A 288,358-nucleotide genomic window follows, 5' to 3' on the forward strand; every position below is an offset into this window, starting at 1 on the left:
AACATCCAGTGCTCATCCTAACAAGTGTCTTTCTTAATGCCCCTTGCCCATTTAGCCCATCCCCCCTCTCACAACCCTTCCAGCAACCCTCAGTTTGTTCTTTGTATTTAAGAATCTCTTATGCTTTGTCCCCCTTCTTTGGTTTTATATTATTTTTTTCTTTCCTTCCCTTATGTTCATCTGTCTTGTATCTTAAAGTCCTCATATGAATGAAGTCATATGATATTTGTCTTTCTCTGACTGACTAATTTAGCTTAGCATAATACCCTCTAGTTCCATCCACGTAGTTGCAAACGGCAAGATTTCATTCTTTTTGGTTGCTGAGTAATACTCCATTGTGTGTGTGTGTGTGTGTGTGTGTGTGTGTATCACATCTTCTTTTTCCATTGTGTGTGTGTATATATATGTGTATATATATATATATATACTCCATTGTGTGTGTGTGTATATATATACAATGTATATACTCCATTGTGTGTATATATGTATATATATATATATATATATATATATATATATATATCACATCTTCTTTATCCATTCATCTGTCGATGGACATTTGGGCTCTTTCCATACTTTGGCTATTGTCAATAGCACTACTATAAACATTGGGATGCACATTTGTGGGCAACTTTTTTAAACTGATTTTTTTTTTACTATAAAATAATACCCCATAAAAAAAATAGAGGGTTGATGGGGGGTGGGAGGGAGGGGAGGGTGGGTGATGGGCATTGAGGAGGACACCTGTTGGGATGAGCACTGGGTATTATATGGAAACCAATTTGACAATAAATTTCATATTAAAAAAATAAAAATAAATAGTAGCATCCATAAAATTTTTTTAAAAATTACAGAAATACTTAACATGTAAAGTAAAAAGCTCTCTACTTAAAAGTTCTATCACCCTTGGATAACCACTGTTGAAACCTTGATATATATTTCTCCATTATTTTTTTTAATGAATACTATGATATAAAAAAAACTTTTTCTCAGATGGTCTTATGTTATCTGTTGTTATTATTACTGTTCAAATTATTTTTTCCACTACTTTATCCTGCATATATTTCTATGTCAGTACATGAAAGTATCTTTCTTTTAAGCAGTGAATAGTGTACTGATGTACCACAATCTCATCAACCAAGGCCACTTGCTTAACCTCATCAAGTCTTAACTTCTCATAATTTCAATGAGGATAATAATAGTGCCTACGTCATAGATGTTGTGAGGATTAAATGAGTTTTTATTTGGAAAGGATTGAGTACAGTGCCCATGTTTTTTTTTTAAAAAAAAAAAACTCAAATAACAATGATAGTGAATTATTTATATCTCATATCTACATCCCAAGGGCCTGCAAGTTGCACATAATACCAACCCATGGACAGACATGGAACACAGACCTAGAAGGAGTAGGTGACCAGAAATGCTCGTATCACTGCAAAGTGAACTAACATCTCAAGTTTCCAGATGTTAACACTATTTATTGAATCTAGCCAACAGAAAAGATTAATTGGAAAGATTAAAAAGCACTTTGGACCTGAATTATCTACCATGGCACAAATCCAACAATTGTTTGCCTGCATTTCTTACTTAGGCATTTGGGTCCTAGCCAAGGATCTGAAAGGGCTGGATTCTTGTTTCGTACAGGGCCCAACTCATTGCCACCACAAACTGGGGTTCATAAATAGGAATTCTGATGTGGTAACACAACGTAATGTAAAGTGCACTTGGCTTGTGTCGAGCAGGTGACATCTGTTACTTATCATCAGGAGTAGAAGTCTGCGCACTTCTCCCCACCGTGTCTTGGCATCGGAGTTGCCAAGGAAAACAAAAGAATCAAGCACTGGGTGGAACAATGCTCACAGCAAGATCAGCTTCAGTAGTGGGAGCTGGCCTCCCGAGGCCAGCAGTGCCCCCCAGGCAGCCCACACAGGGTAACTGGTTTGCATTCACCCTTCTGGTGGTGCAGCAAAAGAACCCTGTTCCCTCCTTGCAGAAGACAGATGTAGCGGTGCGGCTGGTCAGTTGTCACATGACACATGCTTCAGGAGAACACAAATATACTCTGCATCAAGTCCTGAAACAGAGAAAGATATTGCCACACAAGGTGACAAGTCCAGCACAGGCTATGAGGACTCTATCCATTGGTAAGAAAGTATCCCAGGCCTGGGGCCCATTCTTATGTGGCCGTTAAAGAGTTGAAGGCAGTGTGCGTAAGACTGCCTTTTCCAATAGCTTAAACACAAAAGACACACTTGAACCAGGGCTCTGACCCTGACAGATCTGTGACAAACTGTATCCTTGATTCATCGGGAAAGGCGGACAAGAACCTACTGTACCACCTAGACCATCGGCAAGAGTTAGGTGAAGTAATAAAAGCGCCTAGCAAAAGGCTTTACCGAGATTCGTAAATGTTGAATACATGGATTGGTCACAGTGAATAACTGATCATGCATACTCTTTAACAGGAAGTGAACACAGCTGTATAAAAGAACATTTGGGGCTAGAGAGGTGTCTGCTGTGAGAGTTAATGTGATTTTAGGCCACATTCATAGAACTGAGACAGGATGTAGCTGCTCTACTTGGCTCTGAACAGATCATACCTCTGGGCTTGTCTGGATGGATGAAACTGAGGCTCTTTGGGTATGAGATAGAGAAGAGATGGGACACCTGACCACCCTCACACACTCAGAATACCTGAAGGCCTTCTGCACTGCTCAAGACTAGGGATCAGACTCCTTTGGGGCAGAATTTGGGAGATTTGGGTCCAAAAACCGGAAGAGCCTTTTCACAGACAGAATTGGTCATAGAAGGAAGAGACCCCAACATGTCCCCTGACATGTGGGTGTGTGAGCAAAGCCTGGTGGCCATGGCTCCTGGATGTTATGGGGAAGATTTGCCACAGATAGGTGGTTAGGACAGATGGTCTCTGAGGCACCCCTATGATCCTGATATTCACCAATATCATGGTTAGTCCCACAAAGAAGAAGCAACTGTGTGCTTACTAGAAATGACACAAACGCATAGAAGGAAAAGAACTTTGGGATTCATTATTCATCCAACTACTTAGAATATTTTGGTCATTCCTATATTAATACAAAATAAGTGGAGAATTGACATAAGTTTTGGGTTGAATTGGGTCCTACCACAAACGATATGTTGGAGTCCTAACTTCTAGTACCTCAGAATGTGATCTTATTTGGAAATAGGGTCTTTACAGAGGTAAACAAGTTAAAATGAGGTCAGGAGAGTGAGCCCTAATTCACTACAACTGGTATTCTTATGAAAAGGGGAAATTTGGACACAGAGACCAACATGCACAGAGGGAAGATGATGTAAAGATACAGGGAGGACTTGGGGCACCTGGGTGGCTCAGTTGGTTGAGTGTCCAACTTTGGCTCAGGTCATGGTCTGAAGAACGTGAGTTCGAGCCCTGGGTCGGACTCTGCTGACAGCTCAGAGCCTGGAGCCTGCTTCAGATTCTGTGTCTCCCTCTCTTTCTGTTCCTCCCCTACTCGCACTATGTCTCTCTCTCTCTCTCTCTCTCAAAAGTAAACGAAGATTAAAAAAGTTTAAAAAAAAGATGCAGGGAGGACTTCATTTGCAGATGGAAGATTGGAGCAATGTGTCTACAAGCAAAGGAACACCTATGCTAGAAGCTAAGATAGACGTCTGGGACAGGTCCTTCCCCAGCACTGTCAGAGGGAGCATGGCCCCGCTGACATCTTGATTTTGGACTGCCAGCCTCCAGAACTGAAAGACAATAAAGTTCTTTTGGTGTAAACCATCTAGTTTGTGGTACATTTTTATGGCAGCCCTAGGAACCTGATATGACATAGTCATCAGTAAGCATTATTGTGCTGGGTGATATGGCAAAGAAGAAAACCCGTATTTATGATGTACACGTAGAAAAAAGGAATAAACCAACTCTTGGCAATGTGGAATGGGTAGAACATTCTGAGGAAAATAAGAGACTTTGCAATAAGGGCACACTTGACCATAATAAAGTGGCAAAATACACAGATAAATAGGCTTATGCATGATGGAGAAATAAAAGCAAACCACGACAACAAACACAGTGAGCATTTTCTCCCAGAGGACATCTGAAGGTTCTTTAGTTTTAAATGAGCTAATTGCTACAATTCTGCATTTCTCTTTGAAGGGCAGGTCTGGCTTTAAGATAAGAAAAAGGAGGTCATAGCTGTTGGTGTCAAAACGTTCCCACAGGTGATGTAATTGGTTAGAGAAGGAGGCCTGTCCTGTTTTTGCCTGGGTTTGCGGGCAGAGGCAGGATGTGGGTTGGGCTTCAGCCTCACCTACTCTGTTCTCAAGTTCATGTGCCCTTTGGGCAGCACCAAAATAGCTCTGCAGAAGTTCAAGCTCCTTTCACACCTCTTGCACTCAGGAAGGGTGTTGCAGTGCTAGGCTGGTACACAGCACAGGGATAGGGCAAAGAGTGTTTTGGAAGAAGAGACAACTATCCTCTCCTCTCAGTTGATCCCCAGGCTTAATATCTCTTATGCAATTATAACTTCTGAATCCTAGAGCAGGAAGAAGCCATGGCCATCCAGGAGAGCTCTCTTGCTTTGCAAAGAGAAATTGAGACCTGTTAGAAGTAAGAATGGGGTTTTGCTGGCATTGTGGGCAGGGATTCAGGATTCGGTGAATTTTCCAATCATCTTTCCTCCTGATAGTATGGATGCACAAACTCTCAAGAAATAGTAGCCATGTGGGATACAGAGAGTACTAAGATAGTGCAACTCACCGTAGACTCTTCCCACAAATTTGGACTGGAGAATGTGGTTTTCCTCAAGTGAACCTCCAATTTCCTCTTAAAGTCTGAATGCAAACCTTAGGATACTCTCACCCTCTGGCCAGCTCTTAAAAGAAAAGGAACCTCAGAGGAAGGAAAGAAAAGAGGAGTGGGCAAAGAGCTAGAACTTGGTTTTCCCAAAGGTGCCAAATCTGGCGGCAACATTCTCCCGGGAGCATAAAACACAGACGAGCAAAAGGGCAGTGGGCGATTCATTTAAAAATACAGTGATTCTGCACAAGAGGAAATGTGTTCCAATCAGCATTTTAGGCTTTCTTCACTAATCATTATAGCTTTCTCTCCTTTTGGGGAGGAGCACAGAATAGGAGTGAGCTGAAAGGAGGGCAGATGGACGATGAATGGATAAAGATGACACACACACACACACACACACACACACACACACACACACACAGTGGAATATTATTCAGCCACAAACAGAGCGAGATCTTGCCATTGGCAACAGCATGAATGGATCTTGAGGACATTACACTAAGTGAAATAAGTCAAGTAGAAAAAGACAAATATCACATGATCTCTTTTATATGTGGAATCTAAAAACAAAAACAAAATCAAAACAAACAAAAAAGTCAAGCTCATAGATACAGAAAACAGATTGGTGGTTGCCAAAGATGGAGGTAGGAGAGTGGGGAGTGTGCTAGGGGGTGGAGAAGAAATAGGCAAAGGGGGTCAAAAGGTACAAACTTCCAGTTTTAAAATAATTAAGTCATGGAGATGTAATATACAGCATGGTGACTATAGTTAATAATACTGTATGGATAAAGAAATTGTGGTTTATATACACAATGGAGTACTACATGGCAAGGAGAAAGAATGAAATATGGCCCTTTGTAGCAACATGGATGGAACTGGAGAGTGTGATGCTAAGTGAAATAAGCCATACAGAGAAAGACAGATACCATATGGTTTCACTCTTATGTGGATCCTGAGAAACTTAACAGAAACCCATGGGGGAGGGGAAGGAAAAAAAAAAAAAAAGAGGTTAGAGTGGGAGAGAGCCAAAGCATAAGAGACTCTTAAAAACTGAGAACAAACTGAGGGTTGATGGGGGTGGGAGGGAGGGGAGGGTGGGTGATGGGTATTGAGGAGGGCACCTTTTGGGATGAGCACTGGGTGTTGTATGGAAACCAATTTGACAATAAACTTCATATATTGAAAAAAAATAATACTGTATTACATATTTGCAAGTTGCCAAGAGAATAAATTTTAAAAGTTCTAATCATAAGAAAATTCTTTTGTAACTATGGTGATGGATATTCCCTAGACTTACTGTGATGATCATTTAGCAATATACAAATATCGAATCACTATGTTGTACATCTGAAAATAATATAATGTCTATGTCAATGACAGCTCAATTTAAAAAAATGTTTAAAAAAAAAAGAACAAATCACTGCTTTTAAAGGGTATCTGGACAACTTAAAACCTATCTGACAAACTAGAAGGTATAATAGCAATGATGTCCACAAACTTTAATAAAAAGAAAATGTATTAGTCTTAGGGCACGTGGCTGGCTCAGTCGGTGGAGCATGTGACTCTTGATCTCAGGGTTGTGAGTTCGAGCCCCATGTTGGGTGCAGAGATTACTTAAATAAATGAATATTAAAAAAATGTATTAGTCTCTAATGTTGTGGGAAAAATTACTTCAGACTTAGTGAATTAAAATAATCATAATCATTTGTTATCTTGAAAAAAAAGAAAAGAAAGGAGGGAAGAGAGATGGGTATGGGGACAGAGGACCAAGAGTTGTTGCTACGAGGACAAAAGAAGGGACGTGGTGTAATAAATGTCTTAGGTCCTGTCCCAGTTCCTGGCACAGAGCTCCTAAAACCCTAAGTGGTGGGAATATATTTTGTTATTCATAACAAGCCCTTTCAATCTCACCTGAGTTCATGCTAATGAGGTGACTTAGGATGGGTCCCTGTATAGCCTTAGAACGGGGCTAGTCACTAGAGAAAACATGTGATCAGAGGACTGAAACTTTCTGCCTTACCCACTGACCTTTGGCAAAGAAAGAGGCAGGGGTTGCAGATTAAAGCTCTAGAAATACTCCTGGACAACAAGATTTAAGGAACTTCCAGGTAGGTAAACATGCCAGGAGGGTGGTGTACCGCAGTTCCACAGGGGCTGAAGTGCCCATGCTTGAGACTCTCCCAGACCTGGCCCTAGGTACCTCTTCATCTGGCTGATTATATGTGTCCTTGATAATACCCTTCATAATAAACTAGTAAAATTAATGATTCTCTGAGTCACCGTGAGCCTCTACAGGAAACTAACTGAACCCGAGGAGGAGGACATGGGAACCTCTGATGTATAGCCAGTTGGGCAGAAGCACAGGTGACAACCTGGACTTGTGCTTGGCATCTGAAGTGAGGGCAGTCTTGTGGGACGGAGCCCTCAACCTGTGGGGTCAGATGCTGTCTGCAAGTAGATAGTGTCAGAACTGAGTCAAATTTGTGGGACACCCAGTCAATAGCCACTGAGAATTGGAGAATTCAGAGAAATTGGAGAAAGTGATCTGCCCATGTCTACACCTGGTTAGTTGCCCATCTGGGCCCAGTGCCTAATTGTTATGACTTCAACAGTCATCAATTCAATCCGGTACCACTCAATTCAACAATTATTGAGCACTTACTCTGGGTAAGGCATTGTTCTAAAATCAGAAAATGAGTGGACAGTCTCTTCTCTGGGGAATAAGCTTAGGAATTCCCTGAGCCTGCACTGATGGGTTAACAAGGCAAAAAGAATTACAGAACCATAGGATGCTCACACCCAAGTTTGGGTAAACAAGATTAGGTAAATAAGTATAGAGAGGGCGGGGCAAAGGCCCCAATACAAAGGTATATGAGGTAAATAAGATTAGGTATTCAGGGCAGATACACCCCCCCAACTTAGTACTATAGCAGAAAGCTGCTTTCACAGGAAAGAAGGACCAAGTTAGGTAAACAGGTAAATAGGGCTATAAACCGCTTCAGGGCAAAATTGCCCAGAGCGGAGCTAATTAACAAAAGAAAGGTGACTTGTTGACCCTGAGGTTGCATGCTCTCTCTGTCTTATCCCTTAGGCTGGCTAAGATAAAACAGACAAGGCGCCTCTTGTCTGCCATTAATGTCCATCTGCTGGGCACCAGGATTTTGGTTTATCTTGACCTAAACCTCTAACACCATATATCTTCAAAACCCCCTTTCCCTCATGCCCATGAGTTAACGTTCACAGATTCATTGTCTCTTTGTGCACGCCCACCACGTTTACAAGTCTTCTGATCTTAATAAACCCTTATTCGGGGCTCTTGTCTTTTCCTGGACATTAGCCATCTCTTGCATTTTAATCCTGTGTATGCTCTCTTGCTGGACAAGAGAGAACTTTAGACCCAGAGTCTACGACACTTTGCCACCAAGTAACTTATAATTTGGTATCAAACACTATAGGAGAAACAAAGCTGTGGCAGGGCAACAATGGCCTCAATCCTGGCTGCATATCAAAGTCACCTAGGAAGCTTTAGTATACTATTGACTCCAGCAGCAGAAGTGCAGGTTTAATTGGTCTGGGGTGAGGTCTAAGCATTCGTGCTTTTATAACCTCCCCGTGAAACGCCCAGAGTCTAAGAGACCCCCAAAAACGAACCACCAGAGTCCAGAGTCAAAGCTAAGCAGCAAGGGTCATTTATTGCAGGTTCGAACCTGGACCTCTGCGCCCTCGTTGCCGGTGACGCCGAGAGGTCCTGAGAGAGGTTTTTACACCCCTTTTATAGACAGGTACAAACAAGTCATGGGGAAATCAGGAATTTTCCACAGTTACAGAGCTGCGATTGGTTGGTGTTTAAAGTTGGACACTTAACAGTATTCGATTGGTTCCTGCCTTTAGGTCAGACCACAACCGGGGGTACGGGTATCACAATGATTGATCAGGAATACACGGATGTGCCAGGCAACAATGATTGATCAGGAGTACACGGATGTGCCAAGTAACAATGGTTGATCAGGAATATACGGATGTGCCAGGCAACAATGATTGATCAGGAATACATGGGCGCGCCAAGCAATTGTACAGAAGCGGAACAAGCTGGTTAAGCTTGGTTAGGTTTCAGTTTCCCATAACTTAAGCTTTTAAGTTTTAATTTTCTCAGGCCTCTCACCCGTGTGATTCTAATCGTCAGTCAGGGTTGTGAATCACTGTGTATGGGGAGCAGAGACAAGCAGAGAGTTAAGGGCCATGGTATGAGTAAGAAAAGTTCAAGGCTTTGTTCAATGAGCTTGGAAGGATGCTTTGGTTTCCCATAGCTGGCATGTGGGATGAGTAAGTCTTCCATAGCTGTGAGCTAAACATAAAGGTGGAAAAAAAATGTGAGACGTGATCAAGGAATAGCTGGCCTGATTTATACAGTTCTCAGAGCACCTAGGGAGCAATGGGAGATAGACAGGAAAGATGGAGTGAAGACTGCTTTGTCCAAGGACACACAGAAAATACTGGCAAAGCCAGAACCAGAATGTAAATCTCCTGGCTCCTAGATCACGTCAGGGAGCAGCGTCAAGAAATGAGGTCCCTGTGATCAGAACAGCAGTTCTGGGACAGGATGAGGAAACCAAACAAGACTCTTCTCTGTCTGGTCAAGTCCCAGTGGCCCAGGGCAGGAATAGGCTGAGAACCAGAGAAAACTTTCTCTTGTATTAGTTTGGAGAAAACGAAGCTCCCTGATTCCTCTGGAAACACAGTGAATCAGGAATGGCTTGTCTTCTCTGAACCACCATCTCATAAATAACGAAATGGAGGCCAGAGGTTAATTAACTTTTTAGTTAATTTAGAGGTCACATAGATGGGAAATTTTACCTGGTTTCAAAGTCACTGCCTTATTTATTTATTTATTTATTTATTTTTTAAGAGACAGCGTGTGAGCGGGGGAGGGGCAGAGAGAGAGAGAGAGAGAGAGAGAGGAAGAACGAGATACAGAATCCGAAGCAGGCTCCAGGCTCTGAGCTGTCAGCACAGAGCCTGATGCGGGGCTAGAACCCACCAGCCATGAGATCATGACTTGAGCTAAAGTCAGGCGTGTAACCAACTGAGCCACCCAAGTGCCCCTTTTCCCATTTATTTGAACTCCCCCTTGCCTTGTACACTCATTCTGGGTTGTATAATGATAGTTCTCCACAGAGCTTGCACATAGCTCTGTATTTTACATCTTGTTTTATACTTGCATACTTGCATATACTTTATACTTGCATATACTTTTATACTGGCATCCTTGAGAGTAGGGTCACATCTTAGTCAAGTGAAATAAAAATTATATGGGGCTCTGAGATACATATACATATTAGAACTATTCATTTATTTTATAGTCACTTAACAAATGGCTACCACGTGCCAGGTACTTGAAACACAGTGGTAAAATATTTAGTCCCTGTCCTCAGGAAGCTCATGGTCTATTACAAAACCTCTCATGGAAGAGTGGTCACTGAGCCTGTGTCTTTTCTCATCTTCCTCTGTTGACCTAACTGATTAATCTTTACCTAGTTAGCCCACTTATAATCCAGGTATCTAATCTATTCTTTGGCCTCAGGGATAAATTAAATTCTACTGTGTTGATAGGATTCATCTGCATTAGCCCCCTAGAAATGTGATTTGTAAAGTAGAACAGAAAAAATAAACCATGGCATGGAAAGGCAATTTTTGAGGCAGGCAGATGGATTTTAAACAGCAGGCATAGGGCCAGGAAGCTAGGCTGTAGGTAAGCAAGAATGTCAGTCCTGACATTGGCAATGGTCACTAAGTACATAGTTCCTACAGCTTGGGGTCCAGGTCAGTAGGCCACACAATATAAAAATTATTCAGTGCTTAAGGTACATGACTATTCAGCTTAGTGAGGAAAGAACACCAATACAACAAATTTTAGGTTAAACCTACTGGTGCAATCTTAAATTCAGTCCCCAAATCATGGTCAACTTCTGAAGCTGGAGAAGCCTGTGCTGTGTGCCTCTGTCCTTGGTGCTGAAACAAAATCCAAAAATTGGGGGCCATGCCCTTGAAGGACTGGTTGTCCATAAGATATGTTGCTGGATGGAGGGAGGTGGGGCGGGAGCGGTGAGGAGATGGTGACACATGGCTCTCCACACCATTTTCATTGGGAATAGGATGGTCAATACTAAAATGCTACAGATATGTGCCTGTTTGACGTAGGTGTTGAGAGTAGCTTGGGAAGGCAGCCTTAACTCCTCTAGGCCCCTTTATGCCTCTGAAAAAGTATATGCATATCTCAAGACTGGCATTTATTACATATTCTGGAACTATAAAAATCAGGCCTGACTTTAAAGCCATGCTCTATTTTCTCTTCCTTGCACCTTGCAGCTGCCATTATGTTTTGACTGTAATTTACATTTGGAAAAGTTCGGTTGACATGTTTATGGATCTTTCCTATCACATAATGAATTCTATTAGGGTTAATTCATCTTATCCCAATACTTAGTAAATTATTGGCACTAGTGGACGCTCAATAAATTCCTTTGGAAATAAAAATGAACAGTTACCACTTGATTATCTGTGGAAACGATCTAGAGATCCCTATTGACTGGGGAGGATTCCATTTTCCTTTACACCGTCTCTTCAGTAAGAAATAATGTACAATGTTAAATCACAATAAAACTTTACCAAATACTCAACGTCATCACTGCTTTATTGCCTAGTTGAGGGCTGTGGGTGGAGTGAGAAGCCAAAACTCAAGAAATTTAGCCAATGGGTCAAGATAATGATGTTAATATTTCACATTTGTGTTTTTCTTTAAAAATTTTTTTTTAACATTTATTCATTCTTGAGACAGAGAGAGACAGAGCATGAACGGGGGAGGGTCAGAGAGAGAGGGAGACACAGAATGCGAAACGGGCTTCAGGCTCTGAGCTGTAAGCACAGAGTCCGATGTGGGGCTTGAACTCAGGAGCCATGAGATCATGAGCTGAGCCGAAGTCGGACGCTCAACCGACTGAGCCACCCAGGTGCCCCATGTTTTTCTTTACATTCTTATGAAGTGCCATCATATCTAACTCCAGTTGATCATCACAACATGAGTACGAAGTAGACAACCTAGGCATTATAATTACTATAAACATGCAAGACTGAGGATTAGGGGCATTAAATGTTTTAGCCAGCAAAACAATGTAAGTTTCACCTTATCTTGAAAAGAAGTATGAAGTCTCTTGACCTCCAACCAGATTTCTTTCCATTGCTTGATAGACGGACAAGGAAAAGTTATGACAAAAGCCTGAGAATCTTAGCTGCTTCACTTGGCAGACCTTATAGGGTCAGTGGAGGTTTGGGAATCTTTGGGAATCCGGTAAGAATCATTCCATTTCAGTTACAGAGATACCCTTCCTCTCATGGGCACTCACAGAAATAGCATCTTTTGTGCCTTTAGTCTATTTGGAAGGCTTAGTTTATTCTAGATAAGTCTTACCTCCGACCTTAAATCCAGGCCATTTTATATATATTTTTAAGTATTAGTTATCTGCCTGGGTCATTCTTAAAATTCAAGCCAATTGCTGTAGACTCTTCCAATACTGGCCAAAAAATAAACAGATCTGATCTATCTTGACTACCTAACACTCTTTTATTTGTTCAACATTTAATGGTATTTTTCCCTGTTAGGTGCACTTGGTTTATTGTAGAGAAGCTGTAAGGGGACCCCAAAATGATTAAGTCCTAAAGGGACTTACAGAATTGTTGGGAGACATGCTATAAACCTGTGAAATGTTGAGTATTAATAAGAATAATTTAAGACAGGAGTAGAGGAGCTATCACAAGGCAGCACCTGATTGATTGCCAAGTAAGTGGTGCAGACAAGAACGCTATGGTTTTGAGATATTATACATTGATTTCGGGAGATTGAATTGGACTGGGTATAGCTCCAGGGGTAAATTGTTATAGAGAAGGCACTAACAAAAATTTTCCACCAAAATGCAATAAGGGAGATTCCCTTGAAAGGCAGGCTTTGGAGAAAAGAGGGAAGAGAAAAGAAAAGATGCTAGTATATCCTGAATCCCATGAAGTAAGAGGAAGCTTTTATTGTTATGAGACAGAAGTAAACTATACTTGTAGTCTCTCCATCATTAAGTAGGAAAAATCAAGAGATACAAACACTTATTTATTTAAAAATATTTATTGAGTCTATTTTGTTCTCTTTTCTAGGGCCAGGGATACAATGGTGACCCCAATAGCCATGGCCCTTACTCTCTTGGAGCTTACAGGATAGAAGTGGGGATCCAGAAAGTGCTATGGGAGCACAAAGGAGAAACAGCCAAGCTGCCTTGAGGCTGGCTTCCTAGAGGAATAATATTTTAGTTGAGACCTAAAGTTCAGGCAGAAAACAGCTAATTAAGGCAGCTTAGGAGCATAAGAAAGATTGTTCCAAGCAGAAAAAACAGCATGCATGATGACCCAAAGTGAAAGAGCATATGTTCTATTTTGCAAAGGAGAAGTGTAGTTTACTGGAGCCCAGGGTTTGAGGCAAGAAGTCCTAAGAGTTGAGTCTGGAGAAATAAGCAGGGGCCAGACTGTGAAGGATCTTGGGCTTTGGAGATAAAATCAAGGCCTGGGGAAAAGAGGAGAAAGGGTTCTATCTGGAGAATAGCATGAGATTTGCCCTTATGAGAGGTCTCTCTGGATGCATAGAAGAGTAGATTGTAAGGAGCCTAATTAGGAGGCTCTGACAGTCATTCAGGCAAGAGATGATGGTGCTGAACCAGAGCAATAGCTGTGGGAATGAAGAGCAGTGGGTAGGTCTGACAGATATTTAGGAGTCAGACTCTGCAAGACTGATGCTGGGTTGAATGTGGAGGGTGAGACAGGGAAGCGTCAAGGATGCTCCTAGATTTCTGGTTCTTGTGGTATTGCAATTGCATTCTCCTTGTTATTGATTCATTGAATGAATGAATCTGGGCATGGACTCCCTAAATGGTTTATTTGGCTAGGGGATCTAAGGTGAGTGCACACCTTTTCACCTCAATCCCCACCACTGCTCTCATCTCTGTGTGCTATATCTCATTTCTCTCCTGAGATCCTACTTAAGTCCCAGGAAAACTCAAATTGGGTGTGTAAGGTGGTAGAGGGGGAAGACCAACTAAAGGATTAAAGATGATCATTTTATTCAACTTGCTTTGTTTGTTTGTTTGTTCCCAGAGGACACATTTCTTTTTCCCTGCCTTTAGTCTGATCCTCAGTATGAATGATCTTTTTTTTTTTAGATGTGTTTGCTGCTCACACTGACAAACCAGTGCTACTTGGAGAAATAAACCGGCAATTCTCTGCTTGATGGATGGGAGGGAGGACCCGACCTCCATTCAACAGCTAACAAAACACTGTTTCTTCCCTTTCTAAGTGCATCCAGGATCATTTTCCTAACAGATTGGAGGAGGGAACCACGGAAAGCTAGAGCTGGCTCTGGGTGGGGGAATCCCCTCCTGTTACTTAGCTGAAAAACCTGTCAGGGGCAAAACAAATATCATAGCAGAACTGTCAGTCCCCAAGCTAATAGTGTTGTGTACATGAGAGGGAAGCCGGGGCTGGGGTGGGGGGGGGGGTTGCGGAGAGAGGTATCTGACAGATGGCTCTGCTTCCAGGGGACAGAGAGGGCACCTGGACACCAGCACAGGAGCCAGGGAAATTATGTAGGTAATTAGGCAGAGCTCAGCTCAGGCTCAGGTAGGTAAGAGTGGGAGGGAGCTTTGGCAGACATCTTTTTAGACAGCACCTCCAACCTGCTTCAATTATTTTTAAAAAAAAGCCTGGATGGTTCTTCCAACTCTTTCCTTTCTGCATTAGAAACCAGGAGATAGAGCTTTAAGTGTGCAGTGCAAATGGCAGGACTGCTTGCTGGAGACATCAAGTGTGTGTGTCTCTGAGACCGACTAACATTCATTCCAAGAGAGCTTTCCCCACATGCTGAAGTGAGGTGTGACAAAAGCGTGACAGAGACCCTTGTTTCCATCAGCTTTTCAAAACATTCCCAAGAAGTTGGATCCTGTTTGGCAGCAGTTTCTTGCCGGCTGTGGTGGTGAAAATAGCGAGGGCTCCCCCTGTGTGAGCTGCTTTTCATCTTGGTGGCACTGTTTGAAGCACCGCATCATTAACCAGGCTGGAAATGATTTGCAAGGATTCCTTTGCTCAAGCAGATGATACACAGACGCTTCTGTAGGTGCTCAGAGGACAGCCCTTGGGGGTTTTGTGTCTTATGGGAAGGCTCAGACCACCCTCCTGTGGTTGCCAGTGTTCCCAGAGGCAAGGGGCGGGGTAGAGGCCCTCGGTATCTCCTGGGTCCCTTCGTATGTCACAAAAGTGATGGGGCAAAGGCACATCATGGCCTAGACTCCGGGGTTCCACCAGGCAGTAGAGCTTCAGGTAGAATAACAAAGATCATTCTCTCTTCCACTTTTGAGTCCCATTTTGGGCTAACTTGATAAGGTTTAAGACTTTACCTTTTTGGATACAAAATTAACATACAGAAATCAGTTGCATTTTTATACACCAATAATGAAGTAACAGTAAGACAAATAAAGAAACTGATCCCATTCACAATTGCACCAAGAATCATAAAATACGTAGGAATAAACCTGACCAAAGATGTAAAAGATCTGTATGCTGAAAACGATAGAAAACTTATGAAGGAAATTGAATAAGATACAAAGAAATGGAAAAACATTCGTGCTCATGCATTGGAAGAATAAATATTGTTAAACTGTCAATACTACCCAGAGCAATCTACACATTCAATGCAATCCAAATCACAATTGCACCGGCATTCTTCTTAAGGCTGAAAAAACAATTCTAAAATTTGTATGGAGCCACAAAAGGCCCCGAATAGCCAAAGTAATGTTGAAAAAGAAAACCAAAGCAGCAGGTATCACAATCCCAGACTTTAGCCTCTACTACAAAGCTGTAATCATCAAGAGAGTATGGTACTGGCACAAAAACAGACACATAGACCAACAGAATAGAATAGAGACTCCAGAATTGGACCCACAATTGTATGGCCAACTAATCTTTGACAAAGCAGGAAAGAATATCCAATGGAAAAAAGACAGTCTCTTTAACAAATGGTGCTGGGAGAACTGGACAGCAACATGCAGAAGAATGAAACTAGACCCCTTTCTTACACCATTCACAAAAATAAACTCAAAATGGATAAAGGACCTGAATGTGAGATAGGAAACCATCAAAACCCTAGAGAGGAAAGCAGGAAAAATCCTCTCTGACCTCAGCTGCAGCAATTTCTTACTTGACACATCTGCAAAGGCAAGGGAATTAAAAGCAAAAATGAACGATTGGGACCTCATGAAGATAAAAACCTTCTGCACTGCAAAGGAAACAATCAACAGAACTAAAAGGCAACCGATGCAATGGGAAAAGATATTTGCAAATGACATATCGGATAAAGGGATAGTATCAAAATCTATAAAGACCTCACCAGACTCCACACCGAAAAAAAATAATCCAGTGCAGAAATGGGCAGAAGGCATGAATAGACACTTTTCTAAAGAAGACATCCAGATGGCCAACAGACACGTGAAAAGATGCTCAACGTCACTTCTCATCAGGGAAATACAAATCAAAACCATACTGAGATACCACCTCATGCTGGTCAGAGTGGCTAAAATGAACAATTCAGGAGACTATAGATGCTGGTGAGGATGTGGACAAACGGGAACCCTCTTACACTGTTGGTGGGAATCCAAACTGGTGCAGCCGCTCTTGAAAACAGTGTGGAGGTTCCTCATAAAATTAAAAATAGATCTACCCTATGACCCAGCAATAGCACTGCTAGGAATTTACCCAAGGGATACAGGAGGGCTGATGCATAGGGCCACTTGTACCCCAATGTTTATAGCAGCACTTTCAGCAATAGCCAAATTATGGAAAGAGCCTAAATGTCCATCAACTGATGATGGATAAAGAAGATGTGGTTTATATACACAAAGGAATACTACCTGGCCACGAGAAAGAATGAAATCTGGCCATTTGCAGCAATGTGGATGGAACTGGAGGGTATTATGCTAAGTGAAATAAAGTCAGCCAGAGAAGGACAGATACCATATGCTTTCACTCATATGTGGATCCTGAGAAACTTAACAGAAGACCATGGGGGGGGGAAGGGAGAAAAATGTTACAGAGAGGGAGGGAAGGAAACCATAAGAGACTCTTAAATACTGAGAACAAACTGAGGGTTGATGGGGGTGGGGGAGAGGGGAAAGTGGGTGATGGACATTGAGGAGGGCACTTTTGGGATGAGCACTTGGTGGTGTATGGAAACCAATTTGACAATAAATTATATAAAAAAAACCCAGGACAACTTTACTTTTTTCTCACATCAGAAACTGAGCCCAGGTCTGTGTGAAGGGAACCTCATTAAGTATAGACAGAGTCTAGATGTTCTTATTATACAGATTTCCAAACCCCAACACCAATATTCTCAAACTTTGGTTTATATCCCAGTCATTTGGAACATTTGCTTTTATTTATTTTTAAAATATTTTTTTAATGTTTATTTATTTGAGAGAGAGAGAGAGAGAGAAGGGGCAGAGGGAGGAGACACAGAATCCGAAGCAGGCTTCAGGCTCTGAGCTGTCAGCACAGAGCCCAACGTGAGGCTTGAACCCATGAACCATGAGATCATGACCTGGGCCGAAGTCGTATGCTTAACCGACTGAGTCACCCAGGCGCCCCTGGAACATTTGCTTTTAATAGGTTTTCAGGGGTGCCTGGGTGGCTCAGTAGGTTAAGCTTCAGACTTTGGCTCAGGCCATGACCTCACAGTTCGTGAGTTCACAGTTCGTGAGTTCACAATTCATGAGTTTGAGCCCTACGTGGGGTTCTGTGCTGACAGCTCAGAGCCTGGAGCTTGCTTTGGATTCTGTGTCTACCCCTCTCTCTGCCCCTTCTCCACGCGTGCTCTCTCTCTCTCTCTCTCTCTCAAAAATAAATAAACATTTAAAAAAAAATTTTTTTTTTTTTTTTAAAAAAAGGTACATTTTCAGGGTTGGCTTCAGTCTCTGAATCTGAATCTCTAGGTCTGGAACAGACTACCTGCACCTTTAACAAGCCCTTTGGGAGCATGAAATACACATGGATGTCTGAGAATCAATGTATTTAAACAGCCGTTCCTGAGAATTCTGCATTCCTCAAGCATACCAGAGGCCTCAAAGCGTGGGTGTGTGCCAGCACAGAGGTGTTTGAGGACTCCAGTGGAGGCGGGTGGGAGCCTCGGGTCCAAAACAAAGGGCACCGCCAGGCTCTGCCAGGTCTGTGCTGGAGATGCAGAGAACTGTCAGGTCATCTCAGCCAGCCAGGAGTGCAAGCTCTGATTCTGAAATGTCAGAGCTGCTCAGGAAGCCTCTCTGGAGAGCTGCTTGCTCCCAAAGAATGAGATAATAATTGCACTGAAAATTCCAGAGAAGCAGAGGCTTGTAGAACACATTGGAAATGTTAATCACTTTCTCAGAATGCCTTTGATTAACATTCTCTCCAGCCCTTCCTAGGTGCGTCCTAAGCTTCCCTCATTCCAGCTGACAGGTAATTAGTGCTCTGGCTACGGATGGAGGCATAGGCTGCTCAGATCGATGAACAGAATGCATGTCAAGACACTACAAAGACTGCAAACAGAAGGGACCGCTCCTATTTCCCACGCGGTTCACACTCCTGACACCTAGGACCACCCAGAGGCCTGAGGACACCACATTGCTCACAACAATGCTCCTGCTGTCCTCCCCTGCCCAGAATGCCCTTCTATGTCCTCTCTGCCCATGAACTCCCACTCTTTTCTCAAGGCTGAACGCAAATGAAACTGCTCTGGTCTCTATGGTCCCCTTGGCAGAATTAAGCAGCCTGTGCCCACCTCTAACAAGGCCACCTGAAAAAAAAAAAAGGCTGCATCATCTCTGGCAGGTGCTAGCTGCTTTATAACTATTCTCTCTTCATCTCATTTTTTAAATGTGTGTGTCGATCTCCCCTTCAGGATAAGGAATGAACTTGTTCTTCTTTGTATTTTCAATAACTATGCAGAGCCCAGACTAGTAGGTGTTCAGTAAATGTTTGTTAAATGAAAACAGTAAGTATCAGTCAGAGACTGGAAGATAATCAGGGGGAAAGACACGACTTGTCATGCCATCCGGAGTATTTCTAGAATGCTGGATTTATCTAAGATTTGATCCAAGAACCATATGGAAGGAGCTGTTCTAATTTCAATGCACGAGCCACTAAGAAAATCCTGGCTAACATACCTAGTTCTAATGCCGTACAATCTTAGTCGTCAAAGGTGGTGCTTTACGCTGTATTAGTGTATGGTTCAGACAATTTGCCTCTTCATGCCTCAGTTTTTCCATCTGCAATGTGGGACAGAGCAGATCGTGACTATAATGAGTAACCTGCCTCCCCTCCTTCTCTAATACAGCTTTAGAAGAAGACAGCTGTCACTGGGGGCGGGTGTGTATAGCTCTTAGGAAAACAGACCCATTTGTTACGTGTAGCAAGAAGCATGAAGGGCAGGCTTTGAGATGCAGGAAAAGAGAGCAAAAGAGAATCAGAATTGCTTTTTTCCCCCCTCGTCTTTCTCTGACACCACACTCTGCATTAACTTACCCTGCCTTGTGAATAGGAGAACAGTATCCATTGCCCTGCTAGCATATTACAGACAACCTCCTACTTAAAGTGGGATCCTCAGACCAACACATCCACACCCTCCGGGAATCTCTTAAAAATGCAGACTCTCAGGCCCCCCCCAGATCTACTGACTCAGAATTGGAATTTTAATAAGATCCATAGGTGACTCATGCATTTCAATTTGAGAAGCTCAGGCATAGAACAGTCCTTAAAAACATTTGTGAACGTATAATGAGAAGCAGGGAAGAATATTTGCACAGGACACTTAAAAAGTTATTTTGCCTGTCAAGATATAGTGAAATGGAATAAATTTTCTCATGAAAATAACTAGAAAACCACTGTGATGAGGTTATGGGAGAAAGGGAGGAAGGCTTTTATCCAACTGCAGCATTACTCAGGGAGTTGACAGAGAAGAGGAAAACGGTGTGCAAGCTCAGACCAACGCAGTGCACCTGATCTAGACAGCAAGAGAGGAACCTTGACAGACCTTGCAGGGCGTTGACAGTTTTGTTAGCCCTGCCCTGTCAGATCTCCCACGGGGTCTGTCTCCAGACCTGCCCAATCACTCACCCACCACAGCAAGACTCCGCTGAGCAAGACTCCGCTGGTGGGGAGCTAGTTCTGTTTTGCGATGAATTCTGTTTTCATTTCGTTGGAGTATTCAACTGAATCCTCTCCCCCACCACCAAGGGTTGAGATTGGGTTGGGGAATCTCTCTGGGATACCAAGTGTGTGTGTGTGTGTGTGTGTGTGTGTGTGTGTGTGTGTGTGTGCGCGCGCGCACATGAGCTGTGTGTTAATGCACATGCGCACGTCTTCAGTTGAGGTATTTACATATAATACAATGCACAGATCTTAAGTGTTCAGTTTGATGAGTTCTGATAATTGTTTGCACGCACTTATGTATTTACCAAACAAGATACAGGTGCCCCTTTGCAGTCAATCTTCTATCTCCCCACCCACCCAGAGGCTCACAGATGAGTTATGTTTGCTCTTGGACTTCATAAATGAAATCATACAGTATGATCGTGAAGCATGTACTCTTTTGTACCTCACTTCTTTCACTCAACATGTTCTTGAGATCTGTCCATGCTATTGCACATGCCAGTAGTGCATCCCTTTTTATAGTTAAATAGTAGTCCACTGTATGAAGATAATTCAGTTTGCTTATCCATTCCCCTGTCAACGCACATTATGGCTGCTTGTAATTTTTGGCTCTTATAAGACTGCTCTGAACATTCTCATGGAAAGCATTTGTGGGCATTTTTTGTGTTTTTTTATTTCTTGGGGATAAAAACCTATGAGTATAATACTTGGGTTATAGGTAGAGTCATGTTTAAAGCCAGTTATCCAAAGTGGTTGTAACACTTAAAGCTTCTCTCATGAGCAATGCACAATTCTAGCTGTGTCACATCTTCACTTCCTGAATTGGTGTTATCAATCTTTTTGATTCTTCGCCATTCTAGTGGATGTGAAATGGTACCTCTTTGTGGTTTTAATTTATATTTATCTGATGATTCATGATGTTGAGCACTTTTTCATGTGCTTCTTGGACATTTAAATGTCTTCTCTGTGAAGTGTCTGTTCAAATCTGTTGCTTGTTTAAAAAAATTTGTTACCTTTTCTTGTTGATTTGTAGTAATTCTTTACATATTTTGGATATAAGTCCTTGGTCAGATATATGCATTGCAAATATTTTTTCTCAAGTCTGTGGATTGCCTATTCATTTTCTTAGTAGTGATTTTGGATGAGCAGAAATTTTAATGTTTATCAAGTACATTGAGTTTTAAAATATTTATGAAATATGTTTTTCTTATATATCTAGTGCTTTTTGGGTCCACAGTAATCTTTGCCTTCCTCAAGGTATAGAAGAATACAAAGGTATTCTCCTATGCTTTCTCCTTGAAGTTTATGGTTCTAGCTTTTATATTTAGGTCTATAACCCATCCCAACTTATGTTTGTGTGAAATATGAAACAGAAGTTCAGGTTTGTTTTATTCCACATAGATATCATTGTTCCATTACCACTTGCTGACAAAAAAATTTTTTCCCCCATAGAATCAACTTTGGGCTTTGGTCAAAAGTCAATTGCCTCTGTTTGGGTGGCACTGTTTTCGGACTCTGTATTCTGTTCTGTTGGATCTGTCTATCCTTATTCCAACACCACAAAACTTGCTTACTACATTTTGATTGTAGTTCTTGAAATCAAGTAGCATAAATCCTCCAGCTTTCCTCCATTTTTTAAAGATCGTTTTAACTATTCTTGACCCTTCATGTTTCTACAAAACTCTTAGAATCAGCTCAACAGGTTTCTTTTTAAAAGTCTGCGACATTGTGATTGGTATTTCATTGCATCTATAGATTAATTTGGGAAGAAAGTTTATCTTAGTATTGAGTCCTGAAGTCATGGATATGACATGTATCTCCATTTATTTGTCTTTTTCATATTGGAAATGTTTATAGTTTTCAGTGTATGCAACTTGCACATTTTTCATCAGACTTATTCCTAAATAGTTTATCTTTTTAATACTATTTTCAGTGGTATCTATATTGGTTGATATATGAATGGCAACTGTATCAATTGATTTTTACATATTGAACTTAATTTATATTTGAATATTGAACCAACTTTGTGTTTCTAGGATAAACTCACTTAGGTAGCATGATCTTTTCTTTTTTTTTTTAATTTATTTTTTAATTTTTTAATTTTTATTTATTTATTTTAGCGTGATCTTTTCATAGATTTCTGGATGTTATTTGCTAACATGTTGTTAATATTTGCATCTATGTTGATGAAGGACTAAAGGTCTGAAGTCTGGTTATTTAATAACATCTTTGTCTTTGATCAAGATTGTGCTGGCCTCATAAGATGAGGTAGAAAGTATTCTTAATTAGCTTCTATATTTTCTGAGCTTTTGTAAATATTAGTATCATTTCTTCCTTATTTGATTGAATTTATTGTTGAACTGTCTGGGACTGGAGTTTCTTTTGTGGGAAGACTTTTGCATAGGAATTTAATTTCTTTTCATTATCATATAGATATAGGGTTTTAGATTTTCTGTATTGTATCAGTTTTGGCAATTTGTGTCATTCAAGAAATGTATTCACTTCATCTAAACTGCCAAATATATTGGCATGAAGTTTTTCATAATGTTGCCATGATTTTTTCTTTTTAATGTGTAATATCTTTAGTGTTGCCCTCTCCTTCCCTTCTGATATTGGAATTTATATTTGCTCTTTTTGGTTCTTGATCAGTATGTGGGGTATACTACTGCTGCATAATAACTTGCCCCTAACATCAGCAGCTTAAAAGCATCACTTTAATTTACTAATGATTTTGTGGGTCAGAAATTCGAGAAGACTTCAACTGAAAGTTCTTGCTTGGAGTCTTCAGTGTCGTTGAATTCATCTGTCAGCTAGGGCTTCGTCATCTAAGACTCCACTAGGTTGGATGTCCAAGATGGCTTCCTCCGGGGCTGGCAGTGGTGCTGGCTACTGGGGGCCGGGCTGGGATTGCTGATGAAGTGCCTCCATGTGGTCCCTCCAGCATGATTCCTTCTGAGCAATCACCCCAAGAGAATCAGGTGGAAGCTGCTTGGCCTTTTTCTGAAGAAGCTCGGAACTAAAGTAGTGCTACTTCTATCAACCTCTACTGGTTACAAAGTTACCAAGGCTACCTCAGATTGAGGGAAGGGAACATGGATTACAGCTCTTGATGGGAAGGGTATAAATTTTCAAGCACATTTTATAATCTTCACAATCAGTGTAGGGAGATTTTTTTATCAATTTTATTAATCCTTTCAAATAATCAACATTTGATTCTGTTGATTTTATTTGCTGTTTGTCCATTTAAAAAAATTAATTGATTTCTGTTCTTATTTTTATTATTTATTTTCTTCTACTTATTTTTGATTTAATTTGTTCTTGTTTTTCCAGGTTATTAAAATGGCAGTAAGCTTAGATCACTGATTTTTAGGACTTTCTTTGTTGCTAACAAAGAAATTCAAAACAATAAATTTCCCTCTATGCACAGCTTTGCCTACATCCCGCAGTTTTTAATATGTTGTGAAATTATCGTCATTTGGTTAGAAGTATTTTCTTATTTCCCTTGTGATTACTTCATTGGCCCTTGATTATTATTTCTTAATTTCTAAATATTTGGACCTTTTCTAGATTGTCTTATGATTAAATTAAATTTAGCCATGGATAAGAACATATTCTGTATCAGTTTGATCTTTTGAAATTTATTTTAAAAATATGGTCTATAAATATTCCACATGCACTTCAAAATGATGAGTATTATGTGGTTTTGGGGTATAGTATAACATTCTATAAAAGTCAATTAGATCCAGTTGGCTGATAGCGATCAAGTCTTTTATATCCTCACTTATTTTGTCTACTTGATTCTATCAATAACTGTGTGATGAGTGTTAACATATCCAACTAGGATTGTGGATTTGTTTATTTCTCCCTTGAATTCTCTCAACTTTTGCTTCATTTATTTTGAGGTTTTGATACTGGGAGCTGCTTACGTGTTTTTCAAGGAATTGGAAGATGTCAGCAGGACGATGGAGGACTGCTTGGAATGTGATGTGTTTGCCTGTGACCCTAAACAGCCTCCACCAGACAAAGCAAAGAAAGAACGTTATGTGCAAAAGCTGACTGCACTTCAGTGAAGGGACTAGTTGGTTTTTTTCTTTGTTTGCTTTAATGAGACATTTGTCTCCCAAAGACATAAACTCTAAAGCCTCAACAAGGAACTAAGACAACACCCAGACCCTGTCCCATGAACGTGCTTCTAAGACACTGATGAACAGCAACTAATTCTCTCACACCTTATTAGACATTATAGTCTTGGGGTTTCATTTATATATAATCAAATCAGAAAGATACATGGTTTTGCTGCAAGTCAGAGGGGCATTAATTGAAACTTCTGGGGCCACAGGTATTCCTTCCAAAGAGCCAGGTGTGGTATGGTTGATGAACCATAGGATCTCCTGTGAGTGCAGAGCCCTGTGCTTGCCCCTGAGAGAGACCTAAAAAGAAACAGGAATTCAGACCCTGCCCTTAAACAGTTTATATTCAGGCTGAGTAATGAAGGATAATGAACAACAGTTTCCTACTTGTGCATGACACATTAAAGTTTATATATATGAACTGTACACACACACACATACACACACACACACACACACACACACACACACACACTGGAATATTACACAGCCATAAAAAAGAATGAAATTTTGCCATGTGCAATAACATGGATGTATCTAGAGGGTATAATGCTAAGTAAAATAAGTCAGAGAAAAAAAAGTACCATATGACTTCACTTATACTTGGAATTTAAGAAACAAAACAAACACAAACAAACAAAAAAACCCAAAGTTTCTTAAATATAGAGGACAAACTGGTGGTTGCCAAAAAGGATGGGTAAAATAGATAAAGCACTTATCCTGTTGAGCACTGAGAAATATATAGGATTACTGAATCTTTATACTGTACACTTGAAACTAATATAACATGGCATGTTAATTATACCTGAAATAATAAATACACAAATAAACAAATAAAGTTTACTATAGTATAATACTATACTATACACTATATATATAGTATAATACTATAGTATTATAATACTATAATAATACTATACACCATAGTATATATACTATATACTATAGTATAGTATATAGTATAGTATACTATAGTATATAGTATAGTATACTATAGTATATAGTATATAGTATAGTATACTATACTATAGTATAGTATAGTATATAGTATAGTATAATATAGCATAGTGTATATATATACATATATATATACACACTATATATATACTATACATACTATATACTATAGTATACTATATACTATAGTATAATAAAGTTTACTATAGTATAATACTATACTATATACTATATATATAGTATAATACTATAGTATTATAATACTATAACAACACTATATACTATAGTATACTATATATATACTATATATATATAGTATACTATATATATATACTATATACATATACTATAGTGTATATACTATATATATATACTATAGTATAATAAGGTTTACTATAGACTTCTGTATGTATCAGTGTCTTTACTGCTCTTAACTACTCTGAATAGTAGGTGGTACAGTGCTTTTATTCCAGGTATGCAAAAAGGCTTAATATGAGGCCATGCCCCAACCCCGGCTCCATCAGAAGCATTACAAATCTGTACTCTGTTGTCTGTTATACAGTCTCTACCCTAAGGCCATAGAAAGAGCCAGTTCTAGGTCCCAGGAAGCATAGGAATAAGGCCTGATCACACCTTTCCCTTTGCTGGAGCATAGTGGCTAAGAGAACAGACTTGAAGCCAGACTGTCGGGGTTTGAATCCTAACTCTGCACCAAGCAGCTGTGGGATCTTGGAAAATAACTTCACTTTTTCGTGCTTCCATTACCTCTCAAATCATAGATTAACCGATTACTGACAGAATGAAATCAAATCTATGGAAGCATCTGTGATGATGATCTCTGTCTCCAAAGCTGCTCCAAGGGGTGAGTTCAGATTTATAAAGTACTTAGAATAGAATTTTAAAAATACATTTCCTGGGGCGCCTGGGTGGCTCAGTCGGTTAAGCGTCTGACTTTGGCTCAGGTCATGATCTCGTGGTTTACGCGTTTGAGCCCCGCGTCAGGCACTGTGCTGACAGCTCGGAACCTGTAGCCTGCTTCAGATTCTGTGTGTGTGTCTCTCTCTCTGCCCCTCCCCTGCTCACACTTTGTCTCTCTCTCTCTCAAAAATAAATAAAAAATTAAAAAATTTTTAAAAAAATACATTTCCCAATATCCTCGTTATATTAAAATTGGAATGCAAATGGGAAGCTCATTCAAATTATTATTATTATTTATTATGTGAGTCAGGTAGCTATATCAGGCATTCGTTTTACCAATGTCTTAAGCTAAATGTCTGTCAGTCTAAAGCTTTACCACCCCTTGATTTCGAAGTTTTAGTAGGACCTAGTATGTTCTACAAAATTTATACTCACCCCCTTAGTTCTTGCAATTGTGTATTAGGTGCAATTATGTATTAAGTGCTTAATGGACTTGAATTTAGACCAAGTCCATTACATACAGAATATTATTCAACCTCCACAACACATCTTCAAAGACTCCAATTTTTATGGAATGTAAGAGTGAATTTGCCATCACTGTTTCTGCTTTTGGATCCCCTTAAAACAAGGACTGACCCTCCACTCTCAATCCAGCTTCTTGGCCAGACTAACTGGGTCAGCCAGGCAACTGGTGTCTCTGGAAATGTCGGATACTCTGATCTTTCAGCTGTCTGGATCTGACTGAAAAGGCAGTTTCAAGCCATGGGCAGATAATAGTGCATAGGAGGTAGAAACAGAGGATTTGCAATCAAACAGACCTGAGTTGGAGTCCTGACTCTACCCTTTACTATCTATGTGGCCTTGAGAAAATTCTCTACCCTTTAGTCATCCTTCCTCTCATTCATTCAACAAGTATTTATGAACATCTGTATAATTCCAGGCTCTGTTTTAGGCTCTAAGTACATATCAGGGAATAAAAAATAAAATCTGCCCACGTGAGCCTCACACCCTGGAGGCTTTGTGACTCAAAAAACTTTTTTTTTCATTTAAAATGAGGAAAGACAGTAGAGCCTTGTTTATAGCATTGCTATGAGACTGACTGAGATAATGCAGGGAAAGTGCTTAGCATAGCATATTTAAAAAATAACACGTTTAAGGGGCACCTGGGTGGCTCAGTCTGTTGGGCGTCTGACTTCAGCTCAGGTCATGATCTCACAGTCTGTGAGTTCAGGCCCCGCGTCGGGCTCTGTGCTGACAGCTCAGAGCCTGGAGCCTGCTTCAGATTCTGTCTCTCTCTTTCTCTGTCCCTACCCTGCTCACGCTCTGTCTCTCTCTCTCTCCCAAAAATAAATAAGCATTAAAATAATTTAAAAAATAACATATTAAAAAAATTTAAACATATTTAAATCATATATTTAAAAATATAGTTAAAAAATAACAACATCAGGGAAAATGTGAACACCTTCCTGAATCTGATATTTTTCAGACATATCTTGAGAGGTGCCTTCCAGAATAGCGGTGATTTCTAGAATATCTGGTCTGAAGGTTGCTCTTCCTTGGTCCCTTTTGTAAAGACAGCATCCTGACAAAAAGATGGATATACATCCAAGACCATTTTTTTCCCAGCCAGGACCATTTTTATAGCAATTTAAAAATACTTATGATAGGGGCACCTGGGTGGCTCAGTCAGTTGAGCATCTGACTTTGGCTCAGGTCATGATCTCGCAGTCTGTGAGTTTGAGCCCCGCGTCGGGCTCTGTGCTGACAGCTCGGAGCCTGGAGCCTGCTTCGGATTCTGTGTCTCCCTCTCTCTCTGCCCCTCCCCCACTCATGCCCTGTCTCTCTGTCAAAAATAAATAAACATTTAAAAATTTAAAAAATACTTATGATAGTGTATAGAATAAACTGAGAAGAAATTTCACTTACAGTTTTAATCAAGGAAGGCAGAATTGTAGGCTGTTTAGTTGTTTGCCTTTCATTGTTCATCTCAATACTTCAGATAGATATTCTTGACAAGACTGAAGGCCAGCATTTCTCCTTTAAGCTTATTCTAAACCTAAATATTATTGCCCTGAATCTGATCATACACATAACAGTAATAGAGGGATTAAGTGGATAAAGAAGATTAAGATGGAATGAACCTCTCGACAATTCAGAATAAAAACTACATTTGTAAATGTGCGCTCTGCCTTCTCTCCTATGACAGTGCATAGACGCTGCCTCTGTCCTGTAAAAAAGCCTCAGAAGAATCTTAGATCTGGTTCCATCTCTTCTTTCTGCACTAGAACCATCTCCTTAGTCACCTGTCTCTCCCTACTAGATTATAAGCTTCTTAGAGGCAGGGACCTTGTTTTACATTTTTCTATCTTTTGCTCATGTCACGAAGCTGGGCACACAGTTGGTTTTCACCGTGTGTTTGTTGAATTGAATTTAAAAGGCATTGATTTCCTCTCAAATCATAGATACCAGATTACTGACAGGCTAAAATCAAATTTGTCTAATTCTGTCATCTTGTGGTTTATAAAGAGTTCTAAAAACCTCAGAATAATGATGACAGAGTCATTTAAACACACTTTGAATGGAATTCAGCTAAAGCCATTTAAGGCTTAGGTTTAAATCTTTTTACAAACAGCATGTCATTTCAAAACAAATTTATCATCACTTCCAGTGAAGAAACATTATTATTAAAATCAGAAGTAGGATCTTCCTCATACAATGCCAATACTGAATGGTTTAACATACACTCTTAATACCTACCACCTCTTTTGAGCTTATTTACTTAAACAACTTGGCATAAATGTCGGATAATCTGGTTGCACATCCTCCGATTTGTTACAACAAACCAGACAAATGTTCTCTTCTATTTGAGGACACGATTTTATCATTTTCAATGGAGTGTGAATGTATAAAGAGACTGTAGAAGCTGCTGCAGTTTTTGGTTAGCGATTTCAGGGATATGAATGAACAGAGAGTTAATAAAAAAGGGAGGGTAGAGATAGGGCGGAGGTGGCGGCATAGGAGGATTCTGGGCTCACCTTGTCCTGCTGATCACTTAGATTCCACCCACACCTGCCTAAATAACCCAGAAAACTGCCAGAAGACTAGCAGAATGGACTCTCTGGAGTCAAGAGGAGACAAGAGGCCCACAGAAGAGGGTAGGAAGGGCGGAGAGGTAGTGCGCACTAAGCGGACTAGCGGGAGGGAGCTGGGCGGTGGAGGGGCAGCCAGCCCACGGGGCAAGGCAGAGCCCCCGAGTCTGGCTTGCAAATGCGGAGGACCCGGACGGAGTGTGTTCTGACAGCCAGCGGGACTTATCATCTGGAATGTTATAAGTCAACAGCTCTGCTCCGAGAGTGGGAGGGCGAGAGGACACCGGGAGGGAGAGGTGTTGAGCCCTGGAAGACAGAGCTCAGCTCGGCAGGGAACAAAGGCGCTGGCCAGTGCCATCTCCCTCTCCCATCCCCCAGCCAAAATCCCAAAGGGAACCAGTTCACCGAACTTGCTTGCACCCTGCAAACACCCAACACTGTGCATCTATGGATCCGACTGGTCGGCCTCCCTCCCAGTGCTGCAGGGCCCCTCCCGCAGGGGAGCTGAGCCTGCCCCTCCCACCCCTGTGCACCCCGTGGATCCACCCTGGCTAATACAGCAGATTCCATCAAAGCAGCACCACAAGACTGGCAGTGCGCAAGTAGCCCAGACAGGGGCCACACCACTCCACAGTGAGTGCTGCCCTGGGAGAGGGGAAGATAAGGCACACACCAGTCTGACTGTGGCTCAAGCAGTGGGCTTGGGGCAGACATCGGGTCTGACTGCGGCCCCGCCCACCAACACAAGTTACTCCAGACAGCACAGGAGAAGTGCCCTGCAATTCCGTGCCACCTCAGGGACTATCCAAAATGATGAAACGGAAGAATTCTCCTCAAAAGAAACTCCAGGAAGTAGTGACAGCTAACGAATTGATCAAAAATGATTTAGGCAATATAACAGAACAAGAATTTAGAATAATGTCATAAAATTAATCGCTGGGTTGAAAAAAGTATAGAGGACAGCAGAGAATCTATTGCTACAGAGATCAAAAGATTAAAAAATAGTCCTGATGAAATAAAATGCTATAAATGAGGTGCCAAATAAAATGGAGGCGACCACAGCTCGGATCGAAGAGGCAGAGGAGAGAATACGTGAATTAGAAGATAAAATTATGGAAAAAGAAGAAGCTGAGAAAAACAGAGATAAAAAAATCCAGGAGTATGAGGGGAAAATTAGAGAACTAAATGATGCAATGAAACACAATAATATACGTATAACAGGGATTCCAGAGGAGGAAGAGAGAGAGAAAGGTGCTGAAGGTGTACTTGAAGAAATCATAGCTGAGAACTTCCCTGATCTGGGGAAGGAAAAAGGCATTGAAATCCAAGAGGCACAGAGAACTCCCTTCAGACATAACTTGAATCGATCTTCTGCACAACATATCATAGTGAAACTGGCAAAATACAAGGATAAAGAGAAAATTCTGAAAGCAGCTAGGGATAAACGTGCTCTAACATATAAAGGGAGACCGGTAAGACTAGTAACAGACCTATCTACTGAAACCTGGCAGGCCAGAAAGGAATGGCAGGAAATCTTCAATGTGATGAAAAGAAAAAATATGCAGCCAAGAATCCTTTATCCAGCAAGTCTGTCATTCAGAATAGAAGAAAGATAAAGGTCTTCCCAAACAAAAACTGAAGGAATTCATCACCACCAAACCAGCCCTACAAGAGATCCTAAGGGGGACTCTGAGTGAAATGTTGCAAGGACCACAAAGTACCAGAGACATCACTACAAGCATGAAACCTACAGACATCACAATGACTCTAAACCCATATCTTTCTATAATAACACTGAGTGTAAATGGACTAAATGCTCCAACCAAAAGACATAGGGTATCAGAATGGATAAAAAAAAAAAAAAAGACCCACCTACTGGCTGTCTACAAGAGACTCATTTTAGACCTGAGGACACCTACAGATTGAAAGTGAGGGGATGGAGAACTATCTATCATGCTACTGGAAGTCAAAAGAAAGCTGGAGTAGCCATACTTATATCAGACAAACTAGACATTAAATTAAAGGCTGTAACAAGAGATGAAGAAGGTCATTATATAATAATTACAGGGTCTATCCATCAGGAAGAGCTAACAATTATAAATGTCTATGTGCTGAATACAGGAGCCCCCAAATATATAAAACAATTGATCACAAACATAAGCAACCTTATTGATAGAATGTGGTAATTGCAGGGGACTTTAATACTCCACTTACAGTAATGGATAGATCATCTAGACACAGGATCAATAAAGAAACAAGGGCCCTGAATGATACATTGGAACAGATAGTCTTGACAGATATATTTAGAACTCTGCATCCCAAAGCAACAGAATCTACTTTCTTCTCGAGTGCACAGGGAACATTCTCCAAGATAGATCACATACTGGGTCACAAAACAGCCCTTCATAAGTATAAAAGAATTGAGATCATACCATGCACACTTTCAGACCACAATGCTATGAAGCTTGAAATCAACCACAAGAAAAAGTCTGGAAAACCTCCAAAAGCATGGAGGTTAAAGAACACCCTACTAAAGAACGAATGGGTCAACCAGGCAATTAGAGAAGAAATTTTTAAAAAATATGGAAACAAATGGAAATGAAAATACAACAATCCAAACGCTTTGGGATGCAGCAAATGCAGTCCTGAGAGGAAAATACATTGCAATCCAGGCCTATCTCAAGAAACAAGAAAAATCCCAAATACAAAATCTAACAGCACACCTAAAGGAAATAGAAGCAGAACAGCAAAGACAGCCTAAACCCAGCAGAAGAAGAGAAATAATAAAGATCAGAGCAGAAATAAACAATATAGAATCTAAAAAAACTGTAGAGCAGATCAATGAAACCAAGAGTTGTTTTTTTTGAAAAAATAAACAAAATTGATAAACCTCTAGCCAGGCTTCTCAAAAAGAAAACGGAGATGACCCAAGTAGATAAAATCATGAATGAAAATGGAATTATTACAACCAATCCCTCAGAAATATAAGCAATTATCAAGGAATACTATGAAAAATTATATGCCAACAAACTGGACAGCCTGGAAGAAATGGACAAATTCCTAAGTACCCACACCCTTCCAAAACTCAAACAGGAAGAAATAGAAAACTTGAACAGACCCATAACCAGTGAAGAAATTGAATCTGTTATCAAAAATCTCCCAACAAATAAGAGTCCAGGACCAGATGGCTTCCCAGGGGAATTCTACCAGACATTTAAAGCAGAGATAATACCTATCCTTCTCAAGCTGTTTCAAAAAATAGAAAGGGAAGGAAAACTTCCAGACTCATTCCACGAAGCCAGCATTACTTTGATTCCTAAACTAGACAGAGACCCAGCAAAAAAAGAGAACTACAGGCCAATATCCCTGATGAATATGGATGCAAAAATTCTCAATAAGATACTAGCAACTCGAATTCAACAGAATATAAAAAGAATTATTCACCATGATCAAGTGGGATTCATTCCTGGGTTGCAGGTCTGGTTCAACATTTGCAAATCAATCAATGTGATGCATCACATTAATAAAAGAAAAGGTAAAAACCATATGATCATGTCGATTGATGCAGAAAAAGCATTTGACAAAATACAGCATCCTTTCTTAATAAAAACCCTCGAGAAAGTCGGGATAGAAGAAACATACTTAAAGATCATAAAAGCCATTTATGAAAAACCCACAGCTAATATCATCCTCAATGGGGAAAAAGTTAGAGCTTTCCCCCTGAGATCAGGAACACGACAGGGATGTCCACTCTCACTGCTGTTGTTTAACATCGTGTTGGAAGTGCTAGCATCAGCAATCAGACAACAAAAGGAAATCGAAAGCATCAAAATTGGCAAAGATGAAGTCAAGCTTTCACTTTTTGCAGATGACATGATATTATACATGGAAAACCCGATAGACTCCACCAAAAGTCTGCTAGAACTGATACATGAATTCAGCAAAGTCGCAGGATAAAAAAATCAATGTACAGCAATCAGTTGCATTCTTTTTTTTTATTAAAAAAATTTTTTTTAATGTTTTATTTATGTTTGAGACAGAGAGAGATAAATCATGAACAGGGGAGGGGCAGAGACAGAGAGGGAGACACAGAATCCGAAACAGGCTCCAGGCTCTGAGCTGTCAGCACAGAGCCTGATGCGGGGCTTGAACTCACAGACCACGAGATCATGACCTGAGCCAAAGTCGGACGCTCAACCGACTAAGCCACCCAGGCGCCCCTCAGTTGCATTCTTATACACTAATAATGAAACAACAGAAAGACAAATAAAGAAACTGATCCCATTCACAATTGCACCAAGAAGCATAAAACACCTAGGAATAAACCTAACCAAAGATGTACAAGATCTGTATGCTGAAAACTATAGAAAGCATATGAAGGAAATTGAAGAAGATATAAAGAAATGGAAAAGCATTCCATGCTCGTGGATTGGAAGAATAAATATTGTTAAAATGTCAATACTACCTACACATTCAATGTAATCCCAATCAAGATTGCACCAGCATTCTTCTCGAAGCTAGAACAAGCAATCCTAAAATTTGTATGGAACCACAAAAGACCCTGAATAGCCAAAGTAATTTTGAAGAAGAAGACCAAAGCGGGAGGCATCACAATACCAGACTTTAGCCTCTACTACAAAGCTGTAATCATCAAGACAGCATGGTATTGGCACAAAAACAGACACACAGATCAATGGAATAGAATAGAAACCCCAGAATTAGACCCACAAAAATATGGCCAACTAATCTTTGACAAAGCAGGAAAGAATACCCAATGGAAAAAAAGACAGTCTCTTTAACAAATGGTGCTGAGAGAACTGGACAGCAACTTGCAGAAGGATGAAACTAGACCATTTTCTTACACCATTTAGAAAAATAAACTCAAAATGGATAAAGGACCTGAATGTGAGACAGGAAACCATAGAGGAGAAAGCAGGAAAAAACCTCTCTGACCTCAGCCACAGTGATTTCTTACTTTACAATCCCCAAAGGCAAGGGAATTAAAAGCAAAAATGAATGATTGGGACCTCATGAAGATAAAAACCTTCTGCACTGCAAAGGAAACAACCAACAAAACTAAAAGGCAACCAACGGAATGGGAAAAGATATTTGCAAATGACATATCGGACAAAGGGCTAGTATCCAAAATCTATAAAGAGCTCACCAAACTCCACACCCAAAAAACAAATAATCTAGTGAAGAAATGGGCAGAAAACATGAATAGACACTTCTCTAAAGAAGACATCCGGATGGCCAACAGGCACATGAAAAGATGCTCAATGTCGCTCCTCATCAGGGAAATACAAATCAAAACCACACTCAGATATCACCTCACGCCAGTCAGAGTGGCTAAAATGAACAAATCAGGAGACTATAGATGCTGGAGAGGATGTGGAGAAATGGGAATCCTCTTGCACTGTTGGTGGGAATGCGAACTGGTGCAGCCGGTCTGGAAAACAGTGTGGAGGTTCCTCAAAAAATTAAAAATAGACCTACCCTATGACCCAGCAATAGCACTGCTAGGAATTACCCAAGAGATACAGGAGTGCTGACGCATAGGGGCACTTGTACCTCAATGTTTATAGCAGCACTCTCAACAATAGCCAAATTATGGAAAGAGCCTAAATGTCCATCAACTGACAAATGGATAAAGAAATTGTGGTTTATATACACAAAGGAATACTATGTGGCAATGAGAAAGAATGAAATATGGCCTTTTGTAGCAACGTGGATGGAACTGGAGAGTGTGATGCTAAGTGAAATAAGTCATGGAGAGAAAGACAGATACCATATGTTTTCACCCTTATGTGGATCCTGAGAGTCTTAACAGAAGACCATGGGGGAGGGGAAGGAAGAAAAAAAAGGTTAGAGAGGGAGGGAGCCAAACCATAAGAGACTCTTAAAAACTGAGAACAAACTGAGTGTTGATGGTGGGGGGTGGGTTATGGGCATTGAGGAGGGCACCTGCTGGGTTGAGCACTGGGTGTTGTATGGAAACCAATTTGACAATAAATTTCATATTTAAAAAAATAATTAAAAAATGGAGGAAATATCCTCCATGTAGAGCTGTATTATTTAATAAATTATATAATATTCATAAAAAAGGGAGGGTAAAAGTTTATTCTGGAAAACTTGGGAGGAGGGTATAGGGTAAAGAACTGGGGGATAAGAGTCACTCAATGGTATTTATTGAGCACCTACTAGTGCTAGCTACCATCTAGGTCCTGTGGACACAGAGGTAAACCTTGTTCTTGTGAAGTTAACATTGAAGTCAGGGGAACATTCATTTAAAGAAGTTCTAATCATGTTGAACCTCAAAAAGAAGGGTCTTTACCCCTTAGCTCCCTGGATGTTCACAGTCCCTTTCTACCTAAAAGCTCCCCAGATTTGGAGAGATTAGGAGGGACAAACAGTCGATCACCAAATGGGTGCTGTTATATAACCTTCCCTGGGGCATGCAGTGCCTGCTTGTCATTACATTTACTGGAGAAACTACTCTAGTGACCCTTCCCTAGACAGAAAGATGTCCCAATGTGACTGTGTCTACTTATACTGAGAACTGGCTGGCAGTTTCCCAGCTAAAATTGCCACATAAATCATCACAATAATTATAACAGATAAATTAAATAATGCTTTGTGTCACCAGGCATCTCCATAACACATCTATCTCAAAAGGATTACAGTGAAAATTTAAGAACATAATGTCTAATGCGTTGCTTGGCATGAGGTCACTATTACACACACACACACACACACACACACGGACACATGCACAGTTCCTTCCTTAGCCACTATGAGAAGTTCATGGCCCCTGCCTCTGAGAGAGAATACAAATCAGGCTCCCTAATCATTCAGCATAGGCCGTCGGCCCCACCTCCTGCACATCTGGTATATACAGCATGTGAATCCCTCTTTAATCAACAACTCAGAATAATGGCATTTCCGACCCTCATCAGATAATTCAACCAGGAATTGATTGCAATGCAGCTCTTGCCAAATGCTTGCGGGGGACAGCAGATATTTGAGAGAAACTGCCTAATGGATACGTTAGCTACTTGCATTCTTCTAAGCTTTTTCTTTGAATTAAGAAATCATCAGAACACTTATCTGGACTACATTATTGCAGTTCTTCATAAAACCCTTTGAATTAAAATGTGAAGCTCCTTTATCTGCTTTTTAGAGAATGTATATTAAAAATATCTGCCTAGCAGGGGACCCAGCTCACAGTAAGTAGGTCCTTCACAAGCATTTGAATATTGAAAGGGTGAATCTGTTTGAACAAGAACTGGGGTCCCCCCCCCTTCACTACAGCCAAAAGAGAAAATAACATCCGTTAGGATTTCCTTTTTATTCCTTCTCTCTCTAGGGAACTGCTCTCCATCCTTCACATGTTTGCCTGGATATCACCTTCCTTCTGGTGCCGCCCCCCTTTGCAGGCAGGGCTCTAAGTTCTTCCTGCCCTGCTCTGCCTCTATTATAGCCCCTGTCTCATGCTTTTGCAATTATTTGCACTACTGTCTTCTTCTCCCTGGACCGTGAGCCACTTCAGGACACAACTGTGCCTTTTTCATCTTTGTAACCACAGTGTATGGCACAGGCCCGGTCCACAGCAGGTTAATAAATGTTTGAATGCCAAAGAATAAATAAAGCAATGCAGTGTCCCTCATATAAATACCAACCAAACACTTCTTCCTTGAATTCAGTAACAGGAAAACTTAATATTCTCAATACATTTTTATTGAGTTCCTGCTTTATGCAGAACTCTTTCCTGATGTGACAGAGATCTCTGTTGTCCCTACCACAAAGGAGTCCTACATAAAGTGAGGGAGAAAACATATCTACAGGCCTATTCAAGGTAATCTGGATTCAATGTTCTAATAGCAGTACAGGGAAATGCTCAGGGGAGCCTGGGGATGGAAGAGATTAATTCCAACACGAAGATAGAGGAGGCTTGTTGCTTGAGGTTGACTTTGAATGGACAGAATTTTAACAGACAGATGTGGGGATGGGAAGCAGTCTTTACTTATCTGCGACTCTGAGATTTCTGAGTGCATGAACTGTGTTTTCATCTTTGTATCTACAAATGCCTCCAATGGACCTGGAATATAGTAACTTTTCAGTAGATACATGTTGAAAATCGAGTTTATGAGTCTAGAGGTAAATGAAAGACTGGAAAGGATGGTTGAAACCAAACTGGTAAGGACATCGTTCTGTTTGTTATGAGTAGACATAGAATGGTCTTGAGTTGGGGAGGTATGTGATCAGATCAGGTTATCTGTAAAGGATGAATTAGAGGGGAAAGACATTGGAGACCAGGAAAGCAGCTAGAGGATATTTAAAAGTCAATGAAAAAGTAGATTAAGCAGTGGATGTGGAAGGCACAAGGAAGGGGTGGGGGTCTCTAAGTTGTTTTTTTGTGAAACTTCTCTATTTTAATTTTTTTTTTTTACAAGAGAATAAATAGTTCTCTTGATGACTGCAGACATGCAAAGCTGCCTGGTAGTGTTCACAAACATCCCAGTAATGGCGGTTCTCCTGATTGGTGTGCAGTCTTCAATAATCATAAAGAGTTACTTGCATGAAACTGCTGTTGAACCAGCAAGACTGCATTTATGCATCCATCATTTTCAGGACTGTTGGCAACCCAGGCGTATTTTCCCCAAAGAACCTTGCTTCCTTGTGTCACAATGTCCAAATCACTCACATTCACCTCAGTGACTGGACCTTTGGTAATAACACCCAAAATTGTAAGTGGGAAAGAGGGATTTCTTCTTTACAACAAGAATTGGCAGGCAAAAGGTGGCTTCCAGTTCACGTTGTATCATGGGTCTTTTTGAAACGTAAGCCCCTGGGCCTAATGAATCTTTCATATTTAGGGGGTTTCCAAGGAAAGCCATCTCCAATAAAGCGGTCTTTAGTAGCCATCCTCTTCCGTGCTTTTTTTCTTTCTCTTTCCTGTTCAAATAACTTTTAACACCTCTGTTTCTCCCTGGTCATGAACTCTGGGTAGAGGGACTTCCCATTTTTCTACTTTCTCTTTCCATTTTTTGTTTAATCTTTTAAAAAAATTTTTTTAATGTTTATTTGTTTATTTATTTATTTGGAGAAAGAGACATAGTGCAAGTGGGAAAGGAGCAGAGAAAGAGGGAGACACAGAGTCCAAAGCAGGCTCCAGGCTCTGAGCTGTCAGCACAGAGCCCAATGCGGGGCTCGAACTCACAAACTGTGAGATCATGTCCTGAGCCAAAGTTGGACACTTAACTGACTGAGCCACCCAGATGCCCCATTTTCTCGTTTAATCTTATTGGAAAGCACTTCATCTTGGACTGTGCCTCCCTCTCCAGAAGATACGCAGGTACTGCTTCTTTTGAAGTCTTTTCATCATTCTTTTGTTTAGGGTTTCCCTCTTCATGTATCCTGAGTCTTTTTCATTTGTGATTCCTCGGCATGGTGCTGTTTATGGCAAAGCTTGGTTTTTCGACGAGTCATCTTTTTTGCCTTGTTTAAACATTCATGAGCTTTTTCGACCTTCTTTCTGTATCTTTTTCTCATGATAATCCAAAGAATATCCATAGATTTATGGTGTAACGCAATATATTTGTTGTATGGCATGGTGACAGGTGTAAGACTCCCAAGTACAGCTGCCAGGCCAGGAAGAAGCTCTCAATTTTCAGGTGTCAGAGACCCAGGAGCTGACTCCACACAGCCAACGGCAGGAAAGGGCAGGATCTTTTGGTTTTAAGTTGACACTTCTGCTTACTTAAAAAAAAATCACTGAAGCTCTAAGAAGGACTAGAATAAAATATGCATTCCATCACTGGTGAAACTTGGAAAACATACATAATCCCAAACCTCAATATATAAAGACAAAAACTACATGGGATGTTGGGAACTGATGTAACAGAGCAGAGAAAGCTTAAAATGAATACAGTTAAGTGTCTTTGGATGGGCGTATTAGTGAGAAGCAATTCTATTCACTTTGAAAACCCAAAAAAGATGAAAATCCCAGGAGTACCAGGTGCATGAAAGTGTGCCATAGTTGAATGGGGGAATAGGCTGGAAGTCTGTAAAAGGATCAGTTAGACCTCCAGACCCCAACTCTGCCCATCCAGGTGACTATCCCTCCCTCACGTTGGTGGGAAAGAAGAGATTTATTCTTTTTTAAAAAAATTTTTAATGTTTATTTACTTTTGAAAGAGAGACAGACAGAGCACGAGTAGGGGAGGGCAGAGAGAGAGGGAGACACTGAATCTGAAGCAGGCTCCAGGCTCTGAGTGGTCAGCACAGAGCCTGATGTAGGACTCGAACTCACAAACTCTGAGATCATGACCTGATCCAAAGTCAGATGCTTAACCGACCGAGCCACCCAAGCACCCCGGAAGAGATTTATTCTTGAGAACAACTGAACCAGAGCGCCTCTGAATTCAGAGATACCAGGCATAGCAGAAGGCTTGGCTGAGGTGGTCAACTGAAAAGACAGGAAATACATGAGAGGCTGCATCCTGAATAGTGAGACACACAGTCCCCTACCCTACCCCTAGATACCAGCTGCCACACTTACACCCTCATGAGAGTGGATTGTCCTTCTCTGGAGAATCTCAAATTGCCCCAGCAGAAGGAGGAGGAAAAGAGACAGACACACACACATGCATACACACACACGTATATTTCCCCAAGGAAAAAACATCCAGTCCATAGGTTGAACTCCAGCAGTCATTAAGCCTTGCTTAATCACAGAAGACTTCCCATCAGTCTTCCAATCATTTTAGTCTTAAAAATGAACAGAAGTTAAGTGGTCTAGATTTTCAGAAATGTCCACAGCATAAAAATCAGAGAGAAAAGAAAAAAACAAGGAGCAGAAGAAAACGAACTTTAAAGAAAGCAATAATTAGCATCCTCAGAGAAACAAGGATGCTATAAAAAAGAAACAGTAAGAAAATAAGAAAAAGCTCTTGCAAATTAGCAATATAACTAAAATTAAAAATTCAAAAGGATTGGAAGATTAAGTTGGAAAAATCCCACTGAAAGTAGGACACAGAGATAAAGATATGAATAATAATAATATAAAAAAGACAGGGAAATTGGAGGATTCTACCTCTGATAGCAAACCAGCAGAGTTGTAGAAAGACAGAACAGAGGAAATGGATAAAACAAAGACATAATTTGATGATATTTTGGAAAACCAAAGTACAAAAGTATCTAGATTAAAAGTCCAAAAAGTGTTCCTCCCAAAACAAACCTTTTAAAAGGCTGCACCAAGACACATCATCATGAAATTTCAATATACCAGGGGTAAAGAATTAATAGAAAAATATTCCAGACAAAAAAACGGGTTATATACAGAAGTTTAGAATTAGAAGCTCCCCTGAAAGCTAGAGGACAGGGGAGAACTACATTCAGTATTATGAAGAAAAATTATTTCCACTCTAGGAATATACAGTTAGTCAAACTATCATGATGTGTGATGTTAGAATAAAGATATTTCAGAATTACAAAAATCTCAACAAACCTAACTCCATTGTATCATATCTACACAGAAACTACTAGGCAATATGCTCTACCAAACGAGGAAAGAGGAAGCATGAGGTCCAAGAAGGAAAGAAGTGAAAGGAATGCCCAGGTTAGTGAATAGAAGTCTCAGGACAAGAGCTGTGTAGCTGACCTAAACAGTAAACAGTTTATAGAACAGGGAGATTTAAAGTTCAGAAGACAACTCTCTGGTGGAGGGGGGGAGGGGCAGGAGAGAGAGAGAGAGTGTGTGTGTAAATGATACCAAACTGCATTTGAGAAGTTGCTGGAAGAAATGCGGAGATTGAGCCAGTCATTAGTAGACTGAATACTAAGAAAATGGGGAAAAAATGAAGGCAACTATGAACCATGTGAAAACTAAAGCTGAACAAGGAAATGGGAAAAAAAGAAGGCAACTATTAACCATATGAAAAACCAAAGCTGAACAAGGAAGCAGCCATAATAGTATACTATGTGACACAGCAGTAAATAGCTTTTACATGGTTCTAATTAGGGAGCTATGGAATACTGATTGAAATGAAATTGTGAGATAACTACACAGATAAAAAGATGAAAGAGGAGAAATCATATAGCGTGGTTGGGGGAGTCTGAGAGAGCTAAGTAATCATTCATTGTCAGAGGACCTCAATACATAATAACTGGTATTCGAGAATCAAGAAAAAGCAGTACAATCTTATTATTTAGAGTCATAAAGGTAAATGCTAGAAGAAATGACTAAAAGACGACTGGTTACAACTTGAATAGACTACTATGTATGGTAGTTGTGCATTTCACAACTCACAGTGTTTAAATGGTACCCCCAAAGTTGAGTTTTGCACAACCAGCACAGCCTTATGCTGCAGTTCTGCCTCTTAGGAGAGGACCAAGCACTGGGGCAGGTTGATGTGAGAAGGGGACTGCTCTATCGAGTTAGAAACATCTTAGCCATATTTGCCTTTTAAAATTATGTGTTTGCGGGGCTCCTGGGTGGCTCAGTCAGCTAAGCGTCTGACTTCGGCTCAGGTCATGATCTCACTGTCTGTGAGTTTGAACCCCGCGTTGAGCTCTGTGCTTACAGCTCAGAGCCTGGAGCCTGCTTTGGATTCTTTGTCTCCTCCCTCTCTCTCTGCTCCTCCCCTACTCGCACTCTGTCTCTCTCTCTCTCCAAGATAAATAAATGTTAAAAAAAAATTGTTTTTAAATAAATAAAATTATGTGTTTGATTTTTTAAAAGCTAAAATAAAAAAGAGAGGAGAGTACAGATTTGAGACATACTTCTGAAATAGCTCATTGGGATTTGGCAGCCTCTGAGGGATACACAAACGAAGGGGAGACAGTAAAGATTGTGGAGAATAATCAGTTAAATAGGGAGGAGAGAAAAGAAAGGAACTTAGTGTCATAGACATCAGAGGAAAGAGTTACCAGAGGAGGGAATGGCCAACAGCGCCACATGCTGGTGAGGGGAAATTACCGGCTCTGGCATCAGAAGTCCTGGGCAGGAGTCTCATCAATCAGCTCCACCCCAGTCCAAGTGGCTATTTCCCCCACTTATGAGGTATGAGGTGCTTTGAGGATACCAACCTCACATCACCCTTTTTGCTGCTGCTTTGATGAAATACAGAGTGACAAGAAGGCTGGAGTAAGAAATCCTTTCAAGCCCCCAGTTTTGCATCTTGGCAATACCCTCCTTGAACTAATCAAAGTATTACCTGGGGAAAAGGGCAGCGCTGTTGAAAATTAATTTTACTTTCAAAGTTATATTAATTATTTCCAAGGCCCTGGGGAAGAAGTTTTCCTTTTAAATTTGACCCCTCCTTGATGTTGGGATTTCTGAGGCTCCTGGAGAATCCCCTGGAAACTCTCTGGCCCTGAGGAGTAGCTACAAGGGACCAGGCAGCCAAAATCTCCTTCCCGCTAAAGGACTCCAGCGGCAAGATGAGCATCCCCTTCCCCACCCCTCCCCCAGGACCAGACACAGAACAGGGGCATGAGAGTGGTACTGTCTCAACCCAGTCCCGGCCTGGTTTTCAGAGAAGAGACTGGATCTGGAGCCTGGAGGCACTAAGCCTGGAGCCCGAACCCACGAAGGAGCGAGAAATATCTGGGAGGAGGAAGAATCTGGAGTGGAGTGCTGTTCCAAGGTCACCAGAATCCCTATCCTCTTCGCAGGCCCCCTTACAGTGACCAGACCCTATAAAGCCACACGGGGCTGTTAAGGAAGTCGCGACCTGACTGGATTCTGGGATCCGTCAGCCCCAAGGGAACGCCCCCTACTTCATTTCCTGTTTGGCTTCATAGAATTCAAGACCAACATAAAAAAAAGAAAGAAAGAAAACCGTTTCAGAGAGCATACTCTATGCCAGGGATTATTTTCGGCACTTTATTCACATGAACTTTTGTACGGATGAGGAAAATAAGGTGCAAAGAGGTTAAACAACTTGTCTAATGGTACAGACAGGCCAAATATTAGAGGCAGGCCCCCCGGAACACTAGACTCTTTAGCATGTCCCCAGGATCCTCAGCCACCAGTTCAGTAGAGGCTCCTCCCCTCCTCAAAAACCTGCAGTGACTCCCACTGACTTTTGAGTATCCAAGGTTCTTCACCATACTTTCCTACCTTTCTAATGTCATCTACACTATATCTAGCTATACCCCAGATGTACCTGCTACACGGAGCTTGTCACTCTTCTGAACGGCCCTGGAATCTCACACCTTTGGGTTTTGGCTAATGCCATTCTTTCATCCTACAGTGAAAAGTAGGAGAGTGATGGCAAATAGATGGAATGTGGAATTAAATTGATCTATATCTGTCTAGTCTCTTTCCAGCTGTAACAGAGTGCTAGCTGTCTTCTGGATATCCACTCTCCTTATATTTAGAAATAACAGAACTTGACTTTTGGATGGACACATTATTATCTAAAAGACTGTGTGATCATGTGACTATCTTTTAGCCAATGATAGCTAGGTGAAAATGTGCAGAGTTAGAAATAGTTAGAAATAGTTGTCCCTTCTTCCTCCTTCCTGCTCTTTGGAGTGTAGGTGTGATATCTGGAACTCCAGCAGCCATCTTGCACCACATACCAGAGATGATGGAGCAGAGAGCCTAAAAAGTCCTAGGCCTATGGTGACCATGTAATGGTCATGTCAGCCCTGAGTTACCTGCGTTTGGACTTCTATCTCATTTAAGCTTGCATATTTCAGGTGTTTGTTATTGGTAGTTCATCCTAACCTTATGATATACTAGCTTGCAACACTGGGGATATTCCTTACCTTTCTTGGTCTAAACCTCAGCAGTGAAACGGAGAGAATTATACCACTTGGTAATGGTCGAAAATAAATGACATAACATGAAAAAATGCTATATGTGCTGGCAAGCTGGGGAGAGATAATTTTTGGGAAGGGGAGCATTTCAGGGTTGAGAAAGTCATGCCACACCTGTTCCTACCTACTTCCCTGAGTCAAGCCCTCTGAGTTATACTTCACCCAGTCCCTGGGTGGCTTCATACTTGAGTAAGGAGGCAGTGGACCAGGTGGCCTTTGGGGCCCATCCAAAATTTAAATGAAGAAGTCTCTCTACATTGACTGTTGTCCATGTTCATGGACAGTCCTGGTGGATTAGGGCTCCCTTTCTTTAGATACCACATGAAGACCATGCCATTTCTCTTTACAAACATTCCAGCCACCATACATCTGTATACATTGTCTCTCTTTCTCCTCCTCTGCTTCTCTCTCTCCCTTTCTCTTTGTCTTCTCTTTGCCCCTATCTCTGCTGCTCTCTCCCTGTGGGACTGAGAGGGATGTAAGAGACAGTCAAGAAATGAAGCAGAGCAAGGCTCTGTGGGATGGTGTGCTGAAGAACTTCTAAATAGGCTAAACCTGAACCCCAAACACACCTCTTTTGGGGTTTAACCACAGCAGATCACTTGCTCGTTTTAAAGGTTCCAAGCACTTTCAATCAATGTCTCATGACAGCTTCTTCCTTTGACTGAAGTGCCCCCTTTTCTTGGTTTGCTTGACAAACTTCTGCTCTTTCCTTAAAGATTCAGCTTAAATGTCACCTTCTCTAAGAAGCATTTTTCTGGCCCAGTTAGACAATAAACCATATGGAGGCAAGATTGGCATCTTGTCATGAAAGCGAATAGCCTTCCTAGATGTGTGTCTGAAGAGAAGTCTGCTCTAAGTTAGCTAGAAGATGAGCCAAGGGAACATCTGTAGGGATGGCCACAACGCCCCCATGTTAACAAGAAGCCATCTGGGGTCCCAGTGAGTTGCCAACTGAATGATCATGGACTCGGTGCCATTGAGCATGGCCATGATAAATTTAGCAGAGAGGAAGAAAAATAAAGCAGGTGAAACTCTGGCCCTAGCCTTAACAATTCTCAACAGGACATTCAGAGAACCTTTAACGTCACTCAGTGTGCCCTTCTTGATGCGTCCTTCAAGAAAAACTGATTACAGTGGTCCTCCCTTACCCGCGGGCATATGTCCCAAGACCCCTAGTGGGTGCCTGAACCTGCAGGTGGTACCAAACCCTACATACACTGTGTTTTTTCTTATATTTACATACCTGTGATAAAGTTTAATGTATAAATTAGGCACAATAAGAAATCACCCACAAGAAAATGGAATAATTATAACAATATACTGTAATGAAAGTTGTGTGAATGTGGTCCCTCTCTCTCTCTTTCTAAAAGTATCTTATTGTCCTGTACTCACCCTTCTTCTCGTGATGATGTGAGATGGAAAATGCCTGCATGATGAGATGAAGTGAGGTAGATGACGTAGGTGTTGTGATGTGATGTTAAGCTACTACTGGCCCTCTGATGTGTAGTCAGAGGAGGAGGATGTGCTTCCTGACTGCAGTTCACTGCAGGTAGCTGAAACTGTGGAAAGCAAAACCGCAGGCAAGGGGGGGAACTCCTGTAAAACATATGTGCCTCGGGAGCTGAAGAATTAATTTGTTAAGCAGTCGCAGCTAAATGCCCGAGGATGGCTGCACAAACCAGTGACTTTGGTTGTAGCACAGGTGACCTTCTTTTAGCCTTTAATTAGATGCCCGAGATCATCATCTATAAAAGGTATGCCTAACTCATGATATTAATGCCATTTAAAATGTCTTCACTGTGGTAAAAACCTGCATAATATAAAATGTACCACCTTCACCATTTCCAAGTGTTGGTTTCTGTAGTGTTAAGTACATTCACGCTGTTGTGCAAACATCACTACTCTCCATCTCCAGAACTCTTTTTATCTTGCAAACCTGAAATCTATACCCATTAAATAATAACTTCCCATTCCCTGCTCCCCCCAGCCCCTGGCAACTGCCGTTCTACTTTTTGTCTCTATGAATCTGATCACCTGGTGCCCCATACAAGTGGTAGCACACAGTGTTTGTCTTTTTGAGACTGCCTTATTTCACTTGGCATAATGTCCTCAAGATTCATACATATTGTAGCATGTGTCAGAATTTTTAAGCCTGAGTAATATTCCCTCATCTATGTATACCACATTTTGTTTCTCCACTCATCCTTTGATGGACACTTGGGTTGCTTCTGTGTTTCAGCTTATTGTGATTAATGTTGTTATGAACATGGCGTACCAGTAACTTTCAGGCTCTGCTTTCGATCTTTCTAGAATATACGCCCAGAAGTGGAATTTCTAGATCATATGGTAATTCTAATTACCCCACCAACATAGCACAGGGCTTGAATTTCTTCAAATCCTCGCCAACATTTGTTCGCCCTTCCTCCCTCCCTTTATCTGTTCCTCCCTTCTTCCCTTCCTTCCTCCCTCCCTCCCTCTGTTCCTTCCGTCCTTCCTTCCTTCTTTTCTTCCTTCCTTCTTTCCTTCCTTCCTTCTTTTCTCCCTCCCTTCTTTCCTTCCTTCCTTCCTTCCTTCCTTCCTTTTTCCCTCCCTCCCTCCCTCCCTCCCTTCCTTTCATTTTGATAGCAGTCATCCTAATAGGTATGAGGTAGTATGATTTTGATTTGCATTTTCCTAGAAACTAGTGATGTTGGGCATCTTTTTGACATTGTAACATATATAAGAAAGCATTATCTTTCTATTTTCTTTGTTGTAAATAGGGATGTGTGGGTATCATGCCAGTGTTATCAAATCGTTGGTATGCAATATTTTAAAAGCCCAAAATGCATTTCAGTTTATCTGACTCCATTTGGATGATGCTATTAGATCTATCAAAATCACATTCTAACTCCTCCAACTCTTAGAGAAGTGAAAGGCTTGTTTTGCAAAAGCATCAATAACCAGGGTCAATGTCAAGATCATGTAACTTTTCTCATAACCAATTCCTGTCCAAGGAAGATATAAGAGGCACACTTAGATGCTCTTCTGTGGCTTTGAGTTTTTTCTTTTTGTTTTTGTTTTTTGTGGGTTTTTTTTTTTTTTGGCAAAGAGAAGTCTAAGATAAATTCATTTGAAAAATTCCTGGATGGCCTTTTGAGATTTCTGCTTTACATATTTTTTTCCCTGTCAAGCAAGGCACCAGGAGGGTAAGTACTATATTTGCTAGAACACAGTGTGAATAAAATAGTTTTAAGGTAATGGCAACCTATTCAGAGCAGATCAGAGAAGAAACCTCTCCTCTGAGGCATCCAAGTTTTAAAAGATTCTTTGACAGTAATAGCTCAAATGGAGCTAGAAAAAACACCTGGTGCATTTATTGCCAGTCCCCTGACCTCCCCAGCACAATCATAAGTACAGAGGGGCAACAAGGGAAGCTATGTAAAGATAAGTGAGGGGTAACATGTATACTTTTTACTCAGACAAGAGCAAACAAACAAACAAAAAAGGCTTAATCACAATATACACTATTGATAGAAATATAAGTTCCCCTGAGATTTATTCCACGATCTACCATTTAGTACTGCTGTCTTTAAAGGAAAGTAAGTTTGGCAAGGATTTTTGTTTGTTAGTTTTAGATTAATAAGTCTATCTCTGAAAGAACTGTCCATGGGAATCCATTCATTCTCTAAAAACTTGAAATATGGACTTTCTGGAATCACTGCCGATCCTGGTGTTTAGGTCTCTTGAGATGCTATTTGAGCTGGGGAATAAATTACGTGTTATCATCAGTAGAAGTCTGTTTGAGTAGATGGGGCAGTATCAACAGGAAGACAGAGGATCTGTATCTTCCCAGGGACATGAATCAAGGCCAGATGAAAGGAATTCTGTTCACCATGCTGCGGAGCACAGCTTGACTGAGATAAGGGTGGCTCATCCATGATCACTCCTATCAAAATCTTCCTGCCCTCCCTTTTTTCTTGACAGTCACAAAAATTAAATGGCCCACACCCATGAAAAAAAGAGTGTTCTAAGATGAAAGGTTCGTACAGGCATGTTATTTTGTGGGCAAGAAGGGGTTGACCTTCGAAAGCATGCTTTAGACTACACTCTGGATCCACTGGGGGAGTCCATACACTAAAAATACAGCATCTGCCCTTTTCAGTATCCCTTGAGTAGTTCCAATTGCTCTACTTGACTCAAGCATTTAAAATCCTTCAGCAAAGGACTTTAAAGCCCTCAGAAAACCTAATATACCAGAGGGCTTCCCAGAGGACCTCAATTGGCCACGTTGCAAATGAGGACTTTTAGTTCATAAGGAGCAACACACACATACATTACCACCACTGCTGCCACCACCCTAGCCTTCCTATAAAGTAGTACAGCACAGGGATGGGGGTGTCCACAGGGCAAATACTTAGCAGTCAGAGGCAGAGGTTGACATTCTGGCCACACTGCCTCTTAGCTGTGTCTCTGGGCATGTTCCTAAAACTCTGTAAACCTCAATTCCCTCATCTGTAAAATGGCAATAGAAAGGATATATGTTAACTAGTTTTCTTATGAAGAAATGTGATTATTCACATAAAGCATCTAGAACTAGGACTGGTACACGCTAACTTTCTAATAATTGTTACCTGTTATTATCATTATCAATTTGTTATTATATGATTTACCTCTTTCTCCCACTAAACAATCATAGCCCACATCTGCCTGGCCCTATTCCTTTGGTCTAAGGTAGAGTCTTTCCAACCAGTTCCTGGAAATGGGGTATCCTCAGGGTGCCAACATGGTCCCCTGAGTCAAGGTAAGACTTCCTGCGGACCCAGCCAAGGAGAAATTCTTCGGGAACTTCCTAGAGTGAGAAGGTAATTCAATACCTGGGAAGCGTCTCTCCCTAAAACTATGAGGGCAGCCCCTCAGTCAGGTTGAGCAGTAATGGTCTCAGACCAGAGGAGGATTTACAATGAAGTTATAAAATTTAGCTATGGGGCCTCTCACTTACATAGGACCCTTCCAAGGTCCTGGGAAATGTCTGCTAATTTTACGCTAATAATTTTTTATTATTTTTCTGAAAGGGGTCCCCCAAATTATAAAATCTTTAGGCTTTACCAAACCTGAATCCACCCCTACATAGGACTTATTAAGGGAAGACAACACATTTTTGAGGGGACCTATCAATGGATCCAACATAACCCGGATAAAAGCCATTTATAAGAGAAGTTGGGGTGCTGGTATTTTGGCCTAGGCCTATGGTTCTCCACTTTGGAGGGGCAATGTAAATGTGTCAGAATGATCAGATTTGCTTTCTCAAATTACATACACTTGGTGGGGAGGGGGCTTCTCAAGTTTTCTCTCCAGATAATTTTCATACACTGACAAGTTGGCTGGCCATCAGTGGACTGGATTGGCGGGGGCTACCTCCCTAGGATATGGGAACCTGGATGGATGCTGTAGTACACACTCAGATCCCCCACCACACCCCACCCCACCCCAGGATCTTCACCTGTTGACAGTACAAACCAAGTCCCCCCACTCCCAGCATTTCCCTCATGAGAAGAAACTTCCTGCCCAAGATTTCACCTCCAGGTACACACGGAGTTCCAGTGAATGAAGGCTCAGTCCCCACACTCAACTGCATTCTAGTTCAACTTCTCTTTCTCTCTTCTGTCCTGCTCTGACTGCCCTCCCCCATAACCCCCCTGAATGCAAATCTTTGCCTCAGAGTCTGTTTCCCAGGGAACCTGACCCATGACAGACCTCAACCTCATTTGCCTCCCCTGCACCCTTCCCAACACCCCTTACACAGCATCTGAGAAGAAAAGCATGGACAGCTATCAGAAATATGATCAAGTTGTGATGAGCACAGCATAGATATATGAGGTCAGCCATATGAACCCCTAGGTAAAACAGATTAAATTATAGGAGTAAAAAGGATTAGGTGGAGATGCCTTTAAACTAAAATAAAGCAAAAAACTTACAGATGAAAGAAACACACGTTAGACTGGATGAGATAGACAAGGTTCAAAATAAAAGATAAAAGACTAAAAGCTGAGATTCTTGCAAAGTAAAAACAAATAAGAGACGAAGATTTCAATGAGAAGCTAAAAACTCAGCATATGAAAAGCTCAAAACACACACAGGGAAGACTGAACGATTAGGAATAAAATTCAAGAGCTAAAAGATACAAGAAAAAGAGAGTTTAGGATGGTTTAAAAATAAAAGCAGGCTCCTCAAAAGGTTAAACATAGAAAATAGCATGTGATCCGGAAATCCCACTACCAGGCATACACCCAAAAGAATTGAAAGCAGGGTCACGGACGGATACTTGTGCACCCATGTTCACTACAGCACTATTCACAACAGCCCCCAAATGGAAACAACACAACCGTGGATAAACAAAACGTGGGATGTGCATACAATGGAATACTATTCAGCCTTCAAACGAAAGGAAATTCTGACACATGCTCCCACATAGATGAACCCTGACAACATTAGGTTGAGTGAAAAAAGCTTGCTATGAAATGACCTACTATGTGACTCCAGTTATATGAGGTACCTAGGGTAGTTAAATTCGCAGAGACAGGAAGTAGAATGGTGGTTACCAGGGGCTGGAGGGCAGGGCATGGGGAGTTGTTCAGTGATGCGGAGTTTCAGTTTGGAATGACAAAGAAGTTTCAGAGGCGGGCAATGGTGACGGCTGCACAAAAATGTGAGTGTTGTACTGAATACCGCTGAATTATACACTTGAAAATTATTAAAATGGGAAGTTAGTTTTATGTATATTTTGCCACAACAAAACAATTTCTCGGGGCACCTGGGTGGCTCAGTCGGTTGAGCGTCTGACTCTTGATTTTGGCTCGGGTCATGATCTCATGGTTTGTGATTTCAAGCTCCGTGTCAGGCTCTGTTCTGACAGCACAGAGTCTGCTTGGAATTCTCTCTCTCCCCCTCTCTCTGCCACTCCCCCACTGATGCTCATTCATGCTCTCTCTCCTCTCTCTCTCTCTCAAAATAAATAAGTAAACTTAAAAAAATGCTCCCCCCAAATAAAAGCAAAAAGTTTATAAATCAGAGAAACATATAGTTAGCTAAAAAGGAAGAGAAAGCGAGATCCTGGCTAAGCGGGCAAGCACGGGCTTGGAGCGGGGCTCTGTGAGAGCGGCAGGCGCAGTGCCCTTCCCGGAAGAGCTGGGGTGCCACGCGATGCCCCCGCTCTTACCCCACACCACACCCGTGTTCTGGACATGAGATGGGCCTTCCAGCAACAGGGAACATGCAATCTCCCGAAAACTTCTCAGGCACTTGCCATACTGCATGTGGAGAAGAGGAAGAGTGCCTCAGAGTAGGGAGAAACTCCTCAGAACAGAAACAGGGAGGGGAGACTCAAAGCCAAGATGGATACTTGGGATACTTGGAATTCACCCACATATTCTGACCGGCACTTTTGGGGCAGTGGTTATTTTAAGCTGTGTCTGAAGGAAGTCTTTCCCGTGAGTTGGAAGGGAAGTCTTGGCAGCTATCCCTGGGGTTTCCCGACAATTGTCCCCTCTTTCCTGACATTCTTCCAAGCCAGTAGTTCCAGCACTGAGACTCCATCTCACCAGGAGGCTTGGGCTATGAAAATACCCCCAAGGAGGAAACTGCTTTTCCGGGTATGGAGGAAGTGGAAAGGCAAGAGTGACCTGGGTTGTACCTGGTTCTGTTCCCATGTGAACAGCTGCCAAGGCTTCCCTCCCAGCTGCAGCCAATGCCAATGTTACTCTTCACCCCCCAAAACTCTAGATTTTCCAGGTCATCCTAAAGTAATTCCATTTATAATGTTCCCTTAAGATTCAGCGATTTATTTGTCCACTTGGTTGGTCTTTCATTCTACAAATATCTCTGCCAGAAATATTTATGGAGTGCCTAATATGTAACACTATGCTAGTGTCGTGGTAGGAATCTTAGCGGGATTGATTCAAGCACAAACACTGTCATTTTAGAGGTGAGGATATAAGCCTAGAATTGCTTTCTCCAATACGATAGCCACTAGCCACATGTGGCTATTTCAATTTAAATTAATTAAGACTGAAAAGTCAGTTTCCGAGTCATATGAGTCACGTTTCAGTTCCTCAATAGACTCATGACTGTTGACTACCGTATTGGACAATGCAGGTCTAGGACATTTCCAAAGGTTCGTCTGGATTCTAATGGTCTAGAGAGTTGGGTGAATTGCCATGGCTCATGTGGCTATTCAATAGTTCAAATCAAACTCTGTGAACAGACATCATTTTCCACTTACATTTTTCCCAAAATAAAAATGAGACAGAATTGTTCTGGTTGTAAAAACAAAAATACTTGGAAGAAAACAGAACAAATCTATATCTATATCTATATCTATATCTATATCTATATCTATATCTATATCTATCTATAGATATATCTATGGATATATCCATATCTATATCTAAGGGTATCTAGGTAGTTGATTTCAGTTAGAGTGAAATAACCAGCTGTTTGAATGCTTTTATTTATAAAACAAGTCATTAAAAGCATTGAAAATGCGGCTTCAATGATTACCAGGGAGTCATGTCCCTGTTCTGATTATGGAAGCCCTGCTCTGACCACGGTAGATGCAGACCACACGGATCCATTTCTGCTGGAGCCTGGTGGATCCACAGGCTGCTGGACCATTGAGAACTTCCGTGGAGGGCAGTGACTGGGGACAGAGGTTTGAGTCCTGCCTCCAGCATTTGAACAAGTTTCATAATTTCTCTGAGAATCCGAATCCTTACCTCTGAAATGAGTGTAATACTACCAACCTGGGAAGGCCATTTTGAAGATCGAATGGGATGATTTATATGGAAGCGCCTCAAACACTTTAAAACACTAATCAGATATTCTTGTTAAAGTGCCATTCCTGTCACCTTGGGGCTGGACACACTCACCCCTCTTCTTGCTGCTTCATAATTGAACCCTGCCACACCATTTCTCAGACTTTGTGGGTGATGTTTCCATCTGTGCAGAGAGTTTGATGCATGGCTCTGACAACAGAAGTAGAAAAGGCCCCATTTTGTATTATTGTTAGTGTTGTTATTTTTGAGTATCAAAAGCAACATTATTGGCAAACAAAATAACCCATCAGCTGAGATTACTTCAAGGGGCCAGATGACTAGCTTACTGCTGTCTCTGACTAACCATCTGCATCTACTAGGGAAAGACTGGATTATCTTTTTCCTTATGACAGCTATTGATTTGTTCCTATAGTGGGGGGGGGGGGCATGCTGAGAGGCAGTCATGGTATTTGGCCAGATTTTCTGAAGGAAGATTCTCTGAGTAGAGATGGGGCCATCAGACATAAACAAATATGTGAACTAGTAACAAGTGCCCCTAACTCCGTACAATGGATTACAATGATTGGCCTGAAAGGATGTGTCATAAAACAGAATGGTAGTGTGGCCCCCACGCTGTTCATACAGAGGACAGCCTTTATTATTTGTTCCTTTTGGAGTCTGTGTCATAACAAGAATAGTCACAAGAATAACAATCGCCACTGCCATGTATTGAGCACTTAACGATGTGCCCTTCGAGTACATTATCTCATTTAATTTCATAGAATAACATTTAATTTTACAGAATACAGAGGTAGGAGCTATCATTATTGTCATATTTACAGATTAATAAACTGAGTCTTTGAAATAATGCATTTTTTGCATTTGAAATCAATGCAAGTGCATCGATTAGGCACTTGTACCTTTTCTCGGTTAAAAAAAAAAAATAACTGAAGACATGTTACTGTCAAACACAACTTCTGGTCACCACAAGACATCTAGTGTTGCCAGTCAATACAATTCTAGTCAAAGCAGAAAAACCTGACGTGTGGTTAGCTTATAGATCTTTATGGTAGGCAAACATAACCATTTCAACCAAGCTTTTTGAAATAATAAAAAAGCCCCTGTGAGATCATCTAGAGGTCTGTGTTCACTGGGCCAGGGACCATTGGGACCCGAAAGGGATGACTGATCTGACCAAAATTCATCATCAGGATTCCCTGGCATCATCATAAGGCTGCAGAACACTCAAAACCTTTTTTCCAGCTTGAAAGCAAATTTGTTGAATCTTCAGACTGCATTACATATTAGACAATGCTTATTTTCCCCTCTCTAATGTTAGAATTTATTTAAGGCAAGTATTGGCATCAGCTAGAACAATTCCAGGGCTCTGTCTTGGGTCCTGTCCTCTGCTCTGTTTACCCTGAGTAATTTCATGACATCCTCAGGCTTTGAAATCCATCTATGGGCCAATGATTCCCAAATCCACCTCTCTCTCCAAGCCTGACATCTTCCCCAAGCTCCGGATGGCTTGGACTCTGTCTAGCAGGTATCTCGAGGTGACAAGTTCAAACAGAGCTCTTGACCTCCCCTTGTCCCCAAATCTACTCCTTTGTCATCTTCCCTACTTCAACAAATGGTGGCGACCTCCAACAAGGAACTCAAGTCAACACCTCATCATGCCTGAGTTCACTCTTTCCCCGTCACATCCAATATCACTTCCAAATACATCCCACAAGTCTGTCCCCTCTTCCATCTTCCCTCCTCCTGTTCCCTGTTCCAAATCAAGCCAGCATCATCTCCCTGGACGGGCCCAAGAGCTTCCTCTTATCTATGCTTCTACCCCCAGGCACTTCGAATCAATGGGTGATAGATAGCTATTTGGTCTTTGCCTTCCAATTAAAAATGCGAGGAAGTGAACAGAAATGACAGAAGGAAGGGTCTAAAGTAGACTTAAATATAAAAATAATTTCTTGTCAAAACAGTGTATTCTTATGTCTGTTGGGGGGGTGGTATTGACTGGGAAGAAGCATGAGGGAAACTTCTGGGCTGCTAGAAATGTTCTATATCTTGATCTGGGTGGTGGTTGTGTGGGTACATACATACATGCATATGTTATACCTCAGTTTTTAAAAGTTAAAAAAAAAAAAGAAAGAAAGAAAAAGGAAAGAACTTCTTGCCAAGATTCTAAAGACAGTTTGGCAGCACATAAAGGGATGTTGTGGAATCTACTTTCCTGGCTTTCTTTCAGAATGGGACGGAGTCCTAGCAGCCTGGGGGTGTTCAGCGCCTAGAATTAAAGAGATGTAATCAGAAATCACATTTGTTCCGCTTAATTCTACCCTTGGCCCTGCGCTAGGTGCATCATGATGAATATTTAATGTGTCGCTTAGCATTTCGTCACAGAAGAGTATTTAAGGACATGATGAATAATTAAGATGCTGAGTGGAGAAATGTCTGAGAGTATCCTGCCTGGGCCATTCTCACTGTGGAACCAAGTTGGGGTCGGAAGCAGCCATCTGCTTCTCAGGCCTTTCCTGGATATGCCCAAATGTCACCGTATCCCTCAGCTTCAGAAAGAAGCCAGCCCAAAGCAAACCAGGCTCTGGTGATAAAAGAATGTCTCAGAAACGTGCATTTAGGGAGGAACCCAGCAACACAGCCTGTGCCACCGCAAAGAAGCCAAATCGACTAATGGCTTTCCTTCTCTGTACCTACTGGCCAACGAAGGGACAAACTGACCAAATGGCTGGCATGCGGCTGAGTAGACACGACAGAGGGGTGCTGTCATCCACATGCAGGTGCTGTGCTTGCCAGATCCGGTGGGGCCGGTGTGCAGGGGGTGGGAGCTGGGCGTGTGGCATGAGTGCACCAGTTACTGCAGGCCCCTGCTGAATCCCCTGCTTCCTAGGTGTGTGGCTTTGGGCACACTGGTGAATCTCTCTGTGCCTGAAGTACCACAGGCAACAGAACCAATCTCATCAGGCGGTTTTAATGCTTTTCGATGTTAAGACATGGAATGAAAACAGTCCTGGAATAAGACGTGAGTTTTACAGATACGGAAACTACGGGTTAAGTTAAATAATCTTCTGCTAGGAATAGGTCACAACCTTGAGTCCATCTGATCCTAAGCCTGTGTTCTTTTATTTTTGAGAGAGAGAGAGAGACAGAGACAGAGTGCAAGCTGGGGAGGGGCAGAGAGAGAGGGAGCCCCAGAATCCGAAGCAGGCTCCAGGCTCTGAACTGTCAGCACAGAGCCCCAAGCAGGGCTCAAACTCATGAACTGTGAGATCACGACCTGAGCCAAAGTCAGATGCTTGACCGACTGAGCCACCCAGGTGCCCCACCCAAGCCTGTGTCCTTAACCACGACTCTGCGTCCCCTCCACGAAGGCACTGATTCCTGACAGAGGCATACTGGGCAACAGGAGGCAGGGGCAGGCTGACACTCTGTCTGTGGGGAACAAAGTGAGGCCTCCTGACACCCATCATAGCGCCTCATGTGATCCAGGCTTGAGGGCATACGAATGTCATCTGGAGAGCTAAATTCTTATCCTGGCCCTGTCACTTCTCAGCTGTGTAACCTTGAGCAGGTCGCTCACCTCCTGGCCTCAGATGCCTCACTCGTGCAGCACGGAGCTGGATCCCCTGACCCGGACATTCCCCGGTTCAGACTCCCTGCAGGCTGTGCTGCCCGTAGCTGGGACTCTGGCCCAAGAGGTGACTGTGCTGGGGGTGCGGAGGCTGAAGGCTGCTGCTGTGTGGGTATGTTTGAAGGCACCTCCAATGACAAATGTGTCTGAGCAATCGTTCTGCTGTCCTCGCCAACATTGATTTTTCCAAGTACGGGATCAATGCACTGCTGAGATGGAGAGGGCAAAGTACGCGGTGTTCTTCCCTGAGACCACAGAGGGCAGGCCCTTGCACAGCGGTCTGCTTCGGGAGCCTGACTTTGTGGCTTTCCCTGGGGCTCCTGCAGGCCTGGCAGAGAGGGGTGTGGGGGGAAGAATTAGAAAGCCCTGTTTTCTCCGGCTTGGAGTCCAGGAATGCATGTCACCTGACTTCCAGCCTCAGCCTCTCTACTTCCTGCCTCTGGAACCCCGAGTCAGTTCGTCTCAGGGCCTCGGCTTCCTAATCTATCAAAGAAGACAACCCTATCTAAGGCGAGTTTGGGGTAGTAAGGGGTACATGGAAGCTCCTTGCGCACTGTCAACTTCATGAGATGGGTGTGGTCTTCCCTTCTGTGGGAAGGTCCCAGTGCTCAACAGAAACCATTCACAAATACCTCCAGAGTGTTATGCTAAGTGAAATAAGTCATACAGAGAAAGATACCATATGTTTTCACTCTTATGTGGATCCTGAGAAACTCAACAGAAGACAAAAAAAAAAAAAAAGAAGTTACAGAGAGAGAAGGAAGCAAACCATAAGAGACTGTTAAAAATTGAGAATAGGGGCGCCTGGGTGGCTCAGTCTGTTAAGCGTCCAACATCAGCTCAGGTCATGATCTCACGGTCGGTGAGTTCGAGCCCCACGTCAGGTTCTGTGCTGACAGCTCAGAGCCTGGAGCCTGCTTCGGATTCTGTGTGTCTCTCTCTGCCCCTCCCCTGCTCATGTTCTGTCTCTCTCTGTCTCAAAAATAAATAAAAACATTTAAAAAAATTAAAAAAACTGAGAATAAACTGAGGGTTGATAGGGGAGGGAGGGGAAAGTAGGTGATGGGCATTGAGGAGGGCACCTGTTGGGATGAGCACCGGGTGTTGTATGGAAACCAATTTGACAATAAATTTCATATTAAAAAAAATATACAAACACCTCCAGCCTCTGGGACGGAAACCAAAAGCTTCGGTTTCTCAGGAGTACAGTTCTGCCACAGCGGCGGGCATATCTAAGAGTATAGCCATGACTTTCTACTTACCACCCAAAACAGGGTCTGGGTGAGGAGCATGTACATCCATACGAAAGACTGAACCCAGCAGGAGAGGCAGTATGATGAAGACCAGAGCGCTGTGCTTGGCGTTGGCTGGGCAAAGATAAGCGGATGGCCCGGAGGGAAGGCAAACTGGTGAGACGAGGGCAATGTATTGTGGCGGGTGTGCAGGTGCTATGGGGGCACAGAGCAGGGACTTCAGCCCCAGGCGAGGTGGTGGTGTGGAGACAGCAGGGGGTTCTTCCTGGAGAGGATGATGTCAAAGCTGAGACCAGAAGGGCCGATAGCAGATAAAGGAAAACAGACGTTTTAAAAAGGGGGATTCAAAGCAGAGAGCACTGTGTGTATGCAGAGCAGGAAAGAACGGCCGCCTCGGGGAAGACAAGTAGTTGGGAATGGCTGGAGTGCAGAATCCTATAGTGAGGGACGTGGGGGGAAGGAGAGAGAAGGGAACACTGAGAGAAGCAAGGGAGCAGAACAGAACACCCTTCTGACTTCCAATTTAAAAATACTGTAAACACCATGACAATCAGAGAGGTAAGTGACTTGTCTGAGATCGTACTGGGATAAAAATGTCCCTGAAGCATGTTGAGGGTGAGGTGGGTGTGAATATGGCTAAAGCACTGCTCTCCAGACTGTCTGCCAGAGATTTTGCCATGAAATGTTGCCAAAGGCGATGATCACAAGAGGAGCTGCTTAGCAGGTGAATAACATACTAAATATGAGGTATTTGCAGAGCAGTAAGCAATATCCCAGATGTGCCTGTGTCAGAAGAAACTAATTATACTCTGGAGACAGGAAGCATGTGTGTGTGTGTGTGTGCGTGTGTGTGTGTGCGCGTGCATATGCATGTGTGCCTGTGAGACAAGAGAGCAAATCAACCTAATCTGACATTTCACACTCTTGCCGGGACCTTGGCAGATAACCTCTATTCAGCCAATCTTGGTTCTTCCCTCTTCGATTCAGACCTTCCTTAGGCTTGAGCAGGAATCACTTAGAAATGGGATAGACAAATCCCACATTAAAAAAACAAAAACAAAAAGAAAAACAAAACCAGGGGCACCTGGTTGGCTCAGTCGCTAGAGTCTGACTTCGGCTCAGGTCATGATCTCATGGTTTACGAGTCCTAACCCTGCATAGGGCTCTCAGCTGTCAGCGCAGAGCCTGCTTTGGATTCCCTGCTCCCCTCTCTTTCTGCCCCTCCCCTGCTCGTGCTCTCTCCCCCAAAATAAATACACATTAAACAAAACAAAACAAACACTCCCCTCTTCAGCAGTGCTGCCCTTCAAGAGGAACAGTCATTTTCAAACAGTGAGGAAGGAAAACCCAGAGCAGCTTAGTAATTTCCGCAGAAAAAGCAGAAGGGCAAGGGGAAGCTGGGGCTGGAACCCAGTTCCTTGCTTCCTGACCCAAGACGTGCTGTGCCTGCCTGGGGCGATGCTTATCTTATACCACCTGTGCCAGAGGTGATGGGGAAACCGGAAAGTTGTGTCACACGTGGGGCCACTCTGGGCCTTTTCTGCACGGCCATGGATAACCCCATCTATTAAATCCCTACAGAGACACTGGTCACCTTCCACCCCAAGCCCCACCCTGACCTTTGTTTTCATGACGAACATGCCCTAAAAGGTAAGGTGAGGAGGGTCAGGGACATGGGGCGCTGTTTTAGGAATTAGGCCACTTTATGCCAGATAACAAGGGGCTGCCCAAATGTATGACAACGAAATCTGCCCCGATGAGGGCCCTCAACTGGAGCCAAGGCTTTCAGGGGTGTAAGATATGAGATGCAGCAGCAACAGAGATGAGCAAACTAGCCCCTCCTCCTGACTTACCTTCGATTCCCTTCATGCTCATTATCCAGGGGACCAGGGAGTGACATTCTCCGGCCTGAGGGGCCTGCGTGGGTGGAATGTCTGTGTCATAGAGTGATCGCCAAGATCCTGGGCCAAACCCCAGGGAAACTGAATTGCGAAGAGCTGCAGCCAGGCATTCTGGAGGATTCTCCCCAGCACACTTGGACAGGGGCTTACTGGTTGCTGACTTTAGATTTCCTGTGGTGGCGCTCTGCCCTCTAGTGGTGGACCTGTGGAAATTACCATGTTACCTTGGCAGCCTCCTTCCCAGAGCTCCTGGGACTTGAGCCTCAAACCTGAGCTGGGTTCTCTTGAAAGCCTCCAGAAAAGGGCCCTGTTCCCATTGGCTTCCTGAAGACAGGCAAGAGAGAAGGAGCATGCATGGGGACGGTGAGGAAGGAATGCTGAAGTGCGCACCTGGTCACACAGCTCTGCTGTTGTATAAACAATGGCAGGCTTTCTATACAGAAATAGTCCCCCTAACTCCTGTGGTGCCACAGAGGGACAGTGAATGTCCCTAGCTCATGGTGCTACTATGGCTTTTGTTTCTACCTCCTCTCATCCCCTTGGTCCTCTAGGTTTCTCCTCTTCTGTCTCCTAGGACCAGAACTTGCCAAGACAGTGTCAGAGAAAGCCACTGGTGGACTGGAAGAACATGATCGTTGGCCACGCTTGTGGGAGGAATGCTCCAGGTTGATCAGGTACATTTCATGCTATGTGGACCCTCTTATAGTGTATAAAAACCATAACAGCAAATTCTTCTATAGGGCCTACTTACTCTGTGCCTGGAAATTTTTTTTAGGTTATTGTCGCACGTTTACACATTTAAATGCTCACAACAGCCTTGTGAGGTGGGTGCTGCTGTACAGATGAGGAAACAGGCTCAGAGAGGTTAAATAGTCAGGTAGAAGCAGCAGAGCTGAGGTTCGAACCTAGGGCATCTATTAATTCCCCTCCTATTCTGCTTCTATTACTTCTCCTGACTCAGAGTAGGAGATTGGTGGAGGCTGAGGGCCTGGATGCAGAGAGCTAGAAACTGGAACCCCCTGAGGGAGCAGCAGGATTCCTGGATCCCACCAGGGGAAAAAGTCAAGGCCGGGTGTCTTCTCTGAAACAGATTTTGCACTGCAAGTGTCATCTGAGTGGACCTCCCTGGGGGCCTGTCTTCAACTAAGACTGGAATCAATGGCTTCTACAAGATGAATCAAGGGCTCACAAATTTTAACTTGGAAACTCTTAAGCTCCTTGAGGACAGGAATCATTTCAATGGTGACTAGTGTCTCACCGTGCTTTGCACTTGGCAGGTCCACTGTACATGCCTGTGGGGTGTAGAATGCAGAACTATAATGACTAACACTTAATAAGCACTTAACAATATGCCCGGGAGTCTTCCAAGGGGGTGACGCAGATGATCTCATGTAACACTCAGTACATCCTTATGCATTATCATTGTCATCATTACCATCCTCATTTCACAGATAAGGAAACTGAGGCACTGCAGGTTAAATAACTGTCCTACAGTTGGTCACGCGAAGGATGAAGTGAGGATCTTAATCCAAGTACTGTATCTCTAGCATCTAGTCCCCTAATGACCATGCTTGCTGTCTCTCTGGGTCAGAAGGAAGAGAAGGATTAAGATAATAGGAATAAAAAAGTCCTCAGGACGCCCACTCTGAAGCCAACAGTTCTTCCTTGGAGGAACAATGAGGGGATTCAGGGATTCAAAGTACATTTTCTGGGGAGAAAGACAACAACAGCAGATAAGCTTTACATGCGGGCCAACTGTTGACTGAGTGCTTTTAAACCTTGAAGCTCCCTAATCAGGTAAGCACTACCATCATTGCCATTTTGCAGAGGAAACTGAGGCATAGAGAGGTTAAGTAACTCGCCCAAGGTCACCCAGCCAGGAGGTGGTGGAACTGGAATTTGGTGGAACTCAGCTCTGGGCTCCTGGCCACTGTGCTGTACTGCCTAGAGCTTTTGTAAGTATCAATAGGGGGCCCGGACATCCTGCAAATATCTAGACCCGTCGCTCAAGAGAAGTTAAGCCATTTCTGCTTCTCTCGCCATATAAAAACTGAGGTTTTCCTGAGTATTCATAGAAGATGAGAGAGAAGAAAACACAAGGATACAGATTAAGGAGTTTGATCTAATGGCTAATTATTCTGTTCCACAAAAAGTTCACCTGTGAGAGGGGAAGGACAGGTTTTTGTGGCCTGGGTGGCCCCCTGACCATTCTCTGCTCCTTTTTGTCTGAGCATGACCCAGGACTGCTAATGCTGGGCTGATCTCATGGAGCACAATGTCTCACAGAATCAAAGATTCTCAGAACAAAAACAAACGTGAAGGCCAACTATTTATACATGCTCTGTCTTATTCCCCAAATAATTTAAGGTGGCTTAGCTATCATTCCAGACCCGTCTGGTACAGCATTATTTGTCTGCCTTCACCTTCTCCAAACTTGTCCCTTCTTCCACCTTCTCCCAGAAACCTCTTTGCACTCTCATTGCTTCCAGACCTGCTCCTAGAACAGGTGCAGATAGAACATTATTTGCCCCACATCCCATTTGTTAAAAATCCCACTTTCTTCCTTTTGTCAGTTCGTTTGCCTTAAACCTGATCTCTTTCATCCAGGGCTAACAAACTGGACTCCTGGGCATAACTTTGAGAATACGACCTATCTAATTAGCAGCTCCTGGTGAAGGAAATTCTGCAAAGACAAGAGGAAGGGAAGGCCTACTGGTGCAGATGTGAAAGAAAGTGGAATTTCAAGCGGTAAAGCCATTTAGGAAAAAAAATTTTAAATAAAGTTGGGGACTAAAAACCTTGAAATAATATTGAACCTACTATTTTGTCCAGTAGGGGTACTTGTGTTAACATTTAAAATTTGCAACCCATCTGTTCCCTTTCCTGTTAGAATACTAACAAGTAACAAATAAAAGTTGGTCTTCCATTGTGTGCACCCCAAAGGAGATATTTCTGTGACAGCCTCCTTCAGAAATGAGTGCTGTGTCCGATAAAATGTAACCTAAAATCTGCTTTTATATGCTGTTCAATAATTGGTATCTCCTGGATAATATTCAAGTGGGTATCTCTGATTTCTGAAGATCTAAATTGGTTCCATCATTTTATAAGGAAAATTTTCAAACCTACAGAAAAGTTGAAATAATTTTCACGGTGAACATTTGCATATCCACCACCTAGATTCTATTAATAACAATATTTGCTTTGCCACATCTATTCACATGTCTATTTATTTAGCAGTCTTTCTTATTCTTTATGCATTTCATGGTAAGTTGCTGATGTTGATAGATTGATAGGTAAGTAGGTAGGTAGACAGATAGATCTGACACACAGATCTGATAGAAATATAATTGATTTTACCTTCTTTTAGAAGAATCATACATGGAATTTAAGAAACAAAATAGATGAACAAAGGGGAAGGGAAGGAAAAACAAAAGATAAAAACAGGGAGGCAAACCGTAGGAGACTCTTAAATACAGAGAACAAACTGAGGGTTGCTGGAGGGGTGTTGGGTGGGGAGATGGGCTAGATTAGTGATGGGCATTAAGGAGGACACTTGTTGGGATGAACAATGGGTGTTGTATGTAAGTGATGAATCACTAAATTCTACTCCTGAAACTACTACTACACTATTTGTTAACTAACTTGAATTTAAATAAAATCTTAGAAGAAGAAAAAGTGCCTATAAACAAAGTGAAGACTCTTGTGGATACATTATCTTATTAATTATGCATATGAGTAATTATTGCTATTTAGTACACAGGACGTTCCTACTTTTTCTGTGAAATGGAAGCAAGCCTATCTGCCAAGAGATAGGAAACAGATACGATGTTTGAGGGTTAGGGAGAGAAGTAAATATTTTGAATAGCCACTGAAAATATGAGTAAAAGCTGACTTCTGCTAGTTAAGAGAATTGCCAAGCCATGCAGTGGAGAATTGACACCATATTTTTGAAGTGGCACCAATCTGCATGTTTGCGTTATGTTCTCCATCAGTCCAAATGGGAGTAGAATGGCCAGATGGTCAGATTAATCCATGTTGGGCACATGTCACAGGAAGACTATGAGACAAGAGGGCTGAGGATGCTACAGAGAGAGGGTTCATAGTGACACAGAGGGTGTCTCCCAGCTGGAGAGGGACAAAAGTAAAAATTGCAGGGCACTGTTAGATCCTGAGGACAAGCAGGAGGCAAAGGCACAGTGATCGGATGTCGTGATCAGACTGTAGGCATGACGACAGTAAGAGGGTGAGAGAACTAGGTGTTCGTTAGGCTTAGTTATCACTATTCATCATTTCAGAGATGGATCATGATAAAGAATAAGATGTGGTCGGGAATACAGTGGCCAAAGGAAAAATGGATGTCAAGAAATTAGGATGTTTTGACATTGAAGTTTTCATAAAATATGTTAAAATTACATTGATGAGTCAACTGCCAAAGTTGTGTATGTGGGATTGATCGCACTGTGGCTGAGACAGAAGGAGAGGTCTCCTGGAAGAGTTCTAGGGAGATTTCCTCCCTGATGAGGGATGTGGTGAAACCTTCCCTCTCCATTTCTGCTTTTGTGTATAGTTGCTCAAGGGATTTTTTTTAAATGTGCGGGGCTACTGAAGCAGTCTTGCAACCACTGAGAAAGCCAAGACTTGCTGAGAAGGTATCTTAGAGCTCTGGTGTGGGTGTGGCTGAACTGCTGAACAAACCCTACCTCTGTCCTACGGGGATAGCGTCACTAATCATCCAGAACCTTCCTACCCCACGCTTATGGACCAGAGAGGGAAGGTTGGTACAAAGAGCACAGATGAGGGTGGGGGGATCTTTTCCAGACATTTATATGCCCCCAACCTGGAACATCTTGGTCTAAGAAGAGAGCAGGGTTGACAGCTTTTAACAATTGATTATCTTAGAACACACTGGTAAATGGCAGGGGAGGGGATTAGATAATTAATTATAATGAGTTCCAGGAATCACTGTTTAAAAGTTTCATGCTTTTCTCTTTGTTTAAATTGACCTGAAAGCCTGAGGGGCTTCATTAAAAATCAAAAGTTTTAAACACCAAGGTAATGTAGATTTGTTTAGACTTACCTGGTTTTACTGAGAAAGTGGTCCAATAATTATGTATATATAATTAAGATTTAGGAATCAACTTCTCTTCTACACACTACTTGAGTGATTAAACGTAATCCTCTATGGGCAGGTTCTTGAAATTACAAAAATATGTGTCCTGAGGGACTGTGAATGATGGAGCAGTTCCAATTAAGGACCTTCCTTCTCTGAAGAAACAGGACACCTTCAGGAATTACAAAACAGACATGTGGTGGAAAACCTGGTGATTGATCCTTCTGATGCTGATGCCAGATGGCAATGAAGTCACTACATCATGAGTCTCAGGGCTGGTCTCCAGCTCTCCAAGATGTGCATCACTCACTATGGCCAACAGCTTAGTTGGTGGCTAGAATGGAATGTGGCTAAACAGGTTTTGGTTTATTTATGTTTTCATACTTTATTGTCAAATTAGCTAACATATAGTGTATACAGTGTGCTCTTGGCTTTGGGAGTGATTCCCATAATTCATCGTTTATGCACAACACTCAGTGCTCATCCTAATAAATGCCCTCCTCAGTGCCCATCACCCATTTTCCCTGCCCCTCTGTCCTACCCCCCCGTCAACCCTCAGTTTGTTCTCTGTATTTAAAAGTATTTTACAGTTTTTGCTTAGATCCCTGATGCTGAGAGTCAAAATGGCCCAACATCAGATTGGTGCTACTGAAGCACAGCTGTTCTCAGAAAGTTTTCCCTGATCCATCCCTTCTGCTTCCTCATCTTCTAGAACAATCCATGATCCATCTCTTCTGTAATGCATGTGGACAGTAACAATATTTTCATGTTTCTAAATAATAATAATAATAATAATAATAATAATAATAATAATAATGCCTCACATTTTGAGCACTTAGCTCACATCAGGGACACTATTGAGCATTTTGCATACCTTAGATAATTTAATCCACCCAATAGCTCCATGAGGTATGTACTTGTTACTCCCATTTTACAGATGAAGAAACAGAGTTAGCAGGTCAACTTACTGACTTAAGGTCCTTCAATTCATATGTGGTAGAGTCAGAATTTGAACCTCCTACTATGATTCCCAAGTCCATACTCCTCACCACTATGTAATGTCAATTCCTTCTTATTACAGCAAAGAATACTTGTGACTGGAGTAAGTAACCTCTCTCTAAATTTATTTCCAAACTCACAGTACTCTTTTGTTCTAAAACCCCACAAAGACTGATAAGACAAAGGAGTATCTCTTCCACCATAGCCTCCCAAAAGTTAAAGAGGCAAGGCGGGTACATTTCAAAAACTCAGAACAACCTTCTTTGTATCCATAGGAATCACACAGTGCCCAGCATATAGAAAGTACATAATAAATAAATAAATATTTAATGAGCCCAGTTATACAATAGTGACTACCCTACATTCTTTTTTTAAAGTTTTAATTTAAATTCCACTTAGTTAACATACAGCATAATATCAGCTGCAGGTGTAAAATATAGTGTTTGAACACTTCCATACATCACCCAGTGTTCATCACAAGTGCCCTCCTTAATCCCCATCACCTACTTCACTCATCCTTCCACCCACCTCCCCTCTGGTAACAGTCAGATTGTTCTCGATAGTTAAGAGTCTGTTCCTTGGTTTTCTTCTCTCTCTCTCTTCCTTTCCTCATTTGTTTTGTTTCTTAAATTCCACATGTGAGTGAAATCGTATGGGATTTGCCTTTCTGACTGATTTTGCTTAGCACAATACTCTGTAGCTCTAGCCATACTGTTGTAAATTGGCAAGATTTCATTTTTTTATTGCTGAATAATATTCAATTGTATATATATATACTACATCTTCCTTATCCATTCATCAGTTGATGGATACTTGAGCTGTTTCCATAATTTGGCTATTGTAGATAATGCTGCTATAAACACTGGGGTGCATGTATCCCTTTGAATTAGTATTTTTGTATTCTTAGATAAATACCTACTAGTGCAATTGCTGGATCGTAGGGTAGTTCTATTTTTTTTTTCAATATATGAAGTTTATTGTCAAATTGGTTTCCATACAACACCCAGTGCTTGTCCCAAAAGGTGCCCTCCTCAATACCCATCACCCACCCTCCCCTCACTCCCACCCTCATCAACCCTCAGTTTGTTCTAAGTTTTTAAGGGTCTCTTATGGTTTGGTTCTCTTCCACTCTAACCTCTTTTTTTTTTTTCTTCCCCTCCCTCATGGGTTTCTGTTAAGTTTCTCAGGATCCACATAAGAGTGAAACCATATGGTATCTGTCTTTCTCTGTATGGCTTATTTCACTTAGCATCACACTCTCCAGTTCCATCCACGTTGCTATGAAAGGCCATATTTCATTCTTTCTCATTGCCATGTAGTATTCCATTGTGTATATAAACCACAATTTCTTTATCCATTCATCAGTTGATGGACATTTAGGCTCTTTCCATAATTTGGCTATTGTTGAGAGTGCTGCTATAAACATTGGGGTACAAGTGCCCCTATGCATCAGTGGGTAGTTCTATTTTTAACCTTTTGAGGAACTTCCATTCTTTTTTCCATAGTAGCTGTACCAGTCTGCATTTGCACCAAGAGTGTACGAGGATTCCCCTTTCTCCGCATCCTCTCCAGCACCTGTTTTTTCTTGCGTTATTGATTTTAGCCATTCTGACAGGTGTGAGGTGATATCTCATGGTAGTTTTGATTTGGATTTCCCTGATGATGAGTAATGTTGAACATCTTTTCATGTCTCTGTTGGCCATCTGGACGTCTTCTTTGAAAATGTCTGTTTGTGTCTTCTGACCATTTGTAATTACATCATTTATTTTTTAGGTGTTGAGTTTTATAAGTTCTTTATATATTTTGGATACCAACCCTTAATAAGATATGTCATTTGCAGGTATCTTCTCTCTTTCTGTAGGTTGCCTTTCAGTTTTGTTGATTGTTTCCTTCATGAAAAGCTTCAGAGATTTTCATTCTGATTAAGTCCCAAAGTTTATTTTTGCTTTTGTTTCCCTTGATTCAGGAAACATATCTAGAAAGAAGTTGCTATGGCCCATATCACAAAGGTTACTGCTTGTGTTCTCTAGGATTTTGGTGGTTTCCTGCCTCACATTTAGGTCTTTCATCCATTTTGAATTTATTTTTGTGTATGGTGTAAAAAAGGGGTTCTGTTTCATTCTTTTGCATGTTGCTGTCCAGTTTCCCCAACACCATTTGTTGAAGAGACAGTCTTTTTCCCATTGGATATCCTTCCCTGTTTTGTCAAAGATTAACTGACCACATAGATGTGGGTTCATTTCTGGCTTTTCTATTATGTTCCATTAATCTATGTGTCTGTTTTTATGCCTGTTTGGATCACTGCAGCTTTGTAATATGACTTGAAGTGTGGGATTGTGATGCCTCCAGCTTTGCTTTTCTTTTTCAAGACTGCTTTGGCTATTTAGGGTCTTTTGTGGTTCCATACAAATTGTATAATTGTTCCAGCTCTGTGAAAAATGCTGTTGGTAGTGTGATAGGGATTGTGTTAAATGTGTAGGTTACTTTGGCTAGTATAGACATTCTAATAACATTTGTTCTTCCAATCCATAAGAATGGAATGTTTTTCCATTTCATTGTGTCATTTTCCATTTCTTTCATTAGTATTTTATAGTCTTCAGAGTACAGATCTTTTACCTCTTTAGCTAGGCTTATTCCTAGGTATCCCATAGTTTTTGATGCGATTGTAAATGCGATCAATTCCTTAATTTCTCCTTCTGCTGCTTCGTTATTGGTGTATAGAAATGCAACGGATTTCTGTACACTGGTTGTGTATCCTGTGACTTTACTGAATTTGTGTATTGGTTCTGGCAGTTTTCTGGTGGAATCTTGCAGGTTTTTCTCTATAAAGTGTTATGTCATCTGCAAACAGTGAAAGTTGACTTCTTCCTTGTTGATTTGGATGCCTTTTCTTTTCGTTGTGTGACTGCTGTGGCTAGGACTTCCAGTAGTATGTTGAATAAAAGTGGTGAGAGTGGACACTTGGATCTTGTTCCTGATTTTAGGGGAAAGCTCTCAGTTTTTCCCCATTGAGGGTGATGTTAGCTGTGGGTTTTTCATAGATGGCCTTTATTATGTTGAGGTATGTTCACTCTAACCCGACTTTGTTGAGGGACTTTATCATGAATGGATGTCTTTGTCACAAGATTTTTCTGCATCTATTAAGAGGATCATATGGTCTTATCCTCTCTTTATTTATGTGGTGTATCATGTTGATTAATTTGCAATTATCAAACATCCCTTACAAAGCAGGAATATATCCCACTTGCCCATGGTGAATGATTCTTTTCATGTACTACTGGATTCGGTTTCTAGTATTTTATTGAGAATTTTTACATCCACGTTCATCAGGGATATTGGTCTGTAGTTCTCTTTTTAGTGGAGTCTTTATCTAGTTGTGGTATCAGGGTAATGGTGGCCTCATACAATGAATTTGAAAGTTTTCCTTCCATTTGTATTTTTTGGAATAGTTTGAGAAGAGTAGGTATTAACTCCTCTTTATTTTTTTAAAAATATAATTTATTGTCAAATTGGTTTCCATACAACACCCAGTCCTCATCCCAACAAGTGCCCTCCTCCTGCCCATCACCCACTTTCCCCTCTCCCCCACCCCCAGCAATCCTCAGTTTGTTCTTAGTTTTTAAGAGTCCCTTATGGTTGCCTCCCTCCCTCTCTGTAACTTTTTTTTCCCCCTTCCCTTCCGGCATGGTCTTCTGTTAAATTTCTCAAGATCCACATATGAACTCCTCTTTAAACGTTTGGTAGAATTCACCCGTGAAGCCGTCTGGCCCTGGAATTTTGTTTATTGGAATATTTTTGATTATTGACTCAATTTCTTTGCTTGTTATCAGTCTGTTCAAGTTTTCTCTATTTTATGATTTCAGTGTTGGTAGCTTATATGTTTCTAGGAATGTATCCATTTCTTCCAGGTCGCCCCATTTGTTGCCATATAGATATTCATAATATTCTCTTATAACTATTTGTATTTCTGTGATGTTGGTTGTTATTTCTCCTCTCTCATTTGTGATTTTATTTATTTGGGTCTTTGCTTTTTTCCTTTTGATAAGCTCCTGGTTTCATTGATATGTTCTATTGGGTTTTATTTTGGTTCTATATCATTTATTTCCTCTATTATTTCCTTCCTTCTGCTGGCTTTAAGCTTCATTTCTTGTTCTTTTTCTAACTCCTTTAGGTATAAGGTTAGGTGGTTTGTTTGAGATTTTTTCTTGCTTCTTGAGGTAGACCTATCTAGGTACTTCCCTCTTAGGAAGCATATAGGCTTTTATATGCAACTTTTGTTGCATCCCAAAGGTGTTGGACCATCGTGTTTTCCTTTTCATTTAATTTTTTATTTCTTCTTTGATACCCTGATTGATCCATTCATTGTTTAGCAGCATGTTGTTTAATCTGCATGCATTTGTGGTATTTTCTTTTTAATGTTTATTTATTATTGAGAGACAGAGAGACACAGAGCACGAGCAGGGGTGGGGTAGAGATGGGGGGAGACATAGAATCTGAAGCAGGCTCCAGGCTCTGAGCTGTCAGCACAGAGCCCGACGCGGGGCTCGAACTCACAAACTGTGAGATCATGACCTGAGCCGAAGTCAGTCGCTTAATCAACTGAGCCACCCAGGCATCCCTGCATGTATTTGTGGTCTTTCCAAAGTTTTTCTTGTGGTTGACTTCTAGTTTCATAGCGTGTGGTCAGAAAAGGTGCATGGTATGACTTTGATCTTTTTGTTTTTTATGAGGCCTGATTTGTGACCCAAACGTGCTCTATTTTTGAGAATGTCTCATGTGCACTTAAAAGGAATGTGTATTCTGCTGCTTTAGGATGGAATGCTTTAATTCAAATTCTGAATGTATCTGTTACATCCATCTGCTCCAGAGTGTCATTCAATGCCATTGTTTCCTTGTTGATTTTCAGCTTAGATGATCTGTCCATTGTTGTAAGTGGGGTGTTGAAATCCCCTACTATTATGGTATTATTATCAATGAGTTCCTTTATGTTTGTTAACTGACATATATTTGGGTGCTCCGTGTTGGGTGCATAAATATTTACAATTGTTATATATTTTGTTTGGATATATTTTTTAGTATGATATAGTGCCCTTCTTCATGACTTCTTATAGTCTTTGTTTTTAAAATCTAGTTTGTCCGATGTAAGTATTGCTACTTCAGTTTTCTTTTGACATCCATTTTCATGATAAATATTTCTCCATCCCCTCACTTTCAATCTGCAGGTGTCTCTAAGTCTAGAATGAGTCTCTCGTAGGCAGCATACAGATGGATCTTGGTTTTTTTTTTTTAATCCAGTCTGACACCCTATGTCTTTTGACTGGAGCATTTAGTCCAGTCAAAGTAATTATTCAGAGTAATTATTGATAGCAATGTATTTATTGCCATTTTATTACTTGTTTTATCAGTTTGTGGAGATTTTCTCTGATCCCTTCTTGTCTTTGTCACTTTTGGTCTTCCCTTTCCACTCAGAGTCCCTTTTAATATTTCTTGCAGGGCTGGTTTAGCGGTCATGAACTCTTATAGTTTTTGTTTGTCTGGGAAACTCTTGATCTTGCCTTCTATTCTGAATGATAGCCTTGCTGGATACAGTGTTCTTGGCTACAGACTTTTCTCACTCAGCACTTTGAATATATCATGTCACTCCCTTCTGGCTTGCCTAGTTTCTGTTGAGAGTTCTGCAGCTAGCCTTGTTCTTTTGTCTTGCTGTTTTTAGGGTTTTTTTCTTTATCATGGTATTTTGTAAATTTAATTACTGTATGTATAGGTGTTGGCCTGCTTTTGTGTATTTTTATGGGAGTTCTTTGTGCCTCCTGGATCTGGAAGTCTGTTTCCTTCCCCAGTTTAGGAAAGTTTTCAGCTATTATTTCCTCAAATAAATTTTCTGCCCCCTTTTCTCTCTCTTCTCCTGGGACTCCTATAATATGAATGTTACTAGGTTTGATGGAGTCCCTGAGTTCCCTGAGCCTACTCTCCTGTTTCATACTTCTCTCCCTCTTTTGTTCAGCTTCATTACTGTCCATTACTTTGTTGTCTAGGTCACTAATTCATTCTTCTGCTTCCTCTAGCCTGCCGTTCACTACATCAGGTGTGTTCCCAATCTTGTTTATTGCACGCTTCATCTCTGAGTGATTCTTTTTTAACTATTTGTGTCTGTGGTAAGGGTCTCACTTATGCCTTCCATTCTTTTCTCAAGCCCAGTGAGTATCTATATGATTGTTGCATTACATTCTCCATCAGGCATGTCATTTTTGTCTGTTTTACTTAGATCTCTGGCCATGACCTTGTCATGTTCTATCCTTTGGGATGAATTCCTCCATTTTTGCCTTTTGTCTCTGTCTTCTTCTCTGTGTTAGAGAAGCCAGTTATATTGCCCGCTCCTGAAAGTAATGGCTTTATAAAAAGAGGCCACGTAGTGCCCAGGGCTGGTGCTTCAAGGAACATCTCCAATGTGTGCTGCATGTGCTATGCTGCTGTGTTCTGGCTGGTCTACCCTCAGGCCAGTCATCTGCAGAGAATCTTCTAGCCTGGTGTGGGCAGTGTGTGGTCCCTGGCCTGCGTGTGGCAAGTTTTAACCAGGTGTGCTCTTGTCTGCTTATGAAATGATACCCAATACCATCTCCACCGGAACTGAGACCCTGCAGAACTCTCTGGTCAGGGAATGTGGTGTGGTCACGGGCTTGTGCCGGTCTCCTTGGGGAGGGGCCTACCACCTTGGGACCAAGGCAAGCTTGAATGAGAAGGGCAATCCCACCACAGCAAAGGGGGAGGGGTCTTTGTATATGCAAGTTAGGCGGCCAGTGTCAGGGCTGAGCTGGTTCCCTCAGGTGGCTCTGTGTTTATGCTGAGGAACAAGGAAAGGAAATGGCTCTGGCTGGCTCTTTTCTTCCCAAAGAGTTGTGTCTCCTTGAACTCTGCCTCTCAGGGATGCACTCCAAGAAGAGCAGAATAATCTCCCCCAGTGTGCCCCAGGCTGTCTTCAGATCACTGTTACCACGCTGTCTATCTCCGGGTTGTTGCCTGCCTTCTCTACAAAAGAAGTGCAGTGCCCTCCAGGCTGTATCCCAGACAAGCTTCTCAACCTTTAAAGTCCAGGCTTTAAGCCTGGCTGGTTGCAAGAACTCATGAAATTCAGCCCCTCTTGTATGCAAGCCAATGGATAAACATTCTCCTTGTGCGTTCCCCTGTGGACTCCTCTCTCACTTGCCCGTTCTGTGACCCTGGTTCCTTCCTCTCCATACTACCTGTGATCTGCTTCTCCCCTAAACACATCTCCACACTTCCTACTTTATTTGATTTGCCTTTTTCTCTCCCTTTAGTTGTGGAGTTTGTTCTGTCAGTCTTCAGGCCCATTTCTGGGGTACTTAGTATGATTTGGTAGTTATCCAGTTGTGTTTCATGGGATGAGATGAGCCTAGGGTACTGATAGTCCGCTGCCATTTTCTTGAACCCTACCTTACGTTCTTAAGAGGAAAATATTTAGCTGGGAGCTTGAGAAACCTTCAAAAGTGCCTTAAAAATTCTATTTCTTAAGTGCCTTAAAAATTTGTTTCTTCTAAAATATTGAGAAATCCAGAAGTAAGCATTCTGAGATAATATCATGGATCACAGACAGCACAAGAACCCAGGCTTCTTTGTATCTTTTCAATCCACTAAACTTAGCATAAGATGTTCTCCTTATTGCAGCGTGACTTGGGCCATTATAGTTTTTAAAAATATTTCCTGGAGAATTTAGATTTCTCTCTTGTTAATTATGATTAGCCAACTTACTTTACAAAAGGAAACTAAATGGCCCTCTGGTTCCCAAAAGATTTTTAATCTTTTAAAAGTCTAGTTAATGTAAAACTCTATTCTTGCTTACCTTGGCCTTCTTTAGTGTGATTGAAACATAACATCATCATTAGGGCAGTTGTTGCCCAAATACATGAGAAGTTCAGCTTCCTCTTCTCCAGCAGTATTTTTCTCACAGTGCCCTCAGAGAATGGAAAGTAACTATAGAAGAAAAAAGAAAAAGAATGAAAGGAATGGAGAAAGAAAGAAAATAGCTATTTATCAAGATTGTTATTAAAGTCTGAGAAACATGCTAAGATCACATGTATCCAGGGGTTTTAAACAAACTACCTAATGACATCTAGAATAGTCTCAGATTAAAAACATCATATCTGAATGCTGTGTTTGGACAAAGGCAAGTGGAATAAAATCCTGCAATAATTTCCCTACTCCCCAAGATTCTGGTTGATGTTTACCAACATCTTCCTTTGGTTTAATCTCCTCTGCCTCTGACTTTTAGTTTACAAAAGTGACCCCTATTTCAAAGAAAAGCTTGTAACTATAAAGTTGATTACATAGCTCCAACAGAGAAAGATGGCAAAAAATGTCAAGAATGCTCTAATAATGTTGTTTTAATTAGATATAGCCAACCACATAAATCTCACATTCTTAGGATAAAAGCTGTTTTCCACAGAGCCAAAACAAGCTGCGGGTCCAGTGAGCTGTCCCAGGTACTGAACTTCTACCTTTAATTCTCTTCGATTCAGTAAAGCAAAAGCTTCTGTCTTTGTGCCTAACTTAGTTATGCTATGAATACAGTATTGAGTTCTATTAAAAAGGTAAAACTCTTAAAATAAAACTCTAGCCACTACAAAAAAGCTTTAAGTCCTTTTTTTTTAAATTTTATTTTTTATTTTTTAAAATTTGCATCCAAATTAGTTAGCATATAGTGAAACAATGATTTCAGGAGCAGATTCCTTAATGCCCCTTACCCATTTAGCCCATCCCCCATCCCACAACCCCTCCAACAACCCTCAGTTTGTTAAGTATATTTATTTATTTTGGGGGGGGAGGGGCAGAAAGACAGGGAGAGAGAGAATCTCAAGCAGGCTCTGCACTGTCACCGCAGAGCCTCATGAGGGGCTCGATCTCACCAACCATGAGATCATGACCTGAGCCAAAATCAAGAGTTGAACATTTAACCAACTGAGCCAGCCAGGCCCTCCCAATTTTTTTTTAAAAAGAGATTAAATTTATATTGGAGGTATGTTTAGAAACAAAAACAAGTCTGTCATTATTCATAGATCATATCATTTTCTATGTAGGAATTCCAAAAGAATCAATAGTTAATTATTACAACTAAAAAATGAGCTCAGCAAAATTTCTGTATACAACAAATAGACAAAATCAACTTTGTGCTTATATATGTGCAGCAAACAAAATACTAATATATTATAGTTGAAACTGCAAAAAACATAGAGTACCTAGGAACAAATCTTTAAAAATGTACAAGATCCCTATGGAAAAAAAAACTATAATAAATTAGCGAGTGAAATTAGTAAAGACCTAAATAAATGGCAAGAGATCATATTCATGATTCATAAAACTCAAAGTCCCAATTCCTTGTGTGTGTGTGTGTGTGTGTGTGTGTGTGCATGTGCACACATATATGTGGACCATAACAACCTGATTATAAAATTTGTACAAAAATGGTCAAGAATAGCTAGGACTGTATTTAAAGAGACAGGCAGGAGGACTTGCTCTATTGAATATATGCCAATAAGGTATAAAAGCTACTGATAAGTTGCCGATATTGGCTAACACATAAAGAAATAGACTCATAGAACAAGAGAGAAAACACAGAAATACACACACACACACACACACACACACACACACACACACATTTGCATTAAGACAAAGAATGTGGGGGCACCTGGGTGGCTCAGTAGGTTGAGCATCCAACTCTTGATTTCAGCTCAGGTCATGATCCCAGAGTTGTGGGATTGAGCCCCACATCAGGTTCTGCACTGGGCATGGAGTCTGCTTTAGATTCTCTTTCTCTCCCTCTGCCCATCTCCCCCACTTGCACACCCTCTCTCTCTCTTAAAAAAAAAAAAGACAAAGAATGTGGAAATGGAAAAATGACAATGTAGAAGAACCCAGCTTCCATGATCCCCCTCAAAGAACCACAATTGGACAGCTATCCATTAAAAAAAAAAAAAAAAAAAAAAAAAAAAAAACAAAACTAATCATTTCTGGAAGACCTCCAGAGTCCACCTAAGAAGTTTAAGCAACACAGTGAAACAAACAAACAAAAAACTTGAAAGAGAAAGCAGACATCTTCATTTTGTCTTCATCATCCCATCCCATAAGCCAGCACTGTTCAGCACCAACAACTAACTTCCTAGCTAGAAAGAGTTCTCCCCAGGAAAGCAATACTAAAGCAAGCAACCAGCTTCCCCGGTCTCTCAGGGCACTGTGCAAAGGTCCCACTCTGTTTTCACCCCAGCCAGACTGGCAAAGCTGAGACACAGAGAGTTGGTTAGGAAGAAGAAAGAAAAGCAGAAGCTATTATTAACAGATGCACAGTGAGAATAATTGCAGTTCAGAGAGACCTGCTCTGCAGACAAACTCAGCACATTTTGCCACCAACAAAGCCAATGGCCAGCACAACCACCACAGACCCAGGTTTTTCCAGTTTTCTGCCCCATAAATATTCATGTTTGCTAAAGCCAGCCATATGAATCTCTCTTTGCTCCCTTCCACTTCCTTGTTGGATCCTCGGAAGCACGCCAACAGTCATCCAAGCCCTCTATGGCTGTGTGAGTGGAATATGACACTCTAGATTCGCCCCACTGACCCTCACTGCCATGCTCGTGTTCATGCTTATGCTCATGCTCACAGCCCCTCCAGCTGTGCACCTCCACACACTTGCCTATCACCCACCTCCGCTATAGCACACATGCCCCAGGGAAAAGTGTACAGCCACAGGTGAGCACACCAACAACCAAGGACTTCACAGCTGCTTGTGAGCCCAGATCAGTTCTTACTTCTGTCTCCAGCCAGCATTACTGTGCCCACCTGTTGCAAGTCCCTCCAGTTATGCATCTGCATGCCCCCAGTCCAGCACCCCCCATCATCAACCTCCATTGCAATATGCGCACCCAGATGGAAAGCATACACAGCCACAGGAACACATGCGAGCATCCAGGGCCTCTACAGCTACCAGTAAGTCCATAGTTGACCTCGGCTCTTGCCACTTGCTTTGGCCTCCATCACCACATGTGTCTCTGCAAATGGCTCCTGCCACTACATAGGAACCAGAAGCTGGCCCCTGCAGCCAAGTGTGTGCACACCACTGGCTCTAGCCACCACTGCTGCTTACCCTGGTCCCTAGCTACTGGATTTGGAGGTGCTGCTGAGGACCCCCAACTGCCCTTACAGCCACTGCAGCCCTCCTGTAGTGTTAGCCAAGGACCATACAATTGTCAATGCTGTGAAGTCCACTGGCCTGAACCGCAGATTATCATGTCCCCCAGAACCCAGTACCTCCACATATCCACACACTTGGCACCCTGTACCCTAGATCCATGATCCAGCATGCTCCCACACATGAGTGAAGGTTTCCTTTAAAGTCTGGAAGTCCATAAAGTCTGAAAGAGGTGACTGCTTTTTCAAATGTACAAGCACACATGCAAGACTATAGGGATCATGAAGAATCAGGGAAACATGACTCCACCAAAGGAGTCTCCAGTAAATCTCCAGTACTGGGCCCCAAAGAAATGAAGATCCAGAAATTACCTTACAAAAATATTCAAGTTATTTGTTCCACATATGGGCAGAGATCTACAAAAGAACAGAGATAATTTAATAACATCAGGGAAGCAATACAAGAACAAAATTAGAAGTTCAACAAAGAAATAGAAAACACAACAAAAACCAGACAGATAATGGAATAGAATAGAAAAGTAGGAAATGAACCCACAACTGTATGGTCAATTAATCTTTGACAAACAGGGAAGAATATCCAATGAGAAAAACACAGTCTCTTCAACAAAAGATGTTGGGAAAACTGGACAGCAACATGCAAACAAATAAATCTGGACCCCTTTTATACACCATACACAAAAATAAATTCAAAATAGATGAAAGGCCTAAATGTGAAGCAGGAAACCATTAAAATCCTAGAGGGGAACACAGGCAGTAACCTCTGTGACCTCAGCTGTGGCAACTTCTTACTAGGTATGTCTCCTGAGGCAAGGGAAATGAAAGCAAAAATAAACTATTGGGACGTCATCAAAATAAAAAGCTCTTAAAAAGCGAAGGAAACAATCAACAAAACTGAAAGGCAACCTACAGAATGGGAGAAGATATTTGCAAATGACATATCTGATAAACGGTTAGTATCCAAAATATATAAAGAACTTATAAAACTCAACACCCAAAAACAAATAATTTGGTAAAAATGGGCAGAAGACATGAATAGACATTTTTCCAAAGTGCACATCGAGATGGCCAACAGACACATGAAAAGATGCTCAACATCACTCATCATCAGGGAAATATAAATCAGAACTATCATGAGATATCACCTCACACCTGTCAGAATGGTGAAAATCAACAACACAAGAAGCAGATGTTAGCAAGGATGTAGAAAAAGGGGGTTCCTCTGTTGGTACAAATGCAAACTGGTGCAGCCACTGTGGAAAACAGGATGCAGGTTCTTCACAAAGCTAAAACCAGAACTACCCTATGATCCAGCACTTGTAGTATTATGTATTTACCCAAAGAATACAAAAATTCTAGTTCAAAGGGATACACACCCCCCCAATGTTTGTAGCAGTAGTATCGATAAAAGCAAAATTATGGAAAATGCTCAAATGTCCAATGGCTGACGAATGGATAAAGAAGAAGTAGTGTATATATACAATGGAATATTACTAAGTCTTCAAAAAGAATGAAATCTCGCCATTTGCAATGATGTGAATGAAGCTGGAGTGTATCAAGCTAAGTGAAATAAGTCAGTGGGGAAAGACAAACACCATATGATTTTATTTACATGTGGAATTGAAGAAACAAAACAAACACTTATAAGGGAAGAAAAGAGAGGAAAACCACGAAACAGACTCTTATCTATGGGAAGAAACTGATGGTTACTAGAGAGGAGGTAGGTGGGGGGATGGGGAAAATCGGTGATGGTGATTAAGGAGTGCACTTGTGATGAGCACCAAGTGTCATATGTAAGTGTTGAATCACTGTTTTTAACACCTGACACTAATATTACATGTATGGTAACTAAGTGGAATTTAAACAAAAACTTCATATGAATATAAAAAATAACATAAAAGGCGTAGCAAAAGGAGTAAAAAGGTAGAGTTTTCACATAAAAATTTGTAAATTATCTACACACTTCTGGAAAAGATTCTACTTTACTATTAATTTTTTAAAAATGTTTATTTTTGAGAGAGAGAGCATGGGGGAGGGGCAGAGACGGAGGGACACAAGGGGTCTGAAGCGGGCTCTGTGCTGACAGCAGAGAGCTGGATGTAGGGCTCAAACTCATGAAGTGTGAGACCTTGACCTGAGCCTAAGTCAGATGCTTAACCAACTGAGCCACCCAGGCACCCCCCTTTTTTTTTTTTTATTAATTTTTAAGTATAGATTAAATAGCTATAAGCACAGAACTATAACAAACTATGGTTAAAATGTTATATATCTTCTACTTAAATGAGAATTTTTAAAAATGATAAAATTGTCTGAGATATGATAAAAGAGCTCTCATATATTATTATTAAAAATCCAATATAAGCAATATTATGTCTGTCTTATGTCTTGGGTGATGACCCAAGATAACGAGAGGCCTAGAGTTTTTCCCGAAGAAGAAAGCCAATTTACTACATTTAGTACTGACTTCTCTGCCATTTTTCTGTTAAAATACTGGTTTACTACACGGATTAAAATGGGCAGAGCATTGAGCATTCTATTTATTTCCAGGTGAATTCTTCACATATCCTGTCTTTTGAAAGTTAACCTCCACAAATTTTCTGTGACTATGTATCCTTGTAAATCCCAGTCATATAATTTCTTCCCACTGCCCTGGACAAATACAATGGCTTGTTGTGGATAATAAAAAGAGGCAGCTAATCCCATGAACCCAGGTGGATACACTGGCTTCTTTATTTTTGAACCTCTAGCCAAAAGAAGTTAAACAATGCCAGCAAAACCAATAACACCAAGTCTTGGAAAAAATCCAGGAGGTGCATTTGGGAGATATTTATACCTGTCTGGGATGTCTAACCCCCACTGAACCAAGCTCTGCATCTTGGGCTTAGTTTGTGAGTACATTTCCTGACACCACCTTGAATATGGCTTACCATAATGTCAGAGATGTGAGATGCTTTCTTCAAGATGGGTCCTTTGGCTCCTCTACATATTTAGATCGACCCTCGGAAATGGAGTAGAGTGAAAGCTCCTTAACCTTCATGGCAGTTTTGTGAAGTGAGTCCTTGTTAGGTGATGCATAGACTTTGACGGTGTGCACACTTAAGGCTGGCTGGCCCCACAGAACTCTGAATTACCTTGAACATGTTGTTGGCAGAGGTGGCTCTGGCTCACACATAGCAATAGTTCCTTTAAATGTAAATAGACTAAATTCTCCAATTAAAAGACATAGGGTTCCTGGGTGGATAAAGAACAAGACACATCTATATACTGCCTGCAAGAGGCTTACTTCAGAAGTCAGGACACACACAGACTGAAAGTGAAGGGATGGAAATAGATATTCCACACAAATGGAAACAAAACAAAAACTGGTGTAGCTATAGTCATATCAATGACATAGGCAGACAGAGAAAGACAAATACCATATGACTTCATTTATATGTGAAATATAAAAAAATAAAACAAAACAAAACTTCTAATTATAGATACAGAAAGCAGATTGGTGTTTGCTAGAGGGGAGTTGCTTGGTGGTGGGGAGGGCAAAATGGGTAGAGAATTTAATAAGTACAAACTTCCAGCTGTAAAATAAATAATGGGGATGTAGTATACAGTATGAGAAATATGATCAATAATATTGTATTAACTTTGTGAATGACAAGGCACCTGTTGTAGTGACCATTTTGCAATGTATATGACTATCAAATGACTTATGTTGCACAACTGAAATTAATATAATATCATCTGTCAATTATACTCCAATAAATGTTTTTAAAAAGAACAATGTAAGGGCAGGACAGATGCTGGGAAGTTGCTGAAGTAGTAGGACCCGATGCTCATTCCATCCCACATTGACAACTAGATATCTGAGTGAATAAACAAAAGAGCGATCTGAAGACTCTCAGAAAAAAATTCCACAACTACATGTAGAAAAGAAACCGTATTGGAGAGTTTAGGAAGAGCAGAAACAGTGGTCAGACGTTGCCCCCAGGAGTGAGGAAGCTGCAGGCACAAAGATGGAAAACATCAAGGAACCCACACAGGGAAAATGAATCGCCATAACGTCTGGCTTTGAAAACTAGAAAGGGCTGAGCTCTGTGTTTGTATAACCTGTGGGTTTTGGAGCCTGGAGTTTTAAAAGGCTGCTGACTCAGCACCAGGCAAACCAGGAGGCCTAGTGATGGCTGGGTCCCCACTCTTAAAGAGACAACAGCCACAGGAGAAGCAACAGAATCAACAGTTTGCACAGCGCCTGGGGAAAATATAAGGAAGATCCATTTATAAGGATTTTAGAGCATGCTAGGGGTCTTCTCCAGGAACAATGCAGCTGGCAGGTGCCATTTCCCTCCCCTGAACCCAGCATAAATGCAGAGCCACCTGCCATAGGTGGTGCTGCACAGACAATTGCTACCTAATCTGCTAGCAGTGTGCCTAACTCAGAATGAGTTTGGGGCCCTCCTGCAAGCATTCTCAAGCCCACGTGGGTTCCAGAGGCCACTACCCGTTCAGTGGTGGTGGTGACCGCACGGCAGCCAGTGAGCAGGAGTTTGGAGACAGAAATAGATCACTCACTCTGAAGGAGGCCAGCTGTCACATTGTGAGGAGTAGCCCGGGTGGTGAGGAAATGAAACCCCTGCCAACAGCCATTTGAATGAGTTTAGAAGTGCATCCTCCAGCCCCCAGTCTAGCCTTCAGATGACTGCAGCCCAGGTCACAGACCCAAAACCAACAGCTGAGCTGCTCTCAGATTCCTGATCTGCAGAAACTATGTGAGGGTGTTCCCTTGGCCTTTGGACTTGGATGCCTGTTTCCTCCCCCAGATTAGTCTGTCTGTTTGTTTTCCTTTACAGGGCTACTCCAAGGAGCAAATCAAAGCACACTTGGTGGAAGGTCCAAAATATCACTGCGAGGAGGGAAATAAAATAACCAAAGTCACAAGAGAGAGAAAGTAACACTCTCAAAAAAAAAAAAACACCTCCTGAAGGGCCAGGCCCTGGACAGTGTATGACCCTCCTTTAATATAGCAGTGCTAGCAGGTGCAAAGCACACAACAAGCTTTTAAAATACCCAAGGGACAGAAAACTAGCCAAAATGATGAAACAGAAGAATTCTCCCCAGAAGAAATTCCAAGAGGTAGTGACAGCCAATGAATTGAACAAAACTGATTTAAGCAATATAACTGAACAAGAATTTAGAATAATAGTCATAAAATTAATCGCTGGGTTGAAAAGCATAGAGGACAGCAGAGAATCTATTGCTATGAGATCAAGAGACTAAAAAATAGTCCTGATGAAATAAAATGCTATAAATGAGGTGCAAAATAAAATGGAGGCGACTACAGTGCGGATTGAAGAGGCAGAGGGGAGACAGAATAGGTGAATTAGAAGATAAAATTATGGAAAAAGAGGAAGCTGAGAAAAAAAGAGATTAAAAAAATCTAGGATTACAAGGGGAGAATTAGAGAACTAAGTGATGCAATCAAATGGAACAATATCCCTATTATAGGAATTCCAGAAGAAGAAGAGAGAGAAAGGGGCTGAAGGTGTACTTGAACAAATCATAGCTGAGAACTTCTCCCATCTGGGGAAGGAAACAGACATTGAAATTCAAGAGGCACAGAGAACTCCCTTCACATGTAACTTGAATCGATCTTCTGCACGATATTATCATAGTGAAACTGGCAAAATACAAAAATAGACAGTTCTGAAAGCAGCTAGGGATAAACGAGCCTTAACATGCAAAGGCAGACACATAAGGGTAGTAGCAGACCTATCTACTGAAACTTGGCAGGCCAGAAAGGAATGGCAGGAAATCTTCAATGTGATGAAAAGAAAAAATATGCAGCTGAGAATCCTTTATCCAGCAAGTCTGTCATTCAGAATAGAAGGAGAGATAAAGGTCTTCCCAAACAAACAAAAACTGAAGGAATTCATCACCACCAAACCAGCCCTACAAGAGATCCTAAGGGGAACTCTGTGAGTGAAATGTTGCAAGGACCACAAAGTACCAGAGACACCACTACAAGCATGAAACCTGCAGATAACACAATGACTCTAAACCCATATCTTTCAATAATAACAATGAATGTAAATGGACTAAATGCTCCAATCAAAAGACATAGGGTATCAGAATGGATAAAAAAACCAAGACCCATCTATTTGCTACCTACAAGAGACTCATTTTAGACCTGAGGACACCTACAGATTGAAAGTGAGGGGATGGAGAACTATCTATCATGCTACTGGAAGTCAAAAGAAAGCTGGAGTAGCCATACTCATATCAGACAAACTAGGCTTTAAATTAAAGGTTGTAACAAGAGATGAAGAAGGGCATTATATAATAATTACAGGGTCTATCCATCAGGAAGAGCTAACAATTACAAATGTCTATGTGCCGAATTCGGCAGCACCCAAATAATATAAAACAATCACAAACATAAGCAACCTTATTGATAAGAATGTGGTAATTGCAGGGGACTTTAATACTCCACTTACAACAATGGATAGATCATCTAGACACAGGATCAATAAAGAAACAAGGGCCCTGAATGATACATTGGAACAGATGGTCTTGACAGATATATTTAGAACTCTGCATCCCAAAGCAACAGAATCTACTTTCTTCTTGAGTGCACAGGGAACATTCTCCAAGATTGATCACATACTGGGTCACAAAACAGCCCTTCGTAAGTATAAAAGAATTGAGATCATACCATGCACACTTTCAGACCACAATGCTATGAAGCTTGAAATCAACCACAGGAAAAAGTCTGGAAAACCTCCAAAAGCATGGAGGTTAAAGAACATCCTACTAAAGAATGAACGGGTCAACCAGGCAATTAGAGAAGAAATTTAAAAAAATATATGGAAAAAAATGGAAATGAAAATACAACAATCCAAATGCTCTGGGATGCAGCAAAGGCAGTCCTGAGAGGAAAACACATTGCAATCCAGGCCTATCTCAAGAAACAAGAAAAATCCCAAATACTGAATCTAACAGCACACCTAAAGGAACTAAAAGCACAACAGCAAAGATACCCCAAACTCATCAGAAGAGGAGAAATAATAAAGATCAGAGCAGAAATAAACAATATAGAATCCAAAAAAAAACCCAAAAAAAAAACAAAAAAAAAAAACAAAAAACAAAAAACCAGTAGAACAGGTCAATGAAACCAAGAGTTGGTTTTTTGAAAAAAATAAAACTGGTAAACCTGTAGCCAGGCTTCTCAAAAAGAAAAGGAGAGGACCCAAATAGATAAAATCACAAATCAAAATGGATTTATGACAACCAATTCCTCAGAAATACAAGAAATTATCAAGGAATACTATGAAAAATTATATGCCAACAAACTGGACAACCTGGAAGAAATGGAAAAATTCCTAAACACACACACACTAACCAAAACTCAAATGGGAAGAAATAGAAAATTTGAACAGAACCTTAACTTGTGAAGAAATTGAAACATTCATAAAAAATCTCCCAACAAATAAGACTCCTGGACCAAAATAGAAAGGGAAGGAAAACTTCCAGACTCATTCTACGAAGCCAGCATTACTTTGATTCCTAAACCAGACAGAGACCCAGCAAAAAAGAGAACTACAGGCCAATATCCCTGATGAATATGGATGCAAAAATTCTCAATAAGACACTAGCAAACCCAATTCAATTGAAACAGAAAGAATTATTCACCATGATCAAGTGGGATTCATTTCTGGGTTGCAGGGTTGGTTCAATATTTGCAAATCAATCAATGTGATACATCACATTAATAAAAAAAAGATAAGAACCATATGATCCTGCCAATAAATGAAGAAAAAGCATTTGACAAAATACAGCATCCTTTCTTAATAAAAACCCTCAGCAAAGTCAGGATAAAAGGAACGCACTTAAATACCATAAAAACCATTTATGAAAAGCCTACAGCTAATATCATCCTCAATGGGGAAAAACTTAGAGCTCTCCCCCTGAGATCAGGAACACGACAGGGATGTCCACTCTCACTGCTGTTTAACAGTGTTGGAAGTCCTAGCGTCAGCAATCAGACAACAAAAGGAAATCAAAGGCATCAAAATTGGCAAAGATGAAGTCAAACTTTCACTTTCTGCAGATGACATAATATTATACGTGGAAAACCTGACAGACTCCACCAAAAGTCTGCTACAACTGTTATATGAATTCAATAAAGTTGCAGGGTACAAAATCAATGTAAAGAAATCAGTTGCATTTTTATACACCAATAATGAAGCAACAGAAAGAGAAATAAAGAAACTTATCCCATTCACAATTGTGCCAAGAATCATAAAATACATAGGAATAAACCTAACCAAAGATGTAAATATCTGTATGCAGAAAAATATAGAAAGCTTATGAATGAAATTGAATAAGATGCAAAGAAATGGAAAAACATTCCATGTTCATGGATTGGAAGAATAAATATTGTTAAACTGTCAATATTACCCAAAGCAATCTACACATTCAGTGTAATCCCAATCAAAATTGCACCAACATTCTTCTTAAAGCTAGAACAAGCAATCCTAAAATTTGTATGGAACCACAAAAGACCCCGAATAGCCAAAGTAATATTGAAGAAGAAAACCAAAGCAGGAGGCATCACAATCCCAGACTTTAGCCTCAATTACAAAGCTGTAATCATCAAGACAGTATGGTATTGGCACAAAAACAGACACAGACCAATGGAATAGAATAGAGACCCCAGAATTGGACCCACAAATGTATGGCCAACTAATCTTTAACATAACAGGAAAGAATATCCAATGGAAAAAAAGACAGTCTCTTTAACAAATGGTGCTGGGAAAACTGGATAGCAACATGAAGAAGAATGAAACTAGACCACTTTCTTACACCATACACAAAAATAAACTCAAAATAGATGAAGGATCTGAATGTGAGACAGGAAATACTCAAAACCCTAGAGAGGAAAGCAGGAAAAATCCTCTTTGACCTCAGCTGCAGCAATTTCTTACTCGACACATCTCCAAAGGCAAGGGAATTAAAGGCAAAAATGAACTATTGGGACCTTATCAAGATAAAAAGCCTCTTCACTGCAAAGAAACAACCAACAAAACTAAAAGGCAACTGATGGAATGGGAAAAGATATTTGCAAATGACATATCAGATAAAGGGCTAGTATCCAAAATCTATAAAGAACTCACCAAACTCCACACCTTAAAAGTGAAGAAATGGGCAGAAGACATGAATAGACAATTTTTGAAAGAAGACACCCAGATGGCCAAAAGACACGTGAAAAGATGCTCAACGCCACTCTTCATCAGGGAAATACAAATCAAAACCACACTCAGATACCACCTCACGCCAGTCAGAGTGGCTAAAATGAACAAATCAGGAGACTACAGATGCTGGAGAGATGTGGAGAAATGGGAACCCTCTTGTTGGTGGGAATGCAAACTAGTGCAGCTGCTCTGGAAAACAGTGGAGGTTCCTCAAAAAATTAAAAATAGATCTACCCTATGACCCAGCAATAGCACTGCTAGGAATTTACCCAAGGGATACAGGAGTGCTGATGCACAGGGGCATTTGTACCTCAACATTTATAGCATCACTTTCAGCAATAGCAAAATTATGGAAAGAGCCTAAATGTCCATCAACTGACAAATGGATAAAGAAGATGTGGCTTATATATACAATGGAATACTACTCGGCAATGAGAAATAATGAAATCCGGCCATTTGTAGCAACGCGGATGGAACTGGAGGGTATTATGCTAAATGAAATAAGTCAGATAGAGAAAGACAGATACCATATGTTTTCACTCGTATGTGGATCCTGAGAAACTTAACAGAAGTCCATGGGGGAGGGGAAGGGGGGAATAAAAGTTACAGAGAGGGAGGGAGGCAAACCATAAGAGACTCTTAAATACTGAGAACAAACTGAAGGTTGATGGGGGGTGGGGGAGAGGGGAAAGTGGGTGATGGGCATGGAGGAGGGCACCTTTTGGGATGAGCACTGGGTGTTGTATGGAAACCAATTTGTCAATAAATTGTATTTCATATAAAAAAAAAAAAGAATGAGTTCTCCTTAGGACTGGCCCACTTCAAGCCACTGGCCTCAGCCCTGGGCTCAGGGTGAATTTTTTAATGTGGCGCATGCCCCACTCAGCAGATCTTCACCCCCACGCACAGATACCATGTCCAGCTGCTGTGGCATCCCTCTTCACCACCACTGCCATGTACTGCCCACCACCTGCTGCCACCAAAGCGTGCAGGGCCTGTGGCTGCAGCTGAGCTTGGGGGGAGCTGACAGCACTAGCAGCTCGGTGAGAATGTTGATAAAACCGCTGCCCTACCCCCAAGCTTTCCTGCAGTCCTACCCCGTCAGAGCTGGCTGGCCTGCATCTCAGTAACACCACAGACAGCAAGCACAGCCTGCCATAGGCAGTCAGTGAAGAATTCTGGACTTAAAGGAAAAGTTACTCAGACACAATAGCAAGAAGCAAGCAACATACGTAGGAGACTCCTCTGAAGTGCTGAGTTCTGGTGAACAGGGGACACTGCACCACATGGTACTATAGGACCTCTTCTTCATAAAGCCACTACTTTTAAGAGCAGAAGACATAGATGACTTTCTTTTTTCATTGTTGTTGTTGTTGTTGTTTTGTTTTGTGTTGTTTTTAATTTACATCCAGGTTAATTAGCTTCTAGTGCAGCAATGACTTCAGGAGTAGATTCCTTAAGCCCCTTACCCATTTATCCCATCCCTTCTTCCACACCCCCTCCAGGAACCCTCTGTTCTCCATATTTAAGAGTCTCTTATGTTTTGTCCCCCTCCCTGTTTTTACATTATTTTTTCTTCCCTTCCCTTATGTTCATCTGTTTTGTCTCTTAAAGTCCTCATATGAGTGAAGTCATATGATTTTTCTCTTTCTCTGACTAATTTCACTTAGCATAATACCCTCCAGTTCCATCCACGTAGTTGCAAATGGCACGATTTCATTCTTTTTGATTGCCTAGTAATACTCCATTGTATATATATATACCACTTCTTCTTTATCCATTCATCCATCTATGGACACTTGGGCTCTTTCCATACTTTGGCTTTTGTTGATAGTGCTGCTATAAACATGGGGATGCATGTGTCCCTTCAAAACAGCACACTTGTATCCCTTGGATAAATACCTAGTAGTGCAACTGCTGGGTCGTTGGGTAGTTCTATTTTTAATTTTTTAGGAAACTCCATACTGTTTTTTAGAGTGGCTTCACCAGTTTGCATTCCCACCAGCAGTGCAAACGAGATCCTCTTTCTCCGCATCCTCACCAACATCTGTTGTTGCCTGAGTTGTTTATGTTAGCCATTCCGACTGGTGTGAGGTGGTATCTCATTGTGGTTTTGATTTGTATTTCCCTGATGATGAGTGATGTGGAGCATTTTTTCATGTGTCACTTGGCCACAAAAATGACTTTCCTAGTGCACAGAAAAAGACAGAGAGAGGTAACAAAATGAGAAACAGAAGAATTTGTCCCAAGTGAAAGAATAGAACAAAATCACAGCAGGAGATCTAAGTGAAACAGAAATAAGTAGTATGCCTGATGGAGAATATAAAGTGGTGATCATAAAGATATTCACTAGACTTCAGAAAAGGGTGGAGGACATCAGTTAGACCTTTGACAAAGAGATAAAAAATAACATATCAGAGATGAAGAACTCAATAAATGAAATTAAAAATATACTACATGAAATAAACAGTAGGCTACAGGACGCAGAGGAATGACTTAGTGTCCTGGAAGACAGAGTAATGGAAAGCAAGCAGGCTGACGAGGTAAGAAACAAATAATGTCTAACGACAATACACTTAAAGAACTCAGTGATTCCATCAAGTGTAATAACATTAGCATTATAGGGATCCCAGAAGGAGAAGAGAGAGAAAGAGGGGGGCATACTGTATTTGAAGAAATAATAGCTCAAAATTTCCAGAATCTGGGGAGAGAAACAGAGATCCAGATTTAGCAGGCACAGAGATCCCCCAACAAATACAGCCCAAGGAGGTCCACACAAAGACACATAGTAATTAAAATGGCCAAAAACAATGATAAAGAATTTTAAAGGTCTCAAGAGAAAAGAAGATAGTAACTTACAAAGGAAATTCCATAAAACTATTAGCTGATTTTTCAGCAGAAAAGTCAGAAGCCAGAAGGGAGTGGCATGATACATTCCAAGTGCTAAAAGGAAAACATCTGCAGCCGAGAGTGCTCTATCTAGTAAAGCTATCATTCAGAATAGAAGGAGAAATTAAGAGTTTTTCAGACAAACAAAAACTAAAGGAGTTCATGACCACTAATCAGCCCTACAAGACATATTAAAGGGGAGCCTTTGAGTGGAAAAACCATGAGTAAGAGTATAAAAAGTAAAAAACACACAAGCAGTGAAAATAAGTATTTCTGTAAAAAAATCACTCAAAAGATTCATAAGTAAAAGGGTGTAAAAATATGATGCCAAATATCAGAAACATGGAGGGGAGAGGAGTAAATAACAAGGTCAAAATTAAGTGACCATCAGCTTAATATAGACCGCTAAGTGCAGATCTCATATATAAAACACGGGGCACTGGGGTGTTTCAGGCAGTTGAGTGTCAGATGTTTGGTTTCAGCACAGGTCATGATCTCACAGTTCATGGGTTCGGGCCCCACGTCAAGCTCGGTGCTGGTGGTGCAGAGCCTGCTTGGGATTCTCCCTCTCTGTCTCTCCTTCTCTCCCCCCCTCTGTCTCTCTAAAAATGAATAAATAAGCTTAAAAAATAAAAAATAAATAAAATGAATGGAAACCACAAACCAAAAAGACCCAATAATTTATGTGTAAAGAATAAAAGAGTAAGGAATCTAAGCTGATCACTAAAGAAAGCCAACAAGCCATAAGAGAGAAAGGGAGGAAAAGATCATTAAAAATCCATAAAAACAACCACAAAACATATAACACAATGGCAATAAATGCATATCTACCAAAAATTACATTGAAGTTAAATGGACTAAATGTCCCAATCAAAAGACACAGGATGATAGAGTGTATAACAAAACAAGACCATACATCTGCTTCCTATAAGAGACTCATCATTTCAGACCTAAAGAAGACAGTTCCATATTGAAAGTAAGGGCATGAAAAAAATAAACAAAAAATGAATAAAAGAAAAGAAAAGAAGAGCAAAGAAAAGCATTTATCATGTAAATGGACATCAAAAGAAAGCTGGAGTAGCAATACTTACATTAGACAAACTAGACCTTAAAATAAAGACTATAAGAAGAAATGAAGAAAGGCACTATATCATAATAAAGATGATGGTCCAACAAGAAGATATAACAATTGTAAATATTTATGCACCCAGTATGGAACATCTAAATATATAAAACAATTATTAACAAACAAAAAGGAATGAATTGATAATAAAATAATAGTAGGGGACTTTGATACCCACTAACATCAATGGAAAGATCATCAAATCTGAAAAGTCATCAGAAAATCAACAAGGAAACCGTAGCTTGAAATGACCTACTGGACCAGATGGACTTAATAGATACATTCAGAACATTCCATCCTAAAACAGCAGAATACAGATTATTTTCAAGTGCACATGGAATAATCTCCAGAACAGATAACATATTAGACCACAAAACAAGACTAAACAAATTATCAAAGATCAGATTCCTACCATACATCTTTTCTGGCTACAACACTTGAAAGCTAGAAGTGAACCACATGAAAAAAATTTGGAAAGACCACAAATACATGCAGGTTAAACAACATGCTGCTAAACAATGAATGGGTCAACTAGGAAATCAAAGAACAAGTAAAAAAACCCACAAAATCAAATAAAAATGAAAACACAATGGTCCAAAACCTTTGAGATACATAAAAAGTGGTTCAAAGACAGAAGTATAGAGCAACACAGGCCTATCTCATGAAACAATAAAAATCTCAAATAAACAACCCAGCCTTATACCTGAAGGACCTAGAAAAAGAACAACAAACAAAACCTGAAACCAGTAGAAGGAAGGGAATAATACAGATTAGAACAGAAATAAATGATATAGAAACTAAAAATACAATAGAACAGATCAATGAAACATTCCCTAATAGGCAAAAACTAAGAAACATGTGATTGGTAGCCTGCCGTACAAAAAATGCTAAAGGGAATCCTTCAGGCTGAAGAGACAATAGAGAATTAGACAATAAAGAATGCTAGCAAAGGTAATTACATAAGTAAATATAAAACTCAGTATCAGTGAATTTTTAGTTTGTAATTTCATTTTTTTCCCCATGAGATTTACAAAAAAACTCCATAAAACAATTTATGAACTTAAGTGAGTGGGCACGCAATATATAAAGACATAACTGTGATTATAAAAATGAAAAGTGAGGGGGAAGGTAGGCATATAGGAGCAAAGCATATGTATTATATTGAAATTAAGTTGGTATTATTTGAACTACAATGTTATATATAAGATGTACATTGTAATCCACTGACAATCACCAAGAAAATAACTTGAAATTTAGTACTAAAAGAAACAAGAGGGGAATCCAAAATGATACACTAGAAAATATTGAAAACAAGAGAAGATAGCAGTGAAGGAACTGAAGAATAAAAAATATTTAAGATATATGAAAAACAAATTGTCAAATGATAGAAGGAAGCCTCACATTATTACTAACCACCAGAAATATAAATGTATTCAACTATCCAAATAAAAGGCAGGGATTAGAAGAATGAGTTTTATAAATGATCCAACTATATGCTGTACATAAGAGATTTACATTAGGTCTAAAGATACAAACAAGTTAAAAATATAACCATGCAAACAGTAACCAAAAGAACAGTTAAAGTAGTTATATTAATATCAAGCAGGGTGGTTGGGTGGCTCAGTTTGTTAAGCACCTGACTTTGGCTCAGGTCATGATCTCATGGCTCCTGAGTTCAAGCCCCGCATTGGACTCTCTATCGTCAGCACAAAGCCCGCTCCAAATCGTCTGTCCCTCTCTCTCTCTCTCTCTTTCTCTCTCTCTCTGCCCCTCCCCCTCTCTTTCTCTCAAAAATAAATACAAGTGTTTTTTAAAAATCAGACAAATAGCTATTAAGACAAAAATTGTTTTGAGAGATACAGAAAAACATTATATATTGATAAAAGAAGTAATCCATACAGATATAACATGTATGCACCTAAAATGGAGCCCCAAAATATCTGAAATAAAAACGGACAGGTTGAAGGGAGAATTACACACTTAAGAATAATAGCTTCTGATATCAACACCACACTTTAAATAATGACTGAAAGAACCAGACAAAAGATAAACAAAGAAATAGAACCTATGCAAAACACCACAAACCGACTTGATCCAACAGACATTATAAAACATTCAACTCAACAATAGCAGGCATACACATTCTTCTCAAGTATACAAGGAACATTCTCCAGGATAGGCCATATCAGGCAACAAAAATGTCTCGATACATTTAAAAAGATTTAAATCACACAAAGTATTTTCTCCAACTCAAGAGAATAAAATTAAAACTCAATAGCAGGTGGGGCACCTGGGGGCTCAGTCAGTAAAGCATCTGACTCTATTTCTTTTCAGGTCATGATCTCTTGGTTCATGAGGTCAAGCTCCTTATCAGGCTCCATGCTAAAACATGGAGCCTGATTGGGATTCTTTGTCTCCCTCTCTCTCTGTCCCTACCCCCCACCCCGTCTCTTAAAATAAATAAATAATTTAAAAAATTTTTAAAAATCAAAAAAACGGGAACACTCATATAAATATATGATAAAACAACATAATCCTAAACAACCAATAAACCAAAGAAGAAATCACAATGGAAATTAGGAAAAACTTCAAGATTAATAAAAACAAAAACACAACATACCCAAATGTATAGAATGCAGCAAAAGAAGGACTCAGAGGGAAATTTATAGCTATAATAATCTACACTAGAAAAAAGAGAGAGAAATACCTGAAATCAATAATCTAATCTTCTACCTTAAGGAAACAGAAAAAAAAAAAAAAAAAAAAAAAAAAGAGTGAACAACCCCAAAGCTAGCAGAAGGAAGGCAAGAATAAAGATTATGAATTAACAAAATAGAGAAGGGAGAAACAATGGCTCTTTGAAAAGATCAATAAAAAATTGACAAATTTTAGCTAGCCTGACCTGGAAAGGAAAAAAGAACAAAGATCCAAATTCCTAAAATAAAAAAGAAAAGTAACAGGGGATATCACTAACAATCTTACAAAGATTAAAAAAAATTCTATAAACAATTGTCTGCCAACAAATTCAATAGCTCAGATAAAAAGGACAAATTCCTAGAATCACAGAAACCTCCAACATTTACTCAAGAAGAGAAAGGCAATCTGCATAGAACTGTAACAAGGAAAAAGATTGAGTCAGCAATCAAAATACTTCCCACAAAGAAAAGCCCAGGGCCAGATGGTTTCATTGGTGAATTTTATTAAATGTTTATAGAATTAACACCAATTCTCAAGCCCCTCCAAAAGCAGAGGAAAAGGGAACACTTTAGAACTCATTCTATGAGGCCAGTACTACCCATATCAATGCCAGACAGACAAGAAAATAAAAATGCAAAATCCCTAAGGACTAGAGATGCAAGGTCCTCAACAAAATTCTATCAACCCAAATCCAGCTACATAGTAAAAGGATTATAAAGTGAAGATGGCAGAGTATTAGGGGGACCCTATGCTTGCTTTCTCCCATGAACACAGCTAGATAAATACTAAATCATTCTGAACACCCAAGAAATCAATCTGAGGACTAAGAAGACAAACTGCAAAGCCAGAGGGACAAAAAACAGCAAGATCATGGAAGGTAGGAGGTGCTGAGAGGTGATTTGGGGGACAACAGCATTGTGGGTGTTGTGCAGAGGGGGGGGGCACTGATCACAGACAGAAGAGAGAGAGAGAGAGAGAGAGAGAGGGAGAACATGCAGCGCGCAGGAAATTGTACAAGAAGAGCACTTCCCTAAAACCACTGACTGGGAAAATGAGAAAGGCTAATTATCACAAGTTTTGACCAGCAGCAGAGCTCAAAGTCTAAAGTTTTAGAAGTCCATGCCGTCACTGGGGTCAAACATGGTGCACTTAGTGGTGCTCCTGCAGAGGAGGGCAGAGGCCCAGGAGCAGACAGCATGGTCTGAGGATCCCCTGGATTGCACCAGGAGAGACAGTTCCCCTTCTTGGGAGTTCATTTGGGAGAGGTGTCACTGTCTCTCAGCGGACAAAAGACCCAGCAGGCACCATTGAGCTGCTGAGGGCAGCTAACCTGTGTGGGATGTCTGCTATGCTTTACCATATATTCTGAGCCCCTGAACAGTCCTGTGACTGCTTTTCTAGAGCAAACCGGCACCAGCCACAACATGGCAAGAACCTCCTTCAGAGGATCAGTATGGGTCCGTGCCATATTGTGTCCCTAAAATTTGAAGTTTTGAAACCCAGCCACATGCCCAAGATACAACACAGGAGTACTGTACTGCTGGAGGGATAGATGGCTCAGAAAAAGACAGGGTGGAGGCAGGGATCTGATAGAACCCTGGGGAACAAGAGGGGATTTTGTTCACTCTTCCATGAGGGTTTCCTGAACACCAGCAAACGTGAACTCCCCTCTCCAGGGCCTAGGGTGGGCAGGTGCTATTTTTTTTTTACCACTCGCATCAGCACAGATGGACTTCAGAGAGAAACACAATACCCAGAGTGAAGGCTTGAGCCGCTTACACCAGACCCTGCCCTTCTGCACTGTGCAGGTGTTTTGTTTTTGCTTGTTTGTTTGTTTTTTGTTTTGTTTCGGTTGGTTTTTTACTAAGGGCAAGAGTGGCTGAGAGCCCATGCGGCAGCAGGCTCCCACCCCAGAAGACCGGCACAAACTCCCTGCATGTAGCAAGTCTATTGATCATAGAGTGCTGCAAAGCTTAAGTTCTAGGGGAACTAGGATCCAGCAATCTTTAACAAGCAGTCCAAAACACACCTAGTTAAAACTCACCATACACAGGTCCATAAGTCCACAAATGGACAATGTCTAAACACTCCACACTGCAGGCAAAGAGAAACTCTGCAGAGGACTGACCTGAGGGAAAGAGCAGCCAAACTACAACAGCAAAGTGCACACAGCATACACCAAAAACACCTCCTGGAGTGCCAGGCCCTGGACAGTATATGACCTCTTCTTAATATAGCCATTACTGTCAGGAGCAGGAAATGTAATAGGGTTTCTGAACACACAGAGGACAGAGATCCAGACAAAATGTCAAGATGGAGGAATTCATCCCCCAAAAAAGAACAAGAAGAGGTCATGGCCAAGTATCTAATCAAAACAGACATAAGTTATATGCCTGAAACAGAATTTAAAACAACAATCATAAGAATACTAGCTGGGCTTGAGAAAAACAGAAAACACGAGGGAGTCCCTTACTGCAGAGTTAAAAGACATAAAAATTGGTCAAGCTGAAATCAAAAATGCTATAACCAAGGTGCAAAACCTACTAAATGTAATGACAAGGATGGAAGAAGCAGAGGAATGAATCAGTGATATAGAAGATAAAATTATGGGGAAAAATAAAGCTGAAAACAAGAGGGAAAGAGAATTATTGAATCACGAGTTTAGACTCAAGGAATTCAGCGACTCCATAAAGTATAATAACATTTGCATAATAGGAGTCCCAAAAGAAGAAAAAGGGGCAGAAGGTTTATTTGAGCAGTTCATACCTGAAAACTTCCCTAATCTGGAAAAGGAAACAGACATCAAAATCCAGGAGGCACAGAGAACTCCCATCAGAATCAACAAAACCAGCCAACACCAAGATATATCACAGTAAAATTTGCAAAATATAGAGATAAGGAAAGAATCTTGAAAGAAGCAAGGGAAAAAAAATTCTTAACCCAATAAAGGAAGACAAATGAAGTTTGCAGCAGATCTCTTCACAAAAACTTAGCAGGGAAAGAGGGAGTAGCATGATATATTCAATGTGCTGTATGGGAAAAATATGTATCCAAGAATACTTTATCCAGCAAGGCTAACACTCACAATAGAAGGAGAAATAAAAAGTTTCCCAGACAAACAAAACTTAAAAGAGTTCATAACCACTAAACCAGTCATGCAATAAATATTAAAGGGGACTCTTTGAGTGGGAAAGAAAGACCAAAAGCAACAAAGACTAGAAATGGACAGAGAAAATCTCCAGAAACACTAATTATACAGGTAATATAATGGCACTAAATCCATATCTATCAACAATCACTCTAATGTAAATGGACTCAATGCTCCAATCAAAATACCTTGGATAGAAAAATAATACTTATCTATATGCTGCATAGAAGAGGCTTATTTTAGACCTAAAGACACTTGCAGATTGAAAGTGAGAAGATGGAGAATGATTTATAAAGCAAATGGATGTCAAAAGAAAGTAGGAGTAGTCACACTTATATTGGACAAACTAGACTTTAAACCAAAGACTGTAACAAGAGATGAAGAAGGGCACTAGGTCATAATTAAGGGGTCTATCCATTAAGAAGATCTAACAATTGTAAATATTTATGCCTCCAACTTGAAACACCCAAACATATAAGTCAATTAATGCCAAACATAAAGAAACTCATTGATAATACAATAATAGTAGGGGACTTTAAGACCCACTTACAACAATGGACAGATCATCTAAGCAGAAAATCAACAAGGAAACAATGGCTTTGAATGACATACTGACCCAGATGGACTTAACATACATATTAAGAACATTTCAAGATAAAGCAGCAGAATACACATTCTTTTCAAAAGTACATGGAACATTCTCCAGATTAGATCACATTCTGGGTCACAAATCAGGCCCTAACAAGTACAGAAAGACTGAGATCATACCATGCATATTTTCTGACCACAGCACTATGAAACTCGAAGCCAACCACGTGAAAAACTTGGGAAAACCATACGTAGATCAATGGAACAGAACAGAAAAGCCAGAAATAACCCACAACTATATGGTCAACTAATCTTTGACAAAGCAGGAAAGAATATCCAATGGGAAAAAGACAATCTTGTCAACAAATGGTGTTAGGAAAACTGGACAGTGACCTGCAAAAGAATGAAACTGAACCACTTTCTTACACCGTATACAAAAATAAAGTCAAAATGGATGAAAGATCTAAACGTGAGACAGAGAACCATTAAAATCCTAGAGAAGAACACAGGAAGTGACCTTTTTGACATCAGTGAAAGCAACTTCTTACTAGATATGTCTCCTGAGGCAGGGAAATGAAAACAAAAATAGACCATTGGGAATTCATCAAAATAAAACCCTTCCAAAAAGCAAAGAAAACAATCAACAAAACTAAATGCAGCCTATGAAGTGGTAGAAAATATCTGTAAATGCCATATCTTATAAGGGGTTAGTATCCAAAATCTATAAAGAACTTATCAAACTCAACATCCAAAAAAACAAAGAATCCAGTGAAGAAATGGGCAGAAGACATGAATAGACACTTTTCTAAAGAAGACATATAGATGGCCCACAGACACATGAAAAGATGCTTAACATTGTTCACCATCAGGGAAACGCAAATCAAAACCACAATGAGATACCACCTCACATTTGTCAGAATGGCTTAAAATTAACAACTTAGGAAACAGCAAGTGTTGGTGAGGATGCAGAGAAAGGGGAACTCTTTTGCACTATCAAGGAGAATGCAAATGGATGCAGCAACTGTGGAAAACAGGATGGAAGTTCCTCAAAAAGTTAAAAATAGAACTACCTAGCAATTGCACTACTAGGTATTTATCCAAAGGATACAAAAATACTGATTCAAAAAGGCACATGCACCCCAATGTTTATAGCAGCATGATCAACCATAGCCAAATTATGGAAAGAGTTCAAATGTCCATCAACTAATGAATGGATAAAGACGATACAGTATATATATACTATGGAATATTACTCAGCCATCAAAAAGAAACCTTGCCATTTGCAACTATGGAGCTAGAGTATATTATGCTAAATGAGATAAGTCAGTCAGAGAAAGACAAATACCATATGATTTCACTCATATGTGGAATTCAAGAAACCAAACATATGAACTAGGGCAAGGGGGAAAAAAAGAGAGGAAAGCAAACCATAAGAGCCTGTTAACTATGGAACACCTCGGTGGCTCAGTTGGTTAAGCACCCAACTCTTTATTTTGGCTCAGGTCATGATCTCACGGTTAGTGAGATCAAGCCCCATATAGGCTCTGTGCTGACAGTGCAGAGTCTGCTTGGGATTCTCTCTCTCTCTCCCTCTCTCTCTCTCTCACTAAAAATAAATAAGCTTCAAAAAAAGAGAAACTGTTAACTGTAAAGAGTAAAATGAGGGTTGATGGAGGGAAGTGGGTGGGGAATGGGCTAAATGGGTGATGGGTATTAAGGAGGGCACATGTTGTGACGAGCACTGGATGTTATATGCAAGTGATGAATCACTAAATTCTATACATAATTCCAATATTACCCTATATGTTAACTCACTAGACTTTAATAAAAAGTTGAAATAAAAAAAATAAAATAAAATAAAATAAAACCTTAAAAAAGGATTACAATACCATGACCAGGTAGAATTTATCCCAGTAATGCCAGTGTGGCATACATATGAAAATCAATGTAGAGGATTCAGGAAGAAGATGATGGAAAGCAGAGAGACCCTAGCTCACTTCTTCCCATGAATACAACCAGATAAGTATCAAATCATCCTAAATACTCCAGAAATCAACCTGAAGAATGACCGAAGAGATTCCACAAATAAAGGGAGAGAAGAGGTCACATCAAAGAAGGTAAGAAGTGTGTAGATGTGGTTTAGGAGAGAAATGGGTCTTAGCTCCGACAGGGGGTGGAGCTATGGTCACAGAGAAGGGCAAGAGAGAGGAGCACAGAGGGGAATGCCTAAGGAGAACACTTCCCCATAGCTGTTGACTTGGAAAGCAAAAGGGGCTGAATTTTGTGAATTCTAGCAGTCAGCTAGGCTTAAAGCCTGGAGTTTTAAAGGGCAACAGTCTTGGCTGGGATAGAGCCCAGAGGGCACTGTGATGTTTCTGGAGAGAAGGTAGGCAAACAACCTGGGGACAGACAGTGTGAAAACAGTGGTCTGAAGGGTACCTGGGGCACACAGGTAGGGAGACTAATTTGCTCTTCTTGGAGGATTTCCCTGAGAGGCAGTGTTCATGGAGATAACTCTCTGGGAACAAAGGAGATGGCAGGTGCCATTTCCCACCCCTGCCCCTCAGCATAAAAGCAGAGCCACCTGCAGGATGCACCTCAACACAGACATGGGCTGCCTAATTTGCTTACACTAAGGCCACTCCCCTGCTCTCTGGTGGAACTGCCCTGCTCAGTCAAGCTTGCCTCAGTCCCAGCATTGTGGTCCCCTTCCCCAGAAACCTCTGCCCATATCACAAATCACAAACAGTTTTGCAATGCCTCAATTCCAGTGGAGTGGTGACAGGTCTCATTTCAAAAGCAGATCAGAATCCACCTAGTTAAAACTTGCCACTCAGGCCACTTTTAACAAAACACTGCCCGCAGCAGGCAAGGAGAGACTCTGCCGATGACTGGCCTGAAGGACACAGCAGCCAGAACACAAGAGCAGACCACACACAGCATGCACTGGAGACATTTCCTGAAGTGCCAGGCCTTGGGCACTATATGATTTCTTCGTCACAAGGTCATTACTTTTCAAGAACAGGAGACATAACTGGCTTTTCTTATGCACAGAAGCAGGCAGAGACTTACACAAAATGAGAAGAGAGAGGAATCTATCCCAAATTAAAGAAAAAGATAAGGCCATCAACAGAGATCTACGCAAAACAGATACAAGTAACACGCCTGATAGAGAATTTAAAGCAATGATCATAAGGATACTCACTGGACTTCAGAAAAAAGTGGAAGGCATCAGTGAGACTCTTACCTTAGAGATAAAAGAGTTAAAAAAGTATCATTCAGAGATGAAGAATGCAATAAATGAGATGAGAAATAAGTTTGATACAATGAACAGCAGGCTGGAAGAAGAGAAATGAATTAATGACCTAGAAGCCAAAGTGATACAAAACAATGAAGCTGAACAAAAGAGAGAAAGAAGAGTAATGCAACATGAGAAGAGACTTAGGGAACTTAGTGACTCCATCAAATGTAATAATACCCATAATATATGAGTCCCAGAAGAGGAAGAGAGAGAAAAGAGGGCAGAAAATTTATTTGAAGAAGTAATGCCAAAGACTTCCCTAATCTGGATAAGGAAACAGACATCCATCCAGGAGGCACAAAGAACTCCCATCAAAATCAATAAAAGCAAGGGTGCCTGCGTGGCTCATTTGGTTAAGCGTCCAGCTTTGGCTGAGGTCATAATCTTGCTGTTCCTGAGTTCGAGCCCCGTGTCCAGCTCTGTGCTGACAGCTCAGAGCCTAGAGCCTGTTCTGGATTGTGTGTCTCCCTCTCTCTCTCTGCCTCTCCCCCACTCACACTCTGTCTTTCACTCTCAAAAATAAAAAAACTTTAAAAAAAATTAAATAAACAAAAACAGGCCCACTCCAAGACATATTGTAATTAAATTTTCAAAATATAGTGATAAGGAAAAAATTTTAAAAGCAGCAACACAAAAGAAGTCCTTAACTTACAAGAGAAAACTCATAAAGTTAGCAGGGTATTTTTCAACAGAAGCTTGACAAGCCACAAAGTAGTGACATGATATATAAAAGTGCTGAATGGGAAAATCTGCAGCCAAGAATACTCTATCTGGCAAGGCTATCATTCAGAATAAAAGAAGATAAAGCATTTCTCAGACAAAAAAAACTAAAGGAGTTTGTGACCACTAAACCATGCCCATAAGAAATATTAAAAGGAACTCTTTTAGTGGAAAGGAGAGACCAAAAGTGACAGTACAAATGCAGGAAAACACAAAAGCAGTAAAAATGAATACTTCTGTAAAAAATCAGTCAAGAAACTCACAAAAGTGGGGTTTAAAATATAATAATATAAACCTAAACCATGGGGAGGAAAGAAGAAAAGAAAACAAAACAAAAAGAAAACAAATAAAACAAATAATGGCAATAAATACATACCTACCAATAATTACTTTGAATGTAAATGGACTAAACATTCCAATCAAAACACACAGGATGACAGAGTAGATTTAAAAAAAAAGCAAGACCCATCCATATGCTACTTTCCAGAGACTCATTTCAGACTTAAAGATACCTGCAGATTGAGTATGAGGGGATGGAGAAACATTTATCATGCAAATGGATGTCAAAAGAAAACCAGACTAGCAATATTGATACTAGATAAACTAGTATAACTATAAAACATAGCTATAAACAAAGATAACTGTAAAACAAAGACTATAAGAAGAGATGAAGAAGGGCACTATATAGTATTAAAGGGGACAATACAACAAGAAGATCTAACAATTGTAGATATTTATGCACCCAACATAGGAGAAGCAAAATATATAAAACCATTAATAAAAAACATAAAGGAACTAATGATAATAATAATAATTGGGAATTTTTTAACACCCCACTTACATTGATGGGAGATCATCTAAACAGAAAATCAACAAGAGAACAATGACTTTATGGCACAGGACCAGTTGGACTTAACAAAAACATTCAGAACAATCCACCATAAAACAATGGAATATACACATTCTCTTCAAGTTCACATGGAACATTCTCGAGAATATATCACATATGAGGTCACCAAACAAGCCTCATCAAATACAGAAAGATTAAAGTCATACCATGCACCTTTTCTGACCACAATGCTATGAAACTAGAAGTCAACAATTATAGAAAATCTGGAAAGATCACAAATACATGCAGGTTAAACAACATGCTACTAAACAGTGAATGAATTAACCAGGAAATAAAAGAAGAAATTTAAAAATACATGGAAACAAATGAAAAGGAAAACACAATGGTCCAAGACCTTTGGGATGCAGCAAAAGTGGTCATATGAGGGAAGATTACAGCAATACAGGCCTACATCAAGAAGCAAGAAAAATCTCAAATAAACAACCTAACTTCACACCTAAAGGAGCTATGAAAAGAACAGCAAAAGAAGTCTAAAGCCTGCAGAAAGAAGGAAATAATAAATAGAGCAGAAATAAATCGTATAGAAACTAAAAAACAACAGAACACATCAATGAATCCAGGAGTTGGTTCTTTGAAAAAAATAATAAAACTGATCATTGTCTAGCCAGACTTAATCAAAAAGAAAGGAGAAGGGACACACACGAAATCACAAATGAGAGAGGAGAAATAACACCTAGATACATATAACCTACCAAAACCGAAAGAGGAAGAAACAGAGAACTTGAACTGCCTGATAACCAGCAAAGAGATTAAGTCAATAATCAAAAAACTCCCCCCAAACAAAAGTCCAGGACCACGTGGATTCACAGGTGAATTCTATCAAACATTTAAAAAAGAATAGTTAATACCTATTCTCAAACTATCCCAAAATATAGAAAAGGAAGAAAAGTTCCACATTCTACGAGGCCAGAATTACCCTGATACCAAAATCAGATACACGACAAAGTAGATATACAAAATCAATATCTCTGATGAGCATAGATGCAAAAATTCTCAACAAAATACTAGCAGACTGAATCCAACAATACATTAAAAAAAAAAATCATTCACCACTATCAAGTGGGATTTATTCCTGGTTTGCAAGTGTGGTTCAATATTCACAAATCAATCATGATATATCACATCAATAAAAGAAAGGATAAGAACGGCATGATCATTTTTATACATGTAGAAAAAGAATTTGACAAAGTACAACATCATTCATGATAAAAACCCTCAACAAAGCAGGTTTAGAAGGAACATACTTCAGCATAATAAAGGTCAATTATGAAAAACCCACAGCTAATATAATTATAAATGGGGAAAAACCGAGAACTTCTCTATGGTCAGGAACAAGACAAGGATGTCCACCCTCACCAATGTTACTCAACATAGTACTGGGTGTCCTAGCCACAAAAAGCAGACAACAAAAATAAATAAAAGGCATCAAAATTGGCAAGGAAGAAGACAAACTTTCACTTTTTACAGATGACATGATACTCTATATACAAAACCCAAAGACTTCACCAAAAAATTACTAACACATGAATTCGGTAAAGTCACAAGAGTCAAAATCAATGTACAGAAATCTGTTGTGTTTCCATACACCAATAATGAAGTGGCAGGATGAGAAATTAAGGAATCAATCCCATTTACAACTGCACCAAAAACAATAAGATACCAGGGAAATAACCTAACCAAAGGAATGAAAGTCGTAGTGTGAAAACTATAAAACACTGATGAAATAAATTGAAGATGATACCCAAAAGTAGAAAGGCATTCCATGCTCATGGATTGGAGGAACAGCTATTGTTAAAATGTCTACAGTATCCAAAGCAAACTACATGTTTAATGCAACCCCTGTAAAAATACCACCAGCATTTTTCGTAGAGTTAGAACAAACAATCCTAACATTTGTATGGAACCACAGAAGACCCGAATAGCCAAAGCAGCATTGAAAAAGAAAAGCAAAGCTGGAGGCATCACAATTCCAGACTTCAAGTTATATTACAAAGTTGTACTAATCAAAACAGTATGGTACGGGCACAAAATCAGATACATAGATCAATGGAACAGAATAGAAAACCCAGAAATGAACCCACAAGTATATGGACAACGAATTTTTGTCAATTCAGAGAAGAATATCCAAAGGGAAAAAGACTGTCTCTTCAACAAATGGTGTTGGGAAAACTGAATGAAATAATGAAACTGGACCACTTCCTTACATCACACACAAACATAAATTCAAAGCGGATTAAAGACTGAAATGTGAGACAGGAAACATAAAAATCCTAGAAGAGAACACAGTAACTTCTTAGACATCAGCCATAGAACTTCTTACTAGATGTGTCCCTAAGGCAAGGGGAAAAAAAGCAAAAATAAACTACGGGAACTACATAAAAATAAAAGCTTCTGCACAGTGAAGAAACAATCAACAAAACTAAAATGCAGGTTGTGTAATGGGAAAAGATATTTGCAAATAACATATCCAATAAAGGGTTAATTAGCAAATTATAAAAGAATTTCTAAAACTCAACACTCAAAAAATAATCCAATTTAAAAATTGGAAGAAGACATGAACACACATGTCTCCAAAGAAGACATACAGATGGCCAACAGTCGCAAAGAAAGGTCTCAACATCACTTAGCATCAGGAAAACAGGAATAAAAACTACAATGAGATACCACTTCACACCTGTCAGAATGGCACATCAGATATTGGCAAGGATGTGGAGAAAGGGAAACACTCTTATGATGTTGGTGGGAATGTAGCCACTGTGGAATACAAGATGCAGATTCCTCAAAAAGTTAAAAACAGAACTACCCTTTGATCCAGTAATTGCACTATTATGAATTTAGCCAAAGAATACAAAAATGCTAATTCAAAGGGTTACATGTACCCTGATGTTTATAGTAGCATTATATACAATAACCAAATTATGGAAAAAGTCCAAATGTCCATCAACTGAGGAATGGATAAAGAAGATGTGGTATATACACATGATATTATATAAATATAATGGAATATCACTCAGCCATCAAAAAGAATGAAATCTTGCCATTTGCAATGATATGGATAGAGCTAGAGAGTATTATGCTAAGCAAACTAAATCAGTCAGAGAAATACAAATACTATATGATTTTACTTGTATGCAGAATTTAGGGAAAACAAATGAACAAGGGGGAAAATGAGGGAGAGGAAAACCAAGAAACAGAATTTTTAACTATAAAGAACAAATCGATGATTACCCGAGTGGAGTTTGTGACGTTGGGGGGATAAATTAGGTGATGGGGATTGAGGAATGTACTTGTTGTGATGAGCACTAGGTGTTGTATGGAAGTTCTGATTCACTACATTGTACACCTGAAACTAATATTACACTGTATGTTAACGAATTAGAATTTAAATAAAAACTAATAAAGAAAAATCAATGCAATATATTAGTGGAATAAGGAAAAACACCATATAGGTGTCTTAATTCGTGTAGAAAAAAAGCACTTGACAAAATCCAACAGCCTTTCATGATAAAGTGCTCAACAAACTAGAAATTGAAGGGAACTTCCTCAACATGATAGAGGCCATATATGAAAAAAATCATCACTAAGATTATTTTCAATGATGAAGCCTGAAATTTTTCCCCCTAAGATCAGGAATAAGACAAGGATGTCCACCCTCGCCCCTTCTATTCAATATTGTACTCAAAGTTCTAGCCTGGACAATTAGGCAAGAAAAAGAAATAGAAGGCATCAAAATCAGAAAGGAGGAACTAAAAGTATTTCTATTTGCAAATGACATTATATAAAGAAAATCATAACATATCAACACACAAAATAACTATTTGAGGCCCACCACCACCATGTTCCTTTTCAGGCTTATTGGGTACTGATAGCACATGACCCATGAGAGGCCCTAGTATGTAGATGAGGATGTGACAGTGAGTTTGGAGTGACAGACAACTCTAGAGGCAATAGAAGCAACAAACAGAAACTCTTAAAGAAGCCAAAAGAAGTGAAAGCATTTTAAAATATATTAAATGGCTATCACTTCTTATCTTGAATGTTCTCAAATATTATGGCATGAAAGAACAATAGTGGCAATGTGGATATAAGACCAAAAAAAAAAAAAAAAAAAAAGATGGCAGCCAAAGAGCATGGTGCTCCTCAGCAGCCTGTTCTCCAGTCTCCACAGCCACCTCCTGTCTTTCCAGGTGCCACCTAAGGATTCTCAGGGCTGCCTGCAGGAATAAGACTTTTTTCCAACTTCCTTCCTCATGGTGATGCCTCATGTCACCCTGGGCCATGATAACTATTTCTCTGTAGAAGAAATCCCTGTAATATTCTTTTCTCTATTCCTCTCCCATATATAAAGTTGCAGTATTAAAATTGCTTATACTGAATGTACTTTCATTTCCAAACTTATTTACATGGCAAGATAAAACATAGTCTTTAAATATTAAAAAAAAAAGCTGTTAGAGTTAATGAACAAATTTATCAAAGTTGCAGGATATAACATACAAAAATAAATTTCTAAACATAAGCAGTGAAATCTGAAAATAAAATTAAGAAAAAATCCATTTTCAATACCATGAAAAAGAAAAAAATACTTAGGAACAAATTTAACCACAGAGGTACAAAATTTGTACACTGGAAATTACAAAACATTGCTAAAGAAATTAAAGACCTAAATAAATGAAAATTTATCTACATTCATGGATTAGAAGACTTACTATTGTTAAGACAATATTCCCCAAAGAAATGTATAGATTCAGCAATGTGGATGGAACTGGACAGTGTTATGCTAAGTGAAATAAGTCATACAGGGAAAGACAGATACCATATGTTTTCACTCTTATGTGGATCCTGAGAAACTTAACAGAAGACCATGGGGGAGGAGAAAGGAAAAAAAAAAAGTTACAGAGAGGGAAGGAGGCAAACCTTAAGAGACTCTTAAAAACTGAGAATAAACTGAGTGTTGATGGGGTGGGAGGGAGGGGAAAGTGGGTGATGGGCATTGAGGAGGGCACCTGTTGGGATGAGCACTGGCTGTTGTGTGGAAACCAATTTGACAATAAATTTCATATTAAAAGAAAAAGAAATGTACAGATTCATAATAGTCCCTACCAAAATTCCAATAGTGTTTTTGCAGAAATGGAAAGCTGATCCTAAAATTCATATAAAATTACAAGAGACCCAGAATACTAAAAAAAAAAAAAAATTTTAAAGAATAATAACATTGAAGGACACACAGCTCCCAACTTCAAAAATTTTACAAAGCAACAGTAATCAAAATATTGTGGTACTAGCATAAGGATAAATGTATAGACCAATAAAATAAAATTTAGCGTGCAGATATAAACCCTTACCTCTATAGTAAATTGGTTTTTGAGAACAGTGCAAAGGCCATTCAATGGCAAAAGAAATAGTCTTTTCCACAATTGATGATGTAATTACTAGATATTTACATACAAAAGAAAGAGGTTGGGTCTTTACCTCACACCATAGATAAAAATTAACTCAAAATGGCTCAAATATTTAAATTTAAGAGCTAAACTATAAAAATTCTTTGAAGAAAACATAGGGATAAATCTCCATGACCTTGGATTTGCAATGGATTCTTAGATTCCAAAAACAAATAATTTAAAAAAAAAGACAAAGTGGGTTTAACAAAAATAAAATTTTTCTGCACAAAGCACATCACAAGAAAGTGATACAACCCATGGAATTAGAGATAACATTTGCAAAGCATATTAAAAATACTTGCAAATGACATACCTGATAAGAATCTAGTATAGAGAATATGTAAGAAACTCTTACAACTTGGGGCTCTTGGGTGGCTCAGTTGGTTAAGTGTCCAACTTCGGCTCAGGTCATGATCTTGCAGTTTGTGAGTTCAAGCCCCACATTGGGCTCTGTGCTGACAGCTCAGAGCTCAGAGCCTGGAACCTTCTTCAGATTCTGTGTCTCCCTCTCTCTCTGCCCCTCCCCTTCTTGTACTCTGTCTCTCTCTCTCTCTCTCTCTCTCTCAAAAATAAATAAAACATTAAAAAATTTTTTAAAAAAGAAGAAACTCTTACAACTCAACAACAAAAAGATAATCCAATCATAAAAGTTAACAAAGGACTTGAATAGACATTTCTCCAAAGAAGATATACAAATAGCCCCTAAACACATGAAAAGATTATCATTAGTCATTAGAGAATTGCAGATGAAAACCACAATGTTATACTATAGCACACCCACTGTTATGGCTCTAATGATAAGAAAAAGAAAGTGGTAAGTGTTGGCGAGGATGTGAAGAAATTGGAACTCTCAGCACCTGGGTGGTTCAGTCAGTTGAGTATCTGACTTCAGCTCAGGTCATGATCTCACAGTCTGTGAGTTCGAGCCCCACATCAGGATTGCTGCTGTCAGTGCAGAGCCTGCTTTGGATCCTCTGTCCTCCTCTTTCCCTGCCCCTCCCCTGCTCACTCTCTATCTCACAAAGATAAACATTATATTAAAAAAAAGAAATTAGGGCTGCCTGGGTGGCTCAGTCGGTTAAGCGTCCAACTTCGGCTCAGGTCATGATCTCACGGTTTGTGAGTTCAAGCCCATCGAGCTCTGTGCTGACAGCTCAGAGCCTGGAGCCTGCTTCGTATTCTGTGTCTTCCTCTCTCTCTGCCTCTCCCCTGCTCATGCTCTCTCTCTCTCTCAAAAATGAATAAATATTAAAAAAACTTTAAAAAATTAGAATTCTCATACACTGCTAGTGAAAATATAAAGTGGTACAGTCATTGTTGAAAACAAGTTAGCAGTTCCTCAAAATGTGAAAACAGAATTACCATAATACACAGAAATTCCAGAGAATTAAAAACAAAACAGAAATATGTACACAAATGTTTATAGCACTATTTGTAACATCCAAGGAAGTAAAATAAAAATTAAAGTCACCCAAATTTTCATCCACTAGTAAATAGATAAATTGTGGTTTACCCATGCAATGCAATATTATTCAGCCACAAAAAGAATAAAATACCGATATGTGCTACAACATGGATGAAACCTTAAAATACAATGTTAAGTGACAGAAACCAGACACAAAGATCACATATTGGGAGAAAACTGGAAATGCTAGTTTGGAGAGTCACAGCCAGATATTTGAGGAAACATGGATTCAGGATCTGGTCCAGTTTATAGGCATATAACAAGATCTCTAAGACAATTAACAGGATTAGAATCTAATATAGACAAAGGTCTATAGACATGAGATTTGTGTTTGTCCTTGACAAATCAAGTTCCAAATGACCTCCCCAACTCTGTTTTTCTTGATAAGAATTACCTCCCTGAAGTATGCATAACAAAGACAGTCTTCATAAGAATTCTGGAGAAGATAAGGTAGAACATTTACATATGAAAGGCATAGAAAAAGAATGCAAGCTGCTCCCAAAAGTTTTGTTTCCTTAAGGCCAGAATTTTTACAATACTTACAAGACTTTTGAGATAAATAGGGGAGGTTTGGAGATTGCTAAAAAATGATTAGTGTGGACTTTGAATGTTTTTGACACATTCAATGTGTGCCACATTTCAATGTGCCACATTTCAATGTGGCTCCAACATTGTGGAGCCACAATATTGGTCCTGTAAAGACTAGGTTTGCAAAAGAATAACTGTTTTTAATTCCTCAAAGAATTGGGCTGCTGTCTAAGTGATATCAAATACTGACACACCCTATGTTGGACTATTTCTTTTTCCTTCAGTGTACAGTTTTCTTAGGAAACAACTTAAGATATTTTCTTAGGAAGACCTTAAAAATATTCCTATCAGATTGTGAATGCAACCTTCAAATTTGGCCAAATACCTTATCATAAAGTATTAATCCTTTCAAATATCTTGTCAGGTTTCAGTCGGATAAAACAGTAAATATTTCTGGCAGTATTAAATAACCTCATAGAACCAAGATGCATCCTCAAAGAAGGTGCGAATATACTATCTTCACAAGATTTAGAGTCACTCCCAAAGATAGCCAAAGACAGAACCGACAACCTATATGTCCCAGGCACACAGAAATACAAGACAAGTTCTTAGAACATAAAACCAGACAAGCAAGAAGACAATATCTAATCCCTGGAGACAAGGATCACTAACCAATTGGTCTGGTTTGGAAAGGAAGGGCCAATGTGAAATTTTATTGTCTTCTCTTGACAGGACTCAGGAGGTAATCTATTTACCTTTAATTTTTTTTAATGTTTATTTTTGAGAGAGAGAGAGAGAGAGAGAGAGAGCAAGAGCGCACACGAACGAGGGAGGGGCAGAGAGCGAGAGACACAGAATCTGAAGCCTGCTCCAGGCTGCGAGCTGTCAGCCTAGAGCCTGATACAGGGCTCGAACTCAGAAACTGTGAGATCATGACCTGCGCCGAAGTTGGACGGTTAACTGAGTGAGCCACCCAGGCACCCCAGGAAGTAATCTATTTGTAAAAACTTCTGGGGATCCTCCATGGGTTGAAAACAATTCTTTAACTAAAGCCCTTACTTTTGTCTTTGACCAAGGAGTAAAAGACACTTAAAAAGGTTTGCCTATAGCCTTGGGGGGGGGGGTCTTATTTTAAAAGGTAATTTTTAATAGTCTTTTAAGAGTGGAAAAGCAACTTAGAAGATTCCTAGAATGAGTACTCAAATAAAGGAAGGTAGAGGGGGACCAGTAGGAGTTACTTCTCATAGTCTTATAGTCTTTCATTTTAGGTAACTTTTATCTCTTTTTCATTAACCTTTTGCAATGAATCTTTCAATGAAACCATTTTGGAATTTTGAAACCTTTTGGAGACTTCTGCATGACAATTAAGAGATATCCCATTCTGTTTAATTTGGGAACCCTTACTTTCAAGTGCAGTTCTTAAATGATCACACCTAACTGAAACATTTCTCATAATGGCCACTGTAATTCTAGGTGGGTTTAGTAAGATTTTGCCATTTCTAAAAATATCTATAGCCTCCAGGACCATATTCTTTATACATAAAATAGACAGGTGTGCCAAAAGGTGGCACACTTAACTCTTTGGATATAAAGGAACCCATTTTTTTAAGCTAGGCTTTTGGGTTTCTCAGATACAAACTAACACCTAAGAGGGATGTGCTGTGGGAGTTGGAATTGTGGGGTGTTTTACATTCATTGCATGGAAATTTTCTTGAGGTTACATGACCAACTTACCCGGTCATGGGAGTGTTCCTGAGGCCGCAAGTGCTCGAACGGTCTTTAAACACTTGACCCTTCCCCATCAATTTGTGCAGCTTTCTGGCTTCTGAGATCCCTGTTAGCAAGAGCATTTACTGGACCCATTTCAGCTCAAATCAAACCCAGTCCAATCCTGGACCTAGTTTGCTTTTTTAAATCAGACCCAGTCTGACTCTAGACTATAACTGTAAGGGTTTAAATTGTAGTGTAGGGCTAACCTGTAGCCTTAAGAAATAACAGCTTTGTTTTAACACTGTACATTAAGAGATAACAGCCTTGTCCTATCAATCAAGGGAACAAAAGTTTAAGGGAAATCAACTGGTTTAGTGTTTGATTGGATTGGGGCAAGGGCATGTCTGAACTGTTTCCACCCCCACCTGGGAACTATTTCTTTGTTCTGTCCCCAGGTGATGATCAGACGATGTGGTTGGCTATAAAAACTCTGTACCCCGGCTGTTCGAGACCGCACTCTGGTCAAGAGTGTCAGTCCCGATCGGTTGACCTTGCCTCTCATTGCAATAAATTTTGTTGTGACTGTCAGTGGTGCCTGTAGCATTCTGTTTCAGGAGTCATGTGGATGCAACATTTGGTGCATTGGCTGGGAAATTTAAAGGTCTGAAACAGGGCCCTTTCCTCGGATTGCTCCACCAATCCCTGGAAGGAGGCTCGGGATTGGGGTGCGCCATTTGAATGGCTCAAGAAGGGTCTGCCGGATGTGGCTACAGACCCAGAATCAGGGTTCCTACCAAGACGCCAGTGGACCCCATTTGGTTTGGTTTTTGTTAGAAAGGATCTATTTTCATGTGGCTGCCGCGGCCTACTGGCCTCGAGATCTCCAACTTGTGTTCTCTTCGTGTCTTGTTTTCTTTCTGTTAATTGTCTGTGTATCCTTCTTGGTTTTGCCTTAATTGTTTTCTTTCTGTTGATTGTCTGTGCGTCCTTCTCGGTTTTGCCTATCTTTGTCATGGGTCAAAATCAGCGCACCCCACCCCTCTGAGTCTCATACTAACTCACTTCCAGGACTATGGGAGAGCTGCCTCAGTTTTTGGCTTCCACGTCAAGCCAATCCTTCGAACCCTCTGCAAGGTGGAATGGACCAGCTTTCAGGTCGAATGGCCTCTGCAGGGGTCCTTTGACCTTACTCTGGTATATAAGGTTCATGCTATTGTCTATTCTAGGCCTCTCCTTGAAAGTATATTTGTGACCCATCAGCCAAGTTGGGATGACAGCCAGCAGCTCTTGCAGGTCCTCTTCACTACTGAGGAATGGGATAAGATCCATCGCGAGGCCTGGAAATTGGTGATGGGGCCAAACAGGCATCCCACCAAGGATCCCGCCTTACTCAAGGAAGTCTTTCCTTCCTCCCACCCTGAAGATTGGGATCCAAACACTCCTCATGGTAGGTGATCATTGATCTTATTTTGCCAGACTCTACTGGGAGGTTTCTGAGCAGCCGCCCGCCGGCCCACAAACATGTCTAAGGTAACTGAAGTAGTTCAAGGGACCAACGAGAGCCCCTCAGCCTTCTTAGAAAGGCTCATGGAGGCGTACTGTACCTTTACTCCTATAGACCCTGAGGCACCTGAAAATAGAAGGGCATTAAACCTGGCCTTTGTCTCACAGGCAGCCCAAGACATTCGGAAGAAATTACAAAAATTAGATGGGTTTGGAGGGAAAAATTTATCTGAGCTAGTTGAAATAGCCCAAAAAGTTTTTAACAATAGGTATTCTCAGGAAGAGAGACAGACAAAAAAATTGACTAGGGTGGTAGCGGCTGTCCTGGATGCCCGCGAGGGAAGGGGACCCCAAACGCCCAAAGAATTCTGGTCTGGGCAAAAGAAAAAGGACAGACAAAGGGTTAGAGCGCCACTAGAAAAAAAAAAAACCAATGTGCATATTGCAAGCAAGAGGGACACTGGAAAAAGGATTGCCCCAACTTAGCCCAGCGCAAAACTTGGCCACTCCAGGCATCTATAATGGAAGTCGATTCCGACTGATGGGGCCGCAGCTCAGTGGTCCCTTCTGAGCCATTGGTTACTGTTAATATAGGGGGCCAGCCTAAGACTTTCTTGGTGGACACTGGGGCAACATTTTCAGTCCTAAAACAAAGATCCTGGCCCCAGCAGGCGAGGAGCAACCCTGGTGCAAGGGGCGACTGGGTCCCAAACTTGTAAATGGACCACTGAATGAAAAGTAGATTTAGGCCATAAAACGGTTACACATTCTTTCTTAATCATGCCTGAGTGCCCCTACCCTGGATTACTGGGCAGAGACCTATTACAGAAACTAACGGCTTCTTTGAGATTCACTGAGGGGCTATGCATGTTAAAGTCAGCCAGGATGGCCCAACGATAGTAATGGTGACTGTGCCACTTGGGGAAGAGGGCCTACTTACCCCGGTGCCAAATGAAAATGTTCACACAGTCGATCCCCTCCTTAAAAGTCTCCAGGCGGACTTTCCCCAGGTATGGCCCGAGACCAATCCACCTGGACTGGTGATTCATCAAGACCTGATAATTGTGGAACTTAAGGCGTCCACACTTCCGGTAAGACTGAAACAATATCCTATGTCCTGGGAGGCTAGGCGGGGAATCGCTGTTCACATCAAGCGTTTGCACGACTTGGACATTCTGACCCCATGCAAGTCGCCATTGAATACTCCACTTCTCCCTGTCCGAAAGTCTAACTCATCCGATTTTCGGCCAGTTCAAGACCTGAGAGCAGTAAATGCCGGAGTAATGGATATTCATCCCACTGTACCCAACCCGTATACTCTCCTTATTCTGCTTCCCCCTTCTCAGGTGTATTATACAGTTCTGGACTTAAAAGACGCCTTCTTTGCCATCCCACTGGCCCCACAGAGCCAGCCACTGTTGGCATTTGAACGGACTGATCCTGAAGAGGGAAAAGCCGGACAGCTCACTTGGACGCGACTTCCCCAGGGATTCAACAACTCCCCTACTCTTTTTAATGAAGCCCTGCACCAGGATCTAGAACCATTTCGAATCTCCAAACCGCAGGTAACTCTGTTGCAGTATGTTGATGATATCTTGCTGGCGGCCCCCTCTCATTCAGAATGCCTGAGCACCACCAAGGAACTCTTGAGTCTTCTGCAAAAACTGGGATACCGAGTGTCAGCCAAAAAAGCGCAGATCTGTCGCACTGCGGTCACCTATTTAGGTTACAACATTAAAAAAGGTAAGCGCTATCTCGGTGAACAAAGGATTCGTGCTATACTCGATATTCCTCAGCCTGAAACTCGCAAACAAGTCTGCGAGTTACTGGGGGCAGCAGGCTACTGCAGACTGTAGATACCTGGTTTTGCTGAACCGGAAGCCCCTTTGTATACCACTCCCAAGGGGCCTCCAGAGTCCTTCACATGGGGGGAGACTCAAACTAAAGCCTTCCAAGTTTTACAAGCTTTACCAGAGGCTCTCATGACCCCACTGGCCTTGGCCCTGCCAGATCCCACTAAGCCATTCCATTTGTTTGTAGCTGAGAAAGGGGGGGTAGCCAAGGGAGTTCTGACTCAGCGCCTGGGACCTTGGAGCCAACCAGTGGCCTATTTATCCAAAAGGCTAGACACAGTTGCTTCCGGGTGGCCCACACACATTCGACAGATTGCTGCCACCATGCTACTAGTCAAAGACACAGATAAACTAACCCTGGGATAGACGTTGTCTGTTACAGGGCCCCATGAAGTGGAGGCCTTACTGTGGGCTCTCCCAGAACGGTGGCTGTCAAATGCTCAGATGACCCAGTATCAGGTATTGCTGCTTGACCAGCCCCGGATACGTTTTGTGCCCCCGCAGCCTTAAACCCAGCTACTTTGCTGCCCGAAGGACTAGGTCCCCCTCTATATTCTTGCCCAGAGACCTTAGTGATAGTTTCGTCCCTCCACCCGGATCTCATGGACATTCCCCTACAGGATCCTGATATCAACATGTTTTCAGACGGCAGTAATTTTGTGTTTCAAGGGCAAAGGCATGCCGGTGCTGTGGTTACGACAGACCGCGAGGTTTTATGGCAACAGACCCTTCCCCTGCCGACAGACCCAACCTCAGCCCAGCGCGCAGAGCTCATCGCGCTAACTAAAGCCCTGAAACTCAGAGAAAACAAGTCAGTTAATATTTATACAGACAGCCACTATGCCTTTGCAACTGCGCATGTGCACGGGTCCATCTATTAAGCGCGGCCTCCTCATGGCGGAGGGCAAGGACATCAAAAATAAAGCCGAAATTCTAGACCTTGTAACAGCCATCTGGGAAACTGTGAGACTCGCGATCATTCACAGCCCAGGACATCAAAAAGACAACTCCCTAGAGGCAATCGGAAACCGCCTGGCTGATGCAGCAGCCCGGGAAGCTGCCCTAACTGAAAGTAAAAGTGCTTTGGCACTACGGATCTTGATAGACCCCCTGCTTCCGCCGGAGCCCAATTACACTCCTAAAGATTTGGAGTGGATTTCAAGAAAAGGGGGAAGTATGATACCGGGACGAAAGTGGTTTCAGGATCCTGAAGGTAAGATACTCTTACCCGCGGCACTTGGGCAACGCATGGTGTGTCTGCTCCACCAAGGGACTCCTCTGGGAAAAGCAAAGATGGCGGAATTGGTGCGGAAAAAGTTCAGGATGCAAGAGCTGGGAAAAGAGATCGAGGAGACGGTTGAAAGATGTGTAAGTTACGCCCAAGTAAATCAGGGTGCAAATAAGAAGGTTTTGGAAGCTAAAAGAGATAGAGGAACTGAGCCAGGCCAGTTTTGGGAAGTAGATTTTTCTGAAATTAAACCAGGGAAATACAGATGCAAGTATCAGCTTGTTTTTGTGGACACCTTCTCCGGGTGGGTTGAGGCGTTCCCCACTAAATCAGAAACGGCTCAGGTGACAGTTAAATTATTAAATGAACTAATTCCTAGATTCGGACTGCCTCTGAGCGTAGGATTGGACAATGGCCCGGCCTTCATGGCACAGGTATCGCAAGGTCTAGCCAGAGTGTTGGGAAAAGGATGAATTGGACTCTAAAGGAGACCTTAACCAAATTGTCCCTTGAGACTGGCGAAAATTGGGCTGATGTTCTGCCTTTTGCCCTTTTACCTCATATTCACTGTAAAACATTCAGGGGTCCTACCATTTCTGTTAAGGAAATATTGTAGTTTATTATAGTGATTGTGGCATGTTTGGGTGTTATTTTAAGAAACAGATTCATGTGTAATGGTGAATATTGGACCACTGTTGCTTTTCACATTTGTAAATTCGTTTTATGTTAAACCCTGTAGCCTAACAAACTGCTGTTATTTCTGACAGACACGTATCAATATTGTACTTTGAAGGTTATAAATATTATGTGGAGATTCCTCCATTTTGTTTTGAAATCTATAATAACAAGATCTTCATGTTGTTAAAATGTGGTTTTGTTGAGTCACAGTTCTTTCTGGGGAAAGAAGGCTGTGCAGAATGGGATCATTTTCCTTTATGGGTTTCATTTTAAGAGAATGAAATCTCGCTGCGTCAGTTATGATATTTAATTTATATTTGTGCTGGCCGTTCATTTAGTAATCTCTACCGAAATTTTAAGAGAATTGAAATGTAGAGATTTTGAACCTTGAACTTATGATTCATCTTAAACTGACATGGTAAAGGAGACTTAGTCTGAGTCAAGAGGCACAAGCTAACCCTGGAGCCGCGCTGGAAAGGACTGCACATCATGATCCTGACTACATCAATGGCCGTGAACATAGACGGTGTCCGAACCTGGATTCATCACTCTTAGGTTAAGAAAAACTGCGTGGAGGTGGAAACACCCAGGACTGATACGGGGCCAGAGAACGAACAGCGATGGAAGGTCAAAAGGCACCCAGAGGATCCTTTAAAGATAAGACTGATGCTGGAAAAATTGTCTGGGTTTGTATAATAAGCTTGGGAGACGGTGCAGAACTGCAGCCCTTGCCTTTTTGGCCATACCAATGGGAACTCAGACACTGTCACACGGAAGGTGGTAACGTCTAACGCCTCTCGTACTATGCCTTGTTTCTTGTTCGACCTGTGTGACCTGGTAGGAGAAGGATGGGGGTTGCAAACCTGGGCAAGAGCTCTCAGGAACACTGGGGAGAACAATTACGGATGTGGAAATAGGGCAATAGAGTGAAATTTGCTTAAGATGCAGATAGAAAAAAAAATGAATGTGGAGAGGGTCAATACCACTATGCCAAATGGGGTTGTGAGACACTAGCCCCCTGGTTAACAGGACGGGACCTTGACCCCCTAATTACTCTCCTTAGAACCCCGTACCCCCAATGTGAGGCCCAAGGAAAATGTAACCCAACACCAGCTCATCTACTTTCTCCTCATTCTGGGATACCGGGCACACTTGGGGCCTCCGAATGTATGATGTCATTATGCCCTTGGGGTTCGCAACCAATTTTAACCCTAGGGGACCTCCAAGGGCAGGGTTGGTGCATAGTGTCCCATGCCAACAATTCCGGAGCAATTCGAGACACTCTCAGCTTAGTAAGGAACAATCTTAGAGCCAGGGAACGTGCCAGGGAGGCCAGCAATAATTGGTATCACTCTTGGTCCCCCTGGCTCACATCGCTGCTCACCACCATAGCTGGGCCACTGCTATTGTTACTTCTCAGGTTAACTATGGGCCCATGCATTATCAATTGGTTAGTACAGTATGTCAAGAGGTGAGTTGGTGAAATAAAAATTATGATGATTAGGTCCAACTATGTCCCCTTAGTTCCTAACGATGAATCAAGGGATTGATTCACGGACAAGAAAAGGGAAATGTAAGGGTTAAATTGTAGTGTAGGGCTAACCTGTAGCCTTAAGAAATAACAGCTTTGTTTTAACACTGTACATTAAGAGATAACAGCCTTGTCCTATCAATCAAGGGAACAAAAGTTTAAGGGAAATCAACTGGTTTAGTGTTTGATTGGATTGGGGCAAGGATGTGTCTGAACTGTTTCCACCCCCACCTGGGAACTATTCCTTTGTTCTGTCCCCAGGTGATGATAAGACGATGTGGTTGGCTATAAAATTCTGTACCCTGGCTGTTCGAGACCACACTCTGGTCAAGAGTGTCAGTCCCGATCGGTTGGCCTTGCCTCTCATTGCAATAAATTTTGTTGTGACTGTCACTGGTGCCTGTAACATTCTGTTTCAGGAGTCGTGTGGATGCAACATAACCACCAACAAGTCCTGTAGAACTTTGGACTGAGAAAAAGGATTGAATCAGCAGACTACAACAAATGGGACTGTGAACCAATTCCAAACAAATGGGAAACTATGGCTGCCACTAGCAGTTCCAACATGAAACCTGGGATTCTGGGGACATAACCAAGGTCTGGGGTTTCCAATCAAATGGGACACTGACCAGAAAGCTGATTAGATCAGGAGCTTGATGGAAAGAGAGCAGAGCTCAAAACCAAGAAAACTTACCCATGACCCTCATAAAGAGTGAGAAAGACAGTGAATTCACAAGGTTGACAGGGTGCCGCACCTGTGTTTCTCATTGTCTCCAAATACCATCAGAAGTTTGCTTTGGATCCCATTGTTGGCACAATCTGTGAAACAAAAAAATTTCAACTGAGTAAATTTAAATATCTTATTGGCTTTATTCAACAATTCCCGAGTCAGGCAGCATCCCATCTAGCAGATAAAAAGGAGCTCTGAGGAGCCCTATAAAATGGAAGGATTTTATAGTCAGAAATGGGGCAGGGCAAAGAGGTTATTAGCAAAAGAAAAGAAAGAATTGTTTCAGGCAAGGTTATCTTTCTGTAGGGGAAAAGCAGGGGATCTTATCAGATGACCTCACTAGTGCTGATCAGGAAATTCCAGGCTGATTGGTTTAAAACTCCACTCCTGAGAGAGGCTAAAACTGCAGTTAGGTTAGGTATTAAGTCTTGGTGGGGCTTAGCACAAGTGACTCCATTTGGAGCCACTCTTTCTTTTTAGTACTGCACATAGTTATTATGTACTATGTGCTATTATCTACTAAATGCAGATACACAGTTGTCTGCACTGGGATACAGTAGCAGATAAGACAGAAAGTTCACTGCTCTTGTAGAATTAGTCTTGTAGGGGAGACTGCCAATAACCAAGTACATTGGTTATTTATAACCAATAACCAAATAAATTGAACTGAAATAAAAATACCCAACACATCGACACAGAAACAGCATAGTCTAGGCAGAGTCAACAATTACAAAATCTCTGAGATAGAATGGGGCTTGGGGTTCTTAAGAATGGGGACAACGGAAACAAAAAAAAAAAAAAGTAAAAGGCAGCCAAACGTATAGTTAATTTTCTCTTATAGCCACAAAGTTACATTCCTAATCATGTTGAATAACTGAAGTGAACACATGAGGCTCAAAAATGTTTTTATTTTAACACTTTTAATGTTTTTAGAATTTTTCACCTTTTAAGACTTACAGTATATAGAAATTATAATTTAAGTCCTTTTAAAGTCAAAGGATTAGGTTATAATTCTTACGCCATGCTATACAAGTTGAAAGTCTGAAGTATTTAGCTGAATCTGTACCAGCTGCAGAACATACTTAAAGCTTGTATTCCTTTTTATTTATTGAACTAAAGTTGACAATGTCACATCAGTTTCATATATACAACATAGTGATTCCACAAGTCTATAAATATATGCTATGCTAACCACAAGTGTAGCTGTGATCTGTCACCATGCAACACTATTGCAATACAATTGACTATATGCCCTATGTTGTATCTTTTCTCCCCATGACTTATTCATTCCATAATCGGAAGCCTGTTATCTCCCACACTCCTTCACAATTTTGCCTATACCCTCACCCCCCTGGTAACCACACGTTTGTTCTTTGTATTTATGGGTCTGTTTCTGCTTTTTGTTTTTCAGATTCCACATATAAGTGACATCATATGGCATTTATCTTTCTCTGTCTGACATACATATTTCACTTATCATAATACCCTCTAGGTCCATCCGTGTTGCTGCAAATAGCAAGATGGTATTCTTTTTCTTCTCTTTTCTTTTTTTTTTTTTTTTTTACTTTTTAAAATTCAAGTTACATAACCTACTGTTTAGTATTGGCTTCAGGAGTAGAACCCAGTGATTCATCACTTATAACACCCAGTGCTCATCCCAACAAGTGACTTCCTTAATGCCCATCACCCATTTACTCCATCCCCCCACCCACATACCTCCATTGACCCTCAGTTTTTCTCTGTATTTAAGAGTCTCTTCTGGTTTGACTCTCTCTATATTTTTATCTTATTTTTCCTTCCTTCCCCCTATATTCATGTTTTGTTTCTTAAATTCCACATATGAGTGAAATCGTGTGATATTTGTCTTTCTCTGACTTATTTTGTTTAGCATAATACATGCTAGTTCCATCCACGTTGTTGCAAATGGCAAGATTTCATTTTTTTTTTTTTTGGTTGCCAAGTGATTTTCCATTGTGTGTATATATATATACATACATACACACAATGGAAAATTGTATATATATATATGTGTATATATATATGTATATATATATACACATATATATACATATATATATACACATATATATATACATATATATATATATATATATGTATATATATATACACCACATCTTCTTTATCCATTCATCAGTTGATATTCATACATTTAGGCTCTTTCCATGATTTGGCTATTGTTGATAATGCTGCTGTATCATTGGGGTGCATGTGCCCCTTTGAATAAGCATTTCTGTATCCTTTGGATGAATAACTAGTAGTGCAAATGCTGGGTTGTAGGAAAGATCTATTTTTAATTTTTTGAGGAACCTCCATACTGTTTTTCAGAGTGGCTGCACCAGCTGGCATTCCCACCAACAATGGAAAAGAGATCCTCTTTCTCCGCATCCTCGCCAACATCTGTCGTTGCCTGAGTTGCTAATGTTAGCCATTCTGACAGGTGTGAGGTGGTATCTCATTGTGGTTTTGATTTGTATTTCCCTGCTGATGAGTGATGTTGAGCATCTTTCCATGTGTCCTTCATCTGGATGTCTTCTTTGGAGAAGTGCCTATTCATGTCGAACTTCTGCCCATTTCTTCACTGGATTATTTGTCTTATGGGTGTGGAGTTTGTAAGTTCTTTATAAATTTTGTATACTAACCCTTTATCAAGTATGTTGTTTGCAAATTTCTTCTCCCATTCCATAGACTGCATGTTAGTTTTCTTGATTGTTTCCTCACTGTGCAGATTTTTATCTTGAAGTCCCAATAGTTCAATTTTGCTTTTGTTTCTCTTGCCCCCAGGAGACATGTCTAGTAAGAAGTTGTTGCAGGAAAGGTCAAAGAGGTTGCTGCCTGTATTCTCTTCCAGGATTTTGATGGTTTCCTGACTTACATTTAGGTCTTTCATCCATTTTGAGTTTATTTTTGTGTATGGAATAAGAAAATGGTCCAGTTTTCCCAGCACCGTTTCCTGAAGAGACCATCTTTTCTGTCTTTTCTGCTTTGTTGTTGGCTATACATTTGTGGTTCCACTTTTGGGTTCTCTGTTCTGTTCTAAGATCTATGTGTCTGTTTTTGTGCCAGTACCATAGTGTCTTGAGGATTATAGCTTTGTAATACAGCTTGAAGTCTGGAATTGTGATGCGTCCAGCTTTGGTTTCCTTTTTGAACATTGTCTATTCGGGGTCTTTTCTGGTCACATACAAATTTTAGAATTGTTTGTTCTAGCTCTGTGAAGAATACTAGTGTTATTTTGATAAGGATTGCACTGAATGTGTAGATTGCTTTGGGTTGTATAGATGTTTTATTATATATTCTTCTAATCTATGAGCATGGAATGTCTTTCCATTTCTTTGTGCTTTATTCAATTTCTTTCATAAGCTTTCTATAGTTTTCAGCATACAGATCTCTTTTACTTTTTTAGTTAGGTTTATTCCTAGGTGTCTTATGGTTTTTGATGCAATTGTAAATGGGATAGATTCTTTGATTTCTCTTTCTACTGCTTCATTATTGGTGTACAGAAATGCAACTGATTTCTTTACGATGATTTTATATCCTGCGACTTTGCCGAATTCATGTTGTCAGTTCTAGCGGGATTTTGGGGGAGTCTTTTGGATTTTGCAGAGTATGATGTCATCTGCCAAGAGTGAAAGTTTGACTTCTTCTTTGCCAATTTGTATGCCTTTTGTATCTTTTTGTTGTCTGATTGCTAAGGCTAGGATTTCCAGTACTATTCGAACAATAGTGGTGAGAGTGGACATCCCTGTCATGTTCCTGATCTTAGGGGGAAAGCTCTCAGTTTTTCCCCATTGAGGATATTAGCTGTGGGTCTTTTGTACATGGACTTTATAATGTTGAGGTATGTTCCTTCTATCCCTACTTTCTTGAGAGTTTTTATCACGAAAGTTTGCTATATGTTGTCAAATGCTTTTTCTGCATCTATTGAGTGTCATAGAGGTCTTGGCTTTTCATTAATATGGTGTAGCACATTGACTGATTCGCAAATATTGGACCAGCCTTGCAGTCCAGGAATAAATCCACTTGATTGTGGTGAATAAATCTTTTAATGTACTGTTGAATTTGATTTGCTAGTATCTTGTTAAGAATTTTTGCAACCATGTTCATCAGGGATATTGGCCTGTAATTCTACTCTTTAGTGGGTTCTTTGTCTGGTTTTGGAATCAAGGTAATGCCGGCTTCATAGAATGAGTTTGGAAGCTGTCCTTCCATTCTAGTTTTTGGAACAGTTTAAGAAGAATAGGTATTAACTCTTCTTTAAACATCTGGTAGAATTCCCCTGGGAATCATCTGGCCCAGGACTCTTGTTAGTTGGGTGATTTTTTATTACTGATTCTATTTCTTTGCTGGTTATGAGTCTCTTCAAATTTTCTATTTCTTCTGTTTCAGCTTTGGTAATTTGTATGTTTCTAGGAATTTGTCCATTTCCTCCAGATTGTCCAGTTTGTTGGCATATAACTTTTCATAGTACTCTCTTAAAATTGTTAGTATTTCTGTGGTATTGGTTGCTATATCTCCTCTTTTGTTCATGATTTTATCCTTTTACGTCCTTTGTCTTTTCTTTTTGAGAAGTCTAGCTAGGGGCTTATCAATTTTGTTAATTCTTTCAAATTAGTTTAATGATCTGTTTTACTGGGTTTTGTTGTTGTTGTTTCTGTATCATTTATTCCTGTTCTAATCTTTATTATTTCCCTTCTTCTGTTGGCTTTAGCCTTTATTTGCTGTTTCTTTTCCATCTCCCTTAGGTGAAAGGTTAGATTGTGTATTTGGGACGCTTCTTGCTTCTTGAGACAGGCCTGAATTGCTTATATATTTTCCTCTTAGGACTGCCCTTGCTTCATCCAACGTGTTTGGACTATCGTGTTTTACTTTTCACTGACTTCCATGTATTTTTTATTATGTCTTTAATTTCCCGGTTAACCCTTCATTCTTTAGTAGGATGTTCTTTAACCTTCATGTATTTGAGGGCTTTCCAATTTTTTTCTTGTGGTCTCAAGTTTCATAGCGTTGTGATCTGAAAATATGCATGGTATAATCTCGATCTTTTTCACCTGTTGAGGGTTGATTTGTGACCAAGTATGTGATCTATTCTGGAGAAGGTTCCATGTGCACTCGAGAAGAATGTGTATTCTGCTGTTTTAGGGTGAAATTTTCTGAATATATCTGTTAAGTCAATCTGGTCCAGTGTGTCATTCAAAACCATTGCTTCCATGTTGATTTTCTGCCTAGATGATCTGTCCGTTACCGTAAGTGGGGAATTAAAGCCCCCTACTATTGTAGTATTATTATCAATGAGTTTCCTCATGTTTGTTATTGATTTATATATTTGGGTGTCACAAGTTGGGGGAATAAATATTTACATTTGTTATATCTTCTTGATGGATAGACCCCTTAATTAAGATATAATGCCCCTCTTCGTCTCTTGTTACAGTCTTTGTTTTAAAATCTAGTTTGTCTGATATAAGTATGGCTGCTCTGGCTTTCTTTTCATGTCCATCAGTATGATAGATGGTTCTGCATCCCTTCACTTTCAATCTACAGGTCTATAATGAGTCTCTTGGAGGCAGTATATAGATGTATTTTTTTCTTCATCCATTCTTATCCCCTATGTCTTTTGATTGGAGCATTTAGTCCATTTACATTCAGAGTGATTATTGAAAGATATGAAGTTAGTGCCACTGTGTTACCTGTAGAGTTGGTGTTTCTGATGATGTTCTCTGATGCTTTGTAGTCTTTATTGCTTTACACTGTCAATGTAGAGCTGGATGTGGGGCTCAAACTCACAAACTGTGTGACTCATTTGGCTCATGACCAGAGCCAAAATCAAGAGTTAGATGCTTAACCGACTGAGCCACCCAGGTATCCTGGTATTCTTATTTTTAATGTTTTGAGAGACCTCCATACTGTTTTCCACAATGGATGCACCAATTTACATTTCCACCACAGTGCACAAGAATCCCTTTTCTTTACACTCTTGCCAACACTTGTCATTTCCTATTTTTTCTTTGTTTTGTTTTGTTTCTGACTCTAGCCATTATGACAGATGTAATGTGATATCTCATGATTTTGATTTGTATTTCCCTGATAATTACTGACAGACATTGAGCATCTTTCATGTCTGTTGGTCATCTATATATCTTCTTTGGAAAAATATCTATTCAGGTCCTCTTCTCATTTTTAATTGCATTATTTGCTTTTTTGGTGTTCAGTTGTGTAGGTTCTTTACATATTTTGGATATTAACCCATTATTGGATATATCATTTGTGAATATCTTCTCCCATCCAGTATGTTACCTTTTCATTTTGTTGATGATTTGCTTTGCTGTGCAAAAGCTCTTATTTTAGAGTAGTCCCAATAGTTTTATTTTTGTTTTTGTTTTCCTTATCTGAGAAGACAGATCTAGAAAAATGTTGCCAAGGCTAACATCCAAGAGATTAACGCCTGTTTTCTTCAAGGGTTTTATGGTTTCAGGTCTCACCTTTAGGTCTTCAATCCATTTTAAGTTTATTTTCATGTATGGTGTGAGAAAGTGGCCCAGTTTCATTCTTTTGCATGTAACTGTTCAGTTTTCCCAAAACCCTTTACTGAAGAGACTATCTTTTCCCCATTGTATATTGCCTCTTTTGTTGTTGATTAGTTGACAATGTAAGTGTCAGTTTATTCCTGGGCTCTCTATTCTGTTCCATTGATCTGTTTCTATTTTTGTGCAAGTTCCATATTGTTTTGATTACTATAGTTTTAGAGTATGTCTTAAAATCTGGGATTGTGATACCTCCAGCTTTGTTCTTCTTTCTCAGGGCCTTTTGTGTTTCCATAAAACTTTTAGTATTATTTGCTCTGGTTCTGTGAAAAATGCTGTTGGTATTTTGATAGGGCTAGCATTGAATCTATAAATTGCTTTGGGTAGTATGGACATTTTAACAATACTAATTATTCCAATCCAGGAGCATGAAATATCTTCCCATTTGTTTGTGTCATCTCCAGTTTCTTTCATCAATGCTTGCAGTTTTCAGATTACAGGTCTTTCACTCCCTAAGCTGAGTTTATTCCTGTTCCTAAGTATTTTATGCTTTTTGTTGCAATTGTAAATGGAACTGTTTTCTTAATTTCTCTTACTTCTACTTCATTATTAGTGTATAGAAACATAACCAATTGCTGTGTGTTAACTTTTTGTCCTGTAAATTTACTGAATTCATTTATTACGAAGCTTGTATTGTTGACTAATTTTGGATCAGTGTCTTGATGGCCAAAAAATAAATATCTTTTCTTTTAAAAAGTAGAAAATGGGTTCAAAACCTCTTAGAAATTGTAAAGTGGGCTTTCTGCAAAATAACTAATTGACTTAAATACTGAAATGGGATTCTAAATGGTCTTGTTCTAAATAAAGTAATCTTTGCTGTTTTTATCAGTGGTCTTTTACTTTTTAAGGTATAATTTTCCATTTAAGAAAAATTTTAGGGGTGCCTGGGTGGATCAGTTGGTTAAGTGTTCAGCACTTGATTTCGGCTCAGGTCGTGAACTCACAGTTGGTGGGATGGAGCCCTGCGTGGGGCTCTGTGCTGACAGCGTGGAGGCTGCTTGGGATTCTCTCTCTCTCTCTCTTGCTCTCTGCCCCTGCTTCACATGCTCTCTTTCTCTCTGAAAATAATTAACATTAAAAAAATGTTGGCACCAAGAACTGCTTCCATTACCTATTCAGTCTCAATTCAGGTACTAGAGCCCCTTACGCCTGCCTTTTTTAAAAGAGATAGAAGTTTATCGAATACACTGCAAAGGAGCAGCAGGCAGGACAGCAAGGGAAAGACTGCCTGCTCTAGACCCCCTTTTTAACTTGACAGGGTAATGGTACCATGAAATTTCACCTCCTGTGAAATTTGGAGGAAGGGGCTTGCTAAAATAAAAACAACACTGCATCTGAAGGCAGACATTTGCTCACCTATTTATTCATTTGATTTATAAATATTATTTATATTTTATATTAAAATTTTATAAATATATTTTGTAATTTTTTAATGTTATTTATTTTTGATAGAGAGAGAGACAGAGAGACAGAGAGACAGAGAGAGAAGGAGGGGTAGAGAAAGAGGGAGGCACAGAATCTGAAGCAGGAGCCAGACTCTGAGCTGTCAGCTCAAACTCTTGAACCATCAGATCATGACCTGAGTCAAAGTAGGTCCCTTAATGAACCAAGCCACCCAGGCGCCCCCAAAATTTCACAAGTATTAATAAAACATTTATAATATTTATAAGTATTAATATATTTATTATAAATTTTACTATGTGCCAGTCTCTCAGGCAGATAGAATAGTGATGAAAATAGACATGCTTTGTCCTCACGGAGCTTTTGGTCCAATCCCAGTCTCCTCACATTCTTCTGCTTGGGTAATTTTGAACAAGTCACCTCATCTCTCAAAACCTGGATTTCCTTATTTGTATGATGGGCAATATGCACAAGGATTGTGACGATTACAGATACTATAGGCTTAGCACAAAGCCCGGCATACAGTGGTTACTTAGTAGATTTCAATGAGGACATCCTACCCAGAAGCCTCATACATTCAGACAGGTATTCATTCATGAGTTCAAACTGTGGTGGATACCAAGGTTTCAGGAAGTTTGGGTACTATATCATAGAGAAAATACTTCAGTTCTGAAGAACAAATGAGGTCATTTCAATTCATTGATTATTTTACTGTTTTATTTGTTATGCTTATTGAACAAGCTGCATTAATTTGTTAGCTTGAGCAAATCTCTCTTTAGTCTGTTAATACTGTCAGTAGATGATCACTTTAATTCCAGAAGGTTGCCAATCACAAACTTACGTTTCTTAGAACAGGGCTAGCCTCAGTTACAATTTTTAATAAATGACAGGAATCAAGGAGGACACAAGTTCTTTAGAATCCTAGTTAATGGTTTTGACAATAAATGTTTACTATCATAGATATTGGTTTAAGTTCTCTACCAAGCCTATACAATGAGGAAATGCACAGTAATGTTTTTTTTTTCCCAGAAGGTAGAAAAAAATTGAATATTCCTTTCAAAATACTATTTTAATCCATTATCCCCAAGCCTAACATAATCATGCATTTTTCATCACTAAATTAAAGCTCTTTATACAGGTAATATAAATACAAATAGTCATCATTAAAGTAGAAGATTAACTTGAAACCAATATTGCACTGTATGTTAACCAACTAAAATTTAAATAAATTTTTTTTAAAAAAGTAGAAGATTAATATAAAGCAAAGGAAAAAAGGAGATTTCCTCTAAGGTGAAGGTAACTTGGTTTCACATAATTTGCAAAATAAACAGCAATTCCCCAGCAGAGTCGTTTGGGAAATGCCCATGAGCACCAGGATCAGGGGAGGTGATGGCTTTGCCCACAAAGGGAATTCAAGTTTACACAGAGGAAGGTTGAAAGATGGGGACAAAATTCAACTGGCCTCATTGGTTCATGTGGAAAGACAACCCCAATTTAGGTTTCTGGCAAGTGCACAGGGAGGTAGCTTTCTGGATAAAAGCAGGATTCCAGATATTTAGCCCAATTCTTTGAGTCCAAGGGAGAGAGACATGTCATTGTCTCTATGGCCTGGCTGCCCAAAGTAGGAGGGGACCACTCTGAGGCACTGACAGGTAAAACTCATCTATTCTGCTGGCATACGCTTCAGTGATTCCTGTTTTGGGTCTGTTCTTTGCTACCTAAGGCCAGGGGTACAATTCCCTAGCACACTAAATCAATTATCAGGTTAGTAACAAAATCAAACTATTTGTCTATCTGGTTGGCCAACTGTTCACCTGAATTAACGAGCAGCTAGCAAGAGTCAAGAGCCCTTATCAATAAGCCAAATGTTGGCTGAATTAATTGGTTAGTTGATTGACACCTGAATTCAGCTAAGAGAAAGGATCTCATTCAGAGAGCACCCGAGTCACTTCCTGCCCTCCCATGTTTTTGGGTTTTTTTTGTTGTTGTTGTTAGTGAAGGCAGCAAAATCTGTGATTATTCAGTGATTGTTTTTACTTTGCTTTGTGATAAGCCTCTTCTCTTTCCTACAAATTTTCTGTATGTGTGTGTCTTGGGGGAATGAAATGTTTCCCAATTAGAAACACATTTGGAAGGGACAGGAAAACTCATCAAATCCAAATAATTCTCCAATGCTTACATCTTCTTTAATTGCCCTCATAATTTATTCTTGTTGAACACTTCTAGTGAAGGGAAGCAGATATCTTCTATGTTCAGATAGCACTAACTGTGCTGACATAACTGGGAAAAAAAGAGGGAATGGAAGAGGAAGAGGTGAAGAGGAGAGGAGGGGAAAGGAAGAAAGCTCTACCACTTACTGAGCACTTACTCTGGACCCAGCCCTGTACCAACATGAATTACAGACATACTGTGTTGTTTGGGCCTGTGGCTATGGAGTCCAGCAGCATAGAGAAGCAGAGTTAACATAGGGGCACGATTTCCTCACCCTGCTAAGGAGACAGAGCAAGAGATAGTGGCTGCATGTTAGAGGAGGGAGGCCAGTGTCATCGACCTCTCTGCTGCCCTATAAATCCTCATTTTCATCCCCTGGAGGTAGCAGAGTTCCTCTCCCCTTAAAGGTTATAAAATGCCTTTGCCTACATATCTTCGTGGTTGAGCAGGGATTGGAATCCAGGCCTATTTATTTAGCGTTAGAGCCTGTGCTCTCAACAAGGCTTTGCTAGTTAGTTCTGTCCTATCTTTCACTGGCTTTCCCTCCTTCGTCATGCCTCTGCATTGCATCCAGCTGGTGCAGCAGTCCTGCAGCATAAATGCAACTGACTGGTGGAAGGGAAGTGATAATTCTCTGGGCACATTCTCAAAAGTGTTCTTGGATTTTTTTAAGGTAATAAACTGACCGGATTTTTTAAGATTATAGAGAAAGGGCATAAAAGTAGCAGTGTGAAAGCAAGTCCAGGAGACAGGTAGAAAAGGTTGTCAGTTTGTGACCCTTTCTGGAACGGCTCCCTCATCAACAACAAAGGCAAACTCACTCTCCCTGAAGTCAAAACCTGTATGATAGGCTGCTTCATGGAAACATTCCTCTTCCCGCCTCTGTGAGACTATGCAAACTAGCCGATGTACTCCGGCCCCGTGAGCAGCAGTGCTCATGGTTAGGAGTGAGGGATTGAGAGCAAATCTGAATCTCATCTCTGCCGTTTTCTAGCTGATGACCATGGGTAAGTTATTTCACTTCTCTGCGAATAATAAGTAAGGATAATAACCCACCACAGAGGGTTGTTGTGATGACAGTTACATTTTTCAGCACTTAGGACAGTGCCTGGGATCGAGTAATAACGTCCTCATCCGCAGCAATAGCAGCAACATCCAGGAGTCTGGCTGTGCTCTCAGAATCGAAGCCCTCCCTCTGACATCTCAGATCCTTATTTGTGCTTTGCAGGGGATGGAGAGAACTTGTCTCTGTGCCTTCCCCGTGCTACACTCAATGGGCTCAGAGTGCGCGTCACCAGTCCTGGCAACCGCTCACCGCAAGTTCCAGGTTAGTTCTGTGAGCCACGTGGAAAGCTAGAAAACTAGGGCCCCACAGAATGGCAGGACACTGGGTCGATTTTAAAATGGGACTCGTGTACTGCCAAAAGCTGTTAGTATGATATGAGATCACTGGAAGAGCTTAATTACTCACAAAATTACATGCACAAACACTGCAGTATGTGGCAAAACAAACTGGGATTTGTTGCCAATGCTTTCTTCAAAGCAGAGGCAATTTCTTGGTAAACTTCAGTAATGTGGGCAGCCTGGAATAGCTAGTGATTTCACAATCTCTGTATTTATGTTTTTTCCCATGCTAGGCACATGTTCAGTTTTTCTCCTTCCTGGTATCCCATTTCACAGATGAGAAACTGTGTCTCAGAGAAGTTAAACAACTTGTTCAAATGTGACCCTTACAGAGCAGCACCCTGGACTTTGTATAGGACTCTCCGGCTACTCTGATAACTTCATTATTACCCTCACATAGTACTTTCTGTCCCTGCATGTGGGGTTTCCCATCTCCACCTGCAGCAGGAGGGTCCTTCCACAACTATGTTAAGAATGTAACACATCCAGTACAAGGGTGTTGGGAATAGTCACATGGTTTCAGCCTCAGGCTCTGAGGATAACAGACTTTCTTGAGCAGGTTCTCTCTCTATCTTGAACTTCGGGGGAGGGCCTATGACTTAGACCAAGATGGAATTGAGGAGGAGACCTGGGCCTTTGTATCTCATTCAAAAGAAGAACCTGAGGCTACCTTACACTCAATTGGCTGGTCGCACACCATGCGTTAGGCCCCCCTGGTTCTGAATCTTCTTTTTCCATTTACTGCTGCCCGACATAAAATCTTTTTAATGGCCTGATTTTATCTTTTTCAAATTGTGAGTGAAAAACACTCCTGCCTCTGCATTACACCAGCACAAGCACTGACCTCAGAATCAAGAGAATCTCAAACCTCACACTCACATGATTTTCTCTTGCTCGGGCTATGGAAACGGTAACAGAAATAAGAAATTTATCTCTCAAGTCACTAAGAAGCTGAAAAGGAGAAAAATTCATAGTAGGTATGATAGGGGCTGTTTCTCTGCACATAACCAGTACTTGAGGGGGGAAAGGGTTTTTTCTCCTGAGTCCTTGATTCTCTAGGTCCATCTGAGAGTTCACAAACTCTGGAATGTTTGAGAGTTCACAAACTCTCTACTACTTCTACCTTCCTTTTAGATCTTCTTTTCTTTACATAACTCCCCAAGCCACCATAATGCATTCAGGATGACAGAGCATATAATTCTCCTTTCCTTTCTTTTTACTTTGTCCTTCCTCCCCTTTGTATTCTTCTTCTCCTTTATTCCATGTCCTGCTTTCCCCGAAGCCTGACATTGCTCCTGATGAAATGAAGATATGTATAGGGAGGAGGAGTGCCTGAGTAGCTCAGTCAGGTGAGCGTCCGACTTCAGCTCAGGTCATGATCTCACAGTTTGTGAGTTCGAGCCCCACGTTGGGCTCTGTGCTGACAGCTCAGAGCCTGGAGCCTGCTTCAGATTCTGGGTCTCCCTCTTTCTGCCCCTCCCCCACTCACACTCTTTCTCAAAAATGAATAAAAGTTAAAAAAAATTAATAAAAAAAGATCTAGATAGGTAGGAGAAGAGGGGGGATTGAAGCAGTCACAAGTGCTTATTGCAAATTCTTTTCTTTCCCATTTCAGGTTTTGGGGGAAAAAAGAAGATACTCCTCCACCCAAATAAAAAATCTTCCAAAAACCTGAGTGGGGAATGAAAATCATCCACTGTCAGCCCATGGTCTATGTGTAAGCTAGAACTTTCTGTGCTTTGCATGTCTTATCGCTGGGTGCTCTAGGGAAGCAAAGGCATGGTGATCCCACCCTGGGAAAACCAAACAACCATAGCAGAATTTGTGCTTCGAGGATTTTCCTCCATCCGACAGCTAAATATTTTCCTCTTTATGACATTTTTAGTTTTCTACATCTTAATCGTTTCTGGAAACATCCTCATTGTTCTGCTAGTTTTTTTCAGCCATCACCTCCACACCCCCATGTACTTCTTCCTGGTGAACTTGTCCTTTCTAGAGATCTGGTATACCTCCAACATCGTCCCCAAGATGTTGCTGATCATCATAGCTGAGCAGAAGACTATCTCTGTGGCTGGGTGTCTGGCACAGTTCTACTTCTTTGGATCCCTGGCTGCAACAGAGTGTCTCTTGCTTGCTGTGATGTCCTATGACCGGTATCTGGCCATCTGCCAACCTCTCCACTATCCCATCCTCATGACTGGCCCCCTTTGCATTAAGCTGGCTTCCAGTTCTTGGCTCTGCTGCTTCCTCCTCACAGCAATTACTATGGTCCTACTGTCTAGACTAACCTTCTGTGGACCCAATGAAATCGATCACTTCTTCTGCGACTTCACGCCTCTGGTCCATCTTTCCTGCATGGACACTTCACTGACCGAGACCATTGCTTATGCCACCTCTTCTGCAGTGACTCTGGTTCCATTTCTCCTCATCACAGCCTCCTACTCCTGCATTCTTGTTGCCATCCTAAGAATTCCATCTGGCACAGGGCGGAGAAAGGCTTTCTCCACCTGCTCCTCCCACCTCACTGTGGTCACGGTGTTTTATGGGACACTGATTGCCACGTACCTCGTGCCTTCAGCCAATTCTTCACAGCTCTTGCGCAAAGGATTCTCTCTGCTCTACACCATCCTGACACCCATGTTCAACCCCATCATCTACAGCCTGAGAAACAGAGACATCCGCGAAGCCCTGAAGATGTGCTTGAGTAAGAAGCCAAGTTTCCTCCTTGGATGATGCAAAAAGGAAAAGTTCTATATTTGTCCAAGGGATGATTAATTGGATTGAGTAATTTAGATTCTACATAAAAGGCAATAACTACCCCAGGAGTTATTAAAGCCAGATGATCAGATACCTCTGAGCATGGCTATGGTATCTGACATTATATATCTGCTGAGTTCTGACAGCCTCAGGTGAACTGGTGTCCCATGAATGATGTACATAGGTCAGGTTCTGCTCCATTATCTTCAGTAGACCTGCATCTTTTGTGTAAAAGCTCAGCCTCAAAATGAGCTGCTAAGGCTGGTTGTTCATTTATTCAAATATTCATTGAGGTCTACTATGCTCGAGGCACTGTACTACATATAGGTGATAAAATGAACAAAAGCAGAGGCAGTCCCTGCTTCCACTGAACCCACAGGCTATAAGGGGATGACAAACATTAATCAAATAACTAACATAAAGCTACATATATAAATATAAAATTACACTTGTGATTCAAAATTAAAAATAATAAGATGATTACTATGTACTTATTAGACGGCCAAAATCTGGGACACTGACAACATCAAATGCTGGTGAATATGTGGAGCAACCGGAACTCTGATTCACTGCTGGTGAGAGCGCAAAATGGTACAGCCACTTTAAAAGACAGTTTGGAAGTTTCTTACAAAACTAAGTACACTTTTGCCATACAATCCAGTAATCACACTCCTTGGTATTTACCGAAACGAGCTTAAAACTTGTGTCTACACAAAACACTTTACATGGATGTTTATAGAAGCTTTATTCATAATTGCCCAAATTTTGAAGTAACCAAGATGTCCTTCAATGGAAAATGGAAAAATAAACCATGGTGCATGCAGACAATGAAATATTACTCAATGCTAAAAAATAATGGGCTATCAATATCTGAAAGACTTGGAGGAAACTGTAAGTAGGTATAATTAAGTGAAAGAAGCCAATCTGAAAAGGCTACATACTATATGATCCCAGCTGTAGGGCATTCTGAAAAAAGGCAAAACGGTGGAGATAGTAAAAAGATCAGTAGTTGCCAGAGGTTAGGGCTGCAGGAGAGATAAATAGAGAGCATAAGATTTTAGGGCAGTGAAACTATTCTGTATGATACTACAAAGTGGATACACGCCATTATACATTTGGCAGAACCAACAGAATGTACAATGTCAAGAGTGCACTCGAATGAAATTATGGACTTTGGGGGATAATGATGTGTCAGTGTAGGCTCACTGATTGTAACAAATGTACCACTCTGGTGGGAAATGTTGATAATGGGGGGAGACTGAAAGGGTAGGGTATTAGCCCTAAAAATAAAACTGCCAGTTATCATACCAGCAAAAGTGGATTTATTGGGGAATCGTAGAGAATTGCAATCCAGATCAAGCAAGCTATGACAGAACCATAGGCAAGTCTGCAGAACAAAGAAGAAGAACGCTCCTTTACAGTGGAAGGGAAAGTTGGGAAGGCTGTTACAAACAAAATGTCCATTGCAGTAAACTGGGAGTTCAAAGTATAGTGGCTTTTCATTGGCTGGACTGTGAATAAAGGTTCTCTTCCTTTCCTGCTGGGGTAGTAAAGTAGTATCCATGTGCAGAATTCCTCTCTCCTGGTTGGGTGTGTAATTGACGAGTGAGAGGGCATTGAGAGCTCCCTCTGCTGGTTTCTCAACTCCATTCTAAATGAGATTTCCTTTTATTAATTTTCATGTTTCCCCTTTTTGGTTAAGATTTTTCTTTGAAAGCGTTGCTGATCAGGAGTCAGGTTTTCCATATTTAGTGGTTTTGCCCCTCAGTACCAGGAAGGACCTTTCCTGGCTGTCACAGCCTACATTGGAGGGAAAGTGCATAGCATTTGAAACCGTTTACAGCCACATTTGAGTAATAAGGAAGGTTAGGAGGGAAAAACCCTCAAGTACTCCAACTTAAAGCCCGTATTATGTCAAGGTCATGTGTGTTGGATATCATCTCAGAGCAATGAGCTAGCATCACCTTATTGGGTGTATCATTTTTTAAAAAGTTTGCTAGGCAACAGAATATAAAACTTAAAATAATTATAAAAATAGAGGAAGTAACATAACAAACCCAAATTGTGTGATGCTTCTAAACCAGGACTCTAGGTCTGAAAGGAGCCATCTGAAATACTTATTGGCATTTGTTCTGACGTATGGGAGAAAGGTTCTACCTATGAAGGAAACACCCATAATTGTCATACATGCCTCCTGGAAGTCTCCACTTAAACCCGTCACAAAAGTAGAATACTAAATATTTTGAGAAATCACTGAAAAAGTTAACCAAGTACATTTGGGAAGATACAGTGTAGGTACAAACTTAAAGCAGTAGCTGATGAGGGGTGCCTGAGTGGCTCAGTCGGTTAAACGTCAGACTTCAGCTCAGGTCCTGATCTCACAGTTTGTGGGTTTGAACCCCGCGTTGGGCTCTGTGCTGACAGCTCAGATCCTGGTGCCTGCTTTGGATTCTATGTCTCCCTCTCTCTCTGACTCACCCCCACTCATGCTCTCTCTCTCTCAAAAATAAACATTTAAAAAAAATTTAAAAGCAGTAGCTGATGAACTTTTTGAAAAACTTCAAAGACATTTTAAAAGAATGTTGTTATCTCAAAAGAACTGTTTAGAACCAAATGTATTATCAACAATAGTAAGAGTGAAAATTGAGAGACCATGAATTTGGAAAACAATCTTAAGTCAATTAATAGTTTAAAGGAAAGAAAGCTTTTGTGAATTCTGAACTTTCTAATCCTTCAGAAAAATCAAGTGAAAAATTAATGTGTACCAAGATCATGAAGCTGTTTCCAAAAGGCCATAATCAAAAGAAGAGGTTTCCCCCTTTTGCAAGGGCTTGGGAAATGTAGACTGAGTATTGTCTTCCCATAAAAGAGAGAGAAGAAACAACAGTGAGGAAAAAGATATACAAGCCTGGTCAGGACACCTTGGCAAAGCTCTCATTATATGTCTTCTTCTATTACTGGAAGTCTTTACTTTCAGATCACCAGATAGCGTGCAGTTCCAGTCAGACTTTGGTGCTTTCTTAGATATGAATCCAAAAATCTATTCCCTGGAGTTTGGTCACACATGGGTTAGCTAGCAGTTTCTGATAAGGACCTCTCCAGTGAGGTTCAAGAGTCTTTCTGGAGGTGTCTTTTCCAACAGATAAAATCTATAGGTTGCAAGGTGCTTAAGGTCATTGTCTCCTAGGAGTGCACTATGGAAAGATTACTCCACCAAGCATGGCTATTTTTAATAGAAGCAATTAGGCTCTCACACGGTTGAAGTATCTCTATCTCCTTTTATCAACTGTGGGTCAAAGAAGGCAGGGGCCAGGTACATTGGACATTCTGTGACTCTCTCAAAGGAGGAGTCTATGAGTTCCCAAGGGGATGGATCTGAGACTTAAAATGTCCAATGGCAAAGCTTCCAGCCAAGGTATTTGGAGGGTCTCTATAAATTTTGCCAATTAAGTCTTAGTGCTTGACTTAGTGCATGTGTGACTAACTCTGAGGATTGAGGATGATATGCACGAGGAAAATGTAAAACCGACCAAGCAACAACAGAATTGTCAAAGCACCTGATGAGTAAAATGGGTTCCCTGATCACTATGAGGTTTGAGAGAGGTGCTTCAAATAAGGATCATCTTTTCTACCAGAAGAAGCATTGGCGTGTCTATAACAGAAAGCTTTGGTCCAGTGGGAAAACATACAAACCAGGACTAAAAAATATCCACGGAGGGAGGGAGTTGTAGAAATCCATTTGTGTGAACAGGTTTCCCTGAAATTTACTTTGGACAGGTGGGCACTTTTTACAGCCTTATTAACAGCCTTATCAACTGTTTCTCACCAATACTGGTTCATGAATGCTATCATGTTCAGGAGACCAATGGTTTAATGTACATCCAGTGGTAAATAGTGGGAGTTTTAGAATTTCTAGTTGGGCCAGATTGTTGTTTGGTCCAAACCAGAGTTCTCTTTCAATCAAGCTAACAATTACTAGATTTTCCATATTGTTTCCCCCTCCCTGGGGCCAACTGTTGGGTATCTCTTGTCAATGTTTCTGAAATTTATCATTCGAGAGAATATCCCTTTGGGCCACGACAGAGGTTTGGCTATTGGTTTCCATGAAGGTAGTAATTTTGGTGGAAATACCAGTGGGATAGACTACTTTGGCCTCCAGGGAACTGAGACTGGAATGCCTAGGAACCTTAATAGCTAAAGCAGCTGACAAAAGTATGGCATGTAATACATTTTGAATATGGGAGACTGTTTTTCATTTTAAAGAGTAAGAGACAGCATGAGCCGGACAGGGGTAGAGGGGGGAGTGGGAGAGAGAGACAGAGAGAAGAAAGGGAGAGAGAGAGGGAGAGAGAGGGAGAATCATGAGTTGGATACTTAACTGACTCAGCCACCCAGGCACCGCATTTTTAATTTTATTTCCATTGTAACTTCCCCGGTCACTACAACCAAAAGATGGCAACCATACTTGGGGCTACTGGGACACAGGCAATGCAGCAGCCCTTCTGTCAAGCTTGACAATGTGAACTTGGGGGTCACAAGGTCCAGCATGAGTTCCTCTACTTATCTGACTGCCTGATTCCTCTCCTGGGGCAGGATCTGCTCTCCAAACTTGGGGCCCAAATAACTTTTGAACCCACTGGACACACTAGCCTCCAATTAAACCCATGGCAGAAGGAAACCCTGGTCTTGGCAATTACCCTGTCAAGGGAAGAAGAATGGAGACTATTCTGTGCCCAGGCCCTACCCTGTAGTCCCTCAGAATTCAGCCCCAAGATAACCCACCTGGACTAGCTTGAGTTGGGCCCCCATCATTGTTGACCTGATCCCTGGAGCCCAACTTCAGAGACAAAGGCAGTACCCCCTTCCACTCGAGGTTAGAATGGGTACACAAGAGCACCTGACCAAATTCAGAGAAGCAGGTATTCTAACTGAGTGCCAATCAGCTTGGAATGCCCCGCTCTTGCCAGTCAAGAAGCCAGGAGGATGATACCGATCAGTACAGAATTTGAGGGCCATTAACAAAATGACTGTTTCTTTACACCCAGTGGTTCCAAACCCATAGACTCTCCTCAGCCAAATTCTTCGGTCAGCCAGATGGTTTATGTGCCTCGACCTAAAGGATGCTTTCTTCTGCCTCCACCTAGCTCCTCAAAGTCAACCACTGTTTGCCTTTGAATGGACTGAGCCCATTACAGGGCGCCAGATGCAGCTGACCTGGACACAACTTCCCCAAGGTTTCAAGAACTCGCCCACTCTTTTGAGGGGAAGCCCTACCTGCAGACCTCCCCGACTTTCTGACGAAAACCACAGGGTGCGTCCTCCTCCAATATGTAGACGACCTCCTCCTTGCCAGCGACACCCAAGAAGACTGTACGAAAGGTACCAAGGCCCTCCTGCAGCTCCTGTCCTCCTCGGAGTACCGGGCCTCTTGGAAAAAGGCACAGATTTGTCAGCAGCAGGTCTGATACTTAGGCTTCCTCCTCACAAAAGGAAAAAGAGAACTAGGACCGGAAAGGAAGAAAGTTATCACCACACTGCCACAGCCCCAAACAAAACGAGGCTTGTGTGAATTTTCAGGGACCACCGGGTTCTGTCGCATTTGGATTCCAGGATTCTCAGCCACAGCAAGGCCCCTCTATGACCTGTTGGGAGGGCCAGCCCGGGAGCCCCTCGCATGGACTGAGGAGGCAAGGGCTGCTTTCACAGAAATAAAGTCGGCTCTGGGACAAGCCCCAGCCCTAGGTTTGCCTGACATAGAAAGGCCCTTTAACCTCTTCGTACATGAAAAGGACAAAATAACCCTTGGAGTGCTCACTCAGAGCATGGGGCCTTGGCAATGGCCAGTAGCCTACCTGTCAAAAAAACTTGATCCTGTGGCTGCAGGATGGCCACCCTGCCTCAGAGCACTGGCAGCCACAGTCCTGCTCATCAAGGAGGCAGACAAACACACTGGGACTAACACTTAAGGTCCCACACATGATCATGTCCCTCATGGGCAGCCAAGGACATCGTTTCCTCTCCAATTCTTGGCTGACACAATACCAAGGCCTTCTCTATGAAAACCCAAGGGTCACTCTCAAAACAGTAAGAACAGTAAACCCAGCCACCTTCCTTCCCACGGAGGAGGGAGAACCCGACCACGGCTGTTCCAAAGTAGTGGATGAAGTCCACACCAGCCTCCAAGACCAGGCTATAACAAGCCCAGAGATCACCCTGTTCAGCGATGGGAGCAGCTATTTACAAGAGGGCAGCCGAAGAGCAAGATACATGGTAACCACAACCACCGAAGTTCTGGAAGCCAAGGCCTTGCCGGAAGGATGGTCAGCACAATGAAGTGAGCTATACGCCTTAACCCGAGCCCTCATCCCGAGCAAAGGTAAATGAGTTAACATCTACACTGATTCCCGGTATGCCTTCGCTATTGTGCACGTACATGGGGCTATCTATAAGGAAAGAGACCTCCTCACTGCTGCAGGGAAAACTATCAAAAATAAGGAAGAAATACTAAAGCTTCTTGAGGCCATATGGCTGCCAGACAAGGTAGCTATTCTACACTGTAAGGGACATCAGAAAGGAGACGACCCCGTAACTCAAGGAAATCGCCTGGGCGACAAAACAGCCACAGCGGTCACCTGTGGTGACCCAGGCGAAGCTCCTACCTATGTTATGACTCTTGTGCCCCAGAGGGAAGCCTCTCCACTTCTGTACACAAATGAAGAAAGAAGATGGGCCTCAACAGAAAGGGACACACTAAGCAAAGAGGGATGGTGGGTCATGCCAAATGGACACATCTTTGTCTCCTAGTGACTCCTAGTGAAGGAATATCACTAACTCACTCACCTAGGGAAAACTGCACTGGAGCCCTCCTCAAAAAGAACTACTATATCTGCCAGCTGCCGGCATTATGCCGAGCTGTCAGTGAGCCGTGTATAACGTGTGCCAAAAACAATGCTCGGTCTGCCCCACGGCCCCTGCCCGGCACACAAAGGACGGAGGCCGCCCCTTTTGAAGACTTAGAGGCAGACTTTACCGACATACAACCAAATAAAGGATTCAGGTACCTTCTTGTAATAATCTGCACATATTTGGGATGGGTCGAAGCATTCCCGACAAGAACGGAACGAAGTCGCGAGGTGGCCAAAGCTCTTCTACGGGAGATTGTGCCTCGGTTTGGTCCACCCTTAACCATACACGGTGATAACAGACCTGCATTTGTGGCAGACATTATACAAACCCTAACAAAGTCCCTCGACATTACTTGGAAACTGCACACTGCTTACTGACCCCAGAGCTCAGGGAAAGTAGAACGGATGAATCGCACCCTCAAGGAAACCCTGGCTAAGTTCCACCAAGAGACTAATCTCCCATGGCCAGATTTACTACTGCTGGCCCTCCTGCGTGCCCGATGCATGCCTGGAACACTAGGATTCTCCCCTTTTGAGTTATTATATGGGAGACCCCCCCCATGTTTAGGAAAACTCCTAGGAGACCTACACCAGATTGGAGACAAGGGAATAAGAGAACAGCTCCAGACCTTGGGGGCAGTCCTAAACAAGTTACAAAGATACACCACAGAGAGGGCCCCAATTTCCTTAGGGACCCCCATTCATCCCTTTCAGCCAGGAGATTCTGTGTGGGTCAAAGATTGGAAGAGGGAACCTCTTAGACCATGGTGGACTGGGCCTCATACTGTTATTCTAACAACTCTAACAAGCCCTTAAAGTTTCAGGTATAACCCCATGGGTCCATCACTCCAGAGTTAAGAAGGCCAACTCAGGAGAACCCACAAATGGGCGAAGTGATCCAGATCTAGTCAACCCACTTAAACTGACCCTCAAAAGGGAAACTGGCCCCTGAGACCTCCAGCCCTGTTCCAGCCATGCCTTGGAAGCTGGTTGTCCTGCGCATGGCAGAAGCTTGAGGAATCAACGAGTGAACCTAGCCCCGGGGTATGGATGCAATTCTGCCAGTCCTTATCCCTTACTGGTGTCATAGCCCTGATCTTACTTCTTACTATTGGGCTGATAGAGAAGCTGGACATGGGACAAAAGATGCATGCTGGGTCTCACATACCTCCTCTGGATGGGATGATTATTAAGTATTGCCTGTATATTATGATAACCTCTCTCACTCTCACAACTGCCACTTACCCACTTTGCCCCCAGGATTGTTATATGACAATAAGGGGGTCAAGGGTGTTCAGTGCCTTCACCTCCCTCCACAAAGATTGCTACAAGGGAAAAACACCCATTCTCTGTCAGTCATCCGGTGCCCCAAGGACTAAGTATTAGACTGTAGAGATAACCTAGAATGTCAGGAACCTATGTCATAACAAGGGCCTCCAAAGAGAGATGTGAGCTTGTTACACTTACCTTCCTCAATGGGGGATCTCGGATGGGGGAGGGGTGCAAGACAGGGCCCTTCAAAAAGTTATAAAGGATACCCAGGATAGGGTAATACAAGCCATAAAGGCGACCACTCCCCTGGCAGCCTACCAGGGTCTGAACCTTTCAGCCCTCAATCAGATGCTTACCAATTCCCCACTCCAGCGTTGGGCCAACGCTACTCTACAAGTCCTCCATAAAATAGATAATCACACCCAAACCTGCTGGATGTGCTTGCCCCTCGGCCAGAGGGCTTACTTAGCCACTCCCATCCCTTTGACCTGGGAAGCTCCTGAAAATCTCAAAACCAACACCTCTGTCTTAATTGGATGCCTGGCCACTGGGGTCCATCTCACAAATGCTGACAATCTAATCTGTACAGTCCCTGAAGGTATGAACGGTACCTCTCTAAGCAGAAGAAATATAACCTTAAAGAATTCAACCCTATGTTCAACCCCTGGGGTATTCTAGCTGTGTTCTAATTCGGCCAACTGATGCTTAGAGATCAACTGGACTCAGATATGTTATTCCGTTTTCCTAACCCCAGAGATATACGTTTACACTGAAGATCAGCTCCTAACAGCCATTAGCCCCAAGTCCTGGGCTAAACAGGCAGTCTTGCTACCTGTTCTGATAGGAGCAGGAATTGTGACAGGAGTAGGAACCGGAATAGGGGGCATAGGTTCATCTGTAGGACTATATCACAGACTAGCTCAAGAGATAAGTGAAGACATGGAACGGGTGGCAGATTCTCTGTTAACCTTACAAAACCAAATAAACTCCCTGGCGGCAGTGACCCTCCAAAATAAGCGAGCTCTTGACGTCCTCACTTCAGAAAAAGGAGGGACTTGAATCTTTCTGGGGGAGGAATGTTGCTATTTCGTAAACCAGTCAGGAATAGTTACAACTAAGGTTAAGGAATTCAGGGAAAGAATTCAACATAGACGACAGGAAAGTATCAATCAATGAAAAGGATGGGATCTCACAGATTGGGCATCCTGGCTTCCTGCTCTGGTGCAGCCCCTCCTCTCCATAATTTTACTTGTATCCATCGGCGCCTGTATACTGAATGCCGTGATACATTTTATTGAAAACGCTGTTGTTCACCAAACTACTGCACGTATCTTAGCCTTTTGAAAGTACCAACCTGTAAAACTGAAAGGTGATGCCTAATAAAAGTTTTTTTTAAAGGCATCAAAGGGGGGAATGTTGGAGAAGTGAATCAAGTATGACAAAGATGGGAGACGAGGCTAAAACAGACTTTGGTCTCTGGCTCAGAGACCCCTTCCTCTGGGTTCTTCTTCCTGTTTGCTGCGCGCTCAAAAACCCCACAGATATGGAAGCTGACGACTATAAACTACCCTCCCCCCTTGCATTCGGCACTCAGATCTTTGGAGAAATGGTCTCCTCTGAGCCCGTCAGTATTAAATAACTCTCCGATCCACCAAGATCTCCGAGTGCTGCTTGCTTTTTCCACCAGCGTTCCAGCCTGGTTCCATAACAATTTTAAGCATCAACTTTTATCCTGAGAATCATTTAATCTCTTTTTCCTGAATCTTGAGGCACACACATCAGTGTAAACACTTCCCCAAAATGGCACTGGCAACCTCCTTACTGGCAGGCAAACCAGCAGACCGAAAGAGGTTACAACATGTTTAAGCTTTTAAACCCCCCAGAGTCTTCCATTCAATGTGCCCAACACTTACAAATGGGGCCCAGATTAGAGGAAATCAATACCAACAAAATATCCTATCCATAAGAGGAAGAGGAGTGCGACCAGGAACCTCTCCCTATTTCCCCAGCTTCCTGGGGTAACCTCTGTCAACCCGATAGCAAGGAGTAAAGACAGTCTACTTTATCGGAAGGGTGATTCCTCAAGCTTCTGCCATGCGTAGACCAGCCAGCTTCCGGGGTGTGGCTGGAGCAGGGCTGAAGATAGGATCTGGGTCAGTCTTCCAAGTCTGGGGTTCCTCAGGACTGGCCCTCTTGACTCTGGAGTGGTGGACCCCTGGAGTGAGACCTCTATGAGGCCCAGTCCACTGTGGTTTGAGAGGGTCTTTTTCCAGTCTTTGACCTCGACCAAGTCCCCTGGTGAGAAGGGGGGTAGATGTGCAGGCAGCCCCACGGCACAAAATGCAGGCTTACATCCTGGTCACCTGGGTGGGTGATGATGGGGCCAGCTTTGGCATGATGGGGCAAGACCTGGCTGTTCAGGAGGGAGTGGTCACCGGGTCCCCTGCAAGTCCAGGTAGTGGGGCCCCAGTGTGGTCAGGTGGCTGGCCAAGAGCCTCCCTTGGCTCCTCGGTAGCTGAGGCACTGACCACCCTCTTGGAGCCACGCATGGGGCTGCTGTGGTCCGGGAGGCTGGGGCTGGGGAAGAGGCGCAGGGGCTGGATCCCATGGCTGAAGAGCTCATTGGCCAGACCCAAGTAGTTGTGAAGTGCCAGAAAGGTGTCCCACTGCAGCCTCACCATCTTGATCTGCCCCCCCCCACCCCCACCAAGCTCTCGAGGTACTTGGTGAACACGGCAGAAAAGGCCTCCATTGGCAGCTGCAGCACCGTGGAGTCTTGGGCCACCTGGGCAGACACGGTACCCTGGGGGTGCTGGTGGCCAGTGATGACATCCAAGATGCTCAGGAGGCTGTTGACACTGTCCCCAGGGACCACTTCCTTCACCACACACTCCTTCCCATCAGGCCCTGGCAGACAGATCTCCAGCAGCCCATCCTGCACCACATAGATACTGGCATCCGGCTGGCCTGGCCAGAAGACATAGTCACCCTGGCTGGGCCACTGGGAGAACATGAGTCAGCAGAGCTCCAGGAAGAGCAGCTTCTCAAAGTGGCCCAGCACCCAGACATTCTTGAGTGTATAGAGCACCTTGGGGGGCAGGTGGGAGTTACCCAGGTCACCCTCATTGAGTCAGCTTCAAACATCGCGGGTGGGGGCTTCTTCTGTTGCGGTGTTGGTGCCTCTTTCTGGATGCGCAGGATCTTCAACACCTGGGGCCGTCTGGGGCTGGGGTTTTCTGCACTCACTCGCAGTCTGCATACCAGCGGCAGGAGGAATACGGCTGTCACCAGCACCGCTACTCCAGCCCCAATCATCATGTCCAGCACCTCCTTATTAGCTGCTTTCTTGGCTGCTTTGTCTGCTAGACGATTTCCTCGTGCTGTAGGGTTGTCTCCATTCTGGTGTCCTTTGCAGTGTGAAACCGTAACTTCTTTTGGAAGCCAGACGGCCTCAAGGAGCTTTCTTCCCCACCATGGTGAGGCCCCTCTCTTTGTAGATTGCCCCATGTTTATGTAGAGTAGCAAAAGCAAACTGGGAGTCGATTGACTCGCTTGTCCTTTTGAATGGTGAGGGCTCAGTGAGGGCACGTCATTGCATGCCCTGCCTTTTGAACGTCCTCCTTGATGAAACTGCTACCATCACTGAACGAGGTGAGGTCTGGGTTCTGTCCAGCCTGGTCATGCAGATCTGGGCAGCTTGCGAATACTTTATCAGTCACCTCATAACAGTCATGGTCTGGTTTCCCTTCCTCAGAAGGTAGGAAAGCTGCAGGGTTCAGCGTGTGCACTGTTTTAAGAGTGACCAGTGGATTCTCGCAGAGGAGCCCCTGGTATTGTGCTAACTGCGAGTTGGAGAGGCATGAGAGTTTCTTCTCATGCGCAGAAAGATTCCACACTGAAACAGTCTGTGACCAGCCAAAACTTGCCGGCAAGGGACCCTCAAGGATGCCCAGTGGTACATCGACCTTATCACCTGGAATCTGAGAGCAACAAGCCCCCCACCAAGCTACCACACAACTGTCTATCAACTCTCCTTCTCCCCCAGTACAAGCCCAGTTCTGGCTCTGCAGACATTGGCAGTGAAGGGTGACAATCCCTGGGCCTCTGCGGCCTTCCTTTTTCACCCAGGGCTGAGAGCTGCCACCTCTCCCAGGCTGAGACACAGCAAAGTTCTCCCCCAAATGAGCACCAAAGCATAAATCCACTCCACCATCAAGAGTCACCCCAGCGCACAGTCTCGGCCCCCTCCTTGGGCTTCTGAAACAAGCATCTCTCCGACCCGAGCAGGTACTGAGAGATGACTTCACAGAATGAATCAACCTCTCAGCCCTCCATAACACCGCGCTCCTGTGGGCAGAGAGGCATCCACACCCCCGGCTGTAGCTGGAGATGTAGGAAAATTCAGGAGTGAGGGGCAGGGGGCAAAGACGGAAGTGGCTGTACCACCTTTTCTGAAAGTCACTTCAAAAGGCTTTTCTGTATTCGGCAGGCCAAGGGCTGATACCTGCCCCGGGGCAGCTTTATCTCTAGGAAGGTGGCTTTGGCCTCTGTCCAGCCAGGGGGTTCTCCATCTGGCCCTACCAAAGATTATAGAGGGGTCTTGCTGTTGCTGAGAATCTGGGAATCCAGATTTGGCAGAACCCTGCAGCCTCCAGGAATTTCATAGCCCCATCTTGGTTTGGGGCTAGGGTAGGGAGGTGATGACCTTCTTCTCCAGCTCTAGTGCTCTCTTTCCATGAGACCCGATACCCTGAGTCTGACAGGAGTTGGAGGAGGGCCCTTGGGCCCTCTGTAAAATTCTCTCGGGTATTGCTGGCAAAGAGGAGGTCATCCACACGCTGGAGAAGGGTGCAGCATGTGGCCTCCCTTGGAAAGCTGGCAAGCCCTCCGGCCAGTGCCTCCCCAAAGAGGGAAGGCAAGTTTTAAAACCCCTGTCGGAGGTGCGTCCAAGTCCATTGCATTTGATGCTCTGTATCTGATTTGGTCCATTTGAAGGCAAAGAACAGGGTTGAAGGCAAAAAAAAGGGTTGGCTCCCGGGGCCAAGTGGAGGCAGAAGAAGGCATCCTTTCAATCTAGGCAGGTAAACCAGCTGGCAGACCCTGGGATCTAGCTAAGGAGGGTGTATGGGTTCAGGACCACTGAGAGCAAGACTTGAACTGGTTGGTACCCTCCTCCCGGCTTCCTCACTGGCAAGAGTGGGGTGTTCCAGGATGACTGGCATTCAACCAGAAAGCCTGATTTGTTGGATGCCTGCCCTTGTCTCCTGTGGGGGGTGGGAGGAGGGCATTGCCACGGTCTCTGCAGTTGAGCCCCTGGGATTAACTCTACAATGATGGGGGCATGGCTGTGGGCAAGTCCAGGGGGGTTGTACTTAGGCCATGAAGTGGGGAAGGCAGTCCTGAATTCGGACAGGTCGCTTGGTTGGGAATGGGCACAGAATAGTCTCCATTTGGATCGAATCTGAGGCTGGTACATCCCCTTGGATCAAAGGTTATTTGGGCCCCTAGCTTTGAGAGTATATCCCAGCCAAGGAGAAGGATAGGGCACTCAGGTAGGTCATGCCGTACTGTGTGGCCCCCGAATCCACATAAAGGTCATAGTTTGGCCCCCTACTTTTATTTTGACTGTGGGCTCATGGAGGCCAAGAAGTGAGCCAGGTCCCCCTCAACCTGAAACTATTCTTGCTTTAATATCCTTTCTCCTTGCAGCAGGCACAATGATCCCTTGCTGAGGAGGTTGTGGGCCTCCTCCCTTTTTGAAGCTGGATCTTCCCCATCGTTTTGTCATGGCTCTCTTGTGCCTCAGGGTCAAACAGGGTGTAAGCCTTGCATAGTCTCTCATAATAATCCCTGGGGGATTCCCCTTGGGCTGGACATATTCATGGGCTTCTTCGCTTCTGCTCAAATCCCCACGGAAGAGAGCCTCTTGGTACCGGTGCTGTGGACCGGCATCTGGAGAGTGTCTGTGCCTGGTGGAGGGCGCAATCTGGCCACTGGTTCCAGGGGAGAGAGAATCTGCCAATTCCAGACGTGGTGGGGAGACCAAAGGTGGCAGAGTATCAGGAACCAGAAGTTCATACGGTGGGGGGGGGGGGGGGGGCGGGCAAAGATTGTTTCTTTCTCCAGTTCACCGGTGAGAATTTGTGGAGGTCAGGACTTATACAGGAGCTGATCAGGGTAACCTGGGTCTCTGGTGACAACATGCCAGATGTAGCAAACCATTGGGACAACCAAGGTTCCCTCAGAGGGCCTTCCTACACCAAAAGTGAGCCATTCTAACTCACATAGGGTCCTTAGCGTGCCGGGGGTTATCTTAATTCCATAGTCTCCCCAAAATCCCTTCTTTTCTCTGTCCTGACCCCATAATGTTCCCATGAGGCAGAGTCGCAAAGACAGACAGAGGGATGGGGTGCCCCCTCTAATGAGGAGACCAGTCAGATCCCCGTTTGTCCGTGTCCAAAAGGAACTTAGGTGACACTTAGCCGTAGCAGTCTCAGCTTTGTGACTTATGATAGGAAACTATTCCGAGGCCACCATAGACTGTATGCCATTCACCACAGAATTGTAGACGGGCCCACTCAGACTCCATATGCTTCTGGGGACCTTAAGGGTACCCGCTCGTGGAGCCATAGAATCAAACTCAGCAAGCAAGCCAGACCGAGTCGCACATTCACACTCACATACACACCAGAGGTTATGACATTCCCTCCCACAGAATGTCTACAGATGAGACCACTGAGGTCTCCGGGGAGTGATCAGGTTCCCCTTCCACCACTACAGGTGGACAGGACAGAACAGAATTGGGTCCCAGGTCTTACCAATCTCCGACGTTGGATCCAGATCCTCCATTTCCAAGTCTCGAGTCTGGTAGGAATGGTGGAGCAGGGCCGGCCCAAGGTGACCCAGCGGGAGACTGCCAAAATTCAGGCAGGGTGCACCTTCTCCACTGCGATTCCTCATTCTGTCACCGCCTCGCCGTTTTCCCAAACTGGTGGCAACAATGGGCCAGTGCGGTTGGGTTTCCCAGTCAGGGAACTAAATGTTACGGAAACTGGTCTGGATCACCCGGCAGAAGAACCAAGCGGCACTCGGAGGTCTTGGAAGCCAGGAGGTTTATTTTACACCAGTGGGCTCAGAGGTCTGAGTCCAGAGTGGCAACAGAGGGGATAATTTATAGTCTGTTACTTCCACATCCCTCATTGGTAGTAATCTGGTGCCTGAGGCAAGCAGGGTGTGAACAAGAACCTGGAAGGGAAGTCTTCAGACAGGGACTGAAATTCTCTCATCAGTCCTGTCGGCCATGATATATCAGATTTTTCCCTAACACTACAAGGGTAGACACATAAGGGTAGTTGCAAACCTGTCCACTGAAACTTGGCAGGGCAGAAGTGAGTGGTAGGAAGTATTCAATGTTCTGAATAGGAAAAATATGCAGCCAAGAATCCTTTATCCAGCAAGGCTGGATATTCTCCATTCAGAATAGAAGGAGAGAGAAAGGTTTTCCCAGACAAACAAAAAGGAGTTCATGACCACTAAACCAGCTCTGCAGGAGATCTTAAGGGGGACTCCATGAGTGGAAAGCAGCAAAGACTACAAAGGACCAGAGACATCACCACAAGCACGAAACCTAGAGATAACACAATGACACTAAATCCGTGTCTTTCAATAATCACTCTGAATGTAAATGGGCTAAATGCCCCAATGAAAAGACACTGGGTATATCAGAATGGATAAAAAACCAAAATCCATCTATATGCTTCCTACAAGAGACACATTTTATACCTGAGGACACCTGCAGATTGAAAGTGAGGGTATGGAGAACCATCTATCATGCAACTGGATGGCAAAAGAAAGCTGGAGTAGCCATACTTATAGCAGACGAACTAGATTTTAAAACAAAGACTGTAACAAGAGATGAAGAAGGGCATTATATCATAATTAAGGGATTTATTCATCAAGAAGACCTAACAATTGTAAATATTTATGCTGCCAGTGTGAGAGCACCCAAATATATAAATCAATTAATCACAAACATATATAAATGTATACATAATAATACAGTGATTGTAGGGGACTTTAATCCTCCACTTACAGCAAGAGACAGATCATCTAGGCAGCAAGTCAATAAGGAAACAATGACTATGAATGACACATTGGACCAGATGGACTTAACAGATATATTCAGAACTTTTCATCCAAAAGCAGCAGAATACACATTCTTCTCGAATACACATAGAACATTCTCCAAAATACATCACATACTGGGTGAGAAAATAGCTCTCAACAAATATAAAAAGATTAAGATCATACCATGCATGTTTTCATATCACAATGTTATGAAACTCAAAATGAATCACAAGAAAAAATTTGGAAAGCCCTCAAATACATGAAGGTTAAAGAACATCCTACTAAAGAATGAATGGGTCAACCAGGAAATTAAAGAAGAAATTAAAAAAATATATGGAAGCCAATTAAAAGGAAAACACGACAATTCAAACTCTTTAGGATGCAACAAAGGCAGTCTTAAGAGGAAAATACATTGCATCAGCCCGTGTCAAGAAGCAAGAAAGGTCCCAAATACACAACCTAACCTCACACCTAAAGGAACCAGAAAGGCAGCAGCAAAGAAATCCCAAAGCCAGCAGAAAAAGAGAAATAATAAAGATTAGAGCAGAAACAAACAATATAGAATCCAAGAAAGAAAGAAAGAAAGAAAGAAAGAGAAAAAAATATCAGTAGAACAGATCAATGAATTTAAGAGCTGGTTTTTTAAAAGAATAACCAAAATTGATAAACCCCTAACCAGACTTCTCAAAAGAAAAGAGAGAGGACCCAAATATATAAAATCATGAATGAAAGAGGAGAGATCACAACCAACGCCACAGTAATACAAACAATTATCAGAGAAAATAATGAAAAATTACATACCAAAAAACTGGACAATCTGGAAGAAATGGACAATTCCTAGATACTCACACACTACCAAAACTCAAACGGGAAGAAATAGAAAATTTGAACAGACCCATAACCAGCGAAGAAATGGAATTGGAATTATCAAAAATCTCCCAGCAAGTAAGAGTCTTGGGCCAGATGGCTCAGGGAAATTCTACCATACATTTAAAGAAGAGTTAATACATATTCTTCTCAAGCTGTTCCAAAAACTAGAAATGGAAAGAAAGCTTCTAGACTCATTCAAGGAGGACAGCATTACCTTGACTCTAAAACCAGATAAAGACCCCACTAAAAAGGAGAATTAGAGGCCAATATCCCTGATGACTATGGTTGCAAAAATTCTCAACAAGATACCAGCAAATTGAATTCACAGTGTATTAAAAGAATTATTCACATGATCAACTGGGATTCATTCCTGGGCTGCAGGGCTGGGTCAATACTCACAGTTCAATCAACGTGATACATCAGATTAATAGAAGAAAGGATAAGAACCATACGATGCTGTCAACAAATGCAGAAAAAGGATTTGACAAAATACAGCACCCTTTCTTAATAAAAACCCTCAAGAAAGTTAGGATAGAAGGAACATACCTTAACATCATAAAGGCCATATAAGAAAGACCCACAGGCAATATCATCCTTAATGCAGAGGGCTTTCCCCTGAGATCAGGAACATGGCAGGGATGTTCAATCTCACCACTGTTTTTTTTTTTAACATAGTGTTGGAAGTCCTAGCTACAGCTATCAGACAACAAAAATGAAACAAAAGGCATCCAAATTGACAAAGAAGAAGACCAACTTTCACTCTTTACAGATGACGTGATCTTCTACATGGAAAACCCAAAAGACTCCACCCAAAAACTGCTATAGCTGATACATGAATTCAGCAAAGTAACAAAATATAAAATCAATGTACAGAAATCAGTTGCATTTCTATACACCAATAATGAAGCAGCAGAAAGAGATATCAAGGAATTGATCTCATTTACAATTGTACCCCAAAACCATAAAATACCTAGGAATAAACCTAACCAAAGAGGTAAAAGATCTGTATACTGAAAACTATAGAAAGCCTATGAAAGAAACTGAAGAAGACACAAAGAAACTGAAAAAAAATGCAATGCTCATAAATTGGAAGAACAAATATTGTTAAAAAGTTGATAATACCCAAAGCAATCTACACATTCAATGCAATCCCAATCAAAATAGCATGAACATCCTTCACAGAGCTAGAACAAACAATCCTAAATATTTTATGGAACCACAAAAGACCCCAAATAGCCAAAGTAATGTTGAAAAAGAAAACCAAAGCTGGAGGCATAACAATCCCAGACTTTAAGCTGTATTATAAAGCTGTAATCATCAACACAGTATGGTATTTGGCACAAAAACAGACACATAGACCAATAGAATAGGATAGGGAACCCAGAAATGGATGCACTAATAGATGGCCAACTAATCTTTGACAAAGCAGGAAAGAGATTCCAATGGAAAACAATATAAGTCTCTTTAGCAAATGGTTCTGGGAGAACTGGACAGCAACATGCAGAAGAATGAAACTGGACCACTTTCTTACACCATACACAAAAATAAATTCAAAATGGATGAAACACCTACATGTGAAGCAGGAAACCATCAAAATACTAGAGGAGAAAACAGGCAACAACCTCTTTGAAGAGCAAAGGAAACAATCAATAAAACTAAAATGCCAACTGATGGAATGGGAGAAAATAATTGCAAATGACAAATCAGGTAAAGGGTCATTATCAAAAATTTATAAAGAACTTACCAAACTCAACACCTGAAAAACAAATAATCCAGTGAAGAAATGGGCAACAGATATGAATAGACACTTTTCCAAAGAAGACATCCAGATGGCAAACAGACATATGAAAAGATGCTCAACATCGCTCATCATCAGGGAAATACAAATCAAAAACCACATTAAGATACCATCTCATACTTGTCAGAATGGCTAAAATTATCAACTCAGGAAACAAGAGATGTTGGCGAGGATGTGGGAAGGGGAACCCTCTTGCCCTATTGGTGGGAATGCAAACTGGTTCAGCCACTCTGGAAAACAGTGTGGAGGTTCCTCAAAAAGTTAAAAATAGAATTACCCTACAATCCAGCAATAGCACTACTAGGAATTTATCTGAAGGAGACAGGAGTGCTGATTCAAGGGACACACGCACTCCAATGTTTATAGCAACACTATCAATGATAGCCGAAGTATGGAAAGAGCCCAAATGTTCATTGACTGATGAACGGATAAAGAAAATGTGGTTTACATATAACATGGAATACTACTTGGTGATGAAAAAGAATGAAATCTTGCCATTTGCAACAATGTGGATGGAACTGAAGGGTATTATGCTATGTGAAATAAGTCAGTCAGAGAAAGACAGATACCAAATGATGTCACTCATATGTGGAATTTGAGAAACTTAACAGATGACCATAGGGGAAGGGAAGGAAAAATAAGATACAAACAGAGAAGGAGGCAAACTATAAGGGACTCTTAAACACAGAGAACAAACTGAGGGGTTGATGGGGGTGAGGGCTTGGGGGGGAGGGTTGTGAAAATGGGTGATGGGCATTGAAGAGGGCACTTGTTAAGTGATAAATCACAGGAATCTACTCCTGAAGCCAAGACTACACTGTATATTAGCTAACATGACAATAAATTTTATTTTTTTAATATTTATTTATTTTTGAGAAACAGAGAGAGACAGAGTGTAAGCAGGGGAGGGGCAGAGACAGACACAGAATCTGAAGCAGGCTCCAGGCTCTGAGCTGTCAGCACACAGCCCGATGCAGGGCTGGAACTCATGAACTGTGAGATCATGACCTGAGCTAAAGTCGGTCACTTAACCGACTGAGCCACCCAGGCACCCTGACAACGAATTAAAAAAAAAAAAAAAAAGAAAAATGTATCCAATTACAAATAGAAGTTCCAACAAAAAAGCATTACCCAAAGTTGAGATGATACAAAATGCAATTATATAACATAAAAACTAAATTTTGGACACTGTCTTCAAGCTTAATATTTAACAAATTTAGATTCTTGATTTTGTGTGATAAATTTCATTTATTTTTGTTGGCTTCTATGGAAGAATTTGAGACTCCATTCATATAATATATTGAATAGAGTTCCAAATTGTTTTGATTTAAGTACAAAAAAAAAGATATGATATACACAGTGAAATATTACTAAGTCATAAAAAAGAATGAAATCTTGACATCTGCAATGATGTGGATGAAGCTAGAGAGTATTATTCTAAGCAAAATAAGTCAGAGAAAGACAAATATCATATGACTTCACTCATATGCGGAATTTAAGAAACAAACAAACAAAAAAAACAAGCAAAGGGAATAAAAGAGAGAGGCAAACCAAGAAACAGACTTCTAACTTTAGAAAACTTTAGAAAACATACTAATGGTTACCAGAAGTAAGGTGGGTCAAATACCTGATGAGGATTAAGGAGTGTACTTGCATGAGCACTGGGTGTTGTATTTAAGTGTTGAATCACTAAACTGTATACCTGAAACTAATATTATGTTGTATGTTAATCCACTGGAATTTAAATAAAAACTTTCCAGGGCGCCTGGATGGCTCAGTCAGTTGAAAGCCGGACTTCAGCTCGGGTCATGATCTCACGGTTCGTGGGTTCAAGCCCCACATTGGGCTCTGTGCTGACAGCTCAGAGCCTGAAGCTGCTTCGGATGCTGTGTCTGCCTCTCTCCCTGACCCTCCCCCGCTCTCTCTCTCTCTCTCTCAAAAATAAATAAACATTTTTAAAAAATTTATATAAAAACTTTTAAAGAAAGAAAATTCTTACTGGAAACAAAAAGGGATGGACATACCCTGTTTAAAAAACAATAATTTTGATAATATATAATGTATCTTTGAAAGAAAATAACATTTTCAGAAATCAGAAAAAAAAATTAAAAATAAAAACATTACTACCGTCCTACATAATCTCAGCACACAAGCATATATACCCAACATAGAGCAATACACACTTCAGTATGTCCACATATCAATCACATGCATAAACCTTATAATACACTTGTACAAATCCTCCATCGACACATGGTATGAATTTTGGTACCAAGTGGGTATGGAACAAAAGGATATATATGATAGATAGATAGATGATAGATAGATAGATAGATAGATAGATAGATAGATAGATAGATAGAATGTAGGATGAATATAAATATCATGAAAATAGAATGTGACAAATACGAATAGCCTGAAAGTACTGTTACTACTCAACCCTCATGATTATCACTTTCCATACTTTAACCCACCCCTAGATAAGCTTCCAATGTCAATGTGATACCCAAAGGAATACAACATCATATCCACAGATGAAAACAATACATACTGTAACTATTATTTAACAGATTTTCCAAACTTTCCATTTTTTGGCAATTTTTGTGTGAGACATAAAGATATATAATGTGACAACACACATGACACTTGGTACCCCAAGGTTTCATCAACCTACTCAACATTTAGAAAAGAGGAAATGGAACATTTGCACCCACAGGATTAGCCTGGAAGTTAAAAATAGGACCAACATTGCTTACGCACCCAGACCATCACTTCACACATCAAGTAGACCTTATTTACATGTACCAAAAAACACACATTACTAGATGAAACCATTATGCCATAATTGGACATTGGCATGCCTCAGGGACTTTAAAGGTAATTTTACCGCATACTTACACAGGGACGATGTTACAAGACCAATGCTGTCATTTATTTATTTATTTTATTTATTTTTAATGTTTATTTATTTTTGACAGAGAGAGTGACAGAGCATGAGCAGGGGAGAGGCAGAGAGAGAGGGAAACACGGAATCCGAAGCAGGCTCCAGGCTCTGAGCTGTCAGCACAGAGCCCGACGGGGGCCTCGAACTCACAGACTGTGAGATCGTGACCTGAGCTGAAGTCGGACGCTCAGCCAACTGAGCCACACAGGCGCCCCAGACCAATGCTTTTAAAACCAATTCTTCTATGATTTCAACTGAACCTTATAGCATCACACCCTATGGGGCACTTTCATGCAGAATATTCAGAAAACCAGCACCTAAAGTATCCATTTGGACCAATTCACACTTTGGTTTAGAGGGCATGGACATCACCCTGAAGGGCTAGTAAATTTCCCTAGAGCAGGAAAGATAACCTCAAAGTCAGTCTTTGAAATTTTCTCCATACCACGTCATAATGGAATGGAATCAAAATTCTTGAATAATACCATGAATGGACAACTCCCACCTAATGGGATAGCTGCATTTAAGTTATACCTCAATAACACAGGATATAGTATATAATGGAATGAAGACACAAAAGGTTGTATCTATGGATGCCACACAACACCTCAATCACTGAAGACATCCCCATGGAATATATCATTATTGTGCCACACCCTCATGGAGTTGACATATCTTCCAGTGATAACACTTTTGGATATGATCCAAGCTTATCAAAAATTGAATGCAATATTAAATAGTGGAATATTTTGAGAGATAACGTTTATGGCTTTAGGGATTACCTGTTATGGAGTTTCCTACTACAAGCTAACATCACAACCTAACAAATTACCAGTAAATATCACTAACTGTTGGAAATTTGGTCACTCTGTAGTTAAGGCAAAATGGTTCTCAGAACAGTCTATGACACTTTTACAATCAAACCTAAATGAGTTTTGGCACATGAGAGGTAAATGGGGTAATACAGTGTTTACGTGTGGTCATACTCTAGATAATTTTAATAGCCTTGCACCTCTGAGGTCCGGTCACCTTAGGTCCTTTCACACCTACATAGAATAAGACACAACTCAGTTGCCAATACTATAATGCTATCTTAATATCAAAATCTAAAGTCAACCTATATAACAAAGGAAGTAATCATACCTCCATGTCAATTAGAACAATTAGATGCAATATATTTTTTACTATCCCTTGGTTAATAAAGCTTCAATTACACAAGGAAGATCCACAAGCATGATGGGAAACATTAGGAATTGATTTTAATGCAGATCTAGTGACACAGATCGATCCAGGTATGCAGCAATATTTCTCTTCATTGATCCAACCATCAGAGGCACAATGGGGTAGAACACACATGGTCAGCACAGCACCCCATCTCTGAGAATATAACCAGAACTGATGGATCAATACCAATTTGTATAGCTAAAGAAGTTACCGTTGGCAAATGTGATGTATCACACAATAGTATAATGTATTATTGAGAGGGGACATTGGAATACTACACATTGTATGAGAACTTTCCATTGGGAGCCATAATGGACACATGGCATTACTGACCCAACACCAAAAATTCTCAGACCAACTATGTTTGAACCTATATTACTTAACCCTGTGAGAATTGCATACAAATTACGTGGCATAGAGTTGAAGTAACCTTCCAAAAGAAACAATTCAAACTGTTCTATATACAACCTGCATGTGAAATTTATGCAACAGAGCTGGGAAGAGCCACCACGAACTGCCCGACTTGCCACCCATCAAGAGAATTAGATTAGAATATCTCTAACAATGCAGGTAGGACTAGACATCATCTTTAACTTAATTATCTCTGGAATTCAAGAAGGAGAAATCCAGACTATTGAGCAGGAACTATTTTGTGTTTAAAAAACACGTAAACCCCCTACTTACTGCAGTAGGAAATTTAGGTTCCAAAATCTCCTCAGTGTTCAGAGATCTACATTCTATTATTTTGCTTATGCATGATTACCATGCCTAGCACCTGGAGCTTAACTATAACACTGGCCATAAGCTCCAAACCTTCCAACAGAATTTACTCAATCTTAGAAATCTCTACCTAAGAGAACAATTAAAAAATTACTGTAGAATCAGTAACCTACTGGAGAAGTACGGAATAATATCAGAAACATTATTATAACAGGTAAAATGTGTTCTTTGGGCTGGATGGAGTCTCTCTTACAGTTGGACACCTCCAGACCATCGGGTTGTGACAATACAAGACAATGTAAACTTTCATTGTTGAGACTATTAGGGGGTCGAAGTCTATTAGCATTTGACACATACACATATGAAAGTACATGGTAACACAGCTCTTTTGGCAACCCATGTACCCTTCTGGATTGATGGCTATTTACTACCCAAAGAGATGATATTTCAATGGTCTAATGGCATGTATTATACCTAGTGTGAATTAGAAATCAATGCTAATCTGGGGCACCTGGGTGGCTCAGTCAGTTAAGTGTCCTACTTCAGCTAGGGTCATGATCTCACAGTTCGTGGGTTTGAGCCCCTAGTCAGGCTCTGTGCTGACAGCTTAGAGCCTGGAGCCTGCTTCAGATTCTGTGTATCCCTCTCTCTCTCTCTGCCTCCCCCATTCACACTCTGTCTCTCTCTCAAAAATAAATAGAACATTTAAAAAAAATTAAAAAAAAAGAAATCAGTGCTAATCTGTATCCTTTTCCAAGAACATCCAAGGAAAATGTATTCCTAGACATGGGACATTTTAACTGGACACCTGGTGTTAAGAACTCAGAGGTCATATTCTGTAATCACTCTATGATGAATGATACTGTCATCACCGTGGACAATGAGTACATTAAAATACTGTATGCTATTAATGTGACATTGAATAATGTTACTATGATGGGTATTTTTATCTCAGAACATTCATATAAAGATTTTCCAACATCCTAGCATACTAAAGTAACAGAAATACCTTGGGTAAAACTGACAAAATTGACCAGCTTTTAGATGGAAGCTTAGAAGATCCCATAAAACCTAGCAGCCCATAAAACAAGCTAACCCACTCTGAACACCCTGCACAGGCCATTCATGCGCCCTCAAAACTCATCAACACCAACATAGCTGCATTAAACAGAGATACACAAAATTTACATATTATTTGTTTTGTTTTGTTTTTCTCTGGAGTTCTATTTCTGTTCTTGTCTTCAAAAAAATTTTCCCCGTTTATGTTCAAAATAAACAACTGTATCGTTACTTCCTGTGTTTTATTTCAATTGCACTATACTTGGAATGTAGATGTATTTGGAAAAGTCAGAGTACATCAAAACTATTACAAGACTTTTGAAAATTACAGTTAATGTTTCAGAAGAAATCTGCTCAGGTTTGCAGGTTCTTGATCTTTCCATTAAAAGATGAAAAAAAGCCATCCTAGTCACGCCTCACATTTAATCAGATTCTTCCGTATTAATGCATTAAAGCTTTGGAACAAATCAGTCTCAACCAGGAACAGCCGTGTTAGAAAAAACTAGAGTAAGAGCTACCATTCAATTTTTCATGTTCAGAATGCCTGAGAAAGCATTTTTGGACTATTAAGAAAGTTTATTTAGCATAAAAGTTCAATATGAAAACGCACGACCTGATTTTTATACTGTAGTAAAACAGATGCTATGGAGGGGACATGTGAAAGCCGTTGGTTTCTTCCGGTGAACACACCCATTGTTTATACTCGTTCCAAGGTTTCTAACAGGATGATACGATTTCCTGGAATTACCACCATTCCAATATTGTTCTCTTGCCCACTAGTTGCCATCTCCACACATTCATCCATCACAAGATTCATAAAGGGATGGAAGCCCCGCAATATTCCTTGGCCACGTCTGCCACCATTTAATTTCAATGGTAATTTCTTGTCCGTAAATTTTTTCAACTCAGGAGGGTGAGCTTTGCTCATGGTGTCTACTCGGCAAGCTCAAAGATCCAAAATTTACATATTAAATATTCCTTCCTGGAATTGCTAACAAAACCTTTTCAACATGTGATTTGTTCTGGCTATATTTGTTCTGGTCTGGGTATAACCCTTAAAAATACTTACAGGTGGGCAGGAATTATTTCTCTACCCATATTTGGAAATCCATTAAGGAAATCTTTCTCATTGCTTTTAGCTATTATCTTTGCTCCATATCTTATTGAAGATGCTATTATAATGTTATGCACCCTGAGGCTTAAGAAGGGAAAATTACAAAAAGACTGATTAACCACACCTTTGCCATTCTTTTCTGTGAGCCTATAATGAAGATCTCATATGTATTTGTGGACTTCTACCTACCTGTACTTGACAATATGATTTTCATTTGGCTGTTTTGTTGATTTCTTAGCTTACCTTAATGGACTTACTTACTAAGATAATTTCACTTACCTTAATACTAAATTCAGATTTAGTTTGGCTTTTCTTACTTGACTTAATTCTTATTAAATGTGACTTTGGGTTTTAGTTTTGATTCTGATTTGACTTTATAACCTGATTTGACTGATATCTGATTTAATCCTTAATTTTGCTTTACTGTAAACAATCGAACTTGTTTTATTTAGTGTGATGTTCATTTTATGATGTCAGTTGACATTTCATAGGATCTGAGATTGATTTGATTTTGTTTGATTTTCATTGGAACTATGGTTGGGTGACTTAGATTTGCCTTCATCCAAGTTAGCAGAATAAAAACACAGTGCTGATCTGGTTAAAGATGTAGTTGATTCCTGAATGATCCTTAAGATTAGTCATGAGGAATCTCTGGGTGCGATGTAGAGAACAAGATGGAGTCACTCCTGTCAAGCAATCACTCGTGTCAAGCAGTGACATAAGCAGCCAAGGTATTGCAGCTAAGACCAGATATCACTAAAACCAGCACAGGCTGATGGCATCCAGAACCGATAACCAGCAAAGCCAAGAGAGCCTGGAAGAACCCAGAGCTGATCATCACTAGAATCAGAAGAGACCTGCAAAGTCCCAAGACTGATTAAACCCCTTTTAAAAAGGAAGGACCTTCTGCAGCAAACTGTCAGACTCTGACGCTGACTCTTCCACGTCTGGCTGCATCAGAAAGACAAGTGCCGCCAAAGGCTCTGCCCTATTGATCTCTGAACATAACACAGATCCTCCAACAGCCTGAAAATAATAAGCTGTAAGTACCGAGAACTGACCAGGACCCTACCTTGGCCTCATCTCAACTGCGAGCTCACAGACGGACTTCACACTTGATTTGTTAACTCTTACCCCTTTTTGTATCTCGTTTGTTGTGTGCCTTTGTATTATGCTTTGCTTTGTGTGGCATGTATGAAGCCACGTTACATGCATAGTATTATCTCATGGAGTCTGGAACCCTGCACCTGCTTTCAGTTATACTAACCTTGCTCTATGATTGAATAAAGCGGACCCTGTCAAAAAGACACAACTCATGTGTACGCCTTCGTAGCGTGCTCGCCACAGGCCTGGAGAGCTTGAACACAAAAGAGAATGAAGCTTGCAATCGAGGAGAAAACTTACCCTCAAACCCATGGGTGGGCGAGAAAGCAGGGAGCTCAGCTGGCTCCGTGGGTACAGACACCTGTTTGCTCACCAGCCTCAGAGTTGGGGGGTCTTCTTCCTGCTTCAGACGGCCAAGTAATGTTAACCTTAAAAATAAAACCGCCAGCTGTCTTGCTAACAGAAACGGGTTTGAGAGTAGCACAGAATTGCAATTCCCAACTAGCAGGTTACGGCAAAACCACAGGCAAGCCCAGGGAACAAAGGAGAGGAGGGCTCTTTTATAGAGGAAAAGTGGGACGTGGGGAGGACGTTCTAAACCAAAAATTCATTGGGGTAAACTGGGAGTTGGAAGTGTAGTGACTTTTCATTGGCTGAGTTGTGATAGTCTCTCATTGGGTGGGCTGTTGCCAGGCAAAAGGGAGAGACTGTACCCTTTCCGCTGGGATAGTGAAATAGTATCCAGGCTCCAGGTCCATTTCTTCCTCTTGGGGAGGCAGTTGACAGCGCGGTAAGGTGTGAGAGCTCCCCATGCTGGCCTCCCGACTCCACGCTAAACAAGGTTTCTTTTTACTAATATTCACATCGGCCAGGAGATAGATATAAGAGCTCTCTGAACCTTCCGCTCATTTTTGCTCCAAAAATAAACTTATTTTAAAATAACATAGTAATAACGATGAGACATCAATTATCCATCAAGAATTTGGAGCTTCCGGTTTCTTCCTCTGGAGTGGATTTGGTCTAGGCGGAGCATATTCTAATCCCTTGCACTAGAGAACTTCACAGTGGGAAGTGAAGGTTTGGGGAGGCGAGGCTAGGCAGAGGACCCACGACAATATCCACAGGTCTCCTTCTCCCCTCCTGCTGTAGGGGCAGGCTCAGTTAGAAGCTGGGGCTTTGTAGTTGAGTGTCACCTCCTCCCCCCCGGGCGCTCAGCCAGGCTCTTGCCCCTAGTCACTCCCTTTCTGACGTCACGTGCTCTCTGTACTTGGAACACAGGGTGTGGTGGGCATGCGTTTGTTCTTTGCTCTATGCAACTCTAAAGAGCTGAGTTGACTTCAGAGTAGAAAAGCTGAGTTCAGCAACACACACTCAGATGCTCCTTGCCTCTTTGGCTTCTCAGATTATGCTCCCCCAGTGCCGGGGATACAAATATGTCTTGCCCAAACTTTTCTTGCCTTTTTTTTTTTTTTTTTTTTCTAAGTTAAGTAAAGAGATTATGTTTCTCATTCATGGAGGTTACTCAAAGCCCTGGCTGGAAACAGTACATGTGAGTCTGTGCTGGGTGTCTGAAAGCATTCTCAGTCTTTGCTTTTTATTTTATTTATTTATTTTTTTAACATTTATTTATTTTTGAGAGACAGAGTGAGACAGAACACGAGAGGAGGAGGGGCAGAGAGAGAAGGAGACAGAGAATCTGATGCAGGCTCCAGGCTCCGAGCAAGCGTTCATCACAGAGCCCAATGGGGGGCTCAGACCCATCATGACATGAACTGAAGCTGGACTCCTAACCGACTGAGCCACCCAGGTGCCCCCCCTTTTTTTAATGTTTATTTATTTTTGAGAGAGAGAGAGAGAAAGAGAGTGATGCTGGGCTCGAACTCGTGAACCGTGATATCATGACCTGAGCCAAAGTTCGGTGCTTAACCACTTAACTAACTGAGCCACCCAGTGCTCTGGGCTTTGCTTTTTGAAGAGAGAATTTCACTCTTCTTGTTCGTCCTGTAAACCTGGAAAGTATTGTGAGATCACCTTAGGGTACTCCTGGGAAAAGTAGACCTGGTCAGCTTTCAATTATCCACAGGTTCAGCAAGTATTAGACTGTCAGATTAGCTCCCAAGGAAGCTGGATAGCTGGAAAGGTGAGCAGTCTTTTGGTCATGGGCAAGTTTTTCATTTGGGCTCTGCCGCTTTCTAGCAGTGTGCTTTGGGCAAGTTACCTGAACAGGCTAGTCTTAGCCTTTCTGTAGCAAAGGAGGAGATGCCGTGCCTATTCCACACTGCCACCAGGTAAGAACATGTGGAGTGTGCTGTCTGGACCACAGGAAGAGCTCAGTAAATGGTAGCTGTTGTACCTCTGCTTCTAGGCTCCACCTCCTACACCACATCCTAGCCAAACTACTATTTTTTAGGAATTCATTTTCGATATTATAAGGTCATAGATGTTCTGAATTTTTAAGGTCCGGAGAGAATGTGCAGATTACCTTATCTATTTTCTTTCACAGAGAAGTGATCCCTTAGGGGATTGGGTGGACTTTCCCTGGGTAATTATAGAATGACGAGAATCCAGAATTTTTGTTTCTGAGTCCAGGCCTTTTTCCCCCACACCACACCACTTATCAAAACCCAGTGGCTTTTCTCCTTGCCCAGGGACCAGAAGGAGCTCCCCCTGGGTACGCCAGAACTGCCGGTAGGATTACCATTTTGTTATACTTGGCTAGGAGAGAGCATAGTGTGTCACAGTTCACAGGCCTGTTGACGGCCCAAGCCCCACATTGTGCCTCCTACGAGATCACAGCCTCCAATGAGGTAATGAAGCCTCTGGGTGTTTTGTGGCTGTCAGCTGAGAAAAGCATTTCCCCATTATTCTTTCTGCAGGAAGCCACAACTCTCAGCCTCCCAAATGGGGAAGAGGAGCTGTGGGGTGTAGGACTGGCTTCCTATTTCCACTGAGCCACGGCAATGAAACTCGGAGCCTGGGGAGTCTTTCTCCAAGCGAGTGAGGGCTGAAGGACGGGAGAAGCCACAGCCCCTGGTCCCACAACTGAACAGAAACCCCACCACTGGCAAGGCAACTAGCGGCCAGTGGTTTTCTCTCCTTGGGGTTGGGCAGAGAAGCCTAAGAAGCCACCAAAGGCCGGAGAGGAGGAGCCCCACCTCTGTGTTCTCTGAGCAGTTCTGCTTTTATCTCTCTTAGTTATCGCTGTTCCATTTTAAGCTTCATTTGAATAAAGAGTTTTGCTGCTATGTATGAATACTCACACACACACACACACTCTCACACACGCTAGACCTTTTTTTTTTTTTTTTTTTTTTAACTAGACCTTTTCCTTTTAGCTTCCCTTACTTTCCCTGCTGGACAGATATACAAAAATGAGGGGCTCACATTTGGATCAATTCATGCCCTGTAAGGCCAAGGACAATTGGTGTGCCCTGAGAGGAGAATAAGGAGAGAGTATTTAGAGAGAGCCACAGCTTCTGGGATTACCAGCCTTCTAAGGATGTTTACCTGCACTGTATTTTTTAAGCCTCTATATCTCTGTAACTGACTTGTCTACAAGTTGAATCTCAAAGCAACACTTGCCAAGGACATCCCCAGGCTTACTGAGGATGCCTGTCCTTGGGGGGCACTGGATACCTCAAGTTAGCATGGCCGTACCCTGACATATGTGTTCTTTGAGCCTCAGGAGTGAATTGGCCTGCAAAAGGACCCCTTTGTCACTCAGATTTATATCTCTTTTGAGGAGAAATGAAGGGGATGCTACAGAATGACCTATAAGTTCTTAATTCTTGTCCTAGGGTGGTGCAGTCTTTTGCTGATAAATGAGAGGGGATATAGACACACAGTCAAGACTGGATGGGTCGGAGGGTGGTCAGGAAAGGAGATCATAGCCACATCACAGAGTGACTGTGTTTGCAGAGAGACCTGTCACTCTGCTCTCTGAGCTCAGGCAGGAGGGCAAGAAAGCCCATTTTGTCGGCACTACGGTGTCATGCAATTTTGGTGGTTTCTTACTTATCCACACCCATTTGAGCTCAAAGACGACAGAACCCTAATAAGAGAGAGTCATAAGTTCCATGTGGAAATCATGAGCCTTCAGCACAAGGGGACCACTTCTTCTGCATCCTCCTGGGACTGACCGTCTCCCTAACCAGTGAGTGAGCTAATGATCGTGATATCTGCTTAGTTCCTATCTAGCTGACAGAACTTGATCAGGAAGCCCCCTCTCACCAGACACTAAGTCGGGTGCCTTGATCCTAGCTTCCCCAGTCTCCAGAGCTGTAAGAAATAAGTTTATGTTTATAAACCACCCAGTCTACGGTATTTTTGTTATAGCAGCCGGAATGGATTAAGACACTATGTTTTTTTTTTTTTTATCATAGCTACAATAACCAACCATGATATTGCCTTGCTTAGTCCAATAAGACATAGATTGGCAAGCATACATCTATGGCAGTGCCCCACTGATACTATTGTCCCAAGTTCCATACTGCCAAACAGTTACATAATGTCTGTGATATAGCTACTTAGTTTAAACCCTGAGAATGATATGGGCACTAGACAATAAATACTCACTTGCTGAAACCCAGATTTGTAATTTATTTCTCAACATGGATGGTTTTTTGGAACCCTGGAAATATCCAAAACATACAAAGCCAAATGTTAGAATTTTAAGCGCCCTATATTTATTTCTAAGATATAATAGCGATCAAATTGCACAACGAATTTTCTTTTTACAAATGATACTCTATTGTGCTCTCCTCAAAACTCTAACCTCAGAGTCCATAAGCAAAATCCACTGTGCTACTTGTTAACTTCAATCGCCCACTGGAGCTTACGGGCTTGCAATTTTCAAGCATCTACCCCTCCCAAACTCGATTATTCTTGCGTATTTCAGTAACTTGATGAAAAACAAGTTGGGGCTTTTTATTTCCGCTCATATTTCAATAATGACTTTTTTCTAATAATAAGAACAAATTCACTCCCCTAGAAAGTTTTAAAAAAAGCAAAGAGCTTAAATGAGGACCAATGATTTCTCCCAGGTACCACTGTGACCTATGTAGCTTGATCAATAGACCACTCACTGAGAAGACCAAACTGTGAGTCTAAGTTTCTGCTTATCTCTTTCCTGATTTCATTTTTCAAAGTGTTTGAGCATTCTCCTGGACTATTCAACAACACAGTCTGCCCTGACATTGTCTTATTCTCAGGGTTTTTCCTTGTCTCTCCAAATGGATTGTAAACATCTCATGGTCAGAAATAGTATTAGTTCTCAATAAAATCTTACAGGTTTGGGTCTAAGTGGGCATACAATTCTCCTCTCTTACCTGATTCCCAGACCACAGCCACGTCTAACTGTCAGGCACTTAGACCAGATCTTCTCAGTGGGATCCGGAGAGGGGTACATTAAAGGAAGAGTTTTCTACATTAAAATGAGTGTCCATTTCTGCTGCAAACAACTCTTGAGACATTCTTTCTGATGATCCTAAAATGCCCTCTCTCATAACCACTTCTCCCTCCACAGATGTTCATTCTCCTGACGTCTCTTTCTCGTACTTGTTCCTCCCTTCCCAAATCTTCAGTTACCCTAACTTTCAGGCCTCACACTACCTAAAGCGATTCGAATATTTATAGAACACCTCTGGCCTGCCAGACGCAATCATCCAACATCCACTAGAGAAACACAGAACCTACCTATGGAGCTTTGTGTTCATAGCGAAGACAGACAATTATAAAAACAATGAGTGATAAGGGGATACGTGTGGGTAATGGGAGCGTGTAGCAAGAGTACCTAGTCCTGCTTTGAGGGCTTCCTGGAGGAACCGAGATATGGAGAATGTGTAGGAATTAGGTGAAGAGGTGAGAGGATATTCTAGAAAGAGAGAGGAAGGGAGAGCGGGAAAGAGAGAGAGAGATAAAGACTTGTTTCAAGCAACTCAAAGGAATTCAGCATCAAGTGTGGCAGGGCCATGGTGTTGGGGGTCGGGGAGGAGAGGCCAGCTAAGAGTTCTAAGAGTTAATAGGGGCCGCTTAAAACCTAAAGGGGGCCTGGCTGGCCCAGTCAGTGGAGCATGCCATTCTTGATCTCAGGGTCCTGAGTTTGAGCCCCACCCACACTGGGTGTGGAGCTTACTTACCCAAAACAAAACCAAACCAAAAACCTAAGGGGAAACCATTGACGAGTTGCAAGCTGGGGAATGACACGATTAAATTATCATCTTTAGAAGGCTTTCCTTGCTAGGGTGAGCAAGAAAACACCCCCAGCTGATCTCGAAGGAGGTTGGGATGCAGTAAAACAGGTGAGAAATGAGGACTAGTGTATGGCTCTGGAGTAGGAGAGAAGTTGCCTGATTTTAGAAATATTTAGGCAAAGGGACAATTTATAGGACACGGGGGTTGATAATATGCTATGAGGTGGGACAGAGGGTAGCCTAGGACGCCTGACTTGAACAACATGGAGGTTAGTGGGCCTTTCCCCGAGCTGGTGAATACAGGAGAGGAGCAGGTTCAGCAGGAGGATGCCCAGGTTACTAAGCTGAATGTTGCATCCCAGATTTAACGCACTTGCGTGGAGCTCAACGAGAACTCGGGTTCCACGTATAGCTTTGTGAATCTCTGGCACAAAGAGAGAGTAATGGGGGCGCCTGGGTGGCTCGTCGGTTAAGCGGCCGACTTCGGCTCGGGTCACGATCTCACGGTCCGTGGGTTCGAGCCCCGCGTCGGGCTCTGTGCTGACAGCTCAGAGCCTGGAGCCTGTTTCAGATTCTGTGTCTCCCTCTCTCTCTGCTCCTCCCCTGTTCATGCTCTGTCTCTCTCTGTCTCAAAAATAAATAAACGTTAAAAAAAAATTAAAAAAAAAAAAAAAAGAGAGAGTAATGGAAGCCACAGAAAACGTGTGAGTCAAGCAAGAAGTCTTTTCTCAGCTCTTTCACCTCAGGGTCCTGTCATCATGACAGCAGCTCTGAGTAAGGGGCACTGCCTCCACAGACTGATGTCAGACGGGGACAGGAGAATTTACGACAGCATTTCTTAAGGGGCAGTTATGCTGAAAATCTGTTCCCTGAGAAAAACCACACAGCCACATGCACACATACATGTTATTTCGTGATCAAATAAGTTTGGAAAAACCTGTTCATCTAGACACTATTAAGGGCTGACAAGTTCTGCAGTAAAGATGCATTTCCTCTTTAATGCAGCATTCTTCACAAGCCAGCCCTGGTCACAGGTGATTCTGTGAATCACATTCACAGAATCTGAATGTGTCAGGGTGAAGGAAGAGAGAGAAAGCTAACCTTTCCCAGATGCGTGTTTTTAAGTCAAGCCCTAGGGAGAGTGTCCACGCCTTCATTTATCAAAGTAAAAAATTGTATCTCAGTGGTAGGTTACACATTTGACAGCTTGGGATACATTGGGCTCATCACTTAGCCCCTCAAGGTTTCAGTCTCAGACAATCCCAGTAGACACAGCAGAGGGAAAACTGGCAGTATAATTTTCAAAATCTGAACTGGTCATAGGGTTTCTAAAAAAGCATTCTCTGTGACTTTGAATTTGAGTCCCAACTGTGCTATTTCTTTAACCAGCAAGGCCATCTTTCAGAATGGAAGGAGAGATAAAGAGTTTTCTAGACAAAAATTAAGAGTTCATGACCGCTAAACCAGCTCTGCAAGAAATTTTAAGGCGGACTCTGAATGGAGTTAAAAAAAAAAAAAAAAAGACCAAAGCAACAAAGACTAGAAAGGACCAGAGAACATCACCAGAAACACCAACTCTACAGGTAACACAATGGCACTAAATTCGTATCTTTCAATAATTACTCTGAATGTAAATGGACTAAATGCTCCAACCAAAATACATAGAGTATCAAAATGGATTAAAAAAAAACAACAACAAGATCCATCTATATGCTGTCTGCAAGAGGCTTATTTTAGACCTAAAGACACCTGCAGATTGAAAGTGAGGGGATGGAGAACGATCTATCATGCTAATGGACATCAAAAGAAAGCCAGAGTATGGGGCACCTGGGTGGTTCAGTCCGTTAAGTGTCCAACTTCGGTTCAGGTCATGATCTAATGGTTCGTGACTTTGAGCCCTAAGTCAGGCCCTCTGCTATCACTGCAGAGCCAGCTTCCGATCCTCTGTCTCCCTCTCTCTCTGTCCCTCCTATCTCCCCTCCCAACAATAAATAAACATTAAAAAAAAGAAAGAGGGGCACCTGGGTGGCTCAGTCAATTGAACGTCCGACTTTGGCTCAGGCCATGATCCCGCAGTCTGTGAGTTTGAGCCCCACATTGGGCTCTGCGTTGACAGCTCAGAGCCTGGAGCCTTCTTCGGATTCTGTGTCTCCCTCTCTCTCTGCCTCTCCCCCTCTCATGCTCTGTCTCTCTCTCTCTCTCTGTCAAAAATAAATAAACATTAAAAAATTTTTTTAAATAAAAAAAAAAAAAAAGAAAGAAAGAAAGCCAGAGTAGCCATACGTATACCAAAGAAACTAGATGTTAAAACAAAGTCTGGAACAAAACACGAAGAAGGGCATTATATCATAATTAAGGAGTCTATACATCAAGAAGATCTAACAATTATAAATATTTGTGCCCCCAACCTGAAACACCTAGATATCTAAATCAATTAATAATATACATAAAGAAACTCATTGATAATACAATGATAGTAGGGGACTTTATTTCCTCACTTACATCAATGGATAGATCATCTAAGCAGAAAATCAACAAGGAAACAGTGGCTTCAAATGACACACTGGACCAGACTGACTTAACAAATATATTCAGAACATCTCATCCTAAAGCAGCAGAATACATGTTCTTCCTGGGGGCACATGGCACATTCTCCAGAATAGATCACATATTGGGTCACAAATCAGCCCTCAACAAGTGCATGAAGATCAGGATATACCATGCATATTTTCAGATCACAGTGCTATGAAACTTGAAGTCAACCACAAGAAAGAATTTGGAAAGACCACAAATACATGGAGGTTAAAGAACATCCAATTCTTGTGTTTCTTAGTTGTATAATCTTGAACCGAATATCTAAACTTTTTGAACCTCTGTTTTCTCATCTGTTAGTGGGGATATAACAGTAAATATCTAGAAGGATTATTATTAGATGTTACCATGAATAAACTGAAGGGGAGAGGCTGAGGTTGTACCACAGAGTTGGAAGAGATAAAGCTGGAATTGAAACCCAGAGCTTTGGGTCCTAAATCTGGGGCTCCCTTTACTAACCAAATCATTTCTACCAGTGTCCTTTGGATTGTGTCTTGGGGTTTACCTTTGACAATAACCTTATACAAGGAAAATCCAACTTCTGAGACACAGAAGTCTGGAAACGACAGCCCAATTCAACAGGAGATGAGAGATCTTCTGGAAGGCAGCTGGAGAGAGGGTGGGGAGAAGGCCAAGGGCCTTAAGACACATTCCTGTCTCAGTCCTAGAGAACTTTTAAAAATAATTATTCTTGGGTTCTACTCCAGTCTCAGTCTACCAAATGGAGAGCCAGGCATACTTATTCTTGAGCAGATCCACAAGTAATTCTGAGATGCCACCTCGATTGAGAAGCACTGAGTTTTTCTAGACAAAAATCAATGCCCAAATCACCCTAGAACCCACAAGTGCTCACCGATTAGTGCCTGGACCAGCTCGATATCTGACTTTTCATGGGTTTCATAGAAACAAGTTTAGTTATTTGTGTGGGTTGTGGGAGTAGGTGTTTAACAGGCCACGGGGGAAGGAGTATCTCTGTACCTCTGAGGCTCAAGAAGGTGGGCAGAGCCTCACTTCCTCCTCTCTTCAACTGGGCTTCCTGTCGTCACAGCATGAGCACATTTATTTTCCATTCACTTCTCCTTTTACACAAATAGCCCCGGACGTCCGTGTTACCAGCCTTGTCGTGGCCATTTCAAGTGTAATCACCAATCCTGCCTGAAGAACTGAGCGAAAGTGCCTGCAAAAGGTAAGATTGGTGATATTTTCATTGGACTTGAGAGCAAAGACCTGAACCATATTGTGTGGGATAAGGTATCTTCTTAGGAGTCTCCGTAGATCTCTCTAGTAAGCCTAAAACCTCCTGCAACTTCTATTTCACAGATATTTAGTGCATGAAGGTAGAAAGACCAAGATCCTAGCACCCCTCAAAAGGCAAGCAGGCCAGAAAGACTTTTCAATTAATTGGTTCACATTATCTGATACCTCTTTGGGTCAGGGCGTTTATATGCTTAAGTTGCTTCAGAACTTGAATTTTTGTGTGTAGTCATTTCTGATGTCTGGAGCCCTCTGTGTGACATGAAATTGTGGAGATTTCATACATGTTCAGGTCTCTTAGAAGACCGATCTTGTGATTTTAAGGTGAGGAGAGAGCCAACAGCCAGAGCCTTAAGAAAGGCAGCCGGAAGATGGCAGTTCTTAATTTTACAAATTTTTATGAATCTCACTGTGATTCCTCAGAGCCACTAAATAGAAGGACAGCTACAAATGACAACACCCAGCTCAGAGTCAGGAACACAGAGAATGCCCACTGCCTGTATATCAAGAGGTAAAAACTGAATGCGCCTAAGAGATGCTTAGATTGATTGTTTTCAAATAGCAGAAAGAACATTGTGATCCTCAGGGTTCTGCCAAACCCTGCCAAATATATACATTCAGTATACAAAATGTAAATATTGATAAACATAATATGACATGCATCAACCAACAAAATTTGATATTGTAACCATTTCTAATTCACGCCACGTAACGAATGACTGTGGCCTCCTGGACTCGGAAAGTCATGGCCAAGCTTTGGTTCTGGTGGTCTGTGACCACCATAATAGTTACTGGATGTCAGGTGACCACAGGAAACACAGAATATCAGAGCTTTCTCCTTCCAAGACCCATAAGAATCTCAACTGATCATACCCGGGAGGAGACAGAAAAGTCCTCAAGGACCATACCCACCCACCTAACAATGAGGGATAGCAATGCCACCGAGGGCTTTAGATTCCCAAAGCACCTCAGGGGCCACTGAGCCACAAATTTAAAAATTTTTATTTTATTTGTTTAAGATTTTGTTTTAAGTAATCTCTACACCCAGCGTGGGGCTCGAACTTACAACCTCGAGATCAAGAGTCGCATGCTCTACTGACTGACGCACCCAAGACCAGACTTCTTAATGAATTCATTTAATAATCATATGTTCAGTGCCTCCTGGAGCCAGGCACTGTGCTCTGGAAGATACTGGTGGGGAGGCAGAGTAGCAAGGTAGAGATTGGTCCTGAAAATAGTCCTGCCCTTTAGGAACTCCTGTGGAAGATAAGAGATATCAGATGTGTATGTTATCAGATGTGTATGTGTATGTGTATGATATCAGATGTGTAAGTGCTGTGGAAAGACCACTGAGCAAAGGCAGAGTCGAAGCTGCTGGCTGAACAAAGAAGTTTTACTTCTCAGTCTCCACCAGAATCTGCACTGTTTTGAAATTGCGGTTGGTTTGGAGCAGAGACTGAGCTGAAGCATGATTTCCTGTGTTGTTTTCCCTGTGAGCCAATTAAGAGTACTTAGCCTTTAAATGAAAGGATTGGGCGCCTTTATGCCCACAGGGAATGATTCAAAGCCCATCCCTGTGCACTTGTGGCTGCTAAGCCACTTCTCCTTTGGTAATTGACCGGCACAAACCGGCAAGATCAAGCTCCATTGGTCTTTGATTCCTGGTGTCCTCTGGTTGACCTCTGACCACCCAGAGGGCTTCAGACACCAGATCTGAAACCTGTTCCCCTTCCTTAGTCCCAGCCCACAGCATAAGAACAGCTAAGCGTTGTGCTAAGTGCTGGAGACAGGGAAAGCTGGTGCTTATCAATCTCAAAGCATTTGTAGATTCTGTTATGGAGCACAGACACGACCACACACAAATACAGCACAATGTGATCTTTTCTATAATGGAGGGTAAGTGCACAAAATGTGGTAGGCATGTTGGAGTGTGCCTTGGGAAGGAAGTGACTGCTTTGGGTCGTTTTCAAAGAAGTATGACTTTGCTATGGAGACTGGGGGTAAACAGCGTTCCAGGTAGGGCACAGTATATGCACACTTAAAGAAGTGTGACCCTCCCACCCCCCAGACATATTTGAAATGAGAGTAAGCAAGTCAGGCTGTAGTGCAAGCCATGGCTGCAGGAGCACAGGAAGTGGAAATCTCCCTCTCTGCCTTGGATCTAGAACCCTTGAACCTGCAAGTGAGAAGCAAGACCAAACAACTGGGCGGGTAGTAGGTCTAGGGGTACGCTGAGATGTCAGTATTGATAGGATGTGGCCTGAAATGAGGGTGAAGGGGCAGATTTTTTACTCCTCAATCTCGATTTCCCCCAGATTAGGGTGAAGCTAGGAGCTTTTTTCGAGGTTATGGCCTCTCTCTCTCTCTCTCTCTCTCTCTCTCTCTCTCTCTCTCGGCTTCTGTTCCAGGAAACGCTATGTTGATTTAGTTACAGTGGTTTGGTTTGTGTTCTTATATTAGTCCTCCCCCAGCACTTCCTGTACTGAGTACCCAGTGTGTGCAGATCACCCCGGGCCCACAGACTGGGTATCTGCACTCAGGAAGCTCCGGGCCCCAAGAGCCCCTGCAGGTACAAAATCCTGAAGCAAAGAAACAGAGAGAGAAGACTGCTACACACAGTAGGCCTCCAGGGTGGCTGCTGGGCCAGAGGAGGCAAGGATTGCAGCTGGAGTGTGACTGTGGGAAAGCTGTCTGGACACAGCTTTCTTCTTTGAGAAGAAGGGAGCCATTTCCAAAGCCATTGGGTGAGAGTTCAGACCTCTGTGTTGGGGTACAGAGGCAAGTCCTCTATTCAGTCCCCACGTCACAAGCACACAGGAGGCTTCCTACCCAAGCAGTAACATCAGTACATCATAACTATGGCCAAGAGCTGTCATCATTCCAAATAGAGCACTATTTTCCAAGTGTTAGAATGTTGTTACTTCAGTGGAATTTAGAGGTTATTGAAGTTCGAATAAAGTGTTCAACTCATAGTGAGAGCCCAGGAAATGTTAGCTATTCTTGTAACATTCTAAACTGGTTATTTTCCAGGTAGGGTGAAACTTGTCCAAAATCGTACAATTAAATAGTAATTCCTGATTCTCAATGGGATGCTCCTTCCTCCTCATTACACTATACTCTCTTTCCTTATAAACTTTCTCATAAACATAAAGAAATCTCCAGTACACTTTAACATGAGCAAACATAAAGAACATGACTTAATTATAAATCCAGTTGATCTGACATCAAGATGCTAACAAATCAAATATTTAAAATATATTTAATTTGTCAAAGTTTTGTTTGACATTTTATATTTCAGGAGAACTGGATTGAGGAATGGGGGTGGGAAATTATTTTGATACCTCATGTCTTTTAAATTTGGACTCATGGCTTAATAATCTATATCAGGAGCAAACAGAGGCTCTAAAGAATCATCCCGTGGTTTGTTCTTCTAAAAACAGCTCCTGTGGAATCTCAGTATTTATACCATTAGGGAATTATGTGATGTAATGACTTAAAGATCAGAATTCCTTAGATTATTTACTCATATTCCACTCCTTCTCTGTCTCTTTAAATTCAGACTTAAAGAAAACTTGCAAAAACACTACCAAGAATTTCTGAATCCCCCTTCCCCTAGATTTCCCAAATAGTAACCTTTTATCACATTTTCTTTATCCTTCCTTGACTTTCTCTTTGGGGGTAATTGCTGGCCTAATATCCTTTCCCACAGAGTACTTTACTGTGTATTTTCTACAAACAAAAGCATTTTCTTACATAACCACTTTATATTCATCAAAATAGGCAATTTACACTGATGCAATACTGTTAACAATCTATAGATTTTATTCAGATTGCATCTGAATTAGTATCCCATTAGTATCTTTATGGAGACTGGAAATCTCTGATCACACATTGCTTTTAACTGTCCTGTTTCTTCAGTCTCCTTCTGCTTGGAACAATTTCTGAGTCTTTCCTTGTATTTCATGACATTGATATTCTTGAAGCTATTTTATAGAATGTCTCTATATTTTATATTTGTCTCCTGTTTCTTCATTACTGGATTCAGGTTATTCAAACTTTTGATGGGAATACCACATAAGCAGCTTTTATTATCCTACAGAGAAACTTGCTTGCTTTGGACATAGCTTGCCTGAATGCACCATAGATGGGTCTCTAGGACAGGGACCCTTCACAGGAAACCTCCACATACTTTTAGCAAAGGGAAACACAACCTCTAAGAAATGAGCCTCCAAGATCATCTGGATTTGTCTTTCCTCATTTTTTCCCTCCTCTTCGCTTCTTCCTTCTTTCTCTCTTCTACAGATCACTAATTTCTCTCCCTGATCGCAGCTTTGAAAAGGAAAAAGTTTTCACCAGACCACAATTTTGGGGAGAACTAAGATGACAAACACATTCCTTGGACAAAGTGACGGAGAAATGAGGGGAAACTAATGCATCAACGTGGATGGTTTGGTGTGGTTTTATTTGAGTATCACCTCTCCCCCTGCAATTGCTTATTACTTCCTCAAAGAGACATACTTGCAGAACCCCCATTCCTCCGCAGCCACTGCTCACAGGGGTTCACGCTGAAGGATGGAAGGAGTCCTCCTGGGGCTCCTCACACTGCAGGGCTGTGAGTTGGATTGGGAAGTGAGAGACACAACATGGAGCCTGGGGCAGCAGAAGGAAGGTGGGCTAGGAGGCTGCGAGACCTTGCCTTGTGCCCTATGTTTGCTGTTCATTAGCTGGGTGACCTTGCACCAGTAAATAAGATTTATTTGTGAAGAACTTGGCATTGTACAGGGTTCAGTGAACTCCATCATCTATTTAAATTTATTTTGGCCTGAACTCGGGGGCCCTCTTCGAGAACAGATTTTCTTTCTATTTAGAAAAATCTTGTGTGAATCAAGGCCCCACTTTCCACAAACCTCTACAGTCTCTGTGTAGAAAGGGATAGGAAGCCAACAGTCACCTTGATGAATATCTTGTCCTTCTGTGTAAATTGTCAAATAGATCCACATAGAGAAAAATGTCTAGGAAGGTGTTCACCAAAAATGTCAGTTGTGGTTATCTTTGGATATAGGGTTTCAGAAGATTTTTATGCTTTACACTTGTACTTTCTTTATTGTTTGAATTTTTTTGCAGAGGGTGAACAAAGATTTTTTTTTAAGTGTTTACCCAAAAATGAATCAAGCAAAGGATTATTAAAGGCCTTCTGGTCCCTGATGTATTTTATTCCTGAAAATCTAGCAGGAAGCCTGGGGTTGCCCTTAGGAATGGACTGGTAGGGAAGCTCTAAACTTGATCTTTTATGCATAGGGGCACTTGTACCCCAATGTTTATAGCAGCACTTTCAATAACAGCCAAATTATGTAAAGAGCTTAAATGTCTATCAGCTGACGAATGGATAAAGGAGATATGGTTTATATAGTCAATGGAATACTACTTGGCAATGAGAAAGAATGAAATCTGGCCATTTGTAGCAACGTGGATGGAACTGGAGAGTGTTACACTAAGTGAAATAAGTCAGGCAGAGAAAGACAGATACCATATGCTTTCACTCATATGTGGATCCTGAGAAACTTAACTGAAGACCAGGGGGAAGGAAAGTGGTTGGGGGTGGGGGAGTTACAGAGGGGGAAGGAGGCAAACCATACAGACTCTTAAATACTGAGAACAAACTGAGGGATGATGGGGTTGGAGGAGAAAGGAAAGTGGATGATGGGCATTGAGGAAGGCACCTGTTGGGATGAGCACTTGGTGTTGTATGGAAACCAATTTGACAATAAATTATATTTAATATAAATACAATAAAATACACAAAAAAGAGAAATAAAACACATTTTCACTCAAAAAATAAATAAATAAACGATCTTTTAGTCAGTGTTCACTGAACCAAGCACTCTGATGCTGAGCCATCCAGGAAATGTTATCTCATCTAACCCCCTGAACACCCTGTGAACCGTATGTGAATATCACTATTTTAAAGATGAGACGGTTGTGAAAGAGAGGTTACACAGCTTACCCCAGGCCACATTGCTGGCATGCAGCACTACCAGAATTCAAAACGAGGTCCATCTGATTCCATTAACTAGTGTTTATCAAACTGTGTTCCATGGAACACTATGTCCTTTGAGTTATTATAAGTAATCTTGTAAGAACAGGTGTGTGGTAACAATGTACATTAGTGTATGACAAGTTGCTCAGAAGTCGTTCATTAAAAGAACTATTTATTGCTTTTTCTTTTATTTTTATTTAATCCTGTTTACTTCCAAAATTATTTGACCATGGATTCCTTTCAGTCCCTATGGTTTTGTTTGCTTGATTTTGTTTGGGGAACACTTATTAACATCTCATAAATATAACAGTCTGCATAACACCGAAGCTATCTTACTGTGGTTCCAAGACTGGATCACATAAGGCTATATTGAATTGATAGCTTCTTGAAGCTTCTGTCCCAACCTTAGCCACTTTTTTGTTTTTTAAGTTTGTTTTTAGCCACTTCTTTGTTTTTTAAGTTTGTTTGTTTGTTTACTCATTTATTTACTTATTTTTGAGACAGAGAGAGAGAGAGTACACAAGAGCAGGGGAGGAGCAGAGACAGAGGGAGAGAGAGAATCCCAAGCAGGCTCCACGCTGTCAGCACAGAGCCCGAGGTGGGGCTCAAACTTACAAACCAAGAGATCACGACCTGAGCCAAAACCAAGAGACGAACGCTTAACTGACTGAGCCACACAGGTGCCCCCCAACCTTAGCCATTCCTAAGCTTGACTGCTTCAAGACTAGATTTGATGACCCCGCAAGTATGGGTTTAAAAAGGGGGGAGGGATAGAACTAGGAATGCACACGATGGTTTACTAGCCCAAGATCATTGCTTGGCAGAAACTAAAAAGTGAGCTTCATCCCTGGCCTCCACAGCGGGCCGTGGGAGATGGCCACAGCTAACTGCAGTTTCATCACAGGAGTTTCCTGGAAGCTGATGTCAGGGACTTTCTTCACTGAACCATGAGTCATGGGGCTGGGCAGCAGATTCTGACTGCAGAGAGATATCAGTTCTTCCAGACCGTGGGGTCGGAAGGGGCAGGAGCTGATAACTGGCACAGTCACAAGGAAGAAAGCGGGGTGGGGGGGTGGGGGAGCAGAGTGCTGTTCTATCTGGGTTAATACAAAAAGTGGGGCCATCACTGCGTGTGGTGAAAGTAGTGACCATCTCCACCAAATAGGCAGCTTTTCTCCTTCAACTGGTGGGAGTCTCAGCAAGTGGAAAATCATGGAAAGAGAAACAAGAGGTTTTTCTTCCTGTCGAAGGGAAGAATCAGGAGGGCCATTTGCAGGTCTCTGGCTGCCTCATTAGTTGGTGCTCTGTGTACACTTCAATTACGGGGGCCTGAAGCAGGTCTCACAGAATCCCCGGATGTTAGGGAAGCGGTGACCTTAGGAGGCATCTGGCCCAACCTTCTGTGTAAGTTATTGGCCCACGTCCAAAAGTTTAGCTTCTTGGTGCATAAATCTCAAGCCCAAGGCTTCGGATGCTGCCATGTCACGTTTATTGCACTCCATCAGCTTATTTGGGGTTAATGGACAAAGGTTTATTGAAGAATCGCACTTTTTTTTAGTGTGATCAGGGGACTGTGTAAGATCTCGAGGATTCAAAGATGAATAAACTAGTTCCTACCCTCAAGGAGCTCACATTCCAGAGAGGAAAGAGATAATTATAAGACAAAGTGGCTAGGGCAATAATGGAGATGTGTAGGTATTACAGGCACTCCTTGTGGGGAGTCGGCTGGGGTGTGGAGAGGTAGACACAAGGAGAGAGGGCTTCCTGGAAGAGTGACACTGGAGCCGAGTGTCAGGATGAATAGTGGCTAACCAAAGTAAGGGGTCAGAGGGAGAGAAAGGGACAAATTCCAGCAAAGGGCACAGGTAAAGAAGGAGCCATTAAAACAAGCACTCAGTGTTGCTCTCTAGACAGGAGATGTTGCCATAAGTTTGGAGAAATGGACAGGAACAAATTAGGAAGGGCCTTTTGACGAATGCGTACATGCCTAAAACTGTCACAACAGTCAAGGTAACATATTCATCACTTCCAAAAGATTATTTGTGGTCTTTTGCAATCCCTTTCTCCTGCCTGTCTCTATTCTCCTTTCATTTATCTAACACTGCCACTACCATCACTTTCCTCTATGTCCGTCCCCAATGACTGATCTGCTTGCTTTCTGTTCCTATATATCAGTTTTCATTTCCAGAATGGTATAGAACTGGAATCATACAGTATGGATCTTCTTTCTGTCTTTGTTCATCCACCATAATTATTTGGAGATTCATCAGCGCTGTGTTGTGTATCAACAGTTGACTTTTTATTTTCTCCAGAGTGGTGCACCATTTCATAGCTATATCAACTTGTTTTTCTATTCATCTGTTGATGGACCTTGGGTTGTTTCCAGTTTGGGGCTATTACAGATAAAGCTGCAGTGAACATTCTTGGATAAGTCTGTATGACCATATGCTTTTTGTTCTCTTGGTAAATTCTTTGGAGTGGTGTGGCTGAATCATATGATAAGTGTATGTTTAGCTTTTCACAAAACTGGCAAAATGTTTTTCAAAGTGGATATACCATTTTACATTTTCACCAAAACCATAGCCTTATCAGTCCCTGGTATGGTCAGTTTTTTGTCTTTGGTTTTTGTTGTTGTTGTTTGTTTGTTTTTGTTTTAATTTTAGCCGCTCTAGGAGGTACGGGTATCTCATTTCCCCAATTTACATTTCCCTAATGATTAATGAAGTAGAGTACTTTTTCATGAACATATTCTCCATCCATGTGTCTTCTTTGGTGAACTATCTGTTCATAACTTCTGTCCATTTTTATGTTTTTATTTTTTTATTCTTAAAAAATGTTTATTTATTTTGAGAGAGAGCACGCGTGCAAGCAGGGGGAGGGGCAGAGAAGAGGGAGAGAGAGAATCCCAAGCAGGCTCCACACTGAGTGGGGAGCCCAACATGGGGCTCAGTCTCAGATCTCACAACCGTGAGATCATGACCCGAGCCGAAATCAAGAGTTGGATGCTTAACTGACTGAGCTGCCCAGGCGCCCTGTCCATTTTTAAATGGGACTCTTTGTCTTCTGAGTTTTGAGAATATGTTGTCACAAATGGGAGGATTTTCTTCTTTCTCATGGCTGAACAATGTTCTTTTGTATATTTATACCACATTTTCTTTATTGAAGTTTGGACCTAGGTTGTTTTCCTGTCTTGGCTATTGTCAATAATGTTACAATATACATGGGGCTGCAGATATTTGAGACCGTGATTTCCTCTCCTTTGGATATATACCCAGAAGCGGGATTGCTGGATCGTAGGGTAGTTCTATTTTTAATTTTTTTTATTTTTTTTAGAAACTTCCATACTGTTTTCCATAGTGGCTGTAACCAATTTACAGTCCCAACAACAGTGCAACGAGGGTTGTCTTTCTCCATGTCCTCTCACTACTTGTTATCTCTTATTTTTTTGATGATAGCCATTCTAACAGGTATGAGGTGATACCTCATTGCAGTTTTGAATTGCATTTCCCAACCCGATGGTTAGATGTTGAGCATCTTTTTCTGTACCTGTTGTCCATCTGTGTGTTTTTTTTAGAAAAATGTCCATTCACTTGCTCTGCCCATTTTTTAAAAAAAAATTATTTATTTACTGTGAAAGAGAGAGAAAGAAAGAGAGAGTGGGGAAGGAGCAAGGAGAGAGGGGGAGAGAGAGAATCCCAAGCAGGCCCTGCATTGTCAGCATGGAGCCTGAGGCAGGCTTGAATTCACAAATTGTGAGATCATGACCTGAGCCAAAATCTAAAGTCAGATGCTTAACCAACTGAGCCAGCCAGGCACCCCCTTCTCCTCATTTTAAAATCAGATTTTACTTTTTGTTTATTGCTATTCAGTTGTAGGAGTTCTTTATATATTGTGAATATTAACCTCTTCCCAGATATATGATGCAAATATTATTTCCCATTAAGTAGGTTGTCTGTTCATTTTGTTGATGGTTTCTTTTACTGTGCAGAAGCTTTTTAGATTGATACAGACCATTTGCTTATTTTTGCATTTGTTGCCTTTGTTTCTGGTGTCATATCTGAAAAATCCTTGCCAAAACTAAATGTCAAGGAGCTTTCCTTTTATGTTTTCTCCTAGGAGTTTTGTGGTTCCAAGTCTTACATTCAAGTCTTTATGCCATTTTTATTTTATTTTTGTGATTGGTGGAAGATAGGGGTCCAGTTCAATTCATTCGCAATGTGGCTGTCCAGGTTTCCAAACACAATTTATTGAAGAGACTGCCTTTTCCCATTGTATGTGCTTGGCTCCTTTGCTGTAAATAAATTAACCACATATGCATGGGTTTATTTCTGGGCTTTATATTCTGTTCCATTGATTTATGTGTTTGTTTTTTATGCCAACATCATACTGTTTTAATTACTATAGCTTTGTAATAGATTTTGAAATTAAAACATATAATGCTTCTAGTTTTGTTTTTCTTTCTCAAGATTTCTTTGGCTATTCAGGGTCTTCTGTGGTTCCACAAAAATTTTAGAATTGTTTATTTTGTATCTGAGAAAAATGCCATTGAAATTTTTATAGGGATTGCATTTAATCCATGGATTACTCTGGGTGGTATGGACATTTGAACAATATTAATTCTTCCAATCCAAGAGCATAGAATATATTTCCATTTATTTGTGTCTTCTTACATTTCTTTCATCAGTTTCTTGTTGTTTTCAGTGTCCAGGATCTCTTACCACTTTGGTTAAACTTATTCCTAAGCATTTTATTCATTTTATTTTATTTTATTTTAATGTTTATTTTTTAAGAGAGAGAGAGAGAGAGAGAGTGCAAGCAGGGAAGGGGCAGAGAGAGAGAGGGAGACACACAATCCAAAGCAGGCTCCAGGCTCTGAGCTGTCAGCACAGAGCCTGATGTGGGGCTCGAACCCATGAACTGTGAAATCATGACCTGAGCGGAAGTTGGACACTCAACCGACTGAGCCACCCAGGCACCCCAGCATTTTATTCTTTTTGATGAAATTTTAAATGAGATTGTTTTCTTAACTTCTCTTGCTGATAATTCATTACTAAATGTTCTTTAATCCAATTGGCTATCTTGTGTCATACCTGGAATATTTAGAGCATTTCATTTACTGTGCTATTAATATGGCTAGAGTTGAGAATATTTGCTTTCTATTTTCCCCATCTGTTCTTTGTTTTTCTTTTAGTCTGTGCAGGTTGCTATAACACACTACTACAGACAGAGTAATTTACAAACCACAGAAATTTACTTCTCACAGTTTTGAACCCTGGAAGTCTGAGATCAGGATGCTTACATGGTCAGGCGAGGCCACTCTTGAGTTGCAGACCTTTTGTTGTGTCCTCACAAGGTGGAAGGAGCTAGCAAGCACTCTGGGGTCTCTTTTAGAAGAGCTCTAATCCCATTCAGGAGGGTTCTACTCTCATGACCTAACTACCTCCCAAAGGCTCCACCTCCTAACACTATCACATTGGGCATTAAGATTTCAACATGTGGATGTTGTGGGGACACAGACATTCAGACCACAGCAGTTTCCTTTTTCCTCTTTTTAGGTTTGTTTCAATTAATCTAGTAGTTTAAAATAATTTTTTATTTCCCTTGCTTATTAATTACAATTCTTTGTTTTGTTATTTTAGAGGTTGCCTTATGGTTTATACTTTACATCTCTAACTCACCACAGTCTTTCCTCAAGTGACATTACCACAACACACATGAGAACCTTATAATAGTATATTTCCATTTCTCCCTTCCCAGAGAGTTCCTTTAAGACTAAATAATCATGGGTTTCACTTACTGACCTATCCCTCAAGACCATCTGATTTCTGGCTGCTGTTAAGAGGGTAGAAGCAATGGATTATACACGCAATCCATATACTAGAAAAGGCATAGTTCTAATGGGAAAAAACCAATAAATTGACATTCTGCCTTATGGATCAGTCTTATGTGCAGTTTTAAAATATGAGTTACTCTAGGGAAACTAATTGTGTCTGACAGAAAATTCACAACTGTGTATCCAGATCTCTAGAACTGAGGATGAGGCTTTGCACATTAATGTCCTTGCTGGGAAATGAAATTATATTTTTTAAAAAATCAAGCTCCAATTTCTATCCCTTTTCATTCCTCCATTGGGTATTGGTTAGCCAGTTTTACCTCTGCTGTAAGATTCACATCTTCTGGAGGGTAGGTACTGGAGAGTCATGGTTATATCTCTCACTATATCTAGGACAGAAAACATCATAAACGTTGCTTCAATAAAAGAATGAATCAGACATAGGTTTCCCCCCCCCCCATTTTCATGTGGAGAGGTTTATAGACCACATGTGGTATGTACATGCATCTCAGGGCATTTAAGGAACAGGCTGATCAAGTCACTGACCTTCTCCACAGCTGATGAATCAGCTGATTAATGCCTGAACCCTGGTCACCTTCTTGAGCGAGTGCCCAAGCTCTAGTCTCTGAGAATTGGCCTAGGGGTGTCACTGTGACTCACTCTCCTCTGAGAGCAGCTCCATGGGTTTCTTCTACAGCATCTAATTCAGCGGTAAGCATTCTTGGCTTGCAGAATTGGAGCCAAAGTGAGTGTCCAAGATAAACCGATTGGTACCTCAATGCAGAGATCGAGAGATCCGGGAGTTTGGGGAAACTTCCCAGAGGAGAGTCGCAGCTCAAACCCATGGTGATGCTGGAGATTTTAAACCCTGAACATTTGTGTCCTCTCTTCTCTGGTGCCAGGTCACTTACCTCCTCTTTTCTTTCACTTTTTAGGGCAAGAATATCCCAGCATGGGCATGAGTGGCTTGAAATTGCTGAAGTACGTTCTGTTTTTCTTCAACTTGCTCTTTTGGGTAAGTGTGTTTCTTCCGAGCATGACTGAGCTCACCTCCTCCCGGCTACACTCTATTTCTCTGTCCTCTACTGAAGAGTCTGCTACGAAGAGCAACCGATGCGTGTTGGAATGACATAACCAGCTTAGAACAAGGGAGTAATAATTTCCTCCCCTTTTCCCATCCTGCCATAGGATATGCTTATACAATTGAAAAGTACCAGTGCAGTTATTTATAGGCGGGCTGTTTCTCTCTGGGGACTTTAGGCGACTACTGCTCACTGCTGACATCTACGGGTGAGAAACCTGACACTCTACGTTCTGTGTATAAATGACTCTTTTTCTTGCTCTCCCCTCGCCCCAGTCCCTTAGACAAATAGCTGATTGAAAAGGAAGTCCCCTTTCTCGGGAAAGTTTCACTGTACCAAATCCAGCAATTGAACTTCAAATATAGAATCGGTTTGTACTCAAGTGTCTATGAGAAGATTCTTAAAAGTTTGGCTTCTCTAGCTTTCTGCGTAGCAAGATAAACTTCTCACCCAGGGCCTCCCCTCTAACGGTTGTGGTTTCCAAAGGGAAGACCACGTGTAAGCCGTTGTGGGAACGAGGAGTGGGGGATCTGAAGCACGAAGATACTGTATTACTCACAGGAAGGAGCTTCCCCTGCTATCTGATATGGGTGGGATGAAGCGTGAGTAGGACATCACGGGTAGAAGCTAGGGTCACCTCTTTTCTGGATGCATGGGGAAAGCTGGAGAAAGAGGTTGCTCATGACAGTCTCAATAGAAGCAATGGAGGGGCGCCTGGGTGGCTCAGTCGGTTGAGCGTATGACTTCAGCTCAGGTCACGATCTCGCAGTCTGTGAGTTCGAGCCCCATGTCAGGCTCTGGGCTGATGGCTCAGAGCCTGGAGCCTGCTTCCGATTCTGTGTCTCCCTCTCTCTCTGCCCCTCCCCCGTTCATGCTCTGTCTCTCTCTGTCTCAAAAATAAATAAACGTTAAAAAAAAATTAAAAAAAAAATAGAACCAATGGAAAGAGCTGATTCTAATTTGAAGTGAGAATGTGAGCAGATATTCAAGAGTGTTGCGGAATTCTTTCTTTCAGTTTTGTGGCTGCTGCATTTTGGGCTTTGGGATCTATCTCTTGATCCACAACAACCTCTGGTTGCTCCCCTTCCTCCCACTGGGCAATGTGCTTGTCATCGTGGGCTCCATTATCATGGTGGTTGCCTTCCTGGGATGCATGGGCTCCATCAAGGAGAACAAGTGCCTGCTTATGTCGGTGAGTCCTTTGCAGCAGATGTGGTACCCTAGGTAGAGGGACGTGATGCCCTAAGCCCCAGGCAAGATATTTCTTGGTGGCTAATCTATGGTCACAGGGAAATCATAGGAACATAAGACTGGCACTTTAGACCATCTGAGTCTGTCTAGACCACTAGTATTTTGTTTCTGACTGGGATCCCAGGGATGGGTGGCAGAGGACATTGCTATCCTCCTTGGGATTCATTTTACAGTGTTACTAATGACCCGCATCATAATTTGCCTTTATGGCATTTTATTTCTTCATGTCTGGTTGAAATCGAGTGTCATCCACCTGCCTAAGTGCTCTTCACATTGGTACGTATTTTGAGGATCTGAGTCAGAGTCACTAAGTGGTGGAAAATCTACTCTCTAGATTCTTCTGAGTACTGTGGCCTTCCTAAAAGGAGGCAGAAAATGCTTCTCTATCTCAGATCTGCACAAGGCACACTAGAGTGTGATGACTCAGCTTAGGTGAAGGCCTAGGTGGCAGCCATTGTGATCTAACATGAGAGATGCTAGAACCTTTCAGTTGCTCCCTGTCAGTTAAGTATCCTGAGGAGAACCCTTGGACTCAGGTTTTGTTTGTAAGCTCTCTGAAGGAAGTCTCCTTGTTGCTCTAGTAGACCCAGAATAGTGCTTGCTGTAACAGTGCCATTCCGTCCATAAGTAAGTGTTCCCAGTTGCCTCGGTTCTTCCTTAAGTCATTGGTCAATCTCTTTTCCTTTATGAATCAACTCAAACTGGAGCCAAGAGATAGAATTAAGAAGTCCCTGTTCTCAGATAGCTCTCAGATTAATGGCAAAAGATGGGAGATGATAGACACAGGGAAAAGGTAAAGCCGCCAAGATTAGTGTTGGGATAAAAAGGTGAAGGAGAGGGAAGAAGTGAAAATGTGTTTTCCGTGGTGTGTGATTAGCATAGAGGGAGCAAGCTTCTCCAGTTGGAGATAAATAAGGGTTAGGAGGGTGACTAGAATACCTCTTCTCCCCATCTGTACAGGGCTCCTCTCAACTTCCACTATCACCTGCCCCCACCCCAAACTAGCCCTGATCTTGCAGAAAGGACCAGGCCCCAAACTCCAAAGGCACATAGGTTAGTTTGCTGGTCTTTTGTTCAGCTTTCAAAAAGCCGATGCCAAAATTGCTTCATTGATTCAACAACTAGTATTGCATATGTATTATGCGCCTGGAATTGGGTAGGCACAATGGGAAGGGGAGAACAAAGTTACAAGACAGTTGATCTGCCCTCCAGAGACTTGGGGTCTAGTTGTAGAAAAATGACACACAGCCCTCATAAAGCAAGAGAAGGTTTATGAATGTCCGAGCGGGCAGGAACAGGAGCCTCTGCACATGTGCAAAGACACACCTAGATGTTTCCAGCATGGCGTGGGAGTGAGGGAAGAATGGGAATCAGCACTGTGAGCATGTCTCTGCTTTGCTTCAGTTCTTTATCCTGCTGCTGATTATCCTCCTTGCGGAGGTGACCTTGGCCATCCTGCTCTTCGTGTATGAACAGAAGGTAAGCTACAAAGAGCACAACTCGTTGTATTTCTGGCTGTAGGGAAGAAGTTGGCCCCAAATAAATCCTATAATAGAGGTAGAAGCAAAGTGGAAAAGGGATGGAAGAAGAAAAATCAACTGTAATTGGGGAGAGGAAAAAAATTCTTAAAGGAGATTGCCGTTGAGTCATGCTTTGAAGCATGAATAGGAAGAGCTATAAAAACAAGTTTATCTTCCTCCTACTTACTTTTCTCCATGTTTGGCAGTAGAAAATGTCTGTCTCCATGCCTAAGAGAGCCCATGCTTTGGTTGTCCCTCTTCCTCTGAAAAACTAGAGTTCTGGAAGGGCAAGAGATCACCACCACGCACCATCTTCCTGTATATATACTCCCTCTTGTCACACCCTTAGCTCTGAGGAGATCATTTGGAAGGGAGGAGCAAATGGAACCATTAGCCTATACTAGAAATTGCTTATTCCTTGAACTCACCTGCTTTTTATAATGTCTCCTCTGCTGGGATGTGCCCGCCCAGCTGAATAAGTATGTGTCTGAGAGCCTGACTACCAGCATCCAGAAATACCGCTCGGACAACAGCACCAGGGAGATGTGGGATTCCATCCAGTCATTGGTGAGTGTAGATGAAATCCTCCTCAGCTCAACCAGATTTGATTTTCCAACCTCAGTCCCTGGGAGCTAGAAGGACCTTCCTTTCTTGAAAGTTTCAGAATTTAAGGTCCACAGTCCCTAAGTCAGAATAATGTTTAACAGTCACAAACTGGAGAGCACAGGAATCAGTTTGATTGGTACAAAATTGTCTACATTCTCTCATCCTTCCCATTCTCAGGTAGGCTTATTATCTAAGTCCTACTGAGACGTAAGGAAGACTCAACCATGTCAGACTAAATCCGCTGTGTGTTTAATTTTTCATGTGTAAAATGTGAGTAAATTAAATATGCCCTGTCTGCTTCAAGCAACCTTATGTGATGGAAATGGTATGATGGATTTGAAAGTATTTTGTTCTCAGGAGCCATAGTAGCCCAGGTAATTCTGGATTTTTGGCTAGAGTCAGATATGAAGGGCCCACCTTCTCTCCAAGGTTCAATTTTCTTTCTGTTGACTTTCTAACCATCACATTCTTGGGGGTTTGGCTTTTAGCTGCAATGTTGTGGTGTCAATGGAACAAGTGATTGGAACGGTCACCCACCAGCATCTTGCCCCCAAGGTCCACAAGTTCAGGTAATTTTTTAAGCAATATTTCTGTTATTAATCTCTTTGGTTAAACTTTCAATTGTCTTAGAAACTCCAGTCATACTGAGCTTAATCGTCCCCGCCAGAAACAGGGAACCTTGGACAAAACAGAGGCCAGGGAGACAACCCAGGTAACTAAACAAACTAGACAAAAGTTGTCCAGACAACTAGACAAAAGAAACAAAAAAGGAACAGCCTCATTTAGACTAGGAAGGCCATCACAAATCTTGCTACTCTAAACTATTACATTAGAGGGGGGAAGGTTTATGTGATGACAGTGGTAGATCTACATTTTTCTTGAGCAAAAATTAGGTCTTATTGTTGAAAGAGAAATTTGTAAAGGTGAGCTAGAAAACCTTCTCCTTCTTCCTCTTTCTCTGCTCTTCTTTCTTGGAAAAGGCATCACCCAGCCCCTTGGTGAAATGAATCATAAGTGAAGGAGTGAGGAGTTGGGGAGAGAGATAGTTGGCGGAACTATTGAAACAACCGGTCCACTGAATTCGGACCTCCAGATTAAGCCCAGAGAAGAAGCCAAGGTCATGTTCCCTCAAGATCAAGTTCCTAAATTCCTGTTACCCCATGTTATGCACCCTTGGGATTTTTTGAAAATCTCCAGACATTTTTAGGTCTGTGAAGAAAGACTGAAACACTCACCAACGAGAGCTGCCCTGGAGCTTGGTAGGGCCATGATAGATTTACATTTCAGCAGAAGCTGAGATGCAACCAAACCTAGAATTCCACGGGCTATATTCATTTTTAGTAATCTCAAGTCAGCAGTGAGAGTTCAAAAAAACCTAAGGATACCTATTGCTGAGGTGCCTCTCAGGAGCTACTTTGACTCAGTGTGCAAAGATCTAGGACTTCTGCATCAGGTGTCACTGTAATGATAACAACACCAGAAAGGGTTCTGTTTAATGTTTGCTGCTTGAAGCCTGTTTCTTCAACCATAGAAAGAAAATAAAAATGGTCTAAGTCTCTTGGCATAAGGCAAAATAGAAACTATCTTCTGAAATTAGCCTCCTGATAAAGTCAAATAATATAGTGTTATCATTTGTACTTGTGATTTTTTTCTAGGGTTGCTATGCAAAAGCAAAACAGTGGTTTCATTCCAATTTCCTGCATGTTGGAATCATCACTATCTGTGTATGTGTGATCCAGGTAAGAACTTAACCACAGGACTATCGTGAAGATTAAATTATTTAAGCCATGTAAGGTTTTAAAACACTACCTGGTACATAGTACATGTTCAATAAATATGAGCTTCCCCAGTCACGTAGCAAATGATGTCATTACCAATTTGAGGCATACAGAAAATATCCCGATCTATCGGGTCAACTTATCCCTAAGAGATATGATTGCTTCATAGTCAAATTAAAGGTCATCAAGCAGACCCCTACTTTGGTCATTCACTCAGCTGGGATGGAAAAGCTTGCAATAGATAAACATTCTATATGAAAATTTGGCCTTGTATGCTAAGCAGGAGTTGATAAAAGTTACAATCAATTTCCTCCTTGTTTCTCTGCTTAGCATGATAAGTCAGGGGCAAATTTTTTATTATGTGACATTTCTACTATTTTTATATACAAGCGTTTTGGGTGTGTCACAGAATAACTAAGATATCGATCAAGAAGCTCAGGGGGAAACAGTTTTTCTCTGCTTGGAAACCAAGGAGTCCCAGGGCATGTGTAGAGATGGCTCACTGCACAGCGTTGACTTGTGCAGAACTTGACTATACAAGTGACTTCTTAAGGAGACAAAGATGTCCCAACACTCTATCCTCTACTGTTTTTGCACCATCATCTCCCGCTGCCTTTCTAAAGCTAACTAAGGGAATGGAGAAGGAATTGGAAGTGATGGCAGGAAGGGTGGTTCCAGTGTGAGGAATACTTTGTTTTTCTCTAGGGCTAATCCCAGGGGTTATGGGAGAGATGGCTCCTCCTATGAAGACCTGATATTTTCCCAACTCTTTTCTCAGGTGTTGGGGATGTCCTTTGCGCTGACCTTGAACTGCCAGATTGATAAAACCAGCCAGGCCCTAGGGTTGTGACACGCTACTGCCTTGTGCTGGAGAGGCTTATTTCATCTCTGGAAATCCAAAGTCATTTATAGCATGAAGCCCTAAATGGTCACCTCTTGGCCTGGTGTCTTTGTCCCCCTCTCATCTCTTCCCTGTTTTGGTCCCTGTCTCATATAACCAGAGAAGAGATGTGTTTGCTAGTCATTTCCCATCTCAAGCACCAGAACAATCATTCACCCACTCATGGAGACGCACCTATGTCCCTCAAGGTGGTGACACTAATACCGACCATTTTTCAGACACGAGAGGCCAAGAGACCTCTGGCACTAATGGTTCAAGATCAAAGGATGAGTCTGGGACTTGAATCTTTGCATCTTCTTATTGTCAAATAACTCTCTAGCCTCCAAATGATGCCCTGTCCACTCTCCAAAGTCAAGCAAAAGACACACTGAAGGGAGTTCTGGGGCCAGACTCACTGGATCACTGTTACAACCCCCTGCTTCCTTTTGGCTGGGCCTGGGCCTTGGCTACAGGAATGACGGAGTACTCTTTCTCCAAAGGGTAAGGTTTCTTTCAACTTCCTTATTACGGGCCTTATTGATTCATTCTGTCCTTCCAGAAGAAACTGTCTAGTGATTTGTATCCTGACTTCAGCCAATCTCAGCCTTTGATTTACATAGCTGTGGAGGAACTCAGCAGGACCAGTATCTCTGGTGGTTTAGCTGATAATCACATTCATAAGAATTCTGGTGTTATTTCTCTATCAAATAAGGTTTTGTTAATGTACTATTTTAACTCTTCAATAAACAAAATAGCTTGTGATCTCAATCATTACATTCTTTTTCTTATATCTGAAATATATTTTTTGTGACTCAGTCTGAATGTCCTCCCAGCAGTCGATAAGTTATCAATTGTTGCATAACAAATTATTCCCAAACTTAGTGGCTGAGAACATAGACACATTATCTCACGTTCTTTTTGGTGAGTGGTGAACCTGGGAGCAGCTTAGCTGAGTGAGTCTGATTCGTGGTCTCTCACATGACTACAATCACTATGTCAGCCAGGGCTGCATTTATCTGAAGGCTGGACTGGAAGAGGATGTACTTTCAAGATCTTTCACATGCCTCTTGGTAGGCCTCAGTTCTTTGCCACTTGCAACTTTCCACAGGGCTACTTTACGACATTGCAGTTGGTATCCCCCATTGCAAAACAGCCATGAGAGAATATGAAATACAGCACCCCAAACAAGCCATAATCCTTTATAATCTAACTCAGAAGTTCCATCGCATCAATCCTGCCATATTATGTGCCTTAGAAGTGAGTCAAAAAGGTCAGCCCACACTCAAGGGCAGGAGATTATACAGGATGTGAATACCAGGGAGTGGAAATCACTGGGGGCCGTCTTAGAAGCTGTCAACAACATCATGTCTTTTGGGCCAGGAAAAGCTGAATTATATTGTCTAGAAGCTAAATTAAATGATTTAATAACCATATGTTACAAAGCATAAAATCAGAACGTATTTCGCACAGAACCGAATGTAGAGAAGGTAGAGAAAAGGACAGAAGAATTGGGTTTTTGTTCTTGAAGTTTTGTGTAAGATCTCCCGCCTCCCTTTAAGGAAAATTGGTCATTTTCGTGGTAGTTATAGGGAAACCTACATATTTTACACTTTCCTGAGGGAGACCAGGAACAGAGGACACGTTCTTTTGAGCACAAGTATCAAAAGCATCCCACGTTCAACATGTACAAAACAAAACTTATTGTACCTTCCAAACCGGCTCCTCTTTTTTTGTTCCCCATATCAGTGAATGATAACACCAACCACCCAGGTGCCCTAGCCAGAAACCTGGGCTTTGTCCTGAACTCTAGCCTGTCCTTCACTCCAACATCCAGTCATTCATAAAGTTCTAACGGTTCACCTACCAGATACCCCATTCATCTATTTTTCCTATTTCATTTCTTGCCTGTATTCCTTCAATAGTCCACCATCTGTTCTCCTAGTATCCATCAGTGACCCCATCTAAGATATCTTCCATACAGCAGCCAAAAATAATATTTCTAAAACATAAATAGAAACAAGATACTTTCCTGCTCGAAACCCTCCAATACTATGTTTCTCTTAGGATAAAGTTCCTTATTATGTCTACTAGGCCCTACATATGTCCCACTCTTGGCTCTCCAGACTTACCTTTTATTCCACACTTTAGTTCTATTAAAGTTTACTTAGTTGCTCTGGGCTCTATCTATACAAACTGATTTCTCCCATTCATCCAATGATCCCTTTGTCTGGATAATTCCTACCCTCTCTCTAAGGTAGGTTTCCCTAGTATGACCAAGTTTAATATCTATCGAGGTCTTTGCAAGTATGAGACTGCTTGCTAAGAGCTTTATGTACATCTCCCCATTTAAATATTGACAAAATGTCTTTTGTGAGTACCTCCATAATGCACTCATAGAAACTTCACAGATCTTATTACATTCTATTTTAACTCCTCTTTATTTGTCTCTATTAATTATTGGCCTAATCAAGTTAGAAAAAGAAAGAGAAAAGGCAAAAATTAACTATAAATAAAAATTGTGTCATAACCACAAATAGAGTTCAGATTTTAAAGCCCATGAAACTATACAATTAAAAAAAATCTAGGCCAATCATTTTGTGGAAAAAAAATGTAGTTGCTATAAGCATTTGTTTAAAATAATAGAAACCATCTAAATTGAGTCAAATAGCAAAAGGAGATTTCTGTTTCTGATAAGATAGCAGACAATACTACTACACCAAACTGCCACTATAAACAACTAAAGTGCTAGATAAAAGCTTTAAAACATTTTGTTAAGAGCACTATTTAGCTGGAATGAAAGTGAGGAATACTCAAGCCAGAGACGTTGTGATGATGAGAACCAGAGAGGTAAGAGGAATTTGAGGACATTTGCCAAACTAGGTGAACTTGGATTTCAGTTTTCATGCACACGGGGTATAGGAGGCAAATTTTAGGGTCTGTCTAAGGCGGAGAGTTTAAGCAGAGATCTTTCCTCTTATAAGTCAGAGGCACCTAAGTGCTATATACACCTTAGTAAAAGAGTAAACTAAAAATACCACTCACTTTCACCAAAGATTATGTGAAAATTTGTCCTCAACTTTGCAATTTAGCAGAGGAAGGTAATATCCCTAAAAAGTTGAATCCATAATCTGACCATTTGGCTTAAAGTGCAAATTTATAGTGTTTGAGTCATCTGCAAACTCTCAAACTAAAACTTTAGTTTAAAATAGTTCCAAACAAGAAGTTATCCCAAACTCTGGCAGAAGCAAAATACATACACTTTCTGAATGAGCCCACAATAATACCAATAATATTAATATTAATAAATATTAATAATATTAGTAATAACAATTAAGGTCTCCATGAATCTCAAAAAGCAAACTTTTTATGAAATTGAACTACTCACAAATAAAATTCACTAAAAAATATGAGAATACAAGGCACCGTGAACCTAGAGAATCAACAAACAATAGGAATGGACCTACAAAACTTCAGATATTGTATTTAATTGAAACAAAATATAAATTGCCATGTTTTTCTATATTTAAGAAAATAAAGAACATCTTTAAGATGTGTGCAGAGAATGAAAGAAAGAAAGAAAGAAAGAAGAAAGACAAAGCATTTTAATTTTTATTTTTGAGATGGGGAGGGAGGACAGAAGGAGAAAGAGACAATCTTAAGCAGGCTCTACGCTAGCATGGAGCCTGACGTGGGACTTGATCTCAGAACCATGAGATCATGACCTGAGTGGAAATCAAAAGTCAGATGCTTAACCAACTGAGCCACCCAGGGGCCCCTAAGCATTTTGAAGGATGAAAATATATAGTTGAATTTTTTTTTCATTTAAATGAATATGTTAAAAATTTTTTTTTTAATATTTATTTACTTTTGAGAGAGGGACAGAGAGACAGAGCATGAGCAGGGGAGGGGCAGAGAGAGAGGGAGACAAAGAATCCGAAGCAGGCTCCAGGCTCCGAGCTGTCAGCACAGAGCCCGATGCGGGGCTCCAACCCACGAACCGTGATATCATGACCTGAGTCGAAGTCAGATGCTTAACCAACTGAGCCACACAGGCATCCCTTAAATGAATATGTTTAAAAGGAGATTTGATACAACTAAAGTGAGACTAATAAACAGGACGATTTATATGAGGAAATTAACCAGAATGTAACTATAGTGCGTTGAACTTTGTCCCCCAAAAAAGTATATCCAAATTCTAATGCCTAGTACCAATAAATATGGCCTTATTTAGAACTAGGGTCCTTGCATATGAGATTAAATCAATCATCTTGAGATGAGATCATCCTATATTTAGGGTGAACCCTAAACCCAATGTCTCATGTCCTTATAAGAGAAAGGAGAGGGAGATTTTAAACTCATGTATGAAGACCCATCAGGCAAGGCCATGTGAAGACAGAGGCAGAGACTGAACAATGTATCTAAAGCCAGGGAACACCAAGGATTGCCAACAACTGCTAGAAGGTAAGAGGGTGACATGGAACAAATTCTTCCTCAGAAGGAAGAATTCTTGGGGTGCCTGGGTGGCTCAGTCAGTTAAAAATCCGACTTCGGCTCAGGTCATGATCTCCTAGTTGCTGAGTTCAAGCCCTGCGTTGAGCTCTGTGCTGACAGCTCGGAACCTGGAGACTGCTTCACATTCTGTGTGTATCTCTCTCTCTCTGCCCTTCCCCTGCTCATGCTCTGTCTCTGCTCTGTCTCTCTCTCAAAACTGAATAAACATTAAACATTTTTTTTTAAATAAAAAAAAAAAAGAAGAAGAATTCTTCATCCAGAAGGAATCAACACAGAGAAACACTTTGATTTCGGACTTCTAGCCTTCAAAACTCTGAGGGAATAATTATATTTTGTTTGAAGCCACCAAATTGTGGTGGTTTGTTCCAGCATCTCTGGGAGATTAATACAGTAGCATATAGAAAGTGTGAAAAGTATGAAAGTGAGATTAAGAAATGATGAGGACAGAGTTACAGAGTCTAACATAAGTATAACTGGAGTTCCGGATAAAGGAGATACAATGCATAGTAGACACAATACTTGAAGTCATAATACTTGAGAACATTCCAGAATGGATGAAAGGTAGGTACAATCCACAAATAAAAAGCCAAATGAATTACTTTCATGAAAGAAAAAAAGAAAATCACATCTAGACACAGCATGGTGAACCTCAGTAAAAAACCAAAACAAACAAAAAAACAAAACAAAACAATTTAAGAACAGCAATAGAAGTTGTGGTTCCAGTAATAGGCAAACAGAATGGAATATTAGAGCACCAAGGTTACCTATGTTGAGAAGGTATGAACTACTACCACAAAGAAAGTAGGGAAGGAAAGGAGACACAGACAGGGAGGCAAAAGGGAAGGAAAAAGAAGACACAGACAGGGAGGCAAACCATAAGAGACTCTTAAATAGAGAACAAACTAAGGGTTGCTGGAGGGGTGGGGGGGATGGGTTAAATGAGTGATGGGCATTAAGAGGGAACTTTTGGGGATGAATAGTGGATGTCATAAGCAAGAGATGAATCACTGGGTTTTACTCCTGAAGACAAGACTACACTGTATGTTAACTAACTTGAATTTAAATTAAAAAATAGGAGAAAGAGAGAGAGAGAGAGAGAGAGAATGAAAAAAAACAAATAAATAAACAAATAAACATTAAAAAAAAGCAAGGATGAAAATTAATGAGCTGACATCTCAAAAAGTTAGGAAAAGAATAGCAAATTAAAAACCTAAATATTTTTTAAAGCAGAAGGGAAAAAATTGAAAAATCAGAAGTTAGAACTTACGAAACAAGGGGTGCCTGGGTGGCTCAGTTGGTTAAGGGTCCGATTTCAGCCAGGTCATGATCTCACAGTCCGTGAGTTCCAGCCCCATGTTGAGCTCTATGCTGACAGCTCAGAGCCTGGAGCCTGCTTTGGATTCTGTGTCTCCCTCTCTCTCTGCCTCTTCCTCACACACACTCTGTCTCTCAAAAATGAATAAACATTAAAAAAAATTAGAAAACAAACACAAGCAAAGTCCCAAGTTTGTTCTTTCAAAAGAATAATAACATTGACAAATCTCTGGTGGTAAGACTGGGAGGTGGAAGGGAGGGCGGAAGGGAGAAAGGGAATTGAAAGGGGGACATCACTGTAGATGCTACAATGACATTAAACAGATAATAAGAGCATCATCTATCAGCATAAGCTAGGTAACGATGCAGTAAAAGAAAACAATGAAGATTTACTTCTTGCTTTTGTTATGTGTCTATTGTTGACAGAGGGCTTCTTCTCTAGAATATGCATCTAAGTTTAGGTTAGGGAAGAGGCTTTGGCTGTTTTGTTCACTGATGTATTACCAGTAAACATGAATAGAGAATGAATAGTTCTATGGAAGCTGCTTCACCTCCAATGAAGGAATGAATGAGAAATTCCAGTTTCAAGAGCAAGAAGAAAGAAGCAATAAAGAAGAGATATACGAAGAAAACAAAACTTTTCTTCCTGTGTTACTGGCGCACTGGCCAAACTGTTACATGGCCACCTCTAATTGCAATGAAGCCTGGGAACATGACTGTTCAAACACAATTTACCTTCTGTTGGTAAAGGAGAGTGAATACTGGGTAGATGGCTGATAATGCCTGCCACCAGAACCATATCTACCACATTTTCACAAAAAGTTTAGGTTATAAGAACAATAAATAAATACTATAAACTATTCAGACAAAAAAAAAATATTGTTACCCAAAGTAGCCCAAACTTTCATAATTTCTACTTTTGTTTCAGAAATACTAAGGGGAAAAAACAACACAAATTTTACTTTGTCATTTTTCCAAAGAAGACACACAGATGGCCAATAGAAAGATGCTCATCGTACTCAACATCAGGGAAATACAAATCAAAACCACAATGAGAGATCACCTCATACCTGTCAGAATAGCTGGAATCAAAAAGACAAGAAATAGCAAGTGTTGGTAAGGACGTGGAGAAAAAGGAACCCTCATGCACTGTTGGTGGGAATGGAAGTTGGTGCAACCACTGTAGAAAACAGTATGGAGGTCCTCAAAAAATTAAAAATAGAAGTACCATATGATCCAATAATTTTATTACCTAGATATTTATACAAAGAAAACAAAAACACTAATTTGAAAAGATATATGTACCACTATATTTATCACAGCATTACTTATAGTAGCCAAGATATGGAAGCAACTCAAGTGTCCATCAATAGATGAATGGATAAAGAAGATGTGGTGTATATACACAATAGAATATTACTCGGCCATACAAAAGAATGAAGTCTTGCCATTTGCAATGACATGGATTGAGCTAGAGAGTATTACGTTAAACAAAATAAGTCAAAGAAGGACAATTACCTCATGATTTCCCTTCTATATGGAATTTAAGAAACAAAACAAATGAGCAAAGGGGAGAAAATGGAGAGAGAGAGGCAAATCAAGAAACAGACTCTTAACTATAGAGAACAAACTGGTGGTTATCAGAATGGTGGTGAGTGGGGGGATGGGGTAAATAGGTGATGGGGATCAAGGAGTACACTTGTGATGAGCACCAGGTATAGTATTAAGTGTTAAATCACTATATTGTACACCTGAATCTAATACTGCACTATGTTAACTAACTGGAGTCTAAATAAAACATAAAAAAATAGATGAATGAACAAAGAAATTGTAATATATGCATACACACACATACACATATAATGAAATATTACTCAGCCATAAAAAAGAATTAGATTTTCTCATTTGCGACAACATGGGTGGGCCTAGAGGGTATTACATTAAGTGAAATAAGTCAGAGAAAGACAAATGCCATATGATTTCACTTATATGTGTAATGTTAAAAAACAACAAAAGAAACCAAAAAAGCAGAAACAGTTACATGAATACAGAAAAAACTTAGTAGTTGCTGGGGGGACGGGGTTGGCCAAGATGGATGAAGGGAAGTGGGAAGTACAGGCTTCCAGTTATGGAATAAATAAGTCATGAGGATACAAGGTACAGCATAAGGAATTTGGTCAATGGCATTGTAAAAGCATCATATGATGACAGATGGTAACTATATTTGTGGTGAGCATAGCATACAGACTTGTCCAACCACCTTTATTGAACACCTGTAACATTATGTGTCAATTATACTACAATTTTAAAAAAGACATTATAAGGTTAGGATAATGAAGGCAACACAATACTGGCCTAGGGATAAATAGACCAATGGAATAGAAGATGAAATACAGAAACACTCATGCATGTATGTAAATGTGATATGTAACAGATGTGGCACTAGAGAACACTAGAGAAAGAATGGATTTCTCACTATGGTGCTATGAGATTTGAGTATCAATATGAAAATAAGTAAATATACCCACACAAAGATCTCTTCATGATAAGGCAAAGTAAATTCTTAACTATGAAAAGAAAAACTATAAAGTTTTTAGAAGATAATGTAGAAAACTTTCTTTGTGATCTTGGAGGAGATAGGACTTTTCAAAAATGTGACTCAAGGGGCGCCTGGGTGGCTCAGTTGGTTAAGTGTCCGACTTCGGCTCAGGTCACGATCTCGTGGTCCGTGGGGTCGAGCCCCGGGTCGGGCTTTGTGCTGACAGTTCGGAGCCCAGAGCCTGTTTCAGATTCTATGTCTCCCTCTCTCTCTGACCCTCCCCCATTCAAGCTCTGTCTCTGTCTCAAAAATAAATAAACATTAAAAAATTAAAAAAAAAATTGACTCAATAAGCACAAAAGGAAAAGACTGATTAATTTGAATACATTCTACCAATCAAAAAAATGTCCCCAAATACTAAATACACAAACCACAAAGGAAGAAAAAATATTTGCATCACACATAATGAACAAAAATCTCGTATTCAAAATATATAAAGAACTCCTATAAATAGATAAGAAATACACAATGTATAGAAATTTATATAGAATTTACAGAAATATCTATTGAAAATAGGCAAAAGACTTGGCATATTGTCTTCACAAAAAAAACCTCAAATGAACAGTAAACATATGATAAGTTATTCAAACTCATTAGGAATCAAGGAAATAAGATACCACTATAGACATATCACTTTGGATAAACAAACGAGGAACTGACTAGTTCTTGTGTTACACAGAATGTGGAATGTTGGGAACTCTTATAAACCACTTTTGAGTATATAATACAATCCTTTTACCAACAGCGTGACATTTTCTTGATGTAATTCCACTCTTATATAAGCCCTCCCCAAATGCATACTTACATGCATAACGGCACAAATACAAAATTTGTTTTATAGAAGCATCGTCTGTAACAGTCAAACACTGGGAAAAGGCCTATATCTATCAATAATAGAATGGATAAGTTGTGGTATATATATATACAATGAAATACCACATGGCCCTAGAAATGAATGAACTAATGGATGAATCTTTAAAACATAATATTGAGTGAAAAAACAGCACACTGATAAATACATACAGTATGATTCCATTAAGCACTTTTAGAGTGCTATATTTCATACTAAGAGATATTGTTAATTACCATTTATCGAAGATATCAGTTATTTAGAAATAAACCTTCAAGAAGTTGTGCAACACCTCTTTAGAAAATATTTTAAAACTCAATTGAAAGGCATTACAGACCTAAATAAACAGAGGAATGTACCATGCTTAGAGATTCTATCAACATGTCAATTATCTTCAAATTTTTCTATTGAATCCCAATACCTGCCCAAAATATTGCATTATGGGATGCAACAAGATAATTCTAAAATGTACATAAAATTTAAAAGATCAAGAATTCAAAACTACTTTTGATAAAGAGGAGTAAGAGTACTTTCTAAGATTTACATTAAAGCTACTATAATCAAAACACAAGCATTTACTGATACATGGATATACCAATGGAGCCTAAGAGAAAGATAAGGAAAATAAGCCTCCACATATATGGACACTTGTTATATGATAAAGCTATTATTCCATGCCATTCAAAAAAAAGATGGACTTTCCAATTAAGAATGTGGGGTACAATTGGTTAAACATATGGAAAAAAATGAAATTGAGCTTCTTATTCACACTATACACAAAAATCAATATGAGGTAAAGAACAATCTTTCAACGTTTTTTTTTTTTTTTTAATTTTTTTTTTATTTTTGGGACAGAGAGAGACAGAGCATGAACGGGGGAGGGTCAGAGAGAGAGGGAGACACAGAATCGGAAACAGGCTCCAGGCTCCAAGCCATCAGCCCAGAGCCTGACGCGGGGCTCGAACTCACGGACCCCGAGATCGTGACCTGGCTGAAGTCGGACGCTTAACCGACTGCGCCACCCAGGCGCCCCAAAGAACAATCTTTGAAAGCAAAATTCTAAAACTCATAGAAGAAATTATTGGAGAATTTCTTTTTTTTTAAATTTTTTACACATTTTTATTTATTTTTGAGAGACCGAGAGAGACAGAGCGTGAGTTGGGGAGGGGCAGAGAGAGAGGGAGGCACAGAATCCGAAGCAGGCTCCAGGCTCTAAGCCATCAGCAGAGAACCAACACAGGGCTTGAACCCACGAACCATGAGATCATGACCTCAGCCAAAGTCAGATACTTAACAAACTGAGCCATCAGGTGCCCCAAGAATTTCTTTATAAATTCGAAAGTAGTGTAAAAAAAATTCAAGAGTAGTATCAGAGTGCAGTCAAATCTCAGAACTACTAGAATGTGTAGTGTGTGTGTGTGTGTGTGTGTGTGTACATATTTGTTCCAGTAGTCTGATCTTCTTGCCTCCTTGTGAGGAGATATTGTCTTCCCATTAATCCTGGAACTTGAAGCCACAGTGAAGAAAGCCAGGAAGAAAGATGCACGTAGTGTGAAGGAGCAAGAACAAATTAGAACACACAGGCACAAGCTGAAGGCCACCAGAACAAACTGAAATCTGTGTCAGTCCTTGTTGTCTTTGATCTTGATGGTACCCATGTCCTCCAGAAGCCAGGGTTCATTTTCACAGAGCTAAACACACTCACCTGGCTGGGAGTAAGAGAAGTTGAAGAAAAATCCAGGGGAAGATAAAGTAGTTTTGGACCTGGCTGTTTCCTCATGCCAAGATGAGCCAGTGGAACAGAGAGAATGTGTAGGAGCTACAAGATGACTACTGTTTCACTTTTGCCCTCCAATTCTCCCACAAGAATCTCTTTGTGACTCTAACTGGAAATATACACCAAAGGGAATTCTGGGAAACGTAGTCCAGCCTAGCCAAATTGACATAGTACAAAGTCAACAAAAGTAGGAATATTTTTCTTAAAGAAGACACAATGAGCAGTTGTAACAGTACATGTTTAAGTAATTTTATTCAAGAGGAAGAGATGAAAAGTATATTTTCTGGGCTCTAGAGTATTTGAGAATATATTTTTCTTGGTATCATGTATCATTCAAAATATACATATAAAATGTTCTTGATTTAGATTTTTATCCTCAGAAATCTGTAAATTTTGTGTTGTTTTTTTTCTCTTAGTATTTCTGAAACAAAAGTAGAAATTATGAAAGTTTGGGCTACTTTAGTTAACAATAATTTTTTTGTCTGAATACTTTATAGTATTTGTTGTCCATATAACCTCAACTTTTTGTAAAAATGTGGTAGATCTGGTTCTGGTGGCAGGCATTATCAGCCATCTACCCAGTATTCACTCTCTCCTTTACCAACAGAAGGTAAATTGTGTTTGAACGGTCATGTTCCCAGGTTTCATTGCAATTGGAGGTGGCCATGTAACCATCTGGCCAGTGCTCCAGTAACACATGAAGGTTTTGTTTTCTTCATACATCTCTTCTTTATTTCTTCTTTCTTCCTGCTCTTGAAACTGGAATTTCTCATTCATTCCTTCATTGGAGATGAAGCAGCTTCCATAGAACTATTCATTCTCCATTCATGTCTACTGGTAATACATTAGTGAACAAAACAGCCAAAGCCTCTTCCCTAACTTAAACTTAGATGCATAATAAACTCTTTTGTATACCAACATATAATAATACAATTAAATAAGTAAAATATGCAGAATATTGATAACGATGATGGTTATGGGAAAAAATAATATTGGAATATGGAATTGCAGGAGGCTGGTGGGTGCAAAATTAAACAGGGTGGTAGGGAATGCTTAATTGATGAGGTGACGTTTGAGTAAAGACAAAACATGTGAGTGAGCAGGCCATGTAGTTAGCTATAGGAGGAACAACTAATGGTAGTCAAGAAAAACCCATGCAAGCGCTTGAGCCAGGGATGTGCCTGCTATATTTAAGGAACAGCAAGAGGCTGGTTTGGCTAAAGTCTAGTGGGGGTGGAGGCACTAGCAGGAGATGAGGTTAAAGAGAAAACAGGGAGACAACCAATGTAGGGTTATTAGGCCATCGTGTAGAATCTGGCATCTACTTTGAGTAAGATAGAAAGCCACTAGAGGTTTTTTTTTTTTTTTTTTTAAAGTTTATTTATTTTGAGAGAACGTGTGTGGGGAAGAGGCAGAGAGAAAAGGAGGGGGGAGAGAGAATATCAAGCAGGATCTATGCTGTCAGCTCAACGTGGGGCTTGATCTCATGAACCATGAGATCATGACCTGAGCCAAAACCAAGAGTCCATTGCTTAACTGACTGAGCCATCCAGGTACCCCACCACCAGAGGATTTTGAACAGGGGAGGAAATGTTCTGATTTACATTTTTATTATTATTACTATTATTTTCAGTTTTTATTTTAGAGAGGGAGAGTGTGCACACAAGCAAGGGAGAGGGGCAGAGAGAGAGAGGGAGAGAGAGAGAGAGAGAGAGAGAGAGAGAGAGAAAGAAAATCTTAAGCTGGCTCCATGCTGGGCATGAAGCCTGACATGGGGTTTGATCCCATGACCCTGGGATCATGACGAGCTGAAATCAAGAGTTGGGCACTCAACTGATTGAGCCACCTGGTTGCCCTCTGATTTGCATTTTTAAAAGATTTTATTTTGTTTGTTTTCAAAATTTTTGGTTTGATTTAATTTTAGACTTATAGAAAAAATGCAAAAATAGTACAAAAATTTCTTTATGTCATTTATCCCACTTCTAAATTTAACACCTTATAACAAGAACAGGGAATTGTCATTGGTGCAATATTATTAGCTAAACTACGGGCCTTATTCAAATTTTATATATATATTTTTCCACCTATGTCATCTTTCTGTTCCAGAATCCTATTCCAGGTCCCTAGGTCCTATACTGCATGCAGTTGTTTGGGTTTTTTTCCCCTCCTTAGTCTCTCCAGTCTGCAACGGTTTGTCAGTCTTTTCTTTGTCTTTTGATCTTGACACTTTTGAAGAATACTAATCAGTAATTTTATAGAATGCCCCACAAATTGAGTTTACCTGATATTTTCTTTTTTCTTTTATCTGATATGTTCTCATGCTTGGAAAGTATATTAGTCTGCTAAGGCTACCATAACAAAACACCACAGCCTAGGTGGCTTAAGCAACAAAAATCTCTTTTCTCACAGTTTTGGAGGCTAAAAGTCCAAGATCAAGTTTCCAGCCAATTCAGTTTCTCATGAAAGCCTTCTTCCTGCCTGCTTGCACATGGCAGGCAGCATTCCTGCTATGTCCTCACATATCCTTTCCTCAATTTGAGCATGCTGGCTTAGTGCATTTGTGCTGGGGTGGGGGTGTGGAGAGAGACAGGGTGCACTCTGATGTCTCATCTTATAAGGACAGTAATCCTATTGGATCTGGGCCCTATCCTTATTCTCATTTAACCTTAATTACCTCCTTAGAGACCCTTCTCCAAATACAGGCACACTGGGGGTTAGGGCTTCAATGTATGAATGCTAGGGGAGAAACAAACATACATTAACAGAAAGGTTTTTGTTTTGTTTTATTTTTGTTTTTGCTTCTTAAGAGAGAGAGAAAGCGGGAGAGGGCATAGGGAGAGGGATAATGTTAAGCAGACCCCCACACCCAGTGCAGAGCCCAAGGCAGAGCTCAATCTCACAACAATGAGATCACGACCTGAGCTGAAATCAAGAGTCAGATCCTTAACCAACTGAGCCACCCAGGCACCCCAACAAAAAGGTTTTATATTTTTAGAGAGACTACCACACACACAAAAGACTATGCATCATATAATGGATTTGTGATTATTGGTATGTATTATTACTGGTGATATTTACCTTGATCTGGTAGGTTTTCCACTAAAAAGTTACTATCTCTACATTTATAGTTAATATCTTTGGGAAGACTTTGAGACTGCAAATCCTGTTTCTTCTCAAACTTTTGCCCATTCGTTTTATTATCCATTGGTGAATCTTGTTTGCAATAGTTATTGGGGCATTTGCAATGATGATTCTGTATTTCCCATTTCTGTCTACAACTAGTAATTGGAATTCAACCATAAGGAAGAGCTGTTCCTTTTCCCTCATTTATGTATTTGCCTTTTATACATACAGTCTAGACTCCCTGGGTATATTTTGTCTAGGGTTTAAAATCAAATGTCATAATTTTTCATTATTGAAATTATTCCAGTTTTGGCCATTAAGAGCTCCTTCAGATTGGCTCCTGTTTTTCATAGACCTCCATCTTGGGGGCAATATTTCCTTACATTCTGACATCACAAGATGTTCTAGGATCACCTTGTATTTTTCTTGCCTGTCCTGGAATCCACTTCTCCAAGGAGCTTGATTCCTTTTGTTGAAGAATGGTGTTTAGAAACCAAGATTTGGTGCTAGGTGTGCTCATTGTCCTGGAGTGTCACTGCTTCTAGGCCCTCTCAATGAAAGCTAGGAAATATGTGAATGTATAGATATATGTATAACCTACACATATACCCACATGTATATTAATCTGTCTGAAAGCATATTTAAATACCTGAGTTTAAACTAATGCCTCTTATTCTAATCTAATACTACAGGGTTTATCTTAGCCTTCCTCCTTAGGTCTTCCTCCAACAATAAAAAACCTGTCTCTCATTATCTATATGTACTTTTTCGTTCAATTCTGGTATACAAATGAAAGTGGTATGTATGCTAACTCATGCCCTTATGGGAAACATTTTTACCGAGTAGATTACAACACTTAGACCTTTGGCTTTTCAGTGTCTAGTGAATATACTGCTTTCTAAGTCACTTAGGTTAGCTTTCTTTCCTGTCCCTTTAAGTGTGCTCATGTTATTCTTTTGTAATATATGCTTTCATTAGTTAGTATTTGCATTCCATTTGGGGATCTCCTATTTCCTGGTTGGTTTTAATCGTTTATCTGGGGGCATGTAAATGGTATGCAAAACATTACGATTCCAAGAATCAGAGCTATACCAAAAGATACAATCAGAGAAATGTTATTGTACTTCATCCCTGCTAACCCATTCCCATTGTCTTCTTCTCTTTCCCTTAGACTCAATCTTAATAGTTTCTGGTTTATCCTTCCTAATTTCTTTGGTATAAATGAGTGGATGTCTATATATTTCCTTGCATTCTTTTTCTTATATGAGGGGTAGCAGGCTATATATATTGTTTTGAACTTTGCTTTTTTCATTTTATAGTATGTCTTGGAAATCACTCCGTATCAGTTCAGTTCTTCTTTTCTTACAGCTACTTAGTATTCCACTGTGTGCTTGTATCATATATTTTTCAACCACTCTCCTATGAATGGGCATTTGGATTGCTTCTTATACTTTGCAATTTAAAAATGCTATAATTAATAAACTTTTGCATATGTTTTCATATTGTCGGAGGCATATCTTTTGGGTAGATTCTTAAAATTGTTGGCTGCATTGGTTGAAAGGTTTATACGAGATTTCACTAGACATTGCCAAATTTCTCTCTAGAATTGTAGCAACTTGTATTCCCATCAGTAATGTATAAACATGTCTATCAGCAATGTATGAACATGCCTATTTCCTCACAGCATGCCAACATGAGTTGCCATATTCTTAAATCTTTTCTCCAGTCTCACCAATGAGAAATTGAGTAGTCTTAATTTGCATTTGTCCAATTCTGAGTGTATATGAACATCATTTATATATTTGAGGTTATTTCCACTGGGGTTTTGGTCCCTTACCCTCCTTATACTTTTAGCAACATCACTCAGCTATTGTGCTAAGTACAAGTTATAGGAGGATAATGATGGAAACAGGGAGAAACTTGGTTATTTCAATAATCCAGATGAAATAAAGCAAGGTAGTCATAATAGTGGTGACAAGCAATGGTCAGACTGCAGGTATCATGTGAATGTAAACCAGAAAATTTTCCTAACAGACACATTGTAAGGTATGACCAAAAGAGGTCAAAGTGGACTCCCAAATGTTGTCACTTGAACAAGTGGAAACCTAGATTTGTCATGAACTTAGAGAAGATCTTGGCTGAGGCAAAATTTGTGTGTGGATGATAATCAGAGGCTGGGTTTGGCCTGTATTAACTTTGAGATGCCAATCAAACTTATAAGTGGCAATGTCAAGAAGGCAAATGGATATATAGTGCTGATAGTCAAAGAAGAGTTCCTGAATATAGTATGCATAAACACTGATGCATAAGAACTAAACAAGGTCAGGGGCACGCGGGTAGCTCAGTCAGTTAAGCGTTGGACTTCGGCTCAGGTCATGATCTCTCAGTCTGTGAGTTCAAGCCCCATGTCGGGCTCTGTGCTGACAGCTCAGAGCCTGGAGCCTACCTCGGATTCTGTGACTCCTCTCTCTGCCCCTCTGCCTCTCACTCAAAAATAAATAAACATTAAAAATAAAGAGAGATCAAGAAAAAAAAGAACTAGACAAGGTCAACATGAGTACAGATGTAAAAATAAAAGACCTACAAGCGCTGAGCTGTATAAGTAACTCCAATAATAAGAATCAACAATAAGAAATCATGGAGAAGGTGAGGAATCAGTCAATAAGATAGTAGGAAAACAAGAGATGGAACCTGAATAAAAAATACATTTCAATGACAGACTAATGAAAACCATCAAATGCTGACAGGCCAAGTAAGATAGAGACTAAGAATTGACATTAGATTTAGCAAATATGATGTTTGTTGGAGAACTTAAAAAGGTTTTAGAGGAGTGGTAAAGACAAAACCCCAATCTGAGTGAATTTCAGAATGAGAGAGCAAGAGTTTGAGACTATCAATATTGACAAACAGGATTTTGCTGTAAAGGATACAAGTCACATTTCAGCATGATGGTATATAATAGCAGAAGAAGTGTGGGTGCTTGACGATTGCATGATCAGCAGAACCTTAATATAAATAAGTAGAAAAATCAAAAGGAGAAGGTAGGCTAAAACAAACAGATAAGAAAATGAAATGAAATGGAAGATGAATGCAATATGTCAGGGTGATTGTAGTTGAATTTATTTTATTTAACAAACACTGTTTGTTTACTATGTGTCAGGACACTTCAAGGACTTATAAATACAATGCATTTAATATTCACCTCTTCCAATCCTCAAAATTTGATCGTCCTTTTTCCAACCTTTAAATTTACTCAGATATGAGCCTACCATTTTACCCTCTGTTTATAGCATCTCCCTAAGTGATGTTGTTCAGACCTATGACTTCAAATATCTATTTACTAATAGCCTTTAGTTATGGATCTCCAATGTTAAGAAGTTAGAAAAAGAACAACAAACAAAGCCTAAAGCCAGCAGAGAGAAGGAAACAATAAAAATGAGAGCAAAAATAAATGATATGGAAACAGATCAATGAACCCAGGAGCTGGTTCTTTGAAAAAAATATTAAAATTGACAAACCTCTAGCCAAACTTATCAAAAAGAGAAAGGACCCAAATAAATGAAATCACAAAAGACAGATGAGAAATAGCAACCAACAGCACAGAAATATAAACAATTATAAGAGAATATCATGATAAACTATATGCCAACAAACTGGACAACCTGGAAGAAACGGATAAATCCCTAGAAACATAAACTACCGAAACTGAAACAGGAAGAAATTGAAAACTTGAATAGACAGATAACCAGAAAAGAAATTGAATCAGTAATAAAAAATCTCACAACAAATGTCCAGGGCAAGATGGCTTCAAAGGTAAATTCTACCAAACATCTAAAGAAGAGCTAATAATACCTATTCTTTTCAAACTATTCCAAAAAATAGAAAAGGAAAACTTCTAAATTTATTCTATGAGCCACTACCCTGAAACCAAGACCAGAGAAAGACTCCACTAAATAAAAGAAGTACAGGCCAATACCCCCAATGAACATGGATACAAAAATTCTCAATAAAACACTAGCAAACCAAATCTAACGGTACATTAAAAAAATCCATCAACTGGGATTTATTCCTAGTTTGCAAGGGTGGTTCAATATTTGTAAATCAATCATGATATACCACTTTAATAAAAGAAAGGATAAGAACCATATGATCTTTTTAATAGATGTAGAAAAAGCATTTCACAAAAAGTACAATGTCCATTCACAATAAAAGCCCTCAACAAATTGGGTTTTGAAGGAACATAGTAAGGTCATATATGAATAACCCACAGCTAATACCATCCTCAATGGGAACAACCAACTGAGAGCTTTTTCCTCTATGGTCAGGCACAAGACAGGGATGTCCTCTCTCACCACTTATTTAACATAGTACTGGATGTCCTAGCCATAACAACCAGACAACAAAAAAATAAAAGGCATCCAAATTGGCAAGGAAGAAGTAAAATTTTCACTATTTGTAGATGTCAAGATACTCTATATAGAAAAGCCAAAGACTCCACCAAAAAACTGCTAGAGCTGACACATGAATTCAGTAAAGTCACAGGATACAAAATTAATGTAAAGAAATATGCATTTCTATGTGCCAATAATGAAGCAACAGGAAGAGGAATTAAGGAATTAATCCCATTTACAAATAAGATACCTAGGAATAAACTTAACAAAGAGGCCATCACATTATCTCCAAGCCCCAACATTAATATTTTAGCATGAGGAGAACATGAAATTTCAACTTTTAATATTTTAGCTTGCTGTATTTTTAAATTGTCTACAATGCACATGTACTGCTTCTTTAATAAAATGGTTTAAGAATTTTCAAAGTAGGTAATGATTCATGAGATTATATTCCCATGATAGATAAATTAAGACAACTGCTGACTGACCACTAGATCTCGCAACATAGAAGTCACTGGTGTCCTTGAAGAATCCACTTTGGTTGAGGAGGGTAAGAAAAACCCGACTGATATGGTTTGGCAGTTCCCAAAAATGTTAAACAGAGTTAGGATATGACCCAACAATTACACGCCTAAGTATACAATCAAGAGAACTGGAAATATACATTCACATAAAAACTTACACCCTAACATTCATAGCAACATAACATCTTAGTAGCCAAAAGTGTAACCAACCCAAATGTCCAGAAACAGATGAATGGAAAACAAAGTGTGGTATATTCATATAATAGATTATTATTCAGCAATTTAAACAAGAATTAAATACTAATACATGCTACAGCACAGATGAACCTTGAAAACTTTAAGTGAAAGAAACCAATCCCATAAGAAAACATATTGAATGACTCATACTATGCTTATGACTTTCCACAACAGGCAAATCCATAAAGTGTGTTAGTGGTTGTCTAGGATCGGAGGTAGGAGGATTTGGGGGTTAACCACTATTAGGTATGAGGTTTTTTGGAGGGAGTGATGAAAATGTCCTAAAATTAGGTCATGTTGATGGTTGCACAATTCTGTGAAAACAATAAAAACCACCGAACGGTACACTTTTAAAAGGTGAATTTATGGTAAATGAATTATCTCAATAAAACGGTTACAAAAAATCTAAAAGGCAGAATTTAGTTGATCAGTGTGCACTTGTTCTACTCCCTTCAGTATGTATAGGTTGTATGTGACATTACTTCCAGGGATTTATTCATCTTTTTTTGGTAAACTTTTCCTCCTTCCCATTAATCCCTATCCACAACACAAATCCCAACCTCTCCGAATCAAACAAAACCAGATGGAAAAATGTTTGCCTCCATTAAGAATAACTACATTTTACAATTTTAAAAAGTATTATATGTGGCCATTGTTCAGATTTACTTCTCAATCTGTTACATATGTACATATTAAAAAAAAAAACAAAAAAAGGAAGAAAAAGCATTTGCCTAGGAATAATAATGTATCACTTTAAGCAAACATTATATAGCCTGAATTCTAAAACCCATTTTGGTTTATATAAAACTACTTTGTAAAAGCCACAAAACAAGTATCCCTCAACTCTTGAGAAATGTTTGGATATTTAAATAATACTGCTATTATACAATTTCTTCCATGAAATAAAAAAAAAAAAATTACAACAATTACATCATTTTATGGATAGAGACTCAGTACATACATAAGACCATTGGCAAAGCTAAATTTAGAGCCAATTTCCTCTCCTGGATTATATAATTTCAATAGTATATAATAATTGTCTGCTGTTGGAAAAACACCTGAGTGGTTCAACTAAAGATGCAAACATACAATAACAAAAACTCTGCACAAATATTCAAACTCGGGGATTTCTAATTAAAATAATAGAAAAATAGAAAATTTTTCCTTCCAAAAAAAGGTATCTAGACAAAGACTCAGATACCCCATGTAGATTATTCACAAGAATCATATGTGAATCAACCTTTTTTGTAGTCCTTAAATAAAATTTAACAATCAACTGATGAAAAAACAAGTTTCATATGCAAAGAACACCTTAATGCATCTATAATTAACTTAATGCAAAAGTATATGAAAAAAACACAGCTATTTCACTGCAGTCTTTAAGAATAGCAACATTTCATTATTTCTGGTTCATCTTCTTACGCATTTCTTCAAGAGCTGCTTCTTTCTCTCTCAGCACTTGCTTAAGTCTTCTTATTTTTTCATCTCGAATGGTTTCCTCTAACTCTGGTGGCGTCATGGGGAAAATGTCTTCAGTATAACTTTTATTAAAGGAATGACTTTGCTCAAAAGCTACATTCAAACTCAATGTGCCTTTTTCCTGGTTCTCAGGGGTACAGTGTTCAACCTCAGTTTTCTTTTCTTCTCTGGTTTTGTTGCGGCTTGTGAGAATGTTATGGTGTGATACATCTGAAGTTGGTAAAATACTGCTGACAAGTTGGGAATTGGTGACATTAGTTCCACCATTTAGAGCTGTGTTATAAGCACTCTCGGTTTTTCTCTTCTTTGTGTGATCCATCTTTTTAACGGTTTTTGCTTTTCTTTTCTTATCAAAACCCTGTTGTCATGTTGAGTAAGATTTCAAAAAAAAAAAACAATTATTGCCACATAGACAGTATGCTGTCAAATTTAACAGTCTGCAGGTGACAAATACTTATCAATTAAACTCAACTCAACAAAATATATTGAGAACTCTAGCAAAAAATTGTTTACCATTGTACAGTGCCAAAATGAATAGCAATGTCCTAATGATATTCACTGAGAATAAACTGCTTAATTCGCATTTTCCTGCTTAACTATCAGATGTATTGATCTATCGCCAAAATACAACAGCCATTTATAAAGAACCTGAGAAACAGAATTGACTTAATTTTGTTTCCTTGTGCACAGTAGGCACATATGTGGAAGCTTTTCATTGGGAAAGGTTGAGCAGTCTCTGATCTAAAGCACAGAATATTACACAGTGTAATAATGATATATTTCTAAGTAAAATAGGCAAAGTCATAGGGATTTTTTTTCATCATTGACCAAGTAGATTTCTTAAAATGTCTGTATTAAGGGTAATACTGCAACGACCATCTGCATGCTTGTATTTTCCCTACCTTTGGATTATTTATTTTAAATAGGGTCTTCAACGTAGGATAGCTAGTTTAAAAAGTTATGGCCATTTTCTTATAGTTTTTTAATGAAAAAAATAAACAGGTGAATAAAAACACTTAAAACGTCTTCTACTCACTGGGGATACATTTTTACCTTTGTGTATTTGGTTCTCTTTAACACCAAATGTGTATAATATATACACATATGCAAATCTGAAAACTACCATTCATATTAATGCACAAGACTAAAAAAAGAAATCAAGAAAATACACTCATGAACGTTTGTAGTAACTACAAAGGACACAAAATATATTACCTGTTTTTTCTTTTCCTCCTTCTCTATAAACTCCGTCTCTTTATAAGTATTGGTCTTCACCAAACGGCTTAAGGAATCAAAACCTTCTCCAGAGCCCAAGTGATCAGGAATCCGAGTAAGGCACACTCTCAAATCTTTAGTGAGACCAAATATCTTTTTAAATTCAGCATCATTCTTCAGATGTGATACCTTATTGCTTCCTCCTTGGGAATGGTTCTTGTCATTCCTCTCTTGAGGAACTTTTTCTAATGTTGATGCCATCTCATTCTGGATCTGCAATTAAGAAAACAAAAACACACAAACAATACTGCCAATTACTTAAGCTATTTCATCAGACTGGCAACTAAGTGATCATCTCATCTTACTTAAAAAAACAAAACAAAAAACATCATGCTCTAAAGTCCTAAATGGTTGATTTGCATTACCCTTGCCTTACCACCCACACTCAAAAAAATGAATTTAACTGGGTACAAACTTAAACTGTTCCTCCACAATTTCTCATTTACTTTGCTTTCTTGCACTAGAAAGGTTAACAGATGAAATAATACAGACTAATGACAAGTCAAAAAATCATCTATATAACTTTAGTTGGAAGTTGTAGTCTTCTGGAAAAGTCTTATGCCTTCAATCAATCTTAAACTCCTTCAGAATTTACCTCTTTATATCTCTGGAAGGGGAGAAACACTGACATTATTAAGGCCTCTAGGCAAGGAAAGAGTGGGCCTAAGTATTTAGTGAGCACAGACACACATATCTTAAGTAGAACAGAAAGGTAACTATGTGGATATGTTGAATAATTAAAGAGTCAGAAAGAAGGGCTTAAAAAAGAAAGGAAACTCGTCTACTTAACAAAACAAAACAAAATCAAAGATGTTGATAAATCCTATTTCACAAATGACTGAAAGGTACTGATTAGCACCATCCTACCCCTTCTACCATCTACCTTAAAAACTGCCAGATATTTCCCTACCATCACAAAATAAACAAACAAAAAACCCAGCTCTCCTATATGTGTAATATTGATCTTTTCATATACTAACAGTAATCTAATAAATACATGCATGGACACAGAATTTACCCAGTTTCGAATTCACATTATCTTTCACCAATAAACCTTCTTGCTCTATGAGTTTTTTGTTTGTTTGATTTTGTTTTAAAGCTTTGGCATGCCAAATGAATTAAGAGAGAGATACTGTTTGCACTCTCTCAATTATCCTCCTCAAACATTGCCTTCAGATGAAAGCTCTGACTTAATTAAGCATACATGTGTGTATGGTATGTGTGTGATGGAGTGGAGGATGGGAGAAGGGGGGGGGGAAGAGGTATCATAGGGAACTAACTTTGAGAATTAAGAAAGAAAAATTTTCTATATAGATAGAGAAAAAGAACACCCTGACATGGGAAAATTACCTTTGGTTCTTGGTCTCTGAAAACACACTGTTGTGAAGTGATAGTTGTTGCGTCAACAGAGGAACTTATTTTCTCTATGCTCTGGATGATATTTCCTTTTCTGGGGGCATTCTGTACTGTACTAAATCCATCTGGAAAGTCTGGCTTTGTGAATAAAATCTTACTCTGTTTTAAGTAGTTAATGGGTTGATTCATATTATGTGGGTTTGGGGTAGAAAGAGATGGTTTCTCCACTTTTTTATTCTTCTCTGCCCTTAGATTGATCATGGAAGCAGGCTGAGTATTTGAAAGTGATTTTGTTTCCATCTGGTAAGATTTACTTTTAGCCAAAACAATGTTTACAACCTCTCTGGATATTTCTGTGACTGGGCTTGAACTCACTATCTGTGATGTATCTTTTCTTGGTGGAATATCAGGAGAAACAGAATTCTGTTGGTCAATTTGTGATGGCAAAACATCTGTCCCCTTTTTAGCCAATAGATAGACTTTCCCATTAAACATAACCAAAGCATTATCTTTAATAGGCATACTTTTGGACTGTGTCCCACTAGGACTGACAGTGCTCAATGCTGGCATATTGATAGTATTATCTCCCAAACTTTTCCTATCTACAAAAGTTTTTAAAATCTTGGAAGCCACATTATTTGAAGACTTAACAGGAACAAGAGATGGACTGCAAGGCTGTAGATTTTCTTGAAAAATCCATTTCACAGGAGCAGCTTGAGAATGCTGACCACCTTTTAATTGTGTCTCTTTAGCAACATTCACTGGCATTTGTGTGGTATTTAGAATCACTGGCTTTGCTATTTCTGTAACAGGTTTTGGATAAATGTTTTGAAAGTTCTTGGTAACTACATTTTTCACTGTGTTTACAGGAGATACGTAAATAACGGTTGGTATTTGGGAGGCCTCAACTGTTCCTGAGGTACTTGTGGTTGCAGTTGCAAGTATCTTTTGCTGAACTGAAGGAGGCAATGAAGACGCTGGTACAGATTTCACTTCAGCATGGGCTGGAATCTGTAAATGATGCCCAGAAGGCAAAACTGGAGACTTCACAGTCATTGGAAGACTCTGAGTATTTACTAAAATATAAGGTGAATCGTTTTGTGTTGAGGAGGGAGAAACAGCAAATGTTTGCATGGTGAGTCCATCAATTTTCACACCATGACTCTGAACTTTAGAAACTGATGAGGTAAAATTTTCAGTTCCCACAGAAGTAACTCTAACTTTTTCTGCTGTATCTACTGTTCTTGTTAGAAAATAGTTTGAAGAACTGGCTGGCTGAAAAATGGGCAATTGAACTGATGCACTTGTGGAAGAGCTGGAAATCTGAGTCTGAAAAGTAACTTGAACTGGGCTTCCTGTATTCCCTTTCAAAGCATCAGACATGACTGAAGATTGAACTAGCGGTATAAGATTTCCAGAAGAATTAGGAATTGGAAGTAATTGCAGAAGATTTTTTCCATCCGAGCCAATCGTCTGAACTACTTGGTACATGCAGCCTGAAACACTTAAAAGAACATTGAGTAAATAAATACAACATACTAGACGGTATATACATTTTATTTAAAAACAAATATTTGCAAATATTATTTTAAAAAGATAAAAATTTATAAAATATGATAAAAGTATATCATTTGTCACTTTGAGTTTTCAAAGTGAACTATTGCAAAACAAAGATTTTAAATAGAAGTGATAATCAAAGATAATGATCAGCTTTGATTTAGAGTTTCTCATATGATTAAGCAATGGGTAGATTAAACTTTTCTAAGGTTTTACCCCGTATAAAATTATGCTTACTAGAATATGTTCCTCTTAAACTATGAGCATCCTCCCTTCTCTTTTTACTTGAATTCTTCCTTCTTGTCCTCCTCCTCCTTTACTCTGAGCGACCAGGATTCTCATTTCACCTCCATTTATGTACATTCTATTTCCCTCACTCTTTTCTACCCTCCATTCAACCTGTTCTGTCCTCTTTCTACTGACAGTGACTCACAAGTCATATGGTCAGCCATTCTTCTTTTGCTTAAAGTCATTTCTTGTGGTGATACCTTCGTGTGCCACATTTTTGAAGACTAAATGGAATTACTCATGTAGGAACCATTTTCTTCTTTGACTTAGCACATTTGAAGTTTGGTGCTAAATAGCCCTTGGTATGGGAATCACTCACATTTGTTCCAACTATCTGTCAATCCATATACATAATAGCAACACCATTTCAGCTAAATAATTTTCAGTGATTGTGGAACACACTGGGTTTTTTTTTAACCTAGCCAATTTTGATCCTGATACTTATGAGCCATAATTTAGTACAGACTGTCTGATTTTTTAAAAATCCAAAATATATCAATATCTGTTGTATAATTAATTTGTAGATTTCTTAAATGCAGAGATCCCAAGTTATTTATGCCGAAAACCACCTTTCAGTTCCTGGAAAATACTAAGCTCTCATGGGACCCAGAGTCATCACACATGCTCTCTCTCTACCTAGGTACTCTTCTCCCACCCATATAACTCAAGTCTCAGCATAAATAATACTTCTCAAGAGAGATATTCTCTGACCACCTTAACTATTTTTGCTCTTCTTTCATTATTAGTTATAATATTACACCTGTTAATTTCCTTCATGGTATATCACAATTGGTAAATATATATTAATCCATTTCTTCGTTTGCCTATAGACTGTCTCTCATGCTAAATTCTAGCAATGTAAATGCAGGGTTCCTGTCCTACTGACAGTGTGGCCTTATATGACAGAGATCAAATGAAAACAAAAACTTAAGACAAATAATAATAAAATTAGAATTCTCAATGATATAAAGGTGTGTTTTACTGACTGTAGGCATTTTTAAAACCTTAGGTATTAATAAAAATCAAACCCAAAAACTCTGTGTATTCTAGGAAGCCCTGGAACAATGATTTTACCTTTCCATAACCCAAAATAATATATCTTTTTAAACATTTAAAACTGTTTTCTAGCCACTTGATAGTGCTTCAAAATGTTAAATTTACTTTTAGCAAATTAAAACTTAATCTCGAAAGAGAAGCATGAACATAAAGTATGAATTCTTGCTTTCAGGATTTAAAGAGGAAAGCCTACCTTCATCAACTCCCCACCCCCCAGAAACATAAACTAGACTAGAATTTATTCAAATTTAATTTATTCAACAAAAATTTACTTGAGGGTATGTTATGGTACAGGCCACAGGCTCAGTTATGGGAAAAGGGTGAGTAAACTACAGCCCGGGCCAAATCTGTCTCCTCCCTGTTTTTGTGTAGCCCATAGGCTAAGAATATTTTTTTTTCTATTTTAAATGATTTTTAGAAGTCACAAGAACAGTATTTTGTGGTATGTGAAAACTACGAGATTCAAATATCAGTATCCATAAATAGTTTTATTGGTACAGTCACACTCATCTTTATTGTACTGTAAATGGCTGTTCTCATGCTACAATAGCAGAGTTGAGTAGTTACACCAGAGATGATCACACGGCACCCAAAATCTGAAATATTTACTATTTGGAACTTTACAGAAAATGTTTGCTTGCCAAGCTAGTTCAACCCACAGTCCCGAAAAGAACTTAAACTGCTGGTTGTATGTGCATGTAAACAGGCAGTTATCATTAAGTAGGATAAGTGATACATTACATTTGAATGAAAACAAAAATGCTTCCTCCTTTTCTTAAAACACTCTCTTCCCAAGGTTTCCTAGATATGAAATTCTCTTACTGCTGTAATGATTCCTCAGTCTGCTTTGGCAACTCATACATACTACTTGAATCAACCTTCAAATACTAGAACGCACCAAAGCTGAGACTGAATTCTCTCCCTACTCTGTAGGCTTTTCCCAATTATTTCTTTTATGTGCATGACTTCAATTATATTACCATTTATACAGCAACAATTAAAATATTTCTATCTTAGCTCTTTTTGAGACTCAGGCTTATATATCCAACTTCCCTCATGACATTTCCATTCAGAATCTCAAATACACCTAAAGCTCAACATGGTTTTGTCCAGTTTTTTTCTATGATAAACGGCATACCATCTATTTTAGATGCCTAAATCAGAAAAAAGCAATTTCCTGTTTTCTAACCATCTATATTCAATCTATCACAAAATCTTATTGATGTTATCTCCTAAATTTCCCTTGATCTTTTCAATTCTTTCCAAATCATCTGTCTCCATTCTAATTCAAGCAAACATCATCATAACTGGTCTTTTTTTTTTTTTTTTTTTTAAATGTTTATTGGGGGAGGAGGAGCACACACTAGAGAGGGGCAGAGGAAGGGGGACAGGAGGATCAGAAGCAGGCTCTGTGCTGACAGCAGAGACATGAACTGTGAGATCATGACCTGGGCTGAAGTCGGAAGCTTAACTACCTGAGCTACCCAGGCATCCCATAACTGGTCTTCCTTTATTTCAGCCACATCCTCTCCCTTTCAAAGCTTTCAGCATACTAAAGCTGGCTCTTCCCTGCTTAAAATATTTCAGCAGTTTCCCATTTTCTTTGAGCAGTAGAAAGAAAACCAAGAGATTCTGATGCAATGGAAGCCAAAGAAGAGAGTTTCACAAAACTTGGGCAATTCTATTTACTTAAAAAAATTTTTTTAACATTTCATTTTTTGAGAAACAGAAAGAAACAGAGAGTGAGCAGGGGAGGGGCAGCGAGAGAGGAAGACACAGAATCCAAAGCAGACTCCAGGCTCTGAACTATCAGCACAGAGCCCAATGCGGGGCTCGAACCACAAATGTGAGATCATGACCTGAGCCGAAGGCAGACGCTCAACCGACTGAGCCACCCAGGTGCCCCTATTTATTTTAAGTTCATTTATTTATTTTTTCAGAGAGAGAGCACGCGTGTGCGCGCATGAGCAGGGTAAGGGCAGAGATAGAGAATCGCAAGCAGGTTCCACACTCAGCATGAAGCCTGATGCCAGGCTCAATCTCATGACCGCAAGACCATAATCTGAGCCAAAATCAAGAGTTGGATGCTTAACCAACAGCTACCCAGTCGCCCCTGAGAAATTCTATTTAAAAGTTTCTGAGAAGTCAAATAGGATGTAAATTAAAAATCTACTTGCATGAGTGGTATGAGGGTCACTGAGGGCTTTAAAGAGTAGTTTCGTGGGGGGGGGGGGGGAGGTTGCAGAGGATATTAAGATAGAAAATACAGACAGCTCTTATGAACTTTGACTGCAAAAGGGAAGATAAAGACTGGCAAGTAGATGGAGGCTAAATGGGGTCAAATAAGAGATCTTTTTTTCTTTTTAAGGTTAGATGAACGAGAGCATATATTAATGCTCATATGATTTACCAAGAGGAAGAGGACAAAAAGGGCTAAATGAATGTAAGGTTTGATTAGGAGATAGGAAATGGGAACCAGCAGTCAGGCAGAGGAATTGAACTTTAAAGAGGGGTGAAGAAATACCTTCTTCCATTGGCACTGAAAGAGAGGTTAGGCACAACTGCAGTTAGGCTTATAAAGCTTTGGTGTCAAGAGGCTGAAGTCATTCTGATATAATGACTTTTATTTTTCTGTGAAAAGGACATGACATCATATGCTAAGTATAGGAGCAAAAATAGAAATTTGAGGCAAATCAAAGATTTGAAACAGTCTTTGAGAGAGAACAAGATGACCTCAGGCAATATCAGTCATCAGGTAGTGCTGATGGCCCAAGGCTATAGGTAGTGATTATGAATTCATAGTGAGACCAATCTGTGCTCTTGTGAGATTTTCTTGTTCCACTGGGTATACGCAAAGAGAAAGCAAATCCAGGGCTGGGGTGGTTTCAGAAGAATGGGGAAAAAAAAAATCAAAGAGGAACAAAAGAGTTTAGGATATTGGTAAAAATTTATTAAAATGATGGAATATAGAATCTAAACAGGATGAAAAAAAATAAAAAGACAAAGGTGAAAGTATAAAGAGAAAATAAAGGGATTGTTGGACCGGAGGGCCAGATAAAGTTAAAAAATGATCAGAATGGGAGTATTTAAATAAGTAAGCTAGAAATATAGCAACTGGTGTTCAAAAAGAGGATGCCTGAATCAAGAATTTCATAGATGCAACAATTTTATCTGACAACAAGAACTACAGAAGTGGATGGATGGCAGCAGAATGCAGAATAAGATCAATGGGAAAAAAAGAACTTTGTACTGAAAGACCAGATGACAAAGAGATTATCCATATAAATGTTAAAGTCATGTAAGATTAAAAAGATGATTGTGATCTATGTGCCAAATTTGATTACCGGAAGTTGGTAGATGATGTTAATGAACCACAATTAAGGCCATCTACCAACTTCCTATCACTGATATGCCAAAAAGATGTCTTGAAATTCACGCTCTTCTGCAGTCTATTTTCTTTCCCATTATTCTACTAAATTTCATTCTCAAAGATTACCAAATGTGTTCTCACAGTTAAATCTATCTTTATTCTATTCTCATTTTCTAGGTACTTCCTGCTGAAATTGACACTGCTAGCTAATTAATTATCCTTCGTGAACAGATCCCTAACATGATGTCCATTATGCACAATTTGCTTGTTTTTCTTAATGTTCCCTTTCTTATTCTGCACTTTAAGCACCCACTTAAGACTATTCCCCAAAGCACAATTCTTGATCCTGTTTCTCCTTCAAGACATTCTTCCTTAAAGATTGTACCAATTGCTTCAACTACTGTGTCGATTGCTTGAACTATTTCCTTCAACTATCTCCTTTGCAATAATGACCCTCACAGTTAGATCCATCATTCCTATCCCCTAATATTGACCTCGGTTCCATTTTTGTGATGTCCTACCAAAATCTTTCACTTTTCATACCATGATGTTTTTTGAAAACCATGACTTTAAAGTTAAAATTACTCTCTACTGAAAACTAGTACTCTATTCTACCATCTAGTCATATGTCAGCACTATTATTTCCCAAGTCACTTTGGTTTTAAATCCCCCACTCATCTCTGACACCTTTATTGCCCTTATTTACCTTTGATTCACCCAGAGCACCTTGTATAGATGCTTACAAAGTGTAAACACTCAATAAATGTATAGTGAATGAATCATTGCATCTGTAAAGTTTTGGGTTTTTTTTTCCTTTTTACAGCTCTTACTCATTCTTCTCCTTCTTCACCACTGCCACTACCATGACCTAGATCAGACGTGTATTACCTAGGGCCTGTCTAGTCATTATCTCATTCCTGTATTTTGCTGTGACTTTTAAACTAGTTTTTGTGACTGCAGCCACTACTATTACGTATCTCTGGCAGATTAAATCATTGTTTTCATACTGTTACCTCCTTTCTCAAACTTCCAATAATACATCATTGCCAATTCAGCTTGACTTGAAAATTATCTAAAATCTAGACCCAACCAATCTCTACAACTACCATCTCTAACTTCTAAACACAAAATCTCTGATCTTCCCACAGAGGTCTCTTTGCTATTCTGGATTCTCCCATGCACGTTATTTATTCTAAGTATTCTTCAAGTTATTTTTTTTTTCCTTCTCCAGCAATTTAAAACATAGCTATAAATTGAGGATCAATTCCATCTTCTCCATGAAATATTTGCAAGTCACTCAAACTCACATTAATTTCTTCCAACTTGAAATCCATAAAGCACTCCCACTAGTGCCACGAATGCTACAAGTTATATAATGCCTTCTAAAAAATGAGTAAAATATTGTTTTCCTTACAGTCAGAGACTATACTGTTTACTTTGTAATTGTTCTCCCAATGCCAAGTACAGTAGGGCCTCAAAAAATTATGTAAAAACTAATGTATCCCTTCCAAATCTCCATTTTAACTGAACTGTCTCAATACCTTTCCTTTAGTCTTATTTAGCTTATTTATGCACTTCATTTGTCGATAATATCTAGCCCTCAGATTAAAAGCTTCAAAGAGCAGAACCTATGCTTTTATAATTATCTGTGTATGGGCATGCACATTTTTAACTGGTATGGTTTGTAAACAAACGGCACATGCTTCTGATACTTCATTCACATATTTCATTATGTGGCCTCAATGTGCCTGCTTTACAGAAAACATACCACACAAACTATTTTCAAGTCTAATCATTGATTACACTCTTCTCTTCCATTTCCCCTTCAAAAAGGGAAGGAAAATAGTTTCTTCTATGTCATTATATCAACAGAGATTCACATAATCTACCAAAGACATAAATTCCTTAAGGGCAAGTTATGCACTTCACATGTAAATCCTCTACACCTAAGAGAGTAACTGGCACATTGTAAACAATAACGTTAGCTGAATTAACTCCTGCGTGTCATCATTAAAAACAAACACACACGACTTACTAGTAACAAATGGAATAAGTTCTAAATATTAAACTGAAATGAACAGGGTGAAATTCACCCTTCTCCAATCAATATCCATTTTTTCCCCCAGATCTAGAAGAGACCTGCCACGAGAGTAACTGTAACTAAAACCTTATAAAGATTCTGTCTTCTTAAAAATCATACTCAGCAAGCTAATGTTAGAACTAAAATTAGAACCAGATTCTACATCCCATGCTCTAGTTTTTCACTTAAAGATTTAAAAAAAAAAAAATCATCAATGTGCTAATTCCTTTAAACCAGTTGGTATTTGAACCGAGAAACTACGCTGGAAAAACTAACAGTTAAAGACTTTAAAAGGCAAAAGAAGAATACACTAGAAAATTATCAGGCTTCTAATCTTGGCTCTTCCAATTATTAGTTAATTAATTTTAATAAATTTACTTAACCTCTTTGAATATGTTTCCTCATTAGCAAAATGGGAATGATAAGGCTTGCTATAAGAAGCAAATGAAATGACGGGCTGGAATTATGATAAGCTCCTAATAAATGCAAGTCATCATACTCCACTAAAATATACAATTGGTGTCCAAGAATAAGTAAATGAATCAGGTAATTTTTGACAATGTAAGAACTTTAATAAAAAGGTATGAGAACTTTAGTAAGTAAGTATATTAAACATATTTATACAACTTCTAACTTTTTTTATTCTAATATCAACATAACACATTCACAAGAAATGGAATGAAAAAAATTTCACAGGCTATTGAACATTTTGTAGATATTTTTGCAAAATGCATTTTTTTCAACAGCTAGAAAACCTTTTCTTCCATCATACTATCTATGATTTAACATTATGTACATACCCCATATACATGTGATAATATATACAATACTATATACTACATAATATTATATACATAATAGATAACTATTATAAATAGCTAACACTAATCCTAATAAACAGCCCAGTAATGTGAGTATTACCATTACCATTTTATAGTTTGAGGTTTGGTAATATTAAATAACTTATTCAGAATTACATGCTCCCATGGGCAATCCCATCTATATACTTTCTTGTATTTACTTTAACATAAAGCAAACATAACAAGGTCCAAAAAATTCAACTGCATGAAGTGAGAGATTAATGAGAAACAGATTTCAGTTAGCCTGTAAGGCATACATGTCAATGTCCTTTTGTTACACACCCAAATAGTAAAGATAACACTTATGGGGTACAAAACTAAATGCACAATAAACTGACAATGAAACATTATGTTTCGAACTAAATCAAGCCTGCTGGTATGGACACTCATTTTAGCTCCCCATTTAAGAACAAAGGATTAAGAGCAGACAGAAGCCAATTGCCAATCACATCCTAACTCTTATTATTGTGAGATGTAGCATCACAGGCTTTTATTACAATACATCTAAGGTGCTGACTCAAATCTCTATTTTCAGCTCTGACTCTGCCTGAGTTTCAAATTCAAATACCTCTGCAATCGTTTTTTTGGTGTGTTCCTCATCTCAATTAATTCACCAATATCTGTCCAGAGAACTGGCATTATAATTGATCCCCCTTTCTTTGTGCCAATTCACTAACAAAATATGCCTATTTTCCCTTTCATATTTCTCTGAATCCAACCCTTACTCTACATCAGCTGGTTCAGGTCTTCAGAATCTCTGAAAGGACACTTAAGTAGAATCTTTATACACCTGATCCCTCATTCCCAAATCCACACTGCCATCAGTTATCTAAAATGTATGTGGGAAGTGACAACCTTTTCATAAAATCCTCTGAATGATCTCCAGTAGATGAAGTCTAATCTCTCTAGCAGAGCAAACCAAGCGCTTAAGAGCTACCTATTCATCTTGCTTACAGTAGAGAATCAAACAAAAATACCAATAGCTAATAATAAACCATACTGGTGCTTTATTTACCAGTTCCCTCTGCTTGAGCACAGCCTGCATTTATCTTTAATTGGAAAGTTGGTATCTACATTCCCCAACTCAGGTGCTCCCGAACCCTTTCTACAATTTTCTTTCTCTATGCCCTGACAGCATCCTGTGCGTAATGCTATTTAAAACTGTATTACATCATCTTCCTCTTAGCTATGAGGTTTTTCATGGGCACGGTTCATATCCTCTTCTTTAGTTAGTCTCTCCATTTAGCACAGTTTATCACTTAAGCAGGCACTCAGTGAATATTTTTCAACAAAATGTTTGAACTATACGGATAATAATGGGAAACTAGGACATGAACCTAGGTCGTTGTAACTCCAAAGTTTACATTCTTTATACTTATACCATTCTAACTCCTGTTTTGCTCTTTGTAAATAAAGCCCCAATCTAAATAAACTTAATGCGTACTATCGCATAGATCTTCCAGATTTTTCCTTTGTACTCTAAGAGTAAATTTGATCCTTACCCTTTATGCCCTGATGAATTAGAGATACATTAAGCAATAAACATTCTGTAACGCAGTGTTGAAAAACTCTACAAAAGCAGCAGTAACTCAAGAAAAATCCAACAATCAATAGAAAATAAGAAAATCATATACTCATTTTAAGTTTATGAAGATAATGATTCAATACCATCAAAAATATTACCAGAAAAATATGAAACCTAAGCTTTCAATAAATTCAAGAACTAACAGTAATCAAATGATTTATAAAATTATACTTGCACGTCATGCAGATTGTTACTTACAAAACAGAATAGAATATGCAAAGCAATAACCAAAATAAGAGTCAAATAGCTTCATAAAGGCATCTGATAAATGTCCCAAATATGTGATGTCAAACCCCAGTGATTGAAGAAACAAATGCATTTAAAGATGATGAAAACAATGCATAAACCAACGAGTTAAGAACTCCCAATGACTTACGAATATAATCAAAACATAATTCAATTGGTAATGTTTTAAAAAATGTCAAATATAGACAGCCAAAGGTTGAGAAACTGGATAAAAGAGTTAAAATACACAAGAAATATAAACGTTAAGTTCTTAGTCTACCCTATTTCTAATATTGAAAAACAATGCAATCCTAAAACAAACTATATTAAATTAGGGTAAGCCAGATGTAATCAAATATCCAGGTATCAAAACAAGGGAGAAGAAATGAACAATCATTAGAAAGTAATTCTACTTTTGAATCATCTATACAGAAATCTACCTCTGCCTCTCCTCTCCCCCCAGCTTCCACCAAAGTAAGCCAACAAACAACATACGTACACACAAGCTGGCTCTTTATTCGATTTGAAAAGCAGTGGTTCTTTCTTGGCAGTTCTTCAATATTGCTTTAGCTCAAGGCGATTAGTTATTTCTTCTTAGAATATTATGCATGTTTTTCAGTCGTTATTATAATTCTGTTTTGTATCTACTTGTGATGAAAAAAAACCTACTACCTACTTCCTGGGCTAAAATTTGTACAGAAACAAACTTGTATTCTTAAAATAACAACAGCTAACACATAAATAGTGGTTTTCTGTTTTCCTATACCCAGTATTTTACACACACTTCTTCTTTTAATTCTTAAAATATCTCTAAGCGCTCTTACTGGAAAGGCGACTGGAAAGAAGGCACTTAGTCATACAAACAGTATCTGTCAAAGCTACGATTAAATTTAGGCAGCCGGATGTTCTTCAAACATAATTCCTCTTCCGTGATTTTTACATCTCAATTTCCAGGCTTTCTTTACATTTTTCTTCTGCAGAGAGAGCCCCATAAGTTTTTTCCCACCACTTATTATACCTCTACTAACTATGGAGCCTACAACTTAAAATATTCGATCTTCGCTCACAGTTCTGTTCCCATTTTACTTCATCTTGACCAACATAACCTTTTCTTTAAAAAAACTGAGTCAGTGAAAAACTATTTTGTAAATGTGCAACTACGTACGTACGTACGTCTTAAGAAATACTACACTCTCCCTACGTCAAACATAGCTCCTCTACAGAGACATCCAATTAGAGATGGCATTCTCATCTGTCCTAAAGGATCGATTTTACACGAGAATTACTCTGTCTACTTTTCTTTCTCTTCGTATAAAACTATCATCTGATTTTTGAAAAATCCATTCCTTCACGCGAGATCTTTTCAGCGTCTAAATTCATATACTCAACTACTCAAAAATTTTTCCTTTCCTTCTCGCTCTCTTAAATACTACCTATTTTCACTGATGGTCCAGCGCCACCTGGGCTGCACTTGCATGTCCGTGCTGGGCGCTGCGTGTTTTTTCTGCGAGTGCGCAAGAATCTTCCAGAAGGTTTTAGTCACACAAGATTGTCGGCCATGTTGGTTTTCCTCTCCCGTGGAGCTCTATCTACTATGTCGCCTACGTAACTTGAGACGATGGAGTCCTGCGGAGCCACGGCCGAGGCTTGCCTGCGTCAGGCTCTGAAGAGGCTTTACGTTTCCAAGAGGGGCGCGCTCCGAGGGTTCTGAGTGGCCCCGTGAGGAGCACTTGCCCCGCAGTCGCTCCCACTGCGGAATCAAGCTCATTTGACTTGCACAGAGTCCGCAAACGACGGCCGACTCGACACCCTGCTAAGAGACGGGCGAGGGGCGGGTGTGTCGAGCGAGATTCGAAACCGGTACTTACCACTTCGAGGCGTTGCCTGACTTTTCCTCTGCGGGTTTCAGGAAGACCCTCCGTAGGTTATTGGACATTTTTGAAGGGTCGGAGGGGCCAGCACATCCAGGAAAGTGGGCAATGGGGGTGGGGTGGGGGTGGGGGGCGAGGTCTCTCCAAGGGGCGAGAACCAGAGCGATAGAATGTTTCGCAGCAGGTGTCCCGGAGCTAGACGGGTTCGATGACGAAAGGGGAACGACGGCTGAGAGGGCGTATCCCCAGCCTTCGGAGGGAGGCGACGCCGCCACCAGAAACCGGAAGAACCAAAGCGGCTGACGACGCTGCTCGGGCCCTAGGCTTTGAGAGGAGCGGCCCGAGTCTCCGCCTCCGCGAGCCTACGACACCGCTCCAGAGCCACCCGGAGTCGGCGTAGGAGGCGTGGCCTTAATGGCGCCTCCCTCAGCACTGTCGGCTCTGTGGAGAAGTCTGCGCCGGATGGGCTCGGCCGACCCCGCCCACCGAAGCTGCCAGCCCAGCAAAGCTCAGTCAGCGGCTTCCGCGATCGTCACATCCGGTTGCCAAGGTGACTGGCTCGCTAAAGCGCCGCCCTGTGAGACAATCCAATCGCAAGTGACGTTTGCTGGCTCTTCTTCCGGATCAAGTAACGAATCACAGAAGAATATTCTCCAGATACCTACGCAAAATAAAATATTTCCGGGGTCAATCGTAAATTTTCTGCCTTTGTGTTCGTCGCTAGTGTAAGTTTTTCTTTCCCGCCAGTGCTTTAAAAGACGTCGGAGGGCTGTTTTGGAGTCGCCATGCACTCGTGGCGTGCGAACCTTGTAGACGCCTGCCTGTAGCCAGCGGCATATTTATTGATACTTCTTGGAGTTTCTATTCTTTTCCTCTTTCTTGAAGCTTTGCCTCCAGTCTTAACCTAAATTTTTCCTCCACCACACGCTCATGACTCGGTCAAAATTATTATTTATGGTCATACAGTTAATTAATTAATTCTTCAAAAATTTCATTCCCCATAAAGGTTTTTGTTTTGTTTTGTTTTGTTTTGCACCTTCATTTGGATCTCCAGAGAGAAACTTTTCAGGAGTCTCTTGATTCCCGTTGTTAAATAACTTAACCAAGAAACAGGTTAAGTCTGGCTTAAAGAGTAGAGACTTCTAGTTCAGCTGGGGCTAGAAAGAAGTTGTCGGAGGAGTGGTTTAGAGGATCGTTTTATCAGGTATAGGCAATAAAAATGTAAACTGGTTCATACTGACCAAATTTAGAAGACAGGCATAAGATGGCTAATTCAAAGGTTTATGTTAGTCTTTTAAAAATGCTGGTTAGTTATTCCCCAAACTCCTTAATGAGCTAATACTGTTTAAAGAACTTGATGTCCTGATCCATTAACAGAAAGCAATAATTTCCAACTGCTGTAACATTTTGTTACAAGTTAGTTCCAGTGATACAAGACTCCAGTATGTCTAACTGGCATATTTATCTTTCAGTCAAATCTCTCTCTTACTGAAGAGGGGGCAGGGTGGTGAACCGTGTATATTGCCTTGATTTTGGTTATCCTCCTATCTATGAAAGCAAATTATTTGAATAGATTGCCTATTCTTGGCTTCTTCCATGTTTTTATCATTTACTTCTTACTTTTTGCATCTCAGTTCTCCCTTATCCATCACCACTTCCTATAAATGAAATTCATTGTCACCGATTGAGTTCCCTGGGAAGCAAAGTACTTTGGAATGCAGGAAGCTTATTAGAGATCAGTAAATGGGGAAGGGAGGGAAAGGAAGTAAAATTGGGAAGAGGGAGAGGTGCTTGGGTGGCTCAGTCCATTAAGCATCTAACTCTTGGTTTCAGTCAGGTCACCATCTCATGGTTTCATGAGTTCGAACCTGGCATCAGGCTGTGTGCTGGCAGTGCAGAGCCTGCTTGGGATTCTCTCTCTCTCTCTCTCTCTCTCTCTCTCTCTCTCTGTGCCCCTCCCCCTCTCACACTCTCTCAAAATAAATAAATAAACAAAAAATGGTGGGGGGGGGCACCTGGGTGGTACAGTCAGTTAAGGGTCCAACTCTTGAATTCAGCTCAGGTCACGATCTCACGGTTTGTGGGTTTGAGCCTGCATCAGTCTCTGTGCTGACTATGCGGAGCCTGCTTCATATTCTCTCTCTCTCCCTCTGTTTCTGCCTCTCTTGTGTGTGTGTGCCTCTCTCTCTCTCAAAGTAAATAAATAAATTTTTAAAAAATGGGAAGAGGGAGAAGTTAGGTTGTGATGCCCCATCTCAACAAAGGCCTTAGCCCATCCCACACAGACCTTTAAAATGCAATGCACTTTCAAAGTTCTCCCCAGTAGGAATGACAGCTTTGCCAAGGAAAAGTGTTATGACCTTAGGCAAAAAGGATCTATTTAGCCAAGGCAATTATTCAAGGAGGTTGATAGCTGAGACATGTCTGCTGGCAACACTCCCAGCAACTGATGGTATAAGATCTTTATTCCTCAAGGGAGTTCCCAGAGATACATCACAGCATCCACTGTACTCATTAAACGTCTCATTCAACTGTTGCAATTAATGCTGTTTTTCACATATTCATTCAGACCTGTACTCAGCAGCACTATTTTTCTTAATCTTCAACTTCTTTCATCAATGTTTTTATTAAAGTATACTTGGCACACATGTTACATTAATTTCGGGTGTACAACATAGTGGTTTGACAATTTTACACATTATCAGCAGTATTATTAATTATTCCTTCACTCCCGGTGCCACTGAGAATATACTTTCTTGGTTTTCCTCCTCCTTTTTTGTCTACTCAGTTTTTTTTTAGAGGTTCATGCCTCCCTTCTCAGCCATTAAATAAAAGAGTTTCTTAAATATTGATCATTGATCCTCTTATTTTCTCAAACTGTCATGCTTTCTCAAATGATTTCAGCCATGCCCATGGATTTAATTACCACTTCTACTCATTGTTATACTAACTACTTACATAACACTGTATGCCAACCAAACACTATTCAAGTGTTTTACAAATATTAACTCGTTTACTCTTAACAACTAGTAAAAAATTACTACAGATAAAGAAACTGATGCACAGAGAATAACAACAGCATAGATAAAGGGATGAAAGTGAGGCCAAAAAGAAATTAGAGCATATTAAAATACATATCTTTTTTTTTAAGAGAGAGAATGTGAGCATAAGCAGGAGAGAGGGGTAGAGAGAGAGAATCTCAAGCAGGTTCCACACTCAGCATGGATTCCAATGTGGGGCTTGATCTCACAACTCTATGATCATGACCTGAACTGAAATCCAGAGTTGGATGCTCAACCAACTGAGCCACCCAGGTGACCCTGAAATATATATCTTGATAGCAAAAGATATTGACAAACTTAAGCAACAACTGACAGAAATGAGTAGATTCAAGTGTCAATAAATGAAGAGGATGATTTTACAACACACATCTCTGAGAAAGTAATAGTTAAAGCAGACAAGAAATAAGATATAAAATTTGTAAACAACACAATAAACCAGATCAAACCAGTAGATATGTAAATAACTCCACTCATTGAATAGTTCACCATCATATTTTTAATTAATTTACTTACTTAAGTAATCTCTACACCCAATGTGGGGCTCAAACTCATAATCCCGAGATCAAGAGTCACATGCTCTTCTGACTGAGCCAGTCAGGCACCCCCGTTCACCATTCTTTTTAAGCATATGTATAATGTGTATAAAAATAAGCCATGTATTAGGCGACAAGGGAAGCCCTAATAGTTTCAAAGTATCAGTACTCTACAGACTATGCTTTGCAACTGCAAATTTATTAAATTAAGTTTAGAAAATACATAATAGCTGTAAGACATTTAGAAACTAAATAAGTTATTACTAAATTACCCTCGAAGTAATTATGAAATTATGGAAATTAAATGACAAATACATTTGTCAGAAAATAAGAATATTAAAAACAAATGAGTTAAACATTCAATTTAAGAAGTATTGGAAAACAACAGAAAATCAAAAGAAACAAGAATAAGAGAAGTATATCAACAACAACAAAAAAATCATTAAATTCACAAGACCAGGACTTGTTCTTTAATCAGATCAATGATAGAGATAAACTGTTAGCAAGAGTGATCAAGCAAAATGAAAAGATACAAGTAAGCAAAGTGCAGAATAAAAAGGGAAAATAACTATAAATATGACAGAGATTTTTGTTTGCAAGTACTATGAAGGGAAATTATAATACAATACAACACTTACTGAATCCTTTTACAATGATGAACTACCATTAGCTGCTAGTTCCTTTATCTAAATTATAAAAGGCAAACATTTTAAGAACTAAGACAAATTTTGAAAACTGAGGGAGCTGAAAGCTGTTTTAAAACAATGATTGTGTGTGGCAAGGGAAGAAAGTAGTCACAGTCTGGGGTGGAGCACAGTTAGAGGACACAGTGAAAGAACAGGTTGGAGAAAGGAAGCTTTAAATTATTTCTATTGTCTCTCTCCCACATTGCCTTGGGACAATCTATGTCAGTCTACTCAGAAGAAACTTAAGGTAGTAACCCAGATCTCTGGGTAAGTCAGCAAAACAACACTGCTGAGGTGAGGCATTGAATAAAATTAATTTTACTCGGAGAGGCAGGTGCTCATTTCAATATATCTTTCTTCCTCGAAATCCTAAGACAGATCACAGACTAGGGACATAGCTCCTCCCAAATTACACCTTCTTTAAGTCCAATAATACCTTGACTGGAGGAGTTGGTTTGTAGGGAGGCAGCAAGTGGGACTAATTAAGTGGTTTCAGGATCCCTGGAGTTCTGTGTCCTAGAGCTCAACTCACCTACTCCTTCCTTAATTCTACTAGAAAATGACATAGATAAGGGTCAGGTCTTTGGCCCTTGCCCAAAACACATTACCAGGTAAAGCAGCCCAAACCAACAGGAGAACATGACATCACAAACCAAAGTAACTAAAAACTGAAGGAGTACAATTCTATCAGAAGAAAGCAGATGGAATTATTGAAACACAATACAATCTGAAGAACATTTACAAAAACAAACCAAACGTTTATTTTATTTTTTAAAGGATTTTAAAAAATGTTTACTTATTATTTACTTTGAGAGAGAAACAGTAAAAATGGGGGAGGGGCAAAGAAAGAAGGAGAGAATCCTAAGCAGGCTCTACACTGACAGTGCAGAGACCAATGCAGGTCTTGATCTAATGAACTATGAGATCCTGACCTGAGACAAAATCAAGAGTTGGACTCTTAACCAACTGGGCCACCAGGTGTCCCCAGACCAAAAATTTAAATATGCACTGTCAATCAAATTAAGATTATAAGGAAAATTAAAGTAATAGGAAACTGCACTCTCTCTTTCAAAAATAAACATTAAAAAATTTAAAAAAGAAATGAGTAAGGGAGATTTAAAAATGTATAATAATAGTGATATTAAGATTAACACTATCAAAAAGAGAATGTCCTAAATGCTTCCAAAAGGAAGAATACATTAGTTATATAATGCTATGTAACAAATTACCACAAATTTAGCAGCTAAAAATTTCCCACACGTTTATTATCTCCCAATTTTTGTGGGTCAGGAGTCCAGGCACAGCTTAGCTGAGTTTCCTGTTTTAAGGCCTCTCACAGGGCTGCAATCCAGGTGTTTTCCAGGGCTGGGGTCTCGTGTTCACATGAGTCAACTAGTCAAAAATCCATATTTAAGCTCATGTGGTTGGTGGAATTCAGTTCTTGTGGCTGTTGGACTAATGGCCTCACTTTCTTGCTGGTTGTTTTGCCACAGGTTTTTCTCAGTTCCTTGCTATGTGGGCTATCAAAACAGATTTTATTTAGTAACTATTAACAGTAGAGGAAAGCTCTAAACCCCATTCCAACTTGTGCAGAAGTGACTGGTTGTTTTAAAGAAGAGTTGGGGAGGGGTGAGGGAGGGCTCAAGTAGAGTCAATGAAGTGAAAAATTACAAAAGGTTGGTCAGTGTAAATGTAATTAGGCCAGCTGTGTCTGCTAGCTGGCAATGATAAAAGTTAGAATTCTATGCTCCCACAGAGATTGGGAGACAGGGGACCTATACTTCCTGACAATTATATTTCAAAGCAATTACTTTCAGGTCCTTGAAAAAGACACATCTGAGTTGTAGGAGATACATATATGTCTCAAAGAGACAGAGGAAGGACTCATAATTGTAAGCCTGTTTTATTTTTTTTAATTTTTTTTAATGTTTATTTACTTTTGAGAGAGAGGCAGAGTGTGAGTGGGGAAGGGTCAGAGAGAGAGAGAGGGAGACACAGAATCCAAGGCAGGCTCCAGGCTCTGAGCTGTCAGCCCAGAGCCTGATGTGGGGCTCAAACTCACAAGCTGTGAGATCATGACCTGAGCCTAAGTCAGGCACCCCACTGACTGAGCCACCCAGGCACCCCTGTAAGCCTGTTTTAGAAAATGCTGTAAGAGAGAGGGCAGGGACCTATCATTAGGGGTTGGTTAGAAAAGACAGTAAATTCTCCTGGCAATATTGAGCTTTATCAGGAAGGCATTTATTTTAAGGGGTAGTTAGGGTCATCCTAGAGACACAGTTGTATGTTGCTAAAAGTCATACTGGAGTTTGGTTGTGTCTTACTGCAGAGATTTGGATGCATGCTTAACCAACTGAGCCACCCAGGCACCCCAACAAACTAGAATTTAAATAAAAATTCGGAAAAAAACCCCACAAACTTATATCACTAAAGAGTTGAAAAATTGACCAAAGGTAATGGAAAATGAAAACCCTGTAGAATCTAATAATCCCCAAATGTCTTCCAGAGAATGTCCAGCATTTCACTGAAAGAACACAAGTCTTCTTATTTTTTAAAATTCAAATCCAAGTTATTTAACACATAGTATAATAATGTTTCAGAAGTAGAATTTCTTTTAAAAAAATTTTTTTAAACGTTTATTTATTTTTGAGACAGAGAGAGACAGAGCATGAACAGGGGAGGGGCAGAGAGAGAGGGAGACACAGAATCTGAAACAGGCTCCAGGCTCTGAATTGTCAGTACAGAGCCCGACGCGGGGCTCAAACTCACGGACTGCAAGATCATGACCTGAGCTGAAGTTGGATGCGTAACGGACCGGGCCACCCAGGCGCCCCAGAATTTCTTTTTTTAATGTTTATTTATTTATTTGAGAGAGAGAGAGAGAGAGAGAGAGAGAGAGAGAGAGAATCTGAAGGAAGATCCAGGTTCTGAGCTGTCAGCACAGAGCCAAATGTGGGGCTCAAATTCGTGAACTGCGAGATCTTTGCCTGAGCTGAAGTCGGATGCTTAACCGACTGAGCCACCCAGGTACACTGGATGGAGTCTTTATGTGCTGAAAACTCATGGGACCTCAAGGCCTCCCAAATTTGTCAGCTTGCTTTATCAAAGCCAACCAGGAAGAGTCTCATAGCAAGATGAAGTTCATAATCTTACTTAGCATAAACAGAGAAGTGATATCTCATCACCTTTAATGAATTCTTTTGGTTAGAAGAAAGACACCAGGCCACCCTACACTCAAAAGGAGATGATTACACAAGAGTGTAAATACTAGGTGAGATCATTGGAGGCCATCTTGGAGTTGGCCCACCACATGAGCAAGCATTAAAAATTATATTGCCAGCTAGTATTCTTATAAGAGTCATTTTAAATTCTAGTTCAGACTTCTTACTTATATCTGTGTTGATTACATCCCTGGACACCATTTCTTCCTATTCTTTCTTTTGGAGTGAATTCTTCCATCTTGTCATTTTGGAGGAAGAAAAAATAAATAAGATAAAAAGTAAAAATTAAAAATTAAAAGCAAAACAAAAAATCAAATAAAGGAAGCTAGATCCTAGGGGTGTTTCCATCTGCTTGTTGAGAGAAGGTTGATAGAATAGAGAAAAAAGAGAAGGGAAAAAAGTTTTAAAATTTTTAAGTAAAAATTTAATAAAATAGAATAAAAATTAAAAATAGAAATATTTGCTGTTTCTGTATCCAAGAAAAAGAAGTAAAATAAAACAGAAAATAACCTACACAGAACCAGAAGCAAAGAAAACAAATAAGTAAATCTGCAAACAGAATGAAACCTGAATGAAGTTACAGCCAGTTTCCTCTAGCACAGAAACTTTGCAGCACACACTTTATAGTCTGTAGACTAATAAGCAGGTGGAGGGGATTTGTGCTGGTCTTCTGGGGAATGTGCCTGGAGAGCACAGGTGGGTGAGGTTTGGTGTAATGGCTATGTTCTTCATTTGGTGGCGCTGCTTAGCTCACTGGGGCTGATCTGTGTGCATGCACACATGTATGTGAGCACTAGAAGTGAAAATGGTTTCACACAGATCCCTAGTCTCTGGTGCAGGAACCCCATGCCCTCACCAACCTGCGATCAAGCACCCCTCCTTTGTCTCAGGTCTCTGTCTGCTCCCTGCCTCTACCCTGTCCATGTCCAAGCTGTCCACCTGCCAGGTGGCATATCCCTCCAGAGTTTTATCTCAGATGGGACTGTGTTTCATAACCCCACACCTCAGAGAGCCCTGCAGCTTGGACCTGCACCAAATCTCTGGGGGAGTGTCTCGTTGGACAATGGCCGGGTGCCGGCTTGTCCTGGAAAACATTAGCACAATAACACTGTGGCAGAGGTCCAGAGTTTACGGCAAATCACAACATACAGCTGGCGCCAGATTTTGTTGTACTCCAGTGTCTTTGTTCCAATATCAGTAAACATGGCTGCTCTCCAGGGTCCTCCAGGACTTTTGCCCACTGGGAAGCCATAGGGCCTGTACCAAATGCACTTCAATCAGGAGAACTGATTCTCCTTGTGGCACACGGACCCCATCAGGCCATGGTGCCTGCTTCTGGGATTCACCTTACTTTCTCACTAGAGCACCGTCAGGCACTGAGCTCTGAACTTTTAGACTCTGTTCTCCATAGTTTATAGAATCCTGGTGGTATCGAAATCCTCTTCTTTCTCTCTATCCAGTCCCTTGCGAGTGTTTTCACTTTCTCCCTCTTTCTCTCCAGCTACTTTCGGGGAGGGGGGTGCTTTTCTTGCACAATTCTGATGTGCTGAACTCTCCCCCTTTCTCTTTCTCTTTCTGTCCTCTCTCCAGGAAAATGGCTCTCTACCCTCTGGGGCTCTTCAGCTTTTCTCTCCCCCAAGTCATCTTTCCACACTGCATACCTGCCATTTTCTCTGGCTCCACGTATGCAGATTGTTGCATTAGTCCTCAGATTAGTTTCCTAGGTGTTCAAAATGGTTTGATGCTGATGTAGCTGCATTTCAGGGAGGAGACAAGCTCAGGGTCTCATCTCTGTCATCTTAACTCTTCCCTCCTCAAGCATATTAGTCTTGATCTCAGCTCAGGTCTTGATCTAAGGTTCTTGAGTTCAAGCCCTGCATTTGGCTCCATGCTGGGCATGAAGCCATTATTCTTCTCTAGTATTCAGGTCACAAAAGATCAGGAAAGATGTAGGACCTTACCCACACAAGAGAAGAGAAAGCAGCCATGACAAGCATGTAATGTGAGATCCCTGACTGGATCTAGATCATGGGTGGATTGTAATAGGATATAATTCAGGACCAGCCAGATGAGGAGATTCAGAGGGCCACGTGTGGGGAAGGGTGCTTCTATGGCCTCTGCAGGTACGCCTCTCTCCCCAAACCTCCATGTGTCCACCAACCCGGAAATTCTGTTCTCTGTATTGAAGTCTCTTATGGTTTGCCTCCCTCTCTGTTTTTAATCTTTTTTTTTTTCACTTTAACATTTTTGGAAAATTTTCTGAAATAACCAAGAAATTTATATACAGTAAAAATGTCATTTAATATGACATACAAAGCTTCATAAGAATTTTTGCACTACTAGATGTTTATCCAAAGGATACAAAAACTCTGATTCAAAGGGGCACCTGCACCCTGATGCTTACAGCTGCATTATCAATGATAGCTAAATATAGAAATAAGATGTGGTGCTTATATATATATATATATATATATATATATATATATATATATATATACATATACATATATATTATGTATTATATACATGTATCATAAATATAATATGTATATAATATGTATTATATACATAATTGAATATTACTCAGCCGTCAAAAAGAATGAAATCTTGCCATTTGCAACAACATGGATGGAGTTAGAGTGTATTATGCTAAGCAAAATAAGTCAGTCAGAGAAAGACAAATAGCATATGATTTCACTCATATGTAGGATTTAAGAAACAAAACAGATTAACATAGGGGAAAGTAGAAAAAAGAGAGGGAGACAAACCATAAGAAACTCTTAATTATAGAGAATAAACTGAGGTTTGTTGGAAGGGAAATGCACAGGGTGATGGGTTAAATGGGTGACAGGTATTAAGGAGAGCACTTGGGATGAGCACTGGGTGTTGTATGTAAGTGATAAATCACTAAATTCTACTCCTGAAACGAATATTACACTATATGTTAACCAACTAGAAATTAAATAAAAACTGGAAGTACACACACAAAAAAAGAATTTTTTACTCTAAGACATAAACTTAAAATATTTTTAATTAAATACTAAAATAATAAGAAAAACAATTCCATAAAATATTGAAAAAATAAGAAAAGTACAGTTATTTTTCTATAATGTTTATTCTGAACACATGACTTATTCCTATACAATTCACACACTATGGAAGAATTTGAGCATGATATGTATTTTGTATTTCCTTAAACACAGTTTCATACCTAAGAAACACTAGGTGAGTATAAGACTGTACCCAGCTGAACTAAGAGGTGTAAGACATAAAACACATGTTCTCACATACCTCAAGAGAAATGATTCATGCACATCCACATCTGCTATTACAACTGTCCATCTTACATCAGATAACCCTCTTTCCAGACTTCACAATACTTCACAAATTGCAGATTTTCAGATGTCTATTTTGACTGCTCAACCCCCACACATTCTCTTTTTAGTTTTCTCCTCTTTCCTGTCAGCCAATTTGTACTTTTTTCTCTATATTCCCCATTACTCCATTATTTCTCTCTCTTTATCTCCAATTTCTTTCTTTTATAAAAATCTCTCCTGGAAAAAAAAAATCTCTTTTGTTCTCTTCCTCACCTATGCAGCACGTTGGGGGCAGGAGATGGTCAGGCTTGCAGGAGAATGAACATGCACTCCCACAATCAATCTCAGGTCTTTTACAAAACAAAGTGCCATGTGTATTACAGTATTTATATATTTATTAACCATTTAACATGTTAAAAACTGTACTTCCATTTTTATTTGGTTCCCTATCTTTTTGTTTAATATCTCAGAAGTTTTTGGTGTTGTGGTCCTAACCTCATTTTCCCATGAGCATAATGGATTTTTATTGCATAATATTGCATAGTGTGGTGATTTTTAGGAATATATGTGTCATGTTATGCCAAACCTGCAAAAATAATCGAAAACCTTTGGAAAGCCACTTCTGGACAAGACAGAGTAACAAGGACTGGATTTTTCCTGCAATTTCAAGTAACAATAATAACAATCAGACAAGAACACATGAAACAACACTTTTCAAGACACTGGAGTCAGGCAATGAAGAACAATACTTTAGTCAGCACAGGCTGTTTATAACAAAATACCATAAAATCGGTGGCTTATAAACAACAAAAATATATTATTCATAGTTCTGGAGGCTGGAAGTCCAATATCAGGATTCCAGCAGGTCAGATTCTAGTAAGCACCATCTTCTGAGTTACAGACTATTGACTTCTCATTGTATCTTCATATTGAAGAGATTAGAGAAAAGAAGCAAGCTCAGTCTTAACTCTTTTAAGGACACAAATCACATTCATGAGGACTTACCTACATGCCTTCTTCCAATAATAGTTAACTCCCAAAGTCCCCATCACATTGGAGAGGGTTGTTGGTAGGGTTTCAATATATGAGTTTTGGGGAAAACAAATATTTCATCCACAACAGACTGTGATCCTTGAAAGATGAGTAGCAAATGAGGTAATTCTTAGGATACTGCTTTGAGAGAGTTTACAGACCACAGCTCAGAAAACTGAAACTGAGGCAGAAAATGGCAAACTAGCGGAGTTGAGAAAATGAAGCTGAGACTCCAGGAAAAAAGGCAGCTTGAATTGATAGGATAGACTATCAGAGAGAGGAAAGAACTGCATATGAGAACCACAGAGATCTGCTGACAGTCTCTCTTGAATATTCAGTAGAATACTGCTAAGCACATACCTGTAAGGAAACAATACAAAGCTGGATAAAGAACCATCCAAAACGGGGTACCTGAGGGTTCAGTTGGTTAAGCATCTGACTCTTGGTTTTGGCTCAGGTCATGATCTTGGGGCTTTGTGAGTTCGAGCCCTGCATTGGGCTCTCACAGTGTGGAGCCTGCTTGGGATTCTCTGTCTCCCTCTCTCTCTGCCCCTCCTCCACTCACGCTGTCTCTGTCTCTCTCAAAGTAAATAAATAAACTTAAAAAAAAATTAGTAAAAAATAATAAAAATTAAAAAAAAAAACATCCAAAAGGAATAGAGGAAAGGTCACCTGACACCCACACAGGGCTGGAAATAGTGCCCGTTCCCACATCTAGACTGGAAAAACTCATATTTTTATAGGGTACTTCTACACTCCAGATCCACCTAATTAATTATAAAAAGAAGACCTCAAGTCAAACTGTTTCCAAGTAAAATGACTGTATCCCAGAGCAAAGTTCAAGTAAATGTGTAGCAATACAAAAATGTCCAGCACCCACAAGGCAATAGCCCCAATGTTAGAATCCAATCCAAAACTAGTAGGCATACAAAGAGACCATAAAATACAATCTGTAATGAGAATAATCAACCAAGCAAAACTGACCTGGATGTTAGAATTAACAAAGAAAGATATTAATATAAATATTATAAACGTATACCATTTGCTCAAAAAGTTAAGTAAAGACATAGAAGATATTTTAAAAATCCAAATAAAAATTTCCAGAGAAGAGTTACAATGCTGAAACAGAAAAAATACACTGGGTTAGATTAATCGAGAATTAGAGATTTCAGAAGAAATGGTAGGTGAACTTGAAAGCTTAGACCCTAGGTGTGCTTTTCTTGGATTTATCTTATTTAGGATGTATAGGGATTCTTGAACCTGTATTTTAATAACTGTAATTAATTTTGGAAATTTCTCCACCAATATTTTTTGAAATATTGCTTGTCTTTCCCCCTCTCTCTCCTTCTGTCTCTTTTCCTTTCTTTATCTTCCCTTCCTTCTGTCTCTGCCATGCCCCCTACACACATTTCTATATTTCAATTACACTTACGGTAGAACTTTTACCAATGTCCCATATGTCTCCTATGATCTATTCAATATTTATCATTTTTTATTTTCTGCATGCTTGATTCGAAATATTTTCTTCTCTCTTATTTTCCAGTTTACCAATCCTCTGTACAATGATGTCTAATAAACTATGCTACCAGTCTATCAAACTATTACTTTCAATTTAGTAGTTTCAGTTGTAGAACTTCCATTTTAATTGTTTTTTTACATTTCATATCTCTAATAAAGTTTTCTGTTTTAAAAATTATATTCATGTGTTTATTAATTATACTTTAAAATACCATTTGTTAGGGGTTCCTGGGTGGCTTATCTGGTTAAGCGTTTGACCCTTGGTTTGGGCTCAGGTCATGATCTCACAGTTTCATGAATTCAAGCCCCACATTGGGCTGTCTGCTGGCAGTGCAGAGTCTGCTTGGGATTCTCAATCTCCCTCTCTCTCTGCCCCTCCCCCACTTGTGCTGTCTTTGTCTCCCTCAAAATAAATAAATAAGCCTTAAAATAAAATAAAATAATAAAATAAAATACAATAAAGTAAAATAATAAAATAAAATAAATAAAATAAAATAAAATAAAATAAAAATAAAATAAAGTAAAATAAAATAAAATACTGTTTGTTAATTCCCAATCTAACTCATTTCAGAGTTTGTTTTACTGTCTATTTCGTTCTTGTTTTTGTCAATTTCTGCTGTTTTATAAGATGTCTTATGATTTTTTTTGTTGAATGCTGGACATTTACGTTAAACATGTTTAAGGATAAAGCTTTTTTCTGGACAGCAGTAAGAGTACCAATAGACCATATTAATCCTTTAGAGGGTTTGTTTGAGACTATGTTAGGACTAGTATATTTCAGTTTTTATTATTATTCCTATGGCATGGTCCATATTTCTAGGGTGTGTCCATTGTGGAATCTTAACTGAAAGCTCTAATGCTTATCAAAACCCTTTCACATAACAAGCTTTGAACTCCAACGTCTGTCTCATCAGTAAAACATGGCTGCTGAAACTTGTGCTCAGTTTGTTAATCCCCCAACTGCTGTTTTCTGATTAATTCATTGTATTTCTGCCCTTTGTATGCATAGCTAAGGATGTGGCCAATGATTTCATGTGAATTTGTAGCTGGAATTCTTTCTCTATGGTTTATTCCCTGTAGAAATTTTCTTAAATCCCAGACACATGGCATCTCTGAACTTTGATCTCTGCTGTTCATTCTAAAATGACTGTGTTTTATACTTTCGACTGCAGTCCCTATGTTGGAAAAAGCCATCAGGAAACTGGTCAGAATACATATGAATCTCTCCTTACATGCTTTTTTTTCCCTAACAAGAAGCATAGTTCTTTAATTCCTGACTCCATTGTTTGTTCTCCAATGCCTTTAAATTTTTGTTTTATATAAGCTGTTTACTGTGTACACACACACACACACACACACACACACACACACACACACGTATATGTATGTTTACATGAAACAGATTTAGTAAAATATAATCTACTCTATCCTGGTCAGAACTAGAAGTTTTCTCAAGACAACCCAGTGGTTCTTTAATTTCAATATTTATTTTTCTTTCCTAGGATATCCAGCTCCTTTTCAATTGTTTGTCTATGGCTTTTTAATACATGTTTATGTTTTCTAACTTTAACTTTACTCTATAAACAGAGTGAACATATTCCTTTCATACCTTGATTCAGATTACATCAGCATCTAAAATCTTTGAGGGACTTATTCTGCTATCCATTTTTCTGAGTAAGATTTCTGAATGTGAGATCATGTTTCTTGGAAATTTATTTCTTTACTGTTGAGTCCTTTAAGTTGCATTTCTTTTTAGATAATTTGATTTTTAAAACAAAGAATGTTTTCATAAGAGTAAGAAATTTTCAAAGTACTACTAATATACAATAAACTATATAAATTTTAAGTGTGTGGAATAGGAAGGGGCTAAGATGGTGACATAGTAGGAAGACCTTAGGCTTGTCTAGACCTGTGAACACAACTAGTGACTATCAAATCATTCTAAATACCCCAGAAATCAATCTAAAGACTGACGGAACAATCTCCACAACTGAAAGGAGAGAAAATGACACATCAAGGAAGGTAGGAAGAGGGAGACATGATTAGGAACAGAAATGGACTGCAGGTGCTGCAGAGAGGAAGGAGCCATGGTTGCAGAGAAAGGCAATAAAGAGAGGAGCACACAGGGGAATACACAAGGAGAACACTTCCCCAAATTCATTGGCTGGGAAAATGAGAGTGGTTTATTTGGGTGAGTACTTGTGACCAGTGGGGCTTAGAGACTGGAGTTACTTACCATAATATTTTCTGATTGCCTTCTTTTACTTACCATATTTTCCCAATGCATCCAGTTGTAGCATGTAACAGTACTGCATTCCTTTTTGTGGCCAAATGATATTCCACTGGATACACGGTTTATCCATTGATATATTCGATTTATCCATTCATCAGTTGACACACATTTGGGTTGGTTTTACATCTTGGAATAATTAAGAATAATGCCATTAGGGATAACGCTGCTTTATTCATGTGCAAATTTCTGTGTGGACATATGTTTTCATTTCCCATAGATATCTGCCTAGGAGTGAAACTGCTGGGTCATATGCTAAGTCTATGTTTAATCATTTGAGTAAATGCCAGTTTTCCAAAATGACTGAACTATTTTGCAGTCCCACAAGCCGTGTATAAGGGTTTTGATTTTTTGTACTGTTACCAACATTTTTTATTATGTGACTTATTGGTTTTAGCCATCCTAGAGAGTATGAAGTTGCATCTTACTGTGGTTTTGATTTGTATTTCCTGGGTGACAAATGATGTCAAACATCTTTTCATATACTTATTGGTCATATGCATACCTTCCTTGGATAAATGTGTATTGAGACCCTTTGTCCATTTCTTTTTTTTATTTAAAAATATTTAATGTTTATTTTTTATTAAAATTTTTTTAATGTTCATTTATTTTTGAGAGAGAGTGTGAGTGGCGGAGGGGCAGAGAGAGAAGGAGACACAGAATCCAAAGCAGGTCCCAGGTTCTGAGCTGTTAGCATAGAGCCCGATGGGGGGCTTGAACCCACGAACCATGAGATCATGACCTGAGCCAAAATCAGACATTTAACTGACTAAGCCACCAAGGCACCCTTCTTTGTCCATTTCTAAATTGGATCATTTGTCTTTTTATTATTGAGTTAGAAGAATTCTTTATACATTCTAGATGCAAGGTGTTTATCAGATACAAGATTTGGAAATATTTTCTCCCATTCTGTGGATAGTTTTGTTCACTTTCTTGATAGTGTACTTTAATGCATGTAATGAGCTGAACTGTGTCCCTCAAAATGCATGTGATGAAATCCCAAACTCCAGTACCCACAAATATAATCAAAATAAGGTATTTAAAGAGGTAATTAAGTTAAAAGAAGCTATTAGAGAATGGGGCCATAATCAACATGACATGTGTCCCTACGAGAAGGAAACACCATGATCATGTGCTCACAGTGGCAGCAGGAGGGTGGCCATGTACAAGCCAAGAGAGGCCTCAGAGAAAACTAACCCTGCAGGTGCCTTGATCTTGAACTTCTAGCCTCCAGAGAAAATAAATTTCTATTGTTTAAACCACCCAGTCTGTGGTATTTGTTATAGTAATCCTAGAACCCTAATGCAATGCCCAAAGTTTTAATTTTGATGACATCCAATTTATCTATTTTCTGTTCTTGCTTTTGGTGTCATATTTAAGAATCTTTTGTCACATTAAAAAAAGTGGGGGTCGCCTGGGTGGTTCAGTCAGTTAAGTGTCCAACTTCAGCTCAGGTCGTGATCTCATGGTTTGTGAGTTCAAGCCTCTGTGTCGGGCTCTGTGCTGACAGTTCAGAGCCTGGAGCCTGCTTCAGATTCTGTGTCTCCCTCTCTCTCTGCCCCTCCCCGGCTTGTGCATGTGCGTTCTCTCTCTCTCTCTCAAAAATAAATAAACATTAAAAAAAGAGAATCTTTCGCCAAATCTAAGATCATGAAGGTTTAATCCTATATAGCTTTCTAAGAGTTTTAGTTTAGTTATATTTAGTTACATTTAGGTCTTTGGTTCATTTTCAGCTGATTTTGTACGGGGAGTAAGGAAAGTATTCAACTTCATTCTTTCCCATGTGATTGGTCAGTTGTCATTACCACTTATCAAAAATATTCTTTCCCTAGAGATAGACTTGTATCCTTGTCAAAGATCTGTTGACTATAGATGTATGGTTTTATTTCCATCATTTGTTTCATTGATATATTTGTATATCTTCTTCCATCACTTCATTGTTTTGTAGGAAGTTTTGAAATCAGCAGGTATGACTCTTCCTACTTGATTCTTCTTATTCAGGATTATTTTGGCTGTTCTAAGTCTCTTTAAAATTCATTATGAATTTTAGAATTGGCTTTTCAATTTGTACAAGGAAGTCAGCTAGGATTTCTCTATGGACTACAATGAAACTGCAGATTTATTTGAGAAGTATTTACTTCTTACAATCTTTGCTTTCAATCTAGGAATATGGTAATGTGTTTACATTTATTCAGATCATTTTGAATTGATTTCAACACTGTTCTGTAATTTTAAGAGTCTAAGTTTCTACTTCTTTTGTTAAATTTATTCCTGAGAATTTTGTTAATTTTGGTGCTATAGTGAATGAAAATGTTTTCTTGTTTCAAATTTGGATTTGTTTAAGATTAACTGACCAAATACTTGTGGGTTCATTTCCGGGTTTTCTATTATGTGCCATTGATATATGTGTTTGTTTTTGTGCCAGTAGCATACTGTCTCGATTACTACAGCTTTGTAATATAACTTAAAGTCCAGAATGCTGATGCTTCCAGCTTTGCTTTTCTTTTTCAAAATTGCTTTGACTCTTTGGGGTCTTTTGTGGTTCCATACAAATTTTAGGATTGTTTGTTCTAGCTCTGTAAAATATGCTGGTGGTATTTTGATAGGGATAGCAAGAAATGTGTGCTTCGGGTGATGTAGACATTTAAAAAATATTTGCTCTTCTGATCCATGAGAAAGAATGTTTTTCCATTTCTTTGTGTCATCTTTAATTTCTTTTATCAATGTTTTATAGTTTTCAGAGTATAGGCCTTTCACCTCTTTGGTTAAGTTTATTCTTAGGTATCTTATTGGTTTTGTTGCAGTTGTAAATGGGATTGGTTCCTTGATTTCTCTTTTGCTGCTTCATTATTGATGTATAGAAATGAGACAGATTTCTGTGTGTTGATTTTGTATCCTGTAATTCCACCGAATTCATGTATCAGTTCTAGCTCTTTTTGATGAAGTCTTTTGGGCTTTCTATATAGAATATCATGTCATCTGCAAATAGTTAAATTTAATTTCTTCCTTGCTTATTTGGATGCCTTTTATTTATTTATTTATTTATTTTTTTTGGTGTCTGATTGCTGTGTCTAGGACTTCTAGTCTTATATTGAATAAGTGGACATCTCTATTGTTCCCTACCATAGAAGAAAAGTTCTCAGTTTTTCCCTACTGAGGATATTAGCTGTGGATTTTTCATATATGGCCTTCATTTTTTGAGGTATCTTCCCTGTAACCTTATTTTGTTGAGGACTTTTTTTTTTTTTACCATGAATGATGTTGTACTTTGCCAAATGCTTTTTGTGTATCTGTTGAAATAATCATATGGTTCTTATCTTTTATTATTATTACTAGTGGGGTGTATCACATTGATTTGTGAATATTGAACCATACTTGCAGTCCAGGAATAAATTCCACTCTAGGGTAAATGATTCTTTTAATGTATTGTTGGACTTGGTTTGTACATATTTTATTGAGAATTATTGCATCCATGTTCATCAAAGATATTGACTGTAGTTCTTTTTTTTAGTGGAATCTTTCTCTGGGTTTGGGATCATGGTAATGCTGGCCTCATAGAATGAATTTAGAATTTCTCCCTCAATTTCTACTTTCAAGAATAATTTGGAAAGAATAGATATTATATTTTCTTTAAATGATTAGTAGAATTTACCTATGAAGCCACCTGGTCTTGGTCTCTTGTTTGTTGGGAGATTTTTGTTTACCGATTCCATTTCCCTACTGGATATCAGTCTGCTTACATTTTCTATTTCTTGGTGTTTCAGTTTTGGCAGTTTATGTGCTTCTAGGAATTGATCCATTTCTTCTGGGTTGTCCAATTTGTTGACATACTGTTTCTCATAAAATTCTCTTGTAATTTTTTGTATTTCCATGTTGTTGGTTGTTATTTCTCCTCTCTCATTTGTGATTTTATTTAATTGGGTCCTTTCTCTTTTCTTTTTCATAACTTTGGCTAGGAGTTTATCAATTTTATTATTTTTTCAAAGAACCAGCTACTGGTTTCTTTGAGCTGTTCTTCTGTTTTTATAGCTTCTATATCATTTATTTTTTTATTATTTCCCTTCTGCTGGCTTTAGACTTGTTTGTTGTTCTTTTTCTCTTTTAAGTATAAGGTTAGGTTGTTTATTTGAGATATTTCTTGCTTCTTGAGATAAGTCTTTATTGCTATATTCTTCCCTCTTATGACTGTTTTTGCTACATCCCAAAGGTTTTGGACTGCCATGTTTTCCTTTTTATTTGTTTCCTTGTTTTTTAAAAATTTCCTCTTTGATTTCCTGGTTGACACATTGATTGTTTAGTTGCATGTTATTTAACTTCCATGTATTTGTGGCCCTTCTAAATTTTTTCTTGTGGTTGACTTCAAGTTTCATATCGTTGTGGTCAGAAAGTATACATGGTATGATCTATCTCAATCTTTTTGTATTTGTTGAAGCCTGATTTGTGACCTAAATATGTGATATATTCTGGAGAATGATCCATTAGCACTTGAAAAGAATGTATATTCTGCTGTTTTAGGATGGAATATATCTGGTAACTCCATCTGGCCCAGTGAGTCATTCAAAGCCATTGATTCCTTGTTGATTTTCTGTTTAGATGACCTGTTTGTTGATGTAAATGGGGTGTTAAAGTCCCCTACTATTATTGTATTTTTATCAAGGAGTACCTTTATGCTTGATATTAATTATTTTATATATTTTCATGCTTCAAAGTTGGGGGATAAGTATTTACAATTGTTGGATATTCCTGTTGGATAGTACCCTTTATTATGATATAGTGCCATTCTCCATGTCTTGTTACAGTCTTTGGCTTAAAATCTATGTTGCCTGATATAAGTATTGCTACTCTGGCTTTCTTTTGATATTTCTTTGCATGATAAATATTTCTCCATGCCCTCCCTTTCAATCTGCAGGACACTTTAGGTCTAAACTGAATCTTTTGGAGGAAGCATATAGACGTGTCTTGTTGTTTTTATCCATTCTGACACCCTATGTTTTTTGATTGGAGAATTAGTCCATTTATATTCAGAGTAATTATTGATACATATGTATTTAGTGTCAGTTTATTACCCGTTTTGACATTGTTTCTAAAGATTTTCTCTGTTCCTTTCTAGTCTTTGTCACTTTTGGTCTTTCTGTCCCACTCAAAGAGTCCCCTTGAATATTTCTTGTGGGGCTGGTTTAGTGGTCACAAACTCATTTAGCTTTTGTTTTTCTGGGAAACTCTTTATCTTGCTTTCTATTCTGAATCATAGCCTTTCTAGAGAGAGTATTCTTGGCTGCAGATCTTTCCCATTCAGCACATTGAACATATCATGTCACTCTTTTCTAGCTTGCCAAGTTTCTGTTGAGAAATCTCCAGTTAGCCTTATGGGTTTCTCTTGTAAATCAAGGGCTTCTTTAATCTTGCTGCTTTTAAGGTTTTTTCTTTATCACTATATTTTGCAAAATTAATTACAATATGTCTTGGCATTGGCCTGCTTTTGTTGATTTTCTTTTAGGTAGACTCCACACCCAATGTGATGTCTGAACTCATGACCTTGTATGATGCTCTACCTAATAAGTCATGGAGGCACCCTTGCTTTCATTGATTTTGATTGGAGTTCTCTGTGCTTCCTGGATTTGGATGTTTGTTTCTCTTGCCAGATTATGGAAGTTTTTCAGCTATTATTTCCTCAAATAAGTTTTCTGCCCCTTTCACTCTCTTCTTCTTGAGACTCCTATTATATGAATGTTATGTTTGACGGAGTCATTGAGTTCCCAACATGTATCCTCATGTTCCATAATTCTTCTTTCTTTATTTCAGCTTCTATATTTTCTATTATTTGTCTTCTATATCACCTATTCATTTCTCTGCTTCTTCTAGCTGACTATTAAGTGCATCAAGCCTATTTCCAATCTCTGTTATTGTATTTTTTATTTCTGACTGATACTTTTTAAAAAACTCTTTATCTCTGTGGTGAGGGTCTTCCTGATACTTCCTAGCAAGTATCTGTATGATTGTTGCTTTAAACTCTCCATCAGGCGTGTTACTTACTTTACTTAGATCTCTGGTAGTGACCTTATCTTATTCTTTCATTTGGAATTAATTCCTCCATCTAGGCATTCTTTGTAAGTCTCTGCCTTTTTCTCTGTGTTAGAAAAGCCTCTATGTTTCCTGCCTCTGGGAGTAATGGCTTTATGAAGAAGAGGTCATATAGTGTTCAGGGCCTGGCTCTTCAGCAGTTGTCTCTGTTGGTGCTGTGTGTACTCTGCTGTTGTGTTTTGGCTGCTCTATCCTCAGGCCAGTCTTCTGCAGAGGTTCTCCTTACCTGTAGTGGGCAGTGTTTGGTCTTTGACTAGCACGTGGAGAGTTTTAATTATGTGTGCTCTGGTCTGCTTGTTAAGTGAGACCTGATACCACTTCCACTAGAACTGAAGCCTGCAGAACTCTATGGTCAGGAGACACAGTGTGAGCAAGGGTTTGTGCTGATCTTTTGGGGAAGGGGCCCATTGACCTGGAACTGAGGCATGCTTGACTGTGATGGGCAGTCCGCCAGAGTGCAGGGGTGTGAGACATGGTGTGAACAAGTTAGGCAGCCTGTGTCAGCCCTGAACTGTTTCCCACAGGTATTTCTGGATTGATCATTGCAAGTGAATAGAAATGGAATTGATTTTGTATATTGATCTTGTATATTCATCCACCTTGCTGAATTCATTCATTAGCTCTAATAGTTTTTAGTGAATTATTTACAATTCTCTATGTATAAATGATGTTTTCTATGAATAGAGATAGTTGTATTTCATCCTTTCCCATCTGGAAGACTCTTATTTCTTTTTCTTGTCCAATTTCTTGGATAGTAACTCCAGAACAATGTTGATTAGAAGGGGCAAGAACAAACATCCTTGTCTTCAACCTGATCGTAGGGAGATGTCATCCAATTTCACCATTGGCTATGATGTTAGCTTTGTTTGTTTGTTTGGTTTGGTTTCTTGGTATATGCCCTTTATCAGGTTATGGGAGTTCCCTTCTATCTCTAGTTTGTTGACTATTTTTTATCATGAAGAGGTGTGTATTTTTTCCAATGCTTTTTTGCATCCATTCAGATAATCATATTATCTTTTTTTATCCTATTGGTTGAGGTCTTACATTAATTTATTTTCAAATATTAAACAAACTTACATAGTGGGATAAATCCCATATGGTATTTTGTGTAATTCATTTTATATGCTATTGGATTTGGTTTGCTTTTTTTTGGCTGTGGATTTTTGCTTTTATATATTTAAGAGATACTTGTCTGTAGTTTTTTTGTGTGTGTGATGTCTGTGTCTGATTTTGATATTATGGTAGTTAATACTGGACTTATTATATAAATTTAAACTATTTGTCCTTCTTCTGTATTTTGGAAGTTTGTGAGGAATTCTAGAAATTATTTAAATGTTTCAAAGAATTCAGTGGTGAAGCCATCTGGGCCTGTGTTTTCTTTGCTAGTATTTATTGTTTGTAGTAGTAATTATTATTAATTTAATCTCTCATTTGTTATAGGTTTATTCAATGGTCTATTTCTCCTTGTCCTGGTTTTTGTAGCTGTGTTATTTTAAATGTGTCCATTTTATGTAAGTTACCTAATGTGTTAATGTTTTCTTGATATTATTCCTTTACAATTCTATTTGTTTTGTAATGTTGGTAGGTAATGTCCCTCTTTCATTTCCAAGTCTAATAATTTTGGTTTCTCTCATTTTATCTTGGTCAATCTAAGTAGAGACTTGTTAATTTTGTTAATCTCTAAAAAAATCTTGATTCATTACTTTACTAATTTTCCCTAAACTTAGTTTCTTCTTTGTGCTGTATTTATGTTTAGTTTGTTCCTCTTTATCAAGTGACTTAAGGTGGAAAATTAGGTTATTGACTTGAGATATTTCTTCTTTTTTAAATAGACGTTTACAGCCATATATTTGCATTTAAGCACCACTTTGCATGCAACTCAAGTTTTGATAACATGTGTCTTCATTTTCATTCATCTCAAAGTATGTTCTCATGTCTCTTTTCATTCTTCTTTGACCCTTTCATTATATACAAGTATGTTGTTTAATTTCCACAAATGAGTCAGTTTCCCAATTTTTTTCTCATTACTGATTTCAACTTATACTCCATTGTGTTGAAGTGTATACTTGCATTATTTTTATTCTTTCAAATTTATTGGTGTTTGTTTTATGGTTTAGTACATGGTCTATCTGGAGAATGTTCCATGTGGACTTGAAAATAATTGGGTGAGTGTTCCATAGATTTCTGTTAAGTCTACTTGATTTATAGTGTTTTTCAAGTCTTCTATTTCCTTGCCAATCTTCCATCTAGTTGTTTTATTTATTATTGAAAATGGGGTATTGAAGTTACAATGGCCACTCAGTCTGAGGTATTTTGTTATAGAAGCTCTAGCAGACTAGTACACCAGTAAACAAAAACACGATTGATTTTTTTAAAATATTAACTTCATATCCCAAAACCCTTCTCAGGTCACATATTGTTTCTAGTAGCATTTTTATATTTTCCTTAGAATGGTCTATGTAAATAATCACATTGTTTTTGAATAAAGATGGTTTTGCATCTTCCTTTCCAATCTGTTATCCACTTTCTTTTTATTTACTTGCCATATTAAATTGGCTAGAACTGCTAGTAAAATGTTAAACTGATAAGAGCAGATATGTCTGTCTTATTCTCCATTTCAGGTAAAAATGTATAATATTTCACCATGAAGTATGGTGGGGTTTTTTTTTATTCAAGTTAGTTAACGTAATATAATGTACTATTGGTTTCAGGAGTAAAATTTAGTGATTCATTACTTGCATAAAACACCCAGTGCTCATCCAAAAAAGTGCCCTCCTCAATGCCCATTTACCTCATACCCCCACCCAACTCCTCTCCAGCAATTCTCAGTTTGTTCTCTGTATTTAAATGTCTCTTATGGTTTACCTCCCTCTCTATTTTTATTTTATTTTTCCTTCTCTTCCCCTATGTTCATTTGTTGTGTTTTTCAAATTCCACATATGAATGAAATCATGTTATCTTTCTGTGACTGACTTATTTCACTTAGAATAATACACTGTAGTTCCATCCACATTGTTCTAAATGGCAAGGGTTTGTTTATTTTTTTGATCACTGAGTAATATTCCATTGTATATATATACCACATCTTCTTTATCCATTCATCAATTGGTGGACATTTGGGCTCTTTCCATAACTTGGCTATTGTTGATAGCACTGCTTTAAACATTGGAGTTCATGTCCTCCTTTGAATCAACATTTTTGTATCCTGTAGATAAATACCTAGTAGTGCACTTACTGGGTCATAGGGTAGTTCTATTTTTCATTTTTTGAGGAACTTCCATATTGTTTTCCAGACTGGCTGCACCAATTTACATTCAAACCAACAGTGCAAAAGTGTTCCCCTTTCTCCACATCTTCGCTGAAATCTGTTGTTTTCTGAATTGTTAATCTTAGCTATTCTGACAAATGTGAGGTGGTATCTCATTGTGGTTTTGATTTGTACTTCTCTGATGATGAGTGATGTTGAACATCTTTTCATGTGTCTGTTAGCCATCTGATGTCTTCTTTGGAAAAGTGTCTATTCCTGTCTTCTGCCCATTTCTTAACTGGATTGTTTGTTTTTTGGGTGTTGAGTTTGATAAGTTCTTTACAGATTTTGAATACTGACTCTTTATCTAATATGTCATTTGCAAAATTTCTTCTCTCATTCTGTCAGTTGCCTTTTAGTTTTGTTGATTGTTGCTTTGCTTTTTATCTTGTGCAGAAGCTTCCTGTGCAGAAGCTTTTTATCTTGATGAGGTCCCAATAGTTCATCTTTGCTTTTGTTTCCCTTGCCTCTGGAGACATGTCTACTAAGAAGTTGCTGTGGCCAAGTTCAAAGAGATTGCTGCCTGTGTTCTCCTCCAGGTTTCCTGTCTTACATTTAGGTCTTTCATCCATTTTGAATTATTTTTGTATATGATGTAAGAAAGTGGTCCAGTTTCATTCTTTTCCATGTTTCTGTCCAGTTTCCCCAACATAATTTGTGGAACAGACTTTCTCTGTTGGATATTCTTTCCTGCTTTGTTGAAGATTAATTAATGTTAATTTTAGGTTTTTAGTAGACATCTTTTATCATATTGAAGAAATTCCATTTATTTATAGTGTGTTAGATTTTTTTTTAAGTAATAAATGTATGTTGAAATTTTGCTCAATACTTTCACTTAATCTGGGTAAAAACTTATATAATTTTATTATTATATAATTTTTGAATGTTGAACCAACCTTGAATTCCTGGGATAAACCACCATTGATTGTCAAGGATTACTCTTATTTGTATATTGCTGAAATAGATGAACTAATATTAAACAAATTTCTATGCTCATGATTGGCAGCCTATATATGTTTCTTATAATTTCTTTGTCAGATTTGTTATCAGGATTATTTTAATCTCATAAACCAAATTTAAATGGATACTTTTGCTATTTTTTGAAATTTTGTATAATATCATTATAGTTTATCCCTTAAAATTTGTTAAAATTCACCAGGGAAACCCTCTGAACTTGGAGATTTATTTCTGGGAAAGTTTTAACTTATAAATTCAAATTTTAATAGAATAAGTGTATTTGGGGGCGCTTGGGTAGCTCAGTCAGTTAAGCATCCAACTGTTGGTTTCAGCTCACGTCATGATATCACAGTTTGTGAGTTCAAGCCCTGCACTGGGCACTGTGCTTAAAGTGCAGGGCCTGCCTGGGACTCTCTCTCTCTGCCCCTCCCCCACTTGCATGTGCTCTCTCTCAGAATAAATAAATAAACTTAAAAAAAGGATGTGTATTTACATTTTCTATTTCTTGTGTTAGTTTTGGTAAGCTGAGTTTTCAAAGTAATTAGCCATTTCTAGTTAGCTTTAAAATATATTGACATAAATTTCTCCTTTAATATCTGTAAGACATGTAGTGACATTCATGCTACTGTAATATTTTTAAATTAGCCTGGTTAGGGTTTTTACTAATTTATTAATTTTTTCAAGGAAACAGCTTTGGGTTTGTTCATTGTTACTGTTTGTTTTTCACTTCATTGTTGCTCACTCCTATCTTTATAGTTTCCTTGTAATTCTTTGGATTTAATATGTTCTTCCTTTTCTAGTTTATTTCACTGGAGGTTTAGATCATTGCTTTTGAATTTTTCTTCCTTCTAATACAGGATGTAAGGTTATATGTTTTCCTCTTAGGAATACATTAGTTGTATGCTACAAATTTTAATGTGTTACATTTTCATTATTGTTCAGTTATAAATATTTTTTAATTTCCCTTATTGTTTCTAGTTTGACTCTAGAATTAAGTGGCTTCATTCCCAATACTAAAGAATCTTCTGAATATAATATTGTTATTCATTTCTATTTTAATTCTGTTGTGGTTAGAGAGCCTTCTCTTCATTATTTAGTTTTTTTTTTTAAGTTTTTACATAATTTCCAGTTAGTTAACATACAGTGTAATATTAGTTTCAGGTCTAGAATTTAATGATTTATTACTTACATACAACACCTACTGCTCATCATAAAAGTGCCCTCCTTAATACTCATCACCCATTTAATCCACCCCCACCCACCTTCCCTCCAGTAACCTTTAGTTTGTTCTCTATAGTTAGAAGTCTGTTTTCTGGTTTGCCTCTCTTTCCCCCCCCCTCCATGTTCACATGTTTTGTTTCTTAAATTATACATATGAATGATATCATGTGGTATTTGTCTTTCTCTGACTAACTTACTTCACTTAGCATAATGATTTCTAACTCCATCCATGTCATTGCAAATGGCAAGATTTCATTCTGTGTTATGACTGAGTAATATGCTTCTGTGTGTGTGTGTGTGTGTGTGTGTGTGTGTTCGTGTTTGTATACCACATCTTCTTTATCTATTCATCAGTCAATGTACATTTGGGCCCTTTTCATAATTTAGCTATTGTTGATAATGCTGCTATAAACATTGAGGTGCATGTATCTCTTCAAATCAGTATTTTTGTATCCTTTCGATAAATACCTAGCAGTGTAATTGCTGGGTCATAGAGTAATTCTATTTTTAACTTTTGGGGAACCTCCATATTATTTCCAGAGTGGCTACACCAGTTGTCATTCCCACCAACAGTGTAAGAGTGCCCCCCTTTCTCTGCATCCTCACCAACACCTGTTGTTTCTTGTTGTCATAGACTCTAACTCTAAAGTTCTCTTTTGGCCAGCAAAAGAATGGACAGAGGATTAAAGCGAGAGATGGCTAATGTCTGGGAAAAAGACAAGAGCCCCGAATAAGGGTCCTTGCGCCGTTTTTATTCAGATCACAAGGCTTACAAACATGATGGGCGTGTACAAAGAGACAAAGAAGCTGTGAACATTAACTTGTGGATGTGAGGGAAAAGGGGAGTTTTGAAGATATACAGTGTTTGGGGTTTGGGTCAATATAAAACAAAATCTGGGCACTGGGCAAATGGGTAAATGGTTGGTAACAGCAGACAGGAGGTGCTGTGCCTGTTTATCTTTGCTAGCCTAGGGGATGAGACAGATAGGGGAAAAAACCTCAGGGTTAACAAGATACCTTTTCTTTTGTTAACCATCTCTGCTCTGGGCTGCTTAGCCTGCAGCACAGCGGTCCATAGTCCAATTCACCAATTTACCCAACCTGGCCTATTTTCCTATGAAAGCAGCTTTCTGCTATAGTACTAAATTTGGGGTGCTTTCACCCTGAATATCTAATCTTGCTATTCCCATGTATTGGGCACCTTTGCGCTGTTTCTATTTCAGGCCTTTGCCTCTCTCTATTTTGGGGGCTCTGTACCCCTCCCTATTTTGGGGTGCCTTCGCACCTCCCTATTTCTGGCATCTTTGTGCCTCCCTATTCTTGGGGTTTCTTTGCACCCCGCTATCCTTGGAGTGCCAATCTGGTTTACCCAAACTTGGGTGTGAGCATTTTATGAATTTGTATTTCTTTATGCCTTGGTTAACCCATTGGTGTAAGCCCAGGAGATTCCTAAACTTATCCCCCACATCTTGTGTTGTTAATTTTAGCCATTCTGACAGGTGTAAGATGATATCTCATTGTAGTTTGGATTTGTATTTCCCTAATGATAAGTGATATTGAGTATGTTTCCATGTGTCTGTTGCCCATCTGGATGTCATCTTTGGAAAAGTGTCTATTCATGTCTTCTGCCCATTTTTAAATGGATTATTTGTTTTTTGGAGTGTTGAGTTTGAAAAGTTCTTTATAGATTTTGGATACTAACCCTTTATCAGATATGTAATATGCAAAAATCTTCTCCCATTGCAAAATTATACTCTATACAGAAAGGCCAAAAGACTCCAGCAAAAACTTGCTAGAACTGATACACAAATTCAGTAAAGTTGCAGGATACAAAATCAATGTGTAGAAACCTGTTGCATTTTTATACACCAATAATGAAGTAACAGAAGGAGAAGTTGAGGAATTGACCCCATTTACAATTGCACCAAAACAATAAGATATCTAGGAATAAACCTAGGCAAAGAGGTAAAAGATCTGCAGTCTGAAAACTGTAAAGTAGTTATGAAAAAAATTGAAGTGGACACAAAGAAACGGAAAAATATTCCATGCTCATGGATTGGAAGAACAAATACTGTTAAAATGTCTATACTACCCAAAGCAATCTACAAATTTAATGCAATCCCTATAAAAATACCATCATCATTTTTCACAGAGCTAGAACAAACAATGTTAAAATTTGTATGAAATCACAAAAGATGCTAAATAGCCAAAGTAATCTTGAAAAAGAAAAGCAAAGCTGGAGGCATCACAATTCTGGACCTCGAGTTATATTGCAAAGCTGTAGTTATCAAGACTGTTTGGTACTGGCACAAAAACAAACACATAAATCAATGGAACAGAATAGAAACCTCAGAAATGAACCCACAACTATATGGTCAACTAATCCTTTACAAAGCAGGGAAGAATATGTAATGGGAAAAAGGACAGTCTGTTCAACAAATGGTGTTGGGAACACTAGACAGCAACATGCAAAAGAATGAAATTAGACCACTTTCTAACACCATACACAAAAATAAATTCAACATGGATGAAAGACCTAAATGTGAGACAGGAAACCATCAAAATCCTAGAGGAGAGCACAGGCAGTAATCTCTTTGACATCAACTGTAGCCACTTCTTACTAGATATGTCTCCTGAGGCAAGGGAAACAAAAGCAAAAATAAACTATTGAGACTTCATCAAGATAAAAAGCTTCAGCACAGTGAAGGAAAAAATCAACAAAACCAAAAACCAACCTTTGGAATGGAAGAAGATCTTTATGTGATTCATGGTAATGCTTTGAGACTTGTCTTATGACCCAGATATGATCCAACCCAGTCATTTTTCCTTGAACTAATTTTTCTGCCTCATTCTCTTCTCTCCTTCTAAGATGCAAAAGAAAGATAGGAAAGAACAATAAGCTTGTTTTCCAAATTTTTAAAAAATAGTACGATGGAAGATACAAACTAGGATATATAAAATTAATTCATTAAATGTAAGTGGACTCAATTTTCTTATTAAAAGATAAAAAGTTTATGAATAGGAGAAAACTCAAATAGCTCCTGCTTCAAAGATATTCACTTCAAATACAGGGATATAGAAAGAAAAAAGAATTGTATGTTTCCCTAACGATGGCCCCTTTCTTGTTATGGTTTTTTTTTTTGGGGGGTGTATGCCTAATGTTCATAAAAAATAATGTTATATGTGTTAACATGCAATAGGTTTATTATTTTTAATAAATTAATGAATAAATTTTTTTAATTAAAAAATGGGAAAACATAGGTCACAAAAAATTAAGGAAATGCAAGATGTTATAGCTATATTAATATAAAAGATAGGTTTTTAAGGCAGAATAGAATACCTAGAGATGAGTCATATTTATTTATTCATAAATAAAGGTTAATCTTCTATAATTCTACCTTTATATCATAAATCTATTTTTTTTTGCATCCTTCAGCTAACATTTTCTCTCATTAAGATATAAATGTTTCTAAACATATGTGTAGAAGCATAGGGGAATGTCATATCTTACCACAACATGTCTTACTGAAACAACATGTCACTTGAAGGACAGTTTATGTGGGGTGTAGATTCAATGAGTTCTGCATACAGCTATCCCCATATAATTCCACACATACAAATAAAATCTATAAGTTTGAATTGTATAAAGCACAGACTGACAACTATAAAGAAAATACCCCAAAAATCGGCAATCATAGTGGTAATATTAGCCCAACTCTCTTAGTAACTGTATCTATTTCCTGTGGCTGCTATAAGAAATTGCTATAAGAAATGGGGCACTTGGGTGGCTCAGCTGGTTACATTCAACTTTTGATTTTGGCTCAGGTCATAATCTCAAGGTTCATGAATTCAAGCCTGGCAGTGGGCTCTGTGCTGATAGCACACAGTGAACTTGGGATTCTCTCTCCCACTCTCTGCCCGTCCCTGCCTGGATCTCTCTCTTTCTCTTTCAAAAATAAATAAATATTATATATATCTAAATATCTAAATATCTATATATCTATATCTATATCTATATATCTATATCTATCTATACACACACACATATATATATATAGATATATATATGTAAATTGTCATAAACTTGGTCTCTTAAAACAAGAAAAATTATTCCCTCACAGTTCTGGGGGCTAAAAGTCCTAAATTAAGCTCTTTCCTGATTTTCAGACCCATTCCTTCCAAAGACTGTAGGGGAGAATATTTCTTTGCCTCTTCTAGCTTTTAGGGGCTTCAGAAACTCCTTAGCTTGCGGGGCCTGGATGTCTCAGTTGGTTAAGTATCCGACTCTTGATTTTGGCTCAGGTCACAATTTCATGGTTCACAAGACTAAGCCGTGTCAGACTCTGTGCTGACAGCATGGAGCCTGCTTGGGATTCTCTCTCTCCCTCTCTCTCTGCCCCTCCCCAACTTGTGCACACATGCTCTCTCTCTCTGTCAAAATAAATAAACATTGGAAAAAAAAAAAAGAAATTTCTTGGCTTGTGTTAGCACAACTTCAATCTTTGCTTCTGTCTTTACCTGACCTTCTCCTCTGTGCCTCCTGGGCAAGAGGCTCGCAGCCTGTTTGTTGGGATGTTGTGGCAGTAGGAAAATATAAAGGTTAAAATTTGCAATCCAATTGACTCTGTGCCACCTCAATATCATTAGCAACACTAATTGGGATGGCTAATGCTTGCCGTCTGGGCTTTGGTGATGTTAAAAGTGAACGGAACACTTGACTTAGACTCTGAAGGCAGATTTTGATAAAGGTGACAACTAGAAAGACCCTTACTAGGCATATTATGAAGGTTTTATACTCCCTTCACCATGGGGCACCCAATTTTGCAGGAAAAGCCAGGCACCTCTGGATTAAGGAAATCTGTATTATATATCTGTATTATATTATGTATCTGTATTATATATATGTGTGTGTATACACACACACATATATAATATTATATAATTATATATTGTAATTATAATTATATAATAATATAGTTATATTATATTATATTATATTTTATAATATAAAAGCCTTTACATTATAAAAGACTTTTACCTCTTGGCCATTCCTCATAGCTTGGCCTATACTTGTCCAGAGTTATTCATGTGCATGCAGAAGGAGGTATCCTGGATGGCACAAACTCCTCCTTCCCTGGCTAGTAAATAGACAATAGCCAGTCTGTCATCCATTACCATTTGGTCTAGAGACTCACGGACGAGTTGTATAAAGGACAATGTTTTGGTCAGCCTTTGCATATGACCTGGAAGGTCCACTGAAAGTTTCTGTTTGACAGTTATGATTTGATTGCATTTGACAATCTCCAACTCTCGCAATTCCTGTAGCTATGGTAAGTCCTATTAAGACAGAATAAATATTGTGCATTTTGCCTGGTGTCCTTGGGTTGACAGAATAGGGAGATAGTGGATAAAGAACGATGGGAATCCCCCATGTAACCACTTCACTCTGGGATATGGTTTCATTAGGAAAAACAAGGAGTTGGCAAAGAAAAAAATACATAAGTTGCTGTGCCTGTGAGTTTGAGCTACAGTAGAACTTGAATGTACCGTTATTTAGACTGTCATATACCATGAGGATAAGAGAGTAAAATCCTCAGCACGGGGAATTGGCCAAGTGCAGTTGATTCCTGCGTGTAAGCTCTAAGCCTGTGAGAATGACTTGAGTATAATCTGTAGCTGTCCCATGTGAGTACAGTTAAGAATGAAGGTAAGTGGTATATTTAAGCAAATGGGGCTTTCCTCTGAAGCCACAATGAACTTGGTCTAGCATGGAGTTGTCAGGGAGGATTTTGAGGTGGGGCCCCATATCTAGTGGGATTTGTTGGGAGGCCCAACAGTTTCAAAGAGCTAGAGTCATAGCTGAAACTTCGGTGGCCCATTCGTATGAGTCAGAGGTCCTGGTCTGTCACCAGGGAAGTTTGATGGTTGTTGTGATATAAGAGAGAGGACACAGGAAGTGCAGGTGTTCATGGGAGTGGTATGTGTGAATGTATGCTCTTGTGTGCCAGCCCTATGAGTGCTGGGCTGTGTGATATTCCTGCCATGGTCAGTGTTGGAAGGACAGAAATCATGCGAAATATTTAGAAGGACACATAGGAGTGGCAAATCTGGGGGATGAGTGGTTAGGCACAGCAGAGAAGTGTACTAGGAAATATTCCCTACAGGGTGGTATTTAATTTACAATACTTTGTAATCTAGAGCCTTAATGCATTCTCGAGCTGCTCTACAATCATGGGATTTGGACTCAGTTTCACAGGCAGGTTTCAGCAAAGCAGGATCCAGGGTTAAACAATTAGCAATCTCGGAAAATAGGGACTTGAAGAGTTCATATTCATAGGGAGCAATACAACGTTGCAGTTCACTGGGACTAGCTGTGTGTAGCAGAAGCATGGGTACTGAGTGTGGGAGCTGTTTAAAGGGGAAGTGTCCAAAACAGAATCCAAATACAGAGCAGAGGCAGTTGTCTGAGGTGAAGCTAACTCCATGGATCAACTCTTGGTCTATAATTTCCACTTTTTATGAAGAGTCAGTGGAATGGGAGTTAAGGAGCCATCCTTTATATCCTAAGTACCAGCAGCAAGGTCTCAGTCTTTGGCATTATCTGGTTAGGTACTCCTGTGTCTGAATTAAATATCTAGGGCATCCTAATGGGCTTTCAGTGGTTAAAGGATCATATTTAAAAATCTATCCCTGATTGGGCTTTGAAGCCAAAGGGGTTAGAAGAAAACTAAAATTCCTTACATTTAAATGAGGAAACTTTGACAGGAGTTATTAGGACATAAGTGTCTCAGACAATGAAATAAGCCAGATTGGCTTTGACAACAAGCAGGCGCAACTTGTATAAAATTAGTGTGAGGGGTATGGATCCCCCTGAGTGCAGAGTTGAGGACAATGGGGGCTTGGAGGAGTAAAGCCTGAAAGAGGTTCATTTCCCAGATGGCAATTTTAGTAACAAATAAAAGTCCAATAAGATGTTTTAATACCCTGTTCTAATGCCCAGGTCTGGAGATCATGGAAAGTAAAAGGAATCCCTTGGTCAGAATCAAGGATATCTGGAACACTAAAGGGGATTAATATGGTCTTCAATTTCTTTCAACAATGTTCTGCAGTTTTCAGTGTAGAGATCTTTCACCTCCTTGACTGAATTTATTCTTAAGTATTTTGTTGTTTTTGATGCTACTGTAATGGCATTGCTTTCTTAATTTGCCTTTCAGTTAGTTCATTGTTAGTGTATAGAAATATAACTGATTTTATATGTTGACTTTGTATCCTGTAACCTTACTAAATTTGTTGATTAGTTCTAATAGTCTTTTGGGTGGGGTCTTTAGGATTTCCATATATAAGGTCATGTCATTTGCAAATAGAAACAGGTTTGCTTCTTGTTGTCTGACTTGGATGGCTTTTATTTCCTTTTCTTGACTAATTATTCTGGCTAGAACTTCCAGTACTATGTTGAAAATAAGTGGTGAGAATGGGAATCCTTGCCTTGTTCCTAATCTTAGAGGAGAAGTTATTAGCTTTACAGTTGAGATTTATATTCACTGTGGGTTTTTCTTATATGGCCTTTATCATGCTGAGGTACATTCCTTCTATCCATAATCCATTGAAAACATTTATCATGAAAGTATATGTTAAATTTCATAAAATGATTTTTCTGTATCTACTGAAATGATCACATATTTTTATACTTCATTCTGTTAGTGTAGTATATCACTTTTATTGATTTGCTTCTATTGAATCATCCTTGCATTCCAGGGAGAAATCCCACTTTATTATAACGTAGGATCCCTTTCATGTACATTTGACTTTGGTTTGCTAGTATTGTGTTAAGGATATTTTTCAAAATTTTATTTAAATTCTAGCTAGTTAACATATATTATAATATTGTTTTCAGAATTTAGTGATTCATCACTTACATATAATACTCAGTATGCAACTGAACAAGTGCCCTCCTTAATACCCATCACGCATTTAACCCATCTTCCACCCACCTCCTTTCATCAACCCTGAGTTTGTTCTCTATCATAGAGTCTCCTGTAGTTTGTTTCCATCTGTCCTTTTACCCCCTCTCCCCCTTTCCTATATGTTCATCTGTTTTGTTTCTTAAATTCCATGTATGAGTGAAACTATATGGTATTTGTCTTTCTCTGCCTGACTTATTTTGCTTAGAATAATACACTCTGGCTGCATCCACATGGTGTGGAATTCCCTTAAATAGTTAAAAATAAACTACCCTATGATCCAGAAATTGTACTACTAGGTATTTACCTGAAGGACACAAAAATCTGACAGATTGAAAGGGGTACATGTACCCTGATGTTTATAGTAGCATTACTAACAATAACGAAACTATGGAAAGAACCCAAATATGTTAAGGATTTTTATATCAAAGTTCACCAAAAATATTGGCCTGTAAATTTATTTTCTTCTGTCATTATCTAGCTTTGGTATCAGGTAATGTTTGCCTCATAAAATGAATTTAGAAGTGTTCCATCCTCTTCAAAGTTTTGGAAAAGTTTGAGAAGTGTTGGCATTAATTCTTTCTTAAATATTTTATAGAATTCACCACTGAGGGCATCTGGTCCTGTATTTTTTCCTTATTGGGAGATTTTTGATTACTGATTTAAAATACTTAACTTCTTATTGGTCTGTTCAGATTTTCTATATTTTCATTATTCAACCTTGGTAAGTTGTATATTTTTAGGAATTTATTTCTTCTAGGTTATCTAATTTGTTGGCATATACTTGTTCACAGTATCCCTTAAGATCCTTTGGATTGCTATCATATCAGTTGTGTCTTTTTTTTTTTATAATTTTATTTGAGTCATTTCTCTTTTTCTGTTAGCATAGCTAAAGGATTGTCAGTTTTGTTATCTTTTCAAAAAACCAACTGGATTTTGTTGATCTCTTCTATTTTCTTTGTATTCTATTTTCTTTATTTCTATTCTAACCTTTATCTCTTTCCTTCTACTAATTTTGGGCAAGTTTTCTTGGTGGTAATAAACTTCCTTAGCTTTCATTTTGCTAAGAAACTCTATCTCTTTTTTATTTCTGAGGGACAACTTTGTTAGCTGAAGTATTCTTGGATGGCTTTTTCCCCCAACACTTTGAATATATCATCCCAATATTTCCTGGCCTGCAAGATTTCTGCTGCAAAATCTGTTGATAGCCTTATGGGGGTTCTCTTGTAAGTGATGACTTTTTTCTCTTGTTCCTTTCCAAATTCTCACTTTATCATTGATTATGATGTATCTTGAGTATGTCTGAGGATCTTTGAAATTCATGTACTTGAATGTCAATATATCTTCCCAGATTTGGGAAGTTTTAAGCCATTATTTTTTTTTAACTTTTAGTTAGTTAATACACAGTGCAGCACTGATTTCAGAAATAGAATTCAGTGATTCATCACTTACACACAACACCCAGTGCTCACCACAAGTGCCCTCATTAATACCCATAACAAATCTAGTCCATCCTACTCACCTCCCTCCATCAACTTTCAGTTTTTCTCTATCATTGAGTCTCTTGTGTCTTGTGTCTTGTGTCCCTTTCTTCTCTTTCCCCCCCACTCCCATATGTTTGTTTGTTTCTTAAATTCCACATATGAGTGAAATCATATGATATTTGTCTTTATGACTGACTTGTTTCACTTAGCATGATATATTCTAGCTCCATCCATATCATTGAAAATGGCAAGATTTCATTCTTTTTGATGACTGAGTAATACTCCATCACACACACACACACACACACACACACACACACACACACACACACCACACCACATCTTCTTTATTCATTCATCAGTTGATGGACATTCAGGCTCTCTCCAGAGTTTGGTTATTGTTGATAATGCTGCTATAAACATTGGGATGCATGTGTCCCTTCAAATACGTATTTTTGTATCCTTTGGTTGAATATCTAATACTGCAATTGCTGGATTGTAGAGTAGTTCTATTTTTAGTTTTTTGAGAACCCTCCATATTGTTTTCCAGAGTGGCTGCACTAGTTTGCACTGGCAGCAGCAGTGCAAGAGGACTCCCCTTTCTCCCCCGTTTCTTGTGTTGTTAATTTTAACCATTCTGATAGGTGTGAGGTGGTATCTCATCGTGGTTTTGATTTGTATTTCCCTAATGATGAATGATGTCAAGCATCTTTCCATACATCTGTTAACCATCTTCTTTGGAAAAGTGTCTATTCATGTCTTTTTATATATATAAAGTTTTTTGCTTATTTATTTGAGAGAAAGAGAGAGAGAAAACACAAGCGGGCAAGGGGCAGAGAGAAGGAGAGACAGAATCCCAGTCAGGCTCTGTACCATTAGCACAGAGCCCAATGCAGGGCTTGAACTCACAAACCATGAGATCATGACCTGAGCAGAGATCAAGAGTCAGACACTTAACCAACTGCACCACCCAGGCACCCCTCTCTTCATGTCTTCTGCCATTTCTTAATAGGTTGTTTGTTTTTTATATGTTAAGCTTGATAAGTTCTTTACATATTGTGGATACTAACCCATTATCTGATATGTCATTTGCAAATATCTTCTCCCATTTTTAAGGTTATGTTTTAGTTTTGTTGATTGTTTCCTTTGCTGTGCAGAAGATCTTATCTTGATCAAGTCCCAAAGTTCATGTTTGCTTTTGTTTCCCTTGCCTCCAGAGAAATGTCTAGTAAGAAGTTGCCCTGAATGAGGTCAAAGAGGTTGCTGCTAGCGATCTCCTCCAGGATTTTGTTGGTTTCCTATCTCACCTTTAGGTCTTTCATTGATTTTGAATTAATTTTGTGTATGGTATAAGAAAGTGGTCCAGTTTCATTCTTCTCCATATTGCAGTCCAGTTTTCACAACATTTGTTGAACAGACTGTCTTTTTTCCATTACATATTCTTTCCTGTTTCATCGAAGATGAGTTGACCACATAGTTGTGGGTCCATTTCTGGGTTTTCTATTCTGTTCCATTGATCTATGTATCTGTTTTTGTGTCAGTACCAAACTATTTTGATGACTACAGCTTTGTAATATAGCTTGAAATTTGGAATTGTGATGCCTCCAGTTTTGTTTTTTTTTTCAGGATTGCTTTGCCTACTTGGGGTCTTTTGTGGTTCCATACAAATTTTAGGATTCTTTGATCTAACTCTGTGAAGAATTCTGGTGTTATTTTAATTGCCATTGCATGAAATGTGTAGATTTCTTTGGGTACTATAGATATTTGAACAATGTTTGTTCTTCCAATCTATGAGCATAGAATGCTTTTCCATTTCTTTGTGTCCTCTTCATTATCTTTCATAAGTGTTCTATAGTTTTCAGAGTACAGATCTTTTTATCTCTTTAGTTAGGTTTATCCCTAGGTTTCTCACTGGTTTTGGTGCAATTGTAAATGGGATTGATTCCTTTATATTTTTTTCTGCTGCTTTGTTATTGGTGTATAGAAATGCAAGAGTTCTACACATTGATTTTATATCCTGTGACTGCTTAATTCATGTATTACTTCTAGCAATTTTTTCATGTAGTCTTTTGGGTTTTCTACATACAGTATCATGTCATCTGCAAACAGTAGAAGTTTGACTTCTTTCTTGCTGATTTGTATGCCCATTATTTCTTTTTGTTGTCTGATTCCTGAGTCTAAAATTTCCAGTATTATGTTAAATAGTAATGCTGAGAGAGGGCACCCTTGTCTTCTTCTTGACTGCAGGGGAAAGTTTCCTAGTTTTTCCCCATTGAGGCTTATATTAGCTGTTTCTCATATATGACCTATATTATGTTGAGGTGTGTTCCCTTCAAACCTAGTTTGTTGAGGGCTTTTATCAAGAATGGATGTTGTACTATATCAAGTGCTTTTTCTGTGTCTATTGAAAGAATCATATGGTTTTTATCCTTTCTCTTATTGATGTGATGTATCACACTGATTAATTTGAGAATATTTTACCATGCTTGCAACCCAAGAATAAATCCCACTTGAAAATGGTGAATGGCTTTTTACATGTATTGCTGGATTCTGTTTGGTAGTATTTTGTTGATGATTTTTGCACTTACATTCATCAGAGATATTGTAGTTCTTGGTTTTTTTTGTAGTGTCTATCTGGTTTTTGTATCAGGGTGATACATAGGCCTCATAGAATGAATTTGAAAGTTTTCCTTCTATTGGAAACGTTTGAGAAGAATAGATATTAACTCTTCTTTAAATGTCTGGTAGAATTCCCTTGAGAAGCCATCTAACCCACGACTCTAGTTTGCTGGGAGAGTTTTGATTACTGATTCAATTTCTTTGCTGGTTATGGGTCTGTTCAAATTTTTTATTTCTTCCTGTTTCAGTTTTGGTAGTTTGTGAGTTAACTCTTCTGCCCCCTTTTCTCTCTGTTTCCTAGGATCCCCATAATGAGTATATTTGTTCTTATGATGGTGTCTCACAATCCCATATGCTTTCTTCTTTCTTTTTATTCTTTTTTCTTTGACTAGATACTAAAGAGGTCCATCTTCAAGTTCACAGATTCTTCTGTTTGAATCAAGTATATTACAAAGGCTCTCTATTACATTTTTCATTGCATTCATTGTATTCTTTAGCTCCAGTATATTTCTTTTGTTCTTTGAAAAATTATTTCTATCTCTTTGCTAAACTTCTCATTTTGTCCATATATTGATTTCATAAGTTTTTTGAGCTGTTTGTGTTCACTTGAAAATCCCTGACCTTTATGAAAATAATTATTTTGAATTCCTTGTCAGGTAACTTGTAGACCTCCATTTCTTTTGGGTCAGTTACTGGTAATTATTTTGTTGCTTTGGTGGTATCATATTTCTTTACTTTTTCAAGTTTCTAGTGGCCTTGTGTTGATGTCTGTACATTTGTGGGAGAAATCACCTCTTCAGTGGGGAAATACTTTCACTGGCAGGCGGTTGTAAGGCAGTTGTTGGTGAGTGCAGTATACCTGATTCTGGGAAAAGTACAGTGGTATAGTATTTATGCAGCTCCATTACCTTTAGTCATGTCAGTGAAGACTGAAGGTTTTCAGTGACCAAAGCTGTGGGTGTCTACAGTGGCGGTGGCAACTAGGGATGCTGTGATACTTGGTGGCAAGGGTGCTGGCGTTCTCTTCTTTTTGTCCATAGGAGGAGATTCTAGCCCAGAATATCCTCCTGGAATTGGGTCTAGAACAATGGCACCCAGAGCAGCAGTCAAACTGGGGTCTTGTGCTCAGGAACGTGCATACTACTATGTTACCTAAGGCCTGGGATACAGTTACACTTGCTGTTGTGATGGCATGGGTGTTTGAGGCAGAGGCATGTGCAGATTATTCATGGAAATGATCTCTGAGTAGCTGGGGCTCCTTCCTAGGGGAAGGGAGGCAGAATGCAGCAGAGCATGGGCCCAGGGATGAAAGGTGCAGTCATGGCCTGGGCTTAGGGGGCAGGATGCAGAGGCAGTGCAGCCCTCATAGTGGAAGGTCATAATCATCACTCAGGCCTTAGGGAACAGAGTGTAGAGTAGCAATAGTGTAGCAACGTCCACAACTTAGACCCTAGCGGGTGGGGCACAGAGCAGTGACAGTGCAGCACTGGTAATGGTGGGCCAAAGCCCTGACTCAGAACACAAGGGATGGGGCACAGCACGGCAGCAGCTCTAGCCCTAGGGAGGAGATGCAGCAACAGGAACCCTGGGCAGCTACATCAACTGTGTTCAGTGTTGGTAAAGTCTGTGGGGTTCTTGGTAGCAAGACTGGAGATGTTCCAAGCAATGATGGAGATTTCTGGACTCCCTCTATTTCCCTTTTCCCCATGAAGTGAATTCTTCTAAGGGGATCCTGCTTGGTGCTGAGCTGCTTTGGACTTGTGAATAGGATGACGCAAGTACAATCTTTCCTATTCTTTTCTATCAGCCATCCTCAGTTTTTGTGCTCCACAGGGTTTCCTGCTACTACTGCATTGTAGTCCAGAGCTTTCAGAACTATTTTTTTAGTGGTCATCTCTCCTTTTTCTGAAAGACACAATTATTGGAATCTCTGAGTCTATCATCATACTAATTTCACCTCCCAACTTTTTTTTTTTTTAGGTTCAACTAAGCATTTGGTCTTACAAAACTATCATAGGCTACATTTAGGTATATTCAGAGGCTCTGAGACAGGCACCAGAGCTTGCCATGTGTTGCTTTTTTGTGGAAGTAAGTTTTGTAGGAGTCCCTACCGTAGTTTAAACAGTCACTTTGGTGCTATTTTCTCTGATTCTCCAAGTAAAAGCTCAGTTTCAAGGAAATGGAAATTAACATTAATGGGTGAAATGTAGAAGCTTCTCTGGTTTAAAAGACTCATGATCCTTGGAAGTTTGATACAAATCCATATCTTCCAGGATTCTCACAAGGAAGTTGTCCAGTTATGAGTCCCACACTAAGGAAATCCAGAGCATATGGCTTCTCATGAGGTATTTATAGTTCTCCAAGTCCAGATTCAATTTACCAATCAACGTTCATTTTAACCTTGGTAAATGTTGCTTAATAACATAGTTGATACATACCTCTTTTATTTATTTTCAGAGCTAGACAACTAACTGAAGGTAAAATTCTCATGCAGGGAGAATTTGACTCTTTACTGATTTTCTACCTTCCATGACCTTTCCTTAACACTTTTAAAATAGGAAAAGATAAACTATTATATTGTATAATCAATATAACTTATCATTCAATGAGACTTCTTAATGTTCCTTATATCCCTGAACCAGATGGACTTTTATTTAAAAAAAATTTTTTTTAATGTTTATTCTTGAGAGAGAGACAGAGTGTGAATGGGGGAGGGCCAGGGAGGGAGGGGGACGCAGAATCTGAAGCAGGCTCCAGGCTCTAAGCTGTCAGCACAGAGACTGACACGGGGCTCGAACTCACAAACTGTGAGATCATGACCTGAGCTGAAGTCTGATGCTTAACCGACTGAGCCACCCAGGTGTCCCAACCAGTTGGACTTTTCTTTAGCCAATTAGTTTTTTTGGGGGGGTGGGGGGTGATAAACAACAGAAATTTATTTCTCATAGTCTGGAGTCTGAGAAGTCCAAGATCAAGGCACTAGCAGATTTGATGTGTGGTGAGAGCTGCTTCCTGTTTCATAGATGGCTGTCTTCACGCTGCATTCTCACATGGTGGAAGGAATAAGAGAGCTCTCTACAGCCTATTTTATAAGGGCATTGTCTAGTTTGTTCATGTTGCCACTACAAAATACCATGGACTGTGTGGCATATAAACCTAGAAACTGACTTCTCACAGTTCTGGAGGCTGGGAAATCCAAGATCAAGGCACCAGCAGATTTGATGTCTGGTATGAGCCATTTCCTGGTTCATAGATGGCTGTCTTCATGCTGTGTCATGGCAGAAGGGGTGAGGGAGCACTTTGCAGTCTCCTTTATAAGGACACTGATTCCACTCACAAGGCCTCCACTCTCAAAACATAATCACCACCCAAAGGTCTCACTTCTTAGTACCATCATATTAGTGGCTAGGATTTCAACATACGAATTGTTGGGGAGACACAAACATCCAGTCTATAATAGTCAATCTCTAAGTCAGACCCAGGGGAAGAGTAGGATGTAGATCTGGAGGAAAAATACCAGAAACTCTATAATATGGTCCATCCATTGTGATCCTCAGCATGCACTCTTGTTCTTAATTCAAATGAAAACTTTGTGTCACAAACACATATCAACCATTTTATTCTGATTGAAATCCATTCATTCACGTTCTCACCTGAAAATTGGCCATGTCCTGAGTGTTCTTCTGATATACTATCACCAAAGCAGAACTTTCCAGGCATATCTTCCATTGTTGCACACTCTTTGTACTTCCCTTTTTAAAAAATGTTTTTACATGAATGAATAAAAGATTAGATAGTTTTTAATCTTCTCTAATTCATATTTTTAAAAAGTTGATTGTGTGCAATTTACTGTCATTTGTAACACTATGTGTAGTATAGTTCATAAATAATTTTGTTTCACTTCTCAAGGCAGAGCTGTTGAGAGTCACTGTCCTAAAAAGTACACAGGTTAGGGGGCATCGATTATAACACTGGATGTCAACAGTTTTCTTGTTAATAAATAGACAAAAGTTGAAAAACATGTTGTGCTCTGGATCTGGGATTGTTTGAAGCCCCCATTATCCCAATTAGTTTTTTTTAAAGGTTTATTTCTTTTTTTGAGAGAGAGAGAGCATGAGCTGGGGAGGGGCAGAGAAAGAGGGAGATAGAGAATCTGAAGCAGGATCCACACTTGACAGCAGCAAATCCAATGAGGGGTTCCAACTCATGAACCTTGAGATCCTGATGTGAACTGAAGTTGATGCTCAAGCAGCCACCCAGGTGCCCCAGCCAATTATTTTTTATTTTTATTTTTTATTTCATTTTTTTAATGTTTGTTGATTTATTTTTATTTATTTTTTATTTATATTTTTATTTATTTATTTATATTTATTTTTATATATTTCTTTCTTGTTTTCTTATTTTTTATTTCTTTATTTATTTTTAATATGCTTTATTGGCTAACATACAGTGTGTACAGTGTGCTCTAGGTTTTGTGGGTAGATTCCCATGATACATTGCTTGCATACAACACCCAGAGCTCATCCCAACAATACCCCTCCTCAATGCCCACAACCCATTTTCCCCTCTCCCCTACCCCTCCCATCAACCTTCAGTTTGTTCTTTGTATTTAAGAGAATCATATGGTTTGCCTCACTCCCTGTTTGCAACTATTTTTTCCCCTTCCTTCCCCCATGGTCTTCTGTTAAGTTTCACAAGTTCCACATATGAGTGAAAACATGATATTTGTCTCTCTGACTGACTTACTTCACTTAGCATAATACCCTCCAGTTCCATCCACGTTGCTGCAAATGGCAGGATTTCATTCTTTCTCATTGTCAAGTAGTATTCCATTGTATACATAAACCACATCTTCTTTATCTATTCATCAGTTGATGGACATTTAGGCTCTTTCCATAATTTGGCTATTGCTGAAAGTGCTGCCATAAACATTGGAGTTAATGTGCCCCTATGAATCAGCACTTCTCTATCCTTTGGATAAATTCCTAGTAGTGCTATTGCTAGATCGTAGCATAGTCCTATTTTTAATTTTTTGAGGAACCCCCACACTTCTCCAGAGTGGCTGCACCAGTTTGCATTCCCACCAGCAGTGCAAGAGGGTTCCCGTTTTTCCACATCCTCGCCAGCATCTGTTGTTTCCTGATTGGTTCATTTTGGCCACTCTGACTGGTATCTCAGTGTGGTTTTGATTTGTATTTCCCTGATGAGGAGCGACGCTGAGCATCTTTTCATGTGTCTATTGGCCATCTGGATGTCTTCTTTTGGAAAAGTGTCTATTCATGTCTTCTGCCCACTTCTTCACTAGATTATTTGTTTTTCAGGTGTTGAAAATTTTGCATTCTAACCCTTTATCTGATATGTCACCTACAAATATCTTTTCCCATTCTGTTGGTTGCTTTTTAGTATTATTGATTGTTTACTTTGCAATGCAGAAGCTTTTTATTTTGATGAGGTCTCAATAGTTCATTTTTGCTTTTAATTCCCTTGCCTTTGGAGATGTGTCGAGCAAGAAATTGCTGCGGTTGAGGTCAAAGAGGTTGTTGCCTGTTTTCTCCCCTAGGGTTTTTATGGTTTCCTGTCTCACCTTTAGGTCTTTCATCCATTTTATTTTTGTGTATGGTGTAAGAAAGTGGTCTAGTTTCATTCTTCCGCATGTTGCTGTCCAGTTCTCCCAGCACCATTTGTTAAAGAGGCTGTGTTTTTTCCACTGGATATTCTTTCCTGCTTTGTTAAAGATTAGTTGGCTATACATTTGTGGGTCCAATTCTGGATTCTCTGGTCTTTGTGTCTGCTTTTGTGCCAATACCACACTGTCTTGATGACTACAGCTTTGTAGTAGAGGCTAAAGTCTGGGATCATGATACCTGCCACTTTGGTTTTCTTTTTCAACATCACTTTGGCTATCCAGGGTCTTTTGTGGTTCCATACAAATTTTGTAATTGTTTTTTCAGCCTTAAGAAGAATGCTAGTGCAATTGTGATTTGGATTGCATTGAATGTGTAGACTGCTTTGGGTGGTATTGACATTTTAACAATATTTATTCTTCCAATCCATGAGCATGGAATGTTTTTTCATTTCTTTGTGTCTTCTTCAATTTCCTTCATAAGTTCTCTATAGTTTTCAGCATACAGATCTTTTACATCTTTGGTTAGCTTTATTCGTAGGTATTTTATGGTTCTTGGTGCAATTGTGAATGGGATCAGTTTCTTTATTTCTCTTTCTGTTGCTTCATTATTGGTGTATAGAAAGGCAACCAATTTCTGTACATTGATTTTGTATCCTGCAACTTTGCTGAATTCATGTATCGATTCTACCAGATTTTTGGTGGAGTCTTTGGGTTTTCCATACAGAGTATCATGTCGTCTGCAAAAAGTGAAAGTTTGACTTATTCTTTGCCAATTTGGATGCGATTTATTTCATTTTGTTGTCGGATTGCTGATGCTAGGACTTCCAACACTATGTTAAACAATAGTGGTGAAAGTGGACATCCCTGAAGTATTCCTGATCTCAGGGGAAAGCTCTCAGTTTTTCCCCATGAAGGATGATATTAGCTGTGGGCTTTTCATAAATGGCTTTTATGATGTTTAGGTATGTTCCTCTATCCTGACTTTCTTGAGGGTTTTTATTAAGGAAGCTGTATTTTATCAAATGCTTTTTTTTTTTTTTGCATCTATTGACAGGATATGGTTCTTATCCTTTCTTTCATTAATGTGATGTATTACATTGATTGATTTGCAAATATTGAACCAGCCCTGCAGCCCAGGAATGAATCCCACTTGATCATGGTGAATAATTCTTTTTAGATGCTGTTGAATTCGATTTGCTAGTATCTTGTTGAAAAGTTTTGCATCCACGTTCATCGGGGATATTGGCCTGTAATTCTCTTTTTTTTGTGGGGTCTCTGTCTGGTTTGGGAATCAAGGCAATGCTGGATTCATAGAATGAGTCCGGTAGCTTTCCTTCTGTTTCTATTTTTTGGAAGAGAAGCTTGAGAAGGGTAGGTATTAACTCTGTTATAAATGTCAGGTAGAACTTCCCTGGGAAGCCATCTGGCCCAGGACTCTTATTTGTTGGGAGATTTTTGATAACTGATTCAATTTCTTCACTAGTTATGGGTTTGTTCAAATTTTCTACTTCTTCCTGTTTGAGTTTTGGTAGTGTGTGGGTGTCTAGGAATTTGTCCATTTCTTCCAGGTTGTCCAGTTTGTTTGCATATAATTTTTCACAGCATTCCCTGATAATTGCTTGTATTTCTGAGGGATTGGTTGTAATAAATCCATTTTCATTTGTGATTTTATCTATTTGGGTCCTCTTTCTTTTCTTTTTGAGAAGTCTGGCTAGGTGTTTATCAATTTTGTTGATTTTTTTTAAAAAAACAGCTCTTAGTTTCAATGATCTGTACTACTGTTTGTTTTTTTGTTTTGTTTTGTTTTTTGGGGTTTTTTGGTGGGGAGGATTCTATATTGTTTATTTCTGCTCTAATCCTTATTATTTCTCTTCTTCTGCTGTTCTTGGGGCTCCTTTGCTGCTCTGCTTCTAGTTCCTTTAGGTGTGCTATTAGAGTTTATATTTGGGATTTTTCTTGTTTTTAAGATAGGCCTGGATTGCAATGTATTTTCCTCTTAGAACTGCCTTTGCTGCATTCCAAAGGGTTTGGACTGTCATGCTTTCATTTTCATATTTTTCCATATACTTTTTAATTTCTTATTTAATTGCCTGGTTGACCCATTCATTCTTTAGTAGGATTTTCTTTAACCTCCATGCATTTGGAGGTTTTCCAAGTATTTTCCTGTGGTTGATTTCAAGTTTCATAAGATTGTGATCTGAAAATGTGCGTGGTATGATCTCAGTTCTTTTATATTTATTGAGGGCTGTTTTGTGACCCAGTATGTGATCTATGTTGGAGAATGTTCCATGTGCACTCGAGAAGAATGTGTATTTTGCTGCTCTTGGATGAAAAGTTCTGCATATATCTGTCAACTACATCTGGTCCATTCAGGGCCATTGTTTATTAATATTTCTGCCTAGATGATCTGTCCATTGTTGTAAGTGAAGTATTAAAGTCACCTGAAATTACTGTGTTCTTATCAATAAGATTGCTTATGTTTATAATTGTTTTATATATTTGGGTGCTTTCAAATTGGATGCATAATCATTTATCGTTTTTAGTTCTTGATGGATAGACCCCATAATTATGATATAATGTCCTTCTTCATCTCGTTACAGTCTTTACTTTAAAATCTAGTTTGTCTGATATAAGTATGGCTACTCCAGCTTTCTTTTGACTTCCAGTAGCATTATAGATGATTCTCCATCCCCTAACTTACAGTGTAAAGGTGTCCTCAGGTCTAAAATGGGTCTCTTCACATCACACAATCACCTTGCTGCTGATTACATGGCCTGGGGTCTCTGCCTTCTCCCCTTCTCCTCCCCCTGCCTCCCTGCCTGCCTCCCTCCCTCCCTCCCTGCAACAGCCCTCCAACTTGGGGTGGCTTGCTAGAGTAGGTGTGAAGGTTTCAGGTCACAGCCTGTGGGACTACTGTTGGGTGTGTGTGGGTGCTCCAGCTGCACCCCTGCTTTTTTTAAGTCTTAAATGATGCCCCCCCACCACACCCCCCCCCCAAGCCATTGTCCCTTCTTCACTTTCCACCACCACCCTTGGCCGAAGCATAGATTGTAACCCCCTCTGCTCCCCTCTGAAATTGGCCTTTGGTGAGGAATTCAGGGCTCTCCCCATATCTTCTCCCCCACCTTAATCGAGGGGTGCTGCTTTTTCCTTCCTCCTCCTCAACTCTCTTTTTGTACCATCACCACCCAACACTTTCCACAATACTTCCTTGCTTTGGCCAGAAGCCATCAGGTAAGTTTGGAAAGAGTCTCTGACTTCCCTCATTTAGTTTTGGAACCACATTTACTCACTCTCCACCAGCCTGGGAATGAATATTGGGTCCTCAGCCCTGCCACCCTCTGCTGTCATCGTCAGCTGATGCGGTTTTTTAGCTCAGGTTTTGATAAAGTGAAAAGAACAGTCACAAGGGGTACTCACACCTGCCAGCTCTCAAAGTTCTTGGTGGTTAAACTTGGAGAAAGGCCACAGAAGATACTTGTAAGCACACATGATCCCTCTGAATGAATTTTCTTTTCCTGTAATTGCTTTTGCTTTTAAAAATTGAAGAAGTTTTACACAGGGTTCTCATGTGGTCATCTTGCAATCCATTTGGGTCTAGTTTGGAATGTGGCAACTGGAACAAAAAGAACCTTGAATTCGGTGCATACTTTGGTTTTGGTGCTGCTGTTTCTCACGGTCTTCAGCAGGGATTGAAAAAGAACTCGGTGTGCACAGCAGATCCCTGAAATTGGCGGGCTTGACTTCCTGGCAAATTGCTGCGTTTTTCCACTTTTCTGTTCAGGACCACTAAATGCTGAGATGTGGATGCATACCGAAATAAAAGCGATTCATTGTGTTATAAATAAATAAATAAATAAATAATAAAATAAAATAAATAAAATAAAATAAAATAAAATAAAATAAAATAAAATAAAATGGGTCTCTTGTAGACAGCAAATAGATGGGTCTTGTTTTTTAATCCATTCTGATACCCTAAGTCTTTTGATTGGAACATTTAGTCCATTTACATTCAGCGTTATTATTGAAAGATATGGATTTAGTTTCATTGTGTTATCTGTAGGTTTTGTGCTGTAGGTTCAATGCTCAGAGACATTATAGTGATGTCTCTGTCCCTTTGTGGTCTTTGCAACATTCCACTCACAGAGTCCCCCTTAGGATCTCTTATAGGGCTGGTTTAGTGGTGATGAACTCCTTCAGTTTTTGTTTGTCTGGAAAAACCTTTATCTCTCCTTCTATTCTGAATGACAGGCTTGATGGATAAAGGATTCTTGGCTGCATATTTTCCTATTCAGCATATTGAATATTTCCTGCCACTCCCTTCTGGCCTGCCAAGTTTCAGAAGATAGGTCTGTTACTACCCTTATGTGTCTACCCATGTAGGTTAAGGCCCATTTGTCCCTAGCTGCTTTCAGAATTCTCTCTTTACCTTTGTATTTTGTCAGTTTCACTATGACATGCCATGCAGAAAATCGATTCTTGTTATGTCTGAAGGGAGTTCTCTCTGCCTCCTGGATTTCAATGTCTGTTTCTTTCCCCAGATTGGGGAAGTTCTCAGCTATGATTTGTTCAAGTACACCTTCCACCCTTTTCTCTTCTTCTTCTTCTGGGACTCCTATGATACAGATATTATTATGTTTCATTGAATTACTTAGTTCTCTAAGTCTCCCCTCATGCTCTAGAATTTTTTGTCTCTTTTCCCAGCTTCATCTTTTTCCATAATTTTATCTTCTATTTCACTTATTATCCCCCTCTGCCTCTTCAATCCTCGCTGCCACCACATCTAGTTTATTTTGCACCTCATTTACAACATTTTTTAATTCATGGTTTCTTGATCTCTGCAGGAATAGATTCTCTGCTGTCTTCTATGCTTTTTTCAAGCCCAGTGATTAATCTTATGACTATTATTCTAAATTCTTGAACAGCTATATTGTTTATATCTGTTTTGATCAATTCTTTAGCTGTCATTTCTTCTTGGAATTTCTTTTGAGGAGAATTCTTCTGTTTCATCATTTTGGTTTTCTGTCCCTTATGTGTTTTAAAAGCTTGTTATGGGCAAGCACTACTATATTAAAGAGGGGTCATACACTGTCCAGGACCTGGCCATTCAGGAGATGTTTTTGGAATGTGTTATGTGCTCTCTCTTGTTTGAACTCTGGTTGTTTTATCTCCCTATTCGTAGTGATGTTTTGGGCCCTCCACCAGGTGTGCTTTGATTTGTTCATTGAAGTAGCCCTGGAAAAAAAGTTAAAAACAAAAAAACCCTGTAAACAAACCAAAAAAAATGGGGGAGGGAGTGAAGTGTTGGTCAAGAGGCCTCATCCCATACAAAGAGAGAAATAACAAGGGTAGGGAAAAAGAAAGGAAAAGAAAATTGACTAGGCAGAGAAACCATATGGCTTAATCCAGAGAGAGAGGGGGGAAAGTAAAGAAGGAGATATAGAATAGGTATAAAGAGAATAGATTAAATATGTCTGCTTAAACAAACCAACAACCAGAATAACCAGACTGGAGGAGGAAAGAAATACAAAGGATAAAAGGAAGAAAAAAAAAATATATATATATATATATATACATACACAAATTAAATTAGAAAATGCAAAACCACTTGGTGCCTTGGAACCAGTGGCAGTGCTGGTCTGGAGGAGGGGCTGTCTGGTTGGTCAGCGTCAGGTAGATATCCACTTAACAGGTGCTGAAGGGAGTGGTTTGGTGTAGGCAGGTCCTGCCTCCACCGTGGGTCTGCTGTCCATTCCCTGAAGCACCACTCTGTTGATGGGGAGAAAAATGGTGACACCCAGTCTCTCCTCCCCAGATTGGGTGTCCCAAACCCAATCCTGAACTCTGTCCTGAACTCTGTTCAGGCAGCCCTCCAGTGCTGTGCAAGCACAAATAGGTCCGTTTTTTGTTTGTTTGGTTGGTTGGTTTTGTTTTGTTCTTTGGCTCCACAGTCTCCTGCACCTCCCTGAAGCTCACCTGGGATTCAAACCCAGATGTTCTAAAGGATCCTGCTCCACGCACCCTGATTCCAGGGAAGTGCCACTCCACCCTACCAATAAATGGCCCCTTACTGGTGGGCACAGGCATGGTCCTTTGTCCTTTGAATGGTTATATACCTTCTTCCCACAGCACTCAAGGGAGGGGGTTGCTTTCTCCCACTGCAAACTGCACTTCCGAACCAGTTACTGAGCCCGGAGCAGGCTCCCCTCCTCCCCAGGTGTGCAAACTGGACACCCAGCCCCAGTCCAGAGAAAGCCCCACAGTTAGAGATTGGATCTTTCTCCGTTTTTTTTTCTGACCCCCTGCCCATGGTTTTTCTCTTGTATAAACACAGTCCTGCACTTCCACAGCCTCTCTTTCTCTTCCCTTTGCCTCTCTGCAGAAGGGGGATCCCTCCCCTCTGTGCTTACACCACCCATTTTATCTTTCCGAGTTCACAATCATGCACATATAGCCTACCAGGTTGTCCCCATCGGCCCCTGGAGACATCTCTGTCACTCTGCAGCCCAGACTCTTGAAATTCAAAGTCCTCTGGCCTCTAGACTGCTGTGTTTGAGGGACGAGGGAACTTCAAGTCCCCCTACTTCTCCACCATGTTGGATTTCACACACCAGCTCCCACCACGACTCTTCTTGGGCAGCAGACAGCCTCGTTGGGAGCCATGCTCTCAAGTCTCCAGCTCAACCACTCCACCTACATCAGAACAGGAGCCCCCTACTTACATAAATCTCAAGTAAATCTTACCTGCGGCAGTGAGGAGCCTCACAGGCCTGCAGCCTGGCTGCAGGGCAGAACCAGCCAATTAGTTTTTAAAGTGCCCATAGATCTTTGTATCCTAGGGATCAAGTGTAAGTTTACATCAGATAACAAAAATAACAGTTTTCACTCTTTTCAGTAAAAGAATTTTTTTCATATATCATCAGCATATTAGGGGTTTTATTCAGTCTGAAAGCAGTCTTAGTCACTCAAAAAAGTTTTGTTCATAGTCTCTTGGCTTAAGTTTTTTAAAAAGTTGATTACTTGAAATCATTTAAGAAATGTTTGCACTCCAGGGAGAGGGGTTCAGAATGGCAGCATAAGAAGTTCATTCTGTATAAACGGATGGGCCTTGGGTATTAAACTAAGTGTAATAAGTCAGATGGAGGACAAATACCACATGATTTCATTAATGTATGGAATCTAAAAAAACCCAAATAAAAGACAAATAATATAAAAACAAACTCAGATACAGAGAACTGCTTGATGATTACCAGAGGGGAACTGTGTTGAGGGTGGGCAAAATGGGTAAAGGGGGTATATTTATGGTAATAGATGGTAACTAGACTTTTTGTGGTGATCACTTTGTAGTGTATACAGGTATTGAATTTTAATGCTATACACCTGAAACTTATGTTATTTACAAATTTTACTCCAATAATAAAAAAATATGCTTGCATTCCCATCAGTTGTCAGTAGATGACAGCATAGGACATTAGTCACACTCCAGTAGAGAGAGAGTCATTATATATGAACATACACCAGCTGATTTTGTTGATATGTTTCCAGCCTGTCTGTGTGTGAAATTAAGCTACAAATCAATGACAATGAGACACCTTTTTAATTCTACTCCTGCAACTAATATAACACTCTATGTTAACTAACTAGAATTTAAATAAAAACTTGAAAAAAATATAGTGGACTGCTTAAGGAAATGTAAAAGCACACAAAAATACTAATTCAAAGGGATACATGAACTTCAATGCTTACAGCAACATTATTTCCAAGAGTCAAATTATGGAAACAGCCCGAGTGTTCAGGAACTGATGAATGGATAAAGAAGTTGTTGTATATATACACAGTGGAATATTACTCAACTGTAAAAAAGAATGACATTTTCCCATTTGCAGTGACATGGATGGAGCGAGAGACTATTATACTAAGTGAAATAAGTCAGAGAAAGACAAATACCATGTGATGTCACTCATATATACTCATATATGAAATTTAAGAGACAAAAAAAAGAGTAAAGGTGGGGAGAGAGAGGAAAAAAAAACCCAAGAAACAGACTCTTAACTATAGACAACAAAATGATGGTTACCAGTGGGGAGGTGGTGTAGGGATGGGTGAAATAGGTGATGGGGATTAAGGTGCACACTTATGTTGAGCACTGGGTGTTGTATGGAAGTGCAGCATCACCATATTGTACACCTGAAACTAATATTACACTGTACGTTAGTCAACTGGAATTTAAACTTAAAAAAAATAAAAAGTATAAACATTTAAAAATTAAGCAACATATTGCAAATGACCACTAGTTCAAAGAAGAACTCACAGTGAAAAGTAGAAACTATTTTAAGTTTAATAATAAAAACAATTTCAAAATTTGTGGGACACATCTAAAGCATGGTTTAGGAGGAAAATGTAAAGCTTTAAACATACCTGTTTTAAGAGAAGAAAGTGAAGTCTACAATTCCACATCCAGAAAAGGAGAAAGAAAGCCAATTAAATCTAAAGAAAAATAGAAGAAAGGCAATGATAAAGAGCAACAATCAGTGAACAGAAAACAGACACATAATAGAGAAAATAAACAAAGCCAGAAGTTTAGTAAAACAATGACTCTTCTAGCAAGACTTATTAAGGGAAAAAAAAGAGAAAAACAACTTTTCAATACCTGGAGCAAAAAGTGACATCTCTAACAGGAGGTATATGCCTTGGAGGGGCATGAGTTTTGAAAACCAGGATGATTCTTAACTCAATGTGAGTCTTATTTTTTTACACATGAGCTGATACCTGGGGAGACAGAGAAACTAGCTCCTGTATGGTTGTGTGGACTGCTGCAAGAACTACGGCTAATTTTACTCCTGCAGAAGAAGTGTATTGACAGCTGTTTCACTATTCCTATATCATTGTGGGTTTTTGTTTGTTTTTTAATATAATTTATTGTCAAATTAGCTAACATACAGTGTATACAGTGTGCTCTTGGCTTTGGGGGTAGATTCCTGTGATTCATCACTCACATACAACACCCAGTGCTCCTCCTAACAAGTGCTCTCCTCAATACCCATCACCCATTCCTCCCCCTCCCGTGTCCCCCCATCAACCCTCAGTTTGTTCTGTGTATTTAGAATTCCTCATGGTTTGCCTCCCTCTCTGTTTGTAACTATTTTTCCCCTTCCCTTCCCCCATGGTCTTCTGTTAAATTTCTCAAGTTCCACATATGAGTGAAAACATATATTTGTCTTTCTTTGACTTATTTCACTTAGCATAATACATTCTAGTTCCATCCATATTATTGCAAATGGCAAGATTTCATTCTTTTTGATCACCGAATAGTATTCCCTTGTATACATATACCACATCTTCTTTATCCATTCATTAGTTGATGGACATTTGGGCTCTTTTCACAATTTAGTTATTGTTGAAAGCACTGCTATAAACATTGGGGTTAATGTGCCCATATGAATCAGTACTCCTGTATCCTTTGGATAAATTCCTAGTAGTGTTATTGCTGAGTTCTAGGGTAGTTCTATTTTTAATTTTTTGAGGAACCTCCACACTGTTTTCCAGAGCGGCCACACCAGTTTGCATTCCCACCAACTGTGCAAGAGGGTTACTGTTTCTCCACTTCTATATCATTTTGAATAGATCCCTGCTAAGGAAATGTAGCCTCTGTTGTGTGTTGGCAAGACATGAAACTTATAAGACTGAGGCTCATAGGGAAAAAATGGTTTACCAAAATTCCCAATATGTATGGGAATGGGCAGAGGCTACTAGTATGAGCCACAAAGTGTTCCCAGTGGCCTGCTCAGCAAAGGACCTCAGCAGGTTGTGTTGCTGAAGAAACCAATGTCTAGCACAGCTACCTCAAACACCCCCACCATTTTTGACTCAGAGTTTTCACCCCATAGATTTTCGCATTTGCAAATTCTAGCTGCCCAAATCCCTCTTGGATCCCTTCCCCCATTCCCACTAGATCCCATGAACCACACTTGTAGCCCATAGTCTCTGTGATGGCAAGATGTCAGCCTAGACCATGACAGCTGACCCTACCACCATAGGCACATTTGAGACTAGCCCTTCCAGTTGTACAACTATATAGCTATACATGTCACTGGCCTGGCTGCCATCACCAGACTATATTGCCATGTGCATACCCATGGCAAGACCCTGGACCCACAGGAGCAAATGCCAACAGCCACGGCCTACATAGCTGTTTGTGGACCCAGACTGGTCCCATCTCCTGTCACTGGCCTGTATTGCTGTGCTCAAATACAGCTAACCCATGCAGCTGTGCACCTGCACTAATCCAACTTGACTCCAATTACCAACTTCCACTGCCATATGCACACCTGTGGCAAGACCCAGTAGCCACAGAAGTGCACACCCACAGCCAGAGCCCCCATAGCTGCAAGTGTGACTGAAGTTGACCTCAGCCCTTGCTCCTTGCCCAACACCTTGCCAATTCATGTATGTCTGCAACTACTCCTGCCACTACACAGCTGAGTGTGTGCATAAGACAACTCCAACTATAACCCCCACCTGGCCTATAGCAGCTAGACCAGGAGGCAACACTAAGGATACAAGCAACACTTGTAGCTACTGCAGACCCCCCCACAGAACTTATGAAGAACCACGTATTTGCTGATGTTGTGGATTCCAGCAGTCTGAGTCAATGAGACATCACATCTACCCCAGTCTAGGAGCCAGCACACACTTCTGCATGTGGCACTCTGTATCACTACCTGGGGTCACTACCTACAGCACTCTCTATTGTGCCCCAACCCACACGTGAAGGTCTTTCTTTACTGAAGTCAGTCCCTGAAGTATGGTAGAGGTGAATGCTTCTTCAAATATGTGGAGGTATGTAAAGATATGTAAAGATAAAGGCATTACAAAAGTCAGAGAAACACATCATCCCTAAAAGAACACAGTCAACTTCTAGTAACTGACCCCAAAGAAATAGAAATACATAAATTGCCTGACAAACAATTCAAAATAATTATTTTAATTTTTTTTTATCTTTGAAGGAGAGAGGGACAGAGCATGAGTGGGGGAGGAGCAGAAAAAGAGGGAGACACAGAATTCGAAGCCGGCTCCAGGTTCTAAGCTGTCAGCACAGAGCCTGATGTGGGGCTCGAACCCACGAACCATGAGATCATGACCTGAGCCAAAGTCAGACGCTCAACCGACTGAGCCACCCAGGTGCCCCTCAAAATAATTATTTTAAAGATGATCAGAGAGCTACAAAAGAACATAGATATACAACTTAACTGTATCAGGAAAACAATAAAAGAGCAAAATGAGATAGAAAACAAACAATAAAAAGCAAAAAGAGAACATAAAAAAAGAACCAAACAGAATTCTAGAAGTGAAGAATACAAAGACTGAACTAAAGAGTTTAATAGAGAGCTTCAACAGCAAACTGGACCAAACAGAAGAATTAGTGAACTAGAAAACATTTGAAACTATCCAGTCAGAAGCGAAAAAAGTTTAAAAAGTGAAGAAAGCCTATGGGACTTATGGATGTTGTTAAGGGAAACTGCATTATTGGAGTCTCAGAAGGGCAAGAGTGGAAGAAATGAGCAAAAAACTTATTTAAATAAGAGCTGAGAATTTCCCAAAAGTGGTGAGAAATTTGGCCATCCAAATTCATGAAGCTTATAGGTTCCCAAATTCAATCAAAGAGATCTTCTCCAACACACATTATAATACAACTGTCAAAAATCAAAGAGGGGCACCTGTGTGGTTCATTTGGTTAAGCGTCTGATTCTTGATTTGAGCTCAGATCATGATCTCACAGTTTCATGAGTTTGAGCCCTACATCAGGCTCTGTGCTGGCAGTGAGGAGCCTAGTTGGGATTCTTTCTCTCCATTTTTCTCTGTCTCTCCCTCAATCATGCTGTCTCTGTCTCTCTCAAAACAAAAACAAAAAACAAATAAACTTTAAAAAATCAAAGACAAAGAGAATATTGAAGGTAGCAAGAGAAAAGAAGATTGTCACTTACAAGAGAACTCCCATAAAGCTACTAGTGGAATTCTCAGCAGAAATCATACAAGCCAGAAGAGAATGGGAGGATATATTCAAACTGCTAATTAATTAATTAATTAAAAAAAACTGCCAACCAAGAATACTTTATTTAGCAAAGATATCAGAAATAAAAGAAAATAAAGACTATCCAGAAAACAAAAGTTAAAGGAGTTATCACCACCAGATCCGCATTTCAGGAAATGCTGAAAGAAGTCCTTAAACCTGAAATGATCGGAAGCTATCAGTAACATAAAAACATGAAACTCTAAAACACACTGATGAGGGTAAGTATATAGTTAAAATGGGAATACTCCAATGCTATAATATGATGATATGTTAATCACTTAACTCTAGTACACTTAACTAACTAAAGTACAAAAGTACTCAAATAGCTATAGCTACAATTTTTAATGGATACACAATATAAGAAGATGCAAACTGTGATACCAAAAACAAAAACACTGGGAGAAGGAGAGAAGGGTAGAGTTTTTGTATGTGATTGAAGTTAACTTGCTATCAACTTAAACTGTTATAACTATAAATGTTTATGTAAGACTCAGGTAACCACAAAGGAAAAAAATCTATTATAGATACAAGATAAAGAGAAGGGAATCAAAGCATACCACTATGGGGGTGCTCGGTGGCTCAGCGGGGTAAGCACCTAACTCCTGATTTTGGCTCAGGTCATGATTTCATAGTTTGTGGGATCAAGCTCCATGTTGGGCTCTGTGCTGACAGTGCAGATTGTCTCCCTCTCTGCCCCTTCCCTGTGCACACACTCTCTCTCTCAAGATAAATAAATAAACTTTAAAAAAAAGGATACCACTATGAAAAATCATCAGTGCAAACAGAAAGAAAATGAGACAGGATGATAGGAACAAAAGAACTACAGACAGCCAGAAAACAGTAAGTTGGTATTAGAAAGAGCTTCACTATCAAAAATTACTGTAAGTGTAAATGGGTTAACTTCTCCAATCAAAGTTAAAGAGTATCTCAGTGGGTTTAAAAAACAATACCCAACAGTATCCTGAAAACAAGAGACTCACTTAATTTTAAGGACACAATAGGCTCATAATGAAGGATTGGAAAAAAGTATTCTATACAAATGCAAACCAAAACAGAGCAGCCATAGTTATACTTCTATCAGACAAAATAGATTTTAAATGAGAATCTGTAATAGGTGACAAGGTATCTCATTATATAATGATAAAGATGTCAATTCACCAAGAGATTATATTGATTGTACATATACATGCACCCAACATCAGAGAATCTAAATATATTAAGTAACAACTTACATCAGAAGAGAAATAATAACATGAGAATAGTAGAGGACTTCAATACTTCACTTTCAACAATGGATAGGTCATCCAGACAGAAAACCAATAAGGAAGTGTTAGATTTGACCTATACTTTAGATGAACTGGACTTAACAGATTTATACAGAGCATTAAGTGCACAAAGAATATTCTCAAGAGTAGATCATGTGTTAGGTCAAAACACAAGTTTCAGAAAATTTAAAAAGATTGTCTCTTCTGACCACAACCTAAAAAAATCGCAAATATGTAGAAATTAAACAATATGCTCCTGAACAACAGATCAAAGTAATCAAAAGTAAAACCAAACAATATCTTGAGGCAAAGGAAAAAGAAAATAAAACATAACAAAACTTAAGGCATGCAGCAAAAGCAGTTGTAAGAGGGAAAATTATAACAATAAATGCCTACATTTAAAAAAAGATCTCAAACAATCTAACTTTATACTGCAAGGAACTAGAAAAAGAACAAAGTAAGCCCAAAATTAGAAGAAGGAAGAAAATAACAAAGCTCAGAGCAGAAATAAATGAAATAGAGAAAAGAAAATATAAAACAAAGGGTTGTTTCTTTTAAAAGATAAACAAAACTAAAAAACCTTTAACTAGACTTGGCAAGAAAAAAAGAGGACTCAAATAAACAAAATTACAAATGAAAGAGTTGTTATAATAAATACCACAGAAATACAAAGGTTGATAATAGACTATTATGAACAATTATATATTAACAAATTGGACAACCTACAAGAAATGAATGAATTTCTAGAAACATAAACCTACCAGAATCATGAGGAAATAGGAAATATAAACTGACCAATAATGAGTTAGAAGATTGAATCAGTAATAAAAAACAACCCAACAAAGTAAAACCCAAGACCAGATGGCTTCCCTTGTGAAGTTTACCAACTATTCAAAGAATTAACACTGACCCTTCTCAAAATTTTCCAAAACTTGAAAAAGAGAAGACACTCCCAAATTTATTTTACAAGGCTAATACTACTCTGAAACCAAAGGCAGATAAAGACACTACAATAATATGAAAATCCCTTACAGATCAATATCCCTGATGAACATCAATGCGAAAATTATCAACAAAATATTATCACATTGATTTCAACAGCACATCAAAATATTCCCACACCATGATCAGGTGGGATTTATTACTGGGTTTCAAGGGCGGCTCAACAAATGTAAATCAATTAATGTAATATACAATATAAATGGAAGATAAAAATCATATGATTACCCTAGTAGATGCAGAAAAAGTATTTGACAAAATACAACATCAGTTGATGATAAAAATACTAAGCAAATTAGGTACAGAAGGAAAATACCTTATAAGGACAACTATATATGACAAACCCACAGCTAACATTATACTCAACAGTGTAAGGTTGAAAGCTTTTCTTCTAAGATCAGGAACAAAACAAGGACACCTACTCTCATCACCCCTATTTAACGTAGCACTTGAAGTTCTAGCCACAGCAGTAATCAGGAAGAAGAGGAGAAGGAAGAGGGGGAGCAGAGGGAAGAGGAGGGAAAGGAGGGGAAGAGGAGGGAAAGGAGGAGGAGGGGAAAGAGGAGGGGGAAGGAGGAGGAGGAGAAATAAAAGGCATACAAATCATAAAGAAGTGTACCTGTCTTTGTTTGCAGATGATATGATCTTATATGTGGAAAATCCTAAAGACTACCAAAACACTTTTATTTTTTTTGAAATTTATTGTCAAATTGGTTTCCATACAACACCCAGTGCTCATCTCAAAAGGTGCCCTCTTCAATACCCATCACCCACCCACCCCCTCCCTCCCACCCCCCATCAACCCTCAGTTTGTTCTCAGTTTTTAAGAGTCTCTTATGCATTGGCTCTCTCCCACTCTAACCTCTTTTTTTTTTTCCTTCCCCTCCCCCATGGGTTTCTGTTAACTTTCTCAGGATCCACATAAGAGTGAAAACATATGGTATCTGTCTTTCTCTGTATGGCTTATTTCACTTAGCATCACACTCTCCAGTTCCATCCACGTTGCTACAAAGGGCCATATTTCATTCTTTCTCATTGCCATGTAGTACTCCATTGTGTATATAAACCACAATTTCTTTATCCATTCATCAGTTGATGGACATTTAGGCTCTTTCCATAATTTGGCTATTGTTGAGAGTGCTGCTATAAACATTGGGGTATAAGTGCCCCTATGCATCAGTACTCCTGTATCCCTTGGGTAAATTCCTAGCAGTGCTACTGCTGGGTCATAGGGTAGGTCTATTTTTAATTTTTTGAGGAACCTCCACACTGTTTTCCAGAGTGGTTGCACCAGTTTGCATTGCCACCAACAGTGCAAGAGGGTTCCCGTTTCTCCACATCCTCTCCAGCATCTATAGTCTCCTGATTTGTTCATTTTGGCCACTCTGACTGGCGTGAGGTGATATCTGAGTGTGGTTTTGATTTGTATTTCCCTGATGAGGAGCGACGTTGAGCATCTTTTCATGTGCCTGTTGGCCATCTGGATGTCTTCTTTAGAGAAGTGTCTATTCACGTCTTCTGCCCATTTCTTCACTGGGTTATTTGTTTTTCGGGTGTGGAGTTTGGTGATCTCTTTATAGATTTTGGATACTAGCCCTTTGTCCGATATGTCATTTGCAAATATCTTTTCCCATTCCGTTGGTTGCCTTTTGGTTTTGTTGGTTGTTTCCTTTGCTGTGCAGAAGCTTTTTATCTTCATGAGGTCCCAGTAGTTCATTTTTGCTTTTAATTCCCTTGCCTTTGGGGATGTGTCAAGTAAGAAATTGTGACGACTGAAGTCAGAGAGGTCCTTTCCTGCTTTCTTCTCTAGGGTTTTGATGGTTTCCTGTCTCACATTTCAGGTCCTTTATCCATTTTGAGTTTATTTTTGTGAATGGTGTGAGAAAGTGGTCTAGTTTCAACCTTCTGCATGTTGCTGTCCAGTTCTCCCAGCACCATTTGTTAAAGAGACTTTTTTCCATTGGATGTTTTTTCCTGCTTTGTCAAAGATTAGTTGGCCATACGTTTGTGGGTCTAGTTCTGGGGTTTCTAGTCTATTCCATTGGTCTATGTGTCTGTTTTTGTGCCAATACCATCCCGTCTTGATGATTATAGCTTTGTAGTAGAGGCTAAAGTCTGGGATTGTGATGCCTCCTGCTTTCCACCAAAACACTTTTAGAACAAATAAATTCAATAATGTAGCAGGGTACAAAATTAACCTAGAGAAATAACTTGAGTTTCTATACACTAACAACAAAATGTCTGAAAAATAAATTAAGAAAGCAATATCATTTACCACAGCATCAACAACAATAAATTATTTAGGAATAAATTTAAACAAGGAGGTAAAACATCTATATGCAGAAAACTATAAGACATTGATAAAAGAAATTGAAGACAACACAAATAAATGGAAAGATAGTCTATGTTCATGGACAAAAAGAGTCAATATTGTTTAAATGTCCATATTACCTACAGCTATCTAAATTCAATGCAATTCCTACCAAAAGTCTAATGGCATTTTTTACAAAAATAGAAAAAACAATTCTAAAATTTGTAAGGGAATCACAGAAGACCCTGAAGAGTCAAAACAATCCCAAGAAAGAAAAGAAAAGCTAGTCAGTACACTTCATCATTTGAAACTATGGTAAAAGCTATAGTAATCAAAACAGTATAGTACTGGCAAAAAATAGCACATAGACAAATGAAACAAAATAGCACAGAAATAAACCCTCTTATATATGTACATATACAATCAACTAGTATTTGATAAGGAAGCTTAGAATATGCAACTGGGAAAGGATAATCTATTCAAGAAATGGTTTTGGAAAACTGGAAAACCACATGTGGAAGAATAAAATTAGATCAATATTTTAAAGCACTTACAAAAATTAACTCAAAGTAGATTATAAACTTAAACATAAGACTTGAAACCACAAAATATAATATTTCTCCTAGAATATAGGAGAAAAATCCTTGAAAATAGTCTTGGCAATGAGTTTTTGAACATGACATCAAAAGTAAAGCAATAAAAGCAAAAATTAACAACTGGGATTGTATCAAGCTAAAATGCTTTTGCACAACAAAGGAAACAATCACAAAAATGAAAAGGCAATCCATGCAATGAGAGAAAATAACTGCAAATTATATATCTGTTAAAGGGCTAATATCCATAATAGGCAAAGAAGTCATACAACTCAATTGCTGAAACCAACACTCAAATGGTCAAATGACCTGAAAAGACATTTTGGAGAAGAAGACATAGAAATGGCTAACAGGACATTGGCCTGTAATTCTGCTTTTAAGTGGGGTCTTTGTCTGGTTTTGGAATCAAGGTAATGCTGGCTTCATAGATGAGCCTAGCAGTTTTTCTTACATTTCTATTTTTTCAAACAGGTTCAAGGGGAATAGGTATTAACTCTTCTTTAAGTGTCTGGTAAAATTCCCCTGGGAAGTCATCTGGCCCTGAACTTTTGTTCATTCAGAGATTTTTTATTACTGATTCAATTTCTTTGCTGGTTATGAGTCTGTTCAAATTTTCTATTTCTTTCTGTTTCAGTTTTGGTATTTTGTGAGTTTCTAGGAATTTGTCCAATTCTTCCAGATTGCCCAGTTTGTTGGCATTTAATTTTTCATAATATTCTCATTGTTTGTATTTCTGTGAGTTTGTTATTTCTCCTCTCATTTGTGATTTTATTTGGGTACTTTTTGTTAAATCTGGTTAGGGGGTTATCAATTTTATTATTTTTTTTCAAAGAACCAGCTCCTGGATTCCTAGATCTGTTCTACTGTATTTTCACTTATATATCATTTTTCTCTAATCTTTATTATTTCCCTTCCTCTGCTGCTTTAGGTTTCATTTGTTCTTTTTCCAGCTCCTTTAGGTATAAGTTTACATGCTTATTTGAGACATTCTTGCTTCTTGAGATAGGCTTGTATTGCTATATACTTCTCCCTTAAGACCACTTTTGCTGCATTCCCAATGTTTTGGGCTGTTGTGTTTTCCTTTCATTTGTTTCTATGTATTTTTTAAAATTTCTTCTCTGATTTCTTGGTTGACCCATTCATTCT

The 288,358-nt window shown here is 39.8% G+C and overlaps 4 protein-coding genes and 2 pseudogenes across 12 annotated transcripts; 1 reads left to right on the top strand and 5 right to left on the bottom strand.

Annotated features, from left to right (window-relative positions):
- Window positions 1-37,722: 37,722 nt before the first annotated feature.
- LOC122225945 lies at window positions 37,723-38,774 on the bottom strand (annotated as a pseudogene).
- Window positions 38,775-59,740: 20,966 nt separating this feature from the next.
- LOC122228361 lies at window positions 59,741-160,907 on the bottom strand. 4 transcript variants are annotated; one of them, XM_042953367.1, is made up of 7 exons: window positions 160,417-160,907; window positions 160,004-160,106; window positions 137,841-137,993; window positions 118,220-118,283; window positions 73,554-73,684; window positions 62,010-62,083; window positions 59,741-59,789 (listed from the first exon to the last, which is right to left on the bottom strand). In XM_042953367.1, exons 1-7 carry the CDS (start codon window positions 160,513-160,515, stop codon window positions 59,778-59,780), a joined length of 636 nt encoding a protein of 211 aa, XP_042809301.1. In that variant the 5' UTR covers window positions 160,516-160,907; the 3' UTR covers window positions 59,741-59,777. The 4 variants fall into 4 exon arrangements, 3 of the variants coding, with proteins under 3 accessions (XP_042809301.1, XP_042809300.1, XP_042809302.1); XM_042953366.1 differs by lacking the exon at window positions 59,741-59,789 and having other exon boundaries at window positions 61,936-62,083; XM_042953368.1 differs by lacking the exons at window positions 59,741-59,789; window positions 62,010-62,083; window positions 73,554-73,684 and adding an exon at window positions 115,189-115,359.
- Window positions 79,446-80,052, bottom strand: LOC122228362 (annotated as a pseudogene).
- LOC122228363 (small nuclear ribonucleoprotein G-like) lies at window positions 158,183-158,413 on the bottom strand. Its single transcript, XM_042953370.1, has one exon. It carries the CDS (start codon window positions 158,411-158,413, stop codon window positions 158,183-158,185), a length of 231 nt encoding a protein of 76 aa, XP_042809304.1.
- Window positions 160,908-169,580: 8,673 nt separating the features above from the next.
- CD53 (CD53 molecule) lies at window positions 169,581-189,156 on the top strand. 3 transcript variants are annotated; one of them, XM_042953363.1, is made up of 8 exons: window positions 169,581-169,672; window positions 182,546-182,625; window positions 183,708-183,884; window positions 185,348-185,422; window positions 185,935-186,030; window positions 186,558-186,638; window positions 187,725-187,808; window positions 188,626-189,156. In XM_042953363.1, the coding sequence occupies exons 2-8, from the start codon at window positions 182,563-182,565 to the stop codon at window positions 188,695-188,697; spliced, it is 648 nt and encodes a 215-aa protein (XP_042809297.1). In that variant the 5' UTR covers window positions 169,581-169,672; window positions 182,546-182,562; the 3' UTR covers window positions 188,698-189,156. The 3 variants fall into 3 exon arrangements, with proteins under 3 accessions (XP_042809297.1, XP_042809298.1, XP_042809299.1); XM_042953364.1 differs by lacking the exon at window positions 169,581-169,672 and adding an exon at window positions 182,231-182,321; XM_042953365.1 differs by lacking the exons at window positions 169,581-169,672; window positions 182,546-182,625 and adding an exon at window positions 182,647-183,464.
- Window positions 189,157-208,569: 19,413 nt separating this feature from the next.
- On the bottom strand, window positions 208,570-225,244 carry LRIF1 (ligand dependent nuclear receptor interacting factor 1). 4 transcript variants are annotated; one of them, XM_042953373.1, is made up of 4 exons: window positions 225,054-225,244; window positions 212,159-213,660; window positions 210,749-211,021; window positions 208,570-209,891 (listed from the first exon to the last, which is right to left on the bottom strand). In XM_042953373.1, exons 2-4 carry the CDS (start codon window positions 213,653-213,655, stop codon window positions 209,454-209,456), a joined length of 2,208 nt encoding a protein of 735 aa, XP_042809307.1. In that variant the 5' UTR covers window positions 213,656-213,660; window positions 225,054-225,244; the 3' UTR covers window positions 208,570-209,453. The 4 variants fall into 4 exon arrangements, with proteins under 4 accessions (XP_042809307.1, XP_042809305.1, XP_042809306.1 ...); XM_042953371.1 differs by having other exon boundaries at window positions 212,159-213,668; XM_042953372.1 differs by lacking the exon at window positions 225,054-225,244 and adding an exon at window positions 223,685-224,714 and having other exon boundaries at window positions 212,159-213,668.
- Window positions 225,245-288,358: the final 63,114 nt, after the last annotated feature.

The sequence above is a fragment of the Panthera leo genome, chromosome C1 (assembly GCF_018350215.1).
Source record: "Panthera leo isolate Ple1 chromosome C1, P.leo_Ple1_pat1.1, whole genome shotgun sequence".
Classification (NCBI taxonomy): domain Eukaryota; kingdom Metazoa; phylum Chordata; class Mammalia; order Carnivora; family Felidae; genus Panthera; species Panthera leo.

What these genes read in the sequence shown, in the direction of transcription:
- LOC122228363 (XM_042953370.1), bottom strand. Translation starts at nt 158,413, where the DNA reads ATGAGCAAAGCTCACCCTCCTGAGTTGAAAAAATTTACGGACAAGAAA.
- LOC122228361 (XM_042953366.1), bottom strand. Translation starts at nt 160,515, where the DNA reads ATGGGGAGCTCTCACACCTTACCGCGCTGTCAACTGCCTCCCCAAGAG. An exon ending in TCACTATCCCAGCGGAAAGG is followed by an intron (nt 160,107 to 160,416) that starts GTACAGTCTCTC and finishes GGCCGTCTGAAG; the next exon opens with CAGGAAGAAGACCCCCCAAC. An exon ending in GCCCACCCATGGGTTTGAGG is followed by an intron (nt 137,994 to 160,003) that starts GTAAGTTTTCTC and finishes CCTTTTTCCAAG; the next exon opens with AGGCCCGGTACTCCGAGGAG.
- CD53 (XM_042953363.1), top strand. Translation starts at nt 182,563, where the DNA reads ATGGGCATGAGTGGCTTGAAATTGCTGAAGTACGTTCTGTTTTTCTTC. An exon ending in ACAAGTGCCTGCTTATGTCG is followed by an intron (nt 183,885 to 185,347) that starts GTGAGTCCTTTG and finishes GCTTTGCTTCAG; the next exon opens with TTCTTTATCCTGCTGCTGAT. An exon ending in CCCAAGGTCCACAAGTTCAG is followed by an intron (nt 186,639 to 187,724) that starts GTAATTTTTTAA and finishes ATTTTTTTCTAG; the next exon opens with GGTTGCTATGCAAAAGCAAA.
- LRIF1 (XM_042953371.1), bottom strand. Translation starts at nt 225,121, where the DNA reads ATGTCCAATAACCTACGGAGGGTCTTCCTGAAACCCGCAGAGGAAAAG. An exon ending in TCAGAGACCAAGAACCAAAG is followed by an intron (nt 211,022 to 212,158) that starts GTAATTTTCCCA and finishes TCTTAATTGCAG; the next exon opens with ATCCAGAATGAGATGGCATC. An exon ending in AGGAGGAAAAGAAAAAACAG is followed by an intron (nt 209,892 to 210,748) that starts GTAATATATTTT and finishes ACATGACAACAG; the next exon opens with GGTTTTGATAAGAAAAGAAA.